This window comes from Balaenoptera musculus, chromosome 6 (assembly GCF_009873245.2).
Source record: "Balaenoptera musculus isolate JJ_BM4_2016_0621 chromosome 6, mBalMus1.pri.v3, whole genome shotgun sequence".
In the NCBI taxonomy this organism is placed as follows: Eukaryota; Metazoa; Chordata; class Mammalia; order Artiodactyla; family Balaenopteridae; genus Balaenoptera; species Balaenoptera musculus.
In genome coordinates this window covers 79,116,022-79,404,379 of record NC_045790.1, presented here as the reverse complement: position 1 = coordinate 79,404,379, position 288,358 = coordinate 79,116,022, and the positions used below count along the sequence as shown (strand labels likewise).

Below are 288,358 nucleotides of genomic sequence, written 5' to 3'. Positions count from 1 at the left end.
GGTCTCGGTGGAATACACCTTTGGCATGCAGGTACCGCAGGCCGCGGGCGATGTCCAAAGCCAGGCGGAGCCTGACAGGCCAGGATAGGGGTTCGGGGGAGCTGAGCAGCTGTTCCAGGGTCCCCCCATTCATATACTGGGACATAGGGGTAGGAGAAGGGGAATGAATATCAAAGTTTCAGTCTGTCCTCTAGGTCTCCCACTTATAAGCCTGGGGACACTCAGGAGGATCACAAAAGTCAAGAGGGTGAGTCTGTGCCCTAGGGTCCCCCATTCATATCCTAAGGCTATCATGTCCCACACAGGTGCATCTATTTAAATTTAAATTATTAAGGTTAAATAAAATTAAACATTCAGTTCCTGTCACACTAGCCACATTTCCAGTGCTCCTTAGCCACGTGTGGCTAGTGGCTATGGTTTTGGACAGCACAGCTATAGAACATTTTTATCACTGCAGACAGATCTGTTGGACAGCACCCTTCTAAAGGATAAAAAGGACTGGGACCAGCTGAGGCCTTTTATTTGTGGTTTGCCTGAAGGGAAGTTCAGGGAAGCCTCCCCCGGGTCCTGTTGCCTCTCATTACTCCTCTGTAGATGCACCAGGCCGCTGACTCTCTCTCCCCTTGGTGGTGGTTGTGGTGGAATCCCCCCCCTTCCTGGCCCATCCTCACCTCTGTAAGAGCGTGCAGCTGCCCTTGGTGCACACAGACCCCCATGAACCTGGAAGAGGTTGGGAAAGATAGCAGGGTAGGCTCTAAGAGCCCCGGCCTCTCCACAGTTCCCACTTTTCCCGCGGGATCTTTCCCCTATCCCCCAGCAAGCTTCCCAGCAAGCGGCTGGGGCCGCTCACCTTAGAATGTTGGGGTGCCGGAGCCGGTTCATCAGCTGCACCTCCCGCAGCGTGTTTCCCCGGTTACTGGGGAGCCTGTTCATTTTCAGCACCATGACTTGCCCTGACTGTCGGTGCCGAACCTGGGGGCAGCAGGGGATGGCGAGTCCCGCGCAGGTTGGGCGGGTCGCCAGGGTCCGGGCCCCCTAGTTCCAGCCTGGCGTCTAAGTCTCGGTCCCGCCCCTCTGCCCTCTCTGCTGGTCCTACCTTGTAGACCTCAGAGAAGAAGCCGGCCCCGATCTTCTCGGCGCAGTGGAAATCGTCCACGCGCGCCAGGCTGGACACGGCGCTGCGGAGAGCCCGGTAGGAGGAGGGGCGGCCCCGTCCCGGGCCTCCGCCAGCGCCCCCCGGCCCTGGAGGCCCCTCCCCCGGCGCCTCTCCGGGCCCGGGCCCTGGGCCCCGTAGTGGGGGCCGTTCCCCGGCCATGGCCGGGCCCCCAGCCCGGGGCCTGCCTCACATGGCAGGGTCCCCGGGGCCCGGGCAGGCCGCGCTCGCCATGGGAGCGGGCCCAGCCCGATCAGGGGCGCAGGGGCTCCCGATCCCTCCCGCTCCCGCCCAGGAGAATGGAAGATACGCCGAAGAGCCTGGGCCCGCCCCCGCCGCGCCGGCTTGCTGGGCCCGGTGGACGCCGCTCCGCTCCGCTCTGCGCAGGGCCTGGGACTGGGCCTGGGCCTGGGCCGGGCGGTGGCGGTGGCGCTCCCGGGCGCCGGCGGGCAGGCGGGCGGGCTCCCCGCAGGCGGAGGCGGGCGGGCGGGCGGCGGCTGCTCCGCTTCGCCGCTGGGGCTCAGGCTCCGCGGCCTGCCGGGGCGGGGCTGAGCCGGGCCTCTACTTAACTCCTTCGAGCCCGGCCTCCGGGCAGCGGCCACGCCCCCTCAGGTGCGCACCCCGCAACCAGAGGCCGCGACGCCCTAGGCGAGTGGGTCTGGGGCGTCGGGGTCAAATATGTTCAGGCCTGAGCTGAATAACTGAAGGGAATTCAGGGCTGATTGTGCGTACGCGCAGGTCAAATGTCTTTTAGCTGCCCTGGGAGTCCTTTCTCCCCTCCCTCCCTCAGGTCACTGTCGGTTGAGGGTCTGGCTCCGGAAGCCGCCAGATTCCTGGGCTCCAAGGACCGGCAGGGCAGAAAAGTAGACCCCTCCGGCCCAGCTACAGTCGGAGGCAGCCCAGCAACCTACCTGCCTTCCCAGCCTCCGCCCTGCCCAGCCTGCCCATTTCCCAGGTCTCGACCTTTACACCTTAAACCTCTGTACTCCCTGACACTTTCTTCCTTCTTGGGCGGTTGTGATGCCCCGGAGCTGTAGTGAGCCTTTGGCCAGCCCGTTCCGGGTGTGGCCCCGACTCCTCCTCACTCCATCCCGCCTCCCTCGAAAAAAGTTCAGATTCCAGAGCCTCTGTCTAGTGACCCACCCAGCCTGTACCTTACTCTTACTATTTCGTCCAAATGCCCCTCTCTCTCAAAAGAGAAGCCTCCACCTGTAGGGAAGCCCCTCTTTGCGCAAGATCCCACCCCTTGGCAAAACCCCGCCCCTCAAGGAGCCGTTCCCCTTGGAGACCCCTCTCTTTTTCAGTGAGACCTCTCCTCAGTATGGCACGGCCACCATCAGTGTGTACCAGAATCCCTCAGGGCGACACCCCTCCTTTGTGTGTTCCTCCTACCAAGTGAGACCCCACCTCTCAGAGTGACTCCACCAGTCATTGTGACCCCTCCTCTCGACGTGAGTCCGCCTCTCAGTGTGACCCCTCTAGGCAGGTACCGCCCCCATCATGTAGGAATCGGGTCTGCCCCCTCAGGCGGGAGGAGGACCTGCAACCAGCCTCTAAAGCGGTGCGGGGTCCTGAGTGCGCACGCAACGTTTCAGGACCCTGTGCGCTCGCCGTACCCAACGCTTTCGGTTCTCCGCTGGCTCCTCCTCCCGGTCATCGGCGGAATAGCCAATCATCGCCGGGGATGGGTGACGTCACTCGATCCCGGCGACTGGGCTGGGACTAGCGGTGGTGGGCGTCGGTGAGCCGCTTGCCACCTAGCGGCGGAGCGGAGGGAGGCAGTTGGGCCTCGGGAGTGAAACGGGCTGCGACAGAGCTTGAGGGAGCGAGGCTGAGTTCTTTTCAAATATTCTAAAGTACTATATTTCTATTTCTGTGGTAAGCTAAAAAGAAAATTAATTGCACAGTCCGCGTCCGTGTGGGTGACCGCCTTCTGACAGAGCTGTCCCATGTTTGTGGAGAGTTAGAGCCTCATACTATTTGATTGTCAGGAGCTAATGAGAAAAGAATAAAGGCAGTCTTAAATTATAAACGGTGCAGGAGGGTCGAGAGAAGGCCAGATGCTGTCTCAGTACAAGCGAAGTTTTCGCACAAGGTTGGAGAGGAAAGAGCTGGAGAGATTCACAGTCCTTCCACAGCCAGTGGAGACAGGCCATATGCATCATATTCATTCTTCCAGAGGCAATTTGGTCTCAGCAAAACAAGCTCATTCGTCACATTACGTGTTAACATCTACAACTATGTAATTTGTAAGTTTGTTTTCTATAGTTGTATAAGATCTGTAAACACTAGGAATTTATGCCTCCTTTTGTTTAAGTAATAGAATAATTTAATCGACTCGTGTCTGACCGTTTACCCAAGTTTGAGAATATCTATAGCTGGTAATAGTAATTCTAAGCAGAGGAGCCAGGTTCCTGTTTTAGACAGATTACTGTGGTTGTATGGAGGCAGGGGGACTAATTAGGAAGGAGGTGCTGACAATACTTCTGGTGAGGAGAGGATGAGGACTGAACTAGGGTAGGGATAATAGGGAAGGGGAGGAGGAAACAATCAACTAGAATGGGAAGACTTGATTGATTAGTATCCAAAGTCAGTCAGTCCTGTAGAGAGAAAGAGCATCAGCCAGGATAATTTTAAAGTTTCTAGCTTAGATGACTGAGTGTCAACTGAGATAAAGAATCCAGGAGGAGGAAAGGTTGGGGGCGGGGGAGGTAGGTGATTGCCATGAACGAAGGGGTGATGTGATGGTAAAGAAAACTGAAGGTGGATGCCATTATCCAAGTAGGGAAGGAGAGACAGGCTGACAATGGACTTCTAGGGAACACCAACAGTATTAAAGTGTGGCTGGATGAAGTCCATGAAGGAGACACAAGAAACATGCTGAAATATAGGAAGAGAATTTTTTTTTGAGAGTGTGTAAAATTCTTTATTTAGAACAATAAAGCATAAGTGTTTATAATGTAATTTCAAATTCAAACCTGTATATAAAAGGGGCAGGACTTTTACCTGTTTTAAGAAGTACACATACGGTACACACATACACATCACATTTTACAACCTTTTTTATTTAATTAAAGTCATAATAAAACTGTTTAGAATAGAGTTGATGTATATTTACATTACAATATGCAAACTCCAGTCTATGACTGAACTAGCAATATATCTGTGCATCCATCTAAATGTCTGAATACTTTTCAAGTCCACTGATTTAAAAAATAGTGGCGGGACTTCCCTGGTGGTCCAGTGGTAAAGAATCCGCCTTCCAATGCAGGGGACACGGGTTCCATCCCTTGTCGGGTAACTAAGATCCCACATGCCGCGGGGAAGCTGGGCCCGCGGGCCACAACTACTGAGCCCATGCGCCCTGGAGCCCGTGCGCCACAACTAGAGAGAGAAAAACCTGCACGCCACAAGTAGAGAGAAGCCCATGCACCTCAGCGAAGAGCCCACACTGCAATGAAAGATCCCGCACGCCTCAGTGAAGACCCCGCATGCTTCAACGAAGACCTGACACAGCCAAATATAAAAACCAAACAAAAAACAAAAAAACACTGGTGGCAAGTGGAATCCAAGGAATGGAGAGTTTAGGAAAAGTGGAATAATGAACAGTATTAAATAGTGCAGAGGGGTGTGCTAAGATGAGTTTTAAATGTTCCTTGAGTTAGGCTTCTAAAAGATCCTTTTGTTGTTTTTTCAAACTTTTTAGGATGGAAAATGTCAAACGTGAAAAAAAAGAAAGAACACAGAGAACAATGAACCCTTATTTACCTTGGGTAAGACCATTTTGTTGGAGACCCATTGTTCAAAATCACCCATGCCTCAGTTGTACTGTTGCCATAAGTGACAAGGCCGAGGTGAAAGTATCTGCTTTTATGTACCTTCTATGCCAGTGATCCTCCAATAATCAATTCATGGACAATCTTGTTTCATCTATACTCCTGCTCTTTCCCCCCACCCAGTTATTTGGTGCATATTTCTGACATTATATCATTTCATCAATAAATATTTCAGTGTGTTACCTCTAAAAGATAAGGATTCTTCTTTAAAACAAAATCACAGTACCATGTCACACCTAAAAAAATAATTCCTTAATATCGTCCAGTATCTAGTTGTTCATATTTCCCCTGTTGAATTATACTTAGTTTTAAAAAATTGTTAATTTGAATCAAAATCTAAATAAGGTCCATGCTTTGAAGCTGATATGTTTCTTACATCTTTAACTCCATCCACTATCTTTTTTCCCTTACTTTTTTTTTTTTTTTAAAGAAACCAGGGCATTTGTCCTGTAGAGTTTCTCAGAGTCTGAATTTTGCTGAGCTTCTAGTGTGATTTAGCATGTTCTTCAGTCCCCTGTATTTCCAGTAAATTGGTAGTTAGGGACAATTAGGTTTATATTTGATTATTTTGGCAAAACTAATTTGTAGGTGGTTTTAGCACTTTTATCATGAGGTATACAGTGGGGGTCTTTTTGTGATGTTAGTAACTGATGATGATCATTGTCTAGACCAGAGTTTGTCAAATGTGGCACTATTGACATTTTGGACTGGATAAATTCTTTATAGTAGGGGCTGTCCTGTGCATTGTAGAGATGTTTAGCAGCATCCCTGGCCTCTAGCCACTGGATGTCAGTAGCAACTCCCCCAATTGCGATGACCACAAGTGTCTCTAGACATTGCCAGTTGTCCCCCTGGGGGCAAAATTGTCCCTGATTGAGAACCACTGGTCTTGGTTCATTAATATAGGAATTGGAAAATAACATTCTCATTCTGTCCTTCCTTCTTTATTAGGTAGAATACCTCTACAAAGAGAAACTTTTCCACGTTAGACTATTTGTTACTCAGAGATATATTTCATGTGGGAAAGGCAAGAAAAATGCTTGATTGTTTCCCTTTTATATTACCAGCTTCTCAAGTAGTGAGTTGGTTCTGTAGCATCCTCCAACAGTGACCAATGAGGTTTGCTTTTTTTAGTACCATCATGAACTCATAATTTAACACATATATAATGTGCCTCAATCATTGGCAATTTAAAAATTTATTTTTGATTCTTAAATTGTCCTTTTTGGCCACTGGACACTTATTCAAGTTGGCTCCTGAGTCCTTTTGACATGACCCTTAAGAAACCCTCCCTTGGGCTTCCCTGGTGGCGCTGTGGTTAAGAATCTGCCTGCCAATGCAGGGGACACAGTTTCGAGCCCTGGTCTGGGAAGATCCCACATGCCGCGGAGCAACTAAGCCCGTGAGCCACAATTACTGAGCCTGCGCGTCTGGAGCCTGTGCTCCGCAATGGGAGAGGCCGCGACAGTGAGAGGCCCGCACACCGCGATGAAGAGTGTCCCCCGCTCGCCGCAACTGGAGAAAGCCCTCTCACAGAAACGAAGACTCAACACAGCCAAAAATAAATAAATAAATAAATAGATTTATTAAAAAAAAAAAAAGAAACCCTCCCTTAAGGTTTCTTGGATTTGATATAATAAAATGTTCCAGGCTCATTTTGTGCATTCCTAGACTGGAGCTGGTATCAGCTATTTTTTCCAATGATTCATGGTCCTTTCAGTTGGAAATGGTACTTAGAGACCACAATATGGGTACTAGGGATATAAGGTTATTTGACCTTAGGAAGAGCAGCTAAATGAATATATTGATAACCTATTCTTTTCAAAACAGTCCCCTCCACCATATCTCTTTTTAAAAAAAATCTATTTATGTTACTTATTTATTTTTGTCTGCATTGGGTCTTCATTGCTGCGCACGGGCTTTCTCTAGTTGTGGCAAGTGGGGGCTACTCTTCGTTGCAGTGTGCAGGCTTCTCATCGTGGTGGCTTCTCTTGTTGCGGAGCATGGGCTCTAGGCGCATGGGCTTCAGTAGTTGTGGCATGTGGGCTCAGTAGTTGTGGCACACGGGCTTAGTTGCTCCACAGCATGTGGGATCTTCCCAGTCTAGGGCTCGAACCCTTGTCCCCTGCATTGGCAGGCGGATTCTTAACCACTGCGCCACCAGGGAAGTCCTAACTTCAAGGCTTTAAATTCTATTTATACCCTAATGACTCCCATTTTTCTCCACCTCAACCTCTCTTCTGAACTCTAGACTCCTGTATTTAATTGCTTATTTATCACATCTAGTTGGATATCTAGTTGGCTTTTCAAATTCGATGGGTACAAAACAGAGCTCTTGAATCCTCCCCCTCTTCCCCAGCTTTTCTCTAAGGCTTCCCCATCTCAATAAATGCAGCCTATTAGGTGCCCAGGCAAGACAATTTAGAGTTATCCTTGATTCCTCTCATTCTATCCTATGTCCAGCCCATCAGCAATTTATGTATGTTCTACGTTTGAAATCTATCCGTAACCTGACCACTTCTGACATTTCCACTGCCTCTAACCCAATCTAAGCCACCACTGTCTCTTGCCTGGGTTGTTGCAATAGCCTCCTTTATAGTCTCTCTGCTATGCCTTTGTCTCCTTGCAGCCTATTCTCTACACAGTAGCCAGAATACCCTTTTAAAGTGTAAGTTGAATCATTTTGTCACTCTGCTCAAAACCTGTCATCTCACTGAGAATCAAATCCAAAATCATTCCTATAGTTTAATATTTATACCTTTGATTTCTATTCCTTTGCTTAAGACCTTCAATACAATGTTGAGTGAAGTAGTGGTAGTAGACACTCATGCTTGTTCCTGATCTTTAAAAGAATGCTTTTAATGTTTCACTAATAAGTTTTATGTTAACTGCAGGTTTTTTTTGTAGCTACCAATACCAGTTAGCTATTATCACAGAAGTGCCATGTAACTAGCCATGTCAAAACTCAGTGGCATACATTTGCAGCTGCATGGATGGACCTAGAGGTTATCATACTAAGTGAAGTAAGTCAGAAAGAGAAAGACATATGATATGACTTATATGTGGAATCTAAAATATGACACAAATGAACTTATCTACAAAACAGAAACAGACTCACAGACATAGAGAACAGACTTGTGGTTGCCAAGGGGAGTCGGGGGAGGGAAGGATTGGGAGTTTGGGGTTAGCAGATGCAAACAATTATATATAGAATGGATAAACAACAAGGTCCTACTGTATAGCACAGGGAACTATATTCAGTATCTTGTGATAAACCATAATGGAAAGGAGTATGAAAAAGAATGTGTATATATATACACATATATATATGTATAACTGAGTCACTTTGCTATAGAGCAGAAATTAACACAACATTGTAAATCGACTACAATAAAATTTTTAAAAAACTCAGTGGCATAAAACAGTTATTTATTCTCAGAAATCTGTGGTTTGACTGGGGTCAGCATTCTAAACTAGGATTGGCCACATGGCTTAGCTGTGCTCCATCTGTCTCTCACTCCTCCTGGGACCAGCAGGATAGCCTAGGCATGTTCTTGCCGTGGTGATGGAAGAAGAGCAAGACAAGAACAGTTTTGCAACTGCTCTTCATGCCTTTGGGTCACATCATGTCTATCAACATTCCAATGGCCAAAGCAAGCCATATGGCTAAGCCCAAAGTATACCGTCTAAAGAGGTGGTGGTAGGAAGGGGAAAAAGATTTCTAAGCAATGGTACATTATATTCACTGTCTAATGTTAAACCAACTTTGCATTTATAGAATAAACCCAACTTGATCTTGATGTATCCTTCCTTCCCCCTTCCTTCCTTCCTCCCTCTCTCCTAACCTCCCTCCCTCCCTGCCTTCCTTTCTTTCTCTCCTTTTTTTACATTATTAGATTTGGGTTGCTTTTCTTTGCATTTTACCATTCTATTTTTAAAGAATTTTTATATAAATTTATTTATTTACTTTATTTATTTATTTTTTGGCTGCGTTGGGTCTTCGTTGCTGCACGTGGGCTTTCTCTAGTTGCGGCGAGCAGGGGCTACTCTTTGTTGTGGTGCGCAGGCTTCTCATTGCGGTGGCTTCTCTTGTTGCAGAGCACAGGCTCTAGGTGTGAGGGCTGCAGTAGTTGTGGCACGCGGGCTCAGTAGTTGTGGCTCACGGGCTCTAGAGCACAGGCTCAGTAGTTGTGGCACATGGGCTTAGCTGCTTCGCGGCTTGTGGGATCTTCCTGCACCAGGGCTCAAACCTATGTCCCCTGCATTGGCAGGCAGATTCTTAACCACTGCGCCACCAGGAAAGTCCCTATAATTTTATTTTTTAATCAGCTTTATATTGAGATATAATTCACCCATTTAAAGTTTATAATTCAGTGGTTTTTATTATATTCACAGAGTTGTGCAAATACCACCACAATCAATTCTAGAATATTTTCATCACCAAGGAGAAACCTCATGTCCATTAGCAGTCACTCTCTGTATCTACATCCATCACCACCCAAAACTCCCTTTTCTCCAGCCCTAGGCACCATGAATTCACTTTCTGATTTTATAGATTTGCCTCTTCTGGACATTTCATGCATGGAGTCATACAATATATGGTCTCTTTTATCTTGCTTTTACTTAGTGTAATGTTTTCAAGGTTCATGCATGTTATAGCATGTAGCAGTACTTCATTCTTTTTTCATTTCTGAATAATATTCCACTGTATGAATATACCATGTTTATTTATCTACTCATCAGTTGATGGTCATTTGGGTTGTTTCTACTTTTTGGCTATTATTAATGATGCTCCTATGAACAATCATGTACACGTTTTTTGTGTGGATGTATGTTTTCATTGTCTCATGTCTTTTTTGTTTTGTTTTGTTCCTCTGTTCCTCCTTTACTGCCTTCTTTTGGTTTAAATAAATATATTTTTTAGCATACCATTCTAATTTTCCTGTTTTTTAAACATATATTTTAATTACATTCTTAGTAGTTGCTCTAGGGATTACAATTTAGTCAAATTATTGAAAGACAAGTGCACAATGACCTATACCATATATAGTTGATTTGCTTTAGATAATCCTCTGAAGAACACCTATTCTGCCATAATGCTGGAAGCGCAAGTCCTCCAATGTGTCATCTAACCAGTAATGCTGGCTAATATGAAAGCTATTAATATTTGAATATATTTTTCATTTAATAAGCCATCTGATAATACTCTTATTATTTCTTGTTGTTTTTCGGTTACTTCTCTGGGTTTTGTAGTTAAGCAGGTAAACTTTTTCTTCCTTTCCAACATTTATGGTTCTTATTACAACGAGCCTTTGGTATCTGAGGGGGGAAGGGGGAGGGGGTTGGGGGGTTAGGGGGTTGGTTCCAGGACCTGCCAGAGATATCAAAATTCGAGGATGCTTAAGTCTCATAGTCCACCCTCCGTATCCACGGTTCTGCATCATGAATTCAACCAACCACTTATCTGTAGTACTGTAATATTTATTGAAAAAAAAAGGTCCATGTGTAAGTGGACCTGTGCAGTTCAAACTCACATTGTTCAAGGGTAACTGTACTTTTTTTGTTTCATGCGCTGTCTAGACCATATAGAACAATGCTGAATAATAAAGGTGAGTGACCAGTCTTGTCTTGGTTCTGGCTTTTGTAAGATTGCCTAAAGTGAAGGACTATCAACTCTACATGCTAGCATCCATCTTATGCCCAGGGCAAACACAGCTAATCCTTAGCACTTTTTCCTGCTAAGCCATGACCCTATCTCAGAAACCTCACAGTAACATTCCCATAAGTGACTACAGTTAATTGGATTTAGTACAACGCCTAAGATCCGTTTGCCAGTCCTGGCTCTGGCTTCTCTCTTTGATGTAGTTTGATACTGGTTGTTCATTTCAAGTGTTCTTTATCATGTTTATATTCCTGGTTTACTAAAAATCCTTTAAAAAATAACAAATGGATATTTAATTTTATGAAAGATTTCCTCAACAGCTGTCAGGGTGATCAAATGGCTTTTATTTCCTTTGGTTTATTCATGTTAATTACATTGACAGAGTTTCTATTTTAATCACTGTTGCAGTCCTGAAATAAATCCTACTAGTTTTAATGAATGTTATTCCTTTACAATATTGCTAGATTTGTTTAGCTTATATTATGCACCAGACACCTGTGCTTGATGCTGGGGCTACAACTGTGAACAAGAGAGACAAGGTATCTGCCCTTACTGAGCTGTCAACTCAGGGGTGACAAAGAGCAGAACATTTGCCAGCATTGCCCTCATTCTGAACCTCTGGCAGAAATCACTAAAGATATGCAGAGCCTTGGGAGGTCTCAGAAAGTGGGCTGTGATCATTTAGTGGTAACTATTACTAGATGCAAGGAAAGAAGACCATGATGGCAAGCATCTTGCTACATGCTATTCCTGGCTTGATGTTTCATTTAGATTTTTCATCTATTGTAAGACTTGTATGAGGTTTGTTAGATCTTGAATTTGTTAGGTCTTGAATTAAATTCACACTAATTTTGTAAATTAAGTGTAGTGTGGGTCTTCTGGTAGGTGGCAGCTATTTGACCGCTTTTTCAATTTCTTCTATGGTTGTTATTTTATTTTCAGATATTCTGTATCACTTGGGTTGATTATGATTTATATTTTCCTACACAATTTTAATCTCAGTGAGATTTTCTGGTTTAGTTATATAGAGTTTCAGCTAGTATTCTTTTATAATTAAACAAATTCCTGTGTGTCTGTGGTTTTAGCCACTTCCTCATGGCATTAGGGGGTTTGTGTAGTGTTTTTTCTTTTGGCTACCTGTGCCAGTAGTTTGCTTATTTTGTTGTCTTTTTTTAAAAAACAGTTCTTATAGTAATAATTTCAATTGTTCTCCTATTTTCTGATTTATTGGTTTCTATTGCCAGCTTCATAAATTTTTCCTGTTTTCCTTAGCTTATGAGCTTCCTCTTTTTCTAGCTTCTTGAGTTGACTGCTTAGTTATTAGCTAGTTCAGTTAGTTGGTTTTAGACCTGTTTACCAGGCTAGTTTGTGTGCAACCTGTTCTACTGAAGCCATCATGGTCAGCACCACATGACCTTCTGCTCTCTCTGGCACAGCTAGTTGGTAAGTGTAGCCTGTTCATCTGCTGTGAGGCCAGGCTTGAGAGAGATGAGCGTGGCATAAATATTAGTGCTCATCCTATCTGCTTCTCCTTCCTTCCTGGGCACATGGAAGCTTCTCTGAGCTGCAAAATAATGGTAAATTGGTAAATCCATGCAAAGGTCATATTTTTATTGCAATTTATCTATAGGTTTTTTTTTTCAAATAAAAAAGTTTAAAAAAAGTATACCAGGGCACTAATTTCCAGAATAACCCGGATAGGGCCAGGGATAAATATTTTATAAAATCACTGTAGGTAATTCTGAAGCACATCCCTGCTGAAGAATCAGTTGTAGAGATGTTGGGGAAGAGGAGTTCGTTTCCTGATGAGCCACGTGCACACCAGAGTTATGATGTGGCAGACAAATCCATTTGGGAAGGGGAGAGAATGGGGAGGGGGCAGAAGAGAGGAGAGGGAGAGGGAAAGAAGGGAGAGAAGGAGGGAGGGAGGGAGGGAGAAGAAAAGAGAATGAGAGCATAAGAAAGAGAGATTGAGCAGGTGTACAGAGGGAAGCACATGGCCTCAAGGAGAAAAGAGCGAAAATAACTGCCTTAGCTCCTGTTAGCTTTCAAGTTCTCAATTCCAGTTTCCATGAGGCCTGGCTATAAAGTATGCTATACAGTCCTTTCCTTGGACACTGATGAAATCTAATTCATCCTTAAGATAACCTCTCTTCCTCTGTACTTGCTATACTTGGGCCAGCAGAAGTAGACAGTTGTTTCTTGTAACAAAAATAGCTCCTACTGGAACACTTGTTTAATGATAATTTTGACAGTTTATTAGGTACCAATAACTATTCTGTGTTACCTATACCATTTAAATTAATCCTTATAGTATTACCATTCTCATTTCATAGATGAGGGAAAAAGAGATACAGAGAGATTTACTAATTTACCTAAAATTGTACAGTTAGCTAAGTGATGGATCTAGGATTAAGCCTATGTCCTTAGTCGTGATGCCAGTATACACTTGAGGCTAAAAATTGCCCAACATTTAGACAATTTTTAAATACCCTCTTAACTTGGGGCAAAGAAAAGGAGTGTGATTATACACCATCATTTAGAAATACATGAGAATTCAATCAAAGCTGAATTCAGAGGCAATTGGGGTTTTTTGTTTGCTCGGTTAACCTAATTTTTGTTTTTTATTTACAGGTTTGTTGTGTTTGTGTGAGAAAATGTGGCTTATTTGTGCTTGTTGGGATTTTTGAGATTTTTCTTTGTGACCTATTATAAAGTCAGTTGTTTTTGTTTAAATCTACATTGTGGTGTTTATACTGATTTTCTCTGTACCTCTCACTCCTCTTTAAAATTGTAAAATCACTGAGGTCAGGAATTATATCTTATTCATCTATTCATCTCTGTAGTGACCAGAAGGTAATTACCTAGCTGAGATGGTTAATGAAAGTTAGTGGAGGGACTTGCCTGGTGGCGCAGTGGTTAAGAATCCACCTGGCAATGCAGGGGACACGGGTTCGAGCCCTGGTCTGGGAAGATCCCACATGCCGCGGAGCAACTAAGCCCATGCACCACAACTACTGAGCCTGTGCTCTAGAGCCCGTGCTCCGCAACAAGAGAAGCCACCACGATGAGAAGCCTGTGCACAGCAACGAAGAATAGCCCCCGCTTGCCGCAACTAGAGAAAGCCCGCGGCTCAGCAATGAAGACCCAATGAAGCCAAAAATAAATAAATAAATAAATATATTTAAAAAACAAACAAACTGGTGCTGTGGATTTGAAGAATGTTATACATGTAAAAAGGCCAGAAAGAGATTCTGCCATTTCCTTTGCTTTGATCCATCCTCTATGCTCAGAGCAGTGATATCCAGATAGTGGCCTATTTTCAGGAAAATTTATAAGTTGAATAAGGCTCATTTGGAGCTGCATCCTAGGAGGCACATGCACATTTTAAAGTATGAAACTTTAAAAATATAGTTGCGTTTAGAAATGACTCTAATTAGCAGATGCAAACTGGTATATATAGAATGGATAAACAAGGTCCTACTGTCTAGCACAGGGAACTATATTCAATATCCTGTGATAAACCATGATGGAAAAGAATATGAAAAAGAATGTATATATAACTGAGTCACTTTGCTGTACAGCAGTAATTAACACATTGTAAATCAACTATACTTCAATAAAAAAAATGACGCGAAAAGCACATCAAAGATTCTGCTATTTTAAAAAAATCATATATGTATATATTTTATAATACATAAATATGAATATAAAATGTAAGATAAATATGTAATACATAAACATGTAAAATAATATGTATATATGTTTAAAGCCCATATAATATTTGCATTGGCAAATAGAGAAGGGAGTAGGAACTGGAAGGAATCTTAATAACAATCCAGTGCATCTCTTTCATTTTACAGATGTGGAAACTGAGGCTCAAAGTCTAAGCAATTTGCCCAAGCCTGCTCTGTTAGGCAGGACTAGACTATGGCCAGTTTTTAAAGTTCCCTGTGTGTAGCTAATAAATCATCCTTATTCAGATTCTGTTCTTCTTTAATATTTTGACTTCTTTAGCACTAAAACCAGAAAGTATATTCAAGTCTTATCAATACCACTGTTTCTGATTATTTCTATTTGGATCTCCCCAACCCCACCCCATTCCACCTTTTTGGATGTCAAAAGCACAGATTTGGGTTATCATAATCCTTGGTTTATGATACACTTTCATCATTGGCCCATGGTTTAATTCATTCATTCATTCTAATGTGTAATAATAAGCATTTATGAAATCATCATCCCAAACGAAAACTGGGACCTTGACAATAGCGTACATCTAAACGTATGGCCTCCTCCCCCTCCACTGTCTCACTTCCATGCGAGGTAAGCATCTGAGCTCATGTTCATCATTACCTTGCTTTCCTGTTTATGTAGTTTTATTGCATCTATATATTTTAATTTTAAAGGGTGTTCTGTTGTATGTAATCTTTTGGAGTTCATTCTTTTCACTTCTTGTTTCAATTTTGGTTGTCTCTTGATCTGAGGAATTTTTTCCAAAGGTCTCATGATTTTCTTTTAATTCAGCCTCATAGAGGGGATTTATGCTTGCCCAGTATTGACTTACAATCAAGTGATTGATCTGGGATCTATGTGAAACTTTTTTGGCTGATAAATATTCTGATTTTTAAAAATTGAGATATAGTTAATACATACCATTATATTAGTTTCAGGTGTACGACATGATTCGATATTAGTATTTATTTATACGAAATTTTACAGCAATTCCTGGTCAGATCAAAGGCAGAGCACAAGAGAGTTGTAGACTGCCATTTTGGAGACCCAGCAGGCTGTGTGGAGTGAGCAGGGCACTGTCGTGGCTTTCCTAACTGGACCTTCATCTTGTAGATGGGTGTAATCTCAGCGAAACATTTCTCTCTGCTGCCACATCCAACACTGGCCGCTGGGTGTGGCAGCTGTCGTCAGGAACAAGTTGTGGGTAGGTTACCATGATGACTATCCCTCGGAAGGAGGCACCAAGGCAATGAGCATTCCTACAGGCCCCTCAGCTAGCGCTTCCACTCCTTTCCCAGGTTAGAATGTCCTTCCAATCTTCAGGGATTTAGAAATACTCTTTACACAGATGGAAACAATAATAGTAACAAGCCATTTCACCAGTAACAGTGAGCTGTTTCTTCACAAACCATGAATCTAAGACTAATTATAATTTGTTTCCTAACTTATATTAACTCATACCCAGATTCTAGCTGCCATGGTCTTTTCTGCAGAATTTGTTCCAGTCCCTGCATTCTGATCTACATCCCAATTTGAAATTCTAACCTTTCCATTTCTCAACTTCACAGACTCTTTCCCCTGAACTCCCAGTCTTACTACTTTTTCTTTTCTCCCATCCTACCAAATTCTAACTAAACACAATGAATTGCTATTTACTTATTAGCACTTAATGTAAGTTAGACACTGGGCCAGCTGCTCTTTTTTGCATAATCTCATCTACCGTATCCTACTCAGTGAGGTAGTAACATTAGTTTACCCATTTTATAGATGAGAAAACTGAGGGCTGATGAGATGAATTTGGCCAGGGTCCGTATCTCTAGTGACTAGGATTAGAACGAGTGTTTTTGTTTTGTTTTGTTTTACTTTTATATTATGATGTCTTTGGCTCTAAGTAAAAGAAAACTTAAAGTGGCCTTAACAATAATGAAATTATTTCATAAAAGGGTTGGTTAAGTCAGAGGCTCAACATTACCATCAAGGACCCAGGCCTTTCTATTCTGCCATCCACCCTGGATGGATTCAGGCTTTGTCCCCAGGTTAGCTTAGCTTTCCACAGGTTTCATGATGCCTGCCAAGGTTCCAGCATCACATCCACAGAATTTCTAGAGGCAGGAAAAGACATCATTCCTTCTTGTCCATCTCTCTTTCTCTAATTTGTTGTGCATCTTCTTAAGAGCAAAGAAACTTTTCCCAGGACACTCCTTCACCCCAGCAGACTTGCCCTCATATTGTCCAGGTCGCCACAAGCCCATGCCTAACCAGTCACTGGCAAGAAGAATGGGACTACTATGATGGGCTTAGACTAATCAAGACTCATTCCTATGGCTGGCTTCAGCTTCCCTGAAGTTCCTGACTGCTTGGCAGAATGAAATTAAAGTTCTGTTAGGAAGAAGGGAGATGGGGGTAGGGAATAGGTATGAAGTGTGCAACCAACAGTGTCTGTTACAGAATCCAGAAGTCCAGGTTGTTAGCCTTGACGTACTCCTGCTATTCTGGGCTCTCCCCTCAGCTCCCACCCTCACTCTAGCATATTTCCTGGGAGCCAAGTCCTCTCTAACTCTAGCTCTAAATGACACATACCAAGGTTGTCCTTGGCAGAACACTGAGGAACATGAAATGTATTCTTTGGGGCCCTCTTGTGCAAGTCCCAAGAAGTCAGTGACACATGCTTGGTTAGCCCAGGCACTGGCACAGTCGGGCGTGGGGAGGAGAGCAGAGGCTCTGCCTCCTGGAAAGGTGGACCAGCCTGGCCCTGAACCAGCCGCAGAGTTCTAATCATGCTCCCCTCCCCCCCATCTTTTTCCTGGTCTGTACTGCTCTTAGGATCTGAATTGTTTTCTTAACGAATTCTAATTTGCCCCCTCGTTAAACCTCAACATTACCTTCATATCTCCTTCCCTTGAACTCCCACAGTGAGAAAACCTGTAACCCCTGAATTTACTAACCATTCATTGATCTCCCATTTGTGTTAGACGCTTAGAGACAATACTAAACAACAGGAAAGGAAATTAAGTTTTAGCAGCTGGGTGCCAGGTGCTGGGGTAAGTTCTTTCACACACACTATCTGACTTTATTTTTAACACCACCTTGGTAGGTTAGGCTATTTTAACCTTCATGTTAAGAGTTTAGGGATTTCAGGTTCAGAAGAAGCCACCTGCTCAGAGAAGGTAAGGTCAGCTCAAGGTCACAAGCTATTAGGAGCCCATGGCTGCCTGACTTCACGTCTGTGCCCTTTCCCCTACCCCACCATTCTTGCTTCAAGGTGTTTGTTACAAAGCACATTTGCATACATTAATCTGAGCCTCACAACAGTAGCAGGGTGAATAGTAGCACCTGCATTTTATAAATGAGGATAGTAGGGTTCAGAGATACTAAATGACTTGCCCATAGGCACGTGGAGCATAGGCACGCTGACTCCTACTCCTCTGCACTTTCTGCCACTGTAGAGCGTGCCTGGCAGAGCGGGGCATATTTGTTGAATGGATGATGATCCGGATTATAGTAGTAATTCTTGTCCTTACATTACTGAAAATAAACAATGTCACTGCCTAGAGGTCTTTAGGTTCCTTTTCTCCCTATCACCTCCCCCCTGGGCTTTCCTAGGAACTCCGTCACCTTCAACCAAGACTCACAGAGAGCAGAATCCACATCTCCTCAGGCAGGTGCTCAGAGAGGGGCTTAAGAAGGAAGGGCCTTCTTTTGAGACAGAGCTCAATGGGCCTGTCAGTGTTTGCTCCCCCACCTCCCACTTCAGGGCTTCCTTTGGTTCTGCAGTGGCGAGGCTGTACGCGGCCTTCTCTCTGCCCCCAGGTGGCAGGGCTGCCCTTGATCCGGAGTGGACGGACCAGTGAGCCTCTACTCCCCTGCGGCCCGGGCCCTGACAGCCATCACACTAGTGCCCCCACCCCTCTCTCCTCCCCGAGCCCCGCCTCTCTGCCTCCCAGCCCTGGACATGAGTCAGCACACACAGCCCAGGAGCTCGGCTCAAAGAGAAACGAAGGGAACTGCCTGGGTTCCCATGGCTATGGCTAGCACCTTCATACCAGGGCTGAACCCTCAGAACCCTCATTATATCCCAGGGTAAGACTTCTACCCAGAGTAAAAGGGTGCAGAGTTGTGCCACCTCGGCCTTGGGGGCCAAGTGGACATTCTGGTATGGGAGGCTTACAGCTGGGATGTCTATGATGTTGAATGGAAAAGGAAAAGCAAGGGAATAGTAGTAGCCGGGCCTGCTACGAAGCTTTGTGTTGTGCTCTCCATGGTAACAGGGTAACAGCAGAGGGGAAGGGTTGAAAACCCAGACAGAGAACTAAGAAACGCCTGCTCAAAATATATACACAGCTGAGTCCAGAAGAGATCAGGGCTTCAGAGGTCTCTGCTTCTGCCTCTGGGGATGGTGAGGCCGGGGGATTCTGGAGGTGAGTGGGTGAGACTTGTGCTACAGGTACACTGGACACTGCCCGCTACTTCGGTTCAGCATGGGCCAGACCTATGGGCAGATGACTGGGCAGCTACTTCGCAGCTCTCCTGGCCTAGCCTGGCCCCCTGCCCACCGCACACTTCTGCCTCCCATCCGGCCTCCAAGATCTCCCGAGGCTCCCAGGAAAAGCCTGCCTGTCAGGCGTGGACACGAAAGGCTCAGCTCCAGCATGATCCCTGGGTACACAGGTACGTACACAGGTATGAAGAGGTATCCCCCATCCCAGAATGTGGGTCCCACACACTAACAAATCGTCCTTGCCCCCTGCCTACCTAGGTTTTGTACCCCAGGCACAGTTCATCTTTGCCAAGAACAGAAGCCAGGTCTGGGCGGAGGCTCTGAATGATTTCACTCAGTGGTATGGGGGACAGAGGAGTCAGGAGCTGTCAAAGGAGGCCGAGGGAGAAAAAGACGTGGAGAAAGACCAAGAGCCAAAGCTGGAGGCAGAGCTGGAGATGGAAAAGGAGCCAGAGCTGGGGCAGGAGGCGGAACAAGTGAGACCGAGAAGGCTGATGGGGAGTACGAGGCGGGAGTGGGGAGCCTTACCTCTGTGTGGCCAGGTCTGGGGTGGTCATGTGTAGCATGGCTGTGGGACAGGGGATGTGGGCTAGACCGCCAGCCTCACCTCCCTGGGAGCTTGTGTTACAGCCCAGGGGCTGAACTTGATAGCCCTGTTTTTCTTCTATCAACTTCTCCTCAGAAGGCTTCCCCTTACTCCATGGATGACAGAGATCCTCGCAAGTTCTTCATGTCAGGTGAGAGGAAGTGGGTAATGACCAAAGGCCTGGGGGAGGTGCCCAGGAGGTACTGACTTAGTATCCCCCTCCCCTAGGCTTCACTGGTTATGTGCCCCGTGCTCGCTTCCTCTTCGGTTCCAGCTTTCCTGTGCTCAGCAACCAGGCACTGCAGGAATTTGGACAGATGAAGTCAGGGGGCAGATCCCAGAAAGATCCTAAACATCTCCCCTCACTTTCCAGGACCTACCCTCAGAACCTGGGCCTTTTACCTAAATATGGGGGCTATGTGCCAGGTGAGGACAGCCCCCAGAGGGAGGCTTTGGGGACTGGAATATTTGTGTGTGTGTGTTTGTGTGTGTGTGTGTGTGTGTGTGAGATAGGTGGAGGTGGTTTAGGGCTTGGAACTAGTAGATATGGGGGACCTTGGGTCAGCTTTATCACTGGGCAGAAAACGAAACTGATGTAGCTCCTAGTGAGTAGTTAGGACCAGATTTTGAAGGATAACTTGGAGGTTCTAGGTAACTGGCTGAGAAATAACTTTTCTATGCCTCTGGCTACAAATGACAGAATCTTTTGGCCACACAGGGTATAAGTTCCAGTTTGGCCGCACATATGGGCATCTCACCCATGATGCTCTGGGCCTCAGCACCATCCAGAAGCAGCTCCTGGCGTAGGTACCTAGACTTCAAGTTCTCTCTTTCCTTTTCATCCTATCCCAGCCATCCTTTTGCAAAGAAGAAAGATGGTCTGGAGGGTGGGAGAAGGCACAAAGAGAGAATGGTTTGGAGGCCGAGCACCTTTTTTATTAATAGGTGTAATAAATAAATAAATAAATACATAAACAGAGCCTGGGCTCCTCCTCCCTCCTCTGACCACCAGGCACTGGCCACAGCCTACTTACAGCTGGGGGCTTAGGGAACTGGCCCCAATACTGTCACCCATCCTTCTCACCACCTGGCCTAGGGAACCCCGCAAACGGGCCTTCTGGTCACCTCCCTCCACAGGGACATGCCTGTCTGTACCCATGGGAGGGCTGGCCAAGATGGTCTGGGGAAATTCTGGCAGCCCAGTGCTGCGTCCCTTCCCTCCTTTCCTGGGGGGAGATCTGGACGAGGTCACTGGGACAGTTAAGGGGGAGTAATCGATACTGAGCACAGGGATATGTGGCCCCCAGCTCTCGGTCTACTCTCTGTAACCAAGCCAGAGGGCTTGGGTAGGGCTCTCAGGCTATGAGTCTAGGGGTTGTGAGGGTCCCTGAGGCCACCAGCATGCACAGGGCCTCAGTTTTGGCTGCTTCCAGGGGTTGGACTTGGAGTTGGGGTTAAAGTCACATAGGCCAGAGGCACCAGGCCAGTGTCAGGGCCACGGCTGCAGCGCAGCCAGTCTCCTCCGGCTGGCCCCAGCACCCGCAGGACGTCTCCCTTGTGGAAGCTCAGCTGTCCGGGGCCTGTGGCCAGATGGTGGCACAGTGCCTTCACCTCGCTGGGGAAACAACAAATGGAGGTCAGAGAAACCCCACCCAGAGGAAAACCCAGCCCCCAAATCCTTCTGTCTCTCAGGGCTCACCATGGAGTGCTGGAAGGCAGGGCTGGAGAGTGTGGCTCCTGCAGGCTCTCCTTGGGCTCTGGCTCCCGGCGGGCACCCACTGTTTGCGCCACTAGCTGGAGCATGGACTTGTCCAGGCTGAGCCAGTCCGAGGGTAGCCTAGGGGATAGCGGCCGGGCTCTGGCTCTGTCTGTGCCCTGGCTTAGAGCAGGCCCCCCTGCCCGTCTGTCTACACCAGGGACTGTCTCTTACCTGTTTGTGGGCCGGGCCTCCCGCTGAGCCTTTCGGGACCCGAAGAGGTGTCCCCACTTGATGACCCCAGGTGAAGGCTCTAAGGCTCCTTCCTCATTTTCTGTTGGGGGGGCAGTGGACCCCTCCCTCTCCCGGCTGCGCCTCAGCTCAGCCAGTACAGAATCAGGGGGGCTCCCCATCCAGAAGGGCCAGCCCCTCTCCCGGCCAAGGGTCTCCTCAGGGGCAGGGCAGGCCTCAGCTCCCTCCACGACTCCCTCTCGGGGGGGTGGCCCCCCACCTCCTGTCCCTTTCTTTTTCTCACTGCTGCTGCCGCTGCTGCTATTGCTGCCACCCCGGGGGAACCTAGAACCCTCGGTGGAGCCATCGATGTAGACCTGGGAGCTCTGCATGAGCTGGTACCACCAGCCAGCCTGCCCACTTCGGGCCCACCTGCCACGCCCTGAGCTCCCAGCTGCCTCTGTCTCCTTCTCTTCTTCCTCATCTTCTCCACCTTCTGGGGCACCCACACCCTTCACTCGCTCCCCACGGGCCGCCCCGTCCATGTCTCCAGGGCCCTCCTGGCCCCGGGAGCGGGCCAGCTGCAGTGTCGAGTGGGCGGACAGCAGCAAGTCCTGGGACACCCGCAGCAGCTCCTTGTGCTGCCGCTGCCGCTGCCCACTCTGCAGCAGCCGGTGCTGGAACAGCAGGTCGAGGCTGAAGGGCAGGAGGGCCAGGGGCTGCAGCAGCAGCAGCAGCTCCTCCAAGAGGCCAGGGCACACCGTATGCGCTGCGCTCAGGAAGCCCCACGGCTGGTAGTGGGTCTGGATGATATCTAGGGGAGGAAGAGAGAGGGACTGAGCCACACAGAGAAGCAGGGCCCAGCCTGGGGTGGGCCTGTGAAAGGCAGCCTGGGTGGCGCCACTGCGTACTGCTGCACAGGCTGTGTGCCGTGCCACTTAGATGCACTACAGTGTAAACGATGCCTTCTGAAGTTGTGCAGTGCAGAAGCTCCACAATCTTAAGTGGTAGCCTCGAGTTCAGAGGGGAGAGGTTCCTGGCCACCCTGACTCCCAGATTGCCTGAGTATCCTGCTGACTCCAAGGCTCTAACACAAGCAGAGGCTGGGAGAGGACTTGGGTAGAAGCCCAAGCCTTGAGGATGAAAGCTTGTGTGGTTCTCCTCCCCACCTCTAGCATTTGAAAGGACAGCTGTGCCTCCCTCTTTTGATCCTCCGAGGCCTGGCCTCTGTTGAGTTTGCAAGACAGAGCAGGGTTCTGAGCATTACCTTCATGGTTATAGAGGTGATTAAACCAGAACTCCAGGGACCGGATGCTGTAGGGAGATAGGTGAAGAGAGTTGAGTCTTGTGTGGATATAGCCAGATGATAAGATACAAAGAAGACGGATATGGGGGGTCACACACAGGGCAGAGGTATAGGTGAACATCTCCCTGCTATGGCAGTGATGCTACCTGGTTAATAGGGAGGGGGTGAACATGTGATTCACAAGCCAATCACTTCCTCTTAGAATGGAGTTGGCTTGCCCATGACAAGAAGTCAGGGCAGCTGCTGAGTGAGAGTACAGCATAGCTCAGGACCTACGGGGATGACCTCGGCCCATACTTGAGAAAAGAAGGATACTATGATGTGGGTGCCAAGGTGAACTGGGTCAAGCAGGCTTTGGAAGCAGTGCTGGAATGGACAGGATCAGGGTTACAATATCCAAAGAAACTGAGAACCAGGTTAATTTCCAAATGAGCCAGATTATGGATTTGTAAAAGCAGAAGACCATGTTGGTGATCAGTGCCAGAGACTGATGGGTCTGGTGGGAGACCAGTGACCTACTGAGAGAAGCTGTAGCTAGGTGGGGAGAAAGTGAGCTTGGGCCCTGGCCAAAGATCCTGCAGATCCACCCTTTCTGACCCAGTCTAGGGAGCTGGTTCTTCAGAGGTGCCAGAGCCCAGGGGAGGGGACCGGTGGTTTGTAGATTTCCACACACTCACTTGAGCAGGCCGAGGATGAAGGCGTTGAAGCGCATGGTATGACTGGTGAGCTCTGGGAATTGGCTGACTTTGTTGTACAGGCCGTGCAAGACCTTGGTGGATGGGCCTGGGAGGAAGCCAGAGTTGGAGGTCACATGCCCAGTCCTGGAACCCTAAAATTCAGCCTGGGGTCCCTATCTTGCCAGCCAGCACTCACCTAGCTGTGTGGAAGCCTCAACCACACTCCACGGAGTGTTCTTCCGTTGCCCGATGATGACATCTAGCACAAAGGCCTTGAGCCCGTCCTCCAACACCGCCCGGACCGCAGGGCACAAGTACTTCAGAACCAGGTGGCCTACATTGGGGCTCACAGAACTATTCCCCAGCTTTGCCTGTGGATGCAGCAGGGAAGTACAGGGAATCACCTGGAGCCTGACCTTGGTCCCCTCTGACTCTCTTAGTCCTTACGGTGCTTCTCTTGTGATCCCCATCTCTAAGTACCCAACTCTGAGTTCTAGAGGCAAGAGAGCAAGGGCAGGTGGTAGCAGAGAATAGGTGAGGGTCAGCAGGGTAGAGCTCAGCTCTCCACAGTTTCTTGCCTACCTTTACCCCAGGATCCCGGCTTGTGCCAAAATGCGCCACAATGAGGTCTACAGCCGTGTTAATAGCTTTCACCAGCCCTGCAAGTGAGAATTTGATGTGACAGGTCCCTAAGCAAGTCCCTGGGCAACTCAGCTGGGACTGAGCCCTCAGTGGGGAGAGGGAAGGGCTTACACACACACACACACACACACTCACTCACTCACTCACTGTGTCCCTGCACACACACAAGGCTGTGGCCTCTTCCTGTTTTTGCCCAGTTCTCAAGCCCCTCCTGTTTTCGCCTCCCTGCCCAGACCCACCTCAATGATTCCATTGTCAAGACACTCAACATCCTCACTTCCTTGCCCTCTTGCTCCAAACCTTGATCACTCTAACCATCTGTCCTCTCCACTCTGAGAAACCAGGCTATTGGCTGTTGTTGGAGAAAGTCCAGCGCTACTCACACCAGTGCCTGGGAGGGGCACTTCTTTGATGTGTGCCTTGTAGCACCCTTTGCTATGCTCTCAAGTTGCCTTGCCAAATCTTGACCCCTCTCTCAAGCCCTTGGTTCTACTTCACACAGAGAACAGAGGCCACTGGTGATGAATTCAACTTCCCTGTCCATCCAAAAGACAGAACTACATTACAACTATCTTCCTTCCCACCTGCCCTCTCGTAATCCCTTTCCAACTTGGAGGAAGGTGGCTATTCCCCTTCTTGCCTAAGGTTCTTCCCTCTCCCTAAACTCTGAGTCCCCCACTCTGCCTCTGTGAGGGACTTTAGCTTCATCTTTCTCCCTTTCACAGGCTGCTTCTCTAAGGCCCACAGTTATGCTCAATCCTCTCCCCATCATCTCACTTAAACAGGTCTGCTAAATAGACTGGTTCCTTGTCAGTCCTTACCTTATTAGATGTTACCATCATGTTTACCCAAACCGCTAGAGCTTGTAGCACTTGAGCTCCCCCAGTATAGCACATGGGAGTCTCCCTCACTATACTTAGCTCCCTGAGGGAGGAAACTAAAACCTGATTCTTAAGCATCTGATAAAGGATCCTTGCCCACTTGCAAATACTCAGGATCCACAGTACAAAGACTTCTACCTCTTGCCCCAGTACCTGTGCTCTCTAATTGCCTCCCAACACTTGGAGTTCTAAAACAGGGAAATATTCTGAAGGGCTAGATAGTAGGGCAACAGGCACAAATAGGTAGTGATAGCAGATTTCCCGTCCGGAGCGAGGAGAAATATTCACCTTTTTTCTGAAGCAGGTCAATGGAAACGGCCTCTGAGTTGCCATCTGGGGACAGACAGAACTCAGCTGGAGGCTTCTCAGTCAAGGAAAAGGGGTCCTGGAAGTCAGGGCAGGTCAGTGGTAACGGCTTCACTACTTGACCTGAAAAGAAGAGAAAAATCAATCCCAAGCAATTCTCTTTCTGAGTTGCAGCTCAGTTCTGTGCCTCATACCCTCTGAGATGTGTGATTTGGGGACTGACCCCTTCTCTAGCCCCTCCCAGCTATGGCAGAGCCTGCCCTGGGTTTACTGGGGACCTGGCCCACACACCATTCAGCCGGCAGTTCAGATGGCCAGCAGCACCGAGGGAGCCAGGGAACTCAAAGATGGGGTTCCTTCGGGCCAGTCGACCATCCTGTGGCCTTCGGTCTAGGCTCCCTGACAAACCAGGTGGCCCTAGAGGGTTCTTCCTCCTGTATTCCCTCCACTTGAGTGCTTGAGGGGATAGATGATTGGCTGAAAGCAGAACAGATTAGCAAAAGAGACAGGAAATAGTTAGAAGACAGCATTTCATACCCACCCAGTGGGCCCATATAAAACATGAGGGTTGGGATGTCAGCCACAGATGCAAACATTGTAACCTCTGACCCCAAGGTGGAGTATAAGAAACCATTCAGTGGGGAGGTAGCTTGCTTGGGGTGGGGTGGGGGGCAGGCACTGAACCTCATACCATTATTGGGCCTGGAAGCCATGCTGCCCTCACCACCTCCCCGGGCCAGGCTCTCTGCCCGGCTGAGGCTAGATCTCCAGGAGCCCAGAGGAGGCAAGCTTCCTGTTCCATGGAGTCGGTACTCAGCCAAGGTCAGTATCTTCTGATGCTCCTTTTGTGGCTGCTGGGAGGTGGCAGGCCGGACAGCAGGAGGACAGGAGCGGCCCCATGGAGGTGGGCTTTCTGTGGCTGTGGTCTGCTCTGGGGGAGGGGAGCACGAAGTGGAGGCGGAAGAGTCGGTGCTGGGCCCAAAGGGGCCGGCACTCCGGATGGGGGAGTAGCTGCCCAGGGGTGACGGCCGTGAGGTTTGTGGCTCAGGCCCAGCTTTCCTGGCACCTCCGTTGGTGGATGCCTGAAACTCCCCTGCGGGAGCTTGGGCTGGGACCTGAGCAGCGGGGGCAGCCAGGGGGGGCACGCTGCGGTGCACGGGTGCAGCCCGAGAGGCTGTAGAGCTGGGAAAGGCTGTGGAGGGCCCGGGACTTGGCCAGCTGCTTGGGGAAGTGGTGCTGGAACACGAAGGGCTGGATGGGCAGCGTGGTTGGCCTCTGCTCCTTGCTGTAGCGAAGGACGGGTCGGCTCTCAGCACCACCCCCTGCGGCAACAGGGATGGAGAAGGAATCAGACGAACACTGAAACTCACGTGAGAGGAAGCCAAGAAGCAGTCAGGAGATGCTGCTCCCTGGGGAACGGGGATGAGAGGGGCAGGACCCGGGCTGAAGGAACTGATGGGGTAGGGGGAATTCAAGTTTGTGGAATGTGCTCCTCCCGTCTTTTGTAAAACTTTTCCTAGTGTTTTTATGATACTGACCTGTCTTGTACCTCTTGACTGTTCAGCCCTTCTTCATTTTCTTGACTTCAAAGATGGGCGTATCTTAAGGCTCAATTCTTATATTTCACTCTACACTTTCTTTTTTTTTTGTTTTGTTTACTCTACACTTTCTTCCCTGCCTTGTTCACGTTCAGACAGTCGTACAGGCGACTCCTGAACCCATGGCTTTAACCCCAACCTTCTTCTTGATCTCTAGATCATTCTGCTTTAGGGTTCTGCTTTCATTTAAAATTTGCCATTTTAAAACACCTCATTCATTCTCCTGATGATTTCCATTTCTGCCAATGGCAGAACCATCATTTTCTCTGTTTCTAAGGCCTAAAGACTTGGAGTTAGTAATATATTTTCAGGGTCAAGATGTTAATTTACTTCAAGCTTTCGCCCATCATCCCCTGCCTCCACTAGAGCCGACACATTTCATTTTTGAGCAAATCTAACCACAACAAAATATTTCTTTACTTGCAGCTAGAATCAGCCCCCTGTCACCCTATCCACCCTGCTCCTGCTCTTTCATGATCCTGGTATTGGAGCCCCAGAGCCCACATCCGCTCCCTCTACATAGAGGTGTGTTCCCCAGGAGTGGTCCTCTCCTGTTCTTTCAGCCAATCTTCTAGTCAGTGTCCCTCAAAACATGGGTCTCACTCCAAAACATGGGACTCACTCACACAACAGGACACTGCACAGAGGGAAAGTCTTTGTGTCTGGGCTGTGCTGCTAATGAAACACTGCACACACTGTAAACATGTAAATGAACACAAGGTGGCGCTATAAGCATCCCTACTACCTGAAACCCTGGGTGTGGCTCATTGGCACCCCCGGCTCAACAGTTCTGAGGAAGGAATTAGTATCCATACTTGAAAGATCTGGGTATTGGAAATTTAGAGATTAAGTCATTCGCCCAAGGTCACACAACTAGAAAGCAGCAGAGCTAGAATTCTGCCTAAGTCAGAGTTTGACTTTGGAGCTAATGTTCTCTTTACCACGTTGTACTACACATGAAATGGTATCAGGCTGGATTTTCCTATTCCTCGTCTTTCCCCATTCATTTACTTCAGCGAGTCTTAAGGGGATGGTGACCACAACCCTGTAAGGGAGATGTTTCAGAACCACTCTCAGTGGACACTTTCAGACTATACCCTCCTGCTTTTCCCAGTCAGTGATCAGAGAACAACCCTTGTCATTCTCCCTTGCTCACTATGCTCCAGCGATACCTTCTTCTGTCCTTAAACATGCCAAGTTCATTAACATCTCGGGGCCTTTTGTACTCGCTGAAATTGTCTCATCATTCAGGCATCACCTCAAGCATCACTTCATTAAGACCTTCTCTGACCACCCCAGTCCCTCTGGCAAGTCATGCTCTCATCACCCTGTTGTATTTCCTTTTTAGCCATTTTTCACTATCAGAAATTATCTTATTTGTTTATTGTCCATTACTCCTTACAAGGACTCCAGAAAAGCAGGGATTTTTAAATTGTTTACTGCTGTATCCCCAGTGCCTAGAACAGACCCTGGGACATGGTAGGTACTGAATAAAGATTTGTTAAATGAATGAATCCTCACTGTCACCCTCGGTTCAGTAATGTCTCACTGCATCCAAATCTTCTCACATATACCAGCTTTAGGAAGTATTTTATTTCCTGTGGCGCTACTGCCCACAGAACAAAGTCTAATCTTCTCAGTCAGGTAGGTGTCCACACCTGCCACAAATCAGCTGCTCTCCCCTCAAACTTCCACACCTGCCATGCTCATTGACCCCACTCTTCCCGCCCCATTCCCAACTTTAAGCACACTGCTTTTCCTACTGGGAATGTCTTCATCCTCTCCACTTATTTAAATACCAAATTTCAAGACTGAGCTGACGCTGGCTATCAGAGTAGGCCCTCCCAATCCCAGCTTTACTGTACATGCTATGTAGAGTATGTCTGAATTAGACTATCTATTCCTACTCTTTTAAAAATCCTCCCTGCTAAGTTCTCAGGGAGTAAGATCAGGGAAGGGGGAGGGGTGGCTACTGTGGGGAGTGGGTATCAGTTCTACCCTCAGGGAATACAGGGAATAAGTTTTCTCATTTTCTATGTGACAGCCCTTAAGAAAATTGGAGATAGAGACCACATTCACCCAAGTCTGTTCTTCTATAGGCGACACAGCCCCAGCCCCTCAGTTCCCTCTTAAAATGGAGTGTCCAGAACTTCCAGGTGGGCTCTAAGTGGTTCACAAGGGTGAGGGGGACTATCAACTCCTCCCTTCTCGAGTCTCTAAATGAATCCAACCATTATAACTTTTTGGAAGCCCTTCCAAACTGCTGACTCATTCTGAGTTTGCAATCAATTAAATATCCCAAATCAACTCAAGTACAGCTTACATTATCAAAGTTCATATTGGTCCCTGAAAGAACAAAACATTCTTTCCCGACTTGGTAAAATCCTTTCGAGTCTTGATTCTGCTGCTCAGAATCTCAAAGAGATCTCACTTCTTTTGTCATCATTTTTTGATATAAAAAAAAAGTTGTACAGAATCAAGAAAAAAGCCCTGTGGTAAGTCACTGGAGACTTATGGAACAAAACAGCATCTCAATATGAAAATTCTTATCTGATAGCAAAAACACTTTTAAGGCCTCTCCTCCCATCTCTGACCAGGACTGCTCTTGCCTTCAGAGTGCAAGCCACAGCACCCCCTGTGCCTAGATATCACCCAGCAGACACTGCAATCTCAGAAGAGCGTGGGTTCCAAAGGACTCTGGCCAATCCCTGCTGTTTCCGACCCCCCTCTTCCCTAGAGACCCTCCTGCATCCCTTCCCCAAGGGCAGCTCCTCTGTGTATGTTTAGGAGTGTGAAGTCTTCTGATAGACTGTGATGTCCCTAACAGCAGAGATAACACCATTTATGATTTTTTAACCCCTTTCCTTTGAGAAGCCAACAGACCAACCTAAGGCTACAGATAGCAAATTCCCCTTTATCGACCTTTCCCCTGCTTTATCTCCCCTTTCCTTCCAAACCCTCTGAGATCTGGCTTCTACCCTGGCCACTCCCAAATGCTGCTTTCGGGATTCTTCAGCCTTAATCCTAGTGACTTCTTTTCAGAACTCATTTGTTGAACCTAACTCTTTTTGAAATGTTCCCCTCCTTTGGCTCCTGTGACTTCACTCTCTCCTGGTTTTCCCTCTATTTTGGCTAATTTTTCTCAGTCTCTTTTGAGGGTTGCTCTGCTCAACCTTAAATCACTGTATCCCCAGGGCTCTGTCCATCATTCCCTTTATAACTCTACACATTCTCCCTGGATGTTCTCATCCACTCATAGCTTCAACTACTATTTTTATTCCAATGACTCTCTGATCACAGTGGTCTCCTGACCTCCAGGGAGACATCCTTTCTAATCTACCTTCCACCCAAACAATCAGTGATCTTTCTAAAATGCAAATCAAAACATGCCACTATGCTGTTACAAACCAAAAAATGCCACTTCCCTGATTAAAATCCTTTAATGGTTCCATCCACATTCCACTATGGCTATACTAAATTATTTGTAGTTTCTGGAAAGCATAAAGATATTCTGTGCCTTTGTGATTTTGTACAGACTACTGTATGAGCCTAGAATGTTCTTTTTACGAGTCTCCACAAAGCCTATTCCTAATCATTTTTGTAGACTGCTTAAATGTAAACTGTATTAGCACTCCTCTGACATTCTGGTCCGTTTAGCTATCCCTCTCATAGACTAGTACCACACACTGCCATCTCACATTTTAATTTTGTTTCCTTTTTTGTTTCCACCCTTCATCGGAATTCCTTGAGGACAGAGATTGTTCCTCTCATCTATCACCAGCACCCACTTAACACAGAGCTTTTAAAAAATAATTACTTAAGTGTAATGAAGTAAATAGGGAAAGAGCTGGCCTGGGAGGCTTAAAGGTTAAGTGTCAGGTCTCAGGTTCTTTGAAGAGTGGCTACAATCCCTGATCAAAGAATGAACTTACTGATACCCAGGGTGGTTTGCCTGTTGGACATTTCCCTTAAACACTGCAAATTTCTTAATGTCCAAAATGGAACTCATGCCTTATTCCTTTTCCAGTAAATCTACTTCTGTGTTTGCAGTCCCTAACCATGTATCAACATCTTTCCAGTCATCCGGGCTTAGAATCACAATCTTTTGAGTACTTCCTTTCCCGATACATCAGTCTCTAAGTTGTGCTGATTTTATCTCCTTGGTGTATTTTTTATTCTCCATCCTCCTTCCCCCTATTACAACCGTAGGACATGCTCTGGACTGGAAAGATGATCGATCTAGGCTGAGGAACCTCTAGTGGTATGCGTGGGGTGGTGGGCAGGGCCCTACCACTGAGGAGGCCATGCACACACCCTAGTATTCTCCAGCCTTTAAGTTCCTTACCGTCAGCTCTAGCTCTTGCATCCCTCTGGGTGTGGCTGCTGGCTGGGCTCCCTGGGAGAGCAGGCCCTGGATCCATCAGCTGGGCCAGGGGGCCTTGCCCAGCAGCTCTGAGGCCAGCAGGTGGCATCTCACTGGACTGGGGGCCCTGACAGACCTGGGTGGACCAGGGCTCTGGGCCAACTAGGTCAATGCCTGGCCCCAAGGGCATGGGTGGTAGGCTATGGCTACAGTGAGTGCCCTCATCTAGTGGGCCCACCCTATCTTGCTGGGCCTCCTGGATGGGTGAGAACTCCTGGGAGGAGTCCCCAGCGCTCACTCGCAGTGGGGGAGAGCCAGAGCCTGCAGCTTTCTTCCGGCCCTTGGCGAGTTCAGCAAAGGAGGTGACCCGCCGAGGTGGGGAACTAGGCCCAGTCAGGGCTGCAGGGCCCTCACTCAGGCGTACTGGGCAACTCAACATGCGTTCCAGTGAGCCCAGGCGGATAGGAGGGCTGCGCTCTAGGCCGCGGTCGTAGCTTCGAGAGCGCTGACGTCCAGCGCCGAGGTTGGGGGGTGAAGTATTAGTGTACACCTGCCCCTCGATCACACTGGGGCCCACGGGAGCTGGTGCTTCCACTTCGGAGCCCACTGCTTCTTGTTCCTCTGGCTGGACTTCTGGCTTCTGGAACAGGTAATACTCGGAAGGCTGGCTAGGGCCAGGGTCTGGGCCAGGGCCTGGTGCAGGACTTATTTTGGTGTGTTCCTCTGAGCAGCTGGTGATGGAAGAGCCAGCTGGGCTTGGGGATGATTGGGAGGACAGGTCACAGGTGACAAGTTTATAGTAATTCTGTGTGGCCACAACAAGACGGGCCTGGCTCTGGAAGCAGGCTGTGAGGTCAGCCACAGCTGGGCAGGGCTCACAGTGCGAGCGGTAGGAGTTGCAGTTGGCGTCAAGCTCAGGAGACGAGGCATGAGGACAGCCATAGCCACCTTCCCTCCCTCCACTGTCAGGGTGGTGGGACTCACAGGACATCTTAGACTCAGCTGGGGAGGGCTGCAGGTCCAGGTAGAAGGCGCTGGGGTCTGAGTGGCTGCAGAAGGAAGAGTCGCTGCAAGACTGCGGGGCAGAGTTGAGATTGGCGTGGGAGTTGCCGTGCATCTTGTTGTAGAGGGTGCTGAAGGTGACCAGCACACCGTCTGAGCTGTTGCAGGAGGAGTCGCTCACATAGCCCATGGACTGGTCAGCCGCCTCGGACGGACTGGATGTGCTACTGCAGCGGCAGCGCTGGGGTCCTGAGCCTGAGCATCTGGGGTTCCTTGGGGATTCATCTGAACTGAGCTTCCACTCCTGGTCAAAGGAAAAGCCAGAGGTATCACTGGCTCCACCCCCACTGCCACTCCCACCAGGGCCCCCATACTCATCCAGCTCCATGGTCTCTGCTTCCGGCTCTGGCCGGCAGCTGTGGCTAGTGCTGCCCTGCTGGGCATCCAAGGTGGTCACTGGCTCCTGTTCCTGCCCCTCCACCACTCCAGCCCGACTACGTGTTGCCCCCCATGGCCTGCCCACTCTGGGGCCAGGTGGTGGCAGCTGGAAAGAGGAGAGATGGAAGGTGGGCTGGCCGGCCCTGTGCAGGTGGAAGGACTGCTGGGTGGCACCATCACCAACGCTGTCATCATACAGGTCACCAAGTCTCGGCTCAGCCACACCCTCTTGCAGCAAAAAGGGATTGTGTCGTTTAGGGGCCCCGGGGCCTCTTCCATCCCGACCCCTGTTCTTGGTGCTGTCTGCAGATCGCGCAGATCCCCCGGGAGCAGAATGCAGACTGTTGTATAGCAGGGAGTCGGCTTGTCCCAGGTCTTGATCAGGCTGGGTGATGCCCAGCTCAGGTGGGCAGAAGGGATTGGGTCTTGTGCTCCCGCCACCTGCACTTGCCCCTCCACAGCATTGCCTGTCTGGGACTTGACAGTGTACCAGGGGGATGTGGTGGACGATGAGGGTCTCTCCAGTCAGCTTTGGGGGACTATCCATTCTGGAAAGTTCGAACAAGGGCATCAACAGCACCAGACACTGCCCCCGGAGCCCAGTGGGGCAGAACACATTTCATCAGGAGAGCTTGGTACCTGGAGAGAGAGGGAAAGAAAGGGAACCTAATGTCACCTTCCCGAAGTCAGGGACATGCCCTTACCCATATAATTTTCAGATGGAGAAGAGCCCAAGAGGAAAAAAGATTCAGAGTCAAGATGGAGCCGGATAATACAGCCCGTCAGGGCACACTTTCTGCATTGCACAGGTCCAGCTCTTGAGTTCCCCTTCATTTTAAGTTCGTCATGCATCCACTTGCAACAAAATGCCACATCTGAAGGTCTGGGGAATCTCAGGGACAGCATTTTCTCCTTCTCTTTCTTAGCAGTAAATAACGACTAGTCCTGAGTACAAAAAATGTATGAATAATGACATAACTAAGAAAAAACCGTCTAAGATGCCTGAAAGGGTACTAGGCACTGAGGAGATACAGAGATGTCTTAGACACAGCTACAGCACGTTTACAGATGAGGGGGAAAATCACAAATAATGTGTCATGTATGCATAGCAATAAGCTATAATTTTGCAAGAAAAATAAATTTTGATGCATTATATCATTTGACGCCTATGTCATCTTGGACACCTTTTCTCCTCCTCTGAGCCCCAGAATACCTGTCCCTCTCTGATGGCTGTGGGCTAAGGATCCTCACTCTCCCCACTACTGTACTGGAGCTTCTTGAATAGAGACCGAGTTAGGCATCAGACTACTAGTATGGCTGATGCCAGCCTCTTCCTTCTCAAGGTGGGTAGGGGTCTGTTTTTATCTTTTTTGTGTCATTCCAGCACAACATCAGATAAGGCTTGGCAAACATGAGGCATAATATATCCTTTTTTAAAAAATAATTAATTAATTAATTAATTATCGGCTGCATTGGGTCTTCGCTGCTGCGCACGAGCTTTCTCTAGTTGTGGCGAGCGGGGGCTACTCTTTGTTGCAGTGCGCGGGCTTCTCATTATGGTGGCTTTTCTTGTTGCAGAGCACGGGCTCTAGGCACACGGGCTTCAGTAGTTGTGGCGCGTGGGCTCAGTAGTTGTGGCTCGCGGGTTCTAGAGCTCAGGGTCAGTAGTTGTGGCGCATGGGCTTAGTTGCTCCACAGCATGTGGGCTCTTCCCGGACCAGGGCTTGAACCCACGTCCCCTGCATTGGCAGGCGGATTCTTAACCACTGCACCACGAAGGAAGTCCCCAGGCAAAAAATATTCTTAATATTTATCTAGCTCAGGGTACAGATCTGAAGTGCCCAGATTCTGCCCAGTTTTACCCAAAACTTTAACTATGAGGGTCCCCTAAAAAGTCTTCTCTTCCCAGTTTTACCTCTGATAGGTTAAGGTCAAGTTCTCTACACAGAGCCCATGCTAAGCTTCTCTGGTCTCTTGGCTGGACCATGGCAGAATGGCCTCCTCAAGTTCTAGTCTCCTGTGCTACCAAGTTCAGGTCCCAAAAGACTTCACTTGCTCAGACTTCTCCTACCTAATTTCTCCTAATTCATTCATTTCTCTTCTTTTCCTTATCACTCCTGTCATTTTCCTTACCTACCATGAGTCTAAACCCCTCACTGCCTATAAGTTCTCCATCATTTAGTTGAACCCGTACACCACCAATTTTTAAAAGTGTAACTCACTTAGATCACAGGATCAGAGCTCTTCATGCAGAGTACAGTAAAGAGCCAGGCAAGTCACACATGCTCAAGGACATGAACAGGCAACACACAAAAGAAAAAATTCAAATGGCTAATAAATACATGTGCGAGGGACACTATTAAATATATTTTTTTGTGTTAAGTTAAATTACATTAAAATTACAAAGCAAGTATTTACCTTCTTTCTTCCTCCTTTCCTTTCTGAGAGGAAGGCTCCTCTGTTGGACTTCCCAAGCCTTTGTGTGTTGATTGAGGTAAGGAGTAGATATGCAGAAAGGCAGAAATCAGAGAGGCTAAACTGAGCCACAAGGCTAAGAGTTACAGAAGAAAACATGGGAGTAAATGAATTATCTTAGATTAAGATTAAGATTGGATGCTTTCTTAGATAAGATACCAAAAACACAAGTGATAATAGAGAAAATAGATAAGGTAGATTTCATAAAAATCAAAAACCTTTGTGCCTCAAGGGAGACCATCAAGAAAGTGAAAAGACAGCTCACAGAATGAGAGAAAATATTTGCAAATTGTGTATCTGATAAGAGACTTCTGATTAGAATATATAAGGAACTCTTACAACTCAACAATAAAAAGTACATAACCCAATTAAAAACTGGGCAAAGAACTTGAATAGACATTTCTCCAAAGAAGACATACAAATGATTAATAAGCACATGAAAAGATGTTCAACATCATTAGTCATTAGAGAAATAAAAACCACAATGAGATACCACTTCATTCCCACTAAGATAAAAAGGCAATAACAAATGCTGGTGAGGATGTGGAGAAACTGCAACCCTCAAACAGTGCTGGAGCCATTGTAAAACGGTGCAGTCACTTTGGAAAAACAGTCTGGCAGTTCCTCAAAATGTTAAACATAGAGTTCCCATATGACTTAGAAATTCTACTCCTAGGTATATACCCAAGAGAAATGAAGACATATGTTCACACAAAAGCTTGTATACAAATATTCACAGCAGCATTATTCACAGTAGCCAGAAAAGTGGGAACAATCCACATGTTCATCAACTGATGAACAGATAAACATAATATGGTATACATAATGGAATATTATTTAGCAATAAAAGGAATGAAGTTCTGACACATGCTACATACAGCATGATGGAATCTCGAAAAGGTAAGTGAAAGAAGCCAGTCATAAAAGGCTTCTTTGTATGATGTTATATGATTCCATTTACATGAAATGTCCAGAATAGGCAGATACACAGAAACAAAAAGTAGAATAGTGGTTGCCAGGGACTGAGGGACTGGAAGATGGGGAGGGGCTGCTAATGGGGATGGAGGTTCTTTTCGGGGCTGATGAAAATGTTCTGAAATCAGACAGCAGTGATGGTTACACAAGTCTGTGAATAAAATAAAAACTCCAGAGTTTTATGGAATGTGAATTATGTCTCAGTTTTATAAAAGAGTGGATTTTATGGTATGTGAATCATACCTTAACAAAGCTGTTAAGATATAATTTTTAAGTAGGAAAAAAGATTAAGGTTTATGGGAAGAGGGAAGGGAACCAATGTTTAGCAGTGGAGAGGAATGGGTATTTGCAGAGACAAGATGAGAAAAAGAAAAGAGAGGAACAGCTGCCTTAAAGTATGGGATTTTGTAGAGAGGGATAAAGATAGTTTTTAGGAAGTTTTGCTATGAGGTACGTGAGATAATTCCCCCTTCACTCCTTCCCATCTCTTCTCTTCCTTTGCCAAGAAAACTTTGAACTCAAATATATATGCCACAAGGATAACAGAAAGTTGGGAACACACTAAAATTCCAACAATAATCAGTTTTAAAAGTACAGAACAGGGACTTCCCTGGTGGCGCAGTGGTTAAGAATCCGCCTGCCAATGCAGGGGACACGGGTTTGAGCCCTGGTCCGGGAAGATCCCACATGCCGCGGAGCAACTAAGCCCATGTGCCACAACTACTGAGCTTGTGCTCTAAAGCCCACGAGCCACAACTGCTGGGCCCGGGTGCCACAACTACTGAAGCCTGTGCGCCTAGAGCCCGTGCTCTGCAACAAGAGAAGCCACTGCAATGAGAAGCCCTGAGAAGCCCGCGCACCGCAACGAAGAGTAGCCCCTGCTCACCACAACTAGAGAAAGCCCACGAGCAGCAATGAAGACCCAACGCAGCCAAAAAAAAAAACCAAAAACGTACAGAACAGAGTATCATTAAAACAACGTTGTGTTAATTTGATTATTATTGACTTGAGAAAATATTCACAAACTATTAAGTGAAAATAGCAGATTACAAACAGAATTTACAGTATGACACCATTGTTGTAAATAAATATATCTATCTGTCTTAGTCCATTCAGGCTGCTATAACAAAATATCTCAGACTGGGTGGCTTTATAAACAGCAGAAATGTATTTCTCACAGTTCTGGAGGCTGGGAAGTCCAAGATTAGGATGAAGGTTCCAGCATGGCTGAGTTCTGGTGAAAGCCCACTTCCTGGTTCATAGCTGGCACCTTCTACCTGTGTCTTCACATAGTGTAAGGGACAAGGGATCTTTCTGTTTTATAAAAGCGCTAATCTCATTCAGGAGGGCTCTGCTGCGATGACCTAATCACCTCCCAAAGGTCCCACCTCTTACTACCATTACCTTTGGGACTTAGAATTCAACACATGAATGGGGGGGAGGGGACACACAGATATTCAAACCATAGCAATATACATGGAAGAAAACTTGAAAGCATAAACAGTACCAAAATCCAAGGGTGCTCAGGTCCCTTATATAAAATGGCGTAGTATTTGCATATAACCTACACACATCCTCCCGTACTTTAAATCATCTTCAGATTACTTGTAATACCTGATACAATGTAAATGCTATGTAAATAGTTGTCAGAGCATGGCAAATTCAAGTTTAGCTTTTTGGAACTTTCTGGAACTTTTTTTCCTGAATAGTTTTAATCCTCGGTTGATTGAATCTATGCATGCACAACCCGCAGATATGGAGGCCTGACTTTACAACATAATGTTAACAGTGATGATTGCTGTTGAGTGATTTTCGATTATTTTTTAATTTTATTCTTTTTGTTTCATCTAACTTTCTAATAAATATCTGTAATGTACATATATATTTTTTTATTATTTATTTATTTATTTATTTATTTTTGGCTGCGTTGGGTCTCTGTTGCTGCGCGCGGGCTTTCTCTAGTTGCGGTGAGCGGGGGCTACTCTTCGTTGCGGTGCGTGGCTTCTCATTGCGGTGGCTTCTCTTGTTGCAGAGCACGGGCTCTAGGCACATGGGCTCCAGTAGCTGTGGCTCATGGGCTCTAGAGCGCAGGCTCAGTAGTTGTGGCGCACGGGCTTAGGTGCTCCGTGGCATGTGGGATCTTCCTGGACCAGGGCTCAAACCCGTGTCCCCTGCATTGGCAGGCGGATTCTTAACCCCTGCGCCACCAGGGAATCCCCTACATACATAATTTAAACAGTTTTTTTTTTTCTTTAAGTGCTACAGATACTGTGGGTTTGGGGCTTGGGAAGGGGGCGACCCCTTACGTACAGTACTAGGCTTCCCCAGGGTCCAGGCCACAATCTGAGGCCTGGACTAAATGGAGCATAAAGAACTTTCTTGTACACATGGAAGTAATTTTAGGAGTACCTATGGGCTACAGCCATCACTTGATCTTCAATGAATACCCCTCCACCCCCTTTTATAGCACCATTTTCAAAAGGCATTCACAAGTAATACGCACATAAGAGTTTCTGATTCTGACCCACAAAACCACTGACTGGGTCATATACGCATTCAAATGGAGAAACAGAGCAACACACAGAGTCTGGAAAGCTGACTCTCTGAATCAGGGATAAAGCACAAATGAATGTGGAGGGTGATGGAGAACCTTTGGCTGGAGGGCGCTGAAGGTTTATTATGTTATGTTTACGTATCTGTCCCCAGACTAGAGTGCAGTTCCTTGAGGAACAGGGTAGGGGCTGTATCTAGGGATACAGTCAACCCTGTGTCCCTAGAACCCACGCATAGTGCTTGGAACATGGTAGGCACAGTAGGTTAGTTATCGACTCCTGTTCTACCCATTTTAAAAACTGACTTGTCTTTTTATTGTTGAGTTGTAGGAGTTTTAAAATTTATTCTGGATACAAGTCCTTTGTCAGATGTATGTCTTGAGAATATTTTCTCAAGTGGCCTTTTCTCAAATGTGGCTTGCCCATTTGTTTTCTTAATGGTGTTTTTTAATTAATAGACGTTTTTAATTTTATGAAGTCCCATTTATCTGTTTTTTTCTTTATGGTTAAATCTTTCTGTGTGCTGTCTAAGAAAGCTTTGCCTGTCCCAAGATCATAAAGAAATTTTCCTGTTTTTTTTCCTAAATGCTGTATAGTTTTAGCTTTTATATTTAGGTTGTGTTGAATCCTATTTTAAGCGTAAAGCTCTTTCACTGGTTGATTTCATTTTATTTTATATTTTTGTATCTCGGAGAAAGTCTTATTCCTTCCTCATCTGCCAACAGTTTCTCCACAGACAACTCCAGTTCAGCCAACTAAGGTAAAGTTCTACAGACACCTCATTAGACTTTGTACTCATGCCTTTTGCCCCAACACTTTCACATTTTTTACAAAGCACTTCTTTATGTATGTCATCTCATTGATCCTCACAACAATGCACCAGAATAGGCAGAGCCATTTCTTTACTTAAAAAAATAAGGAAATCAGCACCTAGAAAAAACAAATGACTTGCCCAAGATCTCTCAATGGATAAATGACAGAATTAAGTCAAGAGTCAGGAATCCTAATGTTTGACCTTTTTTCTTGATCAGTTAGGAATGTAATGAGAGTATACTGTACACGTGACTTGATTTCAAACACCACAGAACACATTTACTGAGAGCATATCTATTAGACTTCTCTCCCAGGAGAGACATGTTCTATAACAAGACAAGTTTAATATTGTGGCCCATGAGCGCTAATAAAGGTGAAGAGAAAACAGTGAGATGGAAGAGCTCATTCCAGATGCTTTTTGTACCCTGATTAAATGGAGAGACATGGGAGATGAAGATGGGGAAGGAACAGAGAACCCAGAATAGGAAGAAAGTGGAAGAAAGTGCTCAGCTCTGCCTGCCAGGTGGATAAAGAAGTGGTGGGCTTAGTCAGCATAAAGTTACGAGGTCTAGATCTCTAGAATCAGGGAAAGCTCTCCATGAGAGCCCTCTTCCTGGCCCTCATCACAAATGGGTGTCTCCTGGCCTATTATAATAATACTATTTATTAGTGATCATTTACTGAGAACTTACATGTAAGGTGTTTTACATATATCATCTCTAATTTCACTATAATCATTTAAAGTAGACATAATCATCCCCATTTTACACATGAGAAAACTGAAGCTTAGCAAGGGTGAGAAGTTAGTCCATAATTATACAGCTGAGATGGACGCAAATCCAGGTCTGCCCAATTCTTAATTCCTTCCACTACAACTGCCTCTCAGAGAAAAGATCAGGGCCACACCCTCTTCCTAAAGCCCCTACATTTACTCTGCTACCAAGGCAGATGCTTTCTACCTTTCCTGGATAGGCTCACACTCTAGTTTCCATTTACACAGTTTATACTTACCCACTCTACTATTCTCTGAACCCACAGTCCCTTTCATATTACTGCCCCATGCTCTAATAAACACTCTTCAATCCCACCTCCAGCCCCAGTTCCCAGCTCACATCTCCCTGCCTCATTCACAGTCCTCAATGCCCCTTTCCCCTGCTCTGTAGTTCACATTCCTAGGTGCTTCCTGGGAACTAACACCTCCCACAACTTCCCAATGTATTATCCAACCACATTTTGTGCAACATGGAACTACTGACTCCTATTAGCATATGTTTTTGAATCCTCCACCAAGGTGATCAATGGAGATGGGAATTTAAAGAACTCTTCCTATCTGCTCAGCAATAGGGTAACTCTGGGCAGGAAGATGTTCTAAACTTCAGAAGAAAGGTTTCCCTTGTCTTTGGTCTTCAGCATCTTTCTGCCAGTCATAGAATCCCTTCCCTCTTTTTTTAGCCTCCCGAAGGAGGACGGGGAAGATGGTGATACTCAGCTGTTACTCTCTAGCAATCTGACCCTGACCTGAGGTCTGATGGGGAGCCTCAGTAGGACTGATAACCCTTTTCCTGTCTGGGTTCTGTCTTGGACAGGATTGAAGGGAAGAGAGCAGGAGGGTGGATTTGGGAGTATAAACTTATGCTTAGGTCTCTTCCTGTTAGGAATCTAAGCCTGTATAAGAAGACCAATTATAATAGGTCAGGTGCCCTAGGCACTACTTCTCCCCACCAAACAATAATGTGGAGCCTCTTGGTCAACATTCTTTCTTATTCCATCCTTATCTGTAGCCTCCTGGCTCCCACAGCTCCAGAAGATATGGTATGTGTGTCTATGTGCATGTACATACGTGCATGGAGGTAAAGGGTGGACTCAATGCTTCCCAGTACCTCCTGTGTGGGTCCCTGCATGTCTCCATCGTAAACTTACAGTAGCTGTAGGGGTATCTCCTCCCTATTAAGCCTTTGTTTCTAGATCTGACCCCCTCTACGCTGACCCGCGCTATAACAGCCTCATTAGAGATGCTCAGAAAGGAAGAAGGGGATTTTCTGCTTCTTGACAAAATAGCATTAGCCCAAGCCTCTGTTCTTCCCCATCTCTGCACCACAGCCCAAATGTATGCATGGATGAGCTTGTCTAATGTTTGCGCTCACGCTCGCTCTCACTCTCTCTCCCTCTTTCGGGAAGACAAAGCCAACCCTCGAAGCCAGGGCCCAAATGTGCGGGTCAGTTATTCTAGCGTCTCTGCCCTGCCCCTCCCCCCAGCTCCGCTGAGCCATACCTCTGTAAGGAGCCTTAGCTGTGTCTGGAGGCTTCTGTTCCTTTTGCACTCCGACCAAGCTCTATCTTGACAGTTCAAGCTGAGGCACTGTTCCACAGGACCACACAGGGGGAGCTGGGCTGATTTCCTAAGAGCTGATTTCTGCTAATACAATGGCATCGTTGCTAATGCAGGGAGGCTGCGCAATCCCAGCCCCAGTATCCTTGCCGCTGCTGCTGCCTCTGGTGCTGCGGTGACGTTGCTGCTAAGGGAAGGGGGAAGGGAAAGGGACAGGCATGCCCACAGTACAGCCGCTCAGCCTTCCTCCCTGCCAGTCCCCATGGGCCCTTTAGCCTGGGGAAGGGGGAAGGTAGAGAAAGGAGTCAGCCACTGAGGGCAGTCAGCTGGAAGATGAGAACTCTCCTTTAAAGAGGCAAAGAAAAATAGCGAGAGAGCTGGGCCTCGCTCCTCTCTCATCCCTAGGAGTCTCAGGGAAAAGGTCTGGGAGGAGGCTTAGAGCTTCCTTCCTTCCTTAGGCCCCTCCTTTTAGATCTCAGCCAGAAACCTCTCCCTCCTCTTTTCACCCACTCTGAATGACTCCTTGTTTTCCAGCTTTTTCCCTTCACTAGGATTCCAGACTAGCCTCAGGGTGGAGCAGCCAGCCTGGGAGGGGGTTCCTGAAGCCCTGCAGGGAGGCTGTGGGGACCAGTCATCATTCCGCCAGCAGTAACACCAAGTTCCTAGACTTGGCAATAGGCTTTCTAGGGCGTGCCTCTTCAGAGATACGGGATCTGTCTCAGAAAAAAAGAGAGACTGGGCCATAGAGGCTTCTACATACAGGGTGGTAGTGAGCCTTAGGATCAAGTTGGCTACAGGCCCCCTTCCTACCACAGGGTCCACTTCAGTTCCCTGGATCTTCAGAGGGTCTGCTAGTGGGGCTGCTGTAGCAGAACCTTCCGCCCTCTCACCTACATCAGTTTTTGGTCAGTACTGAGTGGGGTCCAGCTGGGCCTGGGGGAAGGCAGAGTCCCTTTAGCAAGGCCAGGGGGCAGGAAGCCTATTTTCCTAGGGAAAGGAAGGCTAAGGAAAAGGAGTGGTCTTCCCCAGGCCAGAGAAAATTCTCAGTTCCGTCTGAAGACCTACAGAGCCCTCCACCCCTTCCCTGCTCCACCCTCGTCAGGTTCTGGGCCAGTTCTGTGGGAATCAGTAGACAGTGGAGAAGCCAGAGCCAGAGCCAGTTGTACAGTAAGTAGCAGCATGTCGCTGTCCAGTTCACGCCACTGCCGCCTGCTGCCATCCTTGAACACAGAGATGGTCTCAAGATGGGCTTGGCCCTCAAGCACTAGCCCTGCATAGAGCTCCTTCCAGTATTGACTACCATCTGGACTCCACAGGCAAGCCCTTGGATTTCAGGTCCCTAAAAAGAAGCCTTAGGTCTACTGGCCAGGACCACATCAGCTACCACTCAGGATCCAGAAGATACGTCGTTTCTTTCCCCTTATTGTTGCTTCTATTCCCTATGAGACTCAAGTGCTCAGTGACAGCATCCTAAGATGAACTGAGTTGTAGAAGAACAGAAGTTGCTGAAGACCCAAAAACCTATCTCCAACCTTGAAATAAATGTTTGAGGGGCCATGGCTTCTTGATCCTACAAAGCAGGAAACAATGAGGAAGGGAAGGAAAGAGGAAGGCAGCTGTTCATAAAACTAGCCATGAACGATCCCCTCAAGGACAGTGAAAGGTGTCACTGTACTTCCCTCTCCCCTAGCTGGGCTGTAGGCTGGGGCAAAGTCAATCTCCATGACCAGTGCTTAGAATTCCAGTAAGAGCTCTGGGCCCAGGGTCTTTGTCCTTGAAATTTTTGTGAGGCTAAGCCATGCATTGTACTGGAGAGCTACTACTTAGGAAATGTTTCCAGCTGCCTACAGAAGGTGGCAGCTATCATACTTTCAGTGTTTAACTTACTTCACTATATCACAGACCATGTCATCACCTACTTTCCACCAACTATGGCCAAAGATCTATAGGGCTTTGATGAGAAGATCAAAATTTTTTCTGGCTAGAAACAAAATATAAAAACCATCACATTATAAACCACAACTGCCTCCTAACTAGTCTTCTCACCTACAATTTACCTTCTATCTAGTACTGCCAGATTCATCTTCCTGAAGCCCCATCTTTATTCAACATGTCACTCCAGCCCCTTTTAATGGTTTCCCATTACCCAGAGAATCAAGTTCAAACTCATTTTGGCTTTCAAGGCCCTCCATCTTGGCTGTCTACTCCCTCTCTACCCAAACTTACTTCCCATCCCCGGTCACGTAGTCCTTCAAACCTGTTTCATAAGCTCTTTCCACTCTTTGTTCAGATTCTCCTGCCTGTTACACTTGGCTAAACCTATGAGGAATTATCCAAAACCTACAAGGCCCAGATCAACTCCTCCATCAAGTCTTCACTGATCACCTTGGAGCCAGAAATGATCTCTGTCTTCTGAACTGTGGCTACAGGTTGTTGATTTTACAGACAAGAAAAAAATCCCACAAAAGCCAGGGGATCAATACGGGATTGCCAATTTCTTATATCGTCAAGTAAGATCATTAAACAACAACAAAAAACACCCTACATCAACTATCACCATCATTTCATTAAAAAAGCACACTGTCATTATTTTTCTTATTTCATTGTATACTGATGGAAGCTTCATCAGAAACTAACATCAGTTCATGAGAGGTTTTGATTAAGTAAATCATTTGTCACTTGATATGGTTATGTTCTTTTTTGCATATCTGCCTTAATGGCTCTTCTAGACTGCAAAGTCCAAGTTATAGTCATCTCTGTATCCCCAATACCCAGAGCTTAAGACAGTATCATTTTTATTTTGTGTTTCCTATAATACTAGCACAGTGTTTGGCTTATAGAAGGTGGTTAGTCAAAGTCTTGTTGAATAAGAGTAATACAAAAAGAGTGAGAGAGTAAATGAAAGTAAGTGGTGGGCAGATCTGACTCAAAAGGCTGACAGAGAAGCCCCCTGCTGTTCATGAGAAAAAAAAAAAGGTCTGTTAAAAGAAAGCTTAGCGGGCTTCCCTGGTGGCGCAGTGGTTGAGAATCTGCCTGCCAATGCAGGGGATACGGGTTCGAGCCCTGGTCTGCCTGGTCTGGGAAGATCCCACATGCCGCGGAGCAACTGGGCCCGTGAGCCACAACTACTGAGCCTGCGCGTCTGGAGCCTGTGCTCCGCAACAAGAGAGGCCGCGATAGTGAGAGGCCCGCGCACCGCGATGAAGAGTGGCCCCCGCTTGCCACAACTAGAGAAAGCCCTCGCACAGAAACGAAGACCCAACACAGCCATAAATAAATAAATAAATAAATAAATAAAAATTTAAAAAAAAAAAAAAAGAAAGCTTAGCAAAAAAAGGAATAATCCTTCATAACCTTGAGTTAGGTAATGCATTCTTAGACATGATACCAGAAGTACAAGTGACAAAAGAAAAAAATAGGTAAGTTGGACTTCATAAGACTTTAAAACTTTTGTGCTTTAAAGAACACAATCAAGATAGTGAAAAGACAACCCACAGAATGGGAGAAAACATTTGCAAATCATAAATCATATATATGATAAGGGACTTCTATCCAGAATACATAAAGGACTTTTACAACTCAGCAATAAAAAGACACATAACCCAATTTAAAAATGGGCAAAGGATCTGAATAGACATTTCTCTAAAGGAGACATACAAATGGTCAATAAGCACATGAAAAGATGCTCAACATCATTAGTTATTAGGGAAGTGCAAATCAAAACTTAAATGAGATACTACCCCCTACTAGAATGGCTAAATAAAAAAGAGAGACAATAACAAGTGTTGATGACAATGTGGAGAAATTAGAACACTCATATATTGCTGGGAGGATTGTAAAATGGTTCAGTCACTTTAGAAAATAGTCTGATAGTTCCTCAATATGTAAAACACAGAGTTACCATATGACCCAGAAATTCTACTCCTAGATATCTACCCCAAAGAAATGAAAACATATCTTCACACAAAAGCTTGCATATGAATGTTCACAGCAGCATTATTTATAATAGCCAAAAAGTGGGAATAACTCAATATCCATTAACAGACGAATGGATAGATAAAATGTGGTATATTCATAAAATGGAATATTATTCGGTAATAAAAAGAAACACGCTACAATATGGATGAACCTTGAAAACATTATGCTAAGTGAAAGATGCTGAACACAAAAGGCCACATATTGTTTGACTGCATTTATATGAAATGCCGAGAGTAGGCAAATCTATGGAGACAAAAAGTAGATTAGTGGGACTTCCCTGGTGGGGCAGTGGTTAAGAATCTGCCTGCCAATGCAGGGGACACGGGTTCGAGCCCTGGTCCGGGAAGATCCCACATGCCGCGGAGCAACTAAGCCCGTGCGCCACAACTGCTGAGCTTGTGCTCTAGACCCCGCGAGCCACAACTACTGAGCCCATGTGCCACAACTACTGAAGCCCACGTGCCTAGAGCCTGTGCTCCGCAACAAGAGAAGCCACCGCAATGAGAAGCCCGTGCACCGCAACGAAGAGCAGCCCCTGCACGCTGCAACTAGAGAAAGCCCACGCGCGGCAACAAAGACCCAACGCAGCCAAAATAAATTAATTAATTTATTTATTAAAAAAAAAAAAAGTAGGTTAGTGGCTGCCAGGGACCTGGGGGAAGGGAAAATGGGGAGTGATTGTTATTGGGTTTGGGATTTCTTTTAGGGATGATGCAAATGTTCTAAAATTAGATTATGGTAATCGTTGCACAACTCTGTGAATATACTAGTAACAATTGAATAGTATACTTAAAAAAAATTTTTTTATTGGATTATAGTTGCTTTACAATGTTGTATTTGTTTCTATTGTACAGCAAAGTGAATCAGCTTATACGTATACATATATCCCCTCTTTTTTGAATAGTATATACATATACATATATCCCCTCTTTTTTGAATAGTATACTTTAAATGGTGAAACAGATGTCAATTATATCTCAATAAAGCTGTTAAAAAAAAAAGAAGCTGCAGCAGTGAATGGTGTTGCTCAGCTCCACAGAGGCAGGAGTCTTTAAAGGCTCTGTGACTGGGTGGGCGTGGGGTGGTAGAAACTCAGGTGTACTAGAAAGCAGAGGGTATCACTGCCATGTCAACCTAAGGACCTTAGACAATTCCCCCTTCTTTCTGTTTTTTTCAATACCAAAATTCTTAGAACAATGAACTATGTTAATCCTACTTTCTCCTTAACTATTTCTTAAACATCGGAAGTCTGTCTTCTTTTAATTAATACATGAACTGTCTGAAGCAGTTCTAATTTTTAAACCCATAATATTTAAATTGCCGGACACTTAGCCATCCCCTCCTACTGAAACGCTCTTTTGCCTTTGGCTTCCATAACAACAACCCTCCTAGTTCTACTTCTTAGATCATTGCTTCTTAGTTGTTTAATACAATACCTGACCTATATTTAAAGGTAGATTTACAGCAGGGCTCAGACCTGAAGTCTTTTTCAACCTGAGAAGTGTTTAGCCCTTCCCGTTATACTGTTGACTTCCAAATCTTACATTCTTCCTGCGTTTCCAGAATCAAATCTCCAATACTGTATTAGATACTTCTCATTATTACCTCAAATTCTACATGTTTAAAACCAAATTGAGGGACTTCCCTGGTGGTCCGGTGGTTGAGAATCCATCTTGCAATACAGGGGATGCCAGTTCGATTCCTGGTCGGGGAACTAAGATGCCACATGCCGCAGGGCAACTGAGCCCATGCGCCACAACTACTGAGCCCACACACTCTGGAGCGTGGGCGCCACAACTGGAGAGCCCGCGTGCTGCAACTACTGAGCTCGCGCGCTCTGGAGCCCGCACACCACGACTAGAGAGAAGCCTGCGCACCGCAGTGAGGCGCCCGCACGCTGCAATGGAAGATCCCACATGCGGCAACTAAGACCCAATGCAGCCAATAAACAAACAAACAAACAAACAAATATTAAGGAGACTGTCCTTAAAAATAAAAAATAAAAAAATAAAGCCAAATTGATTTTTCTATTTCAAATCAGCTTTCTTTGGACTACCAGTCACACAAAATTGAAAATACAAGAATCATCTGGACTCTCTCCTCACATTCAGACAATCATCAAGTCACGCTGAGTCTAACTTCCGATGTTTTAGGCATTGGTCTAATAATTTACTGTGCTCTTACCACATTCCAACTACTATGCTAAGCACTTACATTATCTCATTTAATCCATATAGCCACTCTCTAAGCTAAGTATTAGTATCTCTATTTCCTGGATGAGAAATCTGAGGCTCAGAGCTATTAAATAACCTTCCTAAAGGTAACTCAGTCAGTAATGTCTGACCTGGGATTCAGACACAGAACTGTCTGATTCCAAAGTCAGTGTTCTTAACCACTTGTTACATTGCCTTTCAAGTTCCCATCCCTATTCCTATCATCCTAGTTCAGACCTGCAGCACCCCTCCTCTGAATTATTATATAGTCTTCTAACTAGCTATCTTGCTTTCATTTTGGCTCTTTCCTCCCAGCTATCCTATATACTGACACAAGACTAATCTCCCCAAGTACTGCCTTCAATACGTCACCTTACTACTAAAAAGCCTTTAGTGGCTCCCAGCTGCCTACAGGATAATCCAAATTCCTCAATGTGGTATTCAAAGTTCCTTCCTACTTATCCAATCATGTTCCATCACATGCCAAATTTATTCTGAATTTTGAGTTTTGGCTCACTCCACTGGGAAGATATCTGGAATGCTCTCTCTCCCTATTTCCCTTGCCTTTTTTTAAAAAAAGGATCTAGCTCAAATTCTACCATTTCTGGAAGCTTTTCTTTATCATGAAAGTCTTTTCTTCTGAACTTTTTCAATATCAATTATCTGTACAACTCATTTGGTACCAAGTCTTGACCATTTTATTTTGTTACTTATCTCTTGATGACAGCAGACTTTTGGAAGGTGGGACTGTGTCTTATATCTTGATAAGTAATTCTGAGCCCAGAGCCTTGGCACTTAGTAGGTCACCACCAATGTTTGGTAAAGCTACTGAATGGCAAGCCCAGTGGGCTAGCTGGACTCAAGTCTGCTTTCAGAAGGTTAGCTTAGCCTGAGAATAGCATATTTGATAAGAGGTGAGGAAGGAAGGAAGGAAGATGAAAACCAAAAAGCTGAGCCTTAGTAAATAAATCTTCAAGGCCAAGATCTTAAACTCTTACCTCCTCATTTCTCTCTATTTCGTACTGAGAATGGAAAGATGACTGAACAGCCATGTCTTCAATCAGTACTTCCCCACCATTTATTCCCCCAGTCATGATCCTAGAGCAAAGGTTGCAAAGTGACAGCCTGATGGTCACATCTTGTGTGTCGACAGATTTTATGTGGTTTGCACAGTAAAAATGCCACCATAAATTTTTTTTTTTTTTTAACTTCCAGTTTGTGTTGCTTGAAAAATCAGAAGAACTGACCATACCAGTCCCTCATTCCTAGATGGTAACAATCAGCTGGAGATGTGGCTGCCCTTATTTATAAGATGGGCATGTGCCCTTCAGTTTGACATGTTCCCACTATTCCCTTTGGTCTTTTGTACTAGTCAGCTTCATTGCTTCACTTTACTCATTTGCTTTATTTGCCTGGATCCTACAAAGCATTTGAGTTTACAACCCTTCCCCAGAGTAACAGCTATGCTTTTCCTTTATATCCTCAACCCCCGATTTACCTCACATTACCACAATGATGTTCAATGCAGTATTATTTGCAACAGCAAAAACCTGAAAATATTCTAAATATCTAATAGAAAAATGCCTAATTAAATGGTGGTCTAGCCATGCAATGGAATATAATGAAACCATAGGAATTACGTTTATAATGAATGTTTACTGGCATAGAAAAAGGCTTAAAAGCTAATAAAAAAAAGTAGGATATCAAATTGTACAGAGAGACTTCTGCTTCCTGCATTACAGTGAACAAGATATTAAAGGAGTTCCTTCTACTACAAAAAACTATATCCTGTATAACATATACTTTTTAAAGCATTTCAGGGCTTACAGTAAATAGGAAAAATCTCCAAGGCTACTTGTCCCACCCCCAAAAGGGGAAAAAAAAAAATCATGAGCTGTGGAATAAGCAAGGGGTAAAACAACAGTTTCTTGAGGGCTAATTCCCAAAGCATTCCTATTATGGTCAGAATGACAAGCCCTGGACCACTAGTAAAGTGAGGGAGCCAAACCCAAGACCCCCATAGTAGGCTGAGACCCTTGAAGCAAGCTCAAGTGATCCAGGGTTGGTGGTTCCTCCCAACTTTTGGAGGAAAATATCTCCGACTTAAGTTGACAGCATTCTCAAAATTAAAGAGTAAGCAAAAATTAGTTTGTATCAAAGATCACAAATATACATGGAAACAAGATACCATGAATGAATAACAGAAAACAAATAATAGATTTAAACTGCAAGAATTTCAAATATTAAGAATGCCAGATACAGAACACGAATCAGCTATGTGTGAAATGTTTTAAATAAAGGATAAAATCTCAAAGATAAGCAATTAGCAAGAGACTTATTAGAGAGATCCAGGGTGGTGAAAATATATCTGAATATAACCATTGGCTACTGAGCATTCTTAGGCCTGGATCAGGCTATTCTATAGGGAATCACTAGGTGAAAAAAAGGATGTGGAGGCTAAGGGGAGATATTATACCTCATGCTACGGATCTGAACAGTCTACTCAAAACAGTGTGTGAAAGTGCTCTATAAATTATAAATGTTTTATAGAAATGTAATGCATTGTTATTACTCTTTAAAAATGCCAGCATCCATTGAAGATTTTTACCTGAATTAGTTATTTACTGTGATGGTTGAAAAATGATGATTTTCTCTCTATTATTCCTCCTACATTTATTAGCTGGCATTCCAATATGAGAAAGATTTCCCTTTTCCTTCCTATTTATTTTTTTGGTATTGGTATAGATTCTCGGCTTTTTTTTTTTTTTTTTTTTAATTCAATGGATCATAATCTGTTGCTGGTATTATTGATTTTGTTGGTCATTATCTCAGATTTGGCACTACTTGGCATTTTTCTTTTTCATTGTGAAGATCTTCATTATTGTGTACAAATTTTTTTAAATTAACTATTTATTTTGGAATAATTTTTAGAAAAGTTGCAAAGATAGTTAAGAGTGTTCCCGTATGTCCTTCAACCAGTACCCCTAATGTTACCATCTTACATAATCATGGTGCATTTGTTAAAACAAGGAAATCATCATTGAATATATTACTATTACCTAAACTTGCAGACTATATGGATTTTGCCAGTTTTCCCACTAATGTCCTTTTTCTATTATTTGGCTTTTTAAAAACTAAACATATATATCACTTTTATAAAACATAAATTGATTAAAACCAAAATAAAGCCACCCACCTCCCCTTCAAAAGATATGTAGATGTATACTGGAGGCTACAGATAAACAGCTTGGACGGTGTTTTAAGGCAGCTTAGCGAAGAAAAAGATTTGTACTTCCCATAATCAAGACATTGAGTAGTTTTGGAAACTATCAGGCAGGTAATTTTTAGCGAAAGCAAGCAATACTGAAAAATAGATAAGGCTATGTTATCTTAGTACATTTCTGTCCCTAGTGTTTTCCAATAATCACTCTGCTTACCTTTTACCTCAGGACACACTTCTTTGGAAGTACTTTGCTTGTGTTGACCTAGTCAGGTATCCTCTACACCAGCAATAACCTATGTTAAGTAACTCCTTTTGGCCATGTTTTTACCTCAGACTGCATGACTGATTGCAGTAGGAAAGGTCAGAAGTGCCCAAATCATAACAACTAAAAATAAACTATGATTTACTATATACTCTCTTCTCTGATGTAGAAGCATCCCAAGGCCATTAATTAATATCATCTCAGGAGTCAATCAATCAATCAAACAAGCAATCAAGCCACAAGTATTCACTGCATACACTTCTACTGTGTATAAAGCACTGTGCTGGATGTTTAGGGGTAAAAAGCTCAACTTGAGAGGCTCATAATTTTGTTAAAATCATTGCCAACATGTCTCTGGGGAGGGCTAGGGCAGCAATAAAGACGTTTAGGATGTAAGACAAGGGTTAGAGCAGTGGTTTCAAACTTTTTAGCCCCAACACATAAAACAGAGCTATTGTGGTTGAAGCAGGGAAGACCTAAGGCCCCATACACTCCAACTCCCTCTCTCCACTGCAGGGGCCCCCAGAGGCACCTCCAGGGGACCCTAGGGCTCAGAGGAAGAAATTCTGAAAACCTCTGGGGAAAGACAAAGGCAAGACTGAACATGGTTGGTTGGGGTCGGGGAAATGGGGAATGAAACAAATTATTAACTGAGAGAAATCATCTTTCTTTTTTCATGGCTCTCAAATCAAATATGTTTGGAAAATGATGTCAATTAACTGCACCAACAGCAGACTTACTTCTGAGTACAGAAAATAACCTTCTATATGAATTCAGAAAAATCAGTTTGTATAATTACCCTTCATGCCTGCTAAGGTTCTATGCCTTTATAGGCCATGAGATTTGATGGATACTCTGAATTACCTATAAAACAAATACTTCTGAAATGTGTGAGAGGTGCTGAAAGAATTTGGAGATATAAGAATTGGTGGTAATAGTGATTCCTGTGGTGTCTGGACTGAGTTGCAAGGAGAGAATAAATAGGCTGTTAGGTGCCTGAGAGCACCTGGCTATGGCATCAGGAGTCTGATTCACAAATGCAATAGCAGCCAATGCCCAGGAGCGCATCTATCTTTCCTCCAGGTTGTGTGTAGCTGCTCCTAGCTGAGGAGGCCACTGTTCCGAGCTGGTATTACACTATTTTGGACTCCAGGTGAGGCCAGCCAGCATGCTGCGAGTGTGTTAGAAGAGGCCTAGCCTGCCTCCTCACCAGGCCTCCCTAATGTAGAGTCTTCTTTCAAAGCACAGAGCTTGCTTTGCTTTTGGCTTCTCAAATATGTTACAGAGGGACTTCCCTGGTGGCACAGTGGTTAAGAATCCACCTGCCAATGCAGGGGACACGGGTTCGAGCCCTGGTCCGGGAAGATCCCACATGCCGCGGAGCAACTAAGCTCGCGTGCCACAACTACTGAGCCTGCGCTCTAGAGCCCATGAGCCACAACTACTGAGCCCACGTGCCACAACTACTGAGGCCCATGCGCCTAGAGCCCGTGCTCCGCAACAAGAGAAGTCATGGCAATGAGAAGCCCGCGCACCGCAATGAAGAGTACTCCCCACTCGCCGCAACTAGAGAAAGCCCACGCACAGCAGCGAAGACCCAATGCAGCAAAAAATTAAAAACAAAAAAAAAATATGTTACAGAAAGGTTCAGCTAAAAGTCCACTCCCAAAAGTCAAACACGCTCTAGAAGAAGTTTGGTTCTGAAGTAGAATGGGCTCTTTCCTAGGACCACCTGGTGTGGGTTTATCTTCTTTTCCCCAAGTCTGTCACCTCCCTTATGAACTGGAAATATGCAGGCACCTTTAATGTAACCAAAATCACAGACAGAACATCTAGGGGTAGAACTCCAAACAAGTTCCAAGCCTCTTACCTCTCAGGCTCAGCTGAGAGGAGACTGCAGCACTAGGAATTATACCAACGAAAAGAATAAGCTAGAAGCCACTGACCTCACTGAGCTGTAAACGGTCGCTTTCCTTTATTCCATAAAAATAAAATAATAATAAACTCAGCTTTGTTCCAGGTTCTCCTTCTGCTCAAAAGGGATTACACCTAGATAAATATTCTCTTCCACCAATCCAGCAAGCAAGGGTATGCCTTCCTCCATTAGATCAAGCATTTGATTCCCTCCTTAGTTCAACTCATAGCACCTGTTTGTGGAGGCAGAAGGCTAAATCAGATGACTTCTTAAGGTCCCTTTCAGCTCTAATTACAAACTAAGCCAACTTAAAACCTTGGGCCCAAGGGAAGGTTCCTATGAAGTGTGCTAATAATGTCCTCCCTCTCACCCTCCTCCCTTTCAACATAAATACACAGATACACACACACACATCCCTATACTTCCAAGTGCTTTGCTTCTAACTGCTACAGTTAGAAGTCTCTAAAGATTGAGAATTTGCTGTAAATCCTACCTCTTTTGAGGATGTAGGTTAGGGATAGAGAGGAGGACTATAGAGAATTAGGAAAGATTTAGTTCCTACCTTGACAGACTGATTTCTTCAGATGGAGGGGATGGAGGATGCAGCAGTGGATGAAGAGAGATAAAGCCTCCTAATGCTGGGTATAGGTGAGCAGTAAGGAGCAGGAAACCACCAAGACCAGAGACAGTGTACCAGGGGTGGGTGTTGAAAGGTCCAACGTGGGCTGCTCTACTTGGAGGATAGCTCTCAAGTGTATATTTGCAAAAGCAAGTTAGCTGGGACAAAAAAGGCCCCTACGCTTCTTGACTGTTCAGCGTGGTCAGCGCTTTGCTCTTCCTTTGGCTGTTCCTTTTGGCTTCTAGGCTCTAGGAAGCAAAGCCAGAGTGTTTTCTGCTTCCCCTCCCCCAAGGCAGTGGACTGAATCCTGCAGGCTGGTAAGCTGTTATCCAATCAGACTGTCAAAGGCTGTAAATAAAAGGCCACATATGCACAGTGAAATAGGCTATGAGAAGAATCTAGATTGAATTACCACAAGCCAGTTGTGGAAACAGGGTGGGGGAGGTAGGAGAAAGGATAGAGACGTGTAACTGCCCTTCAAGGAAATATTTTCATTCAAGCACCCTCCTCCCTCAGCATGACTGCTAGAAGCCATCAAAGCCTTGCTCCCCAAGGAGCTAGGTTCTAGTCTGACCCTATCCTCAGCAGAGGGGTCATAGTCCCAGAGACCCCTCAGTCAAGTCAAAAGCCTTTTCCCGGATGTGACTTCCTTTCCAATAGACTTCAGCTGACAGTCTCTGAGTCCAGCTCACAGTGCTTGTAAGAGCACTGGGACTGCCTCACTAGCGGTCAGCGGCAAAGACCAGTTCTTTGTACCAGACACTGTATCTGCTTTGGTTATAAGACTAAAGTAAGAGTAAACTGATATTAAACAAAACATTTTTAAAGCAGGTGTCTGGAGTCTTGTCTGGGTCTGGAATATTCAGGAGTCTAGGTTCTGTAATGATTCAGGGTATGGATTTTGGTGTTGACAGGTTTGGATTCAAATCTGACACGCTACTTGCCAGCTGTGGACTTCGGGAAGTTATTCAACTTCACTAAACTTTAGCTTCCTCATTTGTAAAACTGTCATGATATTTTCCCTCAAAGGCTTGAGGGAGAATGAAATAAGATATTATACGTTAAGTGCCTGATACAAGGTAAGTGCTCAGTTATGGTCACTATTATTATTATATCTTTGTCAATGACCAATGGAGTCCTTACCTCTCTCCTTTCCCAATTTCCCAGAAAACCTAAAGGCTCCAGGTCCAGGGAACTGGCAGGCAAAACCTCTTCAAAAGAGCCAAAGGAACTGGAAAGAGTCATGTTCCTTTTTTCCCCTCCCCTGCACTAGGACTGAATCAGTAATCCTGTGCCCATTACACTCTGGCCTGGCAGGCTGGCCCTAGGAGCCTAAGGCTTTCCCAAACCACAGACACTAATCCATCTCTAGTACTACCTGTTGTGGGGCATGCTCCCAGACTGCTGGTGCTTCTCCAGGGGCCCCAGATCAGATTCCAGTAGATGGAGGAAAGAAACAGTCTGATCCCAAGCTGGTAGGATAGGTCTGTCCAGGCTGTTGTCTGCCCATCACAGCTGCCTGTGAGGCCTATAGGTTAATAATAGCAACTCTGATGCCAGTGGATTAAGACAGCACTGTAGGAGGTGTTTATTTTTACACTCTGGCGTCAGTATCAAGTTCTACTGGTTACTGCCCAAATCTAGGGCAGCTTCCTGCTACAGGAGTGGCCTTAGGCTTCTCCAGGATGCTAAGTTGGATTCTGGAGGAAACAAGCCTTGTTGAAACAGTTTAGTATCAACAGGGACAGGGAAGGGGAAAAAGGAAAAAACAGAGCCGTCATACATATGTCCAGCTGTCTGGTCCCAAATCTTCGGAACCAGGTGGAACTCAGTTGAGAGCTGTTGTTCATGGCATTTTCCTGAGTCAGGTAGGCCCTGGACAAGAGACCTAATACATTGTTTTGGAAGGGCGGGCACATAAACACACACACACACACACACACACAAAGGTGGGCACACACATACATACACACACACACACACAAGGGTGGGCACACACATACACACACACACACACACACACACACGCACATTGGTAGCACTGAAATGACTTGGATAAAATCAAGGAAAGACTGTTACTTAACTAACCAGAAGCTCAGCCTTGTCAGTCACAAGTCCCAGATTAGTGCTGTGAGTGCTGACCTTGTGAGAAAAAGAAAAAAGCCCACCTGGGAGGGTTTTATAGGATATTTGAAAGAAAGGATGGTTAGGCTGGTCCTTATTTTATTTGCACAGAATTTTTAGCAGGTATATCAAATCCCTTGAAAATTTATTTGGCCAGAGCTTCTTTCCTAGAAATGACACAATAGGATAGAAATACCAAGAAACCAGCTTTCATCTGGCGAGGAGTCAGTGCCCAGAAAAATCTTTCCTGAAAGCCTCTTTCTCCCCCAAGGCCTAGAGGTTGGGGTCCCAGGGACCTTACACTTTGACCACAGTATCTGGAACTCCGTGGATATCCCACTCACGTCCCTGAAAGGCAGTTCCTAACACAGATTTCATCTTGTCCCATCAGGCAGACAGGGATGCGAGGAGGCTGGCAGCTGGATAGCTGATGTAAATAGATGGGGACTGGCCTACTGAGAGGTCATGTGCACAGCAGACCGCTGTGGAATGACAAAAATGTACCACATACCAGGTAGGAATGCTGAAGTGCAAAGAAAGCAGCCAAGCAGCCAAGCACACAATAACAGTGACTCCATCATCTTCCTGCCTAAGGTTGACTCATAACCATCATCAGAGACACAACATATCAACATCTTGAGGAGCAGGAAGGTAGGCTGGTGAACCATTCATTCAGTACTTTTTCTCCTGTCATTCAAGGCTTATCTACCTGGTCATCATAACAACAATGCAGCCTCAGAAACAATCAAATTTGATGACTAGAGATATAGGGTTTGATCTTAGCTCCATCTGGAAGCTACTCATGCCTAGGATAGTGGCAGGATGCCCAAGGATAGGAACACTGCTTTCATTCTTGGCTTTTTCTCTGACTTGCTGGGTCATCTGGGGGCAGGGTACCTGTCCTCTCAAAGTTCTAGGTTTACCATTTGGAAAAGGGGCTAATTGTATCTACCTTCTGGTGTTATGGCAAGAAAAAAATATTCGAACAATTAGAATAATAAATAGCAAAAATGCAGCTAGAGATGATCATACTAAGTGAAGTCAGAAAGAGAGACAAATATCATATGATATCACTTATATGTGGAATCTAAAATATGACACAAATGAACCTATCTACGAAACAGAAACAGAATTACGCACATAGAGAACAGACTGGTGGTTGCCAAGGGGGAGAGGATTGGGGGAGGGGTGGAGTAGGAGGTTGGGGTTAGCAGATGTAAGCTATTATATGTGGAATGGATAAACTACAAGGTTCTACTTTGTAGCACAGGGAACTATATTCAATATCCTATGATAAACCATAATGGAAAAGAATATTAAAAAATATATATCATAAATATATTAAAAATATATCATAAATATATAGAACTGAATATATATATAAAAAAACTGAATCACTTTGCTATATAGCAGAAATTGACACAACATTGTAAATGAACTATACTTCAATAAAAAATAAGTAGCAAAAAATTTAAATGCTATAAACTCTTTGGATAAAGTATTTTAGAAATATAACAACTGTCATTCATGCATATAGGTAGAGAGCCCTGGCCTTATGTATTTTCCTTCTTCTAGGTCACGGTGGCCATGTTGGGAAGTGAACCTGGTCTGTGCTTGGAGGTACAGTTCCTTTCTTTCAGGCCTATAATCCCCACCACTGGTTTGAGGAACGGTTGAAACAGTTAGGAATCTGTTTATCTAGTTACAAGGTATTAATTTCCACTAATGTGTAATAGAGAAAGTAGAAAAATGCAAGCAAAAAGAAATGCCTCTACTCACCCACTTGCTCCATCTACAAACCTAATTCTCCCTTACACCTGGGCCCAGGACACTGATCTGAGACTTGTATCCCTTTGATACAGCACTGAACAGTAGTATTTCAAACTAGATTTAGCCTAAAGCCCTGATAAAGCAGCATTAATGAAAGGATGTATTCCACTGCTCAGTTAGAACAAAGGCAACACTGTATTCTAAACCCAACACAAGGCTTCACTCTTTCTGGCCCGGCAATCGGTTAGTTTGCCAGGTCTCCAGAGCTTTTGGAGAGGAGAAATAGAAATCTATTCTTCATTGATGCTGATACCTCTTTTTCTGCAAGTGCCTGCCCTAGGGTTCAAAACAGATTTTGCAACATCCTGCAGCTTCTGGTGAGCTTTCAGTAAACCCTCCTTTCAGCAAACTCTGTCTGTAAAGGGCCAGAGAGTAAATACTTAGGCTTTGTGGGCAATAAAGTTCTGCCACATATTCCAACCCACCCCCCCCCCCCCGCCTTTTTTAAACAATTCTTTAAAAATGTAAAAACCATTCTCAGCTTGTGTGAATGTAAAAACCATATAAAGTTACTCTGGCATGGGCCATAATTTGCTGACCTCTGCTCTAGACCTTAAAGCCCTCTCTATTCAAAATATATTTCTCAAAATTCTGACTCTGCTGAGCCTGCCTAGGGATCCTCTTTCCTCTTCCCACAGGGCTGATGCATATATTTCAGAGGCAGCTCCCCCCTAAGAAGCCACTGAGGAATGTGAAGGAAGAATTCTGAGGTTATTTGTATTGGAGCTGACAGACTGGCTAATTCCCTTCATATAAAGTGCTTCAGAAACATCTGCGGAATTTAGCTTATTGCATTATCATTCTGGAGTGCAGACTAAGCCATAAACAGCCTTTATCCTTCTATTTTTGCTTAATAATACTATCCCATGCCTCTACCAGGCCTTTCTTTTTTTTTTTCCCTTTTCTCCTGCTCCCAGGCTCCAAACCCACACTTGAATTGACTTAGGTCTCAAGTCTTTCTCTCTTCCCTATCTCGCCCACTTCGATATGTGGTATGGTTGTGGTTGTGGAGAGCGAGCAAACTATCAACAGTTAGATGAGTTTGGACATAGTAAACATGGATGCAAGGCCTGAGGGTAGGGGTGAGCTTATTTTGAGCAAAGACTTAAGGCTGTAAATCTAGGCTCTATCACAAATAGTAAAGGTTTTGTAAACAGTGATCAAATTACTATAGAAGCAACCTAAGAACAATGTGCAAAGGGTCAGGAATCACTGGAGTTATACCTCACCACACACCACAGGCTAGAAGGAAATGAATGACTTATAGATAAAGACTAATACTTATAATAATAATAGCCCGCTGTGCTAGATGTTTGCCTAATACTTTATTTCAGGGAAGAAGCAAAAGCTACAGGCATGTCTAAGGCAAATCATAATTCATTGAGAAAGCTATTTGTTATTTTGAAAGATTCAAGTTACATTCAAAGTTCTAAAATGCCACATATTAGCTTGAGAAAATTATGGAAATAAAAACAGTTAATATAAGAATATTCTTGAGAGTTGTGCCTGCCCATTTCATGAATAATTTAGTAAAATAACTGGTCACATCTAAAAAGGGGAGATTTTCTTGTATTTTTTTTAATCATAAGTTAGCAAGCCCCTGGTAACTGACTGTACTGCTGAACTGAATGAATAAGCATTTTCAGAACTCTAATGAAAAACTGATGAACTCATAAAAGTGCTAACAAAGGATCAAGATGAAAAAAAAAAAATTAATTACATGGGACTGAGTGAACTGATGAGGATGAGTATAATTTTTGTGACTTTCTGTCTGAATTTAAAAAAAAAAAAAATCCCACAAGGACTCAGAGGCAAAGAATATACAAATCAATTTTCACTGCAAAGTAAAGGAGCTGTTACAGTGGAGGATTACTGGACTGAATGTCAATATTATGACATAGTATGAGTGTGTTTCATGTTTGGTAATTGCAATCATTGTTGCTTTTGTTGTGGTCATCCATGTACAATGCTTGGTGTCAGTCTATTTATGTCTTGTAAAAATAAAATACAGTGTGTGTGTGTGTGAATAAAAAAAAAAAAAAAAAAAAAAAAAAAAACCCATGAAACAAAAAAAAAAAAAAAAATAAGTTAGCAAGCCCATAAGTTCACAGGTGGACATAAACCTGACGGTTACCTTTATAAGAGAGTTAAGAGTGAAAGAATTACATAAAGTACACAGGACTATAAAGCAAGGAAGTGTATTGTAATTGTTTATATACATTTTCTCTTTCCTCCTTGGTTGCATGTTAAGGATAGAGACTGTCTTATTCATCTCTGCAGTCATTTAACCTAGCCTAGAGCCTGGCACATGGCTTAAAATGTTCACTGAATTGAACTAAGGAGGAACTGAATCTTCACCAAAGTAAACTGGGAAAATTTCTTTTTCTAGAGCAGAATTTGGTTCATTACAGCTGTGGACATATTTACACACACTTAGCTCTAGTCCTCCCTGTTGGGGTGTGGGGTGCTGAGAAGATAAAGGCGGTACAGTGGTTGGCTTCTGGAATGTGCAGGGCAAATATCCCCCGGTACAGCTCCTCTCCCTTCACCTCAACACTGCACCCCTTCACTGCTAGTGCGAGCTGCAGCACGAGAACCAGAATAGCACGCTCCAGCCAGAATGACAGACATCCTCTCTCCCTTTTTCGTTATCTCTCCCTGCTGAACCTCACCAGTCTTCAACTCTATCCTGTTGGCTGCTTCCAATGGGGTTGCTGAGCATCTAGGAAAGAATGCAGGATGTGTCTCAAAAAATCCAGCACTAGCTGAGGAACAGTTTGTTTTTTCCTAAAAAAGGGCAGTCTGTAAAGTTACATAAGACTCGGCTCTCCTGGCTAGGAGCTTTTCCAATTCCAGCTGGAGAGATTCCTCAAGCTGTTTAGAGTTCAGGAAAAGGGTTTGGAATTCCCTGATTGGCTAACCTATATTGGAGCCATCTCTGGGTAGCAATGGGGAGGTTCCAGCAGAGTACACAGTAACTCTGTGTTCTCACTGCCCCTCAGTTGTGGCCCCACTGAGTTCTCCTGAGAACAGGAAATAGCATGATCCATTTACAGTTAATATCTCAGAACAAAGACAAGCCCCACTGCCAAAACCAGAGCCCCAGTGGCATCAAGCCTCTGGGGCCCCACCCAAAGGAGGCAGGACCTAGGGAATCTAATAGCCCAACCTAGAAGCACAACAAGGCTCTGGGAGGGCTTCCTTCCCTGCTTTGGGCAGACATATAGAAGAATCTGTTTGTGGCCCTGAGAACCTCAGATGCCAGTCTTGCCCAAGGACTAGATGAATCAGTCAATAAACATTAACTGAGCACCTATGAAGTGCCAGGCACTGCACTATGTGAACAAAGCAGACCTGGGGCTGGCCTTCATGGAGCTTATAGTTCACCTGGGGAGACTAACAAATAATTAAATAACTATGACCATACAAACTATAAAGTAGGCTTTGGAATGTGCTATATTCAAAGGAAAGACAGCTAATCCAAAAAGCCATCTCTGTCCAGGGACATCAGTTAGCATATTTATTAAATCAGGGACAAATTTATACTGAATTGACAACCCAAATTACCTGTGTTTTGGTTGAGAACTCTGACCCTTGAAAGAGTCACTAGAATCTCAATAACTTGCTCTCAGTTGAGCCCCATTTTTATGCTTATTCATTCTGCAGGAGTTCAGTCCCTATTTACATCACACACTTTTGTTTAAGGCATAGGAGCTCACTTCAACTAACAAATTACTGTCCATCTACAATGAAGAAATTGAACCCTGATTTGCTCTTTCCAGCTTTAGGCCATGCATTTTTATTTCTTTCTGGCCAACAAAGGGAGCTAGGGACTTCCCTGGCGGTCCGGTGGTTAAGACTTCAAGGTTCCAGTGCAGGGGACACGGGTTTGATCCCTGGTCGCGGCCAAAAAAAAAAAACAAAGGGAGCTAAGAAAAAGCTGGTATATTAACTCTGCTCTTTTTTTTTTTTAATTTTAATTAATTAATTAATTTATTTATGGCTGTGTTGGGTCTTCGTTTCTGTGCGAGGGCTTTCTCTAGTTGTGGCAAGCGGGGGCCACTCTTCATCGCGGTGCGCGGGCCTCTTAATATCGCAGCCTCTCTTGTTGTGGAGCACAGGCTCCAGACGCGCAGGCTCAGTAATTGTGGCTCACGGGCCCAGTTGTTCCGTGGCATCTGGGATCCTCCCAGACCAGGGCTCGAACCCGTGTCCCCTGCATTGGCAGGCAGATTCTCAACCACTGCGCCACCAGGGAAGCCCCTTAACTCTGCTCTTCAGGACTAATTCTGTAGCACTGGGCAAGTTATTTGATTCCCCTCAGCTTGGGTTTCTTCACCTGTACAATGGGGATTAATAATATCTCCTCTCACAGGGTGCTGGTGGAAGTTAAGAGATATAGAAATATCTAGAACAGTGATTGGTATTTAGTGAGGGCTCAGTAAACGGCAACTATAATGAACATGAATCAGGAGTCTCTTCTTTCTTTGAACCTAAATCCCTCCTATTGCCTTTTTGAGGCTGCACTATTGTTCAACTTACCAACTCACACCAGGGAATCTTGCCACTGTCATACCCAGAGCTTTTCTTTTCAACAGGCACACCACCTCAAATTTTTTAACCCTCATGGCTCTGTTCTCTGTCCTCCTTAAAGTTGTAAAGTGGCTCTGTCCCAGAAAACATCCTGAGGGCGGGACTTCACTGGTGGCGCACTGGTTAAGAATCCACCAGCCAATGCAGGGGACACGGGTTCGAGCCCTGGTCCGGGAAGATCCCACATGCCACGGAGCAATGAAGCCTGTGCGCCACAACTACTGAGCCTGCGCTCTAGAGCCCACGAGCCACAACTACTGAGCCTGCGTGCCTAGAGCCCCTGCTCCGCAACAAGAGAAGCCACCGCAATGAGAAGCCCGCGCACCGCCACGAAGAGTAGCGCCCGCTCGCCTCAACTAGAGAAAGCCTGCACCCAGCGACGAAGACCCAACACAGCCAAAAATAAATAAATAAATAAATAAATTTATTACCAAAAAAAAAAAAAATCCCGAGGGAATACATAGAAAGGAGGTTAGAGTAAATATGCAAATTATCTGTGAATCAAGAATTTCCCACCCAGTGAATATAGCGAATTCAGGTACATGACTACCTGAGTTGCTCATCTGTCAGCAGAAGACAGTGAAAGCGAGTCCTCTACATATACTCATGGGCTGACAAGATTCTCCTTAAAGGGTCTAAGTATTTCCAGACATGTATCCCAGGAGACCCTATCCAAGTCCCATAGTTTCTGCCGTAGAAAAGCCTCTCTAGTCTATCCTCTCTTCTAATTCCTACAATCAGTGCTCTAATTCTAGGCCCTCCTTCAACACCTCTTTCGAGGATTATTAATTCAGTCTTTGGGCAGATTCCTATCGGCCAGGAAGTGGTAAACAAAATAGATACTATCCCTGCCCTCATGAAGTTTACAATCTAGTGGAGGAAGGCAGACAAACAATCACATAAATAAAAATATAATTACAAAGTGTGATAAATGCCATGAAAATAAAGTACAGAGTAATTAAGAGGATCTGATTAAGACTGACTAAGGGCTTGATTAAGAGGTCAGGGAAGGCCTCTCTGGGAAACTGATGTTTAAGTTCAGCCTTGAAAGGTGAGTTGAAGGGAATTTAAACAGGTGAAAAGTTGGGGACAACATTACAGGCAGAGGAAATGACATGTGTGAAAGGGCCTGAGACAGGAAAGTGGTTGGTGTCTTAGAAAAACCGAAAGAAAACGAGCGTAGCTGAAAGCATCCATTTTATTTGGCAACTGGGAATTCACTGGTGATCTTGACATAAACAATTTCAGGGGCGTGGTTAGTGGAAATGAAGCTAGACAGCAGAGGGTGCAAAAGTGAATGGAAAATTGAGCAGGTTGGCTGTTAAATGAGACGGTCAATACCCAGAGGGTGATGTGGTGTCAGGGGATTTTTAAATTAATATTGATTTTATCAAATTAGTATATGCACATGGTTACAAAGATAAATTGTAGTATAAAGTTTATGATGGAAAATAGCAGTCCCCAGCTCCACCCCTTTCTACCTCTGTGTCCTTCTCCAGAGACCACTACTTTCAAATCTTTTAGCTGTCTCATCTGGCATTTATGTTCATGTTTATAAATCACATGTATATTTAATTATTTCTTGATTTTAAACATTCTCTTGACTTCCTACATCCACCACTTTCCTCACAATTTCTTTTTTTTTTTAATTTTAATATTTACTTATTTGGCTGCGCCGGGTTTTAGTTGGAGCATGCAGGATCTTTTTTAGTTGATCTTTGTTGCAGCACGCGGGATCTAGTTCCCTGACCAGAGATCGAACCTGGGCCCCCAGCATTGGGAACACAGAGTCTTAACCACTGGACCACCAGGGAAGTCCCCACAATTTCTGATTTAATTAATATCCAGTGTTTGCTATGACTTGGTAGTCTGTGGACCCTTATTATTACTGTATAATTTATAATTTAACTTTATTACTTGACTCTCTTTTGTTTAGTTTTCTATATATTTGTCCCTAAATCTTCACAAATTCTCTAGCGGAATGGTAAAAATCGCTCTCAATCTAAAGCTAACTTTCCATATGGTCAAACACAGTTCCTTTTTTTCCCCCCCGGAACATAATCCTTCTGGAACTTTCTTTTCTGATACATTCTGAATTGAATCTCCTCTCTGGCTTACAAGACCACTTCATGCTGGACTTCTCTCTCTCATCATGCTAGGAATTTCCTTTGCCTCTCTTCTGTTAGTTGTCCTGTGTTCTAGATCCCATGATTTCTTCTTTCTTGTTGGGAAGTCCCTGTATGTAAACTTTTAAAAAAAGGACAGATTAAAAATTTCTCTATATCCCTAGTTTTCTAGATTTTTATGATGAGGTACACTGGGGTAGGCTATTTTTATTTGTTGTGCTGGGCACTCAGTGGGCCCTTTCAATTTGCAGACTTGTGTCTGGGAAATACACTTGTACTCTTTCTTTTATTTTTTTATAACTTTGCCTCCATTGATGTTGAAGGTTTAGAAAGAGAGGAATTAAATGATGAAGCAACATCCCTGAGAAGCAGTAGCGGCTCAAGAATTTCTATATAGGGCTTCCCTGGTGGCGCAGTGGTTAAGAATACGCCTGCCAACGCAGGGGACACGAGTTCGAGCCCTGGTCCGTGAAGATCCCACATGCCGTGGAGGAACTAAGCCCCTGAGCCACAACTGCTGAGCCTGTGCTCTAGAGCCCATGAGTCACAACTACTGAGCCCACGCACCGCATCTACTGAAGCCCGCGCGCTCTGGAGCCCGTGCTCCACAACAAGAGAAGCCACCAGATGAGAAGCCTGCGCACCGCAACGAAGAGTAGCCCCCGCTCGCCGCAACTAGAGAAAGTCCACGGGCAGCAACGAAGACCCAACGCACCCAAAAATAAATTAATTGATTAATTAATTAATTTTAAAAGTTTACATACAAATATCAGAAATCAGAATGGCATTCGGCTTAACAATGATGGAATCTAATTAGTAAGCAGTGGAGCAGTACTTTCAGATTTCTGAGAGGAATTGATTTCTAGCCTAAGGTTTCATGCATAGCCAAATTATCAACTCTGAGAGTTTAAATATATATACTTTCAGACATTCATTTCAAAAATATTCCTACTATGTATCCTTTCTTAGAAAGCTACTACGGAATATGCTTCAGCAAAATGAGCCAAAAATAATAAATAAATAAAAATAAATTAAAAAAAAAGGATTTCCATATAGGTTGAACTTAGGATCAGCAAAGAGATCAAAGAGGTGCGTGGAAGTGGGGTGGCATCAGGGAATTGTCTTGAAGTTCCATTTGTATAGCAATCAGAGTGTTTTTACTCAGAGTATAGGTTTGTTTGGGGTAGCTTACAAAGTATATCATTTAGGTATAATACTCTCTGCTGTATAAAAACATCTCAAAACAGCTGAACAATAGAGGGTATGCAATCCAGTTCACCCGGGAGAGATTAGCTTTTGTTAAGAGGTGAGATACTCCTCCATTGCAACTAGTGAAGAGAGGATGGCTATAGACAGATTTGCAGATGGGTGGTAGGAAGTAAGAAAGTTCATGTTTGATGGCTTCCTTTTTCTTTGAGGTATATGAGTCAAGGTCATCATAGAGTATATGGAAGGAAGATGGGAGGGTCAGAGGTTGAGGAGGGTAGTGAAGGTATAAAATATTTGTTATAAAGAGTAGAGGAATAACCTTGTAACAGAAATAAGACTGCTGGCCAGCATAAGTTTGGTGATGATGAAAGTGATACTAACTCTACTGGACTGTACAATTTTCTCTAGCTGTTTAGGTACAGACAAAGAAAAGGTGAGGGGTTATTATTCAGAGTTAGGTTCATTACTAGGTGAGTACATTTTTAAAAGAATGATTGTAATATCAATGAAGTTTTAAGGAGGTTAAAGGACTACCAGTGAGGATATTTCAACAACTGAATAGAATACACTAAGCCATATACCATAAAGCCTAAACAGCAACGTGGATAAATGCTTACGAAACAAGGTTAATTAAAAGAAAGTAGAATACAAAATAATTTTAATGCTAACAGTTATATTCCTGCAAAATTATATATGCATGTAAACAGAAAGGATAGGCAGATAGGATTACAGGTGAATTAAATTTCTTTTATTTTGTTATTATTGTTTAATTTTTTAATTGTTTTTGTATATTTATCTTAATTTTAAAAACTCTTACTTATGTTCATGTTCAGCTCAGTTCATAGATCTTTTTTTGGAAAGGCCTTTATCTAGTGTACCAGTCATAACTGACCATTCTGTCTTCTTTAAAAGTTGCTCTATAGGGCTAAAACCAAACTCATCATGGGGCCAGTCTATAATTTCTGTGAGTGTCACTAAATTCATGGATCCTTGGTGATAGAGAAAAAAACCTCAGAAATGTAGCTGATTTGCTGAACTAGGCTTAAAGTCAGTTCAGCTGCCATAATTTATTCATTTATTCTACAAATATTTATTGAACTTATACTATTTGTCTGGCATTGTGCTGGGCACCAGTGAGACAGGCTGGGACCTGGGACCCTTTGCTGCAGCGCTGCAGTGCTTGCACCTGGACACACCTCTCCTCCAGCAACAAAATACAAAGAAACTGTCTGGGACTAAAAATAATTGCATGCCTGCAGTTAGGGTAAATTCTGGACCCAAAATATACAAAGAGACCAAAAAACCCAGCTGCCACTTTTGAAGAGCCTGGAGCAAAAGCAGGGGGTGGGGAGCAAAAGCAGGGTACTGCGGATGCCCCCGGAACACACCATCACCTAAGGGGTGGGCAAAACACCTAAGCCACCCCTCTGGCCTGACCCCTGGACACACCCCTACCCTCACCCCATATAAGGAACAAGCTCCCCCGCCTCAGGGAGCCAACAAGCAAGGGAACCTGTTGTTTGTTCTCACTGCCCACTGCTGCAGCAGGGGCCCCAATAAAGCCTTGCCTGAATTTCTTGTCTGGACTCTGATCAACTTCTACTGATTAAGGAGGCCAAGAACCCTGGTTGGTAACGCCAGGAATATAGAGCAGAAAATAGAGTCTTTCACAAGTTGGGGAAAAAAGGACAGGAAAATCTTTGGCCCAAGACTGACAATCACAAAGGGCTTCAAATTAGCCTTTTATCCTTATTTACACATGAAGTTATAAATGTAGTCATTAAAAAACAAACAAACAACTCTTTTGACATATAATTAACATACTATAAAATTCACTTTTTTAAAGTGTACAAGTCAGTGGTTTTTAGTGTATTCACAGAGTTGGGCAACCATCACCACAGTCTAATTTCAGAATATTTTATCACCCCTAAAAGAAACCCTATATCCATTGATCTTGCATCCTACAATCTTCAACTCATTTATTTTTTTGTGGCTACCTTAGCATTTTCTATATACAAGATCATGTTATCTGCAAATAGTTCTACTTCCTTTTCAATCTGAATATCTTTTATATCTTTTTCTTGTCTATTTGCTCTGGCTAGAACTTCTAGTACAATGGTGAATAGAAGTGTTGAGAATGACCAACTTTCTCTTATTCTTGATCTTAGAGGGAAAGCTTTTAGTTGTCTTTCACCATTAAGTATAATGTTAGCTACAGGGTTTTTTATAGATGCCCTTTACCAGGCTGAGGAAGTTCTACTTCTAGTTTGTTGAGTGTTTTTATCATGGACTTGTCAAATTTTTCTTTCTGCATCTACTGAGATGATCGTGTGGTTTGTCCTAAATACAGTCATTTTCATATTACAAAATGAATTTGTTAAGGTAAATATTTTAAATATACCAAAATTATTAGAATTCTGCTTTGGATTTCAATCATTTTTAATACATGAAGAACTTAAAAAATGGAAGAGATCAAGGTCTCTCTCTGGATCTTCCAGAGACCCTGGATTCAAAGACTATTCCTGCCCTCACAGAGTTTACAGCTATGTAAATAATGCGTTAACCGCTGTAATGGAGCCCCAGACAAGGCCAAATATGCAGGGGGTCATCAGGAAAGGTTTCAGAAAGGAGTCATATGAGTAGATTCTTAAAGGAGGAGTAGAAATATGCATGCAGGTCAGGGGAAGGATTTCAATCAGAGAGAACCATATGTATAGAGTTCTTTATATTATTCAGCCATGAGAAAGAAAGAAATCTTACCATTTGTGACAATATGGATGGATCTTGAGGGCATTACGCTAAGTTTAATAAGTCAGAAAGAGAAAGACAAATACTGTATGATATCACTTATATGTAGAATCTTAAAAGGCCAAATTCATAGAAACAAAGAGTAGAATGGTTGCCAGGCGCTGGGGGGGTGGGGGAAATGTTGGTCAAAGGGTAAACATTTCCAACTATAAAATGAATAAGTTCTGGGGATCTAATGCATAGCATGATGATTATAGTTAACAATACTGTATTATATATTTGAAAGTTGCTAAGAGAGTAGATCTTAAATGTTCTCACCACAAAAAAGAAATGGTAATTATGTAAAGCGATGGAGATTTAACTGCCCTATGGTGGTAATCATTTTCCAACATATGCGTGTATCAAATCAACACACTGTACATCTTAAACTTACACAATATTATATGTCAATTATATCTCAATAAAACTGGAAGAAAAAAAAAGAGAGACAGTTTGTCACAGAAATCTGTACCCAATAGCCTCAGACTCAGGACATAGATTCCCGGAGTATTTATTGAAAGAAGGTGTACCTAAGTCACAACAGAAAACTAAAGATTTGACCATATAGAAACTGTAAAATTCTAGATGTCAAAAGTCATAAACAAAATAAAAGACAAATATTTGACACAAATATAACAAAATGCCAATATCCTTATACGTAAAGAATTTATGTGAATTGATTGCTAAAACCTAAGATCTTTTTGTAAAATTGTGGCAACATATAGCATGAGATCTATTCTCTTAACAAATTTTTAAGTATAGAGTGCATTATTGCTAACTATAAGCATAATGTACAGCAGATCTCCAGAACTTATGCATCTTGCATAATTCAAACTTTATACAGGTTGAACAGCATCTCCCCATTTCCCTCTCCTCCAGCTCCTGGCCACCACCATTCTACTCCCGCATCTCTGATTTTGACTACTTTAGATTCCTCATGTAAGTGGAATAATGCAGTATTCGTCCTTTTGTGATTGCCTTATTCACTTGAAATAATAGGAAAATGGGCAAGATATGAGCAAACAGTAAGATTTAAAATACTATTAAAATACTATCTTTTGTTTATCAATTATCAAACAAAATAATAATAGTTAAGGGAAGGACAGTAAAATAGGCATTTTCACACTTTGCCAATATAAGCATATTTATGAAGGTACAACCTTCATATTGAGGTTGGGGGTAAAAAAATATATATATATATCTCTCCAGTCTTAAAAACATTCAAATCCTCTAACTCCACCTCTAGAATTCCATATTAAGGAAACTATCAGAGATTTTTTTCATAAAGTTATTAATCTGAACATTTTTTAGAAAAGAGAAAGCTATTTTTAAAAACCTCAAATGTCTAACATTTGGATTAAGTAAATTATGGCACAGTCAAACAATGGATTTGTTACCTAACTATTCAAAATTTGACTTCCAAAAACTGTTCAATGATGTGTCTTTATTTTATACTTGTCTGTATTTTTCTAGATTCTCAACAGTGAGACTATATTTCACCTATAATTAGAGAAAGAGACAAACCACTTTCTCAGAAAATATTTTTAAACAAAATAGACACGATATATTTGTTTCAAAGGAAAAAATATCATAGTATCTTTCACTTCATCTTTCCCCATAAAAAGACAGTTAAGTTTAAACATTTTCTAGGTTAAAATCTGAGCAGCTAATACCATTTCCTTAGGACTTTTCTCCACAATCTCTTAATCTTCAATGAGTGATAGATTTATAAACCTAATCTCTAAAGGCAGAAAACCCAGTGCGGAAATGATATTCTCCAAATCACACTTTTAGTGGCACTATTTGGCCTTTGATTCTTGGGTCTTGTGCACTAGGGCTTTTTATTTTCCTTTTCTTTTTTTCAAAAACAAAACCAAAAAAACCAAAAAACCAACAAACAAAAACCTTTATGTTGATTAAATCTGAGAACCATTGATGAAGAGGCTGAGATTATAGTTTGGGTCTAAGAGTAGTTCTACTCAAAGTGTGGTCTATGGATCAGTAGAATCAGTTTCTCCTGGGAATTTATTAGACTGGTAAGTGCTTGGGACCAGTGCCAGACTTACTGAATCAGAATTTCAGGGGTGAGCCAGGTGATTTTTCTGCAGCCTCAGGTTTAAGAAGCACTTGTCTAGAGGAAATTAAGCAAAGAGGCTAACAGTATGCAAAGGGAAAGAGGTGCACAGCCCACCTAATGTTCAATGTATATTTTTTAAAGCATATACATTATTATATAATATTCTAAAAACAAACCTTTTTTTTCTTATTATGAACTAGAAAGTATGGCTAGAAAAAATTTTCTTGGCTTTGTACTAAAAAAGGTTGACAGGGCTTCCCTGGTGGCGCAGTGGTTGAGAATCTGCCTGCCAATGCAGGGGACACGGGTTCAAGCCCTGGTCTGGGAAGATCCCACATGCCGCGGAGCAACTAGGCCCATGAGCCACAATTACTGAGTCTGCGCGTCTGAGCCTGTGCTTCGCAACAAGAGAGGCCGCAATAGTGAGAGGCACGCGCATCGCGATGAAGAGTGGCCCCCGCTTGCCGCAGCTAGAGAAAGCCCTCGCACAGAAACGAAGACCCAACACAGCCATAAATAAATAAAAAAAAAAATTAAAAAAAAAAAAAAAAAAAAAAAAAAAGAAGAGAAACAAACAGAGCAATATAGTATTAAAAAAAAAAAAAAAAAAAAAAAAAGGTTGACAGGGCTTAGGATTAAAGGGCAAAAGGAATCTATAATTAATTCCTGGTTCTATGCAGCTCACTAAATTAAGGCTAAGGGTTTCACATAGGAATTTGGGAACTGTATGTATGCAGTAAATATTTTGGTTATATTTCTCTCAAGCCATGATTGGTTACTAGTGGGTGGTCAGTTGAAGATGACGGGATCTCAAACCCAACCGTTTCTTTCAACCTCTTTCCACTTTGGAGTCATGACTCAGTAGGCAAAATTCAGTAGTCATGCTTCCCTGGTGGTCCAGTGGGTAAGACTCCACTCTCCCAGTGCAGGGGGTCCGGGTTTGATCCCTGGTCGGGGAACTAGATCCCACGTGCATGCCACAACTAAGAAGTCCGCATGCTGCAACTAAGAGTCCACATGAGACCTGGCGCAGCCAAAATAAATAAATTTTAAAAAATTAATTAATTAAAAAAAAAACAAAGAAAATTCAGTAGTCATGTATCATCTTTGGTGACTGGCTTAAAGTGTGCTTTACAGAGCCCCCTCATTGACAATGAAAGGTAAGCGAAGGGGATGGAGAGGAAAGGAGGGAGAGAGAGATGAAAAGGTTAGACTCTACTTCTCCGAACCCCTTGCCTTTAACCAAAACAGCTCAGCTTTTACCTTTTTGTGTCCACTTTCCTGTGGAATATACTTGAACAAAGAGCTCCCCTCAAAAAAAAAAAAAGAGCTCCCCTCTAAAAAACATTTTGAAATTTTCCATTCTCTACTACATATTCTCACAGTCCAGTAAAAAGCCATAACTGTCTTTTCCCCCCATGAGATCAATGCTCCTTGTTAACTATCTATCACCACAACCCGGCTGTCAAAAAGGACTCACAAATGCATAATGGGCAGGTGGTCCTGCTTCCAGGCCTCCTTTCTCCAACCACTATCATTAGGGATGAATAATAATGTTGCAAGTTGCTGTGTTGGATGTGAGGCAAAGCATATTGTATAAATCAGCCTATAAACTGAAATAGACACTGCCCTATCTAAGACGTTAACTATAGCTGTAAGTATAAAGTAAAGAGAATAATATTTTCGAGAAGTAGAATAGCTCTGTAACACCAAGTAACAGAAGTCCTTCAAAGTAGTCACCTTGGGAGACAATTCACTCCAGTAATGCTCCTATTTAAAACATTTCCAGAACCCATCTCTTGGAACTGCAAAAACCACCTAGCCAACTCACAAAACTGTGAGACATAATCAGTCATTGTTTTAAGCCACTAAGCTTTGGGGTGTTTGTTATACAGTAATATATAAGCAAGACAGAAATCTTTAAATCACTATGATTTGGAGGATATTTAAAAGGAAATGTAGGGACTTCCCTGGTGGCGCAGTGGTTGAGAATCCGCCTGCCAATGCAGGGGACACGGGTTCAATCCTTGGTCCGGGAAGATCCCACATGCCGCAGAGCAACGAAGCCCATGTGCCACAACTACTGAGCCTGAGCTCTAGACCCCGCGAGCCACAACTACTGAGCCCGCGTGCTGCAACTACTGAAGCCCGTGCGCCTAGAGCCCATGCTCCGCAAAAAGAGAAGCCACCACAATGAAGAGCAGCCCCCGCTTACCGCAACTAGAGAAAGCCTGCGTGCAGCAATGAAGACCCAACACAACCAAAAATAAAAAATTAAATTAAAAAAAAGATACTATCAAAAATAAAAAATAAAAAAATAAAAGAAAATGATTAGCCTTACAGAAAAACTCTAGCTATCTAGAACGTACAGGGAATAGGTTGGTCTGACAACAAAGTTTGGCTGTATCTTTAAATAAACAGAATACAACATCCTTCAGATAATAAGAAAATAACATTTTGTAAGAGAAACAACTCTCGGATGAATGGGATCAGCAGTAGGTCCCCAACTCTCCCATCTTGACTTTTTGCTTTTTTCCTTGGGGTCATCTGAATCTTATCTATCCTGACTTTAGGAATATGCCGATCTCCTTTTTTTTCCTTTACCTGAACATGGATAAAAAATAATTTTCCATTTTTCCCTAAGTACACTAAATATAAGGCTGTATTTTCTTTCTTAAAATAATTATACAAGAAAGGAAGCACAAAAGTATAAAAACAGGTAAACAAGTTAAATATAGATTTTAGGATCCTAAGATAAACTTAAGTATAAACTTCGGATCCTAAAATAACTAAATCTAGCCAGAAGTTGGCTGGTCCTTTTTTTCCCTCTCCACCCAGTTATCAATTTGTTGTCCTTAACCACAGGACCACACAAGAAGCCAAAAACACAGCAGACATTTCAGAGCTCACTGTCTCATTTCCTGGAGAAGATAAAAGACTATCTTATTAAACCAAGAATTCCAGAGAACAGAAGTTTTCTTCTTTAAGTATCAAAATTAATTTTTTTTAAACTTTAGGTATTTTGATAAAACTCTTTTAAAATGTACACTTTCACTTACACACTTTTGTTTTAATCACAGTGTATAGGCTATAACTTAACTTTTTCTTGATGACTCACTGTTAACACTAATATACTATGCTAAAATATAGTTTTGTTCTCAGCATCTATTATGGACTTATATCCTCAATCATCAAACCAAACCAATCATCAAACCCCTAAGACTGTGTGTTAAGAGTAAATATGGTTCACTTTTGCCACTCCTATTCAACATAGTATTGGAAGTCCTAGCCAGAGCAATTAGGCAAGAAAAAGAAATAAAAGGCATCTGCACCCCTGTTGGCAGATGACATGATCTTATACGTAGAAAACCCTAAAGATCCACCCCCCCAACTGTTAGAATTAATAAATGAATACAGCAAAGTTGCAGGACATGAAGTCAACATATAAAACATATAAAAATCAGTTGTGTTTCTAGACAATAATGATGAACAATCTGAAAAGGAAATTAAGAAAATAATTCTATTTACAACACATCAAAAAAAATAAAATATGTGGGAATAAACTTAACCACTGAAAACTATAAAATGTTACTGGAAGAAATTAAAGAAGATACAAATAAATGGAAAGATATCCTGTGTTCATGGATGGTAAGACTTAATATTGTTAAGATGTCAATACCTGCAATATTCGACAACATGGATGGACATTATGCTAAGTGAAATAGGCTAATCACAGAATGACAAATACTGCCTGATTCCACTTGTCTGAGGAATCTAAAATAGTTTAATTCATGAATCAAAGAGTTGAATGATGGTTGACTGGGGGAGAGGGAAATGAGGAGTTATTGTTCAATGGGTATAAAGTTTAGTCAAGCAAGATGAATAAGCTCTAAAGATCTGCTGTAAAACAATGCACCTACAGTCAATAATATATTGTAAACTTAAAAATTTGTTAAGAGGGTAGTTCTTTCCACAACAATAAAAGGATGTCAACTGCCCAAAGCAATCCACAGATTTAATGCAATCCCTTTCAAAACCCTAATGATATTTTTTGCAGAAATAGAAAAATCCATCCTAAAATTTGTACGAAATCGCAAAGGATCCTGAATAATCAAAAAAAGTCTTGAAAAAGCAGAACACAGTTGTAGAACTCATACTTCTTTACTACACAGCTTACAGTCATCAAAAGAGTATGGTACTGCCTCATGCTGGTCAGAATGGCCATCATTAAAAAGCCTACAAATAACAAATGCTGGAGAGGGTGTGGAGAAAAGGGAATCCTCCTACACTGTTAATGGGAATGCAAGTTGGTGCAGCCACTGTGGAAAACGGTATGGAGGCTCCTCAGAAAACTAAAAATAGAATTACCATATGATCCAGCAATCCCACTACTGGGCATACATCTGGACAAAACTATAATTCAAAAAGATACATGCACTCCTATGTTCATAGCAGCACTATTCACAATAGCCAAGACATGGAAACAACCTAAATGTCCACCAATAGATGAATGGATAAAGAAGATGTGGTACATATATACAACGGAATACTACTCAGCCATAAAAAAGAACGAAATAATGCCATTTGCAGCCATATGGATGCAACTAGAGATTATCATACTAAATGAAGTAAGTCAGAAAGAGAAAGACAAATACCATATGATATCACTTATATGTGGAATCTAAAATATGACACAAATGAAACTATCTATGAAACAGAAACAGAATCAGGGGCATAGAGCATAGACTGGTGGTTGCCAAGGGGGAGGGGGTGGGAGAGGGATGGACTGGGAGTTTGGGATTAGCAGATGCAAACTGGTATATACAGAATGGATAAACAACAAGGTCCTACTGTATAGCACAGGGAACTATATTCAATATCCTGTGATAAACCATAATGGAAAAGAGTATCAAGAAGAATGTATGTACATGTATAAATGAGTCACTTTGCTGTACAGCAGTAATTAACACAACTTTGTAATTCAACTATACTTCAATAAAAGATAAATTAAAAAAAAAAAGTGTGGTACTGGCATAAAGACAGACACACAGACCAATGAAAGAGAACAGAGAGCCTAGAAATAAACCTGGCATATCTGGTCAAATGATACTCGACAAGAATGCCAACACTATTCAAAGGGGAAAGGACAGTCTTCAACAAATGGTGTTAGGAAAACTGGATATCCACATGCAAAAGAATTAGATTGGGCCCTTATCTTACATATCATACAAAAATTAACTCAAAATAGATCAAAACCTAACCATAAAAGATAAACCTATTTAAAAAAACTTAGAAGAAAACACAGGGGAAAAGTTTCACGACACTGAATTCGGCAATGATTTCTTGGCTGTGACACCAAAAGCACAGGCAACAAAAGAAAAAAATAGGTAAACTGGATCTCATCAAAATTTAAAACCTTTTGTGCATCAAAGGATACTATCAACAGAGAGAAAAGGCAACCCATGGAATGGGAGAATATATTTTCAAATCATAATATCTGATAAGGGACTTCTATCCTGAATATATAAAATACTCTTACAATTCAACAATAGAAAGACATATAACCCAATTAAAAAATGGGCAAAGGATTTCAATAGACTTTTCTCCAAAGATATAAAAACAGCCAATAAGCACATGAAAAGATACTAAACATCACTAGCCATTAGAGAAATGCAAATCAAAACCACAAGATACCATTTCACGCCCATTAGGATGACTATTATTTTAAAAACAAAACAGAAAATAAGTGTTGGCAAGTTTATGGAAAAACTGGAATGCTTTACATTGTTGGTGGAAATGTAAAACAGTACAGCCACTGTGGAAAATGGTACGGCAGTTCCTCAAAAAATTAAACACAGAATTACCATATGATTCAGCAATTCCATTTCTGGGTATATATCCAAAGGAATTGAAAACAGGGACTCATATTTGTACACCAATGTTCATAGCAGTTTTATTCACAATAGCCAAAAGGTGGAAACAACCCAAGTGTCCATCGATGAATGTGGATAAAAATAATGTGATATATACATACAATGAATTTTATTCAGCCTTAAAAGGGAAGGAAATTCAGATGCAAGCTATCACATGGATGAACCTTGAAGACATTATGTTAAGTGAAATAAACCAGTCACAAAGAGACAAATATTGTATGATTCGACTTATATGAAGTACCTAGAGTAGTCAAATTCATGGAGAAAGAAAGTAGAATGGTGGTTGCCAGGCGCTGGGGGAAGAGGAAATGAAGAGTTAATTGTTTAATGATTATGCAGTTTCAGTTTGAGAAGATGAAAAAGTTCTGGAGATGGATGGTGGTGATGGCTGGGCAACAATGTGAATGTACTGAATGACACTGAACTGTATATTTAAGAATGGTAAAAATGGTAAATTTTATATTATATATATTTACCACAACTTAAAAAAAAACAGTAAACGTGGTACAAGAGAGATTCTACTGTGAGTTGTCAGCTTTTCGTTAGAATGCACTCCACACCCCACCCTCATCCCTTGAAGTCAATCCAGAGCAATGTTTATATCTGGCCACTCAAAATAATATGCTCATTTTGCAAGACAGACTCATTTGACAGGAATTACAATATCATATGTCAATGTTTGATGGGTGTTTTCTGGGTAACCTCAACACTGATCAACTGGACTATCTCTACAGAGCCTGCCCTTACCCTAACATGCAGTCAGTGAGCCATCTCAGTCAAGTGACTTTTAATAGGGTGCTCAGTCATTGTGTATCAGCAACAGAAGAAAAGGATGAGTTATTGTCCTGAAGTTGCAGAGAGAAAAATAGAACACATAAGCCTTCCCATGAACAAGGGTTGCCAGATTTAGCAAATAAAAATACAGGACACCCTGCTGTTTATCTGAAATTCAAATTTAACTTGGCATCCTGTATTTTATCTGGCAACACTCTGAAGCATTGGAAGTGAAAAAAAAAATAAATCAAACAATCCAGAGTGTTTTGGGGCTACTGAGGTCTTAACAGGGATCCTAGACAGGGAAAAGTAGAAAAGCCCATTAAAAACATATTGGTTAACAAAAAAAAAAAGTACTGGTCTCCAGATACCATGCCCCTGCTTAATTCAGCTCAGGAGCTCTTTCCTGCTTTCAGTATCTGTGATCCAAGACTTACTTTGTAAAGTTACAAAGATAAGTCAGAGAATGGGAGAAAGAAAAAGTAAAGAAGGATAAATCAAAGCTAGAAATGGGTGAGAAAATACCCAGCTTCCAGTTAGGCAGGCCTTGCCTCAAAAAGGAACCTTAAACATTTAACAAAAAGGAACCTTAGACACTTAACATAAAAATCAGAGGAAATCAGATTTTGACCTGGCTCAAAGCAGAAAAGAAACAATGATGGTGAGTGTGCTATAGCCATACAGTAGGAGGGACACGGGTAGCAGAACACCAGAGACAGTGGTGGGATCTCCCCACTCCCCTAAACCGTATCACTGCTTAATTTCCATGGAGCCTGCTAAGAAACTCCAGTCACTGTTTTAACTGCTAATACGCTGAGCCCCAGTGACAATAATGCCACTATTAGTCAGGCAACTACTTCTTAGCTTATAAACTCCCACAGCTTGCCAGCCATTGTTTCATCACTCAGCAATATCATCTACTTCCCCACGGAACCGGGGCCAAAACTGAGGTCGCCGAACCCTGTCTTAGCTTCAGGAAACTGAATCTGTTCAGGTCATCCTCTTAGGAATCAACAAAAACAGGTTTCAGGCTTTCTGTTCTTTGAGAATCCCATCTTTAAAAGGCCTGTGTTCTTGCTTATTACTGACACTGTTCACATAGCGGTAACCCCTGCCTGATTCTGGTCTACTGAGATATAAATGGCCCATATGGCCTGATCATACTTCACTAGTATTTAGGAATCTTTGATATTTCTCACACTAGGCCAGCCTGGGATGTCTACCCCTCCAGTGGAGGAAAGGGGAGGGGAGGTATCCAGGAGCTAAAAGGGTAAAATAACTGAGGTCATTCCTCCAACCTGTCCTGAAGCACTAGCTGACCAGCTACACTGAGTAAGGTTTAAAGACTGTGGATAGCCTCCACAGTTCTTCTCTAGAGGGAGAAGTTAGTCGCTAGGGCAAGAGGAGGGGCGTCACCTGGGTAAAGCTCTTTCAAGATTATCTGGGCAGCCTCTGAGGCACACTGACCAATAAAAATTTCTGCAGCCTTGGCCCTGACTTTTTTTTTTGTAAACAGAACATAAAGGGAAATCAGCTGATAAATAGAAGCTTCTATGTAAATGACATTAGATGCATGAATGGAGAGACTGAATATGTTCAGTTCTATGCTCCCAACATAAGCACCACAAGTAATTCCCTAGATGCCCTTCCTTTTTTCCCACTTCATGTAACTAGTGACATTTTTCCCACTAAAGCACTCTGCCTCACAGCCTCTGCATTGGTCTCATTCATTCACCCACCCATTAAATATTTACTGAGTGCTACCATGTGCCAAGCACTGTGCTGGGCGCTGGAGATACAAATGAATAATGTATGGTCCTTGCCTCCAGGGCAGTCCCCTGGTGTCCTCGGGGCCAGCCTGGTAATCCCAAGCCAGCCCTGGGCAACGGGATCACGGTGCCCTTCGCAGCAGGTAAGAGCGGTAGCAGGGGACTGCCAAACTGCCAGGCCAAAGGTTTTCCCAAGGTAAAACTGGATGTGAGAGCGATCCCAGCCCGGCTCAGGCAGACACCAAGTTGGGAAGCAGGGGCCAAAGGGGCGGAGGGCGCAAAGGACCCGGTTGTGCGGAGGACCCCGCCGCAGTATCCGGGCTGGGTGCTGAGCGGCCGCGCTACCCCAGAGCCGTCACTGGAGATGTGGGTACAACGATGACTGCTGGGCGCGAGTCAGGTGAGGGGGTGTCTCCGAAGGGACACTTTGAGGAGACGGTTGGGGTGGATCTGGGGTGACGCCCTAAACGATGGTTGGTCCTGGGTGTTTGAGGGTTCGGTGGATGGCAGAGCTGAAGGGTCAGGACAGGACTGAAGACAAGGTCGGTCCAGAGGGTCGAGGAAGACCGGAGGGTGAGGTTGCGGGGACGAGGGGGAAGGGCGGAAGGGAAGGGGCGCTAAGGGCTGGATAGGTGGGCAAACTGAGGGCTTTTCTCCTAAGGGATCATTTGGAACGCGAGGGCAGTGGGTCTCCGGGACCTCTTCCGATCCCGAAGAGGCGTCCTACCTGGTTTCTCGCCTCAGCTTAGTCCGACGGCGTAGGCGGCGGCGTAGTCTCGCGCCCTGCAGGGGTCGTGTTGCAGCCTGGACCAGCAGGCGCCCCCCTTCTCTCAGACAGCTTGGTAACGTCCGGTCCCCCCTGCAGCTGTGGCGCCGATGGTCCGATCTGAATTGCCTTCATGCCGCCCCTCAGGACGGCCAGTAGTTCGGTCCCCTGGGGGCCAGCGGGTGCTCGCCCACCTCCCCGCTCCTGCTGCGATGCGCGCAGCGAGTCACGCGCAGTGCTTTCCCGCGAGGGGAGCGAGCGGCGAGGCTTCAGCCGTGGCCCCGCCTTCTGCGGCGGCGCCCCGCCCCTTCGGCGTGGTGCCGGGCTAAGCGGGCTGGGGTGTACTGGAACCCAGAGAGCCCTCGCCCGCAGCCTAATTGGCCTGTGGAAGGCAGGTACATTTGCGCACCCACCTTAGCCTAATGCCGCGATTCTCTGCCTGACACCGCAGTAGAACCTCTTGGGAAAAATAGAAAAACAAAACTAAAACCTGACCTCAGCCGAGACCAGTTGAACTGGAAGCACGGGTAGGGTGGAGTAGGGGTGGGATGGTCCCCAGCCTTGATATTTTTAAAAGCACCCCATGCGTAGCCAGGGTTAAAAAACCTGTTAAAACCTAGAACGGACAAAGACTGTCTCCTTTGGCTAAAAATTTAGTCAGGCTTTTCTGGGTCTGCCCTGGACTTAGGTTGACTTTGGGCTTTCCTCTTTGTCCTTGTAGAATCCAGTTTGAGCAAGGATCTCACTAAATCAGTTTATTGGAAGTTCTCCACCCTTGGTATCTGACCATCCTTGGTATTTTATCACCTTGGCCTGCCTTCAGCAAGAATTCTGTTGAGTTGGTCTACAATCCCCCTTGGTAAGAGTTGGTAAGAATCCCCCTTACTCCTGATGTTTCTTCTTAGTAATTGCTATGATCATGTCCCTCCAAAATTCATATGTTGAAATCCTAACCCTCAAGGATTAGTAGGTGGGGCCTTCGGGAGGTGATTAGGTCATGAGGAGCTCACATGATTAGGATTAATAGTTTTATAGAAGAGATCTCACAGAGCTCCCTAGCCCAGTCCTCCAGGTGAGGAAGTTTGTGACAAGAGAGCACTTAGCAACCATGCTGGCACCTTGATCTCAGACTTACAGCCTCCAGAACTGTGAGAAATTTGTTTATAAGCTACCCAGTCTGTGGTGTTTTTTGTTTGTTTGCTTGTTTTGTTTTGTTTGGCTGCCTCGTGGGGCATGCAGGATCTTCGTCCCCAACCAGGGACCGAACCCGTGACCCTTGCATTTGGAGCACAGAATCTTAACCACTGGACCACCAGTGAAGTCCCTGTGGTGTTTTATTATAGCAGCCAGAGCAGATTAAGGCTGTAATTTTCCACCCACTTATCCCTACCCTGCTCCTTGGCTAATAAATTACCACTTGTCTTTGTTGGGGTCTGAGTTGAACTCAATCTCTCCCCCACTGCAGCACCCATTGCAGTGGTTCCTATAGCTACTCCATGGTCCCTGCCCCCCTCAGCCCCTGTAAATAAAATCTGCCTTACCATCTTTAACAAGTATCATGAATAATTTTTACTTTAACGGAACTCATGCACTTCCTGCTCCTAGGCAGGGTGTATGTGGGATATTGAGGATTGTGTTGTCTTCTTCTTCTATCCAAAGAGGGTTGGGGGCAGGTGGTCATTCAACAAATAGTTATTAGAACCTCACTAGGTTCCATCCTCTGTGAAAGAGTTGAGACTGAGACCCTGTGCTCTTCCAAGACCCAGGCTTGTTGGGTCAAGGAAGCAGATAAATGTCATCCTGAGTCATGCATCCTCAGGCTTCACAGAAGGCATGTGAGCTGAGCTTTGAAAAATGAGTGGGAGGTAAAGGGTGTGAAGGAATCAGCATGTGCAAAAGAACAGAGGGGCAAAACAACTGATATGATTGAGATGTGGGACGCGATGGAGAGAGCACAGCAGAGATGGTCAGGGGTGTGATAATGAAGAGCCTTCCATGACATACTAAGGAGTTGGGACTCATCCAGTAAGCAGTGGAGAGACACTTTATGTGAAGGCAGGAATGGTAAATCAAATATGAATTTTAGAACTACAATTCTGGGGGCAAAGTGGAGAGGGCTAGGATCAGCCAGGGAGACCAATGAAAAACTGGATGTTTTTGCTGTTAAATGGTGCAGGGTGGGGACTTAGCCTAAACTAGGCCAATTGGAATCCCTTCCCTGAAAATTTGGATTTGGGGGAGAGAGAATTACACCCTTACTCATGGTTAGACTTATAATGGAAATTTGAGAATGCCGAGTGACCATCTTTTACTTGTCAAATGGCCTGAGTAGCAGAGAAAACCAGTTTGCTGAGAAGTATCAATCTGTTGCCTAGAGAGGAGCCAAGTCTAGACACAAAGAGACTACTCCCCAGCTTCCTGGGGCCTCCAGCAGCTGGTTCTACTTCTTACTGAGGCCAGCTTGATTCTTGCCCTAGGTTGATGACATATCCTTCTATCCATTCACATAGTCTCATTTTTGGCTTCAGCAAGTGGGGGTTACCTCCTGTTATTTGTGTTAAGGGATAATTTTTCAAAAGGTAAAATCATGAGTCTTATACAAATATAAAATAAATCCATATTAAACTCACTAATTAATGAGAGAACCAGTAAGACATTAAGACTGGTTCACATGAGTATTTGACTTTTAGAAATGTAAATTCTCTACCAGACAAAATTAATTTGCATCACTGGGAATAGGAATTATTTGCATTGTTATGGGCAAAAATGTTTTGCATTATTATCAGTATTTGAACAGATTTGAACTTTAGAAGTCTCTCTCTAGTTGGAGTGTAGATATTGAATTAGAGGAAAGTAAAGAGACCAGTTAGGAGACTGTGGTAATTTTGATGAGAAATGGGAGGGTCTGAATTAGGACAGTGGCTGAGGGGTTAGATAAGAGGAGATAGATCTGAGAGAGATTAAGCGTATAGAATCCATAGCAGTGGTCCCCAACCTTTTTGGCAACAGGGACCAGTTTCGTGGAAGACAATTTTTCCACGGATGGGGGTGAAGATGGTTCAGGTGGTAATATGAGCAATGGGGAGCGGCAGATGAAGCTTTGCTCGCTTGCCCACCACTCACCTCCTGCTGTGTGGCCTGGTTCCTAACAGGCCGCAGACTGGTACCGGTCTGCAGGCCGGGGGTTGGGGACCCCTGATCTATAGGACTTAATGATTAATGTGTCATTGGGGGTTGGGGGTAAAGTAGAGTGAATAGTCTAGCATGACTCTCAGGATCCTCCAAACGCTGAGTTTTCTCCAAAACTCTTTGCACATATCTTAGAAGATTTGGAGCTAGAATTACAGGGAAATGTTGGGGCTAGGACAGTGCTCCCTTGTTTCTCTGTTTCTGGCAGTGGTAAATATGGTTATTTCCCCCACAGTTTCTTAAAGGAAAAGATGTAGGATGAACCAAGTGGTCCCGTGACCTCTCCCTGTTCCTGAGAAGCTGTAGATGAGGAACAAGTATAAGCCTATGTAAGTTGGAATCACCTCTCTGTTTTTGCTATTGGCAGCTATTCCATCTAGCTCAAGTGAAAAGATCTCATCACCAACCCAACTTCAGAAAACCCCTCACGGGTTGCTCTCCTGGAATGAAACAGTGTCTTGTCTGTTTCCCTTTGGACATCTGCTTTATTCTTCTCTCTATAGACTAGACACATTGGCCCACTTATCTTCATACTTATAGCAAGTCATGGCCACTTCAAAATGGAGGCCTCTCTTCCTGAAACTATATGACCTTTTAGTAACTATTCTCATCACTGACTTAGTTTCTTGGAATTCTAATTCCCAGAGAGAGCAGGTATATTGGGATTATATATCCACTCTTCACCAGTTGTGGCTGGGAATAGTGGAGTCAACTGGCACAAATATGGGACCACCTAGACCCACCCCATCATCAGGAGCTGTGTGGGAAGAGTCAGTAATCTATGGATTTAGCACCATTGAGTAAATCAGTGGGCTCATTTGATAAACCAGTGCCTGCATCTTCTGTAGCCCACCCACAAAGTCTTTTGGTTTTATCTTCAAAATATATCCTCTATTCATCCACTTATTTTTTCACTGCTTCAACCCTAGTCTAAGCCACCACCATTCCATGCCTAGACAACTGTAACTGCCTCCTAAATAGTCTCCCTGATGTCACTTTTGCACTCCTATTGCCCATAGAATAGCCTGACCAATCTTTTCAAACTGGCTTTAAAGCCCTCCACTGCTTCTCATCAGACCTATCTAACCACACTCCCCTTTGCTCACCATGTTTTGTCCACATTAGGCTTCTGTTTCTTATATACAAAGCTTGCTCCTGTCTTCAGGACTTTACACTATTTACTCTGCCTGGAATGTCTTTCCATTAGATTTTTGCAAAGCTAGATCCTTCTAGTCACTTAAGTCTCCTGTCACATGTTATTTCCTCAGAAAGTCCTTTTCTGACTACCAAATATAAAATTAGCTACTCCTCCCCCCTCACAGTCTCTCAATGTTAAAGCAGCTGTTGCAGTATCTTCATGGCACTTATGATCTGAATGATCTTGTTTACTTTGACATTGTCTCTTCTACTAGAACATAAGCTTCATGGTAGCAGAAACCTTTTTTGTTGTTTTCACTGTATTGGTAGCATCTAGAACAGTGCCCAGACATGGTAGATGCTCAATAAATATTTGTTGTATATGGATGAATGTGATGAAAGGGAGTGTGTGTGTGTGTGTGTGTGTGTGTGTGTGTGTGTGTGTGTGTAATTGGAACCTTGAAAGAATGGGATTTGTGGGGTCAGTTTAACTATAAAACCATTTTATTTTGTCTTCCACTCTTTTAACCTACTCATGAGACTTTTACTTCATGAATTTTCTGGTCAATTTTAGGTAGCAATCAGTACTTGTTACTTTAAGTTTCACTTGAATAATTAAGATGTCCGCACTAATGAAATTATTTTTTAAACTTCATACTTTAAAGCTTTTCCCATCTCTCAGCTTGGACCTATTGCAGGTGGCCATGTTCATTGGGGCTTAGTAGATGTCTATCATTTCCCACTATCTCTTTCCCATGCCCAAGTTTGCTAATCTTCTTTCTCCAGGGTTTGAGCAGGGTGGAGGGAGAAGAAGGTTCTTACTTGACTAATACAGTCATAAACTAGTTTTAGTGTTTGGCAGGTATCTAAACCTGACAGGAAATTGGATGTCAGTGAAGGCTCCCAGAGGAAGTGACCAAAGTCGCTGAGATTGAAGATCAAATACACATTAGCTAGATAAAGGAAAGAATATATTCTAAGAGGAGAGAACAGAAAAGGCCAAGGCACAGTGGTTTCTGAAGATAATGGAACCTTTGGGGAATTGCAAATAACTTAGTATGTGCAGCAGAAAGTGGCGATGAAGCTGGGGAGGTAGGCAGCACCAAGGCAGGAAAGCTATGATGATTCACTAAAGGACTTTAAACTGGCAAATGACATGATCTGATTTGTATTTTTGAAAAATCACTCTCTGTGGTGTGGATCATGGATTGGAAAGAAGCAGAATCAAAGGCAGGGAGACCTGAGAGGAGGATGTTGGCATAATCTAGGCAAGAAACAATGAAATCAATGGGATTGGGAACAAATAGGAAGAGAAAGACTTGAAGACATTTCTAAGACAGAGTATATAGAACTTGGTAACAGAATGGATTGGATTAGAGGAATGGAAGGGAGCTGTCCAGAAAGACTTCCAGTTTTTTGGTTTGAGCTACTGGGTGGTAGTGCTAGTCAGGGAAACAAGAAAAATAGTCAAAGAAGCAGATTTCAATATTCTTTCATTTTATTTGTTCATTTATTCAGTAGACATTTATTAAAGGCCCATTATATGTTATGAATAGACAAGTAAATCAGTGATTACAACGCCCTGTGATAAGTGTCACTGACAGAGGTATACACAGGGGAGCAATTGAATAAATAGGACAGATACATAAAAGTCACACTGAGGAATTAGGCTAAGCTCTTGCAGGAGACAATGCCTAATCTTCATTTTTTAAAAATTGAGGTAAAATTCTCATAACATAAAACATTCTCATAACCCTTTTTAAGTATACGATTCATGGGCACTTAGTACATTCACAATGTTGTTCAACCATCACCTCTACTTAGTTCCAAATATTCCGAGTTTTGAAGGGTGACTAGGAATTTGCTTGATGAAGAAGGGGGTGAGGGAAAGCATTTTAGGATATGAGAACAGCATGCTTGACCACATGAAGACCAGAAATAGCATGACTGGAGTGAATGCAGATGGGGGAGAAGTAGAAGACAAGACTAGAGAGGGCCTAATAATAATATGTTCAAATTTTACCTTGATCCTGAAGGCGTGCAAAATTCTTAAAGGATGCTAAGCTGGGGCTTGACATGATCAAGTTTGCAGTTCAGAAAGATAGCTCTGGAAATGGTACTGGTGATACTTTAGATAGGAGAAAACCAGGAAGATGAGAGGGGAGATTTTATGCAGTAATCCAGGTCAGAGATGATCAAAGTCTAAACGAGGACAATGGTAGTAATAATGGAGGGAACTGAAAACAAGACATGATGAAGATGCTGAATTTACATTACTTGATGACTTATTAGACATCAGACTATATAGGAGGAGTATTGTATGATTCCCATCATTCTGCTTTGGGTGAATGGGATGATGGTAGTGACATCCTGGGGTGCAATTTTGGGGGAAAATGTTTAATACAGGTTGGTGAGTTTCCTGAGATTCAACTAAGTGAAGGGTCTTAGAGTCAGTTTAATAAATGGATCTGTATCTCAGAAGAGAGATCTAGGATAGAGAGAGAGTTGAGAATCTTCTTTCTATTGGTAAATAAAGTCATGACATTAGAAGTCGTCACTCAGGAAAAGTGTACAAAGAAAAATGAGCAGAGAACCTAGGCCTGAGCTTTGGAAACTAATATTTAAGGTGTGCAAAGAGCTATATGGTTAAAAGATGTGGTCATACTGAGGCCAAGATAGAGTTTAGCAGCAGGGGGAAAAACTGGAATGGAAGTGAAAACGTAGTTGGGGGTGGGGAGGGAAATACTGGTCTCGTTCAAAAGGGGTCTATGGACCAATGATATTGCTTGGCCTAAGTTATTATCACTGGGGCTCCAACAGACAATACAAATCTCTCTACTCCAAAATCAGCAATTTATTACTTATCTATAAACTTGTTAGAAGCAATTTCCCAAGTACATACAGTTTCTTCTCAAAATAATTTTATGGAATGAAGACAAATGTTCACCAATTATGGCTTATTGTCCCTCAAGAAAAGATTTTTTAAAATCCCCTGCAGTCTCCCCCTCCCAGTTCTGAGGCCTGAAAAGGTATCAGTTCTTGGGTCAAAGGGGTCAAAGAGAAGAGAAGGTGGCAAAATCTTGAGCTGTCCTATCAAGGCAGGAACCACCTCCATTCTTTTTTTGGTCCAGAAACTCTCCTTTAGCTTCTTATGACCAACTTTTCATAGCTGCCTCTTCCTTTTGCTACCCAGGCCCTGAATCCCTCAGATAAACCTGAGAAGGGTGCCTGGGTAAATATGTTTGTAGGGAGCCCTGGCAAAATTTATGGTTGCTCTGGATGTGGGAAATAGGGCCCAAACTAAGATTCTTAGGTCCTATTTTCTTTTCCCTACCCCACATTCCCCCTCTTCACCCATTATTTCCACATTTGCTTGTATGGATTAAAACTTGGAAGGGTTGGTAGAGGGAGGCCTGACATCGCTTTTTCTTGAAATGCTGTAACTCTGACAGATGTGTGTGTGGGGGGGGCCTTTACCTTTCCTTGTCTTACCTGGGCATAGCCTTCTAGGGAATGAAGAAGCTGAGCCCCTGGAGTGAGAGTGGAAGAACAGGTTTATGCTGGTTTCCAGGGACTCTAATCTCTCCTTATTAAGTTGTGTGAATACAAGGGAGGAAGAGCAATGACTGACTCCTTTAGGGCTTCCGTAAAGGCCTCTACTTTTTGAAAGGAAAGCTGTTTTTCTTGGGCATTTTGGCCCTCATTGTCTTGCCGGAAGTGATGAGGGCCCCAAAGCCCTGTTTGTGGGAGAACGCATAGGCAGAACGTCGAGAGCTTGCATGTTTCAGTTTGGTCCGGATTGGGTGTGGCAGTGGATGTCTCATGCAATGATGAATTCTGTCAATAATCTAAAGCCAAAGCATGGGGGACAGGGTTTTTATCCACAGAGGCAAAGGCAAAGAGGGTCATGAATTACATCTGGGTAGATTCCCTGTTCCACTCACCTTGTCCACACTGACGGGCCAGAATAGTGGTTTGAGAAATTGGTACCCAATCACAGGCAACATACAGAGGACCACGCTGAGGACAATACTCAGCCACATTTGCGGTAGGTTCAGAGTGTTCCTGGCCACACCTGTAAACAATGAGCCAGAAGGGAAAGGCAGAACCAGAGCCTAGAGGAAGGGGGCTGTCAGCCAGAACTTAGGTATCTCTTCAGTCCAAAGAAGGAAGTTATTGATTTGGAGACAGTTAGTCTCCTGAGAAATAATATAAATGTGAAAGGATTGCACTGAGGTTAGGTCCTTGGCACAGCCAAAGTCACTGTGAATTCACATGCCTTTGTCTCCCTCTAAAGGCCGGGCAGGGCAGGAGGGGGAGGGTAGGTTATAGGAATCCTAGAGCATTGGCCTGGACACAAAAATGGGATAGAGGGTTTTGGAAGGGAAAAATGAGTGGCTTGACAAGAGGTAGGAGCCAGCTACATCTACACGTCTACTCTGTCTGTATTTTGTCCTCATCAGAGTGGAGATGAGAGACAGGGAAATTAATGTGGGAGATAAGAAGGCAGTATGCCACAGTAGAAAGGACATTGGACTGGGAACCAGGAGACCTAGATTTGAGTCATTTTCAAAAAACCTCCAGTCTCTAAAACGGTGTAATAATCCTTGCCCTGTCTATCTTACAGGATGCTTGTAGAGACCAAATTAGGTTAAGAAACTTAAAAATATCTTAGAGACTCCAATGAGGTAAAATATTTCACCTAGCTAGATTTTGAGTCCTTTTAGGGCTGAGACCATGTCATAATCATATATATATCCACAGAGCCTAACACATAGTAATAGCTGCTCAGTAAACATTTATTAAACAAATGTACTTGGTTCACACTACCACCCCCAGCCCCAGCCCCTTGCCACAGACTGGGCAGAATCTTACCTAGGAACTGGAAGATGTTGGGGAACATTAGGCACAAGCCATCACTGTACAGGAAGAATAAGATGCAAAAGTAGAAACCCAGGCTACCCCAGGTGAAGATGTGGCTTATCATTGTCCAGTAGGTTGTCTCCAGGGCAATCTGAAAAGCACCCTTTTATGTTCATTAGTCTACAGCCTGGGACCTGTCAGCCACCTCCCTTCTCCAATTTTGTAAAGGAGGATGCTCCCTTCCCACCTTCCCTCCCTCCTTCCCTTCCTCTCTTCCAGACAGGCTCCCCACCCAATCCCCTTACCCCACCACTGGCCACACCTGCATTGTGACCACACAGAGCAAGGAGGTCTGCACTATCACGGAGAAGGACTGGTAGTCGGAGATTTCCTTCCCATCATTGCGCACTGAATTGTAAACGGTCCCCATAGGGATAAAGAACAGCACTAAGGAACTGTAGATCCCATGCATTAAACACTTCACAAATTCCTTCTTGTTGAAATAGAGGTTGCACTGGCCTGGCTCATACAGCTCTGGGAAACGCAGGCTCCATGTTTCATTCACATCCTGGAAGCACCAGAGGGTAAGAAGGAAGGCTCAGGGTCTCTCCATAGAAGATCCCATCTCTAACAGAGTAGAGGCTTCTCCCCTTACTGAGTCTGCTGTTAGGCTGCCTAGGAGCTTCCTCATGCATTACTTGAGAAGTGGAACCAGAGAACAGAGCAGTGACCACAGACCCTTCCTAAAGTCCTACTCTCCAGGCAAGGATATACGTGGTGGAAGAAAGCTAGAAGGGCAAGATGCGGATTTAAGAAAGGGGGCAGTTAGGATTGGGAATAGCTGAAGGGAGGACTGGAGCTTGGGATGGGGAGGCAATTGGGACATGAGTCCCCAGTTTTAAGTGTTCCTTTAGTTGAGTATCCTTTGTGTCAAAGAATTACTATAATGTGTGCACACAAATCTTTGTGCAAGTTTTGATGGTTTCTAATTCTTGGAATTTATCAAACTTGCAGTATAACTGAACTTTCAATACATAGAAGTTTAAAAATTATCTTTGGTACACACTCTTTTTATTTTAACATTTTCCTCAAAAAGAAGTTCAAAGAATTGAGTGACATTGTTCTAACCCCAATTTTCCATTTCTATAAACATATAGAAGGACCCAATTTCTTGGCACATATGCCTCTTATAAACAAAAAAGAAAATAAAGGAAATAAACTTGATGCTGAAATTGGTTTGGGGGAAGTACAATAAAATATGAGTTAATGGTGAAAAAAAAAAAAAAAGCCAATTGGAAGAAAGTGGGAAGCCAATGGGGACCAGTTAGTCCCTTAGAGGTATCTATGTTCTGTGATGCTCCTCCTGTTCCCATAGCTACTGGGAAATTCAGGTGAGGGTATTCTCTATGTGGATGACATTGGATCATCTTCATCTCCTAAATCCGAAACTTTGGATAACAAAGCAGGAGGCTTGTTTTGAGAGGTTGTGGATCCCTAGAATTAGACCATTGAAGCTGGATAGGACTGTTGAATGACATAATTCACCCCTCTTGTTGCTCTGAGGCTGGCAGCTACTTCACGGAGAATTTCCCTTCCTACCCCGATGGAGACCAGGAACCATGATCCCATGATGTCTTCTTTCAGCTACCTTATTCCTCTTTGGAGGCCCCTTTTCTATTCCATGTGCCCAGGACTAGAGATTGGGTAGGAGAGGAGGGAGAGGTAGGGCACCAGGACCCTCAATGCCCAGGGAATTTCTGAGAGGGCTAAATGGTATCCCCTAGGCTGACTCCCTATGATTCAAGGTATCATACCCATACTCCCATGTTTGGCCTTCAGGATTCCCACCTAGGCCTCCCTGAATTGGCTTATCTCACTATCTCTCTATGGGTTGCTCCTTTCTTGAAGCCCCTTGGTTTACCTAGTCCTGCACCAATAACTCTATTTCCTTTCACTTTTGTACACACTCAATTTACTGTACAGCACAATTTCTGTGTTTCTCTCTACAAAGATAAAATTCACACAGGAAAACTTGGATTTCTACAACTGATGATTATTCTCTGTGGCAGAGGATTCTTTACTTTATCCAATGATACCTCTCTAGGTGATCAGCTCCCTCCCTTGCTCTATAAATTATTCCATTTATATTTGACTTTGTAGAGCTTGGCTATTGCTGTCCTCCTCACTCCTGGGAATACTCTTCAAGGGCCCAGGGGCTTCAGCCCTAAGAGGCTCGCTGTTGGTCTTACCTGGTCAAACAGACTCAAGCCCAGGACAGGGAGGGAGGTGTAGACCAGGTTGTAGAAAGTGATAAACCAGGTATCATAAACTGTCTGGAAGAATACCAAGGAGATTTCTTAGATTCGTCTCTTCTCCAAAGTCTCAGCTCCACCTCCCAGGTCCAAGAGAAGCCCTTCTGCCCTACACCTACCCATCACCATACTAACCTAGAGCAGGATTTGGATTTCCGAAATCTGACTGAGAAGGCTGACCCCAGACTCTGTTTGGTCCCTGGGTCCCAGGCTGGCATAAGCTCACATCAAACTTGTTTGTGGCCAACCTGACAAGGCTGATTTAGACCAACCTCACCATGACCTGTACTGCTTCTCCCTATACAGAAAGGACCCAGAGTGGCTGCTAGGGAATACTAGGTGTACCCCTACACTCCCAGGCATGTAAGCCTCTGGGTTCTTTATCTGCTTTATGGCATTCAGTAGTTTCTATAACCCTGGACATTTTCTAACACTGGCAAGCAGAATAGACCCAATGACCCTTCCCCAGCTGGGTGCTTCATTCTGGGCCTAGAGAGGGCTCCTTTCTTTACTAACCACAAGAGGTCAGCAGTAACTAACACATACATACACATACACCTCCCACAAACCATACTGGCTTTGTTAGACACTAGGGGTAGACAAGCCTACTATTGTCTGCTGACTGGTCTGTTTCCCCTGGAGCCCAAGGTGACAAAGGTAGTAGGGATCTCCCAAGATAATCATTCCTGAGGTTGTTTCTCTTTGGGAATCCTTGAGAGACTCCTGAAAAACTTCTCATAGGAAAAGGGACTTCTCGTAGAACATCAACATCTAAGTGTCACCTCTCCCCACTTCTGTGGGGGAGACTTCATATTCATTAGAGCAAAAATAGGGTGTGTTTGGCAGCGTGGTATGTCTGGGTGAGGAAGGAGAAGTAAAGGGAAGCTGTGTTTCCAAGTATGGCTACAGGTAAATGCCAGAACCAGCCTGTCTGGCAAGACCCAAAGGCCCCTTGAGACTTAGCCTGTTCCATAAAGATTACTCTGGATCCTAAAAAAAACCCCCCAGACCCAGGAATCTCACCCCCACCCCCATTACATATGTTTGGAAATTCTAGGTCTCTATGTCATGGAAAAAATGAAAATATCTCATGGGAGAGTTCTGTTGGTAGGAGTCAAGGCCAAGTCAGAGCCAGGACAGAAAAGTTAGTGTTGAGAAATCTAAGGTTAAGTGTAGGGTTAGGAGATGGGATCATCATGGGTGAGAAGTTTAATGGATAGATGGCAGCATGTCATACACAGGTCTCTAGAGGAGAAAAGGGGTCTGAACTGGCTGAAGTGGGGGGTGATCAGAGAAGACCCAGTTGACGAGAGTGGGGAATGCCACTTGACCTCCTACCTGTGCAGAGAACCCGCTGTAGAAGGCATACCAGAAGTGCACCAGAGTGAAGGCAAAGTTTTTGTAAAAGAAGTAGCTGAGAAACTTGCACATGCGATTATAGGACCAGCGGCCATGGACCAAGAGTAGACGCTGAAGATAGCGGAACTGGGAGAAGGCGTAGTCGCTGTTGAGCATGGCCTGCATTCCCTCCTGGCCACTGATGCCGACTCCAATGTGGGCAGCTGCAAAGAAACCCCAGAAACTTCTCAGTCACAGAGCTTGTCTTCTGGGTTCCCAGCCTGGGAAGTGTAAAAGGAAGGCTGTAAAAGGAGATCATGTTGCATAAGCCCCTTATTTTACATTTGAAAAACACTGGTAGGCCCAGCTCAAGGTGACACTTACTTATGGAGTCTTTTCTCCTTAGTGGATTGCCCCTCCCCCACAAGTCAGACAACAACTCCTTCATCTGCACTTTGTTTTGGATGCTGCCACTCAAGAACGCCACGTACAGCTAGTACTAGAAAACTGTCCTTGATGGTTTTGCACCTACTAGAGCCATCTGGGCTCTTCCCTACTGCCCAGATGCTGAGGTAAAAATTTCTTGTTATCTCTCGAAGCCACTTAAATCAATTAAAGATGCAGGATGAATGTCAACCTAACACAGTTTTTAGTTACCTAAGTTTATCTAAGGAGCTAAAATCCAACTGTTGGGAGGAATATGTGATGTACATACTTTGTTAGTAAGAAACGAGTTCTTCAGGAAGCTTAAGGTGACTTTTTCTGGATAAAGCAAGGATTATGCTTGATGGAAGGTAAGACTTAAGTTTCTAAAAGTTTTAATCAGTCTGTTGTAATATAGGCCAAATTCTTTGATCTTCTGGTATATACCTATTACATTGCTTAACAGAATGATTGAAACCTCTAAGGCTCTAAAAGCCAATGAAGTTCTAGAAAGTGGGGAAGAGAGCAAGAACACTTCCTAGTATTGAAGCCGAGGCTGGAATATCTGCTGGTGTTTCCAGTATGGGGAGAGAGGTTGGACTAGAGGACCCCTAGATGTTATCCATATCTCACAGAACCACAAGTTGCTGGAGGCTAACAACGTTCAGCTGAAATTAGCACCAGTTTCAGCCATTTGCTTCTGTTGGTCCGAAGCAGCAATAAGTTTGCTATTCTTCTCCAGCCAGGGGAGTCAGGGCAAGCTCTTGGGAATATTGCCTCAGGGAGGAAAAGATCCCTGCATCAGGCCGCACAGCTAATTCCCTGGTTGGGCAGTCCTGTAGTCTGTCTAACATTGCTCAGCCCTACAGCCTTCAAAAAAGGAACAGACCACGACTCCTGCCCAGGGGTCCTTTCTGTGGGCTTCGATGCCATCTCAGAAAGATGGTGTTGTAGTTGCACAGCCTGTTGTTCTATGAATATGCACACGTGTTCTTATTGGAGCCATGGGTATCTGAGTGTGTGTGAGAGTCACATACATGAATCTGAATGTGTGTGCATGACTGTGGATGTGGGCTGATGTAATGATGTGTAAACAAGTGGGAACTGAGGTGTAGAGGAACATGAATGAAGCTGCAAAACAGTATAAATGTACAATACATATGATATGCAGGAGAGTGAGCCAGCAACACAGTGCCACCCAGATCAGTTTTGCCCATGGAAGGAGGGAAGAGCAAGCCCGTGGCTAGGCACTACAGCCCCCCAACCCCTCACATGCCTTTGATCATGCTGACGTCATTGGCCCCATCCCCGATGGCCAGTGTCACCGCCTTCTTGTACCTCTTCACCAGCTCTACCACCTGGGCCTTCTGAAGGGGTGTCATCCGGCAGCAGATCACTCCCTTGCACATGCACGCCGTTCGCAGCAGTTCCAACTCCAGGTTCCCTTCTAGAGCGTGGGCCTGCAGCACCAGGACACACCCACATTCCAGGCTTCCCCAAAAGACTCTTGGGACAGAGCCTTCCTAGGCCCTCTCCTTCCCCTCCATACTCCCCTGTCAGGCAGAGCTACTCCTCAGGTGCTCCACTCCCAAGGGCAGCCAAGCCCCCAAGCCAGTTCTAGGCATCCTGACCCAGCCTCCAGTGGAAAACCAGTGAGGGTCTCTCACTGGGTCAAATCAGTTGACTGGGTTATAAGGCCAAGTGATTTTTTGGAGGACCTGGTTCTGCTCACTTCCCCCCTTCCCCTAGGTGATGGGCCACATCAGTAGTGAAGAATTTGGATAAGAAAGGACTATACCCTTGGCTTCTCTTTCCTCATTATTCCTGCCTAGAGAAGGCTGGGGAAAGGTGTCTGACAGGCAAGGGCACCTGAAGGAAGGGGGGATAGGGTAACTCATGGAATAGCAAAAGGATCTTGAAATTTCCCTGAAGTGGGTTGGACCTAGGAAAAAAGTTCCTTGGAAGAAGAGAACAGAGTTGTAGGTCTGTGTTGCCCACCAGACTGTAGCCATTGATGATCAAGCCGTAGTTGCCATTGGGCATCTCCTCGGGTATTTTGAAGGGCATTCGGGGATTTGTGGTGAGGTAACTGTTTACTGGGTCTGATTCCAGTAGAGACTCAGGTTTCATCTTTTCCCTTGCTGACCTGAAAGCCAAGAGTAATGGTTAGTGTCTGACCTGAAGCCCCAGAGCTTAGGAAGGAAAATGTGTCCCAAAGTGAAAGTGAGCAAGGTGGATATAGAGCCTCTGCAGAGCACCTCCCAGGGCCTGATACTCAACTGCCTTCTGAGACCTGCCACTGCCTTAGGTCCCAGACCATCTACATACAACACTTCTCCACCTCCACACTCCAACTCCTTGAGCCCTCATGCTTCTTCACAAAATTCTCTCCAATATTTTAGGTTTTTTGTTTTTCCCTCCCCCATTTCTCCTCTGTTCCTTCTGGTAACGTAAGAGCCACACTGGGTGAAGTGATGGGTGGGAAATCTTGGTCCCAGGGACAGGCTGTGGCAGCCCTCCTGTCGCACCTGAGTTCTCGCCGAACTGTCTCATCATCCTTGCCTTCCACGATAAACATCCCATCCATTTCATCCTCAAATATGTTACAGGCGTAGGCAATGTTCACAGCAGTCTCTGCAGGGCAAGGGGGAACACAGGTCGCATTTTGGCTGGAACAGGGTCTTTACAGTGTACAGGTACAAAGGCACTAAACAGTGGCCTGCAGGGCCCATATGTCCATATTTGCCATGGATGCAGTCAAAGCGTGTTTTTCGTGAGCCAGTGGAGACTATACTCAAACATCCAGAGGAAACTGTCTACCTGCTACAGACTTGCAAGTTATTTATCAATAACTAGGATCATTCTAGCTTAGCTTTCTCTACAAAGCCTTCCCTTATTTCTTAAAGCAATTCCTGTCTGTATTCACGTCTCCCGGCAATCTGGGTATATTTCCTTGATCAGCACTGTGCCTGTTTCTATGCTAGATTTTATGGGGGACTGAGATATGTTTAGGTTGTAGTCTTTCCTTTGCATCAAGAAATCTGGAATTTGGAATAAAGTCATACTAAGGAAAACAATTTTTTTTAAATTGAGTCCTGAACCTTGGCTACAAGTAGTATCAAAATTCAGAGGAGAGATTGCAATTGTCATAGAAAGTTTCTTAGAGCAAGGCCTTAAAGGATGAGTAAGATTTGTTTAGGGGGAAAAAGAGTTTCAAATGGGGAAACAATCCAAACAGAGGGCATAGAATAGGAATTGGTTTGGGACATAATGAAGATATGGTCACATTACGATGGAGATAAGGATGTGTAGGTAGCAACAGATTATCAAGGTCTTGAAGTCCAGACAGTGGAGTCCGACTTTACCATGTGAAGTTGCTGTAGGTACCTGAGTAGAGGAGTAACATCACAAAAGCAGTATTTTAGGAAGGTTAAACTGATGGTTGTATGTAGGCTATATTGAAATTAATAAGGTCAAGAAACAGATCAGTTCCGAAGTTTTTGCAGAAGTACAGCCAACAGGGTACAAAGGCTAAACTAGGGTGGTGGCATAGTTAAGAGGATTTTCAGAAGAATTAGTGGAACATGGTAAGAGAGTAAATCTTTGGGACAACAGAGAGGGTATAGTCAAAGACAACCCTAAAAGTTTTTAGCTTGTGAGTTCCTGGATGACAGAGGCCATGTCTGACTGATTCATCTCTGTGTTCTCCATGCCTAATACAGTATCTGGCATAAAGTACTATATATGCTTAGCAAATTATATGCAAGACTGGGAGTGAAGGTGTTCTCTAAGGACTTGACCTGGGTTATAAGGTATTTGTCAAATAAATGGCTAAGAAAAAAAGGAAATGAAAAAGAAAAAGAAGAAATGGCTAAGGTGGACAGGGAAGAGGATTGGTCAGGCAAGGAGCTCCCCTTTACCTTGCTTATCTCCAGTTAAAACCCAGATTTTAATTTTGGCTTTGTTCAGGGTGATGATCGTCTCAGGTACTCCATCCTGCAGCTTGTCGTCTATGGCTGTGGCCCCTAACAGCTTTGAACAGAAATATCAGTGAGTGAGGCAAAGGAAGAGGCTCATTGCATTTAGTGGTACCCAACAACTCGACTGGCACCTCAGCATCCTCTTTAGTAAGCTGGCTCTGTCCTGGCACGGGGACCCCAATGGTATAAAACTCACTACACTCTGCCCCTCAACAGACAGCTTTTCAACCACACACTGAAATCAAATTTAGAAACACAGAATATAAGGAACCAAAGAGGGAAAAGACTCGCACAAGTCGTACATGAAGCTTTGTGCCACTTCTAAATCCTCTGTTTCTCAACACACTCTCACTTCTTCCTTGCTTCATAGCACGTTTCCTGGCTTTGGTCTCCAAAAGCAGTGGGTCCCAGACAAGGGATCCCCAAATCCAACTCCAGTTTTTCTTTCAACTCTAAAAGGGCTTGGGTGAACTTCATTTGTTTGTACCTACTGAGGGCCTCTAAGGTTTTCAAGGCCTTTCCCACACTACATTGAAAGTATGTTGGTCCAACATCGTGCCGTCTCTCAGTGATACCCTAATTGTACTGACTGACCACAGGGATGGGCAACAGCACTGGGTCTGAGAAACTAACAGCCGGACAAACTACTGACTGATTTCTGCTAGGCCTCTAAAAGGACAGACTAGAAATACTAACCACAGAACTGATTATGGAAGGAGATTTGTGACCTTTGGGATCTCTAAATTTTCCCATTTGGTATCAGCAATTTCTCTTTTTATAGCAGAGCCTGTATCAATCTGGTCAAAAATTTTGGGGTCATCCTTAACTTCTTTTATCATATTCTATAATCTAAACCATCAGCAAATTCTGTTGGTGCTACTTTTAAAAGTGTACAGAATTTGACCATTTCTCACCACTTCCACTACTTCTACCTGGTCCAAGCCATTATCATTTCTCACCTGTACTATTACAGCTACTTTCTTTCTTTCTTTCTTTTTTTTTTATTGGGGTATAGTTGTTTTACAATGTTGTGCTAGTTTCTACTGTACAGCGAAGTGGAGTTCCCTGTGCTATACAGCAGATTCTCATTAGTTATCGATTTTATTCATATTAGTGTATATAGGTCAATCTCAATCTCCCAGTTCATTCCACCCACCCCTTTCCCCCCTTGGTGTCCATACGTTTGTTCTCTACGTCTGTGTCTCTATTTCTGCCTTGCAAACCGGAACAGCAACTACTTTCTAATTGATCTCCCTGGGTCTGCATTTGCTCCCCTACAGTAATAATCATCTCAACATGGCAGCCAGACTGATCATTTTAAAAGCTATCACATCACTTCCCTGGTTGAACTCTTCAACTGTTTTCCATGTCTCACTATAAGTCTTTATACGGGCCTGTCAAGACCCCTTACTGCTTCTCTGTTTCATGTCCTTTTGTTGTCTCCTCCTCACTTACACTGTACCAGCCACATGAGCTACCTTGCTGTTCTACTAACAAATTAGGTCTGCTCCTGTTTCAGGGTCCTTGTTCTTGTTGTTCCTTCTTTCTGGAAAACTGATTCCCCAGAGATCTGCGTGGTTTGCCACCTTCTTCAGGTCTCTGCTCAGATGTCTCCTTCATAGTAAAGACTAAGCACCCTATTTAAAATAGCAATTATACTCTACCCTCTACAACACACACACATATGCTGATACTCCCTACCTTTCTTCCTGGCTTTATTTTCTTCCATAGAACTGTCATCACCTAACATACTGTATATATATTACTTTTTTGTCTGTTTTGCCTACTACTACATGCTCAGGGCTTAAAACAGTACCTGGCACATAGGAGGCACTTAATAAATATGTTGAATGAATGAGTGAATATTATTGTCTTGATTATTCCATCAATTAGTTCTGGATCATCTAAGTTGTACATTATTCAGACCCTGATTTCTTCCAGATTTCTTAGCTTCTGTGGACAGCTTTGGGATAAGAAACATTGCCAGAAAGATGAAATTTACAACAAGTACATTCTTTTCTTATTTATGGATTTCAAAGTTCCAAGATATCCTGAATCAGCTTGGATTCCAGTATCCAGTATCCAGTATCCAGAGAGAGCCTGAACCTATGATTTGCTAGAAGCCATTCTCAGAGCCCTTGATCAGTCTCCTGACTGCTCCCCCGCCCCCAATCCTGCCTCCAATCTGTCCCTGGCTTCCTCACACTAACCATCAGGTCTTTTTCGATCTCTTCATAGCCCATTGATATTTTATCTCCCCGATTCTCCAAAGACAGACAGGCTTCACTGTGCTTGCTGCTCCAGTCCTGGAAGAATGCATTGTCCAGTTCTCGGTAGGCCACCATGAGGGTGCGAAGGCCGTCACTGGCAAAATCCTGGAAGACATGTGTATGCACTGAGTGGACTTGGGCTGGGTTAGGGCTGAGTTAAGGAATGACAGACTCCATCTGCCTGCAAGATAGGGTTTATTGGTTAGTATCACAGGGCTAGTACCTAGCCTAACCAGAAAGCACCTGTTGAGTTTTCTCAGTCAAACGGTCTAAGGATGGCGCCAGCATAGCTGGGGATAAAGGTTGAGAGTACTTCTGAGAGACAGAAGATTCTAACTTCCACTTGCGGTTAGGTTATTTGCTGTGTGACCCTCGTAAAGAATGACGCCTTCTAGATTTATTTCTTGTAAAATTGGGATAATAATTCACCCTCTAAAGAGAAGATAATGATGTCTATAATATGAGAAAGAAGAGAGTAATAAAGTAAAAAGGAATTCTTATAGCAAATAATCAAGGGTGTTACTGTTTTTTTACAGGCTTACATTCATTTATTTTCATCTCTCCCTGCCTTCCTTCATCAAGTATTCAATGGGCATCTCAAATAGCAAATTTGTGTATTTGTCTACAGCTGGTTGGCTCAGTTGATTAGTCATAGCCAGTAGTGTTAATGAGGCCACTGCTGAAATGCTCTCTGGGTGAGTTAGCATCTTTTGCTCTTTGGCCATCAATATATCCTAACCACGCATAGCTAACTATCTTGCGGAAGTATACTCTTGGTTATAAGGAGAGCTAGGTGAGAGTGTGGGCAGTTTAGGGCACAATTCATATTTAACTGAAGGAGGGTTAGAAGCAGATTTTGTGTGTTGAGAATTGCACATGAATAACAATTCTACATAATCACTGTTTTTTATATTTTATTTTTTCTGCTGCACCATGTGGCACATGGGATCTTAGCTCCCCGGCCAGGGATCAAACATGTGCCCTCTGCAGTGAAGGTGAAGTCTTAACCACTGGACTGCCAGGGAAGTCCCCATAATAACTTAATAGTGAGCTTCAAAATAATTCACTTTGGCATTATAAGAGCAAAGAGAAACAGAATTTATCATCTTGATATTTTGTTCTTAGTTTTCTGTGTAACTCCTGAGTACTTCATGTTACCTGTCAGGTAAAATTAATACAAGGCAGTATCTGTAGAGAATGCTATCTCTTAAACCTCTGTACTGTTGGCAGGTGAAGCTATAAAAAAGAAGGCTGAGAGAAGATCTCAAGAGACTTCTTAAAAAGGAAATATCTCCATACTGTTTTCCATAGTGGTTGTACCAGTTTATATTCCCAACAACAGTGTATGAGGGTTCCCTTTTCTCCACATCCTCTCCAACCCTTGTTATTTGTCTTTTTGATAATTAAAAATAGAATCACCATATGATCCAGATCCAGCTATTCCACTTCTGGGTATTTATCCAAATAATATGAAATCACTAATTCAGAAAGATACATGCACCCCTGTGTTCACTGCAGCATTATTTACAACAGCCAAGATATGGAAACAACCTAAATGTCCATTGATGAATGGAATACTACACAGCCACAAAAAGTAGAAATCTTGCCATTTGTGACGAGATGGATGGACCTTGAGGGTATTATGCTATGTGAAATAAATCAGATAAAGAAAGACCAAACACCGTATGATTTCACTTATATGTGGAATCTAAAAAACAAACAAATGAACAAACAAAACACAAACTCATAGATACAGAGAACAGACTGGTGGTTACTAGAGGGGAAAGGGGTTGGGGGGTGGGTGAAATAGGTGAAGGGGGTCAATTGTATGGTGATGGGTGATAACTAGACAAAGTGGTGATCACTTTGAAGTATATACAAATATCAAATTATAATGGTGTACCCCTGAAACTTATATAATGTCATATACCAATTTTACCTCAATAAATAAATCTATCTATCTATCTATATATATTCAGCAATTTAAAATATACATCAGCCATTTTAAAAAAAAGAAGGAAGAGATATGGCAGAAACTGATTTTGCATGATACTGATAAGAGGACTTGGCAAGCTTAACAATACACTGACAGATTCTTATTCCATTCAACAAATATTTTAGCAGCCTGTGTTAACATTATTTTTTACTTATCCCTTACTTGTATGTTTTTTTTTCTCTTGTGGTGGGCAAACTGGGGCCCTGGGGCCAAATTATGACTGCTGCTTGTTTTTGTGTGACCTGTTTGCTGGATTCCTGTCTTAGAGGGCTTGGAGCTGTGCTTCTGTGTGAGTGGGTTTCTGGAACTTGACTCTTATAGGTGTATCCTCAGTGGTTAATAGATTGTAGTGTTTTAGGCTCCACTATGGGTATCTGTTAAGGTTGGAAGCAGGTCAAAAGATCTGAAGTAGTTTTATGACCCCTCTTTGAAGCCAGTCTGTGGAAATGCTCATTGAGAAGATACCCTAATTCATGAGTTCTGGAAGGTTAAAAGACAAGTTTTCAGAGTAGCCCATAAAACACACACACACACACACACACACACACACACACACACACCAAAAAAACAAAACTGTGGCCTCAGGAAACCAGTATAAGACATAAGAGTTGTCCTATGTGGGACGCTTCAATGACTTTTTCAAAAACTTGAGATACAATGTATGTACCATAAAATCCACCTTTTAAAGTATACAATTAAGTGGTTTTTAAATATATATATATTCATAAAGTTGTGCAACCATCACTATTATCTTATTCCCAAACATTTGCATCACCTCCAAAAGAAACCCTGTACCCGTCAGCAGTCATTTCCATTCCCTTTTCTTCTAGCCCCTGGTAACCACTAATCTACTTTCTGTTCTACAGATTTGCCTATTCTGGACATTTCATATAAATGAAATCATAAAATATTGGCCTTTTGTGACTGGCTTTTTTCTCTTAGCATAATGTTTTCAAGGTTTATCCACATTGTAGCATTTATAAGTATGTCATTCCCTTTTGTGACTGAATAACATTCACTGTACAGATTTATCACATTTTATTTATCCATTCATCCATTGATGGGGATCTGGGTTGTTTCTACTTTTTTGCTATTATGAATAATGCTGCTATAAATATTAGTGTACACTTTTTTGTGTGAATATAAATGTTCATTTCTCTTGGGAATATACCTAGGAGTGGAATTGCTGGGTCATATGACAACTCTATGCTTAACTTTTTCAGGAAATGCCAGACTGCTTTACAAAATGGCTGCATCATTTTACATTCCTGTCAGCAATGTACGAAGGTTACAATTTCTCTATATCCTTGGCAGTGCTCATTATTGTCTGGTCATCTTTTCGATTTTAACTACCCTAGTGGTGTGAAGTAGTATCTTGTGATTTTTGATTTGCTTTTCCCTGATGGCTGACACTGAACATCTTTTCATGTGCCTTTTGGCCATTTGCTCTCTGACTTCTATGAGTTAACGTGAGGCCAAGCCAAAATGGCCTAATAAAATAGCACTTCCTCCAACCTATTTATTCTTTAAAATATTTTTCTGATCTGCCCCTTCCCCATCACATCCCCTGTCCTATTCCCCCAACCCTTTATATATCCAGGTTTAAGGGTAGAAACCCCAGCGAGCATGAATCTGGTTTTCTATGTCAGCAGACTGAAGCCAATCTCTTTTTCTGATATATCTCAAGTCCTAAAGGGTGGAAGTGGGGTGGGGTAGGTAGGTACCCATGGGGATTCTAATCCTGTAAATAACAGAGGATGGTTATTTACTGATATATCTCAAGTCCTATATATCTTTTTCTGATATATCTCAAGTCCTAAAGGGTGGAAGTGGGGTGGGGTAGGTAGGTACCCATGGGGATTCTAATCCTGTAAATAACAAAGGATGGTGTCAAACAGTCCTCTACACAGCCCAGGCCTGGTGCCTTCTGCTCCATACCCTAAAAGCAGTCTTTTCCCATCATGGCTGGTGGGGTGGGGCCTCCCATACCAGCAGGCCCTATTCTTTTAATTAATTAATTAATTAATTAATTTTTGACTGAGTTGGGTCTTCATTGCTGCACGCGGGCTTTCTCTAGTTGCGGCGAGTGGGGGCTACTCTTCGTTGTGGTGCACGGGCTTCTCACTGTGGTGGCTTCTCTTGTTGCGGAGCACAGGCTCTAGGCGCGAGGACTTCAGGAGTTGTGGCATGAGGGCTCAGTAGTTGTGGCTCACGGGCTCTAGAGCGCAGGCTCAGTAGTTGTGGCGCACGGGCTTAGTTGCTCCACGGCATGTGGGATCCTCCCAGACCAGGGCTTGAACCCGTGTTCCCTGCATTGGCAGGCGGATTCCTAACCACTGCACCACCAGGGAAGTCCAGCAGGCCCTACTCTGAAGCAAATTCTAGATGTGACCACAGGACCTCCCGAGCCAGGAATCATAGAATGAACTGTTCTGACTGTGGTAAGTGCTCCCACAACACAATCCTCATCATGCCCCTGGGATCCTGGGCCACCCAACTCCTTCACACAGAAGTTGGCAATGTGGTCAGTGAGAATCCCACAGAATGGGGTAGTTTTTATTCTTCTATCAATTAAAGAGACACAGACACCAATCTACCCCATACTGAAACACACTGACATGGGGACATATATATGGACACACATCCAGATACACAGAGCCATCCACAGCTTCCCTCCCCTGCAACCTAAACACTTACATCTAAATGTTCCATGGTCACGTCTCTGAGGGATCTACAGGATGGATGAAGCAGCTGACAGAGGATCGTGTCTGCACCCTTGCAGAATAACATTACGCGATCTTCAGGTGTCCTCACTAAGGATAAGCAAATTAAGCAAAGTAACCATATAGGTCCACTGTTATGAGAACTTGTCTGGGACACTGAGAGATGGCAGGAGGCTGTTCCCATGACATTTGTTTCTGACACCTTTGGGGGCTAAGCACTCAATGAGTGGTCATACAGGATGAGTGATGTGGTGAGGGCTGGTGAGAATGAGAGAGGACCTTTTGGAACCAGTTTTTCCATGGGTTCAGTATCACCTATGGAAGACCCTGATACAGAATCACATTTAGCTTCTCAAGTCCAAGTTCCAGACCAAGGCCCACACCTAATAAGGAACAAGGATGAAAAATGACCTTCATCCTCTTCAGCCTGAGGCCCAAACTAATTGAGAGCAGATAGTATTAATTTCCTCTATATTGTCTGCCCCCAGTTCTTATTCCAAGTTCAGGCTTTATGGGTTTATTCTCTGTTCTTATCTTGGCTTTGAGGGTTCTGACAAGCCACTACCCAGGATCACTAAATAAGGGCCCTAGCACATGGCAGTAAGCTCACATATGTGTATATTAGAAAATATAAAGGATTATGAGAGAGAAAGTGGGAATGGCTATGTATTTGTATTTGAGGCAGAGTGCCTGTGAAATGGCATGTGGGCAGGAGAAAACATTTGTGTGTAGATAGAGGAGAAAGTCAATGTGTGAATGTATATGAAAGACAAATGAGGGGAGAGGACTGACTAGGAGGGGCACCCACCAATAACAGACATCCTCTTGCGTACATTGTTGAAGTCCAAAATAGCCAGTAGTTGGTAGATTCTGGTTTCCCCCATTTCGACTACCATGACTGAATCAGACGTGCGGGAACGGAACACAAAGCCAAAGTTCCTGGCAGCAGTGACCAGGGCACCTTCATCTGGGGACTGAGCCTGGTAAGTCAGCTCACCTGGCAGGAGAGAAGAGAGCAGCCAGAGCCCATAGAGATGTGCAGATGAAGTCCACCCAGAAGTGAGATTGTCTTCCAAGTGGCTTACATAAAGATGGAGCCCAGGAGGGGACATCTTTCTTCAAAATTTCCTCACAAGCCTGGCCCTAAAAGGCCAGGTGGCATAGAACAGGTCAGTTTTTTCATTCTTTCCAATATTCTCAACTAATTTCACAGACCTGAGTTAGTATTACAGAAGTACATGGAACATGTGTACAAACAAACAAAACATAGGCAGTTGCTTTCCAACTTTAGCGGGTAAAGATGGCTCAGGAGATTGTTAAAAATGAAGGTTCCTGGGCCCCATCCAAACTTACTGAATCCAGAATCACAAAATCTGGGACGATGGCCCAGGAAATTGAATTTTAACAAATCTCCTGAGTGAGTCTCATGCATATGGTCCTCCATAAAGTGCTCCTGCATAAGACTGGCCGCACTTTGATGAACACTGCTATAAGGTAATAAGATTGATAGTTTAGTAAACAATTAAAAAAATATATATATATATGAATGAGTATTGTCACCTTTGAAACTCTCACCCTGGGAAGGGAAATGACTTACTCTGTTGAATCAATCTTTCAATCTGATATTACTCAAGACATTTCTGTAACTCCTCTTTTAGAATAATCCCCATAACCTGAGATATATTTTAGATTATTTCTCTTTTGAAGGTTAATTTGATTTTTAAAAACAGTTATACATCATCAGAGTCTTATACTTGTGAATAAGGTAGGTGGGGGAGTATAATTTTAAGTCAGACATAAGATGTGTCTATGGGATAATAAGATTACTTTCTTGTGTGTTTCCTACCTTGTCACTCAAGGCAGTAAACATAGACAAGTCCAAATATGCTTCAAGTAATACCAACTTGTTGGAACGTCAGACCCGGAGAGGCTTGTGGAAGGGTGGGAGCTCATGGGGCCAGAAGACATGAGATTTGGGTTCTTATCCCATTTATACCTTTCTTAGCTATAGGATTTTAGTCATCACAATTTCTTTCTTTTTTTAAATTGGGATATAGTTGCTTTACAATGTTGTGTTAGTTTCTGCTGTACAGCACTTAATTTCTTTTAGCTTCAGTTTCCTTTGCTATAAAACTAGGATCATTTTTCTTGTTCTGCAGAGGGCTGTTGTGAAGACTGGAAGGTAATATAAATGAAAGCAACTTGTTAAATTATAAAGTGATGTACAAATATAAGGTGTTACTCATGGTGGTATTATATTAAGACTACATTGACTTTAAAGAATGTGATTTACTTGGCTGCCTAAATTCTTGTTTGTTAAGGAAAAAAAGTCTTCTTAATTTAAAATCAGTAATTTCTCAAAAAGATTTTGATAAATTCATGGATGACATAGTCATATTTGGTTACTAAAGAAATTAGGGTATATGGGGATACCTTTAAATTGTGAAGCAACAAGAGGATGACTCATCCTTCAGGAAGTCTTATCAGAGGTAGTGGGGTTGATCTTGGCAATAAATCAGATAAACTCTGTGACAGAATATTACAGAGTCTCAAGATCCGAAGCTCGCTAGATAGCACCAAGTTTGACCCCTATCCAATGAATGAATCTTCTTTAAGACCAAGAGGTTGTTTTCTACTTGAATATATTCAGTGACTAGGAGCCCACTACTTATCTTTACTATCCATTCCATTGCGGGACAACTCTTCCTATTAGAAAGTTCTTTAGATTAAGCCATTACAAATGATATCAAACCATTCCCCCTCCAATCAGCCTAGACTCTATGACATATTCTCAGTCCATGAGGCCTCAAGCCCCTTCTCACCTTCTACTTTCTCTTCTGGTATTACGGTATGACACAATGAGAGTGACAGGAAAAACAAGTGTACCCAGCGATCTCCCCTTTTCACTGCTTCCACCAAAGTCTTGTCATAAAATGAAAACTTAGGATCAGCCAGTTTGTTGTAGGAGAAGTCGACCTTTTCTGTTTTCTGGAACACATAAGCCAGAACAAACAGCAGCTTGACACTTTACAGAAGGTTGACCTGGGGGCAATTTCTGGAATGTGATGAGAGCTCTTAGGAGGATGGGAAAAGAAAAGCAAGATAAGTGAAAGAGACCCTGTGCTGGTTTCTAAGGCCTCTGTAGCTCTGACCTGGACCATCCATTCACTTGGAGAAGATCCATCACACAGGAGACAAGCTAGCACTGCTTGGCAGACCCTTCTTGCCCTCTTTCTACTCTAGCTATCCTGAATGATTAGTGGCCATCTTCAGGCTCTATTCTTCCAAGTCCCAAATCCATGATAAATCAAACCTGAGGACATGAGAGAGTAACTGTTCCCTATTAGTAAATGGTTTCTGGAAAAAGTCTTGTCTCTGGCTGTCCTCTGCCTGATTTTGGGAACTGGGAAGGGAGCTAGGTACAATGACATTACTGTGTTGCACTAATCCTATTTTACCCCACAAGGGGGCTAGAGAGGAATATTGCAAGACAGAGGCAAGGCTGTATGACAAGGAAGCTTCAGTACAGACTTCTTGTTCACAGACTTAATTTTATACCATTTTGCATACCTGATTCAGCATACCTGATTCCTTCCTGCCTCTAGTCCTCAAGGTTATTGACCCTGCCTCAATCTGTGGACCTAATATTCACTACCATTTTCCTGGCTATGAGCTTGGCTCCTTTAGATGTTGACTAACGTTCTTCATGTCAGGTAGGCTGCTGGTAGGCACCTGGGGTAAACATTCTTTTCTGGCTCAATTTGGTCCTGAGACTCTCTTATGCCCACCCTGGAGTGTGGTGTTATTAACAGATTTCTCCAGCCCATATCAGAACTCTCAAGGATATTTCACCAGTTCATTGTAGTTGTGGTGCTACCTGGGCTGGGCCCCAATGTGTCAAGTACAGACACAATTGCGCTGCTTGGTGCTATGTTGGGGAAACGGAAGTTTGTAGTGGGCTATACTGGCTCTTTTCTATAACCCATCTAGAGGGAGTTTTGTCATGATAGTGAGGAAGTATGGTCAGGTCCAGAGCCAAGTCCTAGACCTGGCCAACCACAGACTTGTGAGCTCTGGGAAGTTTGTGGGTTTAGTAATTTAAGATAACTCATTATATAGCATCCTCTGAGGCTTTTCTATAACTGGGCTCTTGTACTGGTACATTCTTTGAAACTTAGAAGCTGGTGAGTGATGTGAGAGAAGTTGGAGAGGTAGATATGAAGCAGATCCTGCATTACTATCTTGTATGCAATAGGGAACCATAACAATTTTCTGCTGAAAGTCATATGATCATATAGTCCTGTGGTAGCAGCATGGAGAATACATTGGAAGTAGCAAGATGAAAAGCAAGGAGACCAGTTAGAAAGCCATTCAGTAATTCACAAGAGAAATGATAAAGTAGTGACAATAAATATTAAATTAAGGGTATGATTTGAAAATATAGAATTGTATGACATGGATATGACAAGTGAAAGAGAGAAACAGTTAAGAATTATTTTGTGTATCCTAATTGGGATAGATGGTAAGACCATTCACTGAGATAGGATACCCAGCAGGAGGAGATTTTTGACAGACTGACCTGGCGATACCTGAAGGACATAAAGGTAATAATGAAAGCAGGCATATATAGTTTTGAAGCTCAGGTAAGAGATCTGAGCTAGTTTCTAATCTCCCCTTCCAGACAAGTAATGTTTGAGAACACTGGACCTGGCTGGGTACAGGACTGAGGCAGTGCTGGCTTGGAGTTGCAGTACAGCATGATCTGAGGGGCAGTATTCATGAATTACTCTGCAATTGAAAGTTAAACACCCAGTTGAATAAGACTGAATGGCAAATCCAGATACTAGACAAAAGGATGGAAACTGGGAGTATCAGATGAGAAGAAACGAATTCAGAATGGAGGGTAGAGGAGGCAATTGAGGAAACTCTTTGAGATCCTGTGATCCTATAGCTATAGATAGTTTTTATAGGATATCTTTAGCTTTGGTCATGGATGGGGAGGGAGCTAAAAAGGTTCTTGGATATATGGATTTGGAGGTCATTAGTAAGTAGGCAGTAGTTAAAGTCAGTAAAAACACGAGACTATAAAGATGGAAAAGAGGTACAATAATAGAGCTCTGGGGGAACATCAGCACCTATGGCCAAGAAGATGAGAAAAAACAATCATACAGGAAGAAAAAACAAGAAGAGAGTTACTTAACAGAAGCCAAGGGACAAGAGAGCTTTAAGAAAAAGTGGAGTTTTAAGTGTTAAAATCTGCAGAGAAATTGGGTAAGGACTTAACAACAAGGTAGTCATTAGTGACCTTGGCTAGTTTCAGTGGACATGATAGGACAGAGTCTAATTATATAGGGTAGAATGAGGAATGAATGAAAGGTGAGGAGTTATAAAGACTGCTGTAATTGTCTATTTCCTTATACACTTTTCCTTTAGTCTGCCAACTCTGAAGGTAGGGAACAAATTTCTTTTGTTTTCCTTGAACCTTTAACATTTATTCAGAGTCTGACATATGGTTGATAATCAACATTTTGGACTGACTGATGGAGTCAGAGGGTAATGAAGGATGAAGAAAAAGTTCTAAGCGCTTTAAAAAATGAATAAAATAAGATGTAAACATTTATTAGTAGTGGTTACCTCTGGTTAATGGGCTAAGGGTTACTTTAACACATTTATTTTATTTTAAATTAATACTATATTTTTTAGAGCAGTCTTATGTTCATAAAAAAAAATTGAGCAGAAAGTACAGAGAGTTCCTATATATTTCCTTTCTTCTTTCCACTCCACATTTCCCCCTATTTTCACCTTACATTAGTATGGTACATCTGTTACAATTGATGAACCAATATTGATACATTATTATTAACTGAAGTCCATAGTTTATATTAGAGTTCACTCTGCTTTGTACAATTCTGTGGTTTTTGACAAATGCATAATGTAATGAATCCACCATGACAGTATCACACAGAATAGTTTCACTGCCCTAAAAATCTCCTGTGCTTCATCCTTCTCTCCACCCCTCCCCAAACCCCTGGCAACCACTACCTTTTCCAGAATGTCATACAGTTAGAATCATACAGTACATAGCCTTTTCATATTGGCTTCTTTCACTTAGCAATATGCATTTAAAGTTCTTCCCTTTTCTGTGTATACGTGCATGCATGGCTTGATAGCTCATTTCTTTTTATTGCTGAATAATATTCCATTGTATGCATGTAGTAAATGGTTTTTTTGTTTTGTTTTTTTAAAGAAAGGATAGATTTGAGCTGAGGGGGAAGAATCATATAATGGGATAAGTTTCAGATATTAAGAAACACAGAATACAGGATTGACTGAGGTTCCTGAAGAAGTAGAAAGGCATGGAATCAGAATATATGAAGAGATTAGTATTGAAAGAAAAAGTTATACCTTTTTTTGAGACTGAAGGAAAGGAAGTAAAGGTGGGTTCTGATATTTGTACAGAAAAGGGTACTTAGCTGATAGTTTGGATTTTTCTCAGCAAAGTAGAAAACAATATCATCTACTGCACACTGGGGAGAAGGAAGTGGGATGTGGTAGAAGGCCCAAGAGTGGTGAATTTTGGAATAGCTAATATGGAAAATTAAGAATTAAGCTCACCATAAATAGATTAAAAAATTATCCAAGTGGCACTGGAAGCCCAGAAGAGTTTGGAGTCTCTGAATTTGTAATGGCTTGTGATCCCCAAAAAGTGCTTGGCACTCTGAGATTAGAAACAGAGAATGGTAGCTGGCTTGGTTAATTCAAGGTTGAGATTTGTTGGGCGATCAGAGAGGGGAAAAAAAGGGAGAACTAGTAAGGTATTGAAGATGCTTATGATCTTGGGTACAGATGGGGGGCAAGATAGGAAAGGAAGTAAAGTCACAAGGGATTGATAGAGAAAAAGGAGAACAGAGAGTTTGTAAATCTTCCTGTGATAAGAAAGCAGGAATACTAGGAATCAAGTATCAAGAGAACTGGAAAAATAAGGTTTGTGATCAGAGATCATGACAAGGGAGTTTACAATTTCAGAGTAGTACACTTCTGGATGGTGACATGATAACATAGAAATGGATGATACAGATGTTTTTGAGTCCAAAAAGTCATTTGAAAGATATATTCTTTTAGACATCTGAGAGCATCTGTGTTGCTAGATCATCCATAAATAAGCCAATACCACCCAAGATGATAGCAGGGATTGGGTAGAGAGGGAAAATATGAGCTAAGGTTTCAAGGTCCTCAGTGAATGAAGTGGAGAAGCCAGAAGATTTGTAAATGTCAACGACAAGAAGAAAGAGGAATACAGCTAGAAGTCCTAAGCGTCACAGGAAGAAAGGTTATATGAGGGAGAAAAAGTAATAGTTTAAAAGTGGCACAGGAGGGGCTTCCCTGGTGGCGCAGTGGTTAAGAATCTGCCTGCCAATGCAGGGGACACGGGTTCAAGCCCTGGTCCGGGAAGATCCCACATGCCGCGGAGCAACTAAGCCCGTGCGCCACAACTACTGACCCTGCACTCTAGAGCCCATGTGCCACAACTACTGAAGCCTGTGCTCCTAGAACCTGTGCTCCGCAACAAGAGAAGCTACCGCGATGAGAAGCCCGTGCACCGCAACAAAGAGGAGCCCCCGCTCGCTGCAACTAGAGAAAGCCTGTGCGCAGCAATGAAGACCCAAGGCAGCCAAAAAAAAAAAAAAAAGAAAAGTGGCACAGGATAATGAGGACAATACCTTTGGGCTTTTGGTATGCGGAGTACGAGAGATGGAGGAAAAGGGATATCCTCCGGGAAAGTCATCTTTCAATCAAGGTAGAGAGAAGAAAGCATTTTAATGAAAAGATAAGGCTGTGGGTGTTTGCTTACAAGAGAACAAAGATTCCAGGGATCCAGAGGAAAATGTGTTATGGTCGATCAGTAGCAAAAGGAAGAGGAAGAGAAAGGTAACTCCAGGGTAACAATTTACTCCCTAGAAGCTATAACTTTGTTTATATTGCCAAGGTCATTAGCAGAGTCCCTGGAAGAGGATTTAAGGCAAATACTGATTTTATTTCCCATCTCCAGTCTCTCTGGATGGATAAGGGTGAGGCAGTAGTTGGGAGGCGGAGTTACCTGTTTAGTACGTAAGTCAAGTGGCTAAAGGTTTGGAATTGGTTCTAGTAGGAAAGAGATAGGGTGAGTAGTATACTGAATATAATGGAAGAAGCCCTATGAAGGGATGCTTAAAATCAAACCCATAAACAAAAGTTGAGATCCAATACTGGAAAAAACAGTAAAATTGAACCAGCCAGAGACAGGAAGAATGAAAAGGAAAATATTCTTACAATTGTGTGGGTTAGGACTATTGAGTATGTCATAAATCCTGAAGCTATAAAGGATAAAGACTGATAGAATTAATTACATAAATTAAAAACTTCTAAACAAAAAACTATAAACAAAAGCCAAAAGACAAAACTGGAAAAAAATAATTGTAACATATGTGCCAGACGAAGGAAAAGTTGGTATTTTTACTATATAAGGAGCCCCTTGAAATAAGAAAAAAAGGACAAAGAATATGAACAGGCAATTCACAAAAAAAGTATAAATGGGCAATAAAGTGATTGGAAAGAGGAAGGAAAATAAGCACATAAAATGATTCAATCTAATTAGTAAACAAAGAAAGGTAAATTAAATGAGATATCATTTTCACAATTAAATTTCTAAAGATTGAAATATTAATACCCAGTACTGACAAGGATACAGTATGGGAAAAGAGGAATTCTCATATATTTTTGGTGGGATTATAAATTGATGCAGTCTATCCAGAGAGCAATATGGCACTATTAAGTGCATTAAAAATCTAGCCACCCTTTGACCAACTAATTTTACTTCCAGGACTTTATTCTAAGGAAATAATTTTCAGAAGAGGAGACAAAAATGTATATACCTGGATGCTTACCATGATGCTATTTATAATAGCAAAAGACAACAGAATAAAAATAGGGGATTGGCTAAATCAATTAAGATACATCAATGTAATTGGCTATGACAGCCATTCAAAATGATGATGTAGACCTACATATACTGACACGGAAGGAGGGCCACAATATAGTGTTAAGTGAATAAAAGGAGGCTGAAAATAGCATGCATGCGACGACGCATCCATCCATCCTTCCTTCCTACTTACCTACCTACCTACCAGACCTAGGTGTATATGTGTGTATATATACATAGGAAAAGCATCTGAAAGGATAAATAGTCCCAGATTTTACACTGGTTATCTAAGTGGGACTGAATGATTTTAATTTTCTTCTTCATACATTTCTATATTGTTTGAATTTTTTTTTAATCATGAGCACAGATTATTTTTTAAATAGAAAAAGCCAATAAAGCTATTTTCATTTTTAATTAATTAATTTATTTGTGTTTAAAAGAAATTTTAATAGCACTATTCAGAAAACGAATAATATTCATATGTAGAACTAGAATTTATTCTCAAGTAATGTAATGTCTTCCAAAAAAGTATCTTAAACCACTATTCATTTGCTCTCCTAGATCATTTTTATGAGCTCAAGGGTTCATCCCTTTGCTGGTTTCTTCAGACATTCCTTACTTTTAAAAAATTTATATATTATTTATATAAAATCACCTTCTTATAATAAGCTGTTTTCATTTTAAAACACACACCCAAATACCCTCAAATAAACAGAGTTCATTTATATAATACTTTCTGATATTATGGGGCCAATAACAGCTGTAATATTTCAGGGGCTCAGGGAATCCCAATCTGTGTTAAAGATGCTGCTGTGCGGCGCAGCCTCACTCAGGTCCCACATGCATTTCACAGGGCGCTGTAATCACTCACCTCCGAGACTTCTACCCTCTGTCCATTCTTGTCATAGACAACACCTGTTGGTAAGTAAACAGAATACACACTTGGCAAGGGTTTTAAAGAAGGGTTTACATTTTTTTATTGTGGTAAAATATGTATAACATAAAATTTTTCATTTTAACCATTTTTTTTTAAACATCTTTATTGAAGTATAATTGCTTTACAATGGTGTGTTAATTTCTGCTTTATAACAAAGTGAATCAGTTATACATATACATATGTCCCCATATCTCTTCCCTCTTGCATCTCCCTCCCTCCCACCCTCCCTATCCCACCCTTCTAGGTGGTCACAAAGCACAGAGCTGATCTCCCTGTGCTATGCGGCTGCTTCCCACTAGCTATCTATTTTACATTTGGTAGTGTATATATGTCCATGCCACTCTCTCACCCTGTCACATCTCACCCCTCCCCCTCCCCATATCCTCAAGTCCATTCTCTAGTAGGTCTGTGTCTTTATTCCCGTCTTGCCACTAGGTTCTTCATGACTTTTTTTTTTTTTTTTTTTTTCCTTAGATTCCATATATAGAGTCTGTCATACAGAATGAAGTAAGTCAGAAAGAGAAAAACGAATACAGTATGCATTTTAACCATTTTTAGTGAACAATTCAGTGGCATTAATATCATTCACAATGTTGTACAACAATCACCATTATATATTTCCTAAACTTTTACAGCATCCTAAACAAAAACTCCTTACTCTTCCCTATTCCCAGCCCCTGGTAACCTCTAATCTGCTTTCTGTCTCTATGAATTTGCCTATTCTAGATAATTCATATAAGTAGAATGATAAAATATTTCTGATTGTGTCTGGCGTATTTCACTTAGCATAATGTTTTCAAGAATCATCCATGTTGTAGCATGTGTCAGAACTTCATTATTTTTTATGTCTGAGTATTCCATTACATGGATATACCACAGTTAGTTTACCCATTCATCTGTTGATGGACACATGGGTTGTTTCTACCTTTGGGCTATGGTGAATAATGCCGCAATGAACACTGGCATACATCTATCTGATTGAATTCTCTGTTTTCTTTTCTTTTCTTTTTTTTTTCTGGTATATACCTTGGAATGGAATTACTGCATCATATGGTAATTTAAAGGAGGATTTTTAAAAGCTTATTTCTTCTGATTCTATCATCCTAGACTTGCAGTTAAGCCCCTCGAATCCCTTCAGGCCACCTAGCTCTCAGTGCCCTATGAGCTCCTTTCCTCAAGCCAATGGTAAGAATAATGCTGCTTGGGGTGCAATTCTTCTCCTTAAGTGTGGGTGAGGTGAGGCTGGAGGCTAGTCATTTATGAGAGACTTCGTACCTCAGGAAGCCTTTCAATCAGAAAAGTTACCTAGAGGATATGTGAAAGTAGTGCTGGAATGTTTAGGATTCTTGGCCAGTAGACAGCATAGACAGAATAGGGGTGGAAGACAGTCTGATACCAAGCATAGAAACACCCATGACCCTTTTCAACCTTATCCTTACCCTTACCCAGTGTATGGTCAGGTCATACAATGAGTAAGAAAATTAAGATCCTCACCCAAATCAACCATCCAAAAATAAGCTTTCAGAGTTTATACATGTGAAAACTTGTTTGGCAGGGGTAATAGAAAATATTAGAGTGCTCTAGCTTTTTTTAAAATTTTAACTTTAATTTTTTTATTTTTTAAATTTAACTTAAAATTTTTTTAATTCAGGTGAAATTCATATAACATACAAGTAACCATTTTAAAGTGTACAATTCAGGGGCATTTAGTGCATTCACAATATTTTGCAACTATCACATCTTCCTAGTTTCAAAGCTTTTTCATAATCCCAAAGAAACACCCCATGTGGTCTATCTTTTTAGATGTGATTGCTTTCCTTAGCTAGTTAGTGCAATGGGCATGAATGTTCACACATATAAGGACTTAACACTATCACAAAAACAAGCTTATGCCTAAGGCAGGAAATAAATGAATAACTGGGCATGGGAGACACATCAAACTCTGAATACCCTTTGATGGCTTCTTTCTAGAGTGTTTATTGGTCTGAGGGGGAATCAGGAGAATAGCAGCTTCAGAAATATGCTGGTTGCACCATCTGATTTAATGTGAGAGTAACTAACATTCCCCAGACATTGGGAATTCCTTGAGGATGGAGATTAATTCTTATACATCTTCATATTTTCAACATCCAACACAATGGATTGCATCTAAAAGGTGCTAAATAAATGCTTTTGGTTAGAACTGAATGGGCTAGATGAGCTTTGCTTAGTGAACAGAGCAGGTTGTGAGAATAAGAAGTAAATGTGAATTTAGAGGCATATAGATTTAGAGATAGATCATTCTTGAGAACAATCTGCAAAGTAATATTTCCCCAAGACTCAGGGAAAGCAGAAAAATATGCATACCATAGCATTTCCCATTAATAGAACACTTGTTGAAAATCATGATGTTCTGAGTCAGGGTCCCTGTTTTGTCGGAGAACACGTATTTGACCTGGCCGAGCTCCTCATTAAGGGTGGTGGTACAAGCCCGTGCTGGTGTGTTCTTTAGTTCATAAAACATCCTCCGATCCCAGTTGATATAGAAACTGTTGCCCAATCTTATTATCTCAACACTAAGGAGAAAGCAAGAAAAGAAGGGTCCTGGGTCAAAGCAGGGCAAGCAAATTCATCATCCTGGTTTCCTTTGTACCAGTCCTGTGGTAGAAATGAAAATCAGAATACCTTCCTTGGGAACCTACAATCTTGAAGGACCCTTCGTACTAGCCAACCCATTGTAATTCTGACTTTGACCATTATCACTCAAGGCTTTACTTGATTACCAGACATACTGATTAACTTTGCTGAGGCATACTCCCTTTACAGCCTTTCTTCCAAAATTTTTGAAATTCTGCAATAATGCAAGGCCTGCCAGAGTTAAGAGCTAATTTATAAAACATAGCATAGGCTTAATTAGAGAGTTATTGCTGCTGTCACGTAAACTCATTGGTGGGGAAGAGAGAGAAACTTCAGACTTGAAATAGCACTTCTTTGTTTCAGAAGGGAAAGATCTGTGAGACTCAGAAACAGCTTACAGGAGCTGACCCTCCGATAAATTTCTAGGCAGATCCAGCCTGCCTGTGGGGTAGCTTTTCCCTAGAATAGCCTCCTCTTCATTTTATCCGAGTTTTCCCAATTGTGTTTGTCACATTCCACTTCTGTTCCAAATAACATGCGTATAGATTCTTTATGGTTAACAAGCATCTTCATTTTAAAACAGTGAAGACTTTTAAGTGGCTTCCTTCCTATCATCATTCATATTTAGTTTGTGGTAGTTTAGACTGCTTCATTAGTAATCCCTGTCTGAGACAACTGCATTGAGCAACACGGATTTTTTGTTTGAGGTGAGGGAAGAGGTGCTCAGGCCCACATTATTGACTTTATTAGTCCTCATGTGTTGAGTCTTGACCTCTCCCTTCCTTCACCATACCAGTCACCAGAGCAATCTCTCTAAACCCAGACATTTAATGATATTATTTCTTTCCTAAGAAAAATCTCTGCTGCTTTTAAGATAAAACTCAAACTCCTTGGCCTGGCATTCAAGGCTCTCCTGAATCTAATCCTAAATTACCATCCAACACCTTAGTCTAGGCTACTCACTGTTCTACGACCAAATCAAGCTTTTAAAAACCTCCAAACCTTTGTACATACTGGTCTTTCTGCTTGTAATATTCTTTTCCTATTTTCTGCTTGGTAAATTCTACTCTTTTCTCAAATATCAGTTTGATTATTACTTTTTCCTGTAAATCCTAAGCCTCTACAGGCAGAACCAACCTATTCCTTTTCTAGGCTCCCATAGCATTCACATATACATTTCTATTACATCATTCTTCATATTGTACCTTAATTATTTACTTAAGTATGTGTTTCCATGTCTATGTTGTAAGTTTATCTAGAGGAAGGGTTGTCTTATTATTCATGTTTCTTTCTCTGGCAGCTAATATAGTGCTTGGCACATAGTAGTTGTTCAATAAATATTTATTAAATTAGTAAGATAATTTAGTTATATTGGGTGCTTTTGGGGTTGGGATGCCACAGTGCAGGGTTTAGGAAACCTGAAAAGAAGGATGCAAGAAATGTGTTTGTGTGTGTGTATGTGAAAGGGAGTGTTGAAAATAGAAAAAGGAGATCAGAGTACAGTAAAGACTTATTTTACCTATATTTCAAATTTTTGTCCAAGGTGCTCATGAAAAGGGGAAGGAAACATCCTTCATCTTCTCCAACTTTTAGGAACCAGAACTTAAGTCACAATTACACCTATCTACCATCTGCCACATTGTTTCTGTGGGAAAACGCATTCTGAGTTCTGAATGAACTGATTTACAAATGAATGTTTGGAATCTGTCTCACTGATAAACTAGGGGCTGCCTAGATTGTGCTTTAGCATCACCAAGTTTGTGTGCATTTTTTTCTAATTATTTCATGTGTTTGTATGTCTTATTTAGTCATGTACATTACAAACTATTTGAGGGTTGGGATAATTTTCTTTTGTATAACCCACATAGTATCTAGGATGGTATTCTGGATATAGAAAGCATTTATGCAGTCTCTAGATATGTCTCAGAGTGTTTTGTGCACCAGGCACTGTGCAAAGTAAAGGGCTAAAGAGCACAGAATCTATGCTTTCTGAAAGTTCACAGTCTAGTTGGGGAATTAAGTAGGAAGTATGAAGTCAGCTTGTCCTCCAGTGGTCAAAGAAGCCTACCTGACGTAGAGGGAAATAGGCACCACGGTGTTGAGAATAATGAAGTAGGACCAGAATATAAGGACGGCAGAGACAGCTGATGAAGAGACATATTCTTTCCATGGCAGAAAATCCTGGAAGTAGTAGCCTTTCTTGTTTTCCCAAATGCAATGACCAACTGCTAGGACAAAACACATGCTGCCTAAAAACAGGAAAATCTAGAAATCAAAAAAAGAATTAAATTAACATTTCATCCAAGATGTGCTGCTTCAGTTCTACCGTTTGGAGCCTATCTCTCAACAAAGCCTCTCTCTTTTCTTGGAGGGCAGGGGGGCCCTGACGCTCAGTCTCTAGGCAGTAGTACACAGGACAGAAAAGAAAGCCCAGCAGGAGCCATCCTTGGGATTTTGACAGGAGACAATAGTAACTATAATATAGTAAATATTAATTAAGTGCCAATAATTGTGCTAAGTACTCTACTTGTATTATTTAATTTAATATTTATAATACCCTTCTTTTAATAACAGACAAGAAACTTGATATTAAGAATGGAAAAGTATTTTGCCTAAAGTCATTTGGCTACTAACTAGGATAGACAGGTCTTGAACTAGTTCCAGAACCCAATCTCTTAATTACTCCATTACTGAAGTGAGGTTCTGCTTTAAAAAAAGTCTAAAGTGTGTGGCATTGGCTTAGCAGCTGGGGGTGGGTGGGTGGTAAGGAAATGGATATAAAAGGCTGACAATATGGCAATCATGTTTACAGTAAAGAATATGGTAAAACTGGAAGACAGACCATGTGCCTACTGAGCCTAGAGCTCTAAGGGAAATGGTTAGAATTAGAATATTAGTGTGTATTGGCTGACTTTAACAAAAGTTAAAAATAGGGGAAATAACTGGCCAATTTTAAGCAGAAATGAAAAGGAATAGCGTGAAATCTGGGTCATCAAAGGACTGGAAAAGCCTATTACTTTTAGACACCAAAGAGGAAAAAAGAGACAAGATTGAGATCTTAAGCAAACAAGGCCCAATAATTCTTTTCAGCTGAATAAAATGAATCAGGCTGGAGGCAATGTCCAGATTAAAGATGGCACCTTTTTACCGAACCAAGATTATTGTTCTAGATAACCTCAACTTTCTTGCCATTAGGTTGAGAGAAAAGGGCATGGAGGGGAAAGGATGCAAAGAAAGAAGACAGATTTGAGAACTATGTTTAGAAAAGAACTTTGGGGAGGAGGGGATAATAATCCTTAACTCATTTTACAAAGCCAGCATTACTCTGGTACCAAAGCCAGAGAAGGATACTATAAGAAAAGAAAACTACAGGCCAATACCCCTGATGAATGCAAAATTTCTCAATAGCCAACCAAATTCAACAGCATATTAATAGGATCATACACCATAATCAAGTGGGATTTAGACATTAATGAAAGAAACTGAAGAAGACAAGTAAATGGAAAGATATCTTATGTTCATGGATTGGAAGAGTTAAGCATTGTTAAAATGTCTATACTACCCATGCTATCTATAGAGTCAATGCAATCCCTATCAAGATTTCAATGGCATTTTTTATAGAAATAGAAAAAAAAAATCCTAAAACTTTTATGGAACCATGAAAGACCTCAAACAGCCAAAGCAGTCTTGAGAAAGAAGTAAGGTGGGTGCATCTCATTTCTTGATTTCAAACTATATTACAAAGCTATAGTAATCAAAACAGTATGGTACTGGTATAAAAACAGACATATAGACCAATGCAACAGAAGTGTGAGCCCAGAAATAAACCCATGCATATATGTTCAACTAATATTTGACAAGGGAGGCAAATGGTGTTGTGAAAACTTGATATTCACAGGCAAAAGAATGAAACTGGATCCCTATCTTATACCACTCACAAAAATTAACTTGATATGAATTAAAGACTTAAGTGTAAAACCTGAAATCATAAAACTCCTAGAAGAAAACACAGAAACATAGAGAAAAAGTTCCTTGACAGCAGTCTTGGCAATGACTTTATAGATATGACACCCAAAGCACAAGCAACAAAAGCACAAATAAACAAGTGGAATTATATCCAACTAAAAAGCTTTTGTACAGCAGAAGAAACAATCAATGAGATAAAAAGGCAGTCAGTGGAATGGTAGAAGATATTTGCAAACCACATATCTGATAAGGAGTTAATATACAAAATACATAAGGAAATAACTCAATAGCAAAAAAAAAAAAATTCAATTAAAAAATGGGCAAAGGTCTTGAACAGACATTTTTCCAAAGAAGATATTCAAATGGCCGATAAGTACATGAAAAGATACTCAACATCACTAATCATCATGTGATACTCTTGGTGGGTAAGTAAATTGGTACAGCTACTTTGGAAAACAACATGGAGGTTCCTCAGAAAATTAAAAATAGAACTACTATATAATCCACTTCTGGGTATATGTCCAAAGGAAATTAAATGACTCTCTTAAAGAGATATCTCCACCCCCATGTTCACTGCAGCATTATTTACAATAGCCAAGACAGGGAAACAACCTAAGTGTCTATCAACAGATGAATGGATAAAGAAAATGTGACACACACACACACACACACACACACACTACAATGGAACATTATTCAGCCATGAAAAGAAGGAAATCCTGTCATTTGAGACAAATGCCCAACTCTCCAAAAAACTGCCAAATGCTTTCCAAAGTGGCTGTACAATTTTACATTCCACCAGCATCATATGCCCACATACCTGTAGAGAAGACATGTATGATGTTATTGTGAACCACTTCTAAGTCTACTCAGGGGTCTTCAAACCTGTGCCCTTTATCACAAGGTGTGAATTGCTCAAAGCAACCCATCCCCACTGCTAGAAAATTTTAGGTCTCATCTTTGAGTCACTGATAAAAAGTCTTTGGAGACAAGAGTATGAAGGCAGGAGGAGAAGATCTAACTGGGACCATTCTCAGAAAATGAGATTAAAAAATCCTTATTATGAAAAATTTCAAACACATATTAATGTATATAAATACTATAATGAACCCCTATGTGCCCATCACCCAGCTTCACCAATTATCAATTCGTGGCCAGTTTTATTTTATTCCAAACCTCCTCTTCCCCTGTCCTCCCTTTTATTTTAAGCAAATTTCTCACATTATATAATTTTATTTGCAAACAGTTTAATATATCTCTTTAAAGGATCTTATTTAAACACATAATCACAATACCTTTATCACTTAAAAAGTTAGTAATAAATCCTTAATATCATTCAATATTTGAGATTTGAGAGTTGAATAAGGGATGGAGGAGAACAAAACAGGAGGATCAAGATAAAAAAGAATAAAATCTGCTTTCATTCCTAGCCTAATGCAGATTCATACTGAGTAGTTCCGCTCTTTGTGATGAAGGTTTCTTTGGGGCCATAAAACCTTTCTTAATCTTACTCCTCCTTCCTTATGCTTCTCTTTAATGGGTCATGTGAAAGCATGGCTTATCCTCATGGTTCAGATTAAACTTCAATGATGAGTACTACTGGCTTTGCTTTCCTTTTGGACAGTCTATTTGGCCAATATTAAATCTGAGACCATATTCCTCTACCTGCCACTTCTCCAGGCCCGACCCCATCAGCTCCAGTGGGAAAAAGTGGGGAAGGTAAAATGATTATAATAAACTATTATTTATTTATAAATATAAATTTATTTATAATCTATTTGTTTATTATAAATTATTAGAATAAATAATTTGATACCCTCTAAAGCTGTGGGAGAAAATTACTGAGTGAACTTCAACACCCCTTCTGCTCCATACCTGTTGCCTGGACAATTGAGAATTACCCATCAATCATTTCCAGTGCTGTGCCATCCCTCCATTGTTAGACTATGAGTCCTCCAGAACCAGATCTTTCTGTTCAGATTTTTTTTAATTTATTTAATTAATTAATTTTTGGCTGCGTTGGGTCTTTGTTGCTGCCTGCGGGCTTTCTCTAGTTGCAGCGAGCCGGGGCTACTCTTTGTTGCGGTGCGTGGGCTTCTCTAGTTGTGGAGCACGGGCTCTAGGTGCGCAGGCTTCAGTAGTTGTGGTGCACGGGCTTAGTTGCTCCACGGCATGTGGAATCCTCCCGGACCAGGGCTCAAACCCGTGTCCCCTGCATTGGCAGGCGGATTCTTAACCACTGCGCCACCAGGGAAGTCCCTTTCTGTTCAGACTGAGCCAGCAGAAAGGAAGTCAGCTCTATCAGACCAAGACCCTGAGAGCAGGGCTTCCCCCCCTCAGAGAGGCCTGCAGGGGCAGGACACAGTCTGCTCTTTCCTCATTCCTAGAGCTTTTCCTGCCATCCTGAGGCTTTCTAAACCCTTGCAGATGTTCTCTTTCTTAAGAAACATTCATGTTGTGATGGAGTTTATTGGTACTTAGCCTAAAGCTTCAATTTGCTTCCTTTCTATAGGAAGAAAGAAACAAGAAATTGGTTTTTGCCACAAACCCCAGATGTTACTTGTTTATTACAAGAGCCAGTCAGACCCAAGAAGACCTGTGTGCAAAGAGTGGTTCCAGTAAAGGCTGAAAGAGATACTCAATTTTGTCAAGAACTAAGGCCATTGCTGGTCACAGTGGAGCTCCCAGGCGTCACAGGCAGTCTGTAAAAAGAGAGTACTCCTTGGTCCTTTGGCCCTTCACTTCTGTGCTTTTCATTGTGCCTTACCCAAGAAGTATATCCTGGATTTCTGGCATCATTCAAATTTCAAGCACTGTGCCCCACAAATATGTCCTACTTAAGAGACTAGGGTTCACAAAGCATTGTCATTGTGAGCTCTGGGGAGATCTGGGGAGGGGGAAAGGACCAAACTCCAGCTCTCCTGTGGACTTATCAGGAAGCAGTTTTACTAAACATGCTTCCTGTGTCTGTCAGATTTTCCCCTAAGAATCATTTCCAAAAATGGGAAAAAATGAAGTGTTTAAATCAGGAAGGATTTCTGCTTCAGCTTTGAGAAATGACAATGCATCGTATCTAACTACACTGACAATGTCTTGGCAAAAATACCACATAAACAAAACTGCTGAGCTGATAAGAACATAGCTAATTCAAGAACATTTCTTCATTTAATAACCATTCAAAAGATATTTCCTGAGAACCATTTTGGGCAAGGCACTCCCAAGAATATAGAGATGAATATGACATAATTTCTACCTTAGAGGCTCATAATTTGGTAGCTCAGGTATTCATTCATTTTTTTCACTAACTCAACACATAATAATGATGCTCCTATTATGTGTCAAACATAATTCTAGGGGCTGGGATACAGTGGTGATAAAAGACAATGCCTTAACTCTCAGGGAGTTTGTAATCCTGTGGAGATACAAGAAAAACAGATATGTTAAGAAAAGAAAAAATACAAATTAACTAGTGCTAAATGCTGTGAGGAAAATAAAACAAGTTAATACAATAAAAAAGGTCTTAGTGGAGGTGGCCACTTTAGATAGGGTGGCAGAGAAGGCTTCTCTGAAAAGGTGACATTGAATACTGAAAAGGAAGCAAGCCATAGATATTGCTGGCAATAGATAGACATTGCCAGCAAGGGTAAAGGTCCCATGATAGGAACAAGTTTGCTTTCTCACTTGATTTGTAGTTTGCCTGAGTATAGATTTCTAGGTCAAAGTAATTTTCACTGAGAACTTTGAAGGTATGACCCTACTGGTTTCTAGGGCCCAGTAGTGTTGGTGAGAAATCTGATGCCAATCTAATTCTCATTTTTTGTTGGTATCTTATTATTATCCCTATGAAAAAGTTAAGAGACTTCTATACACCATTGGAGTTCTAGAATTTCATGTTTAATGGATGCTTTAAATCTGAAATTCAATTCTAGGAAATATTCTTCTATTATTTCTTTGACAATATTGTTCCCTCCATTTTCTCTTTCTGATACTCCTGGGAGATCATGTGGGGGCTCTTGGTTTGGTCCTCCATTAAAAAAATGTATTTATCTCTTTGACTTTTGGTTTTATGGTCTAGTAGTATTCTTTGACTCTTTATTTCAGCCCTTCTATTGGCTTTTTAATTCCAATAATTTTTACTTTCCAAAATTCTTTTTGTTATTCTTAGATTGCCTTTTTTTTTTAAACATCTTTATTGAAGTATAATTGCTTTACAATGGTGTGTCAGTTTCTGCTTTAAAACAAAGTGAATCAGTTATACATATACATATGTTCCCATATCTCTTCCCTCTTGCATCTCCCTCCCTCCCACCCTCCCTATCCCACCCTTCTAGGTGGTCACAAAGCACGGAGCTGATCTCCCTGTGCTATGCGGCTGCTTCCCACTAGCTATCTATTTTACATTTGGTAGTGTATATATGTCCATGACACTCTCTCACCCTGTCACATCTCACCCCTCCCCCTCCCCATATCCTCAAGTCCATTCTTTAGTAGGTCTGTGTCTTCATTCCCATCTTGCCACTAGGTTCTTCATGACCTTTTTTTTTTTTTCCTTAGATTCCATATATGTGTTAGCATACTGTATTTGTTTTTCTCTTTCTGACTTACTTCACTCTGTATGACCGACTCTAACTCCATCCACCTCATTACAAATACCTCCATTTCATTTCTTTTTATGGCTGAGTAATATTCCATTGTTAGATTGCCTTTTTTATTCTTTCATTAAAAAAAAAAATTTAGGGAATTCCCTGGTGGTCCAGTGGTTAAGACTCTGCGCTTTTACTGCTGAGGGCCTAGAGTGGATCCCTGGTTGGAGAACTAAGATCCCACAAGCTATGGCGTGGCCCCCCCCCAAAAAAAATTTTAGCCTATTCTTATTTTATTTGTGCAATTGCTTCTTCTAAGAACACTAGTAAAATTCTTTTGAAAGTTCTTTTCTTTTCTCTTCCCTGAATTATAATCTGTTTTTTCCAGAGTCAGTTATTCTATTTGTTCATCCTCATCCTCCTCTTTTGTGCTCCTGGTTTCCTTCCAGTTCACTTAAAAACAGGAGTAAAAGAGTAGTTTCATCATTATAGGTTGGTTTTATTTCCTTTGGTTAATTTTGTTTCTCTAGCAGGCCACTCCCCTGGATGGGAAGATGGAACCATGAGTTCTGTGTAGGTAGGCAGAATGTGTTATTTCACTGGTTTTACCCTAGAGTACACGAGGAGCTTGCTGGCAAACTTGAGTCCCCCAAATTTAAAATAAAGTGGGTTTTACTCTGAAGTGATGACACCCACATTAGAAGCCCTAGCCCTCTGCAGATAGATTGTTAAATTTCTTCGGAAAGCAGTTCTCTTGTTTGAGACTACAGGTCAGATACATTTGTTACTGCTATATGTATGCCTATAGGGGTGGTAGGATGGTACAGAGGGCCAGGTGTTGTCCATGTTGTTTCATGGGCAGTTTTAAAATTAATTATCCTGATTATTACCCCCACATCTTACTCCTGCTCTCAATTCCTGCTGAATCCAGCTTGGAACTGCTCTTGAGGAATGCATTTCCGCTGAAGCTTTCACTACTCTGGTTTATTTATCGGTATAATCTGTCTACTTTCTGCCTTCCAAAAGCTCATCAGCATCTTGGGTCTGCTGACAGTTCTTCACGCTCTGTCAGGGGATTTATTTTCTATTTGTACTTCCTCACAGTCATTTTATTAGGCTCAAATAGGAAGTCTCAACGTCCTTCTTAAACTAGATGCCCAAAAGTGAACATGGGACCCAAGATAATATTCCCTACTTTCTGAAGGAATGATTGCATGAATGACCTCATAAATGTAGAAATTCATAGCAGCTACTCTGCTAGTTTAGCTGCTCTGGGCATTTACACCGCTTCTCTGCTGCATCCATCTTGTGAGAACTTGAGCAGAGAACTGCATTCTCTTTGGAGACTCCCATTGCAGATCCCTCTATACCTCTGCTTTAATCTGCTCTGGTGTTCTCTAGGCCTGCTATTCAGCCACCATCCTAGGACTTCCTTTCACTGTTCTCATGTTTCCTGGTTTCCATATCTTTCTTGGTTTATTCTCTTGTTTTGCTTGAGTATACACTAGAAGCTTCCTAAGAGAGGATACATGATAAGTAAATTTTTTTGAGTCTTTGCACATATGGATATTTCTTTATATTTGCATTTTATTGATAGTTTCAATGGATTTAGAATTATAGGATGCAAATAATTTTCTGGCAGACATTTGAAGCATTGATGTTTACCTTCTGCTGTTGCTGTTGAGAAGGCCAATGCTATTTTGACTCTTGATCCTTGTATATGACATTTTATTTCTCTCTGGAAGCTCTTAGGATCTTTTAAAAAAATTTATAATTTCTTCACATGTGGTCAATCTGCCATGTTAAACAGATTTGTCATGTGTTTTAATTTTGCCTCCCCAGGGAAATAGCAAGTATAGCAGAAACAGCATTGACTCTGAAAAGTTATGCCTAGATGGATAGATGTGATTATTAATAAAATTATGCATGTAAAGCATCTGGCACATATTGATGCCCCATCTCCCAAAAGTGAACGTATATACTTGAGAGCTGGACTCAGGACTTATAAATCCTTATGATCCTCACAACATCTGGCACATACTAGGCACATACTAGATTCTCAATAAATATGACTTGATCTCACCATACACAAAAATAAACTCAAAATGGCTTAAAGACTTAAGTATAAGACATGACATCATAAAACTCCTAGAAGAGAACATAGGCAAAACATTCTCTGACAAAAATCGTACCAATGTTTTCTTAGGTCAGTCTCCCAAGGCAGTAGAAATAAAAACAAAAATAAACAAATGGGACCTAATCAAACTTACAAGCTTTTGTACAGCAAAGGAAACCATAAACAAAATGAAAAGACAACCTACAGAATGGGAGAAAATATTTGCAAATGATGTGACTGACAAGGGCTTAATCTCCAAAATATACAAACAGCTCATACAACTCAACAACAAAAAAACAAACAACCCTATCCAAAAATGGGCAGAAGACCTAAATAGACATTTCTCCAAAGAAGACATACAGATGGCCAAGAGGCACATGAAAAGATGCTCAACATTGCTAATTATTAGAGAAATGCAAATCAAAACTACAATAAGGTACCACCTCACACTGGTCAGAATGGCCATTATCAAAAAGTCTACAAATAACAAATGCTGGAAAGGGTGTGGAGGAAAGGGAACCCTCCTGCACTGTTGGTGGGAATGTAAGTTGGTGCAGTCACTGTGGAAAACAGTATGGAGGTTCCTCAGAAAACTAAAAATAGAATTACCATATGATCCAACAATCCCACTCCTGGGCATATATCAAGACAAAACTGTAATTCAAAAAGATACATGCCTATGTTCATAGCAGCACTATTCACAATAGCCAAGACATGGAAACAACTTAAATGTCCATCGACAGATGAATGGATAAAGAAGATGTGGTACATATATACAATGGAATACTACTCAGCCATAAAAAGAACGAAATAATGCCATTTGCAGCAACATGGATGCAACTAGAGATTATCACACTAAGTGAAGTAAGTCAAAGAGAAAGACGAATATCATAAGATATCACTTATATATGGAATCTAAAATATGGCACAAATGAACCTATCTATGAAACAGAAAGAGAATCACAGACATAGAGAGCAGACTGGTGGTTGCCAAGGGGGAGGGATGGAGTGGGAGGTTGGGGTTAGCAGATGTAAACTTTTCTATATAGAATGGATAAACAACAAGGTCCTACTGTATAGCACAGAGAACTATATTCAATATCCTATGATAAACCATAATGGAAAAGAATATCAAAAAAGAATGTATATATATGCATAACTGAATCACTTTGCTGTACAGCTGTAATTAACACATCATTGTAAAGCAACTATACTTCAATAAAAAACATGATTTGATGACAATGAGTCTTTGCCATTATTTTTCTGTGGGACTTTATTTATGATATTTATCTTTACTGTGTCTCAATTTGCATATTTGTCAATGGGGAAAATACTTCTTGACTTGCTTATTGTTCATGTGTTGTGAAGCTGCAGTTAGTGAATGTGAAAATATTCCAAAAAGTTAAAATCCCACTACAGATGTCAAGTACAGTTTCTGGTCTCAAAGCTGAATGAATCTTTTTTTTTTTTTTTAACATCTTTATTAGAGTATAATTGCTTTACAATGGTGTGTCAGTTTCTGCTTTATAACAAAGTGAATCAGTTATACATACACATATGTCCCCATATCTTTTCCCTCTTGCATCTCCCTCCCTCCCACCCTCCCTATCCCACCCCTCTAGGTGGTCACAAAGCACGGAGCTGATCTCCCTGTGCTATGCGGCTGCTTCCCACTAGCTATCTATTTTATGTTTGGTAGTGTATATATGTCCATGCCACTCTCTCACTTTGTCCCAGCTTACCCTTCCCCCTCCCCGTATGCTCAAGTCCATTCTCTAGTAGGTCTGCTGCATCTTTATTCCCGTCTTGCCCCTAGGTTCTTCTGACCATTTTCTTTCTTTCTTTTTTATTTTTTAGATTCCATATATATGTGTTAGCATATGGTATTTGTTTTTCTCTTTCTGACTTACTTCACTCTGTATGACAGTCTCTAGGTCCATCCACCTCACTACAAATAACTCAGTTTCGTTCCTTTTTATGGCTGAGTAATATTCCCTTGTGTATATGTGCCACATCTTCTTTATCCATTCATCTGTTGATGGACACTTAGGTTGCTTCCATGCCCTGGCTATTGTTGAATGAATCTTCCTAATTTTCTAAAATCCCATTTATTAAATCCAAAGGATATAGAAAAAGAACTGTAACATTTACCATAATAAATAACAGAGAACACACAATTTATAATTCAGATATTAATGAGAAATGTACAGAAAAAGGGTACTTTTATTTTCTAAGCAATAGAGTAAAAATAAAATATAAAAAGTAATGGAATTAAGTATAGGCAGCATTGGAACCACTCAGTCATGCAGAGAAGCTGTATAAGTGAAGAAATTAATCTGTCTATATCTAACAAGAATAAAGGCAACCTGTATATAATAGCATGGAAATAAATTAATTAGTCTTCAATTTAAACTTCTATTCTCAAAGCTGATTATTATCTATTGAGTGCTTATAAAAATTTTTTATTAGAATATAGTTGATTTACAATGCTGTGTTAGTTTCAGGATACAGCAAAGTGAATCAGTTATACATATACATATATCCACTCTTCTTTAGATTCTTTTCCCATATAGGCCATTACAGAGTATTGAGTAGAGTTCCCTGTGCTATACAGTAGGTCTTTATTAGTTATCTATTTTATATATAGGAGCGTGTATATGTCAATCCCAATCTCCCAATTTATCCCTCCTCCCCTTGCCCCCTGGTAACCCTAAGTTTGTTTTCTACATCTGTGACTCTGTTTTGTAAATAAGTTCATTTGTACCCTTTTTTAAGACTCCACATATAAGCTATAACATATATATTGAGTGCTTTTCAAATTTCATTTCTTAGCAGCAGAATCCTTTATTTTCCAACTGAGATCTTATAGAACAGATAAATGTGAAGCTGCTCTTTTTCAAGCAGGAATTTCAGAGTGAAGAGGCCGAACAAAACTCTTGATCTTCTCTATTCCCCCTGCAGCAGACCTTAGACTCCTCTAAGGAAATAGAGTTTGAAAATCATCGGTTTAAGTAAGGTGATCTATTAGTCCAAGTAAGGTTTTATTAAAGTGGTCATGAGTAAAACTGGCTATGAAAAAAAAGTGTCTTAATTTCTAAAGCAGGGTCCATAATCTATTCTGGTACCACTAATCAAAGTATCAAAGCTTCAACAAGTTATGACTGTCCTCCACAACAGAGGTATAAACTTGAGACTCCCTTGTCAATGAGTTCTGTTCTTTTCTGCTTCAGACATTAGTAGGTGGGGTCCTAAAACTGCTTGAGTTTTTCAAACAACTAAATTCTGACTTGAAAATACCAGCTACTGCTGTGGAAGGAAGGGAAGTATGCCTATTTGTAAAGAAACAGAAAAAAAGTCTTTAACTTACCCAGAGCACAAGGACATTCATGAGATGGTCTATGTGTGTCCGTTTAAAAGTGGACTTTCCACTGTTCTGCATTAATTTGGTGTCTGGTCCTAAGTGAAACAGGGAGACATCACCTCTTAGAATCACTGAATATTCTCAAGAGGATTGAAATTGGGTTTAAATGTACCTTTATGATCATTTTATCAAACCTCTTTCCAATGCTAGGTGATAAAGTCCTGGAGAAAGGCTCATGTTTGGTGCCAATAACTCAAAGAATGGAAAATTTGTTTCTAAGGATAATCCCAACTACTTCTGCAAAGCGCATCAATGCTTGACACCTCCCTTTCTTTGCCGCACCTTAGTCTAGTTTTTCATTGATAAGTCAGAATAGGAGTCACAAGCTTCTCTCTCATCACCATCTGGTTTATTTAGCTTAGAAAAGGGATTTTCTGATAAGGAGAACTTCACCTTCTTTTGAGGAAACCCATTGCTGGACCAGGCTCTATTTAAAGTTTCTAATTAAGAAATGGAGAAAGGAAAAGGCAATGGCAGTGATTTCTCTTGAGGTGGAAGCTTGGGAGCTGAGATTTCTCTGGAACTGAGACAGAGACTCTGCATTTCTTCATGACAAGGCAGATAGTAAGTAGAAATAAAGAGCTCTTTAAAAATAAAGAGCTTTTTTTTTTAATAAGAGCTCCTATAGGAACCAACATTTTTTTTTAAAAATTTATTTTTTGGCTGCATTGGGTCTACGTTGCTGCGCGTGGGCTTTCTCTAGTTGCGGTGAGCAGGGGCTTCTCTCGTTGCGGAGCACGGGCTCTAGGCGTGCGGGCTTCAGTAGTTGTGGCACGCGGGCTCAGTTATGCCTCGTGGGCTCTAGAGTGCAGGCTCAGTAGTTGTGGCACACGGGCCCAGTTGCTCCGCGGCATGTGGGATCCTCCTGGACCAGGGATCGAACCCGTGTCCCCTGCACTGGCAGACGGATTCTCAACCGCTGCACCACCAGGGATGCCCTAAAGAGCTTTTAATGGCCACTGGGACTACAGCTGGAAATTATTATCTTACTGTGGCTGTTGTCACCAATGCCCACTGCCACCGAGGGCATAGGGTGGCACAGAATCTTCCTCCATTTTCCAGCACTACATTATAACTCAAGAAAATCCCTCAATAAGTATAAGGGATTATGGTTCTAAATGCCATCTCAAGATGGGCCACTGCTAATGAGCCACATGTGCCTTTTCTCTGGCATGAACACTTCATATTGTATTTTATATTCTACATAATGACCACCGTGTTTATTTTTTCCCCATGGGAGCAATCCACATGTATACTCTCCCCTTTCACATGTTCCCCTTTCATATGCTAATACTATGTGTACTTCTATGTGTATACCTTCTCTTGTGTCCAGATATGTTTAGAAAGACTTATGAATGCTCTGTGGTCTTGGAACACAAAGCCTTCCTCTAACAAAGGCAGGGCTGATATGCTGGCAGCTCATTGCTTGGAAAAAAAAGTCATTTTTTTCTTAAATTATCCATCCATCTATCCATCTACCTGCCTCCCTTTCTATCTGTCTCAAAGCCATAGTGTTCTGGTACATATCTGAGCCCCATATCTACATCCTGAAAACTAAGTACCCACAACGTGGCTACAAATGGAATCCAGCAGGCTGGGGGTCTGTGGCCCCCATGAAGACGTACCAGTAAAAATTACCAAGCCATAGCACCAATCTGTATTCCTGATGATGCAGCCTCGGAGAATCAGCCTGTCATGATCCAGGATGTAATTTTTTCCTTTATAAATCAGTATTCCTGTGAATCTGTCCAACCTGTTATTGGGAGACTCACACCTCACTTCTCCTGAAAAAAAGAAAAAGAAGGAATAAGAGTCCTGACTCTGTAATCTTAATTCTTTCCTAACAGGACAGAGGAGGCTTAACAGAAAAGAGGAAAGAACATCCCCTTTTCAAAATATACACACATCTTTTTCTTATCCTTTCTCAGCCGCTGCCCATTTCTCACCAGGCAGACAAAGGGTTCTGGGCATCAGAGAAGAGTAATTCTGTGACACGGGTCATCCAGAGAGAGAACAACCCACATGATAACCTATCACCATCAGTACTTCTAGATCAAATGAGCTGGATCTGAAGAAATTTTAAAACTACTTAAAGCAAACCTAGTATTTTTTTCAAAATGGAAATAATTTGACTTTTTCATGATTAGTAAAGTAAAATATGCCCATTGTAAATACATATACAACATTAAAAGGAGAAAGGAGAAAGTAAAATTCACCCACTGCCTCAAAATAAGCACTATTAAACTTCTGCAGTACATCCTTCCAAGTTTTTTTCTATACATGTACTCATATACATATGTTTCCAAAAACAGGTTTATATTACACATACTATGCATAGTGTATTGCAGTCTTTTTTCACTTATTAATATGTTGTGAATATTTTTCCATGTGGTGAATAAATATCAACTTGCACATCGTTTTTAATAAGTTACATAGAATTCACTGTATGGATGTACCACACTTTAACCAGACATCTACTAATAAAAATTTGGGTTGGCAAACCTGTTTCCTAACTCACCATCAAAGGCAGACAGCAGCTTTAGGTTATCTTCCATCTCACTGGTAACTGAGATGGCTTGCTTCACTTTCAAGTTGGTTTCACTGGAGTAAAGAATGCACATACATAAGAGCAGCACAGGTCCAATTTCTCCTACTTTAGAAAACAGTTTTTGCCAATAGAGCTTGGGCTATAGGCTTGAGCCGTGAGAGTCACTCCCACTGTTATCCTCTCTCAAGAAAAGTATTGAGGTGGGATGGTTCTACAGGGAAGCTGAGTATTAGCCCACTTGCTCCCCTCTCTCCCTGAAACACATATCAACTACTTTAACCAACCTATGAGATCTTGCGGGTCAGATGCTCTAGGAAAGCCGAAGAAACAACACAAGACAACCTGGAGGGGGTACCTGCTCCCTTCAAGAATAAGGAGCAGGTCCTGGTAAGAATGTGCATATACGTCCCAGTAAGCATACTCCCCATCTCATAAATATTTACAGGACCCATGAAGGGATCCCACCTAACCATTTGCCGAGACAAGAATGCACAGAGACAGAAGTAAAAAAGAAGGCACATTTCAAAAAGTTTGTGGGCACCAAGAGGAAAAGTTGTAAGGATGCAGATCGATACAAAACTCCACAGGACAAGCTCTCTGAAGATGGCCTCTATACTCCGAAGATCTTAGCTTTTGCACGTTAATGAATTTCCACCTTAAATCCTTTCTAGAACATGGTTTATCAGTACATAATTACCTGCATATTCATTTCCCCCCTGGAATCTTTGGAACTATATTCTGAAATTTTACAGTTCTGTTAACGTCTTTCCTACCACTCAGCATTACTGAATATAGATAGTCAGACAGAATGTCTCCAGTTTAGAGATGGAGAATATGGAGTTTATTTGCCCAGATTCTGCACCAGTGGATGCTAAATTATTGCTGTCAAGAGCTCAGCCTTAGACTTGAGGTCCCAAGAGTCTGGCCTCCTATCTTATCTAGATATTTCTAGCCTCTTTTAGCACTTCATTCTCTGCATCATGTTCTCCCTCAGTGAGAAATCACTCTAAGCTGGCTCAACCGTCTTAATGGACTATCAGGAGGGAACACTCACCCGTCCAGTTCTGCTGTTTCTATATATGTCAGACTGTAGGGCTCACTGCTAGAGAGTAATAGTATATCAGCCTGTGGTCAGAAAAGTCAGAGAAGATAAGGAAGGCAGGAAGGCAGACTTTTAACATTACAGTGTGACAAAAGCAATTACCTCAGGAACAGATGTTCATCTTAAGAATATTATAGACATTTGGTTTACTTTCTTTGTCTAGGACCCATCACTGCTACCACACACCCCCTCTCCAAAAACTAGTCATATTTTACCTGTAGCTATGGTGAGAAATGGACAAGAACAAACTTCTTACCACAGGAGATGTTGATCTCTGGATGCAAAGTGAGGAAGGTGAAGGTCACCAAAAGGAGTGGTCACAGAAGTTGCTAAAAGGGTTCCTATTCAAGCCAAAAGAGAAAAAGCCACAGCCCAAAGACGTACTCACCGTGACAACCTGATTATTTTCTAGTTTTATTATGTCTCCCACTTGGACATTCATCCATTTGTCTGTCACTATCCTGCAAGAAAGTAAGCCTTGAATGCCTGCATGCCTGCTCTGAGAATTTCCCCACAGCCCGGTTTTGACAATCAAGAAGAAAAAAAAGGGGCTTCCCTGGTGGCACAGTGGTTGAGAATCTGCCTGCTGGTGCAGGGGACACGGGTTCGAGCCCTGGGCTGGGAGGATCCCGCATGCCGCGGAGCAACTGGGCCCGTGGGCCACAACTGCTGAGCCTGCGCGTCTGGAGCCTGTGCTCCGCAAGAAGAAGAGGCCGCGATAGTGAGAGGCCCGCGCACCGCGATGAAGAGTGGCCCCCGCTTGCCACAACTAGAGAAAACCCTCGCACAGAAACGAAGACCCAACACAGCCATAAATAAATAAAATAAATTTAAAAAAAAAAAAAAACAAGAAGAAAAAAAAAAAGCTGAGATGAAGTCAAGGCTCAAAGGAGGACCAAACTGGGTTTGTGATACTCCTTGCTACAATCAAGAATGGGGCCCATTTCTCTTGACTTAAGGCTATAAGAGTTTTCTAAAACTCTGTCAAGGTATATGTAGACATACATGCACATTAATTTTTCTTTAAGTAAAAGCAATATATGCATATGGTAAAAAAAATTTCAAATAATTAAGAAGTATGTAAGGACTTCCCTGGTGGCGCAGTGGTTAAGAATCTGCCTGCCAATGCAGGGGACACAGGTTTGAGCCCTGGTCCGGGAAGATCCCACATGCTGTGGAGCAACTAAGCCTGTGCGCCACAACTACTGAGCCTGTGCTCTAGAGCCCGTGAGCCACAACTACTGAAGCCCACGTGCCTAGAGCTCCTGCTCCGCAACAAGAGAAGCCACTGCAGTGAGAAGCCCGCGCACCAAAATGAAGAGCAGCCCCCACTCGCCTCAACTAGAGAAAGCCCGTGCACAGCAACGAAGACCCAGTGCAGCCAAGAGTAAATAAAAAAAATTAAAAAAAAGAAGTATGTAAAAGGAAAAAGTAAAGTCTCCTCTCTCCCCAGATTTTAGTTTTGCTTCCCCCAAGGTAGCCACTGTGAGTAATTTTTTGCATTTCTTTCGAGAAAATATCAATCCATATAATCACATACAAGATAAACATTTAAAAATTACATAATAGATACATAATTTTCTGCACTTTGCATTTTTCATTTAATAATATATCTGGGAGAACACTTATAGAAGATGTGGCTCATTCCTCTTGATAGCTAAAAAATGTGGCTTTCAACTAAAGATGTGCTTGTAGCCAGAATTACTGAGAAATTAAAGTGACAGAAATCACAACTTGAAAAACAAATTTTTTTCAATAGTAGCTCTGCTCAAACTCATGTGCTCTAGAAAAAGAAAGCCAATTTTTGGAATATAGACAACTCACCTCAAGTGTTATATTAGTCAGACATTCACTGGCTTACAAAGTCTAACCACTAGGGCCCTGCTTGTGAACTCCTACTCTAAAACCACTCTATGACAAATTCTTCTCTAATAATCTTATAAAATCCAAGTGCTCAAGCTCCTTGGGAAGTTCATTTGACTAAATTCATTTGGTAACTCCCTAGCCTTGCAAATTTCTTATACACTCAGTTTTATCTTTTCTTTCTATTTCTATTACCTTCCTTCCTTTTTTTTTAATTTTCTTTTTAATCACAACTGACTTTTTTGGTGGTATCTTATGAGTGGCTTCAACAGACCAAAACACTTAGGGAAATAATCCACCATGAGTAAGAATCAGCAGACACAATAAATAACAGAATTAGGTGCCCAAGCATGTCACATAATAGAATCATATGATTAAAACTATAGCTGCTGGTATATATACAATGAAATACTATTCAGCCATAAAAAAGAATGAAAATTTTGTCATTTGCAACAAGGATGGACTTGGAGGGTGTTATGCTAAGTGAAATAAGTCAGACAGAGAAAGACAAATACTGTATGATATCACTTATATGTGGAATCTAAAAAATACAACAAACTAGTGAATATAAAAAAAAAGAAACACACTTATAAAGAACAAACTAGTGGTTACCAGTGGGGAGAGGTAATACAGGGGTAGGGGATTAAGAGGTACAAACTATTACATATAAAATAAGCTACAAGGATATATTGTACAACATGGGAATATAGACAATATTTTATAATAACTATAAATGGAGTATAACCTTTAAAAATTGTGAATCACTGTATTGTACACCTGTAACTTGTATAATGTTGAACATCAACAATACTTCAATTTAAAAAATATGTTTTTAAAATATAGCTCCTGGGTATTCTGTAAGGTCACCATGAAAAAAGACTGGACCTCAATCTTGAATTCCTTCAGATTTGTGCTTCTTTGCAATCATGATTCTGCAAACACTGGTCACTTTTCCTTTCATACAACCTCTATTTGTTGAATTCTTCCCCATCCCTTAAGGCCCAGCACAAATATCACCTCTTCCAGAAAGTCTTCCTTGATTCCTTTAGCCAGCTATGATTGCTCATTTTTATTAATTCCTGTGATAATTTTTTGTACCCCTTATGATAATCTTCACATTTTGCCTTATATAGAAATCATGCCTGTCTCCCTCTATTCCTGCCAAAGGTAAATTGCTCAAATTTTGCAGGACCCCACAAAAAATACAAACATTGACCCAATACTGTAGATAGATATGACCAAACACTACAGCAATGGGGTCAACACCAATATTTTCTTTAGATTGTTAACAAAAAGATGTCCTAACCAAAGGATACAGTAGAATGGTCAATAAGCCATGTGGAATCGATTGATGTTCTAAAGACAGGTGCCTCCATGCTGACCACTGTACTAGTAATAACCACTTGCATATTAATACCACGTCATAATTTATTAATTGCTTTAATATATATTATTTTGTTTTCATTTTCATAAGCATCCTCTAAGGTAGAGAATATTATCTTCACTTTATAGATAAGAAATATGAGGCCCAGAGAGGTCTGAGGTCACATAGGAAGTTCAGGGCATACTAGATCTAGAAACAAATTCTTCTTACGTCCAAACTGAGGCTCTTTTCACTGTCCTGAATCACTTTTACAAAGCACCCAGCACATCAAGTTTTAGCAAGGCCAATCCTCTCCCAGAGTTGGTCCAACCTAAACTGGCTTCCCTAGGACTTACCTGCCATCCATCAGCACCAGAACAGAACGACTGTTGACTTGATTGTCGTTTTGGTGCCTTTTCTAAAATTACACAAGAAAAAGTTCAGGAAATAGACATAAAGCAAACTACATGTAGAAGGTTAATATTTTGAAGTATTATTCAATGTAGTTCCCCTTCTTTGTAATTCTCCCTCACCCCCCTCCTTCACCCTCCCAACCCCAAGCCCTTCTACCATAAAAACCAGGCCAAGAAGCTGATTGTCTCTGAGAAGCTGGGGATAGAGGTCAGAAAAAGAACCAAGAGAGAAGAAAGAGACAAAATCTTGGCTTTAATATCAAGAGCCAAAGCCTGGGGTAATGAGAACAAACAACTTATGTCAAAAGCCACAGAGGGGAGAATGCAAAATGAGGGGTAGGACTAGAACCTCATACACCTTGGTAGGTGCAGGGAAGTTAAGTATTCACAAGCATACGGCTACCCTCACCCCCCAACCACAGTCAGCGTAAGAAGCTTCTACCATGGACGCAGTGAGGAAAGAGGAATAGAGGTCTATTCAAAGACCAAATAAGAGGGTGACAAATAAGGGTATGTCCTGATGCTATGACTCACACAAATCCCCTCCTTCCAGTTGAGATTACTCCCTGCGAAAAGGGTAGGACTGGGAAGAGGGCAGAAAGAATCCTGAATTTGTCAGAATATTTATCCTAAAGAGACTGAGTTCTAAACCAGAAGTAACTAGGTGGGTTATCCTGAATTGGCAAGTTTACTTTTCAGCTTTCATTAAAAAGGGTTGAGATGGTGAGGTGCTGGTTATGAGCTACATTGAGTTTAGTTATAGAAAATTAAGTTATATTTTTGCACACCTGAGTTGTGACTGAAATTTCAACCACTATATGTGCTAATTCTGGGTTTAAAGAGTTACAGAGTTAAAGAGCTGGAGAAACACCCTGCTCTCAAACTTTGGTATAAAAATCTATCCTGTCAAAATCAGAAGGACTCTCTTAGGGAAGCTTCAAGCAGGTCAACAGGATGGACTTCCCAAATCCCACTAGTAGGCATAATGCTGGTTCCTCACCCTCACGCTTCCTTGCTGGGCCTGCTGTAAAGAAGCAAAGAGGAAGCCATGCAGCACTCACTGACAGCCAGCTTCTCCCTCCAAGGCCAGGAAAGGAGGCAGCCTCTGTTATGTCATGATGCTTTCTAAAACCAGAGGGTTGCTAGCTATGTGTACCTGATAGAACTGAAAGTTGGAAAGGGAAATAGGGAGAGTTGGAGAGGAGAAGAGGAATGTGGAAAGAGGAGATAAGAGCAGGAGAAAGCAGGGGGGACAGAGGGAGGAGGGAAGAGGAATATAAAAATGGGAGAAGGGTCAACGGAGAAAGAAGGATAGAGCAAACCCAGAGAGAGCTAAGTGAAGGAAGAGGTGGGTTATTAAAAAGGAGATGGAAGGAAACCTGGAAAAAGGTGGCAGTAGGAAGACAGAGAAAGGCCTTGCATTACCCCTTTCTGGCCATGTATGGCTCACCAATCTTGGGCTTAAGGGAATTTCATATTCCTCTGGGATGGATAAGGACATAGGGAAAGGAAACACCTCTTTCCTTTCAGTGCTTCTTCCTAGCAAAAGGTAGTCCTGGGGAGTCCTTCTTGCCCCCCCACAGCCTGACTAGGTACAGTGAGAGACTAGAGGCCCGGGAAGCCACTTCACCACGTCGTCGATGGCATCTTTCACTGCTGTTATGGACAGCACCACCATCAGGGGTACCACAGTCGTGTACCATGCCAAGGAGGAGATCTGGGGAATCAACTGAAAGAGGGACGGGGAGAGAAACTTGGGTCAAAAAACTTAAAGGACAGTGTATTCCCTCCCAATCCCCACCCTACCACCATTTCCCCCTCCCTAGATTTACAATAAATTCAACTATCCTAGTTGCTTTCCATTGTTGCGGCCTCCAGACAACCACCCAAATATCAGTAAACACCTCCTAAGAAAGGATTAAAGAAGAGGAGATGGTAAATTGCCATGTATCTGTCCTGAACTCTAATACCTTTGTCTTGATGGCAAAGAGCCATTTCTCCTCTGATGATGAAGGTGCTGGGGGTAGGGCTGTAAGAGTGGACACTGGAAAACCACATAACCTCCCACACCCCTCCAGCACAAGGGGAAATGAGATGATCCGTCTCTCTCTCCCAACTTGTGCCTACCCTGCTCGGCTTCCTTGCCCTGTGCTTGTGTTCTAAACCATTCTCCTCCCTCAGCACTCCCCTGTGTTAACTTTCTGTCAGGGAGGCTGGGACAAGAAGGAGGAATGGGATGGCAGCTGAGGTTGGGGTGAAGAGTCAAGTCTGTGGCCTTTTATGGTTAAGCTGAACTGTGGCCGTGCAGCCATGATGACGGAGCACCCCTTACTCGGGACTTGGCGACCTTGTCCCCTTCCTCTTGTAGAGGCTTGTTTCACCCTGGCTAATCCTGACCACAGCTACTCTAGGAGACTGGCCTGAGACTCCAGCCATCCATTTGCCTGTTATCTAAAGAGAGAAGACATCTCTCAGTTTAAGGAGGAGAAAGACTGATTACATAACCTGACCCCAGAGAAGCTGATAAAATACTTTGTGGAAAAGGCCCTAAAAGGCAATACCTGTAGGAAAAGCAAAAAGAGGAAATATGCATTTGCAAGTCTCTGGAACTGTTCAAACAGGTTCATAGGCAAGAAGTTAAAGGCATTATATTTTGAGGTCTTGATTCTATTGTTCTGTGAGTAAAAGAACACAAGCACAATTAGACGAACGAAAGACCCCACCTCCCAGTCTTAACAAAAAGGACCAAGACCACTTCATAAAACAGGAAAAAGACACAGCTCCCCAACATAGTGGGGGAAGGAGGAAGAAGTGTTTTTCTCCCAACCCCCTTATCTTTGAGGCCTAGAGAGGCCTAGAGTATGCAAAGTTGGCAGAGCTGATCAATATGGGACATTTTTAGGAGGGGCAGGATTTATTTATGCCCTGAATAGAATTCTTTGTTTATTGATGCCATTGATAATAATGATGATAATAAAATCAACAACAATAAAAACTTACACTTATTGAATAGTTACTATGTGTAAGGCACTATTCTAAGCATTTTATATGGAGCAACTTATTTAATTCTCACAACAACCATATGAAGGGAGTAATATACTATCAACTTTTGAGGACGCAGAAATTGAGGCACTGAGGTTAATTTATTTGCCCAAGACCACACAGTTACTTGCAGAGTTGAGATTGTGCTGTCCCCTGAGCCCCAGTTCACTTGTACAGCCATCCAAATGCTTTTTTTTCTTAGAATCAGAAATCTTTCAGTTTCATCTTACCCTATGACCCAAGGTCCTTCTCAGCCCTAAATAGCAGGCAATTTGCCATTTGTGTTAGCTCTACTCAGAGCTCTCTAATGAAGCTTTTCTTAGCCTGGCAAACCCATTTTGTTGTGCCTTTACATGTTGCTTTCAATGCTGAAGGATATCAGATGCCAAAAGCAAATTACTGTCTTTCAACCTTAGCCCACTGAAGGTTCCTACACTGGTTGCTGTCAGCATTGGAGACTCACTTGCCCCTTAACTGTCCTGACAGAGGTCTGAATAGTTTTGGCCTACATCTAAGCTATTATTTTGCTGAGTGAAAATGGGAACTTGCTACCTCTTCAATCCTGACCTCAAGATGTTGACAAGACCATCTTACTTTCTACTTTGGGATCTTCAGTCGTTTGACCTAAGATGTGAGAGTTTGAATCTAAGAGCTCAAGAAAAGCACAAGTATGAGACCAAATAATCCCCTAAGGACAGGGCTTCTCCCCCACCGTCTCCACCTATAGGGCCTAATGAAAGAATAAACCCACCTGCAGTCCTGAAATACAGATACTGCTCAAGTGTGAAGAATCTCTTGCTGGGTCCTACCTTGGGAAGACATCTGAACTCTTCTGTCGGAGAACCAACATCATTCTGTACTAAGGCTAAAACTTGCTTTGGAAGGCTAGATAGGCTACCCAGTCAAGCCTTGCCTAAGGTCTATTTCCTTAGGGAAGAGAAGCTGGTCAAACATTTTAGCACTCAGGAGTTTAAAGATCAAGGTTAAAACTAGGATTTCCTTCGTGTTTCTCCATGATTTTCCAATTAATGATCAATCAAACACTATACATTTCTCAAGGTTTGCTCTGTTCACAGCTCTATTATGGGCTATACTAGTAGAGGCTGAAAAAGAGTTAAACAAGATCTATCCTGGAGAGCTCACAGGTATGTCTTGAAAGGAGTTCTAACTAAATGACCTCTAAGGTCCTTTCTAGCTCTGAGAGTAGGTTATTCTAACATAGAAATAGTTTTCTTTGATCATAAGATACACTGAATTTCTCGGTGTCTAAGTCCAGACGACTCTGATACTTGGATCCAAAGTTCTTTTGATCTTTTGCCTTACTGAAGCGGCTGGGTTTCACTACTGATTTTCCATTTGATTTCATAGTTAATGTATTTCAGGTTTCTATTCATTTGGGTAGCATTTGTTTAGAAAACAAAGAAAAAGCTATCCCGATTCTGTCTCAAGATAAACATATCAGTACTTCTTTACTAACTTGGCAACTAGAGTGTTTTGTTCTACTCTTAAATGTCAAACCAGAAGCAATATCTCAAGAATGTAGAACATCTGCTTAACTATGAAATTCCTCAGTGTTTGGTTCTTTTAGCATGATAGAGGTGGCAGATTTTGGTTTGGGCTATTTATTTATTTGGGCAGGGATACCTGTTTGACTGCTAAAGCGGGGAATAGAGAACAGAAGACCAAGGATATAATGAGAATCAGTAGTTAGGGGATTGAGAAGAGGAAAAGGAATAGGAATGGAAGAAATTAGAGAAATAGGATGAAAATGAGCAATGGGTAGGCAGGGAAATGAAATGGTTGTTAAGTACATAATAGTCAAACCTGTTTATTTATTCATCAGCTATCCAGCATGTGTTTATTGAATACCATTTACGTGCCAAATATTGTGATGGGAACAGTAGTTACAGAGATGAATGAAACTTGTACCCTTTTGTCAAGGGGTAATAGTTTCTTGACGAAAGAGAACTAACATTTCTTTTTTCACAACCATATTTAACTCTAACAATCACCATGTATGGTGAACATTATTATGCTCTTTTTATAGATGAGGGAACTGAAGAAAAGAAGTTAAATAATGTGCCTAAGGATGCAAGGTTAGTAAGGACTAGAGCTGTGTTCAAACTCAGGTCTGTCTGATGCCAAAACCTAGTTTTACTGCACCATAGAGCTTCTTATGTAGCTCTAGAAGGTAGAGAGGGGGAAACCTGTTCCCATGGCCATATCCTAAATATTGTTATTATCCAGAGCCTCTCTAACTCAGAAATCATAAGTATCCTACAGAAACTACAAATATGTATATCTACATATATATATTATATACTTATAGCACTATATATATATATATCTACATGTGCGCAAAGTAACATATATGTAAAAATTGCTTGTAATTATAAAAGACTGGAAACAATCCAATGCCAATTTAAAAGGAAATGGTTACATAAACTATGCTACATCTGCCTAGGAAATACTGTGCAGTTGAAAAAAGAAGGAAAAAGCTATTATGAAATTATAATTATGAAAACATCTCCAGGACATACTGATAAGGTTCAGAATAGTTTAAGAAAGTGGGAAAATGAGAATATATATTTGTATTTGCTTTATTTGCACAAAGAAGCACTGCTGAATATACAAGAAACTAATAAATGTGGTTCCCTATAGGGAGCAGAGATGAGGGCAAGAATAGGGTGTTGGAGCATGACTTTTAAACATATATCTTTTCATGAGTTACTTATTTATAAATAAATTAAAAAGTGAAAAAAGAATCCAATAGAAAATGGGCAAAGATCATTAACAGTAGTTTCCATAAAAAGAAATACAGGGCTTCCCAGGTGGCGCAGTGGTTGAGGATCTGCCTGCCAATGCGGGGGACATGGGTTCGAGCCCTGGTCTGGGAGGATCCCGCATGCCGCGGAGCGGCTGGGCCCGTGGGCCACAACTGCTGAGCCTGCGCGTTTGGAGCCTGTGCTCCGCAGCCGGAGAGGCCGCGATGGTGGGGGGCCCGCGCACCGCGGTGAGGAGTGGCCCCCGCTTGCCGCAGCTGGGGAGAGCCCTCGCACGGCAACGAAGACCCAACACAGCAAAAATAAATAAATAAATAAATTAATTAATTAATTAAAAAAAAAAAAAAAAGAAATACAAAAGGCTAATTAACATGAAGAGATTATTGCTCTCACTCAAAATTAAGGAAAGATAGATAACAAAATGTCATTTTTCATCTAAGAGTCTGGCAAAGATAAAAAAAGATTGATAATATCAAGTTTGGCAGGAATATGGAGAAGTGAGCAGTCTTTACTATAGGTAGAAATATAAATGGATATAATCTTTTTAGAGGGCAATCTGGCAATATGTATCAAAAATTTTAATGTGTTTTCCTTTTGACCCAGCCAATTCGCTTCAAGGAAACTCTCATAATGTATATTCACACAAATATGCCGAAGTATATGTAGTATAATGGTGTTCACTTAGGACCATTTATCATAGCAAAACACTGGAGAAATTTTTTTGGAGGGGACACCTGCATATAAATGGAGACATTTAAAATGATAATCAATAAGAAACTCGTTGAATAAATTAAGGTATATTGATACAATGGAAAACTATGCTGCTATTAAATGAATTAGGAAGGTCTACACGTATTGTCATAGAGAGATGTCTAAGTGAAAAAAGAAAGTTGTGGAACTATGCTTTCATTTGTGCAAGCTACAGTATTTCTTTTCTAGAAGATATATATAAAACCCAAAATTTGAGACACATTCTCCCCTGAGTCTAGGTCACCAGATTAATTTGGTTTCTGAGCCCTCACTCTACCAGCCCTCATTGTATAGGAGCTTGAAAGAAAGTAGAACCTATGTTGTAGGATCTACATCTACAAAGAATTTCCTGCCTCACTGACAACGGGGATTATTAGAGGAAAACACCAGCCCCCTCCTGAAATAGCTAGAGACCTGATACTCACCGGATATCCAAACAGACTGTTAAATTCTCTGTTGTTGGCTTGCAGATATCTCTCTTGTTCTGAAAAAGAAGAGAGAAATGATGAGAAGGATGTCCCTCTGTAGATCAGCCTGGGATGCTGGCTGCTAATGAAGACTTCACTAGCTTCTCACACATTCTCACTGAGGATATCTGCCCACAAATAGGATTTTGTCTCTTTATTCAAAGAATCAAGAAATACAATAAAAATGGAAACCCTAAAGTGTTGAAGCTTTCTGGAGGCAAGAGGACAAGTAACTTCTAAGGAGTTCTCCACCATTAATGCTTCTAGTAATCCTAGATTATGTTTCCACAGACAACAGGCTGGTGTGCACCAACATTACTGCCAAACACAGAAACCCAGTCCTCCTTCATAAGTTAATTACAGAGCCATAGTTTAAGATATCTGAGGTTCTTTCCAAGGCAGCCTTTCCTAAATTTGCTTGACTAAATTTGAATTAGTAAATAATTACTGAGGATCTACTGCACAGAAACCAGTGTGCTGGATGCTGTGGGGAGATAAAAAGATGAGTAAGGCAGAGTCCTGACTTCAAGGGACTTGCAATTTAGTGGAGTCAGCCTGATAACAACAACCCATAACAAAATCATCACATCAAAACACATAGGTGTTACAAACTATTACATGTAGCCCATTATCATGTTATGAAAAGTCTTAAAAATGTATATTATCAATAGATCTTTGTGTCCTGAATAAAACATTCCTATAGCCTCTTCAATTCTTCATTGGTTCAACAAGCATTTACTGAGTTCTTAGCAGGTGTCAGGCCCTGTGTTATGAACATTCACGTACGAGTTTTTATGTGAACATGTTTTCATTTCTCTTGGGTATAAACATAGGAGTAGAACTGCTGGGTCATATGGTAACTCTAGTTTTAACATTCTGAGGAACTGCCAAAAAGGTTTTCACAGCAGTTGCACTATTTTACCTTCTCACTGACAATGTATGAGAATTCCAATTTCTCCATATCCTTGCCAACACTTGTTATTGACTGTGTTTTTTATTTTAACCATCTTAGTGGATTTGAAGTAGTATCTCATTGTGATTTTGATTTGCATGTTCATAATGACTAATGGTGACATTGAGTATCTTTTCATGTGTTTTATTGAACATTTATATATCTTCTTTTTTTGATTTGTTTGTTTTTTTAATGAGAAAGGAATTTTTAAATTAATTAATTAATTTTGGCTGCGTTCGGTCTTTGTTGCTGCCTGAGGGCTTTAGTTGCAGCGAGCGGGGTCTACTCTTCGTTGCAGTGAGTGGGCTTCTTATTGCGGTGGCTTCTCCTGTTGCGGAGCACAGCCTCTAGGTGCACAGGCTTCAGTAGTTGCAGCACGTGGGCTCAGTAGTTGTGGCGCACAGGTTCTAGGGTGTGAGGGCTTCAGTAGTTGTGGTGTGCGGGCTCTGTAGTTGTGGCACACAGACTCAGTTGCTCCATGGCATGTGGGATCTTCCCAGACCAGGGATCGAACCCGTGTCCCCTGCATTGACAGGCGGATTCTTAACCACTGCACCACCAGGGAAGTCCTATGTATCTTCTTTGGAGAAATGTCTATTCAGATTCTTTGTCTGATGTCTTTCAGATTATCATATTCATGATAATGTCTATTCTTTGCCCATTTTTAAACTGGGTTAATTATCTTTTTAATCACTGAGCTATGCATTCTTTATCTATTCTGAATAGAAATCAGTTATCAGATATGTGATTTGCAAATATTTTATCCCATTCTGGTTTTAAACGTCATTTTTATAATGTACTAAATTCTAACATATTGAATATAATTCTGGGTTTTCTATTAAGTTCCATTGTTCTATCCATCTTTAAAATTTTTTTTTAAATTGAAGTATAGTTGGTTTACAATATTGTGTTAGTTTCAGGTGTACAGCAAAATTATTCAGTTACACATAATTTTTTCAGATTATTTTCCATTATAGTTATTACAAGATATTTAATATATTTCCCTGTGCTATACAGTAAATCCTTGTTGCTTATTTTATGCATAGTAGTTTTTATTTGTTAATCCCATACTAATTTATCCCTCCCTCCATTCATCTTTTAAATTATGTAACTTTTAATATAGGATAGCAAGTCTTCTTTTTTAAAGAAGACTTCTTGGCTATTCTTGTCTATTTTCTCTTCTAGATAAACTTCAGAATCATTTTGTCCAGTTTGCTCAAGATTAGAGTTTTGACTAGAGGTGAAGACAAATAAAATTTTATTCACTAAAATTCTGTGGATTGAGTGAAAGTGGGTTATTAGAAAAGGCAGAGCTACCTCCCATGGGAAGAACAGTCCGGTCTGGAAAATCACACTGCTTTCCTCAGGGGGCTAAGATGGTAGACTTCTGAAAGCTGAGGAGAGAGCCAATGATAAGACAGGGACTTTTATAGTTCTTCATGTAATTTCCTTTACTCCTCCTCTGGTTGTCAGCAAAAATTACTAAACATCATGAAATCAGCACAAGACTAAATTTCTTACAGAAAATATAAGGGGCCAAAGTCTGCACAATGCGCAGTGCTTGAAGTTCAGAGATTTGCACAAATTGTAGGAAAGGTGAAACTGGGATGTTTACCTCCTTTTACTCAAGGATTTGAGTATACAGATTTGGAAATTACACAGATTAATATGGAGAGAGCTGACCTTTTTGCACTATTAGTCCCCCATCCAGTAGCATACTATATCCCTGGAGGGAGACTGGTGTGCCCCCAGGAAGCCACTTCTTTGTGCATGATGATCATGTCTGTACAATCAGCTTGCTAACAATACATAAACAAGTGCTATAAGTCTTCCCTGGGCTAGTTTACCACCCAGCTACGCAGCTTATAGTTTGTTCTCCTGGACTAGTGCATTTCTTTCTTGTTTCATTCTTGTGATTACTAGGATTAGCTGAATAAAGATAGGGGAAGTTGAGATGGGACTGATAGGATGTTTTGCTGTACTCTGTTTTGACTAGTTAGTGGCTTACTTACAATCTGGTAATACAAGAGCTTCTGCTAACCATTATAGCTTAGGTTATCCAAAGTAGTGGAACATGTATGGCTCAGATAATTTAGCTATGTCTAGGATGTAGAGCTGCTGCATGGCCTATACTCTTTCTGCAGGGACTTTCTCAGGGGCCCAGATGGCTGCCTGATTAGGGCAGAGTACCAGGGCAGTACTGGTGTTTCTACTGATGTTGAGATTTCCAATCCACGAGCAGGCTACTTTTCTACTATGTTCATACTCAATTTGCTCAGGCATTGGTGAATAAAATCAGTCTCTCTCATGCCATTTGCCCCTCCAACCATACCCAACAGACCAGCACAGCCTCTCAATTTATTCAAAAATATTATTTTATGCCTCTTGATAAAGTTCTAATATTTTCTTATTGAATTTCACATTTCTTATTAAATTTAATCCTAGATATCACTAACTATATTTTTAACTTAATAAAGGTCTAACAGGTTTTCCCAGCAATTTATCTGGGTGCAACAGGCTATTCTCTCTAAGCCCAGCAACCCCAAGGGATACATGGAGTTGAGGCTCTGCAAAACAGCTAAATACATACCTCCCTCTTTGAGTTTAGGAGTAAAGTAAAGCAGGTAGATCCCAAAGTTCAGAGCCTGAGTTGGTGGAGACAGATTGAGACTTCTAAGTGGGGGACAGCATTAACCAACACCTAGTTCTGGCTCTTTGATCCCAGACCTGCTGTGAAAGAAAAGGAAAGAAGAAGGAAAGTAGTATTTTCACCAGGAAGGGAAGAGCAACTGAGGGCTAGAAAGTTGGTTTTCTTAAGATGCCTCTCAAAAAAGGAAAAGCAGGAACAATGAGAAAAGTGGTTAAAACTTCAGTTTGCACAACCATCTAGGAGAAGAAACTAAAAGTCCGAGAGAAAAAGAAGACAAGCTTAAGGAAAGAAGGTAGCAAGTCATGTTTGAGACAATAAAGGCAGAAAAATTTTTTGGATGAGATAATGAAAGATTAATTCAAGAGTCCCTAGGGCTTGTGAATACTGTTGAGAAAAGACTGGGATGACCAAGTGTTTTCCCCATCACTTGTTAATTCAAAGTTTATTTCTGTTTGGCTGAAACAAGAGTGACAAAATGTGAATTATGGATGAGAGGTTAGAACTTCAGAAGACTGAAAATTAGCTTAGACAAGGAGAGTCTAGGAGATGGTCTAGTTGAAGTAGTCATGGCTATGGAATTCAAGGGGACAAATACCTAGCTCTAGCCTCTGGTGACTGTGGAAAATGCATCCTTCATTGGGAACTAAGGGTTGAGTCTACAGCCTGTTCAGCGAAGGCCTGGTTTCACAAGGACCTGTGCTGAGAGCTGGCCTGAGGGTGGTAAAAATCACTGAAATGAAAGGGTCAGACATCTTGGTGAAGCAAGGCAACTTGGTATTATAAAATATGCAGTTGACTTAGAATTAAAAATATGGCAGGCTTCCACAGTGGTTAAGAACATAGGAACTCGGGACTTCCCTGGTGGCGCAGTGGTTAAGAATCTGCCTGCCAATGCAGGGAACATGGGTTTGAACCCTGGACCGGGAAGATCCCACATGCCGCGGAGCAACTAAGCTCGTGCACCACAACTACTGAACCTGTGCTCTAGAGCCTGCAAGCCACAACTACTGAAGTCCGTGTGCCACAACTACTGAAGCCTGCACGCCTAGATCCCGTGCTCTGCAACAAGGGAAGCCACCACAATGGGGAGCCCGTGCACCACAACGAAGAGTAGGCCACCCCCCCCCCCCCCCCCCCCCGCTCGCTGCCACTAGAAAAAGCCTGCGGGCAGCAACGAAGGCCCAGCGGAGCCAAAAATAAATAAATAAATAAATTTATTTTAAAAAAAAAAGAACATAGGAACTATATTCAATACCTTGTAATAACCTATAATGGAAAAATAATCTGAAAATATATATATAACTGAATCACTTTGCTGTACACCTGAAACCAACACAATATTGTAAATAAACTATATTTCAATTAAAAGAAAAACAGAACATGGACAATTGAGTCAGACTTCCAGGGTTCAAATCTCAATCTTTCACTCACCAGCTATATAGCCTTGAGGAAGTTACTTAACCTTTCTGAGACTCATTTTCTTCATCTGTAAAATGAATGATAATAATCTACTCATAAAGTTATTGTGAGGATTAATAAATTGAGGTATGCAAAGCATTTAAGAACAATTTCCAATACATCAAAAAATGCTCAGAAAATGTTAGCAGTTCTAGACTGAGCTTTGTGACTAAATTGTTAAGTGACTCAGGGCAAGTCATTTTCCATTTCTGGGCTTTAGTTTCCTCGTGTGTAAAACGGGATAGTAAAATCTACCTTATATGCTAATATGAGGGTTAAATGAGATGGTACTCATAAACTGTCTACATAATACCTGACACATCAAAAGTACTCATTAAATGATATTTTTTTTGTCCTTTATCTTATGCTATGTCAAGGAGATTCCACAAGCATCACTGATACAGTTGTCTGTGCTCGAATTAGATTTTGAACTTTCAGCTATCTCCTGTGGATATACTAAGCTGACTCAGCCCGTAAAGAAGAAAGGGTACAAAAGCCACAGTCTAGTGATGGAAAATCCCTTGGTGGGATGTTAGTAGAAGAGAAGTGTCAAAGTAGGAGAAGCCTGTAAGTATGTACTTAAGAACTTTGAATCAAATGCTAGAGTGAAAAACATAGCTCTTATGCAATCTTGATGTAATACAATCTCAAGTTTTAGGAGTTAAAGCTACAGAAAATTGGAGATGCACCCAGACAAGGAAATGGCAGAAACTAAAAAGGAAAATGGGCTCTGTAAAAGGGAACTGGAAAAAGTGGCACACAGAAAAAGAAGCAGGAGGAAGAAGGAGGGAGGGAGAAAAAGGAAGTCAGGCCAGGTGGTCAGGAGGCAATCAGTCTTAGGAGGTTCTGAGCAAATACCTCCTTGCTCACAGTGGGAAAGCAATCACAAATAGGATTTTCCAACTAAAGACAGAAGAGCAGTGAGATGACCTTTAGGAGTGCAAGTCTCTTAACTAGTAGATTAGTCAAGGCCCCCTCTCCTTACACCACCAGACTCCCAGATCAAGTTAGCCCAGGTGCTGGTGAGAGAAACTCAGCAATAACCCCCTGCTGTCATTCTAGATCAATAGGCCTAGGTGATTTCACCCAAGTCACTTAATGCATATGACTGAAACTTACCCATCTCTAAAAATCAGTGAAGAGAGTGCCAGGGGAAGGATAACTGACCAAGTTCTGGAATTTCTGGTCAGATTAGTTGGAGTCAATTTACAGTAGGAATTTTGGAATTTCTTAGATTCCAAATGATCACAATTTATCCTAGTAGTCAAAAAGCATAATGGGAACATTATAGCTATCAGTTGATTTAGCTACCCATATGGCTTCCAGTCTTGGGTACACAAGAACATTTATATTTCATCTCTCCAGACTGCATCTCTAAGATATCTGGAGTGCAGTCACCAGATGATATTTCTATCTAAAGAATGGTACGAACAATAGCTAAATGACATAGCTGAGAGTCATCATGGGAAAGTCCAGGGTCTGCGGTCCTGTGGAAGAGGCAGTAACTAATTTGCTTTCTCATCACCATTTCATTACATGTTTCTGGTTCAGTCTACCCATTGCTATGTCTCATGGTTTACATTCAGCTCATTTATAATACTTCTAATACCATCTTCTCCCACTAAACAAAGACTTCCTTAAAGATAGAGACCATGTCTTTTTTCCTTTTTTTTTTCTTTAAATCTCTGTATCCCACTGGTTAGCTCAGCATTAGGCCCTAGATTTAACACATATTTGTTGAATGAACAAGCACACAAGTGAATAGATGCTTAGAAACACATTCTGTTGAATCATGGTCAGATTTCTGTCCAAACCCCTCCAAAGGAGAATAATCACCTCCTCCTCCTTGTGGGAGTATCTACATAATCACAGAACAGCTGGACTGAAGAGAAACCCCAGCTAAGAACTAATTCTTGTTGATCTTTCTAAGGTCGGCAAACAGGAGGATAATCAGCATGACTGAAGAGGGTGGGTAGAGTGCAGTGTCAAAAAGAACCTGGAGAGGAATCTCTCTAAAACCTTAAATGTCATGAAAAGTCTAGCTCTTGAACTACTGTTGCTCTCCTGTTACCATGCCTCTGATCATCCTCTGTAGCTTCACTAATTCTTCTGTCCAAGTTTCGCAGAACAAGACAAGAATTGCTCAAAGGACAAGACACTAAAGAAAAGAAACACAGTAAAAAGCAAAAAAAAGAAAAAAAAGCAAACCCTCATTTATTAACAGGATGTCATACAAGATTGTTTTGGCTGACACAATTCAGGATGTGCTCAAAACCAAAGTCCCCTCCCCCTACTCCTCTTGGAGACTTTTGGTTTTTTCCTCTTTCCTCTCCAAGGGAGAAGATAACAGAAACATTAACTGGGAGATGGGAGTTGAGAGTGGTGCTTTACCATTCTGACCTCATTTGAAATGTAGAACTAATGATTTCTCATCAATGTGGTAAAGGTAAAATCCGTCATGTTTGACTGAACTACTAGACATCACTTTCAGTGCTTCTCAATCATAAAACCTTCCTTGGGATAGGAGATGAGAGGTTGGGAAAGTTATGATAAAGGCCATCAGAAACAAAATGCCATTCACACAAAGCTGGATCTAGAGCAAAACCCTGGTGATGCCAAAGAAACAATTTAACTATAAAAGATTCAAAATTTAATTCCCTTTGTTTAGCATTGCCAGATTTAGCAAATAAAAATACAAAAACAAGATATGTCCCAAATATTACATGGGGCATACTTACACTAAAAAATTATTCATTGTTTACTAAAATTCAAATTTAACTGGGAATCATGTATTTTATCTGGCAACCCTGACTTTTATTGAGGTCAAGAAAAGTTCCTACAAATTAATTCAATTGTTGCTTTAAATTTTCTAAACAAACAGAATTCTAGAAACAAACAGAATTCTAGAAACTATCTCTAAAAATTTTAGATGTCTGTTTTATTTTAAATAACTTTATTGAGATATAATGTACATTCTATACAATTCATCTATTTAAAATAAAATGTACAATTCAGTGGTGTTTGTTATGTTCACAGAGTTGTGCAACACTGATGTCTATTTTTTTGTGTTTATTTAGATGTGGTGTTGCATAGGATTCTACTACTAAGGCTCTGATTAATTTTCTGCCCTACATGCTGCAATATCTATGTCCTCTTCCTTCCTACTATTTCTTCTTCTTTTCTTTTTCTGTCCTTTCCTTCTAGTTTCTCCAACTTAGTTTTTTTTCCCTTTGTGATTACACTTTTTTCTTTAATTGTTTTTCAAATCACCAAAGTAAAGCAAACATATTTTACCTGTAAAAGATCCAAACTCAAAAATATATAGAGAAAAATATAAAGTTTCCTTTCCCACGCCTTCTCCCTTTCCTAAGGAAACCACTGTTAACAGATTGGCGTATATCCTTTGGGGGTCCCTTCCTTAGAGTATTTACTTACAAACATATACATATACACAAACACCTACATGTGTTTTTTAAACAAATGAGATGCTACTATATGCATTGCTCTGCTAGTTGCTTTTTTCTTTTCATAATATGTATTGTAGATCTTTCCATGTCAATACATACAAGTGTATCTCACCCTTTTGAATTTACTACCTAGTATTATTTAACTACCTATCAATACTTATTAATAATTTTTACTGTTGTGTTGTGGTAGTGGTGATGATAACAATGATGATATTTGTATCAATATATGTGTATGGCTGGTAAAGCTGAGGGAAAGGAGAAGTATAATAAATGGGACAAGCTTGTAAACTCTCCAGGACAGGGGGAACTCTGTAGGCACTGTGCTAGGTAGATAACTTAGTAGATAAACTCAACATATATGCAAAACAGTAAAGTAAAAGTTCAAGGCAGGATATTAAGATTTACAATGAATTGTAGAAACCCAAGAGAATTGAAGTCCACACAAAAACTTGTACATAAATGTTTATAGCAGCATTGTTTATGATAGCCAAAAAGTGGAAACAATGTAAATGTCTATCAACTGATGAACAGATAAACAAATAGTGGTGTGCCCATACAATGAAATGATATTCAGCCATAAAAAGGAATGAGGTACTAATATATGCTACAATATGCATGAACCTTGAAAACATCAAGTGAAAGAAGCCAGTCACAAAAGGCTACATATTACTTGATTCTATATATATGTGTATATATTATGCATATGTCATGTGTAGAATAGAGACGTCCATACAGATAGAAAATAGATTAGTGGTTGCCAGTGGCTGGAGGTGGGGGGAATTGGGAGTGATTCCTAACGGGTATGGGGTTTCTTTTGGGGGTGATGAAAATGTTCTAAAATTGAATTATGGTCATGGTTCACAATTCTGTGAATATACTGAAAATCACTGAGTTGTGTGCTTTAAAATGGTGAATTTTATGACAAGTGAATTATATCTTAATAAGGCTATTATTTTTAAAAATTGTAGAAATCAAGCACTATAGGAATTCAAGAAGGAAAGATAATGCCAGCGGGGTGGGGGGCACTGGTGGCTAGAGTTGCTGGAGAAGGCTTCATAGAGGACTTGCACTAAACCTAAAAGATGAATATAGATTTGATATATTGATAGATGTAGGGAACACGTATCTAGGCAGAAAAAAAGAACTTAATGAAATTTTCAGCACTGAGACTAGACAAGTTGTATGATAGTACAGTAGGTAGGAAGAGTCTGAAGGAGGCAGGAAACAAGACTATAAAGTCAGGCTTTTAATGTAGGCTAATGACCTTAAATTTTATCTAGTAGCTGACAAGGAATCCCAGAAAGATTCTGAGCAGGGAAAAATGTGATAAAACTGGAATTTCAGAAAGATTTACAGAGGAACAGATTGCAGAATAAAGACCACTTAAAAGATTGCTGCAATAATCAATGCTTGAAACAGTGAGAGCTTGAACTAAGAAAGTAGTGAAAAATAGAAAGGAGAAAGTAGGTAAGCAAAATGCTGGAACCAGTCAACATCCACTCTATGTACTATGTGTTTTCCAACCAGAACAGGCTGATAGCCTAGAAAAGGGCAGAGTTACCTGCCAAATACTGGGTTTGCCACTGTTATTTTGTTGACTCAGGCCAACAGGATGGACCTGGATTAACTGCTCACTGCTCCAAACAGCACAAGCAATCTCTACTGCAGTAGGTAGACTTAGCCTATCTGAAGGAATTCAGACCAAGAAAACTGGTTCCAATTACTTTTCATTGGTAAAAATTTTGACTTTTTGAAATGACCCACATTTATAAACATTCAAGTTCTTAACTATCTTCCCGAATGGGAGCACCAAGCTCTTATAAATTACTTTTTACATAAACATTTACCTAGTATTTACCATGTGCCAGATACTGTCCCAAGTGCTTTACAAATATTACCTCATTTAATCCTCACAACATCCTTATGAGGTAGCACTATTATTAGCCCCATTTTATGGATGAGAAGCTGTAGCATAAAGAAATTAAGAGATTTTCCCCAAAATAACAGTAAGTGGTGGAGCTAGGATTCAAACCTAGACAGTACGGCTCCAGAATCCATGGTCTTAACCACTGTGCCTCCCATGTGACCTTTACTTCCTAGCACTTACTGTAGACATAATTTGACATTTCTCTGTGCTATTATTTAATGTCTTATTACTTAATTAAAGGCTGTCCCTCAGTAAACCATAATCTCCATTAGGGCTGGGATTCTGTCTAGTTTTGTCGCTATTGTATTGCCAGCATATAGCACAGTGGCATTTGGTGATCAATAAATATTTGTTGAATAAATTAATCAGTCTTTATTGACTATCACATTCTTCATTAACCTTGAACTTATTGCTCCCTAAAGTATTTTGTCCTCTATATTTTCTTTTCTTAAAAAGTTATTTATTTATTTGTTGAAGTATAGTTGATTTACAATGTTGTGTTAGTTTCTGTTGTATAGCAAAATGATTCAGCTATATATATGTATATATATTCTTTTTTGGATTCTTTTCCACTATAGTTTATTACAAGATATTGAATATAGTTCCCTGTGCTATACAGTAGGACTTTGTCATTTACCTATTTTATATATAGTAGTGTGTATCTGCTAATCGCTAATCCCAAACTCCTAATTTATCCCTCCCCCTCCTTCTGCCTTTGGTTACCATAAATTTGTTTTCTGTTTATGTTTGGTTCTGTTTTGTAAATAAGTTCATTTCTATCATTTTTTTAGATTCCACATATAACCTATATCATATGATGTTTGTCTTTCTGTCTGACTTACTTTACTTAGTATGATAATGTCTAGGTCCATCCGTGTTGCTGCAAATGGCATTATTCATTCTTTTTATGGCTGAGTAATACTCCATTGTGTGTATATATATATCTATATCTTCTTTATCTATTCATCTGTCAATGGATGTTTAGGTTGCTTCCATGTCTTGGCTATTGTAAATAGTGCTGCTATGAACATAGGGGTCCATGTATCTTTTTGAATTATAGATTTGTCTGGATATATGCCCCGGAGTGGGATTGTTGGATCATATGGTAGCTCTATTTTTAATTGAGGAACCTCCATACGGGTTTTCCACAGCGGCTGCACCAATTTACATTTCCACCAGTGTTGGAGGGTTCCCTTTTCTTCACACCCTCTCCAGCATTTGTTATCTGTATATTTTTTGATGATGGCCATTCTGACCAGTGTGAGGTGGTACCTCACTGTAGTTTTGATTTGCATTTCTCTAATAATTAGTGATGCTGAGCATCTTTTTCATGTGCCTACTGGCCATCTGCATGTCTTCTTTGGAGAAATGTCCATTTAGATCTTCTGCCCACTTTTTGATTGGGTTGTTTGGGGTTTTTTGTTGTTGTTGTTATTGAATTGTATAAGCTGTTTGTATATTTTAGAAATTAAGCCCTTGTTGGTCACATCGTTTGCAAATATTTTCTCCCAGTCCGTAGGCTGTCTTTTCATTTTGTTTATGGCTTCCTTTGCTGTGCAAAAGCTTATAAGTTTGATTAGGTACCATTTGTTTATTTTTGCTTTTATTTCTATTGCCTTGGGAGACTGACCTAAGAAAACACTGTTACGATTTATGTCAGAGAAATGTTTTGCATATGTTCTCTTCTAGGAGTTTTATGGTGTCATGTCTTATATTTAAGTCTTTAAGCCATTTTGAGTTTATTGTTGTGTATGGTGTGAGGGTGTGTTCTCGCTTCACTGATTTACACTGTCCTCCATATTCTCTGTTCATAAGAAGATGCAGGAGAAATTGGTCAGTTAGCCTGTTTTCCTCAACCCTCTCTCTTTCAGCAGTTCTGAGAGTAGGAGAGGACTTCTTGCTCTTTCCTTCTGTTGGGAGCTCCCTGACTTCCTCTTCCTAGAACCAGGGCCTGTGCCCTTGGAATGGGCTCCTTCCAGGAATCAGACAACTGCATAATGACAGAAAGTAAAGAAGGTATAGTGTGGCCTTAAATCAGTGACCTAATTTCATTCTCTGCACCTTCTCCATTCCTCAAAAGGAAGCCTAAATATAGAACTACAGTCTGGCTTGCTTTCTCAAAATTTTATGTTAGAAAAAGATTTCTTTTTTCATGTCAGGCAGCTTCATTCTTAAAGGTGGCTTGGGTGTGATTACCCCAGCTCCTTTTAGTACTTTGAATCACCACAGGAAAGCACAGAAGTGGTACAGAAATCCTCTCTAACACCATAGCCAGATCCACTTGCTCTGTCTGCAAAAAGTCTGCAAAAGATGACTTAATTAGCCTCAGCAACTGCTTTTCACATTAACCACTTCTTTTTCAGCAGGAGGCGGTTGTGAAGGATGGGGAGAGGAAAAGGAACACATGCTTTCCTGATGAACTTCCAAATAAAAGTACAAAATAAAATAAGAGTACAGATAAAAAAACAAAAGATGAGCAATTATAACTACTCAAATTAGAATTCTCAAATGACAGAACAAGGGAGCTTGTAATTGTAAGTACGAAGTATTTACTTCTGCAAAGTATATTTCCTTTCCTGGTCAGTTTGCTAAAATGGTAGTTTGGTAGGTTGGCCAGTCTATTTATCTGTCATACGTGCAAGTGCACACACATGTGCGTGCATGTGTGCACTTTTTAGAGGCAACAATAATGACATACAGACTTAGAGTTCACCTACCTCCATTTTGTTTGTCCTCACTTTCCTTTTCAAATACAGACATTGCAGAGTAGTTCCAGTTAAAATTCCCTGGGATTTCTGTAAAGGAAATAAAAAAATTTAGAATGAGAATTTCTCATTGCCGATACCATTTTACTTAAATGAATGTTTAAGAAACTTGGAACTTGATCTCTGAAATCCAAAATAAATCTACCTCTAAAATACATATGCTAAATTTTAGAATTCATTTCATACATCCTTATCATAAAGTTATATTTTCAAAACTTGGGAAACAGATTCTACTTCCTGGCAACCAAATCTAAGCTGATAACTATAATCTGTCAGAAAAATTAGCTGAAACTTGGAAACAGGAAAAATAAATCATTGGGTGATCTTTTAGTGAAGTTCTGGGCTTACACCTTTGATTAGTTTTCTGTTGGACTATTCTATAACCCCATAGGGCAGCAGTTAACTTGTAGATTTTCATCTAATATAGATATAAATATTTTCTCTCTGGTGGAAAAGATAACTCCAAAGGTTTTGATTAATGTACTTTAGGACTTTAAATAGTTTTGTATATAATTGAGAAATCTTAACTTTTTTTTTAATGAAATTGCCTATATATACACAGCTCCTAAATTTTTATTTGAACTGGCCTTAACATCTTACTGGTTCCCTCATTAATTAATGAGTTAAATAAATCTGTGACAACCTGTCCCATTTTATATTTACATGAGAGTCATGTTTTTTAACCTTTTGAAAATTATCCTTTATCAAACTCCATGAGTATGCTACACAGAAAACCCTTCTGTCTCTCCATCCTTAACCCAATTCAAAAAAGGCCAATAAAGTATGTTTATTTTAATTAATTAATTTCTTTCAGGTCTCCTAAGTCACTAAGTGTACATAAGCCAAGACTAGAAAATATTACATGTATTTTCATCTTAATTATCCCAAACAAGATTAGATGGGACAAAAATCCATAATTTTGGGGGGAGTGTTAAGTCTAAGTAAAAGAGTATTTACAGCCAAGAGATGTTTGGCTGTCAGAAAAAAAAATTACCTGGGCAACTGTGATCACTTTGGAATGAGAATGCATCTTCCAGTTCTGCCCTCAGTGAGTCCCAAGTGACCTCATTAAGGATACAATTCATATTTCAATAATTTAGGCAGAGTTGCATCAAATAACTTGAGGAGCCAGGGAGTTAAGAGCAGTTAGGTGTAAAACAACAAGAAATGAAGTGCTGGGTATTGTGACCAACTGGTGAGTGCATGCTTCCTATAAAAGCATCCAAATTTTTTAAAAAGTAAAATTAAATATTGTATAGGCAAAAAAAATTCACTTGTGCTCAAGTTTTGTACCCCAACCTAAGGTTCTGTTTTCTTCTTGTCAACAGAATCCTGTGTTTCCTAACGAACGTGAGCAGTTCTAATAAGCACCACTCTCTAGGCACCCAGTCCTACCCTCAGTTGCCTGAGAATTCTCAGGGACCCCCACAGTAGGCTTGGGGTTCCTACTGCTGAGAAAGGAGAGCCAAGGATGGGAGGTCCTGAAGTTCTGGATTCTCTCCAACCCCTGCAGGGCCATCGACAGCTTTGAGAGGGTAGCCTGGCCAAATGCACACAAGCAGCACAGCTTGGAATTTGAAATGGTTGTGACACTTAATGGCCAGCCAGGGACCTGAGTAATGACTGTTTAGCTGGAACCAGGCACTCACCCAAGCTTGTGATGCTCTCTACACGCACATCACATTACATAGCCGCCAACTGGAAAATACATTTCAGCTGTTAAACTCAGGGGAGGAGTAGGAGAATGTGAGGGAAGGGAAGAAGAAATGCGATGTGGGAGGGAAAAGGGAAGAGATGGAGGGAAAAAAAAGGATTAGGAGCTAGAGAACTGGGTTTCATTTCAAAGTTTGCTACTAATTAACGACAATGTGACTTGGGGCAAGTTATTAACCACTTCATGCCTTAAATTTCTTCTAAAGTGAGAATAATTTTTTTTTTAAGAAACAGAAAATAAATTTAGCAGATACAAGATGGAGAAAGATCTGATAGGAATAAATTTGCCAGAGAGAGGTTTAGAGGTAATTATGTATTACAAACTAAGTACAACATTAGTTTCCATTAGGGAGCTAAGAAGAGCTGTGAGAGGATTAAATTAAATAATGTATGAAAACGTCTGCCACAGTACTTGACACAAAGTAGTCAATCAGCAAATGGCAATGTTTTAAAATTTTAATATACACACCCACCAGATTAGTAAAAAAAAATTTAAGTCTAATAATATTGTGTTAGAGAGAAAGTGGAACCACTGGAACACTTACATACTGTTGGTGGTATTAAAAATTGGACAAACCACTCTGGAAAACCATTTGGTCGTATCTAATAAAGTTGCTGGAGCATTTACCCTATAACCCAGCTAGTCCATCTTACTTATATACCCTAGGGAAACTGTCATAATATGTCACATACGAAGATGTGTGCAATAGCACTGCTCATAACAGCAAAACTGGGAAACCAACCGAATGGCTATTAATGATAGAATAGAGAAGTAACTTGTGGTATGTTCATAAAATGGAAAGCTACATAGTAGTGAAAATGAGTGGCTAAGTTACACATATTAACATTGTTAAATCTCAGGAATATAATACTTAGGGAAAAAACAAATTGCAAAAGAATACATAAAATATTATTCCACTTATGTAAAGTTAAAGATCATGTAAAACTATATCATCAGGGATAAATACTTTCAAGGTAAACCTATAAAGAGAAACAAGGGAATGAAGAATACCAAATTCAGGATAGAGGTTAGGCAGAGGGAAGGGGATGGGATGGAAGAAGCATACGGAGTGCTTCAAGCTACATTTGTGCTCATGGTGTTACTCTTTACAACTTACACATTTGTGATAAACTTTATATCTATTCAATATATGATAATAACAAAAGAACTAAAAAATTAAAGTGAACATACCAGATAGGAAATACTCTTCCTATGAGGAAGAATAATTACTCTGGAGAGTAATTTTTATTTTTATTTTTTTTTATAATTTTATTTTATTTTTTTCAGCTGCGTTGGGTCGTCGTTGCTGTGCGTGGGCTTTCTCTACTTTCATTTAGCGGGGGCTACTCTTCGTTGCGGTGCGCGGGCTTCTCATTGTGGTGGCTTCTCTTGTTGCGGAGCACGGGCTCTAGGCATGCGGGCTTCAGTAGTTGTGACACACAGGCTTAGTTGCTCCGCGGCATGTGTGATCCTCCCGGACCAGAGATTGAACCCGTGTCCCCTGCATTGGCAGGCGGATTCTTAACCACTGCACCACCAGGGAAGTCCTCAGAGAGTAATTTTTTTATATATATAAATTTATTTATTTATTAATTTATTGGCTGCGTTGGGTCTTTGTTGCTGTGCACGGGCCTCCTCTAGTTGCGGCAAGCAGGGGCTTGCAGAGCACGGGCTCTAGGCGCACGGGCCTCAGCAGATGCAGCACGCAGGCTCAGTAGTTGTGGCTCACGGGCTCCAGAGCACAGGCTCAGCAGTCGTGGCACACAGACCCAGTCGCTCCGCGGCATGTAGGATCCTCCCAGGCCAGAGCTCAAACCCGTGTCTCCTGCATTGGCAGGCGGATTCTCAACCACTGCACCACCAGGGAAGTCCTGAGAGTAATTTTTAATTAACACTTACTAAAAGAGTTGGCCCAATTCAGATTGCTACATGAAAAAAATTTTTTTTATTTTGAGATAATTTTATTTATTTATTTATTTATTTATTTTTTATTTTTATTTTTTGCTTTTTTTAATTTTCATTTTTATTATTTTATTTATTTATTTATGGCTGTGTTGGGTCTTTGTTTCTGTGCGAGGGCTTTCTCTAGTTGTGGCAAGCGGGGGCCACTCTTCATCGCGGTGCGCGGGCCTCTTATTATCGCGGCCTCTCTTGTTGCGGAGCACAGGCTCCAGACGCGCAGGCTCAGTAATTGTGGCTCACGGGCCCAGCTGCTGCGCGGCATGTGGGATCTTCCCAGACCAGGGCTCGAACCCGTGTCCCCTGCATTGGCAGGCAGATTCTCAACCACTGCGCCACCAGGGAAGCCCAATTTTGAGATAATTTTAAACTTACAGAAGAGTTGCAAAAATAGTATAGAGAATTTCCATACACTCTCCACCCACCTTCTTATGTTAATATCTTACATAATGATTAAACAATTAACAAACTAAGAAATTAACCTTGGTATAATACTATTAACTAACGTACAGAAAATATTTATTTTTTACCAATTCTTTCCACTAATGTCCTTTTTTGTTGTTGTTGTTCCAGGATCTAATCCAGGATCCCACATTACATTTAGTTGTACGTCTCCTTCAATATGTGACTGTTCCTTATTCTTTCCTTGTTTTTCATAATCTTGAGAGTTTTGAAGGGTATTGGCCAGTTGTTTTGTAGAAGGTGCCTCAACTTGAGTTTGATATGCCCTTCTCATTGCATCATATCAGGGGATACATGCTGTCATATGTACTCCTAGTGATGTGAACCTAGAACGCTTGGCTAAGATGGTGTCTGCCAGCACTCTCCACTGTAAACTTACTATTTTTCCCTCTGTAATTACTAAAAATTTGGGGGGAGGATCATAACATTTTAAAAAGAAGATTGAAAAACACTAGAGTCATAAATGAGTCATCAAGGAGAAGTCAAGAAATAACACCAGCCCCTATAAGACATGGTTACAGAAACTAAAGCTCTTAGACATGAGAATCTAAAGGTAGAAATAAGAGGTCCCACCTTGAGCTGATAATCTCCAAGCTGCCTAGACCTTGAACTGAGTCACATAACATAGAAACAAGAATGACCTTACTAAAACTTGGGGTTGAGGGTGGAATACTGGTCTACTGATATTTCAGCCTATAGAGTTCCGATTGGTATCACATTGCAAACCAACCTCAAGTTCCCCCAAGCCACAGCTGTGATTCTGTGCTGCCAGCATCCTGTACCCTCCCCACACTTCTTATATACAAAAAACTGGCAAATTTACTAAGTATAAAGTATTAGAGAAAGTCTTTATATATTTAGCTCAGTCTGAAAACTACATAAACTAAAACACAATGCAGTCTAGCAATGGCATATTTGTGATACAAGAATAGCCAATGACTCTTAGTACTAGAATATCATAGACTGCATGCACGCAAGTCATTATTGGCTTTCAATGAACAAATCGGTCTTCCAGAGAGTAGAGTTCTTTACCAACAAAGGAACACACCCCTGGTTGACTTGAATGCTTTTGGGAATCTGAGGAAAGGACTCTCACATAGAAGCAGATGTGCCCATCATCCCCTGACTAAAATAAGAACTACATTTTCCCCAAAACAGTTGTGTAAAATCATGGAAGCTTCCAGTCTACTCCATTAAGGTTTCTCTGCATTAGCTATTATATCCAATGCACAAATTCCCAGAATTACTCCAGAAATCAATGTTCCCCCATCCCAATTCCCGCCCCATGAATCTCAGCAAAGGTAACAAAAGTTTTCTTTTTAATTTTTTCTTTTAAAAAAAAAATGCAACAGAAGCACATATACTAAACAAATAAATAAATAAAAATAAAATAAAAAGCAAGCCTTACCCTGAAATGCTTTTAAACGGCACGGCCTGAGAACTGCCAGTACTCCACACTACACCTGTCTTCTCAGTTACAGTTCCTGCCTTATCCCCTCCTTATTTCAACCATAAATTCTTTCTGACTGGAAAACACAGATCTTCTAAACTTAGTAACTTTAAAACTCTGGGAGGGGTAGGAAGACGTTGAAACATCTACTAGTCTATGAAGCCATTTAGATGACTAGATCTCCTTCAGCTTCCTACGTCTGATTCCCGGCTTCTGGGAACTTGCCAAATTCTTTTTTTGTAGATTTTGAAATTCTGCTTCCTCTAGATAGGGAAAATGAAGACAGTTTCAAAACCCTTGTTTGCAAACTGCTTCTTCCAAAGGTGGTTCATGGACCCCTCATAACCTTTCAATTAACTTGGATTTGGTTTCAAGTGGTTTAAAGCAAATAGCTGAAGATGAATATAAAACAAACTTCAAACACAAAATGGAGTAGAAAAAAACCTGCAAAACACTATAGTTTCTTAGCCACTGTTTTCATTTTCAAACTCATGGTCTTCCCCAGGAGTTACCTGCTCAGCCTATAAGGCAGGCTGTGTAAAGCTACTGTGTGCTACAAAACCCCTATTTTCTGCCTAGAGCTTTAAATTGGGTCTGAACAAATATTGGAGTCCACACAATCTCCTTCTGGCGCTTGTAATTTTGCAGTCTCACAGAGAAAGTTCCTTATTAGGTAGTATAATACTGATGCTTTGGGATAGTTTATTTTCCCTTTCTTTTAGTCTATAAAAATGAGTCAGTGTTTATTAAGCGGGTCTTAACTGTTTTGCACGTATATGTAGTTAACAAATATCTGTTGAATGGAATCTTAGAAATCAAGTACTATGTTCTTTTTTAAACAAATTTTATTTGTTTTAAAACTGGGGACAAGAGTGAGATAATAGAGTGCTGACTGTTGGGGAGTTTGAAAACTCCTGTTCTGTTCTTAGCTGGATTCCTAAATTATTTGTACCTAAAAAAAATGACTCTTTCCTTCAGTTCTCTAGCTTTTCTCATCTATAATAAAGGGCAATACCTGTCACTTCCCTTTGTCACCCCCCCCCCAAATTTAATGCAAAGCAGGGTTTTTTCAAATACTATTATGTACAGCAAGGAGGTTTCAGAACACTCTTCTGAAGTGGATTAAGGGTAGAGGGGAGCAAGGAGGAGGAAAAGGGTACTCCCTCTCCTTCAACTTGAATAACTCTGATTTTATCTGGGATTTTCCTATATTCTAAATTGAAAAAGTAGTTTCTCCTGCTAAAAACAAAGTTGGAAGATCAGCTGGTGCTTCTGGGGTAAGTGCTTATTTGAGCAAGTTAAAATGTACATTTGTAGATGTAACTCAACCTCCAGCCAGGCCAGGTGCAGTTCAAAGTCCTTAAACAGCCTCTCTCAATGTACCTAAGATTGGCATCTATGTGGTCTTGGCACAAATTCTCAACAAAAGCTGGAACTTCTGGGAACCACTGAAGATATTTCACCTCCTCACCTCCATCTTTTCTATTCCCACAGTCACCCCATAGTTCATTAAGACACTTAGTCTTCTCCTCCCTTGTTTTCATGACAATTAATTCTCCTGGTTTTCCTCCTCCTGCCTCTTTGACAGCTCTGCAGTGTGATGTAGTAAATTTCCGCTGACCTAACTCTAAACCCTGGAGCCAACCAACACTGTCAAATGTATGACCTTGGTCTAATGAGATAATCACTCTGAACTTCTCCTTATCTCTCACATGAAGATAATCACTTCACCTTGGTTGCAAGGATTATATAAAATAAAGTATATCAAGCTTTTTTTTTTTTTACAATGCCTTGCACATAATAGGTGCTCTTCCCCCAAGGCATTGTTCTTATCCCTGTTTTCTGTGTGTGCTTTCCCTGAGTTATGATATATCCTCTCATTGCAGCTCTAGCCCTGGCTCCTAAAACTATCTCTAGTCCCAAACTTAAAACTGTTGGACATTTCCTCTTAGGTGCTCACTCTCATCTCAAGATAAACATGTTCCAAAATGACATTTCTTACCTTCCCTGATTTTAAGCATATCTGATCCTCTGCCTTATTATTCTGTAACTCATTCATAAAATTTAAGTGTTACCATCTATTCCTTCTCTGATCACCTCTCAGGTTCTATATATTACATTTGAGGGTCTCTTGAAGCTACTACCTCCTTTCTAATCCCACTAATATCATCAGATTCTTTATACCTTCCTCCTGGATTCAATATCCTGTTATTTGCTTCCAACTTTTATAGACTATCCACTGCTGCCCTAGAGCAGAACACTGATCATGACTTCTTAGCAGCTCAAAAACCTTCGATGGCTTCCCATGGGTTACTGAATGAAGTTCAGATATAGTATCAGCCACACATTCAAGATGCTCTAATTTGAACTGTTCTCTCATCTTTCTCTTCCACTATTTACCTTTATTCAAACTGGCCTATGTACTTTTCCCTCTATGTGGCCCATGCTTTCCTGCATCTATGCCATTGCTCACACTGTTCCTTCCAAGGGTAATGCCCTGCTCTGTATCAGTCACAATCTTTCAAAAGTTATTTTACAAAGGCCTGCTCAAATCCCATGAGCTTCTCAATGAAGTTTCTCTGCTCCCCCAATCCAGAAATAATCTTTCCCCCATCCCAACTCCCATACCATTTGGTTGATATTATTTTCCTAAAACTAATAGTTTTTCTTGTGTTATAATCATCTTTTTTTTTTTAACATCTTTATTGGAGTATAACTGCTTTACAATGGTGTGTTAGTTTCTGCTTTATAACAAAGTGAATCAGCTATACATATACATAAACCCACATATCTCCTCCCTTTTGCGTCTCCCTCCCACCCTCCCTATCCCACCCGTCTAGGTGGTCACAAAGCACCGAGCTGATCTCCCTGTGCTATGTGGCTGCTTCCAACTAGCTATCTATTTTACATTTGGTAGTATTTATAAGTCCATGCCACTCTCTCACTTCGTCCCAGCTTACCCTTCCCTCTCCCCGTGTCCTCAAGTCCATTCTCTACATCTGCATCTTTATTCCTGTCCTGCCCCTGGGTTCTTCATAACCATTTTTAAATTTTTTAATTTAAAATATTTTTTAGATTCCATATATATGTGTTAGCATATGGTATTTGTTTTTCTCTTTCTGACTTACTTCACTCTGTATGACAGACTCTAGGTCCATCCAGCTCACTACAAATAACTCAATTTCGTTTCTTTTTATGGCTGAGTAATATTCCATTGTACATATGTGCCACATCTTCTTTATCCATTCATCTGTCAATGGACACTTAGGTTGCTTCCATGTCCTGGCTGTTGTAAATAGAGCTGCAATGAATATTGTGGTACATGACTCTTTTTGAATTATGGTTTTCTCAGGGTATATGCCCAGTAGTGGGATTGCTGGGTCATATGGTAGTTCTATTTTTAGTTTTTTAAGGAACCTCCATACTGTTCTCTGTAGTGGCTGTATCAATTTACATTCCCACCAACAGTGCAAGAGGGTTCCCTTTTCTCCACACCCTCTCCAGCATTTATTGTTTGTAGATTTTTTGATGATGGCCATTCTGCCTGGTGTGAGGTGATACCTCATTGTAGTTTTGATTTGCATTTCTCTAATGATTAGTGGTGTTGAGCATCCTTTCATGTGTTTGTTGGCAATCTGTATATCTTCTTTGGAGAAATGTCTATTTAGGTCTTCACCCATTTTTGGATTGGGTTGTTTGTTTTTTTGATACTGAGTTGCATGAGCTGCTTGTAAGTTTTGGAGGTTAATCCTTTGTCAGTTGCTTCATTTGCAAATATTTTCTCCCATTCTGAGGGTTGTCTTTTCGTCTTGTTTATGGTTTCCTTTGCTGTGCAAAAGCTTTTAAGTTTCATTAGGTTCCATTTGTTTATTTTTGTTTTTATTTCCATTTCTCTAGGAGGTGGGTCAAAAAGAATCTTGCTGTGATTTATGTCATGGAGTGTTCTGCCTATGTTTTCCTCTAAGAGCTTGATAGTGTCTGGCCTTACATTTAGGTCTTTAATCCATTTTGAGTTTATTTTTGTGTATGGTGTTAGGGAGTGTTCTAATTTCATTCTTTTACATGTAGCTGTCCAGTTTTCCCAGCACCACTTATTGAAGAGGCTGTCTTTTCTCCATTGTATATAATTATCTTTTTGAATTTCATCTCCTCTATCAGATTGGTAAGTGTGAAAATGCCTGATTAATTTCTGTATCCTCTAAAGCCCTAGCACAGGGCCTGGCTTCTAAGTAGGAGATCAGTTAAAAAATTTTTTTTTGAACTTAAAAATGAATAAAGACCAGCAACAGGTGAGTTCATTAAGAATATCAGACCATGGAAAACCTTTCTGAAAAAATACATGTTACAAGATGTCTCCTGCTGATAACTTCATCAAGACAATTGCCATAAAGAATACAAACATTTTATCTGGTGATGTTTAAAGTCAGTTCCAGGATCTGTACATCTCGCAGTTAAAACCAATCCAAAGACACATTTCCCTTAGCTGCCCTACTTCGTTAGATACAAATATGGCAGCCAAAAAGTGGGAGCGTCTGTGACTAACATAACGCCAAATCTAAACCATGAGGGATTTTCGGGCCCCACATGTCACTTCTCTGCTGCTGGTCTATGCTCCATTACTCTACTTCACAGCAGAAGGCAGAACATTTCTAATGCTACCAGGTCAACAAACTGTGGGAATTTAAGTCACTCCAGTATGAGGTTCCCAGTCCCCATCTGTCCCCAGGAAATGGCTTTGAGACTAAACTGGGAACATCCCTGGATCACAGTGCCAACTACAGTTGTCAAGTGGTTTTCTCACATCATATGGGGTTTTATTGGGTCTAAGGAGAGTCACAGAGGGATCAGACTCAACTAAATTAAACTAAACCCAAGTGAAAAGAATCACATTGCCTTCCACTCCCACCAGGAATGTCTGGGCTGGGAGCCATCCTGGATATTGCATGGCCTCCCAGGGTCACTCTGATTCTGAAAATTACAGAATTTCACAATTGGAAAAGCACTGGGAGATATCTGGTCCATCCTCCCACCCAGAGCAGTCATTCCCTGTGTTCAGCAACCCTGGCCACCTTGCTTAAATACTTCCAGTGAAGAAGAAATCACTGTCTCTCAAGACAGCCTCTACATTTTCAGACAGCTCTATTTATGAATTCCTTTATTCATTAAATTTCTCCTGACTTCTATAAGCCCTGAAGGCAAGCAAGCACCAACAGTAGGGCCTGCCTAAATTCTACCTTTATCTTTTCCCAGTTGGTGAGCACTGACATGAACAAGCATCCAGCCGTTGAGTGTGCTACCTTATATATTACCCTTCACTCATCATCACCTTCCATCATGTGGTAATGTGGTCAAATGTACTGGGTGCTGTGCCCCAGGGTCCTGAGCCCTGAAATCTGGCTGATCCACCTACTACCTGAGCAGCAACCAATAAAACAAATTACGAGCACCTTACTTGTTTTTCAGCACAGATCTCGGCCATCTTAGCTTTGCTGCTTGCCCTGATTCTTTTTTTTTTTTTTTTAACATCTTTATTGGAGTATAATTGCTTTACAGTGGTGTGTTAGTTTCTGCTTTATAACAAAGTGAATCAGGTATACATATACATATATCCCCATATCTCCTCCCTCTTGCGCCTCCTTCCCACCCTCTGTATCCCACCTCTCTAGGTGGAGACAAAGCACTGAGCTGATCTCCCTGTCTTGCCCTGATTCTTTTTTTTTTTTTTTTGCTGTGTTGGGTCTTCCTTGCTGCGCGTGGGCCTTCTCTAGTTGCGGCGAGTGGGGGCTACTCTTCATTGCGGTGCGCGGGCTTCTCATTGTGGTGGCTTCTCTTGCTGTGGAGCAAGGGCTCTAGGCACGTGGGCTTCAGTAGTTGTGGCTCGTGGGCTCTAGAGCGCAGGCTCAGTAGTTGTGGCGCACAGGGCTTAGTTGTTCCACGGCATGTGGGATCAATCCAGACCAGGGATCGAACCCGTGTCCCCTGCATTGGCAGGCAGACTCTTATCCACTGCGCCACCAGGGAAGCCCCTTGCCCTGATTCTTAAATGCACTCCACTCCAATCTTATTCAACCTCAAACCCTTTTAGGGATTTCAATTCTCTATTTTCTCTCTCAGAGATTTACAATAACCTTACTCTACATATTTCAATTCCAGTCCAACAAATCCAAATCATGTTCTAGCCGAACTGGTTGGGCCTACCCAGACAAATGTTGTCTAAAGCAAGAGTAACAGTTCTGCTCATTGCAGTTCTAACAACAGATTGAGCAGGTGGGCACAATTGTTTATTCTTACAGGTTTCCTCAGCAGCTCTAATTAACAGAGAATCCTGACAACCCTGAATTTCAGTAACTTCTGATGGACTTCTTCTGGGGTATGTTTAGTGGTCAGTTGTACCGTTGATCTCAGGAAGCTGTGTGGTGCTTGATAAGGAAGCTACAGGATCCAGAAAGACATATGTAGCAGAATTTGCGAATCAGATTTTAAACATGCTCACCCATGCCCTTGAAAGAAAGTTAACAAGAATTCAACATTCATGAATGTTTAACCATCTATGGAAATATTCTCTGAAGTAATCTGCTTAAGAGATGATTTAAAAATGTGCTGATAAGATTAAAGTACAGCCTAAATAAATCTCAGCATGGGGCTTAGGTGCCTCTCTAGAAAGGGAGGCATGAAGTTAAAATAGAACTAATCTAAGAGAAGCTCTACTTATTAAAACCAACATGCTGGTCATGAGAGAGTGAAGAAGTGACCGTTTTTAGAACAGAAAAGACTGAAACATTTATCACTATTTCAACCACTGCCTGGGGAAAAGTTTCTCTGATTATAATGCCTATCAGAGTTACTTGGAAAGAAATATCACTAGAACAGAACAGACTGTCACACTATCAGAATACCATATCTTAATGTAAATACCACACAGCTACATCCAGTTCTCTTTGTTGTAATTCTGGGATCTCGAATTTGGTTTCCTGGGTAGAGGTGACCGCTAGAAGGCAATGCCCTGAACATTACAAGACTTCCCATGGTAAAACTTCTAAATTAGCTGTTTTGTTGATAAATTGTTCTTTCCAGAAAGAAAAGAGTGAACTGATCCCCTGGGACCTGGTCACTCCTAGGACAAGCTGTAAATTGAACCAAATTTGTAAACCCTGGATTGGTGATGACTACATCAGGATATAGATTTGAGAGGCCCGACCTTGGCAGTTTGTTGTCTCAGTCTCACTCTCTCACCTCTTCACAACAATATGGTATTTTGTAAAACAGAATGATTAGAGGCTCAGGAGATCTAAGATTTAATTCAACCCTGTTAAGACTACTCTGAGTCTCAGTCTTCTCATCTATACATGAGAAGTTTGGACAAGATAATTTCTACTGCCCCTTCCAGTCTTGGAATCATTCTTGTTATTAGAAATAACAAGATTTCAGTAAGGTGCCTAGTTACAAAATAAATTTACAACTAAACAGCCTTCTAGATACTTATAAAAAGCAGTTGAAAAAAAATGGAAAAAGTGCCATTTAAATAGCAACAAGATTTAAAACATCTAGAAATATGCCTAACAATAAATGTATAGATCTATACAAAAAAGCCACAAAGTTTAACAGATGGCCACAGAAAGAAGACCTGAATTAACAGAGAAATATGATGTTCCTGAATAGGGAGACTCAACATTGCAAAAATAAACTGTCCACCAGATTAAGCCACAAATTCAATGTAATCACAACCAATGGAACTTTTTTGAACTTGAATAAATAATTTTAAAATGTATCTGTAAAGAAAGCACTCATTCACTACCTTTTCCAATCAGGGTTTCCTAGAGAAGGTATAATTTCATGAGTTTTTTGAATAAAAGGAAACACTTGTATACTTTCTGAGGGCAAAAAACCCCAATTTATATTTGCTTTAATACATCATCAAGCCTAGCATATAAATGTAGTTCTGTAAACCTGGTATTCTCAGGTTTAATAGTTGTGTAAAGTCAGCTTTCATGAGCAACCCTGAAAGCTCACACTGTAGAGTGATTTATGGAAGCATAAATCTGAATGGGTGCTCTGTGAAGTTAGTGTGCAGTACTCAGTAAGACAGTGGGTGAGCCTAGCTGACTGCCTAGAATTTGCATCTCAAAGAGGCTAATCCTTTTGTGTGTGTCTATTAGCTATCATTTATGTAGTAATTTTCATTTAAGACCCAGAGGTTACTTACCTTTTCAGTTATATTTTATTTTATATTAATTTATTTTTATTCAATTATATTTTATTCTATGGGAAGAATTACACACTACAATGATATTCACAAATTTAGTGACACCTGACAATCTCATTCATGAATGGATGCATGCACGTACATAAACACACATGATGGTTGGTTGGCCATAAGGCTCTGAAGAAGCAGAGGAAGAGCATGACAAGTTCAAAGTGGGAACAAAAGTGGCTAGGGATGAATGGTCAAAGATCAGAAAGAAAATACAGATTGGGGGAAATGAAAGGAGACCGCAGAAACTTGTTGAAGTTTAAATGAAGTGAATAAGGTTATAGAGAGGTTCACTAATTCTTTTAGCAAATGTGTCAAGTATTACACTAGGGCTAGGGAATGCAGAAAAGGATCAGACACTATCCCTATTACTGCCTTGAAGTGATAGTAGGGGAGACATACAAGAAAAAATTGCTATATAGTATGGTGGGTAGTATGACAGAGGTAAGGACAGTGTGTGTGGATGTGCAAAAGCGGAACATCTAAAACAGATTGTATGGATCTGGTAATGTTTCTTGGAGCACATTCTGAGCTGAGTTTTCAAGCATAAATATAAGTTAGCTTAGTGAACATGCTAGACAGAGTTTTCCAGGCAGGGGTGAGGAACAACATATGAAATGGCATGGAGTGAAGTACACTGCAGAATGCCACTGAATACTTTAAAAGGTGAGTTAACATGATCAGACTTGTGATTCAGTAAGATACAGCATCAGAATGGAGCCTAGCTTGACTGATGGCCAGGAAATGAGATAAGACGCTACTATTTGTAATCCAGAGGAAAAATAATGAATAGATGAGTTAAGGCATTTGTAATGGGGATGGGGAGAAGGCGTTACGTTTGACAGTTTTTATATATGAGGTAAAAATCAACAAAGTGGGATTTATCTTGGTGAATTTACTAAAGTCCAGGAGCTGGACTTCAGTTTTTAGACTCAGGAACTTGGTTTTGGCTGCTCATTGAGACTGAATCCATAATTCACATTAACATTAATAAGGTTTTAGAGGCTAATGTAAAACCAGAATGGCAGATGGTTATTTGCAATGAAATAGGTTAACTGCCACAGTGACTATAATATTTACTTCGGCACATTCAGACATTTTCTCCTTGGAAAAACACGTATATGAGAAACCAATCATAATCAGAAGGTTGCTTGATCAACATGGAATTAGAGGTAGGGAAATTAAATTGTGTGTTTTAAACATTTAATAACATCAGGCCACAATGCAGAGAGAGGAATGTTCAAGTTTGTGGGCTACAATCTCTCCCTTGGACAGTACTTGCATAGGCACAACCAAAGTATGCTTCTCACTCTCCTGTTTCTATGCTGTCTTTGTTAACTAATAGCACTTCTATGAATATTCTTTAGACAAATATATTTAGTCAACTCTTAATCTGTCCAGCCGGACTTTTATGGGTGATTTTTGGGTAGCTTTGCCTTGATTTGTGTTGATGTTACCATTTAATTCTCAGTCGTAAATCTAATTTCCCTTATTTCCAAGATCTTAGAGATGAAGGTGGAGGAACAACTGACCTCTCAGTCACCATTTACTTCCTACAAACTTCAGGTGAAAGATGAAAAAGACAATGGAACAGAGAGGGAAATGGGTAGGATCCAAACAAAATGTAGTTTACAAAGAGAAGGCTCTTAAAGGCAATTAACCATAGGCTGAATACATAAAATTTCATAATTCAAACAAATCAAATTTATATGCAATTTACATGTGTATATCAAATAATCACACTGTACACCTTAAACTTATACAGTGTTAAACGTCAATTATATCTCAATAAAGCTGGGGACAAAAAAAGAACCAATCATGTACATGTTATAGTGAAATACATAAATGATTAAGAGTGTGAATGGGGAAGATAATTAGATCTAATGATACAAACAGATATAATGCAAAAATGATAAAAATGGGGGAGGGGATAGTAAACAAAACGCCAAAATGGTTCTGAGGGAGGAGTTATTTTAAGTAGAGAAGTCAAGAAAAGCTTAATGGGGAAAGTGGCATTTGTCTGACAGTAGCAGTGAAAGTCTTGGTAAAAACAGATTCAAATCATTTTTTCCCTTGATAATCACATAACCTTTTTAATCAAAGATATGTCATACTAATTAAAAATTTATTACTTATGAATAATTGTATCTAGTTATGAAAAACTTTATGGATATAATTTGATACATTTTTAAAAATGATAGATACAAAGGGAAAAGATAAGCAGAAAAGTAAATAAGGTGTCAAAGCTTAGTAATTGTGCATAGACCTCTGTGGTTCCATGATTTTATTGTTACTCAAGATTTCCTTGTTTGAACGGCTCATACAACTCAATAACAAACAAACAACCCAATCAAAAAATGGGCAGAAGACCTAAATAGACATTTCTCCAAAGAAGACATACAGATGGCCAAGAGGCACACGAAAAGATGCTCAACATTTCTAATTATTAGAGAAATGCAAATCAAAACTGCAATGCGGTATTACCTCACACCAGTCAGAATAACTATCCTCAAAAAGTCTACAAATAACAAATGCTGGAGAGGGTGTGGAGAAAAGGGAACCTGGTGGGAAAGTAAATTGGTGCAGTCACTATGGAAAACCGTATGGAGGTTCTTCAAAAAACTAAAAATAGAGTTGCCATATGATCCAGCAGTCCCACTCCTGGGCATATATCCGGATAAAACTATAATTCAAAAAGATACATGCACCCCTATGTTCATAGCAGCACTATTTACAATAGCCAAGACATGGAAGCAACCTAAATGTCCATCGACAGATGAATGGATAAAGAAGATGTGGTATATATATACAATGGAATATTACTCAGCCATAAAAAGAATGAAATAATGCCATTTGTGGCAACATGGATGGACCTAGAGATTATCATACTAAGTGAAGTCAGACAGAAAGACAAATACCACATGGTATCACTTACATGTGGACTCTAAAATGAGACACAAATGAATATATCTACAAAACAGAAACAGACTCACAGACATAGAGAACAGACTTGTAGTTTCCAGTGGTGAGGGGGTGTGGGGAGGGATGGGTTGGGAGTTTGGGATTAACAGATGCAAACTATTAAATATATGTATAACTGAATCACTTTGCTGTATACCAGAAACTAACACAACATTATAAATCAACTATACTTCAATAAAATAAATTTTTAAAAAAAGGTTTCCTTGTTTGGATCTTTTGGAGGTCAAGCAGTTTTCTTAGTAGTTGGCTCTCTCAAAGGGATGACCAAGAAATTGAAAAAAAGTTTTTTCTTCAAAGATATATTTGGGGGCTTCCCTGGTGGCGCAGTGGTTGAGAGTCTGCCTGCTAATGCAGGGAATACGGGTTCGAGCCCTGGTCTGGGAAGATCCCACATGCCGCGGAGCAACTGGGCCCGTGAGCCACAACTACTGAGCCTGCGCATCTGGAGCCTGCGCTCCGCAACAAGAGAGGCCGCGATAGTGAGAGGCCCGCGCATCGCGATGAAGAGTGGCCCCCGTTTGCCGCAACTAGAGAAAGCCCTCGCACAGAAACGAAGACCCAACACAGCCAAAAATAAATAATAAATAAATAAATTTAAAAAAAAAGATATATTTGGTCTTAACCAATCCATGGATTTCAGAATTTTATAATTATACAATTCATTAAACTTCATTTTATTGCTTTAAACCTGCTCGATCTTTTATTTTAGTAGGAAAAGATTTAATTCACTACAGCAGTAACTAAGGGAGTAAAAACCTCTTAACTGTTATACTTTTCTCCCCCACCTGTTCCCTCTCTCTTCATTTCATACTCTCACAAACCCTCCTCATTCTTTATACAGAACGTTAAGAAATGCTCTTTGCATCTGATCATCAGAACTAGATTAATCAGTGCTTTTTAAAAAACTCCTTTAAATCTGTGAACCATGAATAAACCACAGATCACAAACCTTTTGAAGACTTTGTTTTTCCTTAGCACAAAAACTATAACAAGAAATAACAGAGAATCTCATCATTTGCATTTGTTTAGGTTTCATGGTTTATAAAAATCATCTCATTAAGCTTGAGATATAGGGAAAGATAATTACCCATTTACAGTTGAGAAAACTAAGGATCTGAGAAATAGTAAGTGGAAAAAAACAGACCTGGGAATCATGCCTTTTGATTCTAACCCCTGCAGTCAGAAGCCCCATTCCCATCCTTTGGCTGAACATTTCTCCACTTTTAACCACAGGGATTCTTTTTGCTCTGTACAGTGTCTCCCATTTGTTCAAGAAAACGAAGGTCTAATCTCCTGGGCTATCTTGCCTGAGCCACCACATGTGGCCACCCAGGTTGTACACTGCATATCTTTAGTGGTCACCATTCACAGACCACAATGGGAACTGTGTCCCTGGAGTTGTACAATGTCATGATACTGGTATTGACTTTCCTAAATACCTGCTTACAAGGCCTGTACTAGTACTTCTATCTTTAGTACTTGGTTGGTCTCATAGTAACAGCGTGGCAAACCCTCAAGTAGTCATGCTCAGAGAGAAGACAGTGGTATGGGAAATGAAATATTATACACAAGTAGCTTTGGATCTGTGACTTTTTTAGTAGCAGATTTAGTTTCCTAATTATGTTGGGTTTACCTCATGCCAAAAGTGTTTGAATTTGAAACTCCTTAAGGACTTAATTGAGAATGAAAGCAAACATATTAAAGGCATGTTGGCCACTGGGCAGCCAAAACTAATGACAAGTGTCTGTGAACTAAAAGCGTAGGCATTTTACTTATGTAGGCAACAGGAGAACTCTATTATTAAACTTAATAATCAAAGAGGTAACATTAATTCACAGCTCACTGTGTTGTCAGCACTTATATATCTTTTTTCATTTAACCCTTAAAATAACCTTACGATTTGTATACCATTGTATTATTATTTCCATATTACAGATGATGAAACTAAGGCACAGAAAGGCTAAGTAACTTGCCCAACATCACTCAGCTAATAAGTGCAAAATCAATATGGAACACAGGTAGTCTGATTTCAGAGCCTGTGCTTTTAACCACCATATTATGATTAATATCAAAATGTATACCAACGACTAGGGGATAACCAGGAGTAACAGGAAAAATGTGGGAGAAAAGCTGTGAGAAATAAGATATAAAGAGAGAGCAAGCCCTCTTCTATTCTGTGTTCCCTAATGTGCAGTCACTCTGTATTATAACAACCCCTCACCCATAAAGTTCATATTTGGCAGAGAGCCAGCAGTAAGCAACAAGTAACCAATGAACAGCCAAGGTAGCAACGAGAAATCTATGCACTAAAGTTAAGTATTTCACTTACAGAAGAGTTTCTTAGGCCCTTAGAATCTATTTTTTACATATTTTACACACAATTGTAATAAGGAGATTGACTGGTTTATAGCTCGAAAGAAGACCAGACACAATGAATTAGAAGAATTCAAGGGATAATACAGGCAGACGTAACAAGAGCAAGAAGTAAAAAGAAAGAAAATTACACAAAATAAAATGCAAGAATTCAAATATCACCAGTACTTTGGTTTTAAAATACGTCCACAAATTCTTTGGTACTCTTCTCTTCAAGAAGTGGAGCTTCAGCATGGGCTAGACTCAGTGACTCTTCTAACAAAGAGAATATGGTGGCAAGTGACTTTGAGACTAGGTCATACAAAGCACTGCTGCTTCCTCCTTGTTCTCTCTCTTTTATTACTGGCTCTGGGAGAAGGGAGCTTCCATGTCATGAAGATGTTCAAGCAGCCTATGGAAAGGCCCATGTGGTGAGGAACTGAGGCCACCTGCTAACAGCCAGCTGAGTGAGCCATGTTGGAAGGGGGTCTTCCAGCTCTAGCCTTCACATGACTACAACCCCTGCCTAAAACCTCATGAGAGACTGTGAGCCAGAACCACTCAGCTCAGTTGCTTCTGGATTCCTAACTCTCAGAAACTGTGAGGTAATAAACGCTTGTTATTTTAAGCTGCTAAGGTTAGAAAGTGTTCCATCTAAAATGGTTAAAATAAAAAAAAAATTAAAAAAAACATGGTTAAAATAGAAATACTGCTGATTAGAAAATACATTTTGTTATCTGAAAAAAATAATTTATTTCCCCATGATGTTTATGTAGTTTTGCCCTATTGCCATTCCACTCATTGGGAATCTTAACTCTTTGTTAGTCTATAATCTTGAAGGATGGGAATCATATTTTCTTTCCCTTTGCATACCTTCCAAAAAGCCTAGGGACTGAGGCTCTACACACAGTGAGAATTAGATTACCCTGTCTTTATGCAGAAGTAAGGGGCCATGAGATATTTCAAGTTATTTTCTTCTCTTTAAAAAAGTTCTATTCCACAAATAATACATTAGTACATTCTCGTTTTTAAAAATTCACACAAGACAGAGGTGTATAAAATAAAACATTAAAGTCCCTTTTCACAGTATCCACCACTGCATCCCACTCCCCCTTCCAGAGGCAATCATTGTTAATGGTTTGGTATTCATCTTTCCATAACTTTTCCTTTGCATTTACACACATTTATACAAATACAGTACATAGTTTCAGAATTTTTTTTTCGCAAATGGGATCATGTATTATTGTGTAATTTACTTCTTTCACTCAACAGTAAGTCTTAGAAACCTTTCCATGAAAATAAACATATATCTACTTAATTCTAAAGTAGATATAATTTATTTAACCATTTCCTTACTGCCTGACTTTTTTTTTTTTTTTTTTTTTTTTTTTAATTTATTTTATTTATGGCTGTGTTGGGTCTTCGTTTCTGTGCGAGGGCTTTCTCCAGTTGTGGCAAGCGGGGGCCACTCTTCATCGCGGTGCGCGGGCCTCTCGCTATCGCGGCCTCTCTTGTTGCGGAGCACAGGCTCCAGACGCGCAGGCTCAGCAATTGTGGCTCACGGGCCCAGCCGCTCCGCGGCATGTGGGATCTTCCCAGACCAGGGCTCGAACCCGTGTCCCCCGCATTAGCAGGCGGACTCCCAACCACTGCGCCACCAGGGAAGCCCTGCCTGACTTTTTTGTGGCTATAAAAAATGCTGCAATGAACATCCATCTACATGGTGCTTTGTTTGTTTTGTTTTGCTCAACATCAGTAATTATTAGAGAAATGCAAATCAAAACTACAATGAGGTATCACCTCACACTGGTAAGAATGACCATCATCAAAAAATCTACACACAATAAATGCTGGAGAGGGTGTGGAGAAAAGGGAACCCTCTTGCACTGTTGGTGGGAATGTAAATTGATATAGCTACTATGGAGAACAGTACGGAGGTTCCTTAAAAAACTAAAAATAGAATTACCATATGACCCAGCAATCCCACTACTGGGCATATACCCATAGAAAACCATAACTCAAAAAGACACATGCACCCCAATGTTCAGTGCAGCACTATTTACAATAGCCAGGCCATGGAAGCAACCTAAAGGCCCATCGAGGACTTCCCTGGTGGCACAGTGGTTAGGAATCCACCTGCCAATGCAGGGGACACAGGTTCGATCCCTGGTCTGGGAAGATCCCACATGCCATGGAGCAACTAAGCCTGTGCGCCACAACTACTGAGCCTGCGCTCTAGAGCCCGCAAGCCACAATTACTGAGCCCACGTGCCACAACTACTGAAGCCCGCGCACCTAGAGCCTGTGCTCCGCAGCAAGAGAAGCCACTGCAGTGAGAAACCCATGCACCACAATGAAGAGTAGCCCCAGATCGCTGCAACTAGAGAAAAGCCTGTGTGCGGCAATGAAGACCAACGCAGCCAAAAATAAATAAATAAATTTATTTATTAAAAAAAATAAATAAATAAAGGCCCATCGACAGACGAATGAATAAAGAAGATGTAGTACACATATACAATGGAATACTATTCAGCCATAAAAAGGAACAGAATTGGGTCATTTGTAGAGACATGGATGGACCCAGAGACTGTCATACAGAGTGAAGTAAGTCAGAAAGAGAAAAACGAATATCATATATTAACGCATATATGTGGAATCTAGAAAAAAGGTACAGATGAGCCTGTTTGCAAGGCAGAAATAGAGACACAGATGTAGAGAACAAATGTATGGACACCAAGAGGGAAGGGGGGGGTGGGATGAATTGGGAGATTGGGATTGACATATATACACTAACTAATACGTATAAAATAGATAACTAATGAGAACCTGCTGTATAGCACAGGGAACTCCACTTCGCTGTACAGTAGAAACTAACACAACATTGTAAAACAGCTACACCCCAATAAAAAATTTCTTTTTGTATTTCTGTACATTAGACACCTATAAGGAGAACTGCTAGGTCCTAAAGTCTGCATTTTTGGGGACTTCGCTGGTTGCACAGTGGTTAAGAATCCGCCTGCCAATGCAGGGGACGCGGGTTTGAGCCCTGGCCCAGGAAGATCCCACATGCCGCGGAGCAACTAAGCCCGTGTGCCACAACTACTGAGCCTGTGCTCTAGAGCCTGTGAGCCACAACTACTGAGCCCACGTGCCACAACTACTGAAGCCCATGCTCCTAGAACCCGTGCTCTGCAGCAAGCCACTGCAATGAGAAGCCTGCGCACCGCAACAAAGAGTAGTCCCCCGCTCGCCACAGCTAGAGAAAGCCTGTGTGCAGCAAGGAAGACCCAACGCAGCCAAAAATAAAATAAGGTCTGCATTTTTAAATTTTGATGGGTGACCCCAGAAATAGTACCAATCTACATTATCACCAAAAGGATAAGAGAATATTTCCCACCATTGAGTAGTACCATAATTTTTTATTTTTGCCAATCTGATGGGCAAAAACAAAATTATATCTGGCTGTTTCAATTTTCGTGATTGCTAGTGAGGTTGAACACATTTTAATGTTTGTCATTTTATTATTTCTTTAAATTGCCTTTCCATAGCTTTTGTCCATTTATTTATTGCATCATTTATTTATTTATTTTTTAAATAAATTTATTTATTTTTGACTGTGTTGGGTTTTCGTTGCTGCGCGTGGGCTTTCTCTAGTTGCTTCCAGCAAGGGCTACTCTTCGTTGCGGTGTGCAGGCTTCTCATTGCAGTGGCTTCTCTTGTTGCGGAGAATGGGCTCTAGGTGTGCAGACTTCAATAGTTGTGGCGCGTGGGCCCAGTAGTTGTGGCGCACAGGCTTAGCTGCTCTGCGGCATGTGGGATCTTCCCAGACCAGGGCTCGAACCTGTGTCCCCTGCATTGGCAGGCGGATTCTTAACCACTGAGCCACCAGGGAAGTCCATCATTTTTTTTTTCTTATTAATTTGCTGAAATTCCTTATATATTCTAGATAATAATCCCTTGGTTATGTCTTTTTCCCAGGATGTCATTTGCATTTATCTTTCTTTTGTTAAAGTTGTACAGATGTTTGCAAAAAAGAAAAAAATCAAATCTGGCAGTCACTTTCTTCATGACTTCTAGAGACTTTTTTTCTTCTTTAAAAAGGCCTTCCTGGGCTTCCCTGGTGGCGCAGTGGTTAAGAATCTGCCTGCCAACGCAGGGGACACGGGTTCGAGCCCTGGTCTGGGAAGATCCCACATGCCGCGGAGCAACTAAGCCCGTGAGCCACAACTACTGAGCCTGCGCGTCTGGAGCCTGTGCTCCGCAACGGGAGAGGCCGCGACAGTGAGAGGCCCGCGCACCGCGATGAAGAGTGGCCCCCACTTGCCGCAACTAGAGAAAGCCCTCACACAGCAACGAAGACCCAACACAGCCGAAAAGAAATAAATAAATTTAAAAAAAAAAAAAAAAAAAAGGCCTTCCTAACCTAAAGATTATACAAATATTCTCCCACATTTTTAATATTTTTGTTTTATTTTTCATACTTAGTTCTACCTGAATGTGTTTTACAAATCTTTATTCTTTAAGTTTTATACATCTTTATTAATCTTTTTTCCAGATGCATAGCCAATTATCCCAACATCATTCATTTCAGCATGAAGTGCTCCCTTTACTTATATTAAATACCTCTGTATTCACTGGTCTCTTTCTAGATCTATTTCTATTCGTGGACCAATATCACACTGTATCAATTACTATGCTATGTTTTGATATCTAGTAGGGCAAATCTCCTTGTTCTTATTCTAAAAAAATTTTTTTTTGCTGTTTTCTTATATTTTCTCTTTCAGATGAATATTGAGATCAAACTTTCATCTTCTAAAAATTCCTGTGGGACTTTTAGATTGGATTCCTTCAATTTGTAGATTAATTTGGAGAGAATGGACATATTTTCAACATCAAAAATTTCCACCATCCATTCTATGAATATATATTAAGTACCTAAGCACCTTCTTTGTGCCAATCATTGTTTTGGCACTTGACATACCTCAGTGAACAAAACAAAGAATCCTGTCTTTGTGGAGCTTACCTTTTGTAAGTAAAGGCAGACAATAAACAATAAAATAATAAATAAGTTAATTATAAATTATGTTGGAAAGTGAATGCTGTGGAAAAAGCTAGATAAGAGTGAGCAGGAAAATGAGGGTGAGAGGAGGTGGCAGGCTTATAGAAAAGATGAGATAGAGCAAAAACTTAGAAAAGGGAGTTGGCCAAGGGGCTGTCTGGAGGAAGAGTGTTTCAACCAGAAGGAATAATGACAACAAAGACTCTGTTTAAGTAACAGTGAGAAGGACGCACTAGCTGGAGCAGCAAGGTGAGGAGCTGAGTGGCAGGAGACAGAAGGTCAGGGAGGGTGTGGGCAGGGTATGTAGGGTCTAAAAGGCTACTGTAAGGACCCTGGCTTTTACTCTGAGTGAAAATGGGAGCCACTGTAAATCCATCTATGAACATGCCTATATTTTGCCATTTATTCAGGTCACCTTTTTGTCTATCAATAAAGTCTTATAGTTTTCTTTATATAGGTTTTGTGCATTTCTTTTTATGTTTACTCATATAGTTTAAGATTTTGTTCCTAATGCGAATGGAATCTTTCTTCTATTATATTTTATAATTGGTAATTGCTATTGATTAAGAAAACTATTGATTTTTTGTATATTGATTATATATCTAGAGGTCCCTTAATTTTCATGAGGAGGTTATCAACTTTACCCCCAGCTTGGGTGGTTTTTGGTATCTGACTCTGTCTTGTGCTCTTAACAGCTCCCTCCCCATATACTGGTGCCTTAAAAGGCTCTTAAAATGTACCACAGTCTCAGGGTCTTTCGAGGTTTTGTGTCCAAAATCTGCTCCAATACATTCATTAGGATTTTTTTTTAAAATCCACTATTTTTTTAAAAAAGCAAAAAGAGGGGCTTCCCTGGTGGCTCAGTGGTTAAGAATCAGCCTGCCAATGCAAGGGACACAGGTTCGATCCCTGGCCCAGAAAGATCCCACATGCCACGGAGCAACTAAGCCCGTGCGCCACAACTACTGAGCCTGCGCTCTAGAGCCCGCAAGCCACAACTACTGAGCCCACGTGCCACAACTACTGAAGCCCGTGCGCCTAGAGCCCGTGCTCCGCAGCAAGAGAAGCCACGACAATGAGAAGCCCACACACCACAACGAAGAGTAGCCCCCACTTGCCGCAACTAGAGAAAGCCTGCGCGCAGCAACGAAGACTCAACACAGCCAAAAATTAATTAATTAATTAATTATTTAAAAATTAAAAAAAAAAACAAAAAGAAAACTATTGGCAAAGATGTGGAGAAATTAGAATCCTTGTGCACTGTTGGTGGGAATGTAAAATGGTACAACTGCTTATGGAAAACAGTATGGTGGTTCCTCATAAAATTAAAAATAGAATTAGCATACTATCCAGCAATTCTACTTCTGGGTATATACCCAAAAGAATTGAAAGCAGGGACTTGAAGAGATATTTGTATACTCATGTTCATGGAAGCATTATTCACAATAGCTAAGGAGTGGAAGCAACCCAAATATCCATCAACAGATAGTTAAATAAAATGTGATATATATATAGATAGATAGAGATAGAGATATATACAACAAAATTTTATTCATCCTTAAAAAGGAAGGAAATTATGACATGCTACAACATAGATGAACCTTAGGAACATTATGTTAAGTGAAATAAGTCAGTTATAGAAAGATAAATACTGTATGATTCTACTTATATGAGGCACCTAGAGTAGTCAAATTCATAGAGACAGAAAGAAGAATGGTGGTTGCCATCCTAGGGGCTGGGAGTTGGGAGAAAGGGGAGCTATTGTTCAATGGATATAGAGTTTCAGTTTTTTTGGTTTTTAAAAAAATTTATTTATTTATTTTTGGCTGCGTTGGGTCTTCGTTGCTGCATGCGGGCTTTCTCTAGTTGCGGCGAGCAGGAGCTACTCTTTGTTGTAGTGCACAGGCTTCTCATTGCGGTGGCTTCTCTTTTTGTGGAGCACAGGCTCTAGGTGAGTGGGCTTCAGTAGTTGTGGCACGCAGGCTTAGTAGTTGTGGCACACGGGCTTAGCTGCTCCGCGGCATGTGGGATCTTCCTAGACCAGGGCTCGAACCCACGTCCCCTACATTGGCAGGTGGATTCTTAACAACTGCGCCACCAGGAAGTCCTAGAGTTTCAGTTTTAAAGATGAAAAGAGTTCTGGACCTGGTTGGTGGTGATTGTTACCTAACAATGTGAATGTACTTAACGCCACTGAACTGAACTGTACACTTAAAAATGGTTAAGATGGTAATGTTGGGTGTATTTTGCCATAATTAAAAGATTTCTTTAAAAAATTCTGTTGCCTGTTTCCTGTTGCTAGTCTTTTAATTCTATGAGGCCCACTTTGATCCCCGGCCTAGTGCTTTGAACTCAACCTTCCTGACTGAACTTTGTCTGGGCCTGGAACTCCTTGAGTCCCTCAACATTCACCTTTACCCAGACTAAGGTTCCCCTTTTCTTGGAGTTCTCTTGTCAGTCCACTTTTTTTTAATCCAATCCTGTTTCTAAGACTCCCAGTTTGGGTCCTGTTTTTGGACCCCCCTGAAGAAAGATCTGAGAAATAAAGCACACAATTCTAGAATACAGACTACCTTTACTGCAGGCATAACTCTAAACTTAATGATGTTCAATATATATTAAAAGCTTGGGAAACAATATTTATGGAGAATTGCTTGAAGGATATAGAGCTTATCCACTTCTTGGGATCAGTTAGATTGTTTGCTTGTTTTTTTGTTTTCTAAGCCAAGGCTCAACAGATGAGCTCTAGAAACTTTGTGAATCTTCTAAAATTGTCTATACCTGTGCATTTTTTCTGGGGAGGGGTCCTAAGCTTTTAGAAGATTCTTAATATGCTTTGTTATTTAAAAAAAAGGAGCTGAGAATCTTTCTCTATGTACTGTAAAACTTGTTGTTCCTTGGATTGAGACAGATCATCAAAGCCTTACCTCAATCAAATTGTTCTGCCCCAAGCTCAGAATGGCTTTTACTGAACAATGCTTTGGCACTATGCCAACAGCCTACATTAAAGGACATTAAAGGAAAACAGCTTCAGCCCTAAAAATGTGTTTAGGTAAATACTACAGATTCCGATAAAAACAAAGAGAGCAAGACAAAGATGGGCATAGATCTGCCTGGGTATCTCAAGATCTTAACCAGATAGGATGTCTGTAAAGGCACAAATGTGCTGATGCCACCATGAGACAAGAACAGATTATGAACAGGCCAAGAAGGGTAAAATTCCCTATGGAAGAATTACGGTCAAATCGAACACGAGTACTAAAAGGTCCTTCCTTCATAAACTCAAGCATGGGATTTGGAGAGCCACCAGTGCAGACATTAATGGCAATATGTGGGTAAATGTATATAACATGTTGCACATACACTGAGTATACATAAGGTTAAAAAGAGTTTAAAATACATAAGGTTTCATGTGAAATTTTTAACAACTCTCCCTTCTCAATCTCAGGTTAATTCTCTTTTATATAACCCTCATATTCCTCTATTTAGCTAAAATCCATCCATCCATCCTTCAAAGCTCAGCTTTTAAAATTATAACAACAAATGTCGTTCAAGTGGAGCTGATTTTATTTTACTAAACCAAAAGCAACCTCCTCTCCTCCTCAAACACACGCACTCTTTGGAAATCTCATCACTCTTTCATTGTTTTTCAAATTCTTTAAAAGCATGTATGTGCACAACGAACTACGAGAGGTTTTCCTTCTGTTGGCGAGAACCCTCCCACACAACAATCAATACTTATTTGGTTGGAATTATGTGAAGAGTTTAGTTCCAGACCTTGGTAGAAAGTCCAAGCTTTCTCCAAAATAGCCATAGCAGAAACTAATATTAATATGATAAATTATCATACTAAGGATGCAAAGTATATGGCCTGGGATTGAAGAAATTAGTCATGAAGTTGGACCTCTATAAGAGAAACAAGTTCAACAAGACCCTTTTGGTCATCTTACCTTAAGCTCACATGGAAAAAGGAAGAATGTCAGGAGGAGTATTCAAATCATGATTCATCTTATATAATATCAATAATCCCAATTAATTCAATTAGCCCAGTGAAAGTCTCTGGACTATTCCTATTTCCCCTTGAAAGTTCACGGATGAGAAACACTCTCTCACCTTTAGCTTTTCCTGAAGACACTTCCACCATGGTTATCATAGCAGACGTTTGGCTTTCTCTCTTAAATACCTTCAAAATTAAAGCACTTACCTGTCTGCCTCAAGTCTTTAGGTAGAACATCCCTCTCATTGCCCTCTAAAAAGAACACTGAAACATTACTCTCAAATGTGAAATAACACCGTCAGTGGCTATAACCAAAGACTTTCTATAATAATTTCAACTTTATAATTTTTTTCCTCCCACCTTTGCAGCAAAAATAGTCTCAAGCCAGGTCAGAGGGAAGTCAAGTCTGAGTCTTGCACTAAGAAGTTTCTTGGAAATCCAAAACTGTAAGAAACTTCTTGGTGAGCTTCAGTTCAATCCTATGAATGCTCTGAGAGTACAAGCTGTCAATTTCCTGGCTTTGTGGGTAGAACATGGTACAGTGTCGTACTAAGCAAATACTATTATTGATTATTGAAGTTGGGATATCTCAGCAGATATGAACTGAGCACTTACCTGAAATAAAAGGTTTTATGTATTTCATCTCAGAGAAACATCACCTAAGAATAAAACAAAAACTCCTTGTCAGTTAGCTCAGGCTCTGCTGATATAATACCTACAATTTATCAAAATTTACTGTGTGCTAGACATTTTACTACATGCTTTATGTAGATCATCTTGTTCAATTTTCACTAAAATCTGGGCCTAAAAAGAGGATATTATTCTTTTTCACAGATGAAAAACCTGAGGCTTAAGAAGGTTAAGTGACTTGCTCAGGGTCACACAATTAGAGAGTGGTGGAGTCACAGTGATAGAGATTTGAATCCCTGTTTGCCTGACTCCTCTTGCCCATGATTCTGTAACATCCCTCTTATAGATTTGGCCCCAGATGAAGAGGTGCTTGTCAAGTGGGCATCTATGGCAGTAACTGAGAACTGTAGTCAAATACATGATTCAGAAGAAGTATAATTTAAAGTCTTAAATGCCCAGATTCTCCTCTTTGGTAGATCTGGCACTGAGCTCAGGATGAAATCCACTATTCTACTATGACCACACATTTCATCATCCATTATTTCGTGAAGCCTTAGGAGTTCTAAAATGGGATAGGAGAAAAAGGAATTGGTAGTCAGAGCTTAAAGTCCTAAAAAAGTGACTGCAGAAGCCCTACTGGTATGTGTTTTGTAACCTGGACTCTTGTGTAAAATTTTATCTGAATAGATGGCTTTGCTAATTTAAAATAATAAAACCTTGGTTGCACAAGGGGAGTTTTAAAAAAATCTCAAGACCCAGCATGCATCCCAGACCAACTAGATCAAGTTTATGCGAGTTGCAATTTTCAGTGTCAGGTGATTCTAATATATCGCCAAAGCTGGGAACCGCTGCAATAACCTGATCTGCGCTTCCTCATTTGAGATAAAAGGAGAATAAGACCCAAAGAACTTAAAGGAGATCAGGACCAGAACCAGTATCTCTTGACTGCTAGCTCACCATGCTGTATTGTTTGCTCTCCTCAATCCAGAATGAACCAACTGTTCCTCTAAGGCATAGAGCACACAAACCAAAATTATTATGTAACTTCATATTATCAGAGCTCTCTGTACCTTTAAAGAGTACTTCATATACATTCTCTCTTTAGATTCTTATACAGGGGAAGTAGGCAGGGCAAAACTTACATGTTTTAGACATGAGGAAATCAAAGGTCAATGAAGTTAACTCTTTAAGCCTGCTTAAAGATAGGAGCAGAATTTAAATCTTTATATTCTAACTCCTGGATTAAGTAAATTAAATTTGGCAAGTGTTCACTGAGTGCCTAGTATGTGTTAGTTAAGACATGGTCAAAGATGCAAAAAATTAATAAGACATCATCCATGCCCTCAATTAGTGTACAATCTTCTTGGAAAGACAGAGACAACTAAAATACTGCACTGCCTTCACAGCAAGATCTTTTTTGACCCACCTCCGAGAGTAATGGAAATAAAAACAAAAATAAACAAATGGGAAGATGGTTTTTTGGGGACCCTAGTCCGCCATCTCCTTGGTCTGTGGTCCTTCTGGATAAAGTCGTATTCCTTGCCTCAACACCTTGTCTCCAATTTATTGGCCTGTCGTGCGGCGAGCAGAGTGAGCCTTGACTAGGTAACACACAGAGCAGTTCAATCCAAGCTTTTATTTCTAAACGTGGCCATGGCCAAGCAGCAAGCAAAGAACCTTCCAGGTAAAAGACCTACTGCTGAGGAGACCGTCAAGATGGTGGAGGAGTAAGACGTGGAGATCACCTTCCTCCCCACAAATACATCAGAAATACATATACATGTGGAACAACGCCTACAGAACACCTACTGAACGCTGGCAGAAGACCTCAGACTTCCCAAAAGGCAAGAAACTCCCCACATACATGGGTAGGGCAAAAGAAAAAACAGAGACCAAAGAATAGGGACGGGACCTGCACCTCGGGGAGGGAGCTGTGAAGGAGGAAAAGTTTCCACACACTAGGAAGCCCCTTCACTGGCGGAGACGGGGCAGGCGGGGGGGGAAGCTTCGGAGCCACAGAGGAGAGCGCAGCAACAGGGGTGCAGAGGGCAAAGCGGGAGATTCCCGCACAGAGGATTGGTGCCAACCAGCACTCACCAGCCTGAGAGGCTTGTCTGCTCACCCACCGGGGCTGCTGGAGGCTGGGAGCTGAAGCTCGGGCTTCAGAGGTCAGATCCCAGGGAGAGGACTGGGGTTGGCCGCGTGAACACAGCCTGAAGGGGGCTAGTGCGCCACAGCTAGCCGGGAGGGAATCCAGGAAAATGTCTGGAACTGCCTAAGAGGCAAGAGACCATTGTTTCGGGGTGTGCAAGGACAGGGGATTCAGAGCACTGCCTAAATGAGCTCCAGAGATGGGCACGAGCCATGGCTATCAGCACGGACACCAGAGACGGGCACGAAATGCTAAGGCTGCCACTGCAGCCACCAAGAAGCCTGTGTGCGAGCACAGGTCACTATCCACACCTCCCCTCCCGGGAGCCTGTGCAGCCCACCACTGCCAGGGTCCTGTGACCCAGGGACAACTTCCCCGAGAGAACACACGGCGCGCCTCAGGCTGCTGCAACGTCACGCCAGCCTCTGCCGCCACAGGCTCACCCCGCATTCCGTACCCCTCCCTCCCCCGCGCCTGAGTGAGCCAGAGCCCCCTAATCAGCTGATACTTTAACCCCATCCTGTTTGAGCGAAGAACAGATGCCCTTAGGCAACCTACACACAGAGGCAGGGCCACATCCAAAGCTGAACCCCAGGAGCTATGCGAACAAAGAAGAGAAAGGGAAATTCCTCCCAGCAGCCTCAGGGGCAGCGGATTAAATCTCCACAATCAACCTGATGTACCCTGCATCTCTGGAATACCTGAATAGACAACGAATTATCCCAAAATTGAGGTGGTGGACTTTGGGAGCAACTGTAGACTTGGGGTTTGCTTTCTGCATCTAATTTGTTTCTAGTTTTATGTTTATTTTAGTTTAGTACTTAGAGTTTATTATCATTGGTAGATTTGTTTATTGATTTGGTTGCTCTCTTATTTATATATATATATATATATATATATATATATATATAAATATATATATATATCTTTTCCTTTTTCTCTTTTTGTGAGTGTGTATGTGTATGCTTCTTTGTGTGATTTTGTCTGTATAGCTTTGCTTTTACCATTTGTCCTAGGGTTCTGTCTGCCCTTTTCTTTTTTTTAGTATAGTTTTTACTGCTTGTTATCATTGGTGGATTTGTTTTTTGGTTTGGTTTTTCTTTCTTTCTTTTTTTTAAATTACTTTTTAATTTTTTTTACTTTTAATAATTTAAAAAAATATTTTATTTTAATAACTTTATTTTCTTCCTTCCTTCCTCTCTCCCTCCCTCTCTCTCTCTCTCCCTTTCTTTCTTCTTTTCTCTTTCTTTCTTTCTTTCCTTCTTTCTTTTTCTTCTTTTTCATTCTCTCTTTCTTTCTTTCTCTTTCTTTCTTTTCTTGCTTTCTTTTTTTCTCTCTACCTTTTCTTCTGAGCTGTGTGGCTGACAGGGTCTTGGTGCTCCGGCCAGGTGTTAGGCCTCAGCCTGTGAGGTGGGAGAGCCAAGTTCAGGACATTGGGCCGCCAGAGACTTCCCGGCTCCACATAATATCAAATGGTGAAAGCTCTCCCAGGGATGTCCATCTCAACGCTAAGACCCAGCTCCACTCAACAACCAGAAAGCTACAGTGCTAGACACCCTATGCCAAACAACTAGCAAGACAGGAACACAACCCCACCCATTAGCAGAGAGGCTGCCTAAAATCATAATAAGGTGACAGACACCCCAAAACACACCACAGGACACAGTCCTGCCCACCAGAAAGACAAGACCCACCCTCATCCACCAGAACACAGGCACCAGTCCCCTCCACCAGGAAGCCTACACAACCCACTGAACCAACCTTAGCTACTGGGGGCAGATACCAAAAACAACGGGAACTACGAACCTGCAGCCTGTGAAAAGGAGACCCCAAACACAGTAAGTTAAGCAAAATGAGAAGACAGAGAAATACACAGCAGATGAAGGAGCAAAGTAAAAACCCACCACACCAAACAAATGAAAAGGAAATAGGCAGTCTACCTGAAAAAGAATTCACAGTAATGATAGTAAAGATGATCCAAAATCTTGTAAACAGAATGGAGAAAATACAAGAAGCGTTTAAGGACCTAGAAGAACTAAAGAGCAAACAAACAATGATGAACAACACAATAAATGAAATAAAAAATTCTCTAGAAGGAATCAATAGCAGAATAACTGAGGCGGAAGAACACATAAGTGACCTGGAAGATAAAAGAGTGGAAATAACTACCACAGAGCAGAATAAAGAAAAAAGAATGAAAAGAATTGAGGACAGTCTCACAGACCTCTGGGGCAACATTAAACACACCAACATTCAAATTACAGGGATCCCAGAAGAAGAAGAGAAAAAGAAAGGGGCTGAGAAAATATTTGAAGAGATTATAGTCAAAAACTTCCCTAACATGGGAAAGGAAATAGTCAATCAAGTCGAGGAAGCGCAGACAGTCCCATACAGGATAAATCCAAGGAGAAACATGCCAAGACACATATTTATCGAACTATCAAAAATTAAATACAAAGAAAAAATATTAAAAGCAGCAAGGGAAAAGCAACAAATAAAATACAAGGGAATCCCCCTAAAGTTAGCAGCTGATCTTTCAGCAGAAACTCTGCTAGCCAGAAGGGAGTGGCAGGACATATTTAAAGTGATGAAAGGGAAAAACCTACAACCAAGATTACTCTACCCAGCAAGGATCTCATTCAGATTCAACAGAGATAATAAAACCTTTACAGACAAGCAAAAGCTAAGAGAATACAGCACCACCAAACCAACTTTACAGCAAATGCTAAAGGAACTTCTCTAGACAGGAAAAACAAGAGAAGGAAAAGACCTACAATAACAAACCCAAAACAATTAAGAAAATGGTAATGAGAACATACATATTGATAACTTCCTTAAATGTAAATGGATTAAATGCTCCAACCAAAATATACAGACTGGCTGAATGGATACAAAAACAAGACCGTATATATGCTGTCTACAAGAGACCCACTTCAGACCTAGTGACACATACAGACTGAAAGTGAGGGGATGGAAAAAGATATTCCATGCAAATGGAAATCAAAAGAAAGCTGGAGTAGCAATTCTCATATCAGACAAAATAGACTTTAAAATAAAGACTATTACAAGAGACAAAGAAGGACACTACATAACGATCAAGGGATCAATCCAAGAAGAAGATATAACAATTGTAAATATTTATGCGCCCAACATAGGAGCACCTCAATACATAAGGCAAATGCTAACAGCCATAAAAGGGGAAATCGACAGTAACACAATCATAGTAGGGGACTTTAACACCCCACTTTCACCAATGGACAGATCATCCAAAATGAAAATAAATAAGGAAACACAAGCTTTAAATGACACAATAGACCATATAGATTTAATTGATATTTATAGGACATTCCATCCAAAAACAGCAGATTACACTTTCTTCTCAAGTGCGCGCAGAACATTCTCCAGAATAGACCACATCTTGGGTCACAAATCAAGCCTTGGTAAATTTAAGACAATTAAAATTGTATCAAGTATATTTTCTGACCACAATGCTATAAGACCAGATATCAATTACAGGAAAAAATCTGTAAAAAATACAAACACATGGAGGCTAAACAATACACTACTAAATAACCAAGAGATCACTGAAGAAATCAAAGAGGAAATCAAAAAATACCTAGAAACAAATGACAATGAAAACACGATGACCCAAAACCTATGGGATGCAGCAAAAGCAGTTCTAAGAGGGAAGTTTATAGCAATACAATACTACCTCAAGAAACAAGAAACATCTCAAATAAACAACCTAACCTTACACCTAAAGTAATTAGAGAAAGAAGAACAAAAATACCCCACAGTTAGCAGGAGGAAAGAAATCATAAGGATCAGATCAGAAATAAATGAAAAAGAAATGAAGGAAACAGTAGCAAAAATCAATAAAACTAAAAGTTGGTTCCTTGAGAAGATAAACAAAATTGATAAACCATTAGCCAGACTTATCAAGAAAAAAAGGGAGAAGACTCAAATCAATAGAATTAGAAATGAAAAAGGAGAAGTAACAACTGACACTGAAGAAATACAAAGGATCATGAGAGATTACTACAAGCAACTATATGCCAATAAAATGGACAAACTGGAAGAAATGGACAAATTCTTAGAAAAGCACAACCTTCCGAGACTGAACCAGGAAGAAATAGAAAATATAAACAGACCAATCACAAGCACTGAAATTGAGACTGTGATTAAAAATCTTCCAACAAACCAAAGCCCAGGACCAGAAGGCTTCACAGGCAAATTCTATCAAACATTTAGAGAAGAGCTAACACGTACCCTTCTCAAACTCTTCCAAAATATAGCAGAGGGAGGAACACTCCCAAACTCATTCTACGAGGCCACCATCACCCTGATATCAAAACCAGACAAAGATGTCACAAAGAAAGAAAACTAGAGGTCAATATCACTGATGAACATAGATGTAAAAATCCTCAACAAAATACTAGCAAACAGAATCCAACAGCACATTAAAAGGATCATACACCATGATCAAGTGGGGTTTATCCCAGGAATGCAAGGATTCTTCAATAAACGCAAATCAATCAATGTGATAAACCATATTACCAAATTGAAAGAGAAAAGCCATATGATCATCTCAATAGATGTAGAAAAAGCTTTTGACAAAATTCAACACCCATTTATGATAAGAACCCTCCAGAGAGTAGGCATAGAGGGAACTTACCTGAACATAATAAAGGCCATATATGACAAACCCACAGCGAACATCATTCTCAATGGTGAAAAATGGAAACCATTTCCTCTAAGATCAGGAAAAAGACAAGGTTGTCCACTCTCACCACTATTATTCAACATAGTTTTGGAAGCTTTAGCCACAGCAATCAGAGAAGAAAAAGAAATAAAAGGAATCCAAATTGGAAAAGAAGAAGTAAAGCTGTCATTGTTTGCAGATTACATGATACTATACATAGAGAATGCTAAAGATGCTACCAGAAAACTACTAGAGCTAATCAATGAATTTGGTAAAGTAGCAGGATACAAAATTAATGCACAGAAATCTCTTGCATTCCTATACACTAATGATGAAAAATCTGAAACAGAAATTTAGGAAACACTCCCATTTACCATTGCAACAAAAAGAATAAAATACCTAGGAATAAACCTACCTAAGGAGACAAAAGACCTGTATGCAGAAAACTATAAGACACTGATGAAAGAAATTAAAGATGATACAAAGAGATGGAGAGATATACCATGTTCTTGGATTGGAATAATCAACATCGTGAAAATGACTATACTACCCAAAGCAATCTACAGATTCAATGCAATCCCTATCAAACTACCCATGGCATTTTTCACAGAACTAGAACAAAAAATTTCACAATTTGTATGGAAACACAAAAGACCCCGAATAGCCAAAGCAATCTTGAGAAAGAAAAACGGAGCTGGAGGAATCAGGCTCCCGGACTTCAGACTATACTACAAAGCTACAGTAATCAAGATAGTATGGTACTGGCACAAAAACAGAAATATAGATCAATGGAACAGGATAGAAAGCCCAGAGATAAACCCACACACCTATGGTCAACTAATCTATGACAAAGGAGGCAAGGATATACAATGGAGAAAAGACAGCCTCTTCAATAAGTGGTGCTGGGAAAACTGGACAGCTACATGTTAAAGAATGAAATTAGAACACTCCCTAACACCATACACAAAAATAAACTCAAAATGAATTAAATACCTAAATGTAAGGCCAGACACTATAAAACTCTTAGAGGAAAACATAGGCAGAACACTCTGACATAAATCACAGCAAGATCCTTTTTGACCCACCTCCTAGAGAAATGGAAATAAAAACAAAAATAAACAAATGGAACCTAATGAAACTTAAAACCTTTTGCACAGCAAAGGAAATCATAAACCAGATGAAAAGACAACCCTCAGAATGGGAGAAATTATTTGCAAATGAAGCAACTGACAAAGGATTAATCTACAAAATTTACAAGCAGCTCATGCAGCTCAATATCAAAAAAACAAACAACGCCATCCAAAAATGGGCAGAAGACCTAAATAGACATTTCTCCAAAGAAGATATACAGATTGCCAACAAACACATGAAAGGATGCTCAACATCACTAATCATTAGAGAAATGCAAATCACAACTACAATGAGGTATCACTTCACAGTCAGAATGGCCATCAACAAAAAAAATCTACAAACAGTAAATGCTGGAGAGGGTGTGGAGAAAAGGGAACCCTCTTGCACTGTTGATGGGAATGTAAATTGATACAGCCACTATGGAGAGCAGTATGGAGGTTCCTTAAAAAACTAAAAATGGAATTACCATATGACCCAGGATTCCCACTACTGGGCATATACCCTGAGAAAACCATAATTCAAAAAGAGTCAGGTACCACAATGTTCATTGCAGCTCTATTTACAACAGCCAGGACATGGAAGCAACCTAAGTGTTCATCGACAGATGAATGGATAAAGAAGATGTGGCACATATACACAACGGAATATTACTCAGCCATAAAAAAGAAACGAAATTGAGATTTTTGTAGTGAGGTGGTTGGACCTAGGGTCTGTCATACAGAGTGAAGTAAGTCAGAAAGAGAAAAAGAAATACCGTATGCTAACACATATATATGGAATCTAAAAAAAAAAAGGGTCTGAAGAACCTAGGGGCAGGACAGGAATAAAGACACAGACGTAGAGAATGGACTTGAGGACACGGGGAGGGGGAAGGGTAAGTTGGGATGAAGTGAGAGAGTGGCATGGACATATATACACTACCAAATGTAAAATAGCTAGTGAGAAGCAGCCACATAGCACAGGGAGATCAGCTCGGTGCTTTGTGACCACCTAAAGGGGTGGGATAAGGAGGGTGGGAAGGAGACACAAGAGGGAGGAGAATAGGGATATATGTGTATGTATAGCTGATTCACTTTGTTATAAAGCAGAAACTAACACACCACTGAAAGGCAATTATACTCCAATAAAGATGTTAAAAACAAAAACAAAAACAAATGGGACCTAATGAAACTTAAAAGCTTTTGAACAGCAAAGGAAACTATAAACAAGAGGAAAAGACAACCCTCAGAATGGGAGAAAATATTCGCAAACAAGTCAACGGACAAAGGATTAATCTCCAAAATGTATCAACAGCTCATGCAGCTCAATATTAAAAAAACAAACAACCCAGTTAAAAAATGGGCAGAAGGGACTTCCCTGGTGGTGCAGTGGTTAAGAATCTGCCTGCCAATGCAGGTGCACATGGGTTCGATCCCTGGTCCAGGAAGATCCCACATGCTGCGGAGCAACTCAGCCCACGCGCCACAACTACTGAGCCTGCACTCTAGAGCCTGCGAGCCACAACTACTGAGACTGAGTGCCACAACTACTGAAGTCTGCGTGCCTACAGCCCATGCTCCGCAACAAGAGAAGCCACCGCAATGAGTCCGCGAACCGCAGTGAAGAGTAGCCCTCACTCGCCGCAACTAGAGAAAGCTTGCACACAGCAAGAAGACTCAACGCAGCCAAAAATAAATAAATAAATAAATTTTTTTAAAAAAAGGGCAGAAGACCTAAATAGACATTTCTCCAGAGAAGACATACAGATTGCCAAGAAGCACATGAAAGAATGCTCAGCATCACTAATTATTAGAGAAATGCAAATCAAAACTACAATGAGGTATCACCTCACACTGGTAAGAATGGGCATCATCAGAAAATCTACAAACGAATGCTAGAGAGGGTGTGGAGAAAAGGGAACCCTCTTGCACTGTTGGTGGGAATATATATTGATACAGCCACTATGGAGAACAGTATGGAGGTTCCTTAAAAAACTAAAAATAGAATTACCATATGACCCAGCAACCCACTACTGGGCATATACCCAGAGAAAACCATAATTCAAAAAGACACATGCACCCCAATGTTCATTGCAGCTCTATTTACAAGAGCCAGGTCATGGAAGCAAACTAAATGTCCATCGACAGACGAATGGATAAAGAAGCTGTGGTACATATATACAATGGAATATTACTCAGGCATAAAAGGGAATGGAATTGGGTCATTTTTAGAGACGTGGATGGACCCAGAGACTGTCATACAGAGTGAAGTAAGTCAGAAAGAGAAAAACGAATATCGTATATTAACGCATATATGTGGAATCTAGAAAAATGGTACAGGTGAACTGGTTTGCAAGGCAGAAGTAGAGACACAGTTGTAGAGAACAAACGTATGGACACCAAGGGGGAAAGTGGGTGTGGAGGGGCGATGGTGGTGGGATGAATTGGGAGATTGGGATTGACATATATACAGTAATATGTATAAAACAGATAACTAATAAGAACCTGCTGTATAAAAAATAAAATTCAAAAACAAACAAACAAACAAACTGCCTGACTTAACCCTTGGAATAGCTGAAATGGAAAACCTTCCTTGATTGGCCTTGATGACAAAGTCCAATTCTCTTCAAATTCAGTCTGTGGCTTCTAATTTCTTCCTGACTGTGGCTATTAATTCTAGGGAACATAAGGGATTTGAATATAGCTATTGCATCTCTAGGCAAGGCCACGTAGCTGAAAATTCTTTGATACGGGTAAAGAAGAAAGAATGGAGCAATTTCAGTGAGATTCATTTTATACTCTCCAAAGCCAAGGACATGACTCAGCAGAAGACTGGGAGATTCCAAGACAAAGGACTAGATGGAAAAGAAAAAGTATTCACAGAAATAATATTTTCTTTTCCACAGCATTTAGGTAACTGGACAGTTTACAACTTATGTTGTTGAAGATAACTACTGCACACTAAAGGGGAAAATAGCATGTAGGAAATAATATTTGTATCTATGATTCAGGATGATAGAGAAGGTCACAGATGGACAAGAGTACTCAAAAAAAACCTTTTCATGAGGAATTCATCAGACACTGCAAAATGCTGCCATGCAGATGTTATTATATAAAAGGTAATAAGAAAACCAGGAACCCATGTTTTATTTATGGACTGAAAAAAACTGGCCAGGAATAGTCCATCACAGTTTTTCTCAAATTTTAACATGCATCAGAATCACCTGGAGGCTGGGTCCCTTTCTCCCCCTCCCCCTGCCCCTCCCCAGAGTTTCTGATTTAGCAGGTCTGTGGTGGTGCCCAAGAATTTATATTTCTTACAAATACAGGTGATGCTGATGTTGTTGGTTCAGGTCTAATACTTTGAGAACTGCTAGTTTATCATAAGGTCCACATTATACTGGATACACACACACCTGTTGCAAATTATGGCAATTTAGTTAACTCTCTATTGTTGACTTTGGAAATGATATTCTCCTCACCAACCTAATAGCCAAAAATAAGACTACTCAGGAAGAAGTTATGGCTAGTCACGTAAGGAGACAATCTATTTTACAGCACAAATATATGTGTTTGGGCATTTGACAGAGGCAACCAATGAGGCACATCTAGCAAGTAGGAAACAACATTGCCTTTACAAGCCTTTACCTATCTTGAGGCAGACATGAATTTTATTTCTTGTACTCGAAGAGAACACCCTTTGGATCTCTCTGTACCTTACACATTACCCAGGGTCCCATTCTCATTCTTCTTTTCTCACTATTCACTTTCCCTGAGTTCTCTTACCCATCCCATGGCCTCATTAAAAATATATCTATATATCTATATATCTATATCTATATCTCTCTCTATATATCTGTCTGTCAGTGGTTAGTAACTTTGTTCAGGTTAAGAAATTCCTTTGAGGGTTTCCCTGGTTGCGCAGAGGTTAAGAATCGCCTGCCAATGCAGGGGACACGGGTTCGAGCCCTGGTCCGGGAAGATCCCACATGCTGTGGAGCAACTAAGCCCATGCACCACAACTACTGAGCCTGCGAGCCACAACTACTGAAGCCCGTGTGCCTAGAGCCCGTGCTCCGCAACAAGAGAAGCCACCGCAATAAGAAGCCTGCTCGCCGCAACTAGAGAAAGCCTGCTTGCAGCAATGAAGACCCAACACAGCCAACAATTTAAAAAATAAAATAGGGCTTCCCTGGTGGCGCAGTGGTTGAGAATCTGCCTGCCAATGCAGAGGACACAGGTTCGAGCCCTGGTCTGGGAAGATCCCACATGCCGCGGAGCAACTAGGCCTGTGAGCCACAGCTACTGAGCCTGCGCGTCTGGAGCCTGTGCTCCGCAACAAGAGAGGCCACGTTAATGAGAGGCCTGCGCACCGCGATGAAGAGTGGCCCCCACTTGCCCCAACTAGAGAAAGCCCTCGCACAGAAACAAAGACCCAACACAACCAAAAAAAAAAAAAAAAAAAAAAAAAAAAAAAATATATATATATATATATATAAAATAAAATAAATTTATTAAAAAAAAAGAAATTCCTTTGGGAATTTAATTAATGCTATAGACACTTCATAAAAATAAATATATATATATGTATACATATACATTTTTATACCCAATTCAAGACATTCAGAGATTCTCACTCAAGTCCATAGGCCCCAGGTTGAGAATCCCTACTTATATGCTAATGTTTCAAAATATGTATCTTCACCTGAATTTTTATTCTGAGCTTCAGTAGTACATATCCAAATATCTACTTAACATCTGCATTTGGATGTCACACAATTGCCTCAAAAATCTACATGTATTGAGGAGTGACTGTTTAATAGGGATGGGGTTTCCTTTGGGTGATGAAGAAGTTCTGGAAACTGGATAGTAATGATGGTTGTGCAACACTGTGAACATACTTAATGTCACTGAATTGTACACTTTCAAATGGTAAATTTTACATAATGTGCATTTTACAATAAAAAAATCTACATTTACAAAATTGAAATTATCTCTATTCTCTACCTCCCACACAGCCAAAATTTGTGCTTTCTCTTATATTTCCTGTCTTTGAACATGTTACTAGTCTTACCATTTACCTAGTTGCCCAAGCCAGAAACCTGAGAGTCATCTCTGACAATGCTCTCTTTTATCCTCCCACTTACAATTAATCATGAAGTTCTGTACGTTCTTCCTCATTAATAACAAGTTAACTTGGAATAGTCCTCTACAACTATCCCCAAAGCTTCTACTTAAGTTCAGGCCACCATGATTAGCCTCACAGTCTCCAGTTTTGTACCTTCCCACCCTCCACCTCAACCCCCCTTCAACTGACTCTTCCTTATCTTGCCAGAGTGAGTTATCTTTTTGCTTAAAAACCTACCATTGCCTTCAGGATAAAGTCTAAATTTCTCTTCATGACCTGGCCTCTGCTTACTTCTCTAGTCTTATCTCTCACCATCCTCCTACACAAAGCCAAATGTCCAGTGACATAAGCTACCTGCAATTCCCAGCTCATCACCAACTTTTTTTTTTTTTTAAGCCAAGTGCCAAGTGCACATACTACTCCAAATTCCTAGAACTTCATTTCCCTCTGTTTAGACCTGGCTAAGTTCTACAGTTAAGATTTAATTTACATCATCTTGCTCAGGAAGCCTTTCAGATGTCCCAAAGATGATGTCCTTACTATGAGCTCCCTTACTATGAGCTTCTATGTTCACTTGTATCTTAACATTCATACTTTAAGTTGAAGTCATCTGTCTCCTTTAAAGACCACATTATCCTTGAGGGTAGGGACTATATATCAATGCACCTCCAGTGCCTAAAACAGTATCCAGCATGTGGTATATTCTAAATAAATATTTTTGAATGAAGAAGTGATGCCCTAGTGAATAATAGGAACCCTGATATCAGAAGTCACACAACTTTCCAATGACTTCCTACCTTACTCTGTTAAAAGCCAAAGTCATTACCATGGGCTCTGACTTTATCTCCTACTATTCTCCCCTTCATTCACTCAGTTCCAGCCATACTTTGAAACCACGACTGGAAAAATATTTCAACCAAGGAGCCATTTAAGCATGTGCAAGAAGGAAGGAACTAAAATATACTGAGCCTCCAGCATGTATCATGCCCTGTGCCAGGCAATTTCACGTGTCATATCATAGAATCCTCACAATCACTCCGGGACAAAGGCATTGCTATTGCCATTTCACAACTAAGGAGACTACATCTTACAGTAGATTTTTGAATTTGAACAGAGGGAAAACTTTATTGGAAAGAGTCCATAGTGGTGACTTTTCCTTCCCTAGATACCTTTTATGCTGGTTATTCTGTTTGCTGTGCCTCCGCCCAGCCAACTCCCTCTGCCCTGTTCTGAGAAGCTGACCTCTATGAACTACATTACCCAGACTACCTTGCCCCTGGGCTTCTTGAAGGTAGTAGCTGGAGACCAGAGGGCAAGAGGAGAAAGGTTAGGGTATTTATTTCTCTACTTCCATGCTGCCTTGTCTAAGTTCTTGCTCTTGTCAGGCAGTCCGTCTTTCAGATTGTAGTTCTAACTGGGCCCTGGTAACAACACTTCCCTTTCTTTCCCTTGAGGCCTAGGAGTGCTACTGACTCACCACTTTTGGGTTTCACCATTTCTTTCTAGTTTCTGTTAACACTGACCATACCTCTGTAAATCATCCTTTGGTTAAACTCTCTTCAATTAAATTCTTTTGAATGCACAAACTTTTTCTGCAAGGACTCTGACAGATAAACTAGGAAAACAATAAATGGCATGTTATTCTTCTCCTTTGTTCTTACATTCATTCAATTTCCAGTATCTACAGTCAAGTCTCCTTCCTCTCCTCTGAATCTTCCCATACTTCCATGTCTACATGGCCTTCTAAGAAGTCTCTCTAAATACTCTATTACCTACAGAGCAACACTGCTGTTACTGTTATTATGCTGAATCTAGTGTGACATTAGCACTCTGTTGTCCTTGTAGTTCTAAGACTGTTTAGCTTTGTTAGTCTGACCTTCCTGGCAGGGCAATAAGCTCATTAGGGGTAGGGAACTTTAGCAATTATAATCTCCAAACAAACATATTTTAGCTCGAAAGAACCTTAGAGTTTACCTTGTCTAACCACCTTATTTTACAGATGGGAAGGTTCAGGCTCACATAGGGAAAGACTCTCTCACAGCTGTACAGTGGCAGACTTAAGTTCATCATCTAGATTCTCCCCATTACTTCACCATGCTGTGATACTGTGCTGGGTGCTTAGTAGGCACTCAACATGCTGATAACCCACTCCTAAATTCATACAAGGGTTTTTGTTTCGTTCAGTGCTAGGCTCCGTGCCTAGATGAGTACCTGGCACATATTATGCGTTCAGCAAATATTTATTGATTTTGAACCCAGGACACAGCAAGACAAGTTCCTTGTAAGTTATCAGAGCTCAGAGGATCATTTGTAATAATGACAACAATCCCTTATACATGTATAGTATAGTTTTCAAAGTGTTTTCACATTTAAATAAGCCCATTTGATCCCTCTGAAGTATATATGGCAGGAATTCATAGTCCATTTAACAGATGCAAGCAACAGCCTCTGAAAAGGTAAAAGTCAAGGTCCCCTGAGAAGTATGTAGCAGAGCTGAGACTACTGTTCATGTTTTCTGACTCCCACTTCAATACCATCTTCACTACTCCATGTTGCTTCTTCAGCTTAGCCATTCTGCTTCAAGATATGCGAGGTTCATTCACGGAGCTAGTCCAAATATTCACAATGACTAGGTGAGTTATATACTTATGCCGACAGAAATGATTTTGCTTTTTAAAAAATCCACTATTAAAGGTATGTCTGTTCTACTTCTGATTAGATACAGCCTGCAGAATACCCCCAACTCTTGACACTACGAGGCCTGTTATTTCCCACAGAGAGGAGGGTTACGATCTATGCGTTCTGGAGTGAAGGAGACGGCACTTTTGAGACATCACTTCTGGTACAGACCAGAGCCAGGCCCTTTTAAAACCAGCTGTTCAAAGAGAAACAACGCCTTGTTCTTGGCCTGATCCCGCCAGAGAGGAGTTGGCACACGATTTCTTCAAGATCAAATGCACCAGGAAGCTAACTGCAGATATTTTGATTGAATTCTCTTATAAAAAACACTTTAATACAGATTTCACCCTGGGTTTTAGCTACTAGTATGATCTCTGATCCTAATCAGGGCATCACAGAAACCAAAGATAACCTAAACATATATAACATATATCCAACCTCTTTGAATTTCAGTTTCCATTAAGAGCTCAAAGTACTGGCACAGAAAATTACCAAAAGTCTTATATCAGGGATCACAAACTCAAGTGTCTACCACATACCAGGGAAATAATGTAAAGCCCAGAATGACAAAATAAGGAGTAATGGAGTCTATAATGAACTACAAAAAACTAATTTGCTACTTGCTTCTCAGCTCCAACCACCTGTCACTTTGTGGGAATGTCAGCTAAGAGTTAATAGTTTTTCTGATTTTTTCCTCAAAAGCTAGAAATACTCATTTTTAAAACGTAAAATCTGGTTTTAAAAAGTTAGCTACTAATTCAAATCTGCAAGCCTTTTGTAAGCTAGTCAGCCAGAGTTTGACTTTTCCTTATGAAGTAGGTTTCCTGCTCCATATGACAGAGGAATGAGAGCAAATGTGCCACTTTCAAGTCAAATATGGTATAGGATTCATGGCTTCCCTCTCAGACAATCTGGATAGTGCTGGAAAAGTGGACAAAACTCCCTGAGTTAATAGGAATGTACCTTAGCTGGAGGTTTTGGGGGTATCTGCTTTATGAGGTAACCAGATAAATGGATGCCCTCTGGGAGGTATTTGGGGGATAAAGATCCCCTTTGCTAGGTATCTGGGCAGGTAAGTCTTCTCTGGAGCATCTAGGAAACCCGTATACTCGAGTATGGGGATGGGGAGTACTGGGAGAACAGTTTACACGAAAGTATGAAGACGGACAGCTGTTGGGAAGTACACAGAGTGCTAGGAATGCGAGATAGTATGGGGGTACAGTCTCTCTTCAGTGTTGGGAGGGAAAAGGCGATACCCTCTCCTCGGGCGCCACCTTCGGGCGCCTCTTGCTCACCATCGCTCCGCAGACGCCGACTCCAACGACCGCCATCTTAACGCACCTTTGTGCGCAGGTGCCCCGGAGCCACACGATCCGGCCGGAGTAGAGCCCCGCCTCCGGCCACGCCCCTCCTCCCCAAGCCCGCCTCCAACCACGTCCCCTTTCTCAGAAATCTGTCCCCACTCACCCAGCGGTTTGAGGCTCCACCACTTGGGGGTGGGCGGTGGTGGGTGGAGAGCAGGAAAGGACCACTTGTCTAAAACCTATCATTATATAAGGAAGTCATTTCTACAGCTTTCCACACTTTAACAGAATTATCAGACCCCAAAGGCTGCTATAAGATAATTTATTACAGACTAGCCAATAATCTCTTGTAACAATGGCACATACAATAATTTAAAACAGCAAAGATTCCTAGTTTCTTATTTCATGTAATGGCCAATGGACAATGCAGAGTCCTCAGGAAGTCCAAGAGGCTGCTACTGAGGTTATCGAAGGCCCTTCTCTGAGCAAGGGGCCTGGGAAGTCCACATGACCCTCTGGAAAAAGCTTGTCTCTGACCTCCCAGGGAGTGTTGAGGCCCCCCTTCATCCAGCCGGTACAGAGGGATCACAGTCAAAGTTCCTCCTGTAGGGTTGAACATCTATGAGGGGAACTGCAGCTGACCTAGATGAAAGGGAGTGAGGACAAAGGCTGGATTCTTTCTGCAAGGGGGAGGACCGCCAGAAGGCAGTGGCCATAGGTGAAGAGGACTCTTTCTAGATTATTTTCCACAACTTTTGGCTTTGTTCAGGGCTTATTCACGAAGAAAATAGTCCTCTCTCCTGGATCCTTCAACTAGCTCTCAGGCGCATACACTTAAGAAGAGCTTCTCACGTCCTGAAGAATCACTCCTCTTCCTAAAGGAGTGAGGTAGGGGGACTCCTGGGCAGGTGGCCCCTGGTGCTTGGGTTCCAAAGAAATTCTGCTCAGGGCTCTGAAGCACCATGGGAACCTGGTTCTACTCATGACAGATAATCTGGGCAAGGGATTAGCAGAGCTCATTTCTGAAAGGTTTCTGGTTCACTTTCAATGCCTTGTACTCACTTGAGCTACTCTACACCAGTAGATTCTGCTCAAGGGACAGGCTGAATTCCATTCTGTGTGCTCCTGCCCTGGCCATACTCCAATCCAGACCACAGGGCTCAGCAATACCTGTAGACTCAAATGATTACTTACCTAATTAGGCACAAGCTCCAGCCCTTCTAAACTTGTTCTTCTAATGATTGGTATGTTCGGATCTAACTGGATAAGGTGTGGTATGGAGAGGGGTAGAGAAGGGGTGTGGGAGTGGAAGAACCTCTGCCAAGAATGGCTGACACTCTCAGAAACGTCTGCCCCTCTGTGGAAAATCTCCCTGCCTGGTAACCCCCACAGCCTAGCTCCCAGGATCACAGACCTGCTGGTCAGGGACTCATGACCCTTTCTGTGCAAAGCCATACTCGCACCACCCCAAACTTTTCCTTAAACGTCCTTAACGGAATGAGTCAGCCTCTTGACTACGAGGACCCTAAGATACACAGTAACTCCCATTAGCCCTGACTTGTGGAACTGGTACCATCTGGTTGGCACAGGAGCCTAGGTGCTCAGCTCCCCTCCTCCACGGAACGAGACTCCGATTTGAGCTTCACAAACTCTCGGGCCACTTCGTCATTGCTCCTCTGAGACAGAATCCGGAGAATGGTCATGCCTGTCTCATCCATGTGGATCTTCCGGCCCAAGGGGCACCAACAGGCACAGCTGCCCTTGGCTGCCACGTCCCTCAGAGGCATGACAGCCAGCCCCAGAACACGATCCTCCCGGGCAAAGCAGTAATCCTTCACACAGATTTGCAACTCATAGGCTTCTGGCCCCTCTTCATTTCCCAGGAGGCTGTGAGCACAGGGTAGATGGAAGGTGGGAGACCAGAGCTGAGGGCGTCCTCAAATGAATTCACCCCAGCTGCCATCCAGCCCATCCCTTCTCTCCCCTCTCAATTCTTACCCCCCAGATCACCCCCATCCCAGAGTCCTTCAGGCCCCCAGCCCATAACTTACAAGTGAAATGTCTCATTGTACTTGGGGGCCCAGTTGTTGCTTTTTGACTTGGTTGTGAACTTCCTCTTCTTATCACTTTGGTGAGGGCCAACCATGGTTACTTCCACAAAGGGCCGGAACATACCGGCTGTCTGCCACTTGAGGTCATTGGCAGCCACCACTGCACAAACATGGGAAACCTGTGAGGGATCCCATCAAGCATTCCCAGTTCTTGAGCCCCTGGTGGCATTCCCCTTGGAGGAGGGCTAAGCTGAAAGGCTGGGATAAGCAGTCCCTGCCTTTGACTGATGAGGCCACTGGGCAAGAAAAGGTCTGAGGTCTGTAAGTCCATGCCACTCACCTTTCACTGTGACCTTGTGCTCCCCAGTTCCAGGATGTGTAAACAAGTCCACCTGAATAGAGACTTCTCCCACAGGATCATCCACACCGGACCCTGAGGGACAGATGGACAGATGATTCCCCCATTGGAGAACTTTAAGACTTTAGGCCTAATTACTCCAGGTAAAACCGTGGAGTTGGGAGGCTACTATCCTACATCCTAAAGCAAGAAGTAATCACCCACAGAAGCTATGGGGAAGTAAGTAATGGGAGAAGGAAAAGAATGGGGATAAAGAATGAGACTGTATTAAAATACAAATCAGGGTGACAACATCTTAGGCGAAACCTCTTCCAAAACTGCACCTGGAATCTCTCAGGTTCCCCAAACCTCTCCTAGCCTGCAGAATTTTTCATTGAAAGATGCTGGGAAAGGACAGTGCTGCCACCCTGTATTTTCGTCTGAGAATTATGTCCACCCCATGGTGTCTCAGCAGAACAATGCGGGTCCCATCTAGCCAAAAGCAGCACCTTCCTGCCTGCGGAGGCCCCTTCTTGGGAGGCTGTCCTGTACAGAATGACTTTTTCCTGCTCAAACCTGGACCTCTCTGCAACAGCTCCCCAGTCCCTCTGGCCGATTTTCAGCCTCCCCTCAGCAGAGGCCTCACTCTATTTTGGGAAAACACCAGTACCCTGCACCCCAGATAAAACTTCTTTGTCCTAAGATGGAGGGGTGGGGGAATTCTGAGGACAACTATTGTTAACCCTGTCTCAGACTGTATGAATACACTGCCCATCTCTGGAACTTGGGATAGAGCCTCTTAAGTTTGACACCTGGTTCCCCCAGCCCCAACATAAGCAGCTCATTCTAGTTCACAGGGGACAGTGTTAGCCCATATTAGATTCACATCTGCATGGTATATAACGTACCCTTTTCCGGCTGAATGTCCTCATTAGCAGTAAACCTAATACCTTTCCCATCATGCACTGAGTGAGGACAGGCAAGTCAAGAGGTAGCAGCAGTAGGACAGAGAAAGAAGAATCAGTTAGAGGTCTACGGAGTTAACAGCCATTCAGAGCAGCTCTACACATATTCTGAGGGAGCACAGAGATGGGGTAGTGTGGAGAGAGAGGTCAAAGAACTGGGGTCAATGCTCGAATGCTCCAAATTATACTTAACAGTTTGAAGATCAACCAAATCATGGACAGAAGCAGTAGAACATACAGAGAGAAGGTTTCTGAGAGCCACAGGGCACAAAAGAGAAAGTTGTAGGCTCTAATTTCCTAGGCCCTTAAATGATAAAGCAGTGGGTAGAAAACGTACACTCACAGTTGCATCCTCCCTGCAGTCGCCACCCCTGCCTGCTGTTACTTCATGTGTGCCCATTCCAGCCTCTCCTCATCTTTATATCTAGCTTAAAGCTCAATGTTTCCAAAAGGCCTTTTGGATTAACTCCTATCCTCCCTGTTACAGGCCTTTACATGTACTCAGCTCTGTGAAAGATCCCCGTCTCCTTGAGCAAGGCTCATAACTTCTTCTGCTCTGTCTTCTTCTCACTCTGGACTTGAAATAAGAACATACGTGGAAAACGGAGCAGTACTGCAGGTCCCTTGTATTTTTCACCTTCCATCAACTCTATTCTAACTGCTTAGATCCCTCTTCCCCTCTGGGTCAGCTCTGTGCTCCAGATCCACAGCTCAGTAAGGCCTAAGCCTTCCCACTGCCCCCTCCACCAGGTTCACTCCTCCAGGCAGCATGCCCAGGTTTCCCTGGAAGGAGGAACAACTGTGCCTTGAAGGTCCTTTCCAGGAGGACCTTCCCAGGGTGAGGGTCAGAATTTCAGTCTGAGCCATGTCTAGGCAGATGTGTTTTGTTATGAATGGGCCTGCCTGGAGGCAGGGAGGGGTTCTGAGAACTGGAAGTCACTGGGAGAAAATCAGCTGCCTGGGTTCCCTGTGCACTAGCATCACCCATGAGGCCGGAGTCTCAGCTCTGCAGAGCCCCATGATCCGCACCCTCCCTTCAACTGCTCCCGTGGTTTGCCTCTCTTAGTCTTCTCCTCACCCACACTGGAGAATCTGGAAAGTCTTTTGCTTTCTCTCCCCTGGACAGCTTCCAACTTAGGCTCCCAAAGCTGAGTCTTCATGAGTGTCTCAGCCACTCATTCTCAAGGCTTCCTCACAGATTTTTCCTACCAAACAGGGTATACGCCTTGAGCTCAACACACATGCACTGGCCAGATGATGTCTGGGAAAAGAAAGCTCAGGCACATTTCCCAGGTCTCAGTGATTCTCCTGTCTGGTATGAGTGTGGGGTGGGGGTAAGTACTGGGGTCCATCAAGAAGTCCTGGTGTCTGAGTTTGAAGGGCTTTCTGAAGAAGTACTTGGATCCTCCCTGAGGGCTACAGGATACCGACTCCCTGGGGACAGAGATGTATCAGGGAGGGGAGGCGGGGACCCAAAGCCCTCAGGCCTTACCCTGGGCAATCTGTGAGCGCACAAAGGTCTTGATGAGTGTGTCTGTGGTCTGTGTGTACAGAGACAGGGCATAGCGTAGGGACTGCAGATCTGGGCTCTTCTCCAGGAAGGTTTTCTTCAGCCCATTGCCTCCTGCATGAAAGTATTGCTGAAAGACAAGAATAACTGCTAACTGCTACTGCCTCATCCCCTTACACAGAGGCAGCTCTCCAACAATGTAACTCAGAGAAATGACATCTGAGCAGAGGCTCAGCGAAGATGCTGGAAGAGGATGGTGAGGCATTCAATAAACAACAATATCAGGAACACCACACAGAGCCAGAGTCATAGTCTCTCAGGTTAAGAGTATTATTTGAATATCTGGCAGGAGTGGTAAGGGATGGCCACGTTTCTGGACGTGATGCTTGAAGGATGAATCTATCTGGACAAAGATATGCGACAGAAGCATTTCAGGAAGAGAGTAGTCAGAAGTGTTGCTTTACCCCTGGGAATCCTTAGAGCACTTTATACCTATGACATACCTCTCCGAAGTGCCCTAAATCACAGCCCACATGTACCCGCCTTATTTATCACTTTACCAGGTTATAAGTATCTTGATGCTAGGAACCATATCTGATTCTCTCTGCATCCTTCATAGTGTATAGTGCCCGGAACACATGTTGCCTGGTTGAATAAATGAATGTGTAATAGGAAAAAAAAATCCTTCGAAAACCCAAATGATTTTAAACATAAGTGAAGAGGTCAGCCAGATGTCGGGTATTAGGATCCGGAAGATTAATTCCCAGTGGAAAATATTCATGAATGACAATGAGGTACAAAGTGAACTAAACTGTCCGCAGAACCCAAGAATAATGTTCTAGGTCCGTGGCGATTCACCTGAGACCACACAGGAGGTACCTTTTTGGTTGGTCCCCAGCAGGAATATGGAATAGCAGAGAAAGATATGGACACAAAAATCACTCTCTTCTGGATGTGGGGTGGCAAGAGCCCGAGGGACACCTAATCTGGCAGAATGGAATGCCAGGACCAAGAGGGTGTGGTAGTAAGATTGTCTGGAGGAGGGGGAGGTCTCCACCTTGATGGTGTCCAGGGCGAGGTCAAGGACAGCACACTGCTTTGGAGTGAGACTCCGGGTTTCCTCTCGCGCCATGTGGTCCTAGAACCCCAGAGAAAGCAATAGCATCAGGAAAGCTTATGGCTGTCATCAAAGTCTTTCCCCCACCTGTCAGCCACAGCTACATGTTCCTCTCCTTCCCCTCTGCTTCAGTCTTCAAAGCTCAAATTTCCCTCCTTCCAGGCAACCCCCAGCCTCAGAAGGACCCCACACATCCAGAGTACCTTGAGTTTGGAAAGGTGGCTCAGCTCCTTGGCAGCAGTGAAGATCAACTGGGTGCCCTGGGCAGACAGCGAATCAGTCAAAAGCAGAGAACTCCAAACTCAATCAGGAAGCGTGGAGCAGGTTTAGGGAGACACAGCAGGATGAAGCGGAAGGGAGGTGTCCTTACCGTCTGGTCAGTAAGTGGGGGCAGAACAATCATCCTCTCCATTGTATTCATTACCACCCGCCAGAGCTCCTTCAGTACCCGCTTCAGGACCGTCTTCTCACACACAGTGGCAAAAAGTGTGAGGCTGCAGGACCAGGCAACGGGTAAGGATGGGGCGAGTGCTTGAGAGCTCCCCCTCCCTGAGAGGCTCCTCTGTCTGACTGCTTCTGCCCTGTTCGTCCCTACAGGACAGTCCTCAGCGCTGTACTCACTTGCCATCCAGGAAGTCCATGAGGGGCCGGAGCACACTATCTGCATCTTGAGTCACTGAGGCCCGGGCGCTGGGGGATGCATTCCCTGGGCCCCGCACCTGGCCCAGGATGTCGGCCATTTGTCGAACACACTCATCAATCCGCACCTGGAAACTACACATGTGCCCACAGTGCAGCCCTCCCTGCCCGAAATGCACACTGTCCCTAAAGCAGCACCAGCTATTTGGTTCCACTCCAGCATACTCAGGGTGTGGCTCCAACAGGGACAGCCAGCAGGAAGAGGGGGAAGATCCACATAAGTGCGGCTGGATGGATGAGTGTGGGGCAGGGGATCTGGGATTGGCCAGGCACCACACCTGGCTCTGAGGGCCGTGTGTTCTGGGGCCACCGACCTGTTTCCAAACACCATGCTGAGCTCATCCAGAACCGTATTCAGTTTCACCTGCAGCTCCTTCAGACTGTCTGCAGCTTCAGGGTCCAACTGTATCCACAGGAGGCAGGCTTGGCTAAGCTGGTTCTCTTATGCTTTCCTCCCTTCCTGTGCCCCCACTCCTCCCTCCTAGGGCCTCTACCCCAATGCCTACTCAAATCTCTCAGCTCAAACCACTCCAGACCCCAAGCTAAACTCCTGGTCTATACCCAGTCAGGAGAGGGTGGAGTTCTGTGGCCAGGGAGCTCAGGAACAAAGGAAAAGTGCAGCAACCCCAAACCTTAAGACTTACCTCCTTGCCTCCCATGGCCTCAAACATTTTCTCCAGCTGGACCCTCAGTTGTTGCATGTTGTTCATCAGGATGCAAGGCTTTGGGGACAGAGGGAGGTGTTGAGTTTGGCTCTATTCAGCACAGAACTCATCAGTCTACAGTCCCTCCCTCTCTCACATTACTCCAAAAGCCACAGGGAATTTATAACACATATTACATGTGTCTCTCCCTAAGCACTGAGATCTGGAACCAATGCAGACAGCTCTCCTTGAATGAAGACTAGAAGCAAATGTTTCTGCTTTTAAGCCGGGTGGTGGGCCCCAGGTGTTCATGGGATTACCCTTTATAACTCTCTGAATGTACTAAAAAGAAAGAAAGAAAGACTAAGCAAAGGCCTAGCTCAGTAGAGAATAAACTACCAAATGGAGGCACAAAGGAACTCCTCATCAGGTTCTTACTATTTTGTGGCATAATCTCAAGCCCAGCCCTGCTGGGAATCACAAGTCAGGAGAACCACCCCACCCTCAGCTCTGAGAATAGCTTCAAAAGCAAAAAGCCTAACCCTCACCATTTTCTCCTTTGTGCAATAAGCTGGGAAGTTCTTTGATAAGATGTCTGCATATTCCATCAGCACCTTCCCGATGGTCTGAGAAAAGAGGAGAAAAGGAAAGAAGGAACCCTTAGCTCTACCCACAAGGATCTTACCTGAGGTTGCACTTCTCATCCCAGAACAGTAACAACAGGTGTGTAAAGGGGAATGTCAAAGTAAGGGACAAATCACCCTCTGAACCCCAGAACAGCACTGAAACAAACCCACCTGTCTGCCCCAGACTCAAGTAAAGGAGAATGGGGTAACGCCAGGCTTAACCCCAAGGCCATCACAAAGAGGGGTTGAGCTCAGGCCTGTGGCTAGGCTGTGAGTGTGATGGAGGTAAGAGGGGAGGGGTAGGGAAGGTCATGGTCACCTTAGCAAATCTCCTCATGTAGTGGGCAAGGATGTTGGGGTCTGGGCATTCCAACTTCCGGATGATCTCAAAGCTCTGATTGAGCTGTGTGAAGACGTCCACCACAGAGCAGGAAAAGAGTGCGTGCTCTGATGTCTGCTGGAACTAAGGAAGGCCACACACAGGGTCATCTTCAGCTGCTACCTTTTCCCAAGTCTGTAAGGTTCTAAAGGGCTCTTTGCCCAGCAGGGGTGGCTCAGTGGCCCTCGACAGTCCTCCTTACGGACTCCACAAGGCAGGGACAGCCATCCTGGCTAGAGCCCAGGAACTTCTGCTGATAGCCAATTGCTGGAAGACCTGGCCTGACCCCTGTGAAGCCCAAGCCCCCGACTTACCCCATCCTTCTTATCTCGCTCCAAGGCCCCACGCAGAAATTCCAGGGACACATCCTCATTCTCATCCAGCCACTGTAGGACAAACTGCTCAAACCACCTGCAGCCAGGCAGGAAAATTGGGGGTTGGAGCTAGTGGTTGGCATATACCATGTACCTGACTGTAAGGATACTGGCCTTGTCCAACCGCTAAGCGCCCCTCTTCCCTCGGTAGCCCCCACATGATGACTCACGCTGGGTACTCAGGCACCTGCCCCTGGAGGGCAGGCAGATCCCGCATGTATTCATTGTAGAGCCACTTCACCTTGAAGTGCAGGTTCATGTAGTCAGCACTCTTACACAGCCGGTCTTTCTCATGCTCTAGTGGTGGGGAGGAAGGCTGGGTCAGGTCCTGGCAGTAGAGGCCATGGTTCCTGAGCTTTCCCAAGGCGGCAGATCTAGTCAGGTGGCTCTATCAAATGTCTGAGAACAAGGGTGACTCCCAAGCACCTCCTCACAGCCATTTCCCTCTAACAGTGGGTACTCTGCTAAAAGCCTGGCCCAAATCTTTCTTTAGAGACTAAGCCAGACACCCAGATAAGGCCCACAGTCCTTCCTGTGCTGGCTTTTGGAAGTGCAAGTGAGGTACTGGCCTCTGGTGAAGAAGAGGAGAAAAGGATGTAGGTGCTAAGGCTGATTAGTGGGGAAACTGCCCAGGACTGGAGAGGCATGATGGTTTTCCAGGGCTTTTCTAATCCTAGTACCTGAGCCATTTCCTCAGATGGACTTAAATGAGATGAGCAGTCGTATATGACATAAATGGGTCACTGACAACCACACAGACACAGGGAAAACCAAAATGGGCCCAAGCTGACAGAACGAGCAGTTGAGCAGCCATGGTGTAACAGAATCTTGAAGTAAACTGAAGGGTCCCAGAGCAGAGCTGGGACACTGAAAAATGAACTCTCAAAGAAGTATGCAAATAAGTCAGTTTGGAAACACAGCCAGATGAAAGGGCCATCCTGCTACAGTAAATGGGATGCTTATGGACTTGAAAGGTTATATAGCTGAATCTGCAGAGCCTTCTGGGAAATCTAGGATAACGATCACCCACAGCTTGCCCAGAGAGTCTAGCACTGGCCACACCCACAGGCTTTCTTCATCTACCCCCTTTAGAGATGAAGCATTAATTTGGACAATAAAAGCCAACTGTGTGCTTACATATAACAATGGTGAAAGCAAGCAAACTGGGGAGAGTACTGAGCAACAGAGAAGGGAAGGTCATTGTCCTTGGGAACTCTACGGCTCAACTCAGAGTTGCCATGGGTGATGCTCCTCCTTGTCAAGGCAGAACAGCCAGTCTGGGGCAGCTGGCCCTTGTGAATGAGTACAGCAGACACTCAAGGAGGAAATGGGAGCCTGGGATTCAGCCTCAAAAGGCTCCCTTGTCCCAGGAATTTCATCTCCTGGCATTGTAGGCAGCACCATTGCAACCCGGAGTTGCATTTGCAGTCTCTTCTAAGAAGCAGTGAGCAAGAGAAGAGGAAACAGGAGTAAGACTAGAGGCAAAGGGACAACAACCAGAAGTTCTTACCACCCAGAAAGAGGACTTTTCGGATACGAATGGCAGTGGATGCTTGTGACAGAGCAGAGACACCAATGAGCAATAAAGAAAGTGAAACAATCAGGGACATCAGAGAGACTCTCTCAGGGCTTGCCCCTTCTCTCCCGCCCTGCTGTCCTTAAACCAGGCCAAGAACCTAGAGACGTAACAAGGTACCACCAGGAGGGCCCCTCCTCCTTCCTGTTCAACAACCCACTAGAAGTGAGGCAGTGCTGCTCCATCACTCCAGAGCTCCCTAACTGCCTTCTTCTAGGGACCTGCAAGTTACTGTATTTACAGAGAATTCTCCATCATCTGTACTCTGGTCCAAAACCCCAACTTCTAATTAACTTCCGTGGTACAAAAACTAACAGGACGATTGCTGAAACACTGGGCACACTTTAAACTATTCTAACAAGTCCCATGGAGTCATGCTCCAGTAGTCGCTTGAGGTTGTTGACGGTGGGGTGTGGTGCTCAGGGCGTGGTTAATCTGTCAAAAGGGGCAGAAGGGTACCTAAACCTTCTCCTGCCCGTGACTGCCACAATCCTCCCTCCATTCATCTTTTATCCTTGGAGAGTTCTTTCAACCTCATGATTTCAACTTTCCAGCTTGCTGATATCTCCCCGGTTCTGGTAATGTCTATACAAGGCTTTGATGGAACATCTCACTTTGCCTGGGTTTAACTCCAGTCACCACCTTTTGCCATTTTAACATCTCCAGCTGAAGCTGAATGGAGTATACACACTAATCTTACCCTCTTGTTCAATGCTGAGCATCACCCTCAAGTCTTCCTTCTTCCTCTTTATTCACATCCAATTAACTCATCAATCACTGTTGATTTCATCTCCAAAACTTCTCTGGGATTTATCCATTTCTTTCTAGTTACGCTTTTACCTGTCTAGGTCTCATTACCACCATCGTTAACCGGGATTACCACAATAGTCTCCAAGCTGGTCTTTCCTCCTCCAACCTATTCTCCATACTGTAGCCAGAGTGAGTGGCCTTTCTATATTAAAAATCTAGTTATGTTAATCCCTTTCTTAACATGGGATTGTTGTTCAATGCCTCTCAACTGCCTCAGGATAGAGTCCAAAATCCTAAACATGGCTTAAAACCTCCTGTATGATCTAGCTCTGTCCTACTTCTCTATCTTCACCTCTTACTCCTCTCTTCCCCTACACTCTAAAGTGCTAGTCACACTGAACTACTGCTTCCAGTTCCCCAAGCATGCCAGCTCTGTCTAGACCCCAGGTCTCTGAACATACTGTGTCCTCTGCCAAAAATGCCTGTCTCTCCCTTCCCTGTCACTAATGCCCTCCTTCCCCACCAGCTAAGATTTATCATCCTTCAGGTGTCAGTTTGTACATCACCTCCTCCAGAAAGCCTTCCCAGGTGCTCTTCCCAGGTCCAGGTTACATGGGTCTCCTCTCAGCACCCTATGCTTATTCCTTTGGTAGCACTTAACAACTTTAAATTGTAACTGCCAGTTTATAGGTCTGTTGTCTTGACTAATCTGGGAGCTTCTCAAGGGCTGGGGCTATGCCTCATTCATCTCAACTAGCACAGTGCGTGGCACAAAGAAAATACTCAGTACGCTTGGTGAATGGGGTGGGGATTTACTGCAAAGGGGCATGAAGAAACTTTCTGTTTTTATTTTAATTGGGACAGTAGTTACACAGGTGTACTTATTTGTCAAAACTCATCAAATAGTACTCTTAAAGTGTTTTTATTTTATTGTATGTATATTATACCTCAATAAAGTTGACTTTAAAAATACTGGGTGAATGATAGCATTTTCACAGTTGGAGTCAACACTATCCTTTTATTAAACAGGTCTCCCTTTCTCTTGCCCTCCACCATTCTGACAGTCACTAAGCCCTGTCACAACTTCCTTCCAATGTCTATCAAATCGCATTCTTCCTCCAACTCCTCTGCTCTAATCCCAGCCCCATCCCCTCGGCCCTAAATGATTACATTATCTGCACTCTGCTTCCAGTCTCTCCCTGTTCCACCTGCCCCCATTTTCCATTGACGTAAAATCTTATAAAAATACTACTTTGTTAAAATTGCATCTCTGCTCATCAGCCTTTAATAAATGCCGGGCAGTATGCTAAGTATGTCACATACATCTCAGTTACTTCATTAGCTCAATGAAATAGACGTTATCATCACTCCCATTTTACAGATGAGAAAACAGGAGCTCACAGAAGTTAAGTAGCTCAGTCTAAGAACACACTGTTGAGTAGGTGGTTAAACTGAGATTTGAAACCAGGTCAACATTAGTTCTTTCTCTTGAAGCAGTTCAAACCTTTTGTGTTTGTTTTAAACATATATATGTTTATTTATATATAAACATATATATGTTTTAACATATATAAACAGATAGGAAATGCAGCTAAATAAGTGAGCACAGATGGGTATTGGAAGGTCTGATACAGGTAGGGAGTGATATCTTTGTGGACCAAAGTGGGAAATGAATAAAAGAATAAGCTGGATGAACAAGATGAGTAATAACTGGTCTGTGACCCTGTTCTATAGGAGAAGTGAGGGAAGAAGTATCTTTCTGGCTTTGTCACACCAATCCAGAACAACTTTCAAGGAAAGTGAGGCCAGGCAGTCTACAGCGTGAGAAAATAATCCTTACCTATCTATGTATTTAAGGTTCTGAGATTCTGTAAAACTGTAAAGATAAGTTTCATAAGACCATTCTCTAGGGAGCGGGCCACTTGAGAACACCCAGCATGGGAAGGGTTGATCTCTGGGAAAGGAAAGGGCTGGGAAAGTTTTAAATAGGCACTTGCTCTAAAGCAGGAAGGAGGAACCTACATCCACACAGCAATTTCCATTATTCCTTTGGCTGAAGCTTTGCCTATCCAACGCCTCCTGAGGCCTATCACCCACCATGCCTAAAATCGCTCTAGTTTCTCACTGTATTATTCACCCAGAACTTGTAGTTGTCTGGGAGAAGAAAGGGACAGCAAACAAGGTGCTTGGACTAGGGGTCTGCAGCCCACTGCCTTGGGCACACCCTTACCCTCCAGTGCATATTTCATGTCTTGGGCAAAGAGTTGCCACATCACTTCTGCGCTGACTTTTCCCACATTCAACTCCTGAGGAAACCTGGATGATGGAAGAAGCCACAGTCAGAGAACATGGCAAGAGCCATTTGATTTGATTGATTCCAAGGCTAACATGCCAAGTTCTTGGAGGTCAGATCGAAGAGAGGAGAAGCCTAGGAAACAGGGCTACTAGGCTCAAACTGCAGAAAAGGGACCCAGGGGCCAGTGGTAGGACAAGTGGGGGCAGAGGATCCCCTCAGGCAAGGTGGCCCTAGGGAAGATGATGCCTAGAAGGCAGGGAATTGTGGCCAAGAGGAGAAGTGTTGAGGTTGGAAGACAGGCCCAGGCTAAATAAGCGGGAGGAGAAAGGGCAAGGAGGTGGGTATAAGAAGGCCCACTTTATTCATAGCAGACAGACACATACACACATGCTCTCTGGATCCCCTGGGACTCCTATGGCAGCCATTCCCAGAGGTCTCTCACTCGAGGGAGGCTGGCTCAGTCTGGGCAGGGCCCCCCATTATGTTTCCACACATGTCTCCAGAAACAGTTACCCAGACAGATACAAGGGACAGAGGGACAGATGGACGAACAGGAGGAAGAGGTGGCACTGCAAACACATAGAGATAGGAAAGAAAGAGGCTGTTAGACAGATGGACAAACCAACCACCAAACAGATAGGGCCAAGTGAGGTGATACTTACTGGTTCAGAACGAGTGTGTAGGAATTCTTATCTTCCTCTATGATTGACACAACAAGCGTGATGAGTTTGGGCCAGAAATCCAGGTTCCTAATGCTGGGCCCTTGTTCCTCTGGAGGTAGCTCCTGATTCTTGTTCCCAAGGAGATGGTGATAGACAGTGAGAGTCAGAGTAGAATATGGAGAGTCTTCCTCTCTCTCTTCCCCACTCCATGCCCCTTCCTTGAGAATCAGGGACCCTTCCTCTCCTACAGCATGTCTTCCACAAGACGACACTTGTTCTATCAGAGGGGTGACCACTGGGAGGTCTTTGGACATGAAGAGTCTGTCCTTGAGAACTTCTCTCCCCAGCTCCAGGGCACTGTTCTGATAAGTTTGGTCAGGCATAAAGATGCCTGTCCCCCTTCCTCCTTCTCCCAGTAGCTATGGATATAGTGACTTCTTCGCTGAAGTACGCAGCCCCTCCAGTCTAAGTAGGTCTAGTTCCATGTGACCCCCACTGGCAGTCCTTCTCTTCTAGTGATGGCCCTCGTCTAATATCACCCCCCTGCCCCACCACACACATGTACATCGCAACTCTGAAAAGCTCCTTCAATTTCTGCAGGCGCTACGTAACAGACCTAGCATGCAGGTTGGCCCAGCCTTCAGTGAAGCAAAACTTCCCTTAACTTCCCTGAATGTTATTAGGGGGAAGAATTGCATCTAGAAAGTTATTTGCTTAGCTGGATAAGAAAAGACCATGGGGAGCCAAGAATACTCAATGGGGAAAGGATAGTCTCTTCAATAAATGGTAATGGGAAAACTGGATATTCACAGGGAAAAGAATGAAATTGGATCCCTACCTCACACCACCCACAAAAATTAACTCAAAATGGATTAAGGACTTAAATGTAAGACCTGAAACCATAAAACTCCTAGAAAAAAACATAGGGAAAAAGCTCATTGATATTGGTCTTGGCAATGATTTTTTGGATATGACAACAAAAGCAAAAATCAGTAAGTGGGACTACATCAAACTAAAAGGTTTCTACACAGCAAAAGAAACAATCAAAATAAAAAGACAACCTACAGAATGGTGGAAAATATTTGTAAACCATGTATCTGATAAGGGGTTAATTTCCAAAATATTAATATATAAGGAACTCATACAACTCAATAGCAAAAAAAAAATCTGATTAAAAAATGGGCAGAGGACTTAGACATTTATCCAAAGGAAATATACAAATGCCCAACAAGTATATGGAGAGATGTTCAACATCACCAATCATCAGGGAAATGCAAATCAATACCCCAATGAGATATCACCTCACACCTGTTAGAACAGCTATTATCAAAAAGAGAAGAGAGGGACTTCTCTGGTGGCACAGTGGTTAAGAATCCTCCTGCCAATACAGCGGACATGGATTTGAGCCCTGGTCCGGGAAGATCCCACATGCCATGGAGCAACTAAGTCCGTGTGCCACAACTACTGAGCCTGCACTCTAGAGCTCGTGAGCCACAACTGAAGCTCTACCTTTTCTGAGAAGTATTCCCTGACACCCCTGGTCTGGTTAGATGCCTCTCTCTGGGCTCCCAGAGCACCCTCTGTGAACCTCTCATATAGATGTAACAGACAACTACAACTACAATAGAATATAGTAACAATAAAATAACAAAAACCAATAAATGTAGTAATTTGCCCCCCACCTCCACCAAACAATGAGCTCCCCCAAAGCAGAAATGTGTCTTAATCATCTTTACATCCCTAGTGCTCAATCTGTTAAAAGAATGGATAGATGAATGAACCAATGACTGAAGGTCAGTAGAGGGAAATAAAAGACACCAAGGGTCTACTTCAGTACAAATAATGAATAATGAGAAAATGAGAGTGAGAGAAAGTAAAAAACAGTTAGCAAAATACAAAGGCTAAAGAAAGTCCCTGAATGGTTTGTAAGGCCTCTTTCAAAGTCTAGGTTCATCTCATGCTAGGGAATAGAGACCAACTATTCAGACAGACCTACTGCATACTTGAAAGAGAAAAGCTGAGAACAGTGTCTTTCCCCAACCAGAGAGAATCCACAGATGGATGGCAGAGCCTCGAGTGTGGCAAGCTAAACAAAGACCCCAGGAAAACCTCCCATGGACTTCAGAACCAGCGGGAGGTTTTACAGACCTTAAAAGGAGAAAGTTGTGGGACTTCCCTGGTGACGCAGTGGTTAAGAAGCTGCCTGCCAATGCAGGGGACACAGGTTCAAGCCCTGGTCTGGGAAGATGCCATGGAGCAACAAAGCCTGTGCACCACAACTACTGAGCCTGTGAGCCACAACTCCTGAGCCCATGAACCACAACTACTGAAGCCCACGCACCTAGAGCCCATGTTCCGCAACAAGAGAAGCCACCACAATGAGAAGCCCGCACACCGCAACAAAGACCCAACGCAGCCAAAAATAAATAAAGGAGGAAGTTGTAAAGATAGTACCTGCACAAAAAGCAAACTTGACAATGCAAGCGGGGAGTATGAACAAGATTTTAGTCTTTACTAAGGCGCTCCTGGGAAGAATTACAAATTGGATGTCTTCACCAAAGGGTAAATGTCCCAGAGATTTAGGTTGTCCTCCCATCATTTGCTATCCAAATCCTACTGCCTTTCAAGGTCTGTCTCAAATACCCTTGTTTTATGTAGCTTTTCCCAATATCTCAACAAGAATGACTTCTTCCTCCTTCAATTTTATCTCTCTTTCAAGTCCCTTCTAACAGACTTTGGTTGGAGTTATGCATATGCTTATGGGACTGTGAACTAACTGAAGGAGCACTATGCTTCCTCAGACCTGGCCTAGAACAAACATTCAACACATACTCGTTGGACTGAAGGGAATCTACTCTGCAAATGTGTGCTCAGCAAGACATTCCTAAAATAGCAACTGTAACTGAGTAATTAGACCCAGAAGGAAGTCCTGGCTTTGAAATAAGAAAAAAAAGGATACCACTGGAAGGATTTAGAAAAACATACAAAGTCATCACGTACTGAGTTAGGATGCCAGCCTAAACCAGATGAAGTAGCTCAGCCTCCCAGAAGGACAGGGTTAGCCTTGATAGTCAGCTAATGAGTATGTCTCAGAAGACCATGCAGTGCAGAGAAAAGTGGTCAGAGGGAAAAGTTAAACAGCCACAAGCCACTAGCTTAGATCTCAGGGGAAGGGAGCCTGGAACACAGAGGGGTTCACATGAGTCAGAATAAAATTAACCTCGGGGGAAACCAAAGACCCTGGGAAGGACTAAGAATTCACCTACTCACCCCCTGAACTGTTCTCAAATGTAGGTCACTTTTCTTCAATACCAAAGTGAAACTTATTGTTGCCACTTCTGTTCAACTCAGTTATGTCACATCTTGTCCAGTGGTTCCTGTCCATCCACAGATGTCTCACATGGTCTAGATGGTCCCCACTCCACAATTAACTCACTCTCGAGAACATCAAGGACTTTATCCTGAGCTCCCTTCCACCATGGCCACAGCAAAGGGAAGCTGAGGCTCCAAGAACGACTGACAGGTGGCCCCACCTGATCCCGAACCTCTTACCAGCTGGTACTGGCGGCTGTACAAGTCATGGCAGTTGTTGAAGATATACTCGTATGTGGAATTCAAACAGGCCTTCACACAATCCTTTACCACCTGGCTGGCTCTTGGAGGGCTCTGCAGTTCTTGCACCTGCCAATTAATAAAAAGAAATATGGGTCCAGGGTCCTGCTCACCCGAGTGGTTTCTCCTCCTAGAACTGCCCCCAAATTATTCCAGATTCCTTCACCCCTCTGTAGGTCCCTGAACCTTGCCCTGGGATGAAATTGTCAGGACAGCTGATGGGGAGAACTGCCTAGCTCATCCTCCTTGACCCATGGTCTTCTTAGAAGTAACTCAGGAACAGTTACTTGGAAATGTGGGCTTAAAGGTGATAAATCCTATAGCTTTAGACTATGCCCAGTGATTCTGATTCTCCATGTCCCTGTGGCCAGGTCCCCAGCCTAGCACTGCCCAGCCCAGTTCATCTCTTACCTTCATTCTGAAGAAAGTAATGCTGGTCAGCAAATCCACTGTGGACTTTAAGTCCTGAAGTCGCTCAGGGCTCCCAGCAGGGAAATTATTCTATTGCAAATCAAGCAAATGTAAGAAAGGAACAGAAGAATATGAAAGCCTTCCCTGCCAAAAGCAATGAAATCAGAAGCTTCCCTAAGTGTTACTCACTGGGATCTTCCCTAGTTGAGAGGAACAAAAAAGCTGTAAGACTACAGGTCTCCCTCTCTTTTCCACAGACACAGGCCCTTGCCAAAAGCAGGGGTTAATAACCCCCAGCCCAGAAAGCAACACATCCTACCCCCAACCCTACTTCCCATGCAACGTGTGAGCATTTGCACAAATGAACATACACTCACACACACACACACACACTTTTTTCTTGGGTGAAGATTCTTACACCCAATGAGTGAGTTCTTCAAAAGTTACAATCTAACTGTATATCCTGGAATATAAGGGGAGCCATACTACAGACCAGACTGGGATCCAAGACACGTACTTTCTGTATAATGGATCCCAGTTACTCTACCATTCTGGAGCCAGCAGATGGCAAAGCTCTGAGCAGAACTGCTTTTGGAGTGAGTTCCTTAGGATCTTCCCACCACGCCTCACTTCATTCTCTTTGGCAGGAGTTTTAGGAGGAAGCTGCCAAAGAAGGCTTAAGGACGATGCTGTGCCATTCTCCATTTTCAGGGTTGCTTTTTTAAACCTTCAAATGGTTGCTTATATGCCAAATACAAGATATACAGTCAACTCTCCATTATTCGTGCAAATGGAGGGCACTGAAAGTGCAGATAATTAAAATCTCACTTCTTTTTGACTTTAAGATTGTTTTTATACTTACTTTTTAATGTGGGTATATTGCCTGTTCTGGAAATTCACAACACTTTAAAGCAAGTAATGAAGTCATTCTAAGAAGGCCTAACTTAGGAAGAACGGAAAAACTGCCCATTTCCCTGTCCTGTCCTAGGCACCCACCCTCCTACTACATCTATTTCCTCCCTCCATTCTAGAAATGGACATGACATCTGCTACAAATTACTTGCCCAAACCAAGATACTCTCTCTCCCCTTAGTCAGATTCTCACACCTCTCCTGGAAAATGAGGAGAATATGGAAAAATGCAATAAGGAAATATAATTATCTAATTTTTAAAGGGGCCTTTCTGGAAGAGATTATCCTTAGGAGACTCCTTGATGAATATGTCATCAGAGAGTTTGGCAGAGTGACATGAGTGGGGTTAGAAAGCCAACTATCTATAAAAAGCAGCCACACCTGCTACTATTTACACACTGCATGGTCCTTGGAGTTTGAAGAACCACAGGTGTCAGTGACGTTGGCCATATATGTGGATGTGATGACAAAGACCAATTTTCCTTGCCTTCGATCTTTATAGTCATGATTGGTCCAAAGTCTCTCTAGACTGATCTTGATATTATCCTTTGTCCCACCCCACAGCCATGTCTTCACTCACCCTGTATGTAGAGAGGTCAATCCTCAGTGAGTTGTGCAGTTGGTCCAGTAGTTTTACAAATCTCTCTTTCTGAGGGTGATAAACAAATAATGAGGAACAGAAATAATCTATTTCCAAGCTCTCTAGACTGTAGCAAAAAGAGAATCATCTCTGGGTGAGAGGGAGACACTGAGCTGGGGACATACCCTGTCCCATATTTGCCCATGAGGAGAACAACAAACCATGCAAAAGAGAAATGGGATAGGTCTTTCCTGTTCCATCTCTTAGCACTTAAACTGGGGAATCTTCTCACACTGGCAAGAGGAAAGCAAGTCTCTGGGAGGGGAAACAGCTTTCTATACACATCAAGAGGAGATGACCAGTGCATCTCCATCCATTTGGGACTCTAACTCATCTTAGTCAGATAAAAGGAAACTCTAAACACATTCTCCAACTTGTTCCTGTGTCTGTGGTGTCCTAACTTATCTTGGAATAGCTCTTAACAGTTAAACAGCCACAGCCTAGCACTGACGATGGGAGAGAGAAATAGTGATGCATCTGGAAGGTGATCAGGGAGACACAAGGGGATTTCTCTTTAAACCACATTCTATATCATTTCCCTTAGTTTATACTTTTTAAATGTTAAAATAAACAACAAATACTATTTAATAGCTTATTTTTATAGAAAAGTATAATTAAACGTGGAATCATGTTCCTGTAAGCTGTTGGTGCAGCACTCCTAGAACTCACATATTGATAATATTATATATAGCATTAGATATTAGTTAAGTCATATATAATGTGGAGAGACAGAATGGAACAGATATTTGACTGGCTTAATCAATGATACTAATTCATCTACAGAAAGACTATCAACAACATCAAAAAAGTGGTCAGTACCAATAAAAAGGGCTCAGAGATCCAGTAGATTTGGGAGTATCAGTAATTTTATCCCTAAAGAGGTAATATTTGTGGTGGGTCTGATATATACCATCCAGTTTACACTGAACTTATGTCAGGTGACATTATGAGCAATGATTCAACTTCACAAGTACCTTAACAACAGGAAAGGGCATACCCTGGATCAGGAAAACTGTCCAGACACTAGAAAAGGGATAGGCTCAGGTATACAACTGGTATTCTTGCTTAGACATCAGTCTCATATGAACTTAAGTGGTATGAATCTGTCAGAGAGAGACTGAATAATATTAAGAAGGTTCCTTTGTGAGCCTGCAGGACTGAGGAACATGGTGACTCAACCAAGCTGTTGGCCTAGAGAGGTTCTCCCTGAGCCCAGGTAGTGCCCACCGCACAAACCACAGTGGTGCTATTCCACCTTTTCTCACTTATCCACGTCTGAGGAGAGTCTACTAGTATAGTCTAACTACCCATAAGGAAATAAGTTCATTATCTAGGTGGCAACTATCTGAATTTTAGGCATATCAGCTCTGCAGTACTGACTGAAAAATCAAACTTTGTTAACTGATAACAATCAGGTTACATGTTTTTACATCACACTCACCCCAAAGTTGGAGGCTGCAAAACGATCAGACGCAGAGACATTGGTGGAGGCGGTTGTGTGGGCATAGTAGGCATTGATGTTGGCCAGTAAGGTGCTCATCACTGCTGGCACACCAGGACACATGTACTTGGATGACAAACATGCAAAGTGCCTGAAAAACAGCACCTTCAGCCTCAAAGACTCTTCAGGGTTTGCAGCAAAGGTCAAGTAATCAAAAGATCTCACTCATGTGTGTGAAGCTTCCGATCACCTTGGCATACAAGGATTTTCATAATTTACTCACTCAAATATACATTCAGTGAACGTGTACTGTGTGCCAGGCCTGGCACTAAGGGCCAGAATCCAAAGAGGTGACATTCTGGCAGAGAAAGCAAGTGTTAGAAAGTAAGTCAATAACCCAAGGCATGCTATCCAAAAATTCTGTGGACACACACAGGAAGATCACCTAAATTAGAATGGCTGGGGGCTAGAAGGGATTAGAAAAAGGCTTCCCAAAGAAGAGATGGTTGAAACAAGTCTTAAAGGATTAGTAAGAATCAATCAAATGGAGAAGTGTGCAGGCGAAGGGAAACTGTATTGCAAAAACAAATATACTCATGGAGAGAGTCATTCATTTGGGAAACCTCACTCAGGGCTACTGTTCAGGTGTTTGATAGAGGAGTACTATGAAATTCGAGAGGAGAAGTAGACAGAGAACAGATAATAAAGGAGTTTATCCTAGATGCTATAGTAAGTTTTTAAACAAAGGCATACTGTGATCAGATTAGTCTTTCAGAAAGGTCACTTTGAAGGTAAAAATTAGAAACGAAAACTTGGAGAGAGAGAAGACTAAGAGAGAAAGACCAATTGAAGAGTTATTGCAATCATGCAGAAAAGAAGCAATGAAGCACTAAATGGAACAGAGAAATGGTTAAGGGCACAGACCCTAGAGCCAGACTTTGGGTTTGAGTCTCAGCTCCAGTGCTCAGTGACCTTGGATAGATTACTTAAACTTCTTCATGCTTCAGTCTTTTTATCTATAAAATGGGAATAATAATGATATGGGGATTAAATGAGTTAACATTCATAAATTACTTAGACCAGTGCCTGGCACATAAGGAAATGGTACATAGGAGTTGTTGTTGCTGTTATTATTATTATCATTATTACTGAGCTATAGCAATACTGATAGATTAAAAACATTTTTAGGAAGTAGAATCTAGAGGTTTTAGAGACTGATTGAATGGTGGTAGTATGAAAGAAATGTTTAGGCTGACTCCTAAATTTCTGTTTGGATAACTGTGCAATAAATTGTTCCATTTACTAAAATAGGGAATATAGGAAGAACAGATTTGGTGGAGATAATGTTGATTTGGATTTTGGTCATGTTGAGTTTGCAATGCCTATGAGAATAGCCAGGAAGCAAATGAAAATGGATCTGAAACTCAGGAAAAGAGCTGGTCTGGAGAAAGAGATCTGGGAGTCCTAAGCTCAGAAGTAGTGACTGAGGTCATAGGCTTGAATGAGCTCACCCAGGGAGAGTGAACAGAGTAAGAATGGCAGAGGGCCCATTCTCCAACCTCAATCCTCAACATGTTTCTTCCATCTAAACTAAACTTCTTGTAATTCTTTGAATAGTCTATGCTCTGTTGCATATTGGCATCCCTGCACATGCCCTACCAGAAATACCCTTCCTCCTTTTCTGTATTTCAAGTGTCAACTCTTCAACAGCTTTCTTCACAGGCCTCCCCTAAAATTTAGATGCTCTCATAATACACTGTGATTACTTCTACTATAGCACTTATTATATTATATTTTAATTGTTTGTTTACTGGTCTGTCTCTCCTGCTAGACTGAGTTCCCCAAGCACAGAGGCCCCATCTTATTCATCTTTGTGTTCTCAGCACGTGGCACAACGTATGACACACAGAAGGAACTAAGTAAAAGTTTGTAGAATAAATGAAGCACAGCCAGGGCACCAGCTACCCTCTGCTTACCTAGTGCTGCTTCTAATGGCAGCCTCTCCAGTACACAGACTACACCTCTTCTCATAGTAGGTGGGAATTTCTTTTATAGGAGTCTTGGTCAACTGCAGACACAGCTGCTTTCCCTACAGTTCAGTGCTCTTTCCGACTCCCAGGCCAGTTTATGAAAGCTTGTCTGTCACACACATGTACCTGAGCACACATACCCTGTCTGCTCAGGCCTGTGATGTTTGGGCAAGTCTGTCCTTGTATACCCTCCCATGCCCTTTTCTCTTCCTACCTGTGAACTCTGGGGTAGACAGACAAATACCTTCTCCCTGAGTTACTGATAAACACACTCCTTTTATACATATACTCTCTTTGCACAGATCCACCCTACCCAGCTCAGAGAGGAAAGCAATGAATCACTGTATACTACCCCACTAAAGACCTGTCCACTCTGTCAGTGTACCTCCATTGTTAGCTACTCCAAATGTTAGTAGCCATTTCCTAGAGCCCCAGGGGAGCCTTACGTCATGGCCTGATATATGGACTCGATGCCGTAGCGCATGGCAAATTCATCCACAATTTCTTGGGCAGTCTCATCAAAGTACACCTTCCACGCATCGTCTCCTCGAGCCTCAGGGATGTGGACTCCTCCACTGCCCTGAATGTCTGTGAGGTAATGGAAGAGGTTCTGTAGAAGACAGAGTAAAATATATATTGATATTAAAGACTTAAATATATGTTGGAGAAAAAAAAACCCTGCTGGTAAAGACCAGGAGAATGTGGATAGGGTTCCATAGAAATTCTGTCCTTCAAGTCATTGCTCAGTAACTCCTGTGGCCCCAGTAGGCTGTTCTCACATTAGTGAAAGAGAACTGAGGCTGGGACTGTTATGTGGGCTGTCCAGGGTAGCACAGTGAGCCAAGAATAAAATAAAAATAGGCTCCAGATCTTCAACCATCTAGCAATCCTACTTATTGTCAAAGGCCCCTCCCAACATTGCTTTCTGGCATCCCATCTACCAAGAGCTGGCTCACCTCATGGAGACACGTATACTGCACATGATACGGGGCTACCTTCTCCTCCCCCTTGATCTCCACATTGATTTGTAGTCGGATAGCTCCTGAGACGGCTGATTTGTCTGTCCTCTTCTCTAGGAAGGAAAGAAGACTGGAGATTGACACCAATGCAACCGCAGACAGCATAGACAGCCCCCAACCTGGCTTAACCCAAGGAAAAGGAGGCACTGACCCAAGTGTTCACCTAATAGGTGAACTCATTCCAGTGACCATATAGTCCACAAATACCCCAGAACTGGCTGAGTGGGAGAAAAGAAGTGCTCAAGGGACTAAAGGCATTAGGGCTGAGTATGAAGATAAAAAGGCCTTCTGAAATCTGGAAAATGTCCAGCCAGAGTGAGTTCCAGACACCCCCACTCCTCTGTCCCCCATCTCTATGCATGGTCGGTTCTCTGTAGGGAAGGAAAGGCTCTGTATAGAGGTATGCTTTGGGGACTGAGTGGTGGTTTTGGTAGATAGGAGTTTCCCCAGGTTCCCCATTCATGCTCTCCCTTCCCAGAAACTTTCTCTGGTCCTGCTTCCTCACCCAAGTTGTACCAGACGTCCATCTCGCCACTCAGTGTTCGAACCTCAATGATGGTTTGGCCAAGGAAATCATCAGACTCTCGCTTTAGCCGCTGCTTTACTCTTGACTTGATGTCATCATCCTCATCCCACACACGTACCTTAATGCGGTCAGAAGAGTTGTGGCACTCACTGTGAAAGAATTAGGAAGGCTCTGTTACGAAGAGACCCAGGAGCCCCCACTCTTATTACTTCCAATTCCCTCCCAAAGCTCTATCAGCTGCACTTGAGGCCCTGCAGAGGAAGAGGAGGAGTCAAAGAACAGTGGTACTCAAGTCCCAAGTGAGTCAGGCTATCCCAGCAAATGGCTCTTCATTCCTTAGCTTGGGTGGCTCTCTACATACCATTATCCAGTCCTTATTGCCCTGGGACAAAAGCGAGGAGGGGAGGAGTAATTAGGGACAATTCTGATTTCCTATCAGCTAGCTGTACCAACAAAACCAACAGAAAACAGCCAGACGGATGCCGCAGAGCCCTAGGAAGCAGCTGCTAGTTGCCTCCCCAGAATCCTATATGAAGTCCCTAAAGGTGTTAAATGTTCATGGTAAGTCCATCTGGTCATATATGCTTTAGCTTTCTACCTAACACCCCCATCTGTCTAAGAATGTGCTTGGTGAATTTCTTTCTTTCTTTTTTTTTTTTTTTGATGTCTGATTTTATTTATTTGTTACTCTTAGAACATCTCATTTTTGACTGGACTCAGACTTAGAAGTAGAAGCTCTCAGAGAGGACAGCCTCCGTCTCTTGGCAATCTGTTCCTGGCGTTTTTCTTTGGCCTCCTTCATTCTCTTGGCCAAAAGTTCAGCATATTCTGCAGTCTTTTCCTTATTTTTCTTAGTACGCTGTTTCTTCAGAGCAATTCGCCGACATTTGTGTTGCAGAACACGTGGAGTAACAAGACGCTGAATCTTGGGTGCTTTGGTCCTAGGTTTCTTACCTTCTTTGTTTAGGGGCTTTCTCACAACGTACTGGCGGACATCATCTTCTTTAGAGAGATTGAAAAGCTTGTGGATTCTGCTAGATCTTTTGGGCCCCAGGCGACGAGGCACAGTAGTATCAGTGAGTCCAGGAATATCCTTCTCCCCTTTTTTTATAATGACCAAATTGAGAACGCTCAGATTGGCATCCACAATGCAACCCCGTACAGATTTGCGCTTTCTTTCTCCAGTCCTCCTTGGTCTGTAACAGGAATGCCCCTGACTCAGTAGCAGGCGGACTCGGCCATGGGTCAAGACACCCTGCTTCATGGGGAAACCCTGTTTGTCGTTCCCACCACTGATTCGGACCACATAACCCTTCCATTCTTCACCCAGAGCGTCAGCAGCAACTTCTGTGGCCATATGCTTCTCATAAAAGGTACGAAGTTTTCGTTCATCGTCCACTTCAATGAGTTTCTGGCAGCCAGTGGCCAGGAAAGAGATGTTCAGCTTCATTCGGAAGTGGCCGACTGCCACCGAGGCGCCACGAAAAGAGCTTGGTGAATTTCTATCATTCTTTAATATCCACTTGAACTATCATTTCCTCTATGGTGTTTGCTTTCGAGGAGGTAGTTTGCTCAGGTTCCTCCCTCACTCTCTCCTTCCCCAGCAGTTGCTTTCTGGATCCCTGTTGCCATATCCAAAAGTTGTACTTGGCAGAATCTGCTGCTCCTTACCCTATGTTCTCATAATATCTTTGCACATTCCATTAAAATATTATAGTATAGCTACTGGTCTTCTGAAAAATAATCGACAAATCATCAATCAGCCTCTTGAAGCCAGGGATTGTCTTATACATTTTTCGATACACAACATCATGTGTAGTGTCTTATACAGAATACAAATTGCTTGCTAAATGATAAAAGTGGGCAAAATTGACTATACAGCCAATTCATTTAGAATTAATCATAGGTAATATTCAAGCAGGAACCATTCAGCTTCTTGAAAAACAAGTGCTCCCCCCAGTAACTACTGCCTCTGGATTAGAGACTGATTTTATAGGTCCCAATCCCTTTCCCCAATCCCCTTCCAAGGAGCCAACAGAAAAAGGTCTCTACATAAGCTGCCTGCTTGGCTGATTCAAAGTCCTGGTCCTAGGCATTAGGGGCTGTGACAAAGCATCTGGATTTACCAGACATTAGTCCAAGTCCTCGGCTAGAGCTTGCCGTTTTTCAACAACCATCCCTCACTGTCATATGAAATAGTCTATAAAAAAGTGAGATAATGAATAAAGGAGTAGGGAGTGAAAGCTGAGGCAGAAAGAAAAGCAGAGCCCTTAAGGAAAATGGAAAATTCTCCAAATCCCAGGTTTCCATCTTCAAGCCAGAATTATCCAGTTGTAGGACAAAGATGTTCCCTCCCCACTCCCTAGAAGAGACTAACCCTTCCTAGGCAGGATGGCAGGCAGGGCTGGAAGGTACACAGTTGGGTGGGCAGTCCCTGGCTCTGTCACTCAGCAGTAGTACAATAAAATCTTCCTAGCACTAGAAAAAGCAGTATGGGACACCCAAAGGCCCTTTTAATAGCCCTAGTTAAGACAGGGCTTGGGTACAGTAACCCTGATACAACAGTCCATGAGAAGAAACCCAGAGAAAGAATAGCTGCTACCCAATTGAAGTATGTGAGAAATGGGTTTTCTCCACTGCCTCTGACCCATCTCTCTTAGACCCCAAGCCCAGAAAAAAGAGATTTAATGCTGCTCCCAAAATATACACAGTCCCAGGTAAGACAAAGCCCACTATGACTTACAAATGGAACTTCTCCTCCCAGACAGGATTCAGGTTCCCAAAAATGGTCTTGGTACGCTTCTTGGTTTTGCCCACTTGCACAGTCACATAAGGGTCACTGGATCCTGTCTTGTCCTTGGCTTGTAGGCCCTGGGCACACACCACTGCAACCCAAATGCACATAGAAGGAGGCTTCAGAGTACACTCCAGAAGTCATAAGCCCTCCAAAGTATGACTCATATTTCCCATCTTAGAGCAGCCTCTATCTGCTCCTTGCACAGGAGCAGATTTTCTCACTCCTCCACATCTATCCTTAGCCCTAAGCCACGAGGCTTTCCCTCAAAGCCTAGCCCAAGAATCCTACCTCCCCACTGGACCCTAACTGACCACTTACCCCTACACTTACCCCAATAGGTCCTTATCTGCTCTGATACATGCTTGCTTCAGCCATATCCACCCAGTTAGTAAATCACTGGTTAACTATTCACTGATCTCCTGCCTGTCCCCTTACCCCCACCCTCCCTGCTCTTATAATATCAAACTGTTAACCAAGTCTATAATATCAGACTGTTACCAAATCCTTGTAACAGTCATTCATATTGTTTGCAGGTGCCAGTCTTGCCTCTCCCAGCGCCCCCTGGCATCAGAGTCTAGGAGAGGAGCAGTGATGAACAATGAGGCCCTCCCTCTTCCTTCATTCTGTGCTCCTTCTCCCCAGCCCCTGCTCCCTCACACTCAGGATGCTTCTTCCCCAGGCTCCTCCCCATAGCCAAGGCCCTCCTGTCCTCTCAAACTCTGGCCTGCTCACCAGTTATGGTAATCTTGGCCGACCATTTGGAGGTGCCATCCAGCACACTCTGCTTCACTGTTTTCATCTGTTGCACATGGGCAACTTTGCTCACATTGAAGACATCCCGGATAACTTCAAAGATCTCCGGCTTATTCCGCTCTCGGATCTTCATGCGGTCCTTCATGGCCATGATAATGTTCTGTGTCCGGTCTTCCGCTCCATGTTTAGAGCTCTTTTCTGCAGCCCCTGAAGAATGGCCAGAGACAGAAAGTAGGGTAACCAACAGGCCACCTACCAGACCAAGGATCAGGATGAAGAATGGGGCCTGGGAGAGGTCACTGAGCAGTGGGAGAAGCTTAGGAAGACACTGGTATGTCTCTGGGAAAAGCTGATCTCTGTGGGGCCTGCTAGAGTTTAATGCCTAACCAGTGGAGTTTAAAACGCAACTCAAAGAGTAGCAAAAAGTTGATCATCGTTATGGGGGTGTATTATTCTAGTCTCTCTATTTAGATATATGTTGAGTTTTTCATCAAAAAAGAAAAACAAAAAATGTAGCTCAGTCTGCAGTTGTCTTTGTCTTTCTTCCATCTGCATGCTTGTTGAGAGATACCCTCCAAGTCTAAGGCCAAAATATCAAAATGGGTATCCCAGTTATCAGGGAGGGGTTGTGGATGGGCACAACAACTCCACCAATCTCATCTGAATGCCAAGCCATGATACAGATCTCTGAATTCGTCACAGCACATAGCTGGGTTCTGCCCCATGGCTCCAGTGTCTTTAATCTCAGAAAATAGTGTGGTATGGTGAGAAAAGTATGGCCTTTGGTATCAGACAGACTTGAGTTCAAATCCTGACTCCGCTACTCCCTGCTGGGTAAGTAGGCTTCTTCTAAGAGAAGAGAATGTCACTTATCTCTCAGGATTTGTAATAAGCATTATATTAGATAGCATATATAAAGCATCTAGCCCAGTGCCTGCCATCTAGCACTGGGCTAGATGCTTTATTTATTGAGTAATAAACAGTCCCTATTATTGTTACCATCATTATTATCCTGGCAAGGCCAAGGGCCATTTTCACCAGCCATGACCCCAGCCAGCTCATCTCAAAGGTCAGTAAGCTTCCTCTGCTGTCCTAAGGATTATAGCAGAACACAGACTCCTCCAGTGTATTTCACCAACCAGGCTTCTCAGGGCAGAGGACCCATCCTTCCTTTATTGGTCCTACAGACTGTCTCTTAACCTCTCTCCAGTCTCCAAAGACTTAGGCCTTAACTACAAAACTTGGAGCAAAGGACAAAGGTCAACATCTGCAGCCTAACCCTGGGAGGATGGAAAGCAGTTTTTCTGTCCAGTGAAGCCTACAGAAGGGCATTTAATTCCACTCTGTGCTTCACAGAAGCCTTAGTCAGAAGATATTTTCTGATAAATGAAAAATGACCTGGGCTGCAACCTACTCTTGCCATTTAGCATATCCCATGTAATGCTATTTACCTGGACTGGGACCTCTGAAAGGTTCTTAAAGGGAAGATGGACACCCTGGCTACAGAGCACCATTTCAGAGGCTTCCAGCAAGCAGCCTATGCAGCCAGTTGCTAGTTCTCGCAATTAAAGCAGGGGCCTGCTGGCACCTGTGCTTGTCGCCCCCTCATGATGGATTTGGGCAAAGTCATCACCAGCATCCAACTTCTGCTATGTTCTGCCTGTCTCTTCATGTCTACTATAGCCATGCCCCTGGCACCAATCTAGCATTCTTCAAAGAAAGACATTTTAAGTCAACAATTCCTCGAGGCTTCTTCCTGGGCCCCTTTTATGTCACATATCTTTCCTTGGGATAATGAAGTGCTGTGAGTCTAAAGGCGACCTTCCTTTCTCCTACCACAATCCTTGAAGCTTTCATTGCTATGGCTTGGCTCTGAGTAACACCTGAAGACCTGGAGGGGTGAGAAAATACTTTTCCACATCCCACATCCCCTACCCCTGCTCTTCCTGGGGTCTAGCTATAGCAGCGCAAGCCCAGCAGGAGTGGAGCAAGGAGGTAAGAACTTGGAGTGCTACCACCTCCTGTGACAGAGACTTGTTGCTTTTCCTGCTCCTGTTTTCCCCATTCTATGATGGGAGCACAAGTCACATATTTAGCAAGGGCCTTGGGAGTGTGGCACATTCTCCATCTGGACCTCTGCCTAATCCATTTGAAACTTCTGTTCTTGGCACTGTTGTCTAAATGTTCCAACTATAAGCAAGGAATAAATTCCAGCTTCCCTGAGTCCTAGGGTCTAGACCTCAGGAGGTTCCTCTGTGAGGCCTACAACCTCACAGAACTCTCTCTTCTCATTAGTTTTAAACATGCTCTAGTCATTTGGGCTGATTAAACATGCTCTAGTCATTTGGGCAATATGGCCACCATGGTGTGTACAACACTCAAGCATAGCCTCTGGGATCATCTGAATCCTGGAAGGGATTTTTATCTCCATCAGAGGACCATAGAAAGCTCAACAGATTTTTCCTAAAGGTGCTCAAGAGAGTGCTACAAGACCTGTTATTTGGAATGGCAATGTCTCTTGACTTAGGACCCTACTTTCTCTAAAAAGGAAAGAACTTCAGAATCAGGTAGAATAGAGGGATGATGTCCCAGCCACCCTAGCTCTTTGTTGCCAGACTATTTTGGAGAGGCCCTGCTGCCCATGTTCCCCACCCGTCACCCCACAGGGACACTCACGCTGCAGGCAGTCGGCATTGAGCAGGTCCTGGCACTTCTCGTGACACTTGACTCCACACTCGCTGCAGCGCATGCCCTGCCGGGCAATGCCCCAGAGCAGGCCTTCACACTCATAGCAGTAGGTCGGGGTAGTGGCCGTCCAGACCTCAAAGTTGTGGGGTGTGGTGCACGAGATGGGATAGATTAAGGCCTGCAGGGTTTTCTTATACACATGGGATTTCTGAAAGACACATTTCCCATAACCCACCAGCGACTTCAGTTCTCTGCTGGGAGATACCAGAACTAAGACCCTTGCAGGGCTCTCAAGACCCCAGTTTCTCCTCTGGCAATGGAGGAGATGCTTTAGCTTGGCTCAGCCCACAGCCCAGCCTGGCAGAAAGAAGCCCTCCACATCATGTGCTCCTGGTCATCCAAGATAGGTCTGACCTGAATGCTGGGCCTGAGCCTTGTCCCAGTATTCAGGCTTTTTTAGGGAAACAAAGGGTACTAGGCTTACCATAAAACCCTGACATTGGTGGTCACATACTCCAACGTGAGATTAAGGTTTACCCCTGGTCTGGACCCTTGCCTCTCCCAGTGTAGAAAACTTGATGCTATCTGTTTCATTAACAGAGTGTGCCCAACACTTTTGAATTCCCAGTAAGTTTGGCTACAGAGATGTTCACTGGACCATAGGCCAGTGGACTCTTGAAAGCCCATGGGTCACTTACCAGCTCTTCATCCTTGAGAGAGGTGCGTGTAGCCATTGCAGAAGTAATTCCTGCCTTCCGGGACTGGACCAATGACTGTGAGAGAAGATTTATTGTCAGCCCTGGCTACTACCAAGGGCTAGGCAAAGCCCTGGGGAGGGAGTTTCAGTGACCAAAGCTATTTGATGATAACTCACTATGTTCTCTCTATTTTTACTGTCATTCACAGGGGACTGCCATGGATAATAGGTAATAAGCACCTGAGGTCAATATCCAAATCCAAGGCCCTCACGGACTGTTCTAACAATGACAGAACAGCACTTCTCTCAGGGTACCTATCATCCAAAGAGTTTTTAGGTATCTGACCCCACAGAAACTCCTTGTTTAAAGGAAGGCAAAGGAAAATGAAAAGTTTAGAATTACAGTCCGAAACAGGTCATTAAGAATAGGATAGACACACAACTCTGACAGAGTCACAGTCAAGAACCATCACTGGGAACTATGATTCTATACTATATCCTCTATTCTCTGGTACCACCCCCTGCCCACACAATCCCAGGAAGCTGTGGAGGCCAAAAGCCCAAATGAACAGGGCACTTGAAAGTGAAAGGGGCAATGTAGCCTCATTGAAATCAAGCAGGGTAGGGGGTTAAATGTGACAGCTATGATGCCCTGCTAGCCAGGCTCTTATATAGAGGGGCCCATGAATCTGCCAAGCCCAAGCTTCAGGGACAGCCCCTGGAGAGGCACATGGTTTCCCTAAAGCAGGGACACTAGGCAGACAGAAGTCACTGTATCAGCCTAAGTGGGCAGAACAGTTGGGATGTGCCCAGGTGGCTTGGGATATGGACTCTTATAAAGCACAGAAAGGGGCTCTGGAGACACTTACCATAGCCTGTGCAGAGGAGAGCAGAGAAAGGAACAACATGATGTTAAAGCCCCACAAGGGCATGAAAGCTCAGAGACAACTGAGAGGTTTCTTCCCTATAGTCCAAAGTAGGAAACATGTCCCAACCCCCTCTGCCTCTAGCCGCTAAAAACTGTCTTCAACCCAGACAGACCAGGGCCCAAGGCCTAGAAGGCGAGTTATGCCATAAAGCGAAATATGGGCAAAGTTAAAAGACAGAGGAGGGGAAACAAGAAGTGAATAAGATACTGCTATCCAATCAGTTAAACAAAAAAAAGCTGGTGAGCAAGGAGGGAGAAGATGAGAAAAAGTAGGAAGAAAAGAAAGGAAGAAGAGAAAAAAGAGGAGATGAAAGACAATGAAAGACATAATAAAGAAGAGATGACATCAGAATTTATCTTCATCCAACCAGCTTGATGAAGAGTTGGTGGGAAAAGAGGTGCATTAGAAAGGAGGAAAAAGGGAAAGATACAAATAGCAGGGGGAAGAAGAAGGAAAGAAAGAAATGATGAAGAGAAAATGGCAGAGGATACTTCTACTCAGTCAATTAAGTAGGGAGAAACTGGTGGAGAAAAAAGAGCACAGTAAGGAGGAAAAATCAAAAAAGGAGTGGATAGAAAAAACAAAATAGACTGAATAGGGAGAAAAAAAGAAGAAAATAGGAGTAGAAAATGGTAATAAGAAAAAGGGTTCAAGTCTTACTGAATATCTGGCTCCGAGACTCTGAGATGACCTGGGTACCACTCTACCCCCACTACTCACTAAACCACAGAAAATTCCTTGAGCTGATTCTGCCTTAGGAGGTATGAGCCCAGATAGGAGCTTCTGGTCATGCTGGAGGTCCTGAGATCAGCTTTAACTCCTAAGCCTGTATCAATTCAATTCCACAAATTGTTATCACTACCTCCCAATGCTAGACACGAGGGTACAGAGATAGTCTAGAAAACCTATGTCTTGGGAGACTTCACTTGACCTCCAAGAAGGAGTCACATTTGTCATGCCCATCACACACGAATCTCAATTATCTAGGTCAGGACCAGAGGATGTTTCCATTACAGGTCATCAGAGAAGGCTATAGAGATACCTAGAGGAGATGAATAACTAGAAGATGACCCTGGAGCCCAGCTTTGAGGGTCCAAGCTACAAATATTCTAGTAGGAGCTTCAGCTAATGAAGAACCTGGGGCTCTGACAAGGGAGTGAGGTAATGTAAGGTCCTACTGAAGCCATCATGAAGTCTCAGTAAAGCTTTAAATGATTGATCATCAGACTAATATTTGTCACTAAAGGCCCCACTTCCAGTCCTGAAAGCTTGCCAAGTCCCAGTGGGGGATATCCCAAGGCTACAGCCTAAGCCTTCACAAGAGTCCTTACTCACCAGATCGCTGACAAGTGGCAGTGGCTTCTTTCTGCGTAGATCTGGCATGCTGTCAATGCCATAGAGCCCTCCAGCTGGCCTGAGGAGAGAAGAAAATATATCAGGACCTTTAGTCTCACCTTGAGTTACTGGCAGTTCAATGTTCCATCCTCCTTGCTCATCTTCTCCTCAGAGGAAGATGAACTGACCTCCACCGTGTGCCTTTAAGAGGGGTAAGGAGGACAGAAAGTGAGTGAAATAAAGCCATGGGATACAAACAATGGAATCTGCTCTCAGTGTCTCCTTCTGAGGTTTTAGCCAAGGATTGAGAGCTCTTTTATCCCACTGTGCCAGTCCAAGGCTCCTTTGTTTATTTGAAGGCCCTTGTGCTCAAGAAAGCAAGGTGGGAATTGGTGGTTAAGATAGCTCCTCCTTACACTCAGGCCAGACTCAAGATAAGTCTTTGCTGACCTGTGCTAGAACAGAGCCCACAGGAAGAGCTCTATAGAAAAGCTGCTGCCTAGGTGAGCAAGACTGACAAACAATAACATGTAGAAGGAGACCTTCTCCAACCTGAGTAAAAGAGTCACCAGTTCTGCCTATCCAAGCCTCCTGAAGAAAAAGGGTCTCCACGGAAAGAGGAGCCTGCATAGTCAAATGGAGGCAGGGGAAGTGGATGAGAGACTTCCAAAAGATCATTTGGGGGAAAAAGGACCATTTAAGAAGGAAACAGCAAAGTGCCTCAGAGTCTGGCCTAGCCCTATGGTCACATCAACAGGGACCAGGAAAAAATTACAGCTGGAGAAACTTGAGATTTCTAAAACTTTTATACCTTTTCTATACTTACTAATTTTGTTGTTGTTTGTCTGTTCCTCCATAACAATATGCAATAAAAATACAGAGAATTTCCCCAAAAGAACACCCTTCTCACCTTGAGATAACCTGGATTTCATCCCCAACTCTTCTACTAGGTTCACTACATGTCCTCTGCCAAACTTCCTTCCTCTCTTTGGGTCCTGGTGTCACTTCCATAAAATGAGGAGGATGAACTATAAAACCTCTCTGACCTTTTGGAAGCTATTCTGAGCTTCAATTAAAATAACTCATGGGGCTTCCCTGGTGGCGCAGTGGTTGAGAATCTGCCTGCCAGTGCAGGGGACACGGGTTTGAGCCCTGGTCTGGGAAGATCCCACATGCCGCGGAGCAACTGGGCCCGTGAGCCACAACTACTGAGCCTGCGCATCTGGAGCCTGTGCTCCGCAACAAGAGAGGCCGCGATAGTGAGAGGCCCGCACACCGCGATGAAGAGTGGCCCCCGCTTGCCGCAACTAGAGGAAGCCCTCGCACAGAAACGAAGACCCAACACAGCCATAAATAAAAAAAAATAAATAAAAAAATAACTCATGTACTTGGGTTTTAATGAAAGCAACGAGGTGGGGAAATCAGGGTGGCTGGGTTGTACACCACAGCTGGTCTGAAAAGAGAAATGTCACAGAAGAATAAGTGTGTACTGCCAGCTATATAGGTCAAAAATGGAGCCACAAATTGGGTCAAGGCCAGGAATTGGAACAGGCAACCCGATATGCTGATTTCTAATAATCTAGCTTCCTGAATACAGGCAGTGAATTTTGTTCTCAATGAGACTACCACACCTATGGTAGATCGAAACTTGTGACAACTTCCAAAGACTAAGCTGAAGGAAGGGAAAGAAGACAACAGGGAGGCATTTAGAAAATCACTGCATGGCTCCATTCAAAAATAGCCTGGATATGTTCCACCGGCATGTATGGATTTTAAAAGTATTTGAAGAAAAAAGCTAAAGCCCTGAAGAAGGGCTGTTGAAGAAGCAACTGGTGCCACAAGTTTTTTGCTAATTCTGAAAACTATAAAATGCACTCCTTAAGCCGAGAAGTTTTTTTTTGCAACACAAGTGAGCTTTTGACAAAAGAAGGGTGGCTCTTTCACATGTTTAGCTCTTACTATAAAAAAGACAAATCACAAGGAAAAGGAGCACTTAAAAATATAGTAGATAACTTTATGACCTAATCTCTTCTCTTCCCTGGTGACGAGGAAGAGGAGGCAGCCACTGAGCATTTTGATGTCCGAAGGCCTTCGTGGGACAAGGAGGGAAGGAACGTTCTCACGCTCCTGAGGAGTGTATGTGCGGGTGTGGGTGGCGCAGGCGCTTAAGCGCTCTTCTCTCTCAAGCACAGTCAGTGAGTTACAGGCAGCAGTCGAGCAGTTTGAAATGCCTCTCTGGTGCGATCACATGGGTCTGAAACTCCCAGACAGAACACACAGAGCTCCTATGGGACGCTACTTACGTCTTCACTACAGTGGAATGGAATAAGTAGGTGACTCACAACAGCTGAAGCAGGATGGAGCCCAGGGAGTAATCTAATCAGCGACGCTATCAACAGTGGAATAGAAGGAAACTGTCTCTAAACGCAGATGTGTTTCTAGTTTCCTCATTCCCATACATAAAGGGTATATCACCACTATGATGCAATACATCAGAAATTCCAGAGGTAAGGATAGGGGAGCCCCAAAGTTCCCTCCCCTGCAAAGCTCTCTCTTCTGTCTCTGAGGAATCAGTCTGCAGAGTTCTCTCCTCTGCCCCAGAGAACCAAGCAGTCTCTACAGTGGAATCTCTTCCTTCCCCAGAATCCAGCTGATGAAGCTGTTTCTCCTGCTTCCCAAGGGAAAAGCTAGAAGCAGCATAAGATCCACAGAAACCTTGTAGTACAACACTTACCCTTCTGGGAGCCACTGGGGCAAAGAGGTATCACCATCATCTGCAATCTTTAAAGAGAGAGAGAGGAAAAAAAGTTAGATCCTGGGAGAGACAGGAGATTGCCGTATTTCTTTGGTCAAGCAGTGAGCAATAAAGTAGGAAGCTCAGAGCACTGTAGGTCACATACACCACGTGGTGACATAACCAGCCTGATGTGTAAGCCAATTCCATGATCAGCCAGGGCAACAAGCAGGCTGCTGAAATGAGTGGTACTTCACCTCCCTTCTCCCCAGTGAACAGGGAGGATGTAAGGCCAAGCTCACAGAGATCCCAGGACTAAGGTCCACTGGGAATGTGAGAGCTGCCAGAACTTACAGGCCCTCACACAACCCACTGGTATATATAATAGTAAGCCAAAGCCAGGAGAAGGGTCCATGCAGGCTTCCACGCCTCACTAAAGCAAAAGGACAATTTCACATGGAGTCCAGTCTTCTTCCAGCTATATTCCTAAGTTCTGTTGGCTGCCCCAGAGTCAGACCTGGTCTTTCTGGATTCCTATCTCATCTTGTGATTTGACTTGGCCTAGGTTCCTTGAAGCTCTAACTCACTGACACTGAGTACAGTCTACATTTGATAAGCTCTATTTAACAAGAGAACCCAGGGCAGATTAGACACTCGGATTATCACTCTGGTGAATTTTATGAGCTCTACAATAAGAAGTTGAAAATTGAGGCACCAAATAACTCAAGGAAGGAACAGTTAGAAAACACGTTTTAAAGGTTTCTGTAAAAAAAACCCAAAGCAAATCCTTCAAGCAGTGTACAGAGAGAGTTCCAAAGCTGCCAGGGCTCTCCAGAGAACCAATGGTCCATGCTGTGAACCAATGGTCCCTGCTGTTTAGGCTCAACAGACCTAGTGCTAGCGGGTCTGGGGTTTCCCATCCCTCCTTGTACCCCTCCACTCCCAACAACTTCCCTGCCTCCTGAGACCTGGGTCCAGCTAACTATCCTCAGCAAATGAGCTCCAGAACAAGGGAGGCAGAAGTAAGCTGTTAAGCTCTGGACAGGGGGCGAAGTTTTGGGAGGGCTAAAGATGGGAAAAGTTACAGACAAAATGAGGCGAGAGTACAAAAAGGAGAGGTAGGACAGGTTAATGAGTGATGTAAAAGTGGGTAAGAATGACTCTGGATCAGCAGTAGGCTTAAGATGAACTTTGGATTTAAGATCCTTTTCAGTAAGACCCTTCTCAGGTTGCCTGTACTCTAATCAAGCCTATCTGTCTACTGCCTACAGCCCTTCATGACCACATTTCGCTGCTTCTGCCTGCTGTCCTGGTTCTATGAGTGGGATGATATGGTAGAGGGAGGGCCAGGCCCAAAAGGCAGCCAGAAGTGGTTGAATCAAGCCTCCTAAGGTTCCTGTGAGGGGTAGCCCATCCCTAAATCCCCAGATCCTACCAACCAGAACTTATCCTCCCTTTGGAAACAGTCACCGCACTGAGCAGATCTTTATTTCCTACCTAGAATTAGATGTTTGCCAGAAACCACTGGGCTTAAGGAAACAAAGTCACAAAAAAGCCTTTGGCAGCCAGAGTTCACAAGCTCAGATCATACACATTTCCTGTGCTTAGAGTGGACAATGGGTCTGCAGAAGCCTGCAGACACAGCATAGAGCATGCACACGCCGGGCACAGAAGGAGGGCCGGGGGAATGAGAGGAGGTCTAGACAAAGTGCCTATAGGAGGTACATTCTTAGACACCACTTGCACCTGAGGAAACATAGGTGAGCACAGATCCTGCACACACAGCTACAGAACATGTGCACACACCCATCTGGGGGAGGATTCAGTATTCACTAGGGCCCGAACCACTGGCAAAGCAAACCCTTACTGTCTTCAGGAACCAGTGCTTGCAGGCACAGAGCATTAGTATACCATGCATTCACATGGCATGGGAAAACCACATCACAGGTCTACAGAAGCTTGTGCTCAGAGAGAGGCTAGGAAGCCTGCTCAGAAGCACAAAGCACACATTTAGGCCCCAGGCAAGAGGTACAAAAAGCCTACAGAAACTCCTGCTCTCAAATACAAAGTGTGTATGCATGCTGGGCTCAGCAAGTGTTTACAGCATATGCCAATCTGCAGCAATAAGTAGAAAATGGACACACACTGTGCAAAGTAGGAAAAGAGGAAGGCAATCAGTATCTGGCGGAGTCAAACTGAGCACAAGTATAAGCACACACATGCTACATTGAATGTGCACCATGCTGGCACATACATTCTCACACTGCTCCAGGGATGTCTGCAGGAGCACACACAAGCATGGAGCATGCACACAAACTGCTTTCAGGAAAAACAGACTAGCTGCACGAGCCAAAGCTCATGAGGCACAGATCATAAGCACACATGCGTGCGTACACACACACACACACACACACACACACACACACTGTGCTCAGGAGGGAGAGGAGAGAATTGACAACAAAAAGGGCCCTAAAGGGCCAGAGCACAACCTGAAGGGCTCCTCGCTTTCCTTCTGCAAGGAGAGAAAGAGCATAAAAAAAGGGCAGAGAGGTTAGTAGATTCAGTTGTAAGTCAGCTAAACCTCATGGCACATGGAGGAGAGGGAGATGTCCTCTGAACAACTGGGTAGTTCACAGAGCCCAGCTCCCAGAATCCTTACCTCCTGTATTTGCTGGCCCCTGCTTTTCAGTTGAGAATCCAGATTTGGCTACAAAAACCAAAGGACAAAGTCTACCTGGGAATTTCAGTCACCCTTTCCCCCCTTTCCAAAGTGGTCTGCATAACCAGCTTTGGTAACCAGCTTTGTTTGTTACCAAGGGTCACTCCAACAGGCCATCTGAACTGACTGAACACAGAGTGGGCTCCTTCCTCAGAAGTTACATGAGTTCACTCTGAATCTGGGATAAGTCCGCAAACCCCGAAGGCCTGGTAGCTGAGCTCTTTCCATTTTGTAATACAGTCTTGGCCACGTGTTTGCCCAACAAGCTCTGGTTTTCCCAGAGCCTAAGTTAAGTTAGGCCAAGTTAAGGCCTGGAATTAAGGCCAGGACCAGGATGCTCAATGGCCATAGATTTGGAGGCACCAACTGGCCACTGCCCTATCACAAGTCACCATGATCTGGACAATAAAACCATAACTGCAATCCCAGGCTTGATTATCTACCAAATCCAGAACAATATGTCAAAGGAAACTGACACTTCCAGAAGGACCCAAGCAAGCCACAGGAGAGGAAGAATAAAGTCCAGAGATTACTCCTTTCCTATTCGTCAGAGACTACACTGCCTTCTAGGCCACATGTGCTTCACGTAGGCTTCCTTCTCTAAGGAAAGTCCATTTACCTGGGCCCATCAGCTCCCCTTTTCTTTTTTTCTCATCCCTTTTAAAGACCCACTGATATTACATAACAAGTAGAAGGGAGAATCATGGAAACTAACTCATAAGTTCCCGATTTTTCAAGCTACTTCTGATGACCTAATGGATCCCCTGACTTGACAGAAGAATGAATTCAGGAACAGGAATCCTCCAAAACAGTGCAGCTTCAGAAAAGTGGGTGAGATAAAAAAGACACTTCCTGGAAAGGGGACATGTCTCTTCTACATCTACTCCCTACTTCCTTAGAGCACTCTATTCCCTTTGAAAAAGAAAACTAGGCAAGGAACACTTTAACTGACCCTGTGACTCAAATTGGAAAGGATTCTCTCTTCCTCCACTATCTTAAATATCAATACATTGTACACATCATGTCAAAGTTACTTCAATTGCGTCCTTCTGTTCTTCCCAGAGTTCCCCATAATGCCTAAAGAAGGAAATTCAATCTACTGACAAGGCCGTCAAGGCTCTCCATGACCTGGCCTCTTGCATCTATTGGGTGAGCACAGACTGATTCTTAAGACTTAGCTCAAAAAAAAAAATTAATCTGCATGTGGGCTCCTCAGTTACTGAGTTATTGTAATCCTGTCTCAGTGCGTGGGGAGGGAAACAGTCTCAAGAGGTGAACTACAGAAGCACAAAGGCCTTTTTCTCTTTTCTCTTTTCCCTACAACGTCCTCCTTCATATGGTACATTTTTAACTTGTGCTCGTCATTTTACCCTAAGGACCAAAGCTGAGCTGGCTTGAGAGGAGATTGTGTCTGTGGTTAAGAGACCACAGATTAGTGTAGGGAAGTGCATTTTGTGGTTCATATGGAGTTTTAACTTGGAGGCTAGCTTATTGGGTGTGTGTTGTTTGAGGGTTCCTTTCATTTTCAGGCACATAAAATGTCTTGGCACCTCTACCATGGCGCAGGGTGCTCCTTTTGAGAGTGTTTTCCGAGAAGCTTTAGGTAAGGGTGACCAGGCAGGGCCAAATTGTGTTGACGGGCTCCATGCACAATTAAAAGACAACAAAACAGTTCACGTTGACATCAGATGGAGGGCGTCTGGGAATCTTTGATCCCCATTTGAGACTTCTAAGTGTCTTCCTCCCTTTCCAACATGAAAATTCAGTAAACTTGAAAGAAAATCATCTGTGAGTTCCTTCAAGTTGTAACTCATAGTTGTGATAATCCAGAGGGAATATGCACTGGTGACTTTAAAGGCTACAATCTTTGACAGTCCCAAAGCAGTGCAGCTCTGTAGAAGGTAGTGGAAGGAAGTTTTCTTTCTACTTTGTTGAGGAAATTACTTAGGAATTTAGATGGGTAAAAGGTACCCTTGCCTTATTCCACTTTCTTATTTTCTTAGCCCCCTTTCCTTTTGAAATGTTTAACTGATTTCATGTCATAGTAGGGAATGCATTCTCCATCCCCATCCTTTGCCCTCCCAGGAAGTCAGTGTACTGATCATTTTTTTGGGCTTCCCCTCCAAAGGGCCTTTTTCTGCACTGGAAGCCTCCACACCTAGCTCTTTGTTTCGTTACTGCTGTGCTTAGATTAATTTGGACAGATCTTTGTGCCACACAGGAATTTTTTGTTTTTTTAAGAAAAATCTATAGGTGAAAAATTACTAATGAAACTGTGTGTGTGTGTATGTGCGTGCAACATAAAAGTACAGTAGCGCCTAAGTAACTTGAATCTTGTTTCCTGTAAAACTGCAAATTGATGTGGTATTAATAAAAAAATAAAAGACTTAGCTCAAATATTAATGCCTCTATGAAAATTTATCTGCCTTCCTCTCAAAAACAGAATTAGATGCTTCTCTACTATGTATACATGGTACCCATGCTTTTGTGCTGCACACTTCTATGATAGTATGTTGTTAGTATGTTTCATTGTTAATTGTCTGTATAAACATCTCCCTTTACACACTGTGAATTTCTTGAGAGCAAGAATTATATATACTGTATTATTTCACCTTTGTAGTCTGAGGGTGTAGCACATCTAGCGTTTTTCTGTAGTAAAAGGAACTTGAACTTTCAGGACTTAGAGAACAAGAGCTTTTCTAAGAACATGTGTCTTCCCTCCCATCAGAAAATGTGCACAAGCTTTTTAGATAGCCTCATCCACCAGAGGGCAGACAGCAGAAGCAAGAAGAACTACAATCCTGCAGCCTGTGGAATAAAAACCACATTCACAGAAAGATAGACAAGATGAAAAGGCAGAGGGCTATGTACCAGATGAAGGAACAAGATAAAACCCCAGAAAGACAACTAAATGAAGTGGAGATAGGCAACCTTCCAGAAAAAGAATTCAGAATAATGATAGTGAAGATGATTCAGAATCTTGGAAAAAGAATGGAGGCAAAGATAGAGAAGATGCAAGAAATGTTTAACAAAGACTTAGAAGGATTAAAGAACAAACAAACAGAGATGAACAATAAAATAACTGAAATGAAAAATACACTAGAAGGAATCAATAGCAGAATAACTGAGGCAGAAGAATGGATAGTGACCTGAAGACAGAAAGGTGGAATTTCACTGCTGCGAAACAGAATAAAGAAAAAAGAATGAAAAGAAATGAAGACAGCCTAAGAGACCTCTGGGACAACATTAAACACAACAACATTCACATTATAGGAGTCCCAGAAGGAGAAGAGAGAGAGAGAAAGGACCCAAGAAAATATTTGAAGAGATTATAGTCGAAAACTTCCCTAAAGTGGGAAAGGAAATAGTCACCCAAGTCTAGGAAGCGCAGAGAGTCCCATACAGGATAAATCCAATGGAGAAACACGACCGAGACAACATAGTAATAAAACTGGCAAAAATTAAAGACAAAGAAAAATTATTGAAAGCAGCAAGGGAAAAACGACAAATAACATACAAGGTAACTCCCATAAGGTTAACAGCTGATTTCTCAGCAGAAACTCTACAAGCCAGAAGGGAGTGGTATGACATATTTAAAGTGATGAAAGGGAAGAACCTACAACCAAGATTACTCTACCTGGCAAGGATCTCATTCAGAATTGATAGAGAAATCAAAAGCTACACAGACAAGCAAAATCTAAGAAAATTCAGCACCACCAAACCAGCTCTACAACAAATGCTAAAGGAACTTCTCTAAGTGGGAAACACAACAGAAGAAAAGGACCTACAAAAACAAACCCAAAACAATTAAGAAAATGGTCATAGGAACATACATATCGATAATTACCTTAAACGTGAACGGATTAAATGCTCCAACCAAAAGACACAGGCTTGCTGAATGGATACAAAAACAAGACCCATATATGTGCTGTCTACAAGAGACCCACTTCAGACCTAGGGACACATACAGACTGAAAGTGAGGGGATGGAAAAAGATATTCCATGCAAATGGAAATCAAAAGAAAGCTGGAGTAGCTATACTCATATCAGATAAAATAGACTTTAAAATAAAGAATGTTACAAGAGACAAGGAAGGACACTACATAATGATCAAGGGATCAATCCAAGAAGAAGATATAACAATTATAAATATATATGCACCCAACATAGGAGCACCTCAATACATAAGGCAACTGCTAACAGCTCTAAAAGAGGAAATCGACAGTAACACAATAATAGTGGGGGACTTTAACACCTCACTTACACCAATGGACAGATCATCCAAAATGAAAATAAATAAGGAAACACAAGCTTTAAATGATACAATAGACCAGATAGATGTAATTGATATTTACAGGACATTCCATCCAAGAACAGCAGATTACACTTTCTTCTCAAGTGCGCACGGAACATTCTCCAGGATAGATTACATCTTGGGTCACAAATCAAGCCTCAGTACATTTAAGAAAATTGAAATCATATCAAGCATCTTTTCTGACCACAATGCTATGAGATTAGAAATCAATTACAGGGAAAAAAACGTAAAAAACACAAACACATGGAGGCTAAACAATACGTTACTAAATAACCAAGAGATCACTGAAGAAATCAAAGAGGAAATAAAAAAATACCTAGAGACAAATGACAATGAAAACACGAGGATCCAAAACCTATGGGATGCAGCAAAAGCAGTTCTAAGAGGGAAGTTTATAGCTATACAAGCCTACCTAAAGAAACAAGAAAAATCTCAAGTAAACAATCTAACCTTACACCTAAAGGAACTAGAGAAAGAAGACCAAACAAAACCCAAAGTTAGCAGAAGGAAAGAAATCATAAAGATCAGAGCAGAAATAAATGAAATAGAAACAAAGAAAACAATAGCAAAGATCAATAAAACTAAAAGCTGGTTCTTTGAGAAGATAAACAAAATTGATAAGCCATTAGCCAGACTCATCAAGAAAAAGAGGGAGAGGACTCAAATCAATAAAATTAGAAATGAAAAAGGAGAAGTTACAACAGACACCACAGAAATAGAAAGCATCCTAAGAGACTACTACAAGCAACTCTATGCCAACAAAATGGACAACCTGGAAGAAATGGACAAATTCTTAGAAAGGTATAACCTTCCAAGACTGAACCAGGAAGAAACAGAAAATATGAACAGACGAATCACAAATTGAAATTGAAACTGTGATTAAAAATCTTCCAACAAACAAAAGTCCAGGACCAGATAGCTTCACAGGTGAATTCTATCAAACATTTAGAGAAGAGCTAACACCCATCCTTCTCAAACTCTTCCAAAAAATTGCAGAGGAAGGAACACTCCCAAACTCATTCTATGAGGCCACCATCACCCTGATACCAAAACCAGACAAAGACACTACAAAAAGAGAAAATTACAGACCAATATCACTGATGAATATAGATGCAAAAATCCTCAACAAAATACTAGCAAACAGAATCCAACAACACATTAAAAGGATCATACACCACGAGCAAGTGGGATTTATCCCAAGGATGCAAGGATTCTTCAATATACGCAAATCAATCAATGTGATACACCATATTAACAAATTGAAGAATAAAAACCATATGATCATCTCAATAGATGCAGAAAAAGCTTTTGACAAAATTCAACACCCATTTATGATGAAAACTCTCCAGAAAGTCGGCACAGAGGGAACCTACCTCAACATAATAAAGGCCATATACGACAAACCCATGGCAAACATCATTCTCAATGGTGAAAAACTGAAAGCATTTCCTCTAAGATCAGGAACGAGACAAGGATGTCCACTCTCACCACTATTATTCAACATAGTTTTGGAAGTCCTAGCCACGGCAATCAGAGAAGAAAAAGAAATAAAAGGAATACAAACTGGAAAAGAAGAAGTAAAACTGTCACTGTTTGCAGATGACATGATATTATACATAGGGAATCCTAAAGATGCCATCAGAAAACTACTAGAGCTAATCAATGAATTTGGTAAAGTTGCAGGATACAAAATTAATGCACAGAAATCTCTTGCATTCCTATACACTAATGATGAAAAATCTGAAACAGAAAGTAAGGAAACACTCCCATTTACCATTGCAACAAAAAGAATAAAATACCTAGGAATAAACCTACCTAGGGAGACAGAAAACCTGTATGCAGAAAACTATAAGACACTGATGAAAGAAATTAAAGATGATACAAACAGATGGAGAGATATAGCATGTTCTTGGATTGGAAGAATCAACATTGTGAAAATGACTATACTACCCAAAGCAATCTACAGATTCAATGCAATCCCTATCAAATTACCAATGGCATGTTTTACAGAACTAGAACAAAAAATCTTAAAATTTGTATGGAGACACAAAAGGCCCCGAACAGCCAAAGCAGTCTTGAGGGAAAAAAACGGAGCTGGAGGAATCAGACTCCCTGACTTCAGACTATACTACAAAGCTACAGTAATCAAGACAATATGGTACTGGCACAAAAACAGAAACATAGATCAATGGAACAGGATAGAAAGCCCAGAGATAAACCCACGCAAATATGGTCACCTTATATTTGATAAACGAGGCAAGAATATACAATGGAGAAAAGACAGTCTCTTCAATAAGTGGTGCTGGGAAAACTGGACAGCTACATGTAAAAGAATGAAATTAGAACACTCCCTAACACCATACACAAAAATAAACTCAAAATGGATTAGAGACCTAAATGTAAGACTGGACACTATAAAACTCTTAGAGGAAAACATAGGAAGAACACTCTTTGACATAAATCACAGCAAGATCTTTTTTGATCTACCTCCTAGAGTAATGGAAATAAAAACAAAAATAAACAAATGGGACCTAATGAAACTTAAAAGCTTTTGCCAAGCAAAGGAAACTACAAACAAGACAAAAAGAAAACCCTCAGAATGGGAGAAAATATTTGCAAATGAATCAACGGACAAAAGATTAACCTTCAACATATATAAACAGCTCATGCAGCTCAGTATTAAAAAAACAAACAACCCAGTCCAAAAACGGGCAGAAGACCTAAATAGACATTTCTCCAAAGAAGACATACAGATGGTCAAGAAGCACATGAAAAGCTGCTCAACATCACTAATTATTAGAGAAACGCAAATCAAAACTACAATGATGTATCACCTCACACCAGTTAGAATGGGCATCATCAGAAAATCTACAAACAACAGATGCTGGAGAGGGTGTGGAGAAAAGGGAACCCTCTTGCACTGTTGGTGGGAATGTAAATTGGTACAGCCACTATGGAGAACAGTATGGAGGTTCCTTAAAAAACTAAAAATAGAATTACCATACGGCCCAGCAATCCCACTACTGGTCATATACCCAGAGAAAACCATAATTCAAAAAGACACATGCACCCCAATATTAATTGCAGCACTATTTACAATAGCCAGTTCATGGAAGCAACCTAAATGCCCATCAACAGACGAATGGATAAAGAAGTTGTGGTACATATATACAATGGAATATTACTCAGCCATAAAAAGGAACGAATTGGGTCATTTGTAGAGACGTGGATGAATCTAGAGACTGTCATACAGAGTGAAGTAAGTCAGAAAGAGAAAAACAAATATCGTATATTAACGCATATATGTGGAACCTAGAAAAATGGTACAGATGAACTGGTTTGCAGGGCAGAAATTGAGACACAGATGTGGAGAACAAACATATGGACACCAAGGGGGGAAAGCAGGGGGTGGGGCAGTGGTGGTGGTGGTGGGATGAATTGGGAGATTGGGATTGACATATATACACTAATATGTATAAAATGGATAACTAATAAGAACCTGTTGTATAAAAAAATAAATAAAATAAAATTCAAAAAAAAATTTTAAATAAAAAAGATAAAAATAAAAAAAGAACATGTGTCTTGCCTAAGAGAAAAGATAGGTCTCTTAGCCAATAATCTGTACCATTTTCCAGACCCCAAAGAACTGCTGTACTAGTCCCTTCAGTTTGTCCCACCCACTGGACAAACATTTTCTTGTTTAAAAAAACTTTTTCTTGTTAGGAATCAAATTTTTTGTGCTTCCTAACTGCCTAAAATGCCTTAGGATTTTTCCACTCAGATTTAGTTTTCAATTTAAGTGACATATGTCTATATAACACTTTCTTTGCAGGAAAATTCCTGACCCCTAAGAATGATCTCACTCTTCCAGATAGTCCACCTTATAAGGAAGTGACATACTTCCTCATTGTTAAAACAATCTTAACTCCATTACTTGGGAGTCAAAAGACTTGAGGCACTCATCTTATCTGAGCCTGCATTTCCTTATCTGTAAAAAGAGGATAAGACCTGCAATCTCCCAGGGTTATTGTGAGGATTCATCTCTTAAATACTTATTGAGAACCTACTGCACATTAGGTACTGTTCTCATGCTGATGCAGCAGTGAACCCTGATCTTGAGAAGTTTCTATTCTAGTAGGAGGAGCAGACAACTAATAATGATGATGAAGATGATGATAGTAGCTCACACCAAGTGAACACATTACACATCTGGCATTTTATTTGAGTAAGCTCATTTATTTCTCACAACAACCCTACTGGGTAAATACTATTATAATCTCCATTTTCTGTTGATTAAAATGAAGATCAGAAATGTTAAGAAAATTGCCTAAAGTCACAGCAAGTGGCAAAGCCATAATTCAAAACAGGCATTCTGGTTCCAGAATCTGGAACTATGTGTACTGTATCATGTATGATGGGGACTCTGCTGAAAAATTCAGGTAAGGGGAGAAGATATTGTCCTCTGTGGTGATGGTATGCTATTAAAATTTTATAAAAGATTGTCAGGGAGTCCTCATCGATAAAGCGACATCTAAGCAGAGACCTGAAAGAAATGAGTAAAGAAGCTATTCAGAGTGGTAGGAGAAAAGTATTCCAGTCAGAACATACAGCAAGTGCAAAGCCTTAGGTGAGAGCATGACTGGTGTGAAGGAACAAGTTTGCCACAGAGTACCATTTCAAATAGGGCTCTACAGGCCCTTATAAGCACTTTGGCTTTCATTCTGAGTGAGACAGAAAAATCACTGGAAGGTCCTGAACAGAGAAGTGATATGATCTGACTTAGTTTTATGAGGATTACTCTGGCTGGGGAGAACAGACTGTAGAGGGACAAGGGTAGAAGCAGGGAGATCAGTTAGACTACCACAATCATCTAGACAAGAGAAAATGGTGACTTAGATAAAGATATTAGTGGTAAGATTTGGGATTTTTTTTTTTTTTTTATAAATAGGGTAGATTCTCTTAATGGCACAATGCTGATGAAACAGAACGAGGGTTAGCCCTTTCAGTGTCTATATGGATGCAGCCTGAGATGGTTTTTTATTTTTTAAATTATTTATTTATTTATTTATTCATCTATTTTATTTTTGGCTGTGTTGGGTCTTCGTTTCTGTGCGAGGGCTTTCTCTAGTTGCGGCGAGCGGGGGCCACTCTTCATCGCGGTGTGCGGGCCTCTCACTATCGCGCGGCCTCTCTTGTTGCGGAGCACAGGCTCCAGACGCGCAGGCTCAGCAGCTGTGGCTCACGGGCCCAATTGTTCCGCGGCATGTGGGATCTTCCCAGACCAGGGCCCGGACCCGTGTCCCCTGCATTGGCAGGCAGACTCCCAACCACTGCGCCACCAGGGAAGCCCAAGATTCGGGATATTTTTTAAAGGCAAAGCAGGCAGAATTTACTAACTGATTGGATATGGGTTGTGAAAGAAAAGAAGTCAAGAATGACTCTATTTGGGCCTAAGCAGCTAGCTGCAAGAATGGAGTTGCCATTTACTGGTAAGGAAGACTACAGGGGGGCTTCCCTGGTGGCGCAGTGGTTAGGAATCCGCCTGCCAACGCAGGGGGCACGGGTTCGAGCCCTGGTCTGGGAAGATCCCGCATGCCGCGGAGCAACTGGGCCCGTGAGCCACAACTACTGAGCCTGCGCGTCTGGAGCCTGTGCTCCGCAACGGGAAAGGCCGCGACAGTGAGAAGCCCGCGTACCGCCATGAAGAGTGGCCCCCGCTCGCCGCAACTGGCGAAAGCCCTTGCACAGAAACTAAGACCCAACACATCCAAAAATAAATAAATTTATAAAAATTAAAAAAAAAAGGAAGACTATAGGAAAAAGCAGGTTTGGCAGGGCTTAGGGAGAAGGATCAGAAGTTTGGTTTTGGATACGTCAAATCTGAGATGCCTATTCACATGGAAATGTGGATGTTAAGTAGATGTGGAATCTGCTGTTCCTGGACAATATCTGGGCCAGATATAAATCTGGGAATGCTTATGAAAATCATGAGATTGAAACATATTACCTAGGAGGTGAGTATAAATAAAAAGTAGTAGTCAGGACTGAATCCTGGGATACTACAAGGTTAGGAAGATAAGGAGGGACTAGCAAAGATGACTTGAGAAGGAATGGTCAATAATGTTGGACGAGAACCAAGACAGAAAGGTGTTCTGGAAGCCAGGTGAAGAAAGTATTTCAAAAAGAAGAAATCAAGGGACTTCCCTGGCGGTCCAGTGGTTAAGATTCTGTGCTTCCAACACAGGGGGCACGGGTTCGAAACCTGGTCGGGAACTAAGATCCCACATTTGGCGTGGCGTGGCCAAAAAATTAAAAAAGAAAAAAAAAAGAAATTGAGGCATATGAATAGACTAAAGATCAATGGAATAGAATCGGGAGTCCAGAAATAAACTCTTACATTTATGGCCAGTTGATTTTTGACCATTCGATGGGTAAAGCATGTTCTTTTCAACAAACAGTGCTGAGATAACTAGACATACACATGCTTAAGAAGGAAGTTGGACCCTATCTCACACCATATACAAAAATCAACTCAAAATGAATCATACACCTAAATGTAAGAGCTAAATAAAACTATAAAACATTTAGAAAAAAACATAGGAGTTAATCTTTGTGACCTTGGATTAGACAGTGGTTTCTCAGCTATGAAACCAAAAGCAAAATCAACACAAGAATAGATAAATTGAACTTCATCAAAATTTAAAACTTTTGTACTCTACTCCATACCCATATTATGATGGCTATTACAAAACAAACAAACAAAAAAACCAACCAGGAAGTAACAAGTGTTATTTAGCAAGGATGTGGAGAAATTAGAACCTGTGTGCACTGTGGTTGGGAATGTAAAATGATGCAGCCGCTGTGGAAAATAATATGGCAATTCCTCAAAAAAAATGAGAATTACCATATGATCCATCAATGCCACTTCTGCGTATATACCTAAAAGAAATGAAAGCAAGAACTCCAACAGATATTTGTACACCCATGTTTATAGCAGCATTATTTGCAATAGCCAAAAGGTAGAAGAAACCCAAGTGTCCACTGATGGATAAATGGACAAACAAATGTAGTATATATACATACAATGGAATATCATTCAGCCTTAAAAAGGAAGGAAATTCTGACATATGCTGCAACATGGATGAACCTTGAAGACATTATGCCAAGTGAAATAAGCCAGCCACAAAAGGACAGATATTGTGCAAATACACTTATATGACGTACTTAGAGCAGTCAAATTTATAGAGACAGAAAGTACAATGGTGATTGCCAGTGGCTGGGGGGAGGAGAGAATGGGGAGTTAGTTTAATGGGTACAGAGTTTCAGCTGGGAAAGATGAAAAAGATCTGGAGATTGAATGGTGGTGATGGTTGCACAACAATGTGAATAAACTTAAAATGATTAAAATAATAAATTTTATGTTTTGTATATTTTACCACAATAAATTTTTTTTTTTTTAAATTATGCTTCAAAGGACACCATCAAGAAAGTGAAAAGACAACCTACAGACTGGGGAAAAAATATATACAAAATATTTGTATAATTTGTATATAAGGGACCTATATCCAGAACATATAAAGAACTCTTACAACTCAACAGAAAAAGACAAACAGCTCAATTTAAAAACGGGTAAAGGACTTGAATAGACATTTCTCCAAAGAAAACATAAAAACGGCCAATAAGCACATGAAAAGATGTTCCACATCATTAGCCACTAGGGAAATGCAAATCAAAACTAGAAGATACCAGTCACACCCACTAGGATGGCTATAATAAAAATAGAATGGCAAGGATGTGGAGAAATTTGAACTCTCATACATTGCTGGTAGAAATGTAAAATGGTGCAGCCACATTGGAAAACAGTCTAGAAGTTCCTCAAAAATGTTAAACACCGAGTTACCATATAACCCAGCATTCCATTTCTAGGTATATACCAGAGAATCAAAATGTATGTCCATGCAAAAACTCGTACATAAATGTTCATAGCAACATTATTCGTAATAGCCAAAAAGTGGTAACAAAACAAAACAAAACAAAAGTCCATCAACTGATGGATGGATGAACAAAATGTGCTATATCCATGTAATGGAATATTATTCAGCCACAAAAAGAAATGAAGTACCCATACATGTTACAACATGGGTCAATTTTGAAAACATTGTGCTAAGTTGAAGAAACCAGTCAGAAAAGGCCACATATTATATAAATCCATTTACATGCAATGTCCAGAATCCATAGAAATGGAAAGTAGATTAGTGGTTGCCAGAGGCTGGGGACAAAGGGGATTGGAGAGTGACTATTAATAGATAGGGAGTTCTTTTTGGGGGTGATGGAAATGTTCTAGAATTGATGGTTGCATAACTCTGAATATACTAAAGCCACTCAATTGTACATTTTTAAGGGATTTTAAGGATGAATTTTATGGTATAGAAATACCTAAAAAGCTGTTATAATAAAAAGAAGTAATCAGTTACATCAAGTTGCTGATTGACTAAGAGAACTAAAAATGGACCAGAAGTTTGGCAATATGATGACCTTGACAAAAGCTATTTTGGTAGTGGTAGGAATGAAAAAATGGAATTTTAATGTAATGCATGTGAGAGTACTTCAAATAGTGCCTGGTACGTACCCCACCCCACCCCCCCAAAAAAGGAAGAAAAAGCATTAAAAAAAAAAAAAAAAAAAAGAACTCTAACGGTAAGATACTACTAATAAGCTTAGGCCCTAAAAGGTCTTAAGCAGAGCAGTGAAAAAAGCTTTTTCAAATGTTTTGTTGTGGTAGCAATCACTGTTGTATTGAATCAGTTTACCAGGTTAGGGTGACTGCTCTTGTGGACTCTATAACCCGAGTGTATTGGTGGTGAGAGACCAGCCTGTGTGTTTATGTACCTTCCTCTATTCCTCCTGCTTTATGGCCTGGTGCTGCAGTCAGGCCGGACCTAGCACTGAAGAGATGCTGCCACTGCCTGGCAGCCTCTCCACCACCCCCTCTGTAGCCCAGAGACCAGACTGGATCTTGGTAAGCACCCAGAACTCTGGCTTGATCTCTTACTGGTGTTTCAGAAAATCTCCTTCGTCTCATTATCTCTGCTGCTGTCACAAGTTCCTGCATCGTCCAGCAGGATGTCAGCCCAGAAGGGAAGCTCTGCAACTTGAAGAACTGGGCCCCAGAGTTCTGGATGCTCATGCTAACATCAACTCTAGGCAAGGTTTAAAGAGTTAGTGAGGAAGTACTGTTTTGATATTTGTTGTTTCTACTGTTGCTGTAATATAATAATTTCTAAATGCCCAGGGAGGAAGAAAAGGAGCTGCAAAGTTAAAAGGAGACAGAAATCACTTGTAGTTGAGGAATTATAGAAAGCTTCCTGGAGGAGGTGATACTTTGGCTGTACGTTAAAGAATTGAGTAAATTTTGCTAGGCTGATGTGGTAAACACAGTACCTTAGGCTAGAAGGAAGGATGTATATGTCAGTATGCTGAAGACAAAGTATAAGGCAAATTTGTGAGACAGCAGTTTCTTTCTAGGTGGAGTGCAGTGGGACAACGGGAGATAAGCCTGGAAATGTAAACTAGAGACCAACGGTAGTGGTCTTGAATGCCAAATGAAGGAATTTAGACTTTTTTTGATAAGCTATAAAGAGTAGCTCTAGGGATATTTGAAAGGAATATGATTTTAATTTTTCAATTTAATTTTATGACTTGGTATTACATTCACATGATTCAAATTCTAAAAATTATAAAAGGGTATACAGTAAAAAATCTCCTTCTCATCCCACTGGTTTTTCACCTAATACCTTTCCCCATGGGCAATCCTGTATCAGTTTCCTATGTATCTTTGTGGTTTTTTGTTTGTTTGTTTGTTTGTTTGGGGTTTTTTTTTGGCCGTGCCACGTGGCTTGCAAGATCTCAGTTCCCTGACCAGGGACTGAACCTAGGCCACAGCGGTGAAAGTCTGGAATCCTAACCACTAGGCCACCAGGGAACGTCCTCTTATGTATCTTTGTTAGATATTCTATACATATACAAACAGACATTGTGGGTTTTTGTGTGTATTCTTCCCCTCTCCTATTTATACAAATGCCAGCATCTTATACATACTGTTCTGCACCTTGTTTTTTTTAATATGTCAATATATCTTTCCATTTCAGTAAAGAGGTACCTCTTCCTTTTTATAGCTGCATGGTACTGTATTCCATTGTTTGGATGTGCCAATAAGTTATTTAAACAGCCTTTCTTAACGAACATTAGGTTGTTTTCAATCATCGCTATTAAAAACAATGCTTCAGAAATAACCTTGAACATACGTCCCTTCCACATGTGAAAATGTACCTGCAGGGTATCTTCCTGGAAGTAGTGTTGGGGCTCAAAGGGTATACATAATTTTGATAAATTTTGCCAATTGCCTTCCTTAGAGGTTATACCAATTTCCACTCCCATCCCACTGGCAATGTATGAGTGCCTGTTCTCTCACACCTTTGCCAACACAATATGTTTCATAATGTTAATTTTGCCTTAGAAAGATTAATCAGGTTATATGCATAAGAGGACAACCTCATTTACATTTAAAATTAGATGAATAAAGCATATGCTCTTTGGATAAATTTAATTTTGATTGGGAGAAGTAATTTTAAAGCTACATATCATCTCCATGCTGCCTAGAAAAAAGTTTTCTTATTTCTTGTAGCCAAAAACCATTCCATTCTCTAGTTCTTAAGTAAGCACCCTTCAACTGGAGATGGAAGAAAGGGAATATGACCTGTAGAGAGCACAGTCAGGCTGGACAGCTCCAAGTTAGAAATAAGGTTCTGTATTGTCAACTCCAGTACTAGGAAGAAGACAGGTCGGGATAAGGGAAATTGCCACAGTGGCCTATGAGGTGGAGCTGCTGGAGAAATGGTAATCTTATCTCAGCAAGAAGCCCATGGAGAATAATTCTAAAATGCAACATAGGATTGCATCAGTCCCCTTAGCTCCTGTGAGAAACATGCCTCTTTTCCCCAGTCCTGCCTCTTACCCCACACCTACTTTACACCAGAATATCCGAAAAGTCCTGCAGCTGTAAACTATTTTTGCCCAGATGCCCCTTCCTCTTTTGAAAAGGTATTTCTAAAGCTCCCGCCAATAAACTGGAAGCTCCGTGCGGACAAGAACTCCTTTCCTGTCGTTTTTCAACTCTGTCACTCCCAATTCCCACAGGATTCGCTTAACATCGATATTCCAGTAACTGAGACTGATTCAAGCTGTGGACCTCCCCCATCACCTTGTGAAACTCGCCACCAAGCTGGGTCTCATGCTGGCCTGATGAAGGCCCTACCCAGCCAGCTGTAAACCCATTAAACAGAGACTTGAAATACCTGGGTGCGTGTCTTCTACCGAGAGATGGTCTGTCTTCTGTACTAGCTCGTGCAAAAGTTTTTTCTGCCTCAGTCTTTTCTCTCTTAGAACATCTTTTAAATTGTTGATGCATTTGTTGAGGTAGACGGTCTCTGCACACACTTGCTCTAGGCTTAGTCTGCCCTGTTTGGGAGATTCAGGCCTGGAACAAGTTTCACTTCCCAGACACGGAGCCAGAGCAAAACCTGGCGATGAATATGCAAGAGGCAAGTTATTGGAAGCCAGAGAGAAGTTGCTGGGATCCTGAGAGGTTTGGTCTCCCTGTGTAGAGATGCCCACTCCACCAGACACCACACTGAGCAAGCTCTCACTCCCCTGACTCCCAGGGCTCTCCACTGAGAAATCCTGGGCACCCCCTGAACTCACTGTCCCAAGAAGTCTATCACTGTTCTCTGACTGGGAACCACTCTCAACGCTTTCCAGGTCCTCAGGAGTCATGGACCCACTGTTCTCCAGCTTCTGAAATACTCCCTGCAAAGCTGAACGAAAGTGGTAAATTGCTCGGCCCAGTTTACTTGTGTAAAACTTGATTTCTACATCTTCATCCTCCTGCGAGCCACCCAGACAAGAGGACTTTTCAAAGACATCTTTAAGGACCTGTGCAGCGCGTTCCTCCTCTTCATTCAAGTCAATATGAACCATGTCATTGAAAGTCTCAGGTCCTATGATGATTTCCTCCATCATGTTGTCACAGCTCAGAGTTGCAAACCTTCTGGACTTATCCGTCAAAAGGTCCTCTAGCTGCTTTGAGCTCAAAATATCAAGCCCAGCTTCACAGGCCAGGAGTTTGTCCTCTGTCTTCAGCAACCCAGACAATGATAGGCAGCTGCTGGCCTCACTTTTATCACTGCAGTTGTTTTCTACTTTTGCTGCTTTATATGCTTCAAGTCCTTGGTTACACTGTTTGAAAACCTGGGGTTTCCCAGAATCCTCCTCTTTTGAGATTAACTCTAGGGAAGGTTCCTCAAATTGAAGAAGGGTGGACAGAGAAGCCTCTCTCCCTGTCAGTTCACCACAGGTGCCACTGATAATTTGGGGTGTTCCTGATGTTCCTTTTACTTCGTCCCTCGGCTTAGACTCATCACTTGGCTTTGCTAAATCGTTCTTGGGTGGGAAGCAAAGGCCTTGCTGTTCAGGAGTCTGGAGTTCTCTATGTTGATTCTGAGCCCTCATTTGATATACTCCTGTTATTGGTCCTCTGTCCCCTGTTTCCACCTGAAAAACTGGTTCATCCAGGTTTAAAGAATTCAAATTACAATCCTGAAGTTGTTGTTCCAAAAATGATAGAGACTCCTTTGGGGGATTCTTACAGCACTGTGGCCGGCTTGGTTCTTCTCTGGTGGCAATCCGGATCCCTACACTCTGCAAGAGGATGGATTTCTGCAATATAAGGTCTCTATGCTCTAGATGGGCAAGCTTCACAACAATAGGCCTGGGGGCTGGCACTTTGCCTGCTCTGTAAGCCTCTTTAATGTACCTATTGCACTGCATGCCATTAACACAGAGGTGTTTGGCCAGGAAGCTATGCACCAGCTCCATGGTATTTTCCCCATCTTGCTCAGGAAGTCCATACAGATACAGAATGGCTTCCTCACTGGGTCGGTCCACATGGGGTTCCTGGGCCTTTCCCCCAACACACACCTTGGCCAGGGAGCTGCTGCCCACTTGCAAGCCTTCTATTTCACTCAGAACTGAGTCTACACAGCTAGAGACTTCTTCCACTGAACCCCGGACTTGGCTCAAGTGCTGCCGCAACTCAGCAATTTCAGTTTGGAGACGGCTGATGCCTTGCAGCTCTCTGATGATATAGTCCACTACATCCCCCAAAGGTTCTTGCTGTTCACGGCTACAGCCTTGGCCAGGGCCTCTAGACAAAAGGGGCTTGGCTTGATCCCTCTCTGAGGGCTCCTGACAGCTTGTGGTCATGCTGGCAGATGAGCGGTCCTGAGAGCCAGACCCTGAAACACAGGCAGTGGAGCCCAGAGGAAGCTGGCTGCTGGCCTGCTGCCCAAAGCTGCAATGCTGGGCCAGGCCCCCATCTCTATCCCCACCAATGGCTGAGGCTGCTGACCCACAGTGAGGGGACAGGAAGCTGTCCTCCGGTAAGGATCCAGCAGGGCCTGAGGACTTGCTCTTGAAGCCACACAGAGTCTCTGCCTTAGCTTTATCTGGGGAAAGCCTGGAGGAGGATCCCAAGGTGACCATGATTTCTTCCTCTGACTCTTGCAACAATCGCTTCATTTTCTCCCTCAGGGTCTGAGGGATTCTCAGCTTCTTCCTCTAGTTTCTGGTCAGGATGGTTAATAGAGATTGTGTTAGAAGGCAATACCCTGACCTGTTCTTTTCAGTCTATTTTTAGCAATTTTGCTGGCTGATGCCTTGCGCTTGGCCCACAGTGATGCTTACAATGGTCCCATGTGTGGTCTCAAACCTGGCACATGTTCCTTGATCCTAGCTTGACTCTAATCCTGCAGCTAGTGCAAAAGGAAAATAGTGCACTTGGATCAGAAGGCAGCAGGATAATATGAATCAAGCTGTCAAGCAGGAATAAGAACATTACTTTCTAAGACTGTAGGAGTCAACAGTGACCTGCCTCCCAACGCTAGACTTAAAGGTTATAAGCAATCAGTTCTCTCTCCTTGGCTTCCCATCAGAGTTTTGATGTAAAATCAGATCAAGTCCTTGTGTTCTGAGCAAGTAGCCAAAGTCAACAGGATCGAAACAAACTCCTGGGAAATAGGTGGGGTGAAGTCAGCGAGTGACTGAACCTTTACAAATTCAACATGAGGCTCAGAAATGAACATATAGATGTTTAACAACCAAAGCTCAAATCACATACACAGTAAAAGACAAGACGTGGAATGTTTCTTTATTTTTCCCCCTCCAGTTTGTTGTTCTGGTGAAGGCTCAGCTACTTAAAGGTTTGCTCCTGCCCCTGCTTATAGCACAAAGTGTTTTCCCTTTGTTTAGTGATAGCAACCCTTCACTTGGAGAAAGGACCATGACAAGAAAGTGATTTCCTAGCACTGTCCACTGCTGGAGTAATAGAGGGTTGCTCTAGCCCGCTGAATGGCCTGGAGAGAACAATGCACGTGGCAGGCGGGGAGCTGATTACATCAGAGAGAGCTCCAGGGTGCTCTACTGTTCTCCAAAAAGGTGAAAAAAGACCTGCCACCAGTCTTGCCCCTAAACTCTGAGCTACCAGTGACTGTAGCTTGGGCAGAGATGATTGTTACCTTATGTGGGGTGGGCATGCATTCCGTTCTTACTGGGAACATGCAGCCTGTAGGGAAGGAGCACAGTGGAAAGTACAAAGGATGAAGCAGACAGCCCAGGAATGCATGGGACTGCCAATACTCTCTGGCTCTGCTGGGTCAGCCCGGGACAGGTAAAATGAGTTGGTGGGAGACATGCTACCCTTCATGTTCTTCAACTGGAGACGGTTTCTCTATTTTCTAGATTTGACCTAGATTTCTAAATCTTCTAAAACCCCTGCCTCCTTTTCTTTTCCCAGTACTCAAGTTAACCCTAAAAAGTAAAAATTGCCTGTGAAGAACATAAGCTGACTGCTCCCATAGCAATTCATTTGCAGGAAGGGCCACCAACTATAGTCTGTGGGTCTGAAAATTAAAAGCACTGTGCTTCTTGAGTTACGTTTATCAAAAAAAAAAAAAAAAAAAAAAAAAGCACTGTGCTTCTGCAGACTAAGAAGAACAAGTCACAAGACTTGAGATAAAGATGAAGCTGACCCCTTTTACTGGAAATAACTAGGCCAAGAATCAAGAGACAGAAACTAGATTAATTCCCTTTTCATTCCTTCCCTTCTTCTCTCTAGCTCATGTAAAAACTCTATTTCATCTAGGAATTCTTCATCTAAGAACTCTATCCATCCTGTGAGGCATTGGAGAGGCCTAATTATTGCTTTTTAAGCATTACTGCTTTACTCTGATGTTTTAAGGAGCCAGGATCAGCCATACCCCTAATGTGGTCAACTCAGTCTAGTCTGTGTGTGTGTGTGTGTGTGTGTGTGTGTGTGTGTGCGTGTGTGTGTGTGTGTGTGTGTGTGTGTGTGCGTGTGTGTGTGTGTGTGTGTGTGTGTGTGTGCGTGTGTGTGTGTGTGTGTGCGTGTGCGTGTGTGTGTGTGTGTGTGTGTGTGTGTGTGTGTGTGTGTGTGTGTGTGTGAGAGAGAGAGAGAGAGACAGAGACAGAGACAGAGACAGACAGAGACAGAGAATGCTCTATATGCACAGTCAGAACTCCTGGGTCTCGGGCTTAGTGCCCAGCTGCCTAGATAGCAAAGTCCCCAATTCTAGGACTGACTCATCAAATTCTTCCCTCTCTCCTCCCAAAAGTACAAAATCTACATTTCCAAAGCCACCCATTTCTTTTCTCCCCAAGGTGCAAGGTCTGGGTACCCCGATTTGGTCTTGGCACCTGGTATTAGCTTTGAGCAATGTCCCTAGACTGATGGACTAGAGTTGGCAATTAGCCTTTCAAGTTTTTCTCAAAGAGAAAGACCGCTTACTAAACCAAGATGGAAGCTCTGCATATGACCACGTGAAGCCATGAGCAAATGCTACTAGACTGAAAATCCAGAGACATAAGTTTGAGTCTTGCTTCACCAGTGACCTTGGATTAAACACTTCTCTCTGTGCCTTAGTTTCCTCATCTGTAAAGTGGGGGAGATAGTCACAGGAATGTTGTAAAGCTAAAATGAGAGACTGGTAATCAGTAAACTGTAAAACACTGCAGTGTTATTATTACTGACATGGCAAGACCCTGGGACAAAGAAGCAGGAAAACCAATATCTAAGCCAAGTGTGCAATTGCCTAAATGGTTTGACTTGAGTGAACCATGACTTCTATCCCAGCCCCAGACCCCTACCTTTCCCAGTCTCTTCTAATGGTCTGCAGCAATGCCTGGAACCCTACCATTACAGTGTCACTCTTTGTTAGTCTTTCTTTCTTCTAAAAGTTTTCTTTTTAAGGTAAGAAAAGGGAGGAGCAAAATAGTCACTCCCCAACATTTCATTCAGGTGACAGGAGGCTTGCCCTCAGGCAGCCTGAAAGCATGAGGAAGGAGAAAACTGCTACAGGAGGCAAACTTTTCCTTTCTAATGCTAGTGAGGCCCAGAACTCATTGCCAGGTCCTCCACGGCCAGCCCCACTTTGGTCTAGAGGAGGCAGTTTTTCAGGAACAAAAATGAAGCTGGCTCTCCTGCTATGGCTTCAGCGCAGGCCAGGTTAACTTTGGGCCTATCTGCTTCTGCCCCTCAGATTAATATTCCAGATAGGGTTGGAGTCTCGCCAGGTTCCCCTCCAAAAGTGCAGTGCCTACAACACTGGCTGGCCAGCCACACAGAGGGCAGATGGCTCAGCCACTGTGTTCAGAGGATCCTGAAGGACTAAAGGCAGAGCTGCCTGGTTTCCTATATTAGTGACAAATAGGAAATTTCCAGCTAGAGCTGCCATAGCGACTCCTCCCAGCCTCAAACAAAGATGCTTGCTTTCATATTAAACAAACAAACAAAACCCTCTAAACCTTCTTCTGAATTGGTAGCTACAGCCCGCAGATGAACTCTAAACTTAAGAATCACCTCCGAGGGATATGGGTTCCCTAAAGGCACCAAACCCACTCAGTCATCCACATATTTAGGTTTTGAAACAGGGGACAGAGCTCACTGTGATGCCCAGAGAATCAACCAGTCACTTTGCTCAGAACCCAGTAGGATACCAGAAGCCAGAATGGGCTGAAAGGGCAACCTGCAGAGCCAGGAGGTCCAATTCAAGGCCACTCCCTTCTTCAGCCTCTCTTTGCTACTACTGTCCACAAGAATGAAACAACAGGGACCAAAGTGTGAGAAAAACAGTTTGATCTCTAAATCAATTCAATCGATGTGCCAGGCACTAAGCTATGTGCCAGGGATATAAGGCACAGTTCCTGCTCTCTAATATATTAAAGCTTGGAAACAGAGTTAGGCATATAAACAATCACAAAACAAAGTGATACATGTTATAATAGAACTTGTAATAGAAAGCAAGCATTTAATTCCAGGGGTGGGGAATGGGAAGGTGATGAGAGGCCCAGAAAAACCAAAACAGGAAAGGCCACGGAGAAGAAGTAATATTTGAGCTGAGATGGCATAAGGAGGCCTCGGGGCCCAACCAGCTTAAACCTAGCCCTCTAGTTTCCTTCAAGGTACCCAGTGCTGTCACTCTGCTCTATCCTGTTGGCCTATCCACTCAAGTCAACTCTCCAAACTTCATATGTACATGCTCGAAAATGACCATACCTTTCTGCAATCTTCTCCTAAGGAATGCCTAAGGCTGGGAAAAATAAGGCAGCCCTTTCAAGGGATATCTGCTTTTGAAAAGGGAACATACCAAAACAAAATGAATTAATCAAAAGGAATAAAGCTTTAGTGATGGAAAACTGAGAACTATGTCAGGGAGTAGACCCCTTAAATCACACCGAATCAGCACCAGCCTACCAAAAAAAAGTCAAGAGGAAAAAAATCCCTCAGCTTTCTGAAATGGCTGATTCTTTCATCTCTCTCTGACTTATCAGTTAAATGTTATTAGGAATGTGGGTACTCCTCGTAAAATTGCCTCTGACCCAAATCTTGGCTTGGAGGAAACAACTGGGAGACCTCTGGGAATAGGCCAGGGCTCTGTGTACATATATCAAGCAGCCTCTCATTTTGTATGAAGCAAGCCCAGAAGGCAAAAAGCCAAGAGCTCTGAGCCTCCTACCCCACACATCACCCACAGCGGTCAGATCACTCCTGGGCCATTTACCAATTATGTTGTACAGCTAATATGGTAGGAAATGAATTTCTAGGGCCACAGCAGGTAGGGGTACTCTTAGGATATTAATCTTTGGGAAAGAATCAATGCTTACAGAGAATCTTGTCAGAGAAAATGATCAGGGTCACAAGGTATAAAGAGTGAGATTAGCCAAAGGGAATAAAGAGTGCCCAAATTAAATGCATAGCAAGGTCCCTGTCCTGTAGTTCCTAGGACTTGCCATCCCTCCTCACCTGCATTAGGAGGAACCCCACTTATAGGCCAGAAGCTGGACATGGTAAAGGAAAGAAAACTTCATGCATTGTACCCAAGAGGGGAGATAGAACCTCAGGGAATGTACAGTAGCATGAAAGAGGATGCAGCCTTCAGAGGGCTGGTATATCAAGAACTCAGAATGAAAACTGAATGTCAGTCAGCAGAGCTGGGTACTGTCCACCCTTCCCAGGGCTCCCTTTCAGCAGTACCAGGGTTTATTATACCAAGAGTATAACAAACCATAAAACAAATACATATGCACCTAGAATCTGATGCTCACGACAAAGACTCTCTTTGACTAAACTTCAGTCAGGCTCCTCTGAGTCCTCTTTCTGACCAGGCTCCTGTCCTTGGGCTCTGTTTAGTCCAATTTCAGCAAGAATCTTGCTGGGTCAGTTTAGTGAAAATTCCCCACCTTTGATATCTGACCAAATTCCTTATCCCTCACCCTGGGCTGATTCCAGAAAAAATCCTATCAAGTCAGTTTAGCCAGATGCCTCCCTTCCCCGGATGTTTCCTCTAATTTTCCATCCAGTGACCCTCACCCTGTGTTCCTTGGCTATAAATTCCCACTTATGCTTGTATTCAGAGTTGGGCTCAGTTTCTCTCCTCTATTATAATACCCCAATATAATAGCCCCCCTGAATAAAGTCTGCCTTACCATTTCTAACAAGTATCAGAACAATTTTTTTCTTAAGCACTCATCATGCTCTTTTATCCTTACTACCTATGACTCTTGTGAGTAGACTGAAAAAGGCATGTGAGCAGGAATCTAGCCCCTGAACACTCTCCTATCCATCCCCCCAAACCTCCATATTCTTTATCCCCTTACTCTGCTATAGTTTCTTCATAGAACTTACTACCACCTGATAGATCATATATTTGTTAGTTTATTATCTGTCTCTCTCCTCAACCTCTATCCTAGAATGTGAGCAGGGACTCTGTTTTGTTCATTGCTGTATCCCTAGCACCTAGTACAGTGCCTGGCATATACGGTGCTCAAACTAAAACAAAATAAATCTTGCCATGAATAAAAGGATCCGGGACACAAGATTAGAAAATGCTAGAGTTGGAAGAGTTCTTTAGAGAATATCAAGTCCTGGAATCTCATACTGCATTGTGATCTAGCCTATGGAGTAGTTTTTTCGGATATCATACGTTTTTCTAAATTTTAATTTTGGAAATCTTTAGGCAGGGCAGCTATTCTGGCTTCCCCAAAGCCCTATTACCCAAGTTTATAACACCTGACCTAGAATGACACTCTTGTTGTTAATCTGTTTTACTTTGGCAGACACCTAAATGGGAGGTTCTTGCTTAAAGACACACAGTGGGTATGAACTCCATTACATTGAAAACTGTGCCTTATTTGTTTTTTAGTTCCCAATGCCTAGCACAGGGCATTACTATGCCAAGCATATGGCCTGGCACACAGTGAGAACTCAGTCCCATGGAAAGAATAAATGAGTGATGGTAGAGCTGATTTAGAATCCAAGTTTTCTGCTTTCTAGTCCACTTCTGCTCCCATAACAACATACCGCCTTCAAGTTCTAGGTTTTCTTCTAGACTGATGGCTTACAATCCCCTTTCATTGCAAAACTAAGTTGGAAACCTCTCCCCAAATATACCTGCTCACAATTTTAGGGGACTCACTCAGGGCAAATAAACAGAGTAGTGGCAGCACCAGCCTCTGCCAGACTGCCAGTTAGCTTGTGTCTTTCCAGCATACGAGACTGGTAGAAAGAGACCTTGTGTGGCGCCTGTCATCCCCAGGGTTGCCATCATGGGGCTTCCACTTGCCCTCCAGCTGGAAGAGCCGCCCTGATCCTTGTGCTGATCATGGCTCTAGAACAGCACTGTTCAATAGAAATATAATGCGAGCCACATATGTAATTAAAAATTTCTAGTAGCCACATAAAAAGTAAAAAGAAACAGATGAAATTAATTTTAATACATTTTATTTAACCTATTATCTAAGATATTATTCTTTCAACATGTAATCAATATAAAAATTTTATCAGGGCTTCTCTGGTGGCGCAGTGGTTAAGAATCCGCCTGCCAATGCAGGGGAAACGGGTTCGAGCCCTGGTCTGGGAAGATCCCACATGCCGTGGAGCAACTAAGTCCATGGGCCACAACTACTGAGCCTGCGAGCCACAACTACTGAGCTTGTGTGCCACAACTACTGAAGCCTGTGCACCGCAACAAGAGAAGCCACTGCAATGAGAAGCCCGTGCACTGCAACGGAGACCCAGTGCAGCCAAAAAATAAATAAAATTTAAAAAAAAAAAAAACAAACTTACAAAAAAATTTATCATATATTTGCATTCCATTTTTCATACTGAATCCTTGAACTCTGGTATGTATCTTACATTTACAGCACATCTCAATTTAGACTAGCCACTCTTAAAGTACTCAACAACCACATGTGGCTGGTGGCTACTATACTGAACAGCACAGTTTTTAAAGGTTAGGGTGGGGGACACTCTGAAGAGCCTTCAAAACCTGGCAGCGGATGCAAAGAGCAGACTGCCATCTCAGGGTCAGTAGAATGTTCTATTCTTTCAGTCTTCCTTTAACCTGCTCACTTTGATCCTAGCTCGAAGCACCATATTTCCATTTTGTGACAGGCTCAATCCTCCTCAAGGCTGCAAAGAACATACTACTAAGGCCCCAACCTGCAGAGGATTAGACCTTATCTCTCTCAGCCTGACCCTTTCTAGATACCCTGTAGCTCTGTGTAGCTTCTGTCCAGTACTCTGAGCAAAACCACAAGATAAACCTAGTTACTTCAACAGAAGCTACACCTTCACAGGGAAGACTTAGAGACCTCTCACAGACAAGAGCATAATCTCAATGCAGCTGGGTCAAAGGTGTGCAATCCTAGACAACTCACACTAGAGGGACACATTACAAGAGTAAAATTACATTTGTTTAGAATTTTACAGTTTACAAGGTTCCTATTTTATCATCACAACAATCCTGTGAGGTAGGAGGGAAGGATTACTATTCTGATTTCATAAATGAGAAAAATAAAGCTCCGAGAGGCTAAATGACCTGGCCAAGGTCACTGAGTAGAGCTAGGATTTAAAAGGGGGTCTTCGATCTACAAAGATAGTGCTTTTTTCACCATACATGCAGGACACAAATGGACACATTATCTGTTATCCATGTGTGCACACATTTAACACTGAGAAAACTCAAGATGACTTTTCTGTTTATATGGAATATGCACACGAGAAGGATGAATTAATACTCACATTAGACAGAAGGACAATATACACACATAAACACACTCTCACACGTTGGAAAAATGGAAAGGTTTCTGAATATACACCGGCCTATACAAGAATAGGAACGTTACCTGGGTATATGCATACGTGTATGAGATAAAGAGACGTATATATCTATATACGTATGCACATGGAAGGAAAGATGGCTTGTGTATTTTATATAAGATGAATGAATGAGTTGTCTATGTATATGTAACACACAGGAGAGGAATGGACAGGTTATTTATAAACATATGGACATATCAAGAGGGAGAAACAGATTCTTCATATACAGGTATGCACATATCCAAAGGGCTGGATGGGTTATTTATATACATACAGGAGAGTACCAAGGAGGAATGGATGGTCAGATTATCAGCATATAAACACGTGCATGTGAAGATTCTACCCTTAGTGCTGAGTATGCTGTTTTTCACTCATTATAATGACCCCCCACCAGCAAGTTGGCTCAAGCAGTTATGTAATTAATGTAGCTGCTCCATATTCCACCCACAAATGCTTTGCTTTTGTCCCTGCTTCTCATTCAGAGTCAGTCATACACTCAATACCACTTACCTTGCTGCTGCAATCAAAATAAGAGTTAAGGAAATGAAAAGAAAAAAAACACATTAAAACCACAAATTCTCAAGTTTCAGAATGCAAGTGCTGTCTTTAAAAGGAAATCCATTCAGAAGCACTCCTTGGTTTGAGAGAGAAGCCACAGGATGAACTTCCTAAGCCACAGCACAGCTGCTTGCCCAACCAACATACAGAGCCAAGGAGCTATTATTCTCAGCTGCACCCAGCTGGCTGGCTCCCCGGTGCAAAGTTGATGATAGGAAAAATGCCTGGCAGAGAAATTCCCCCAGGGCTGGGCAGGAGTCTTGCTGGCTGCAAATCTAGGAATCCAATCTGGTCCACACTTCTCTGCTGAGGGGGATTCTGATGACCAGCCTGCTGAAGGTAACAGCAGCCAAACTTCAACTGGACGTGGAATTCTAACTCAGTCGATTCCGGGTTTTGAGACGGAGACAAAAAGCAGGGCAGCTACTGCTCCTGCTGCTGCTCCTCCTCCTCTCCAGCTGCTTCCTGCCTGCAACCTCCCATAGGGCACCAGCCCTCCTCACACGTCCCTGGCGCGCACACCCCCCTTCCCAGCACACTCACGCACACAGAAACCTCGCCAGCAAGCTCACTCACACACCCTTGGTGAGTGTCTCTCCCTCTCCCTAAATATAGATCTTCCTCTTTCCCCTCCCCTATTTCTTCCTCTCGTTCTTCTCCCCCCTCCTTTCTTTTCCTCTGCCTATCCACCTCTCTCATGTCTGGGCTATAGGATATAAAGAGACATAACACAGAGCCCTACACTCTGAGGAGCTCCCAATCTCAGAGGCAAGACAGAACACAGCAAGAAACAGCCAGAGCATAATACAAAGGGAGTCGTCCCTTCTACTGAGACAAGCTCTAGGTTTTTTGTTTTGGTTGACTTTTGGTTTTCTGTTTTGTTTTTGTATATATATAATGTACTGTCCGCATTTGGCAAAGCTGGAGAACAGGTAAAGTACCAAGGGCAGTTAACATCAAACAACACCAGGCTCTCAAAGTAGGTACCTAGTCCAGTTCCTCCTGAACAGCCACAGCAAGAGAACCAACTAGAAAACGAGAACTCCCTTAGGCTATGCCAAGGCAATGATTAGACAGAAGTAGAGGAAGCTGGGTGGGCTGAGGAAGACCCCCTACTCAGAAGTCAAGACCACAGAATGTTTTGGAATACAGAATTAGGAACTAAGTAACCTAAAGTAATATCATATTGAGCTAAAGCTACGTACGGTTCAAGACCCTGGTTTCATAGTCCCAAATTTCCCAGTCCTTTGCCAGTTGCAGCCCCACCTCCCTGGAGACTGGTTGGTCAGGCGGTTCTCATGTGGCCCTAATTCCTAATAACTCAACAATTCTAGTTGAATTATCAGGAAATTCTAGTTGAATTTCATCAGGAAATTGAATATCCTTATCTTCAAAGAGCACTCAAGTTGTTCATTGCAACATAATGCCAAACATAAGCCAGGGACCCTTGAAGCCCTGGAGCATTGACAAAAACATGAAATATATGATACCTCTTTCTACTCTGCAACCACTGGACAGGAAAAACACTGTTTGAGCCCAGAGAACCTCAGAATTCTTAATATAGGGCTTCAATCAGCCAGCAACAATCCAGTGAAGCCATTCCTGTTCTACCTCCTCTGAGCCTGATCTAATAAGATAAGCCCCCCTCCTCTTCCTCAGGCTAACATCACGTGGGCAAGTTTGATTCACCCATCAGGCCCAAACCAGGCTCTCGCTACTTCTGCTGCCCTGCAACATTCCTCATGACAATGCACAATAGAACAAGACCCTGTTAGCCAGGAATCAAGTGGTCTATGGGGGCCACCCTGGAATCTGTCATTACAGAACAGGCAGCCCTATATGGTAGATAAAACAAGTTTTTAAATTAAGAATGATTTCCTTGGCTTATCCAAGATCCTGAGGAGAAAGCGTTGAATCCAGAGCCAACATTTGCCTCCCTACTGCCTTCTTCCAATAACATCGCTTCCCCCTCAACCAAGGAAAAAAATTTAGATTCCAAGAGACACTACACAACCCATTTCTTAACCATCCACCTCATTATGCAGCCAACACTGACAGCAAAGCAAATACCTCCTAACCCAGTCGGGAGCTGGCTGGATGACAGAAGAGATAAGGGCTGACAGTGCAACCATAACCACATCTAAATACAGAAAGAAAAAAACCCCCTGAAAACTGTCAACTTTCAGTGGAAGTCACTGCAAATTTACTGTGAAGCTCCTCACATATTTCAGCCAGGAGAAAGAGGTAAAGGGTTTAAAACAAGAAATATAGGGAAGACTGATTAAATCAGAATTCCCTCCCCCAACTCTGCAGCCACTCAGAAAGAGCTCAGAGCAGTGGCTGTCATGACCAGGTTTGGGTCTGAGCTTCCTAGACTCAAGAGAAGATCAAATTCTCAAGACTGGGAAAGATCCTCAGAGGTAGGACATTGCCCAAAGAACCTACTTCTTCCTGCCTCATCCACCAGTGGCTCCAGGACCTGGCTAGGACCTCCAGAGGCTATAACTGAGGCTAATGTGACTGTCTTGTCCATCTGCTTACTCAAACACATTCAGTTCATCTTCTAAGCAGTTTGGGTTTTCCAGAAAAACAAAGGCTCAGACAGAGAAAACGTGTTTAGGACACGAGGCACAACAAATCAGCTATCTCTAGTTCCAGTCTTCAAACTTCACAAGAGCCCTCATATGGCTCTGACCATAAATTACCTTTGTATCTTTCCACCTTCCCATGTTTCAGCAAAAGAAAAAAGGGGCATAAGTGGGAAAGTGGTAAATAGCAGTCACTGTAAACTCAGTAAAAAAGCAGGGCTCCTTCTGTCACTGTTCAACAGAGCACAGAGAGTGCCAGACATCATATGACCAAAGGACAATCAGACCTCCTTAGTGGACTAGTCTTTTGGGATAGACGCAATTTCTGTTTCCTGAGCCATGTGAGCAAACTGCAGCTCCCTTGTCACAGTGGATCTGTCTCTTGGGAATCCTGGGCAGGCCAAAAGGATGGGGGTGCATTATAGAGGTAAGAATTAGCACAAGCACCCACATTAGCTGGGAAGCTTCCTCAAAGCAGGGCTGTTCAAGAGCTGGCTGGGCAGAATTAGAAAAACAGATTGGGTTAAGAAGGAAAAGGCACTTATCCAGAAGCTGTGAAATGCTCTGAACAGACATTCTCAAGGTCTGGTTCCCAATTTAAATCTTTGCAGGGATCTTCGCCTAGAGACAGATGAGTCAAGATGGAAATTCAACATGAGATACTGACACTCACGCAGAGTTGTGGGAAGGTTCAGAGCTGCAGGAGCTCTAAAGGGGAACCAAATGGGTGGGTTAGTCGGAAGACCACCTGGTGCACAAAATTCATCTTCAGCTAAAGCATCTGAGTGGTGTCACAAGGATACTAGAGGAGGGGCTCACCAATCACAATTCCCTCCTCTCATACAAACCAATCTAGGTCTTGCTGGGCCCAGATACAACTGGTTCTGAAGCAAAGAATGTGCCTGCTCCAAACCTGGCCTGCCTTTCAGGTGTCACTGCCAGAGAGTGGCTGGGTCAGAACCAGCAGGTGCCTACCTTTTCTTCCAGTGTTAACAATCACATATGCAGGGTGCAAAGGATAGGTGGAACCCAAGTCTGACTTATGCAGGAGTAAGCTTGTGATGCTTCCTTCTCTACCACTAAGTAAAGCCAGAAGCACACGAACAGGCCGGTATATGGTCACACAGCTGGGATCTGTTTCATGAGGAAAACAGTTTGTTCTGGTGGCAAAGGAAAGTCTTTTTTCCCTCCTGTAGAATTATGTCCTCTATAAACTACTCAGAAATTACATGCAGCAGAGAATGATGGGCAACGGGAGGTGGTTTTCCTTCTTCCTTCAGAAACATGCCCCCCCCAGGGGAGTGAGGAACCTGGCAGAGATGGGCTCACTTTACTGATGTGCTAAGACGTAGCTGCTACACAGCCTAAATCAGACTTGACAAGCTGCAAGGCAGGCCTAAGAAGTCACAAACTGCTGACAAACTTCAGCTCTATAATCAGGTCAAGCACCATCCCTGATAGCAAAATCGTGAACCTAAAGAGCTGATAAACTCTTCAGGACTGCCCAGCTGAACAGTTAGGTTTCCAGCCTATACCGCCAAAGCTTGTGGCCCCATTTCCATTCGAGGAGCAAATGATCAAAAACTCATATAAGCCAAGCAGTTTACATGTCCACTGTCCTCTTACATAAACCTAGTCAAAGTCATAGCTCCCAGATTCAGGACTAAGACTGGTGCTGAACTAGTATCTGCTTCTATATGTCCCAGTGCAATCCACAAAGTGCACTGAGCCTGTCTCGATCTCTATACCCCAAGGAAGCCAAGGGACCATAGGCTGAGGATTCTCTAACAGGAACCCAAAATTTGACTTTTCATGGGGAAGTGAACCTCTTGTACTAAAAAGAGACTATGTTCTAACAGGCTTAATATTGATCAGATATCCCCTTCAGCTCTTTGTGGCTTGTTCTGAGATGTACCTTAGAGTGAACCCAATTCTGGAAAATTCTCTTGCTGTAGGCCCCTATTTCTATAAGCTTTTCAAAATATGTCCCTAGCCACTTCCCCGGTAGTCCAGTGATAAAGAATCCGCCTTACAACACAGGGGACGTGGGCTCGATCCCTGGTCAGGGAACTAAGATCCCACATGCCGTGGGGCAACTCAGCCCGCGTGCCACAACTACTGAGCTCGCATGCCTCAACTATAGCCCACATGCCACAAACTACAGAGCCCACATGCCCTGGAGCCTGCGCGCCACAACTAGAGAGAGAAAACCCGCACGCCACAACTAGAGAGAAGCCCGCGCACCACAACGAAGAGCACATGCGCTGCAATGAAAGATCCTGCATGCCGCAGGACATGCAATGAAAGACCCGACGCAGTCAAAAATAAATTAAATAAATAAATCTTAAAAAAAAAAATGTCCCTAGCCAACATACAAATCTCAAGTGTCTTGGGACTCAATGAAGGGACCCCAAAGAGGAGGGTTTTTCCCTGTAGGATTCTCCATATATTCAGAAATATCTGGCATGAGGCACTGAGTTATAGGAAACTAGTTAATGTGCAAAGTGGGAAGAGAAAACTTAAGGGAGACCTAATCTTAGTTGGGGATCTCTGACAGATTAACAGGGAAGCATAGGGGAGAAAGGGAAGTACTCAACTAGGTAAGTCAGGAGAGAGAAAGAGCTAGATTCAGCCTGAAAGCAAGGAATGCCAAGGGAAAGCCTGTTGTTGGTGTTGGCATTGGAGCCCTAGGCTGCCAGCTCACCCACACCAATCACAAACAGAGATGACCTCTCTGCTCAGACACAAGATCCTTGGAACCCCTATATTCTAATTCTCCACCCAATGACAGAATCCCCTGCAAAACCCTTTGTCCCCCTATCTCGTGTCACCAAGACTAATCTATTTTACCTTCCTACCTATAAAATCTGTCCCTTTCTCTACAACCCTTAGTCTATGCTTCATTATTTCTCACTCCAGTTGCTGTAAAATATTCATCCTAGTCTCTATTCCTCCAGAACCAGCTCCCTCTCACCCCTCCCTATTCCCAATCCATTCTTGACAATTTGTTAGAGGGATATCTCTAAAATGTAGATAGATTTTTGTCACTCATTTTCTTAAAATCCTTCTGTGACTGCTCTCAGGAAAAAGCCCATGCTCACTCCTTGGCATATTATCAAAGTTCTTTCTTGACCTGTCCATGTCTAGAGGGATCCAAAGCACCCTGATACCCTAGGTTTGGTCAAACCAAATTCCTTACACTCACTGAATGTGCCATCCCATTCTTCTTCTTTCCATATGACCCTGTTTAGAGTGCTATCAGAGAGTAAAAACCAGTATGGTGAGGATGCTAAAAACCTCATCAAGTGCTTGTCAGAAAGCAAGACTTGGAACCAAAACAGTAAAAACTGCTTTGGTGTCTGTTATGGGTTGAACTATGTTTTCCAAATCCATGTGTTGAAGTCCTAATCCTCAGTACCTCAGAATGTGACCTTGTTTGGAGACAGGGTCTTTACAGATGTAATCAAGTTAAAGTGAGGTCATTAAGGTGGGTCCTATCCAATATGACTGGTATCTTTATAAAAAAGGAAATTTGGATATCGAGATAGGCATAGAGGAAAAACAGTATAAAGAGACACAGGAAGAAGAAGACCATTTACAAACCAAAGAGAGAGAACTGGAGTAGATTCTTCCCTCACGGTCCTCAGAAGAAACTAACCCTGCTAATACCTTGATTTTGGACTTCTAGCTTCCAGAACTTTGAGACAATAAATTTCTGTTGTGTAAGCCATCCAGCTTGTGGTACGTTGTTATGGCAGCCCTAGCAAATTAATACAGTATCTTTGAACATTACTAATACAATTCTACCAAAAAATTTCTAAAAATAAATAATAGAATTAATACTTATTAAGTACCTAAGCATAATACCAGGCACGATGAAAAGATATAATCCTTGCCGTTAGGGAGTTCATAACCTAATGGAGGAAATGTTATGATATGAAGCACTGTTATACCCATATTATGAGGAGTGTTAGAGCTTGTGCTTGGGTGACTGATAGTACCATTTACTGATAAAGGACACATGAAAGGAGATGGAGGAGAAAGAAAAAACAATGAGCACAGTTTGAACATACGGCATCACGTGCCTGTGAAAATTCTGGTGACAATATCCATGGGCACCTTGTCATAAGTCTGGAGCTCAGGAAAGAGGACTGAGGTAGAGAAAGAAATTTGGGACTCAACAGTGTATGGGTAAAAACATGGGTGAGATTATCTAGAGAAGAGCATGAGGTTGAAAACAGAACCCTGGGAATCACCAAGTTTTAAGGGGCAAGCAGAGGAAAAGAAATGCTGTAAGGGAAACAAAGATGGAGCTGTCAGAAATAAGAAAAGGACTTGGAGGGAGAGATATTGCAAAAGCCAAAAAGGAAGAGTATTTTGGGTAGAAACCAGTCAACAGCTTTTATCTCACTTGTCATAAGAAATACTCCAGGATGTTGGTTTTCATCCAGAATGCCCTTCCTAACTTATCATCTTTGGCTATTTACGTCTGAATGTCCTCAGGTGTGGACCAAATAAACACATTTCCCTAGCATGCTTGAAGATGACAACCAGCAAAGGGAAATAGAAGCCTACAGAAATGGGGAAGATTATTTGTTACAACTTACCGCTTCCTTTTGGCTTCAAGATGTCTTATTTTATACACTGTGACTGTACTTCAGGACGTACCTGTTTTGGAATGGTGGTAAATCTCCGCTGCATTGTTTATGGAAAGAACACAACTTGCCAGTTACAAGGAGTCATGGATCTCCTTAATGACATATGTTTGTAAACACAGGAAGCAAGTTACCCCTTGATTTCCATCTTTCGAAGCTATTACTTTATTTCTTGAACATTTCCTGATATTTAATAACAATTGTTGACTTAGCACCCTCTGGGAATTCCTCTGACAAGACTTCTCTGACTGTCTTAACTCAAAGAGCTTGCTCCTCACTTTAAAGTCTTATGACAACTATTTTGTTATAAGCATTTATCATTCCCTTTGCAACCAATTACTTACGGCCTTGTAATATCACTTCATACTTTTAAGCAATCTTCCCACAAACTTTGCTTGACTGTCTAAGTATCAGAAGCTATGCTAGGGATTGTAATTAGTTCCTGACCTCAAGTGCAATCTAGGAAAGGAGTTAAAGCCTACATATATGCACGGACAATGCAAGTAGAAAGCAGAAGTAACAAGAAAATAAGTGGCCAGGAATAGGATCTCTGAATCACTGAACTCTTTTTTTACCTAAATGTACTAGGCTCTCAAGGCATATTAAACAGAGAAGATACTCCAGGTGAATATTCACTCTTAATTCTTAAGGCTTCAGACTCAAACTCCTGCAAGGCTTCCTACCTTGATAAATCAGGCTGGGCCATAAGGACATCTTGAACAGAAGAACAATTCAAAAGACAAGTCAAGCAGTTTGCAACTTGACCCTTTGCTCCTGGGTCCACATCCTTGACTAGACATCTGAATTTCTCCCTGTGCAGGAGGAGGTACTAAAAAGAATATCAAAGGCCCAAATCAGTTTTCTCAACCTGCCTTTTCATGCCCCAGTTTATTCCAACTGCCAGTTTATTCCTTCAGCATTACAATTGGAGTGCCCATTCTTTGGGCCTGGAGTGAGAGGGCAGCCTTTGCAACTCCTAAAGGTTAGCATGAGTGACTAATATGTATCATAAGAGACCCAGGTGAAATGTATGAGAATTTGTAAGAGAAAATATTTCCATCGTTCAAGGTGTTGGTTTGGAAGAGAATCAGGGAACACTCTGTGAAAGAGGTGATAGCTGAGCTTGATCCTGAAGGATAAATAATATTTGGATATGTGGAAACTGACGAGAAGAAAAGGCAGATGATACAGGATGAGCAAAGATATGAAAAGGACAAAAAGGAAGGTGTGATGCTGGAAAGGAAGGGAAACTAACATATACTGAATGTTAACAACATGCCAGGTCTTGCTCTATATGTGTTATCTTATTTAATCCATATCTATCCACTGAGGCAAATAATATCCAATTCAGAGATGAGAAAACTAAGTTTCTAAGATACTCAGTAACCTGCCTAAACCTAAGGTTACACAGCTAGTAAGTGGTGGAGCCATATTTCAAATTCAGGCTCTTTCTGATTCCAAGGCTCAGCTTCTTTCAACTGTATAATGTGGCCTCTGGGTTAACAAAGGTTAGAAAAGTAGGTTGGGTCAAATCATGGCTGGTCATGGATGCCAAGCTAAAAAGTTGAAACTATAATTTAACTACCAGTGAAAAGAAAAATTAATGTTTTTTGAGGGGGGAAAAAAACTTTCACTCATTCATTCAATCATTCACTTATTCACTCACTCACATATCTGTTAAGACTTGCTGGATGCCAGGCATCAGGGATATAAAGTTAAGTAGGCACAGTCCCTATTCTGTATTTCCATGCTCTTTTCATCTAGCTTTTATTTAAGTTATTTATTGAATTATAACATACATACAGAAAAGTACACAAATCAAAAGTACATTAATGTAAACAGAATTCAGATCAAGGACAGAACATCATCAGAATTCCAGAAGCCCCACTGCACTTATATCTAGTTACTACCAACCCCCTCACCCCAAAAAAATCACTATCCTGAAGTCTGACACCACAGATTACTTTTGCCTGTTTCTGAACTTAATATAAAAGGAATCATGTAGTAGATACTCTTTTAAGAAATACATAATCTTGAGGGCAAATGCTCACACAATTCCAGGACAGTGTGATAAACACTAAAATTGACTGTATATGAAATGCTATAAAAAGATAGAAAAATGAGTATCTAACTCTACCTGGGGACCTTCCGGAAGACTTCAAAGGATGTGACATCTAAGTTGAACCCTGAGCATAAGTGGTAGCCATGACTAGTGCTCTGTTTCAGGAAGATAAATCTGATAGTGGTATACACAATGGATTCCAAGAAAAATAAATAAAAGCAAGGAAACCATTGGAAGACTAATACACTATAGTCTAAGCAGTAAAGAGGACCTGAATGCAGAGAGGAACTAAGAGGAGACTGATAAAAGAAATCACAGAGAGAAAAAGACCAAGATCTGGCAAACGATCTAATGTGGGAGGCAAGAGAGAAGTAAGAATGACACCATAATTTTGAGTGGATGACTGGCAGAATGATGGTGACTTTCATACAAACAGAGAACAAAGGAAGAGGAATAGGCCCAGGAAGGAAGTTTCAAACATTGGGAAATTGTGGTGACAATAACTAGTAGATAACTAGAATGAAGGGTAGAACCTAAGGAAAAAAGGGAGGGTCAGAAGTATATATTTGGGAATCATCTGCTTAGAAAGGCTAGTCGGAAATCTACTGGCTGCCTAGCACAGAGGCCAGGATCTGGCACAGTACCGGCCATACGGTAGTTCAATTAATGTATGTCAATTAATGACTCTGGATTAGAGGCTGAGGAAATGCAGATTTGAGATGAAAAGAGATGCCTTCTGTAGAAAGAAGAGACAGAGGCAGACAGGAAAGGAGACAGGCAAGGTAAGAGAGGAAGGAAGAACTGGAAGAATCCAAGAAAATAGGAAGCAACAAGTAGGGAGTTTCAAAAACATTGTGGAATGCTGCAGAGAAAAATGAGTATGAAGACTGAAGAAAAGTGTCTGATGAAAAAAAGTGTTTAAATATTTAACTGTTAATTACTTCTATCTACTCTCTGGCCTACAAGCTCACAAATGATAAGAAAATGTCTTGCAAATGGCCCAACAGCACCCAGTGGTACCCACTTATTAGCTGGCTTGATTTAAAATGGAATAATTATATTAGCTGCTTCCTTTTGGATAACTTTGGCAAAAGAATATTCCCTTACAGAGCAAGAATTCCTTCACAGCCAGGATCAAATGTTCACAATCACTGTGTGGTCACATAAGCAGCAAGAGTCAGAGAAAGTAGGAGAAAGCAAGAAGGGCTGCTTTACTTGTTATTTGGAAGCAAGTAATTTTGTACAGAGGTATCAATCAGACTTATTCCATAAAAGTTTACAAAGTACCTCCCTTTATTGACACTATGTCCAGAAAATACTGCCAGCTGGAGCTAAGGCCTGCTGCTGGTATCTGACACCCTCCTAGGACTCTAGCTAGGCTAATGATATCACGGCATTTCTCAGAAATGTTCTGATATGCTCCTCAGAAACCGGAGCCAAACTCCACCCCTTCAAACAAGCTGCCCCAAATTCCAGTCCCAGATGTGATGTCTTATAATTCACAAAGTTCAGTCACAGCCTAGAATGGGATCTAAGGATTATAGAAGACCAATCACTGATAAATACCCAGATCCAGGCCATAAACGTGTTCAGAATATTTCAGAGGGGGTGGGGAACCTGAGAAATGTTAAGCATTTCTCCTGACTAGTACACAAAAGCAGCTCTTGAAAAATGTTCCCACAGTGCCCAGGGTAGCATTTGGCCTGCTCCCCTAGACTCCTCAGGCAAGGCACTCCACTGACATTTTCCTCGCAGGTCCCAGAGAAGCACCAGTATATAGATAGCCTCATCTGAGTGATCCACATGGCAAGTTTTCCCAGGAACCCCCATGCCATCTGGTAGTCTAGGTCCCTGTAAAAGCCTGAAATCCCATGGCACTGGCTCCTTGCCACTTTAACCATCAGAAGCAGTTTCACTGGGTTCCCACTCAGCAGCAAAGGCTCCAGCTGTGATCAGAAACACCTTTGGCAGGTCGCTAAGGCCTAGGCTAAGAAGGTCATGAGAAAGCCCTGAAAACCAACACTTCTGTAATAAGAGGCCCACTGGTGACTTAAGCAATTGTTTATAGAGCTTTGCCCTCAAAAATGCATTTTTCTATGATCTCACCAAAACTCTGTGAGAGGGGACAGTCATTATCCCTAATTTTATAGCTAAGGAGACTAAGAAATAGGAAGTGCTTTATTCAAGTTCTCTCAGATTTTGAGACTAAGCTACTGCAAGAACCCAGCTCTTTCTATTTCTAGTTGAGCCCTAAATTTTATTAGTAATAGGGATAAGAGTAAACGAATACAAAAGACACTGGGCATCATGAATGGGTCTGCATATACCAGCCTAGAGAACACATTTCCCACCAACTAGACCTCGGGAAATAAAGACTCACATGTGAGAAACACTGAAGCTTTTGTGCCATCTTCTTCCCCCTTCTGCCTTGTAAAGTATTCATTTGCTAGGGCTGCCATAACATAATACTACAGACTGGTGGTTTAAGGAACAGAAATTTATTCTTACAATTCTGTTGGCTAGAAGTCCAAGCCCAAGGTGTTAGCAAGGTTGGTTTCTTCTAAGGCCTCTCTCCTTGGCTTATATAGGTGGCCATCTTCTCTCTGTGTCTTCACATGACCTTTCCTCTGTGTATGTGTGTGTCCTAATCTCTTCTTACAAGGACACCAGTCAGATTTCAGTATGTAATTTGGATTTTTCATCCACATTATCTCAATGTATCATAATTACCTCTTTAAAGGCCCTATCTCTAAATACAATCACATTCTAAGATACGGGGTGTTACGACTTTTAACATAGGAGGCAGGGAGCGGGGGACAACTCAGCCCATAAACGGTAAAAAAGGTAAAATCAGGGTTTTGGTGGCATAGGGAATTTAAAAGGCAGGGGAAGAAAGGAGATAATTCAGAACCAGAAGCCAGGCACCCTGGTGTTTTCCTTTCCTTTGTAGAGAGCCTTTGGGATAGAGGAGAAGGAACATTCCATCCAGCTGGTGGCTTTAGAGAAAGAGAACTAAGCCAGTCTCAGCTTTCATCCCTGCTCTGGCCTGCTGCCTAACAGACATGGAGCTCATGAGCAGAAGGATCATTTGAGTCCTTTCTGGGTATTTCTGCTCTGTTCAGTGCCGATGGGGGTAGGAAAGGTAGAGGGCTATTCTTCATGTGTAAAAGAATACTTAAATCTTAATTTCTTAAGGATATCATTATTACTACCCACTCAGCTTCATCCCTGGAACTTCTTTCTGCCTAAGATTTTAGTTTTTACCAAAACAGTTAAGTGCCAAAGACTGAGCTAGATTTGTATATTAGAAGAACAGAAAAGGAGGGGCTGAGACTATCAGGCTATAGCAAGAACTGGCAGCTCAAGAGCATGCTTTTATTACTAACCAACCGGGCAAGCTTCTCCCACACCCTATAAAAACAAACAACTTCTTATTGCCTCAGAGGCTCAGGTGATATTGTCAATTTCCCCACAGACATTTAAGAAGGGAGCAAAGAGAGAATTCAGAAAAGGGAAATTAAAGAGACATCAGAGAAGATGAGCACTGGGGATGGTTTCTTAGATGTTAAAACAAGGAGTGTGCAGGAGTGTCAAATATTGCAGCAAGGTCCAATAAGATAAAGACTTAAAAACAACCACAGGATTAGGTAGCGATGAGCTCACTGACTGACCTTCACAAACATAGTTTTAATGAATTGACAATGAAATAATCTGAGACAGACTTTCCTAAAGCGCATTCCTTGGAAAATGATTCCTACAGGATACTTTTCCGAAACAGAGTTTCATAGTCAAAAAAGTTTAATGCTGTGCATTTTTTATTCCCCTCTTGAAGAAACAAAAGAAGCCTAAATATTTTTAAGTTTCTGAGAAGTCCTTTGATAAAGCAATCTGTTGGTGTTGCACTCTACTGGAACTCAATGTTTTCCACATTTCTTTCACCATGAAACTCTTTATCACATGATAAAGAATCTATTAACATTTCTAGAAACTGGAGTCCTGAGAAACACACTTTGAAAAACAGGGTTCTAAGATTATGGTGGTAGATAGTAGTGTTAAGAACATAGGCTCTGCAGTTAAATAGGTCTAGAGTTGAATCTGGTTCTAACTCTTGCCAGCTAGGTGACCCTGGACAAGTTTCTATCTTTCTAAACCTCAGTTTCTTAATCTATAAAATGGGCCTAATAACATAAGCCTAATTCATAGAATTATTGTAGGAATTCAGTTGGGTAATACATGTAAAGCACTGACAATAACAGTATTCAATAATGTGATTACTGGGCTTCCCTGGTGGCGCAGTGGTTAAGAATCTGCCTGCCAATGCAGGGGACACTGGTTCAAGCCCTGGTCCGGGAAGATCTAACATGCCGCGGAGCAACTAAGCCCCTGCCCCACAACTACTGAGCCTGCTCTCTAGAGCCCATGTGCCACAACTACTGAAGCCCGCATGCTTAGAGCCTGTGCTCCACAACAAGAGAAGCCACTGCAATGAGAAGCCCGTGCACCACAAGGAAGAGTAGCCCCCGCTCGCCGCAACTAGAGAAAGCCCACGCACAGCAACAAAGACCCAACACAGCCAAAAATAAAATAAATAAATAATAATAAAAAAAATAATGTGATTACTGTGATGATGATGATGATAACCGCGAGGACTATGGAAAGTAATTGAGATTAGAAGGAAAACTGTGATGCACATACTAAAGTTTTCAGTGAGTGAACAGGGAGTTATGCAAAAGTTGGGATCTAATTTCAACAACGAAGGTGGGTGTGAGAACGGCTTATGCAAGGATCTAGTAATGGCCTCAAAGTGGCAGAGAGAGCCAGAGAAAACCAAGCCTCACTCCTGACCCAGAAATACATGGGGCTTTAAAAAAAGGCATAGTCTTCATACAAAAGGGTTTTAGCGAACTGCCATGTTTCAGCCAGTAGAAAATGCATCTGTTCTGGTCTCAGATATCAGGTAAGGACTCCAAGGTTTGCCAAAGGACAGAAGGGGCCCAGAGGGCTCTTGTCCAAGAGAGGTCTGTCTGGTTTGTGAAACAGTAGTAGGGCCTTTCCTTAGGTAGGGCTTACCATAAAGTTTGAAGTGGGATGCTAAAAACTGTGGTTAAGAGAGGTCTGAAAGTATTGGGGCTTACTACAGGATTTGTATTGCAACACTGTGGTAGTAGCAAAATATTAGAAACAACTTAAAGATCCATCAATAGAGAACAGAGTGTACAAATTATAATACATCTACAGAAGGAAGTACTATGCAGCTATTAAAAAAATGCAGTAGCTCTATTTGTAATAAGGAAAAATCTCCAAGATGTAGCAGTAAATGAATAAAAGGTGAAGGACAATGTGTATAATATACACACGCACGCATGTGCATACACACATGCTTATAAACGCACAGTTTACCTCTGGACTGATTCATAAGACACAGGTAACAATGAGATGGGGGAGGTGGGAACTAGAGGCCTGGAGTCTGAAGTAGGAGGGAAACTTTGCATTATACATATCTTTTTTATATAATTTTATATTTTTACATTTCTTACTTATTCGAATCATTCTTTAGTGTTTTTTGTTTTTTTTTTTTTAAAGTGTTACAGTAGCAATGGTTAGGGAGAAGGCTGAGAGACCGTAAGAAAAAGGAGGGATAACTGTGGTCTCCACAAGGGCAATGAGCTGAGGTAGTAGAAGTTAAGACAGGCAGCCATGATCAGAGCAAAATCCTGGAGTTTAAAATTATAGAAAGATTGCTTTCCTTGTGCAACTAAGCCTAAGACATGGGGTCCTCAAGGGCCCTCCCTCATTTTCCCAAGGGGAATCCATTTTTTAGGGCTTCAATAATAGCACAAGATGGACATCTCTTTGCCTGGGAGAGAGTCACAAGTAAGAACAGAACTTGCGCGAGACGGCTGATTCGTTCTATCTTAATGATCTTTCTTGAGAAAATGCTGACCCATCTCTCAAGCTAACTGGCTGCAATCTTGGCTCTCCTGGGATGGCTCCATTTAAACACGTACTTTTTTTTTTTTTTTAACATCTTTATTGGAGTATAATTGCTTCACAATGGTGTGTTAGTTTCTGCTGTATAACAAAGTGAATCAGCTATACATATACACACATCCCCATATCCCCTCCCTCTTGCGTCTCCCTCCCACCCTCCCTGTCCCACCCCTCTAGGTGGTCACAAAGCACTGAGCTGATCTCTCTGTGCTATGCGGCTGCTTCCCACTAGCTATCTATTTTACATTTGGTAGTAAACACGTACTTCTAATCTATTTGCTCAGTTCCATCTCTTCTTACTGACTCTCCTCCGTCAGCTTTCTTTAGCAACCTAAGAGCTTCTGTCAAGGCTTCTTCATGTCCTACCTCCATGCCTTCTCCTTCACTGTCCCTTCCACCTGGAACACCCACCCACCTGCTGCCACTGCAGTCTCCGTTTCTAGAGCTAAAAAGTCTCACCTCCTCCCCCAGATTTTTCTGCAGCTAAGCCAAATAAGGTACAGAATCACATCCATTCCACCCACACTACCAACATTACTACCTCAACAGCATTAGCAATGTCAGACACTCATTAAGGACATATGGCCAGGTACTCAGCCAGTCCAGATACAGAGATGATCTATATGACCTCTTCCCTTAAGTTGCTGACAATCATACAGGAATGGCATAAGGGTAGCTACGTTCGTACGGCACTTACTCAAAGTCTATTGAATGCACTATCAGCTAAAGAAGTATAAATGACCTATAAACTTATGGGAAATATTCAAATCACAAATAATCAAAGAAATGCAAATTAAAACAATGGGATACCATCCTTCTGCCAAATTTGCAAAAAATTTCTAAAACGATAATACCCAGTGTTGGTGTAAGACATTTAAATATTGAAAGTATAAATTGGAAAAACCTTTCTGAAGACACATGTAGAAGTTTATCACAAGGCTTTAAAAGGTATATAGTTTTTTTTTTTAACATCTTTATTGGAGTATAATTGCTTTACAATGGTGCGTTAGTTTCTGCTTTATAACAAAGTGAATCAGCTATACATATACATATATCCCCATATCCCCTCCCTCTTGCGTCTCCCTCCCTCCCACCCTCCCTATCCCACCCCTCAAGGTGGTCACGAAGCACCGAGCTGATCTCCCTATGCTATGCGGCTGCTTCCCACTAGCTATCTATTTTACATTTGGTAGTGTATATATGTCCATGCCACTCTCTCACTTTGTCCCAGCTTCCCCTTCCCCCTCCCCGTGTCCTCAAGTCTATTCTCTATGTCTGTGCCTTTATTCCTGCCCCTAGGTTCTTCACAACCTTCTTCTTTTTTTTTTTAGATTCCATATATATGTGTTAGCATATGGTATTTGTTTTTCTCTTTCTGACTTACTTCACTCTGTATGACAGACTCGAGGTCCATCCATAAAAGGTATATACTTTTAAACTCAGCAATTTATTTGAATCTACTTTGAGAAAGCTAAGTTAAAGAAATAATCAGAAATGAAAAGAAACTTATGCATAACGATACTCATCATAATATTATTTATAACAGTAAAGAAATAAGAGGAATTGTTAAGGAACATCTATCGATACATGATGGAATATTGTAATCTATTAATAATCATTAAATCATGCTTTCAAAAAATATTTAATAACCCAGAATAAAGCTCACAAAACAATGCCTAAGTGAGAAAAATTCTAAGTCCACACACAGTATTGTCCAAATTCAGTAACTTTATATTAATGTATATATAAATTATACAACATAGCTAATGTTAATAGTTAATATTTTGTTGCTATTGGCTTTAGGTGCTAGGCCTTGGGAAACTTTGTTTAAAGAATTAATTAAGGGCTTCCCTGGTGGCGCAGTGGTTAAGAATCCGCCTGCCAATGCAGGGGACACGGGTTCGAGCCCTGGTCTGGGAAGATCCCACATGCCACGGAGCAACTAAGCCCGTGAGCCACAACTACTGAGCCTGCGCATCTGGAGCCTGTGCTCCGCAACAAGAGAGGCCGCGACAGTGAGAGGCCCGCGCACCGCAATGAAGAGTGGCCCCCACTTGCCACAACAAGAGAAAGCCCTCGCACAGAAACGAAGACCCAACACAGCCATAAATAAATAAATAAATAAATAAATAAATTTAAAAAAAAAAAAAAAAAAAAAGAATTAATTAAGAGAAGATAAAGAAGTACACGGAGACTTCTGTGGAAATGCTAATGGGCTTTTCTGACATCTTAAGCATCCATAAAAGATTGGCTAAACACTCTGCCAGGTTCTATATTGGGCTCTAGAACACCAGCAATAAAAACCATAGCCCTGGCGTTCAAGGATCTTACAAGTACACAGGAAAGATGTAACAGTAAACAAGTAACTCCATTAAATGCCAATTTAGCAAAAGTACAGTAGTCTCCCCTTATCCTGGGACTATGTTCCAAGACCCCCCAGTGGATGCCTGCATATATGTATACATATGATAAAGTTTAGCTTATAAATTATGCAGAGTTAGAGATTAACAACAATAATTAATAAGATAGAACAACTGTAACGCTAGAGTTGTCCCTCAGTATCCACAGAGGATTGGTTCTAGGACCCACCATGAATACTAAAATCCAAGGATGCTCAGGTCCCATAGCTGGCCTTCAGTATTCAAGGTTCTGCATCTGCAGATTCAACCAACCAGAGATTGCGTAGAACTGTAGAGTTTATTTTTAAAAACCCACATATAAGTGGACCCGTGAAGTTCAAACCTGTTTTGTTCAAGGGTCAATTGTATACTGTAATAAAAGTTATGTGAATGTGGTCTCTCTCTCTCTCTCACAAAATACCTTATTGTAAAAACTTAACACTTTTTCCATTTTAACTAAGCACTTAAAATGTGGCCATAACTCTTTCAGTTTGAGGTATGACAGCAAAATTAG

At 42.2% G+C, this 288,358-nt stretch overlaps 6 protein-coding genes across 12 annotated transcripts in view; 1 reads left to right on the top strand and 5 right to left on the bottom strand.

Annotated features, from left to right (window-relative positions):
* Window positions 1-1,655, bottom strand: part of TESK1 (testis associated actin remodelling kinase 1) — a 4,673-nt gene extending 3,018 nt beyond the window's left edge. The window contains exons 1-4 of one of the 2 annotated variants that reach the window (XM_036856570.1): window positions 1,097-1,655; window positions 851-972; window positions 672-720; window positions 1-136 (exon numbers count right to left, since the gene is read on the bottom strand). The exon at window positions 1-136 is cut by the window's left edge and continues 11 nt beyond it. In XM_036856570.1, coding sequence (XP_036712465.1) covers window positions 1-136; window positions 672-720; window positions 851-972; window positions 1,097-1,315 — 526 coding nt within the window. In that variant the 5' untranslated portion in view covers window positions 1,316-1,655. Of the gene's footprint in view, window positions 137-671; window positions 721-850; window positions 973-1,096 lie in introns of those variants that run through there. The other variant, XM_036856571.1, reaches the window with a different exon arrangement.
* A 16,642-nt stretch (window positions 1,656-18,297) lies between these two features.
* FAM166B (family with sequence similarity 166 member B) lies at window positions 18,298-20,455 on the top strand. 6 transcript variants are annotated; one of them, XM_036855105.1, is made up of 6 exons: window positions 18,300-18,463; window positions 18,828-19,051; window positions 19,140-19,357; window positions 19,564-19,618; window positions 19,841-19,893; window positions 20,186-20,455. In XM_036855105.1, exons 1-6 carry the CDS (start codon window positions 18,336-18,338, stop codon window positions 20,423-20,425), a joined length of 918 nt encoding a protein of 305 aa, XP_036711000.1. In that variant the 5' UTR covers window positions 18,300-18,335; the 3' UTR covers window positions 20,426-20,455. The 6 variants fall into 6 exon arrangements, with proteins under 6 accessions (XP_036710999.1, XP_036711000.1, XP_036710997.1 ...); XM_036855107.1 differs by having other exon boundaries at window positions 18,304-18,463; window positions 19,567-19,618; window positions 19,696-19,893; window positions 20,186-20,446; XM_036855106.1 differs by having other exon boundaries at window positions 18,304-18,463; window positions 19,696-19,893; window positions 20,186-20,372.
* Window positions 20,456-20,588: 133 nt separating this feature from the next.
* On the bottom strand, window positions 20,589-42,143 carry RUSC2 (RUN and SH3 domain containing 2). The gene is given in 13 exon segments (XM_036855101.1): window positions 20,589-21,082; window positions 21,167-21,304; window positions 21,398-22,208; window positions 22,662-22,708; window positions 23,378-23,483; window positions 23,574-23,748; window positions 23,960-24,036; window positions 25,189-25,329; window positions 25,498-25,683; window positions 25,898-26,345; window positions 26,347-26,528; window positions 31,150-33,246; window positions 41,695-42,143. Coding segments are annotated over 12 exon segments (4,542 nt in total). The 5' UTR covers window positions 33,179-33,246; window positions 41,695-42,143; the 3' UTR covers window positions 20,589-20,880.
* A 43,836-nt stretch (window positions 42,144-85,979) lies between these two features.
* Window positions 85,980-204,277, bottom strand: LOC118896387 (phospholipid-transporting ATPase FetA-like). The gene is made up of 29 exons (XM_036854161.1): window positions 204,250-204,277; window positions 187,170-187,213; window positions 158,281-158,358; window positions 145,068-145,126; window positions 140,629-140,742; window positions 139,698-139,796; window positions 138,011-138,072; window positions 134,817-134,889; window positions 134,381-134,451; window positions 133,297-133,379; window positions 132,404-132,562; window positions 130,725-130,813; window positions 118,761-118,957; window positions 116,423-116,631; window positions 114,011-114,054; window positions 107,003-107,168; window positions 104,989-105,177; window positions 104,155-104,270; window positions 99,402-99,566; window positions 97,132-97,243; window positions 95,740-95,845; window positions 95,210-95,357; window positions 94,488-94,671; window positions 92,789-93,012; window positions 91,388-91,471; window positions 89,461-89,706; window positions 89,151-89,289; window positions 88,220-88,350; window positions 85,980-88,123 (listed from the first exon to the last, which is right to left on the bottom strand). The coding sequence occupies exons 2-29, from the start codon at window positions 187,195-187,197 to the stop codon at window positions 87,932-87,934; spliced, it is 3,567 nt and encodes a 1,188-aa protein (XP_036710056.1). The 5' UTR covers window positions 187,198-187,213; window positions 204,250-204,277; the 3' UTR covers window positions 85,980-87,931.
* Window positions 204,278-204,564: 287 nt separating this feature from the next.
* On the bottom strand, window positions 204,565-261,436 carry LOC118896836 (protein unc-13 homolog B-like). Its single transcript, XM_036855291.1, has 33 exons — window positions 259,156-261,436; window positions 243,257-243,279; window positions 240,768-240,814; window positions 238,034-238,112; window positions 236,639-236,644; window positions 235,771-235,845; window positions 235,061-235,280; window positions 232,364-232,591; window positions 231,578-231,719; window positions 228,814-228,983; window positions 228,246-228,361; window positions 227,736-227,899; window positions 225,260-225,410; window positions 223,759-223,827; window positions 222,268-222,357; window positions 221,797-221,925; window positions 218,245-218,372; window positions 217,517-217,602; window positions 213,131-213,257; window positions 212,901-212,997; window positions 212,527-212,670; window positions 212,130-212,207; window positions 211,582-211,659; window positions 211,252-211,340; window positions 210,860-211,012; window positions 210,609-210,732; window positions 210,442-210,498; window positions 210,179-210,259; window positions 209,104-209,251; window positions 207,555-207,611; window positions 206,650-206,742; window positions 206,310-206,469; window positions 204,565-206,145 (listed from the first exon to the last, which is right to left on the bottom strand). Exons 1-33 carry the CDS (start codon window positions 261,434-261,436, stop codon window positions 205,860-205,862), a joined length of 5,976 nt encoding a protein of 1,991 aa, XP_036711186.1. The 3' UTR covers window positions 204,565-205,859.
* On the bottom strand, window positions 229,498-230,289 carry LOC118896837 (40S ribosomal protein S6-like). The gene has a single exon (XM_036855293.1). The coding sequence runs from the start codon at window positions 230,282-230,284 to the stop codon at window positions 229,535-229,537; it is 750 nt and encodes a 249-aa protein (XP_036711188.1). The 5' UTR covers window positions 230,285-230,289; the 3' UTR covers window positions 229,498-229,534.
* Window positions 261,437-288,358: the final 26,922 nt, after the last annotated feature.

Coding starts and splice junctions, on each gene's coding strand:
- FAM166B (XM_036855102.1), top strand. CDS start 18,336: ATGAGTCAGCACACACAGCCCAGGAGCTCGGCTCAAAGAGAAACGAAG. Junction 19,052..19,139: donor CATGATCCCTGGGTACACAG/GTACGTACACAG, acceptor CTGCCTACCTAG/GTTTTGTACCCCAGGCACAG. Junction 19,358..19,563: donor TGGGGCAGGAGGCGGAACAA/GTGAGACCGAGA, acceptor ACTTCTCCTCAG/AAGGCTTCCCCTTACTCCAT.
- LOC118896387 (XM_036854161.1), bottom strand. CDS start 187,197: ATGAAATACATAAAACCTTTTATTTCAG. Junction 138,073..139,697: donor AAGATGCCATCGACGACGTG/GTGAAGTGGCTT, acceptor GTGTAATTTTAG/AAAAGGCACCAAAACGACAA. Junction 97,244..99,401: donor AGATCGAAAAAGACCTGATG/GTTAGTGTGAGG, acceptor TTCTGTTCAAAG/CTGTTAGGGGCCACAGCCAT.
- LOC118896837 (XM_036855293.1), bottom strand. CDS start 230,284: ATGAAGCTGAACATCTCTTTCCTGGCCACTGGCTGCCAGAAACTCATT.
- LOC118896836 (XM_036855291.1), bottom strand. CDS start 261,436: ATGAAGCGATTGTTGCAAGAGTCAGAGGAAGAAATCATGGTCACCTTG. Junction 243,280..259,155: donor GGTAGAAGACACGCACCCAG/GTATTTCAAGTC, acceptor CTCTCCTTGCAG/AAGGAAAGCGAGGAGCCCTT. Junction 210,499..210,608: donor CCCCACTTACTGACCAGACG/GTAAGGACACCT, acceptor CTGTCTGCCCAG/GGCACCCAGTTGATCTTCAC.